The sequence below is a fragment of the Staurois parvus genome, unplaced genomic scaffold, assembly GCF_062004578.1.
Source record: "Staurois parvus isolate SC_StPar_1 unplaced genomic scaffold, SC_StPar_1.0 ptg000199l, whole genome shotgun sequence".
In the NCBI taxonomy this organism is placed as follows: Eukaryota; Metazoa; Chordata; class Amphibia; order Anura; family Ranidae; genus Staurois; species Staurois parvus.
In genome coordinates, this window is record NW_028317995.1 from 1,891,995 (window position 1) to 2,180,352 (window position 288,358).

General features: G+C 42.6%; 4 protein-coding genes and 2 pseudogenes across 7 annotated transcripts; 4 read left to right on the plus strand and 2 right to left on the minus strand.

The window, feature by feature from the left end:
• Positions 1-14,182: 14,182 nt before the first annotated feature.
• PSMB5 (proteasome 20S subunit beta 5) lies at positions 14,183-23,927 on the minus strand. The gene is made up of 3 exons (XM_089678197.1): positions 23,682-23,927; positions 18,286-18,592; positions 14,183-15,139 (listed from the first exon to the last, which is right to left on the minus strand). Exons 1-3 carry the CDS (start codon positions 23,859-23,861, stop codon positions 14,853-14,855), a joined length of 774 nt encoding a protein of 257 aa, XP_089534323.1. The 5' UTR covers positions 23,862-23,927; the 3' UTR covers positions 14,183-14,852.
• Positions 23,928-47,220: 23,293 nt separating this feature from the next.
• Positions 47,221-48,265, plus strand: LOC149461509 (proteasome subunit beta type-11-like). The gene has a single exon (XM_089678220.1). It carries the CDS (start codon positions 47,253-47,255, stop codon positions 48,075-48,077), a length of 825 nt encoding a protein of 274 aa, XP_089534346.1. The 5' UTR covers positions 47,221-47,252; the 3' UTR covers positions 48,078-48,265.
• An 18,001-nt stretch (positions 48,266-66,266) lies between these two features.
• On the plus strand, positions 66,267-67,349 carry LOC149461510 (proteasome subunit beta type-11-like). Its single transcript, XM_089678221.1, has one exon. It carries the CDS (start codon positions 66,282-66,284, stop codon positions 67,125-67,127), a length of 846 nt encoding a protein of 281 aa, XP_089534347.1. The 5' UTR covers positions 66,267-66,281; the 3' UTR covers positions 67,128-67,349.
• A 12,200-nt stretch (positions 67,350-79,549) lies between these two features.
• On the minus strand, positions 79,550-198,916 carry CDH24 (cadherin 24). 4 transcript variants are annotated; one of them, XM_089678199.1, is made up of 13 exons: positions 198,472-198,605; positions 197,221-197,345; positions 195,398-195,766; positions 115,228-115,522; positions 111,798-111,917; positions 107,721-107,888; positions 105,986-106,173; positions 104,193-104,446; positions 97,450-97,586; positions 96,626-96,747; positions 90,740-90,848; positions 90,374-90,622; positions 79,550-80,408 (listed from the first exon to the last, which is right to left on the minus strand). In XM_089678199.1, the coding sequence occupies exons 2-13, from the start codon at positions 197,239-197,241 to the stop codon at positions 79,891-79,893; spliced, it is 2,550 nt and encodes an 849-aa protein (XP_089534325.1). In that variant the 5' UTR covers positions 197,242-197,345; positions 198,472-198,605; the 3' UTR covers positions 79,550-79,890. The 4 variants fall into 4 exon arrangements, with proteins under 4 accessions (XP_089534325.1, XP_089534324.1, XP_089534326.1 ...); XM_089678198.1 differs by lacking the exon at positions 197,221-197,345 and having other exon boundaries at positions 198,472-198,913; XM_089678200.1 differs by lacking the exon at positions 198,472-198,605 and having other exon boundaries at positions 196,652-198,454.
• LOC149461512 (U2 spliceosomal RNA) lies at positions 177,644-177,736 on the plus strand (annotated as a pseudogene).
• Positions 183,297-183,414, plus strand: LOC149461513 (U2 spliceosomal RNA; annotated as a pseudogene).
• Positions 198,917-288,358: the final 89,442 nt, after the last annotated feature.

The following is a 288,358-nucleotide window of genomic DNA, read 5'->3' on the forward strand; positions in this document are numbered from 1 at the left end:
CCCAGTGAAACGGGCTGTGGGGATGACACTGTGGGATCGTTGGACAGGTGAGTGTTTGTTTTTGTAGCTGCTGACTTATTTTTTTTTTACAGTGAGTGGAACTCCGCTTTAAATATAATTTGTGGTGATGCTAAAACTATAAAAATTTTGTATGTAAATAAGGCACTTTCAGTTGTCATAACAACCTATCAGAGTTACTACAGAATGCCCCAATTACTGACATATTCCTTAAATGAATTAACATTACTGGGGCAATAGTTGGGTTCAGGAGACAGGCCAAGTCATCAAGAGTGACCCAATATCCAAGGTTCTTGGGGCAAACTAGACAAACTGCCAGGAGGTTCAGGAATCCCAAGGTATCTTCTTTTACATAGCAAGAGGCAGTTTTGTAGTTTTAGTATCCCCATAAAACAGAAATATTGGGTTGCCATTACTGACCTTAAGAAATTACTAGAGGTTTGGGGGTCTAAGGCTCGAGTTACCAACCTGAAACAAGTATGCTGAAAATGAGGCCAGAACTCCAGACAAAGAGGGGCAGTCATGGCAGTCACTGAGTTTCACTCAGTGCAGGTTTCCTGTAAGCAGCAGTCTTCATATGGAGTGAGAAAATGGGAGTACCACTATGTACATGTATAATTACAACTTTTGCATAGAGAAAAAGATGTTTGACTTACCTGTAAAATCCGTTACTTGGAGTACAGTACAGGGCATAGTCTTAGACAACTGAAGGTAGCAACATATAACCCGTCATCTAAGACTATGCCTGTGTCCTGTACAATCAAGAAAAAAGGTTTAAAAGAAAAAAAAAAAAATCCGCTGACCTTTGTATATGGGGATAAATATGAACTAGACTATAATTTGGAGCACGGCCCTCAAATCCCTCTTCTATTGAACTGTATTGTCTCCCGTTATACTGTAAAGCACTGAGCAAACTGTTGGCTCTATATAAATCCTGTATAATAATAATAATAATTTCCCTACATAGCAACTTACCCAAGACCACCTGTATGCACAGTCAAATTAGATCCTGTCTTGGTTTGCATTGGATTTTCCCATTAAAGTGGTCGTCAATCTTTGACACAAAAAATTAACACAGCACATCCTTTTAGTCAGATCCGTACCTCTGCCTGCTAGAACTCAGAAATGCTGAATAAAATGTGCTTTTGTAGACTGTAGAAGAGAGGACTACAGATAAACAGGAGAATTTATTTAAACTCTGTATATCACCTGAAGCTAGTAGGTTCTGAGGGTATTTGTACAACCACTTTAAGCTAAATGTTCATGTATACCAAAGGTCTTCTCACTTGGTTCAATAAAACCTAAAATCATTGTTAAAGTGGTTGTAAACCTCTGACATGAAATATGAACCAAGCATATCCCTCTATAGTATATGTCTCAATCCGGAGCACTACAGGAAGTGTTATTTCTGTCTGGTGCCTTGTTCTTCTGCAATCTGCATGAGTCACTTCTGGTAAGTTTTTCTGACACGGAGGAAAAAAGGTGATCGGGTGGGAGCTCCAGCACACTGCCTGTGATTGACAGCCTTAGCTCTCTTCCTGTGTGCTAGGGGATGTGTTCCTTCCCTCCTATCAGCTCTCAGAGCTCTACTCACGAATGCTGCATTTACACTTGAGTGATTTGTAGCTTGAAGCTCCAAAAGGCTCATACTTAAGAAATCAATTGTTCTCTATGGTGCTTGTTCCTGCAATCAGGTGTAAACAGCCACCATAGAGAATTGATTTTTTTTTTTTTTTAAGTTTGAGCATTTTTGAAGCTTAGAGCTTCAAGCTACAAATCACTCAAGTGTGAATGCAGCCTGACCTCTGCACAGTGTAACTTTAACTCCCCACCCCCTGCTTTCCAGAGGTTCGGACAAGCTGTATACATTCTGCGTTTTGAGCAGCTGTAGAAAAGATGGCTGCAGATAAAAAGGTACAACTTATGTAGGATTTGTTTCATCTCTGTGTATCACCTGAGTCTAGTTGTTTGCAATAATGAAACCTCATCCAGAGATTATGTCACACCCTCAGTATAGGTAGTTACATAAAACAATAGGAGAGATTTATTAAAACTGGTGCAGCTGCACACCACATTCTTTGCATGAAGGTAAATAACCTTCGGTATCAAGTCCCCATTTGGGCCCCTAATACATATATCTGAGCCCAATCCTTTTTTTTTTTTTTTTTTATTTAAATATTTATTAATTTTTCATATTAGTACAAAAATTTCATATGAAGAAACACAATACATATAAATAATCAATATATTTCTACTTTGTTCCTTCTATTTACCTCTTTTCTTACCCGTCCCTCCCCACCCCCCTTTTCCCCTCCTTCCCCCCCTCCCTCCTCTCTGCAAGATCTCAAAGTCTCTCTAGGCCCAATAATTTCAAATAATTTCCTAGTTTAGAGTATTCTATATTTCTCTTTCAATCCTGATTTTTCCCATTTATCCCATCGCGAGTAGTATAATTTCAGCCTGTCTTCCTGAGTATAATAAGATTTTTCCATTCTGCTAATCTGGTTTACCCTATTGATCCAATCCTCCTCCGTCGGGACCTCTATCTTCCACCAAAACTTGGGAATCAACCCTTTTGCAGCACTTAAGTAGTACCATAGGCCTGATTCTTTATATTTTTTTACTGTTGTCTCAACACTATGTAGGAGACACATGGTTGGGTCTAATCCTATGTCATTTCCAGTTATTATTTCTATTAAATTGACTATTGTCTTCCAGAAAACCTGAATTTTTGGACATTGCCACTATATGTGAAAAACTGTGCCCTCTTCCCCACATCCTCTCCAACACATTTTTGAATTCTCCCCCTCATCCTGTGCTCAATGCTCGGTGTAATATGCCATTGTGTCAAACATTTATAATTAATCTCAACATCTCTCATACTAACATTCTCGTGAACTAATCTAAATATCTTATTCTGTTGATCTTCATCTATCGCCACCCCCATATCTCTTTCCCAATTTGTTATAAAAATTAACTTCATGTCTGTGTACAATTCTGTGAGTATTCTATACATTTTTGTGACACCGTGTTTCCCATCTCTACGTGTTTCCAATAACCTTTCAAACAGATTCCACTCCTTTTTTAATCTCAAGGGTTTAGGAAGAGTTCCAATAAAACATTTTAATTGATGATATTTCCACTCATCTATTTTAATAAACAAATCTCCTCCCCTTTCTTTTAATTCTTTAAGTGTTCTCAGTTCCCCCTCTACCAAAACGTCTCTCAATTGGATATCTTCCTTTTTAATCCATCTCCCTGATATCTCATCTTTTCCTGGAGGGAAATACTCCGTGTTTGCAAGAGGCATTAATATAGAGTTGAATTCCCATTTCATATGCCTATGTAAATTATCCCATATACTTAAAACATTTAAAGTGTAAGTGCTTGTGCTCTCTTTAATTCTTCTATAATGTGCTGGAACCCATATCATCTTACTCAAATTAATTCCACTCAGTTCATTTTCTATTTTTACCCAATTTTTCCCCTTATGTTTAAAAGTCCAATCATAAATTCTTGCTAACATTACTGCTTTGTAATATCTCTTGACATCAGGTAGTCCCATCCCCCCTTTCTCTTTAGTCCTACTTAGTGTTTCATACGATATTCTTGGTTTTTTATTCCTCCATATATATTTTGTTAACATTTTTCTCATTGTCTTAAAAAACACCTCTGGGAGTTTGATTGGGATCATTTGAAATCTATAGAGTATTTTAGGTATAATTACCATTTTAATTAGGTTTATACGTCCTAACCATGATGGGTTTCCTCCTTCTAATCTTTTTATTTCATCCTTAGTCTCATTTATCAGAGAAATATAGTTTAATCTATACAGTTGTTTATATGAGGTAGCAAGTTTTATTCCTAGGTATTTTATATCTTTTTCTCTCCAGATAAAGGGGAATTCTTTTTGTAGCTTTTCTTTTTCGCTCTTTGGTACATTAATGTTCAGAATTTCTGTTTTTGTTGGGTTAATTTTTAGATTTGATAGTTCACCGTAGTCCTTCAAGATCTTCATTATATTTGGTAGTGTTATTCGGGGGTTGCCCACATAAAACAGTAGGTCGTCTGCAAAGGCCGCTACTTTATGTTCTATATTTTCTATCTGTATTCCCTTTACCGCACCACTATTCCTTATCATTGATAACAGAGGTTCCAATGTCAAAACATACAGTAGGGGGGACAATGGACATCCCTGCCTTGTTCCATTGGACATCCCAATGGGTTCCGACCTCTCCCCATTTACCGTGATGATTGCAGTGGGCTCCCTGTATAGTTTACCTATCCACTCACGCATTCTCTCTCCAATCCCCAACACTTCCAAGTTGTCCATCATAAAGCCCCAGTCCACTCTATCAAACGCCTTTTCGGCGTCAATTGACAAGAGCACCACCGGGGCTTTCCCTTTTCTACTTTTCTGGGTAAGCATCAAAGTTCTCAACCCATTATCTCTACCCTCTCTCCCTGGAACAAAGCCCACCTGATCTCCATGGATCCATTCGGGCATTAGGTCTTTCAGCCTGTTTGCTAGGACCTTTGCGTACAACTTAGTATCGGTATTTAGTAATGAAATTGGTCTGTAGCTAGAACACTGAGATAGATCTTTTCCCTCCTTGTGGATGAGAACAACATGAGCCTGAAGGGATTCCCTCCTCCCCTCCATCCCACCTCCCAAGTCATTCATATATTTCTTTAACTTTGGTAACATTACTTCACAAAATTTTTTATAGTACTTAACTGTATAACCATCTGGGCCTGGGCTTTTCCCTCCCCCTGTACTTCTCAATGCTGCTTCTATTTCTTCCTGGGAAATTTCTGCATCCAAGGAGTTCAGTTGTGTTTCACTGAGCTTTGGCAATCCCGCATTTTTTAGGTATATCATCCTTTTCTCGTCAATACCCTCTCTAATTTCCTTTGGTGAACCTTGGTGGCTGATGTTATACAACTTTCTATAATACTCCATAAATACTTTGATGATTTCTTTAGTTGAGTGGACCAACTCCCCCTTGGGGTTTTTTATCTTATCTATATGATTCCTGTTTTTCTTTTTATTCAAGGCTCTCATTAAGTACTTTCCTGGTCTATCACCCCATCTATATCTTTCACTTAATACTTTATTAAATACTCTTCTCCTCTCCTCTTCCATCAATCTCTCTAACTCGTCTTTTTTATCACTTAACTTCTGTCTTGTTTCTATTGTTATTTTCTTCTTATGTATCTGCTCCAGATCCAGGATTTCCTTTAATAGTCCACTAACCCTCTCTCTTCTTTCTTTTTTCTTCCTTGCTCCCATCGCTATCAAGATTCCTCTTATATATACCTTATGGCATTCCCACACTGTAGCTGTCGATACTCCCTCTGTCTCATTCTCCTTGAAATAAACCTTAATCTCTTCCCTGATCTTCTGCACAATATCCTCATCTAAGAGAAGAGCCTCATTTAACCTCCATCCTAAACCTCCCACCCACCTTTTTCCCCATCCCATTTTCATTACGACTGGGGCATGGTCCGAGAAAGTTCTTGTCTCTATTTCTATTTTAACCAGTGTTTCAATGAGTTGGTGATCTATTAGGATGTAATCCAATCTCGAGTATATCTCATGTGCATTAGAGAAGAAGGAATAGTCTCTGTCTTTCATATGCATCATTCTCCATGTGTCCACCAGTTGGAGCTCGTGGATCGCCCTCTTCAGGGCTCTCAGAGACCTACCCCCTTCTCTCTGCACAGGGGAGGTTGTAAACTTTTGTGGGTCCATACAGAGATTAAAATCTCCTGCTATTATCAAACACCCTTTTTTAAAGTCTATCAATTTTTTCAGCATACCCTTTAAAAAGATCTCCGGTTTCTTATTGGGGCAATATATGTTAGCTAGTGTACATTCAATTCCCTGAAGTTTACCTTTCAAAAACAGGAATCTCCCTTCCGGGTCAGTCCTTCTATCTTCTAACTCAAATCTCATATTCTTTGCCAATCCTATTGCCACCCCCTTTGCTCTTTTAATTGGAGAGTCTGCATAAAACCATGTTGGATAGTATTTAGATTTTAATTTCACGTTTGATTCTATCTCAAAATGTGTCTCCTGCAAAAATACCACTGACGTTGCCCTGTGATGTAACTCTTTAAACAACTTAAATCTTTTCCCAGGACTGTTCAACCCATTCACATTATATGTTATAAACTGTATTTCTTCCATCCTTCTTGATTTTATCTTTCTCTCTTCTAGTCCATCTCCTTCTATTAGGCCCAAATATCTTTCAGAACATTAACCCCCCCCCCTCCTCCCCACCCCACTCAAGAAGGATGAGAAGAAGGATGAGAAGAAGGAGAAGGATGAGAAGAAGGAGAAGGATGAGAAGAAGGAGAAGGATGAGAAGAAGGAGAAGGATGAGAAGAAGGAGAAGGATGAGAAGAAGGACAGTTCTGTGACAGTTTCTGTCTATTTCTGACAGTTCTGGGACATTCACTCCATACAGCGGTTTCAACCGCTGTATGGAGGGAATGTCCCAGAACTGTCAGAAATAGACTATTTCTGACAGTTCTGGGGCATTCAACCGCTGTATGGAGGGAATGTCATAGAACTGTCAGAAATAGACTATTTCTAACAGTTCTGGGACATTCCTTCCATACAGCGGTTGAAACATTGTATCTATTTGTTTCCATAAATGGATCCATTTATGGAAACAAATAGATACAATGTTTCAACCGCTGTATGGAAGGACAGTCCCAGAACTGTCATAAATAGTCTATTTCTGACAGTTCTGGGACATTCACTCCATACAGCGGTTGAAACATTGTATCTATTTTTTTCCATAAATGACATTCTGCAGATACACTTAGAGGAGCGCTGCAGATACACTTTTTGCCGGCTTGGAATTATTCTTATTTTCATCCTACTTCTTCTTCTTCTTATGAGGATGAGGATGAAGAAGAAGAAGAAGTAGGATGAAAATAAGATTAATTCCAAGCCGGCAAAAAGTGTATCTGCAGCGCTCCTCTAAGTGTATTTGCAGAATGTCATTTATGGAAAAAAATAGATACAATGTTTCAACCGCTGTATGGAGTGAATGTCCCAGAACTGTCATAAATAGTCTATTTCTGACAGTTCTATGACATTCCCTCCATACAGCGGTTGAAACCGCTGTATGGAGTGAATGTCCCAGAACTGTCAGAAATAGTCTATTTCTGACAGTTATGGGACATTCACTCCATACAGCGGTTGAAACATTGTATCTATTTGTTTCCATAAATGGATCCATTTATGGAAACAAATAGATACAATGTTTCAACCGCTGTATGGAAGGAATGTCACAGAACTGTTAGAAATAGTCTATTTCTGACAGTTCTATGACATTCCCTCCATACAGCGGTTTCAACCGCTGTATGGAGTGAATGTCCCAGAACTGTCAGAAATAGTCTATTTCTGACAGTTATGGGACATTCACTCCATACAGCGGTTGAAACATTGTATCTATTTTTTTCCATAAATGACATTCTGCAAATACACTTAGAGGAGCGCTGCAGATACACATTTTGCCGGCTTGGAATTAATCTTATTTTCATCCTACTTCTTCTTCTTCTTCATCCTCATCCTTATAAGAAGAAGAAGAGGATGAGGATGAAGAAGAAGAAGAAGAAGTAGGCAAAAAGTGTATCTGCAGCGCTCCTCTAAGTGTATCTGCAGAATGTCATTTATGGAAAAAAATAGATACGTTTCAACCGCTGTATGGAGTGAATGTCCCATAACTGTCAGAAATAGACTATTTCTGACAGTTCTGGGACATTCACTCCATACAGCGGTTGAAACCGCTGTATGGAGGGAATGTCATAGAACTGTCAGAAATAGACTATTTATGAAAGTTCTGGGACATTCCTTCCATACAGCGGTTGAAACATTGTATCTATTTGTTTCCATAAATGGATCCATTTATGGAAACAAATAGATACAATGTTTCAACCGCTGTATGGAAGGAATGTCCCAGAACTGTTAGAAATAGTCTATTTCTGACAGTTCTATGACATTCCTTCCATACAGCGGTTGAAACATTGTATCTATTTTTTTCCATAAATGACATTCTGCAAATACACTTAGAGGAGCGCTGCAGATACACATTTTGCCGGCTTGGAATTAATCTTATTTTCATCCTACTTCTTCTTCTTCATCCTCATCCTTATAAGAAGAAGAAGAGGATGAGGATGAAGAAGAAGAAGAAGAAGTAGGCAAAAAGTGTATCTGCAGCGCTCCTCTAAGTGTATCTGCAGAATGTCATTTATGGAAACAAATAGATACAATGTTTCAACCGCTGTATGGAAGGACAGTCCCAGAACTGTCATTAATAGTCTATTTCTGACAGTTCTATGACATTCCCTCCATACAGCGGTTGAAACCGCTGTATGGAGTTAATGTCCCAGAACTGTCATAAATAGTCTATTTCTGACAGTTCTGGGACATTCACTCCATACAGCGGTTGAAACATTGTATCTATTCTTTTCCATAAATGACATTCTGCAGATACACTTAGAGGAGCGCTGCAGATACACTTTTTGCCGGCTTGGAATTATTCTTATTTTCATCCTACTACTTCTTCTTCTTCTTATGAGGATGAGGATGAAGAAGAAGTAGGATGAAAATAAGATTAATTCCAAGCCGGCAAAAAGTGTATCTGCAGCGCTCCTCTAAGTGTATCTGCAGAATGTCATTTATGGAAAAGAATAGATACAATGTTTCAACCGCTGTATGGAGTGAATGTCCCAGAACTGTCAGAAATAGACTATTTATGACAGTTCTGGGACATTAACTCCATACAGCGGTTTCAACCGCTGTATGGAGGGAATGTCATAGAACTGTCAGAAATAGACTATTAATGACAGTTCTGGGACTGTCCTTCCATACAGCGGTTGAAACATTGTATCTATTTGTTTCCATAAATGACATTCTGCAGATACACTTAGAGGAGCGCTGCAGATACACTTTTTGCCTACTTCTTCTTCTTCTTCTTCATCCTCATCCTCTTCTTCTTCTTATAAGGATGAGGATGAAGAAGAAGAAGAAGAAGTAGGATGAAAATAAGATTAATTCCAAGCCGGCAAAATGTGTATCTGCAGCGCTCCTCTAAGTGTATTTGCAGAATGTCATTTATGGAAAAAAATAGACACAATGTTTCAACCGCTGTATGGAGTGAATGTCCCAGAACTGTCATAAATAGTCTATTTCTGACAGTTCTATGACATTCCCTCCATACAGCGGTTTCCGGCAAAAAGTGTATGTGCAGAGTTCCTCTATTCTGCAGATACACTTAGAGGAGCTCTGCAGATACACTTAGAGGAGCTCTGCCCATACACTTTTTGCCGGCTTGGAATTATTCTTATTTTCATCCTACTTCTTCTTCTTCATCCTCATCCTCTTCTTCTTCTGAGGATGAGGATGAAGAAGAAGTAGGATGAAAATAAGATTAATTCCAAGCCGGCAAAAAGTGTATGTGCAGAGCTCCTCTAAGTGTATGTGCAGAGCTCCTCTAAGTGTATCTGCAGAATAGAGGAACTCTGCACATACACTTTTTGCCGGCTTGGAATTATTCTTATTTTCATCCTACTTCTTCTTCTTCATCCTCAGAAGAAGAAGAGGATGAGGATGAAGAAGAAGAAGAAGAAGTAGGATGAAAATAAGATTAATTCCAAGCCGGCAAAAAGTGTATGTGCAGAGCTCCTCTAAGTGTATCTGCAGAGCTCCTCTAAGTGTATCTGCAGAATAGAGGAACTCTGCACATACACTTTTTGCCGGCTTGGAATTATTCTTCTGTTCATCCTACTTCTTCTTCTTCTTCTTCTTCATCCTCATCCTCAGAAGAAGAGGATGAGGATGAAGAAGAAGAAGAAGAAGAAGAAGTAGGATGAAAAGAAGAATAATTCCAAGCCGGCAAAAAGTGTATGTGCAGAGTTCCTCTATTTCTGACAGTTCTCTGACAGCTTCTTCACATGTACAGCGGTTGAAACATCTGTATCCTAAATGGAAACTAATAGATACAATGTTTCAACCGCTAAACATGTGTTCCTTCTGTCAGAGAACTGTCAGAAATAGCGGAGCTCACTGCAGGGACACTTTTGCCGGCTGATCGGGAAATGTTCGATTCGCGCACCCGAAGTAGGCAAAATTTCGGATTCGACGCGAATCGAATATTTCCTGAAATTCGACTCGAATTCCGGTTCGCCTGGTTCGATTCGCTCATCTCTAATCACCACCTCAGCTTTATCCACTATGGAGTTCAAAATTTTGCCTATTAACTCTTTTAAGTCCTCCCCCTGGGTCAACTCTGGGACTCCTCTGACTCTTAAGTTATTTCTCCTGTCTCTATTTTCTTGTTCTTCCATCATAAAAAAAAGTCTTTTTTGTTCTTTTCTATTGTCTATTATCAATCTGTCTAATTTTGGGATAGCTTGACCCTGAACTTTTTCCTCAGTTTCCTCCATCCTAGTTAGCAGTTGTTCCAGATCATCCCGAATTATCCCCATCTCTTGCTTTATTGATAATTCCAAGTTTTTAAACATCTCCGCCATTTCCTTTTTATTTGGTATTTGCAGATCTCTTTCAGATTCTCTCGGCCCTATACCGTCCAGGGGTTGTTGACTATTGTATACCGGTCCTAGGGAAAGTCTTGGACTATTATCCAAACTTACTTCCAATTCACTTATTTCACTCACTCCTTGAGATCTTTCTGGGGTCAAATTTCCTTGGGGTATATACTTCTTAATCGAACCGGTTTGAGGGTTCTTAGACCCACTCCCTTTTGTGTTTTTACCTTTCATGTCTTCAACTCCTCCAAACCTTCAGACCCTCCCAGGGAATCCCCAATTTCCTTCTCTCAATTTAGAATATACAATGTCCTAGTGCAAGCACAATGAAAGCATTGCTTAAATCTGGTATACAGAAAAGGACGTAAGTCCAGGATATAGAGAGTATATAGGGAGTATATAACAACCCCTGCAATATTCACGTTATTATCACTCACCCTCCACGCTGGAGTACCTTTCAGAATACAGTCCTCTCCTATAGTTGTCTTTCCTTGGGGGATTCCTTTGGGTCTCTTTAAGTCTTTTACTTTCTTTCCTTTTTCTTCTGGGTTGGAGGAGGTATGGAAGTTTGAGGGATGGATGTGTTGTGGAAGAGTGTGGCACCGTTCCACCTTACATCTCTTTATGTTGCTCTCTCGTCTCCCTTGAACTGCTGGACGCCGAAAAGCCGGCTGTTTCTTCTGCTCCCAGAGCTCCTCCGCGGCTGCCCACGTGTGAGAGGCGCTATATTCGTCTCCCGGGCAACCCCAGTCCTGCTCTTGAGCTACCGCGAGAGACGCCCGTCTCCCCTCTGGACTTGCCGCCACGACACGCCGTCTCAAGAGTCCACTCTTCTGCCGGGTAAGCCTCCAGTGCTCTCCACTGCTACTCCAGTGCAGCTAGTTATGTGACCGGGACCTCACTGGGGAGATGAACGGGGAAGGGAGCGAGGAGTGCTTACTCCACGCTCTCCCGAGCCGCCATGTTCGGGCTCCACCCCCCTTCTCTGAGCCCAATCCTGATCCAGTGCTGTGCGTAAGAGCAGCGGCTCTCCCACCTCATTGGCTGAGACAGCAGAGGGAGCCATTGGCTCCTGCTGCTGTCAATCACAGCTAGTGAGGAGGGGTTGGGGGGCACTTTGTTTCTTATAGACACACAGAGCTTGCTCGGGAGCGAGTACACGAGTGCCATCAGAGCAAGCAGCTTGCTCTGGGGGAACTCAGCAGGGCGTGGAGTCAAGAACACCTGTGGGGGACCCCAGAAGGGCTGTTCTGTATAAAACCATTACACAGAGCAGGTGAGTATAACATGTTTCTTGTTTTATTTTTTTTTTAAATCAGCACCTTTAGTATCACTTTAATATTTCACTCATTTCCTAGGCATTCTGCCTAAATAATATTTGTCATTCTGTATAATGCCTATGGAAAGTATATAGCATAATAAAACAAGAGGCATACTTTGCCTAAAAAATGTCTCACATTCTATAGCCTAGGCATTCCATACAATGCCTGCTCTTCACACATTGCCAGTAACATATACATCAGGGTAGATTCATGTGTGCTGGATTTTTTCTCAATTATTCTAAATATAACAAAATTGTACCTTAAAAATCCATTTGGTGTATATATATATATATATTTTTTTTTTTTTTTAACACGCACACACATACATACATACATACACACATATATATATATATATATAGTGGCAGTGCAGTATCCTGCCACGGTGCGCTGATTGCACAGGTGTGTGCAGGCCTTTTTGGGGAGGCCAGGCCATGGTTCTGGGCTCCACCCCGGCAGACAGGAGTCAGGAGGGCTCCAACCTGGCAGACAGGAGGTCTCTGCCTTGGAGTCAGGAGGGCTTCACCAAGGAGAGGTGGAAGCCAGACTAGCTGTGTGCTACTGGATAGCTGTGTGTGGAAAAGCCTTTTTGGAAAGAGTCTGTAGGAGACAGACGTAAGCCTGAACAGGAAGATTGTTATTATCTGAGAGAGCTAGGAGGCTGAATTTTGTTTCATGTGTGTGATGGTGAATACCCCTGTGTGGGAAGCTTTATGGAACGTTTTCTTTACATAAAAGTGGGCTAAAACAGCCCTTAACAAAAGAAGCGAGTTGCTGTGTGCTTTAAAAAACTCTACCAAAGAAGCGAGTTCCCATAATACACACACACACACACACACACACACACACACACACACACACACACACACACACTATGAAATAATTAGGATGTGGTACGCTTTTCCCTTCTTGAGCCCCTTTCCTCTTATACACTGATCTGCCATCTTCATGGTAAACAGTCTGTTTGCATTCATCTTTACAGTAAACAGCTGATTTCCTTTTGTCACCACTGGTAGTACAGTTTGAAGACAAGGAGCCTGCTCTGCATTACACTGGCCATTTACTAGTAATTTCTCAAACTAGCACTCTTATAAAAATTCTTATCAGTATATTTAAGAACTTGACAAATGTCACCCAAAAGTACTCCAAAAGCTGTGTACTTTTAATATTTGAGTTTGCAGTGAATTAACTTTTCTGAATGAAAACCACATTTACTGTCAGAAATTAGTTAAAAAATGTGCATCCTCCACCTTCTGATTTTCTTGTCACGGTTGTTTAAAACGAAATTGATTTGACCCTTCCAACAATTAGAAAACTGTTCTTAAAACAAAAATTTTGGAAGAAAATTTTACAAGTGTATAACTGCTGTAGGCTGAATGAACAGTCTGTCTCGTCTCCTGCACTGCAAAATATACCCCGAGCCAGGAGTCTGCACACAGGTCAGCAGAGTTAGTCCCGGTTCACACTGACGCAAATTTGAGGCGGGTTAGAGGCAATCCAAAAAAGGCATAGATTCGCATGTCATATGAAAAGACATTGTTTTCTATGAAGGCCGTACACATCTATGCAGTGCAATTCTGATCTGGTTATTGAAAAAAAAAAAAAAAAAAAGAGAAGGGTCCTGTGCTAGTTAACCTAGCCTAAAAGAGTATGTAAATCTAACATTTCATATTTCTGATATGTGCCTGCTGTACTTGTATGAAAAAGTATCCTGTTCTCTTTGTATTGCTTCCTTTGTGTGAAATCCTTGGTGTTCCTTCCAGTCCCTCTGCTTTCCTATTAAAAGCTGACCACACTAGGCATGAGAGCACAGCAAAGTCAGTTCTCTAGCGGTGCTGGGAACTCAGTATGTTCATTTCCAACGATCAGACTTGGCCTGACATGCCCCAACAGCCATTCACTGGCTAGATCTGCTGTTTCTCCTCCTCCAGCTCTCTGTTCTCAGCTGCATAAGGAGCTTACAAAAACAGGGGAAAAAATGTATTAATGTTTTTTATTATGTATACACAAATGTTTGCCTTTCATGTCTATTTTAAACTGAATGGGTTGTTTTACAAGGTGACGGTTTCCATATACCTTAACCAATTATATTGGAATTCACTGCTAGGACAAATAGCAAAAGTATTCGTTTTAGTGAAAGCAGTAGTATAATTTGAAATCTCAAACACATTATCAGACTCACTTATACCCCAAGGCTGGATTCATGCTTTTGCATTTTAAAGCAAATGTATTCCCATTAAACTCGGTGGAAAGCAGTCAATAAATCAAACTTACAGTTTTAGAGAAGAGGTTTAATAGGATGCAATAGAGATTTATGTGATAAACAAGGGTCATAACTCCTTCCATAAAATGCTCATTTATTCAATATGAAACTGTTCAGGTTCAAATGTGACTAGAAGGCTCAAATATTGCCCCCAACAAAGACTGAACGGGGTGGAATTAATAGGGATTCACTAGTAGAACTCAATGATGGACCTCACAGATTTTGTCGAAAACCCTTCACTATGAACTATTCCCTCTCATAAATGAGCTTTGTGACTTAAACTATTACCAGTACTGATGTCTTGTCAAATCAACAGATGAGAAAGCCTGTAAGTAAAACATCAGATTTTATTTTTTTCCTACAATATCCAAAAAAGCAGAGTTTGTAGTGAACTGGGCACATTTTCTATTACCTGCATGGTTTAGAAAGCCTGAAAGGAAACCTGTAATGAAAGAAAAATGTTGCAAACCGTTGCTAACCACTCTTCTTCAAAATGCTATTTGCCTGACTTTAATATCACCGATTTACAGGTCAAGAACAAGTAAATCAAAAATATCAGGAAGTTAGCATTTTTTTTTCAATGTAATCTAGGAAGTTAACATTTTACTGAGGTATGCAATGGTAGACGGTTTCCCTCAGTACAGTTCTCTTTAGGTATTTGATGCTCCTACTCTACAGTGTATTCACTCAATCAGTCCTTTGTACTTCTCATGTAAATCAGCCACATCATCTTGAGACACACGCTGCCAACCATCCTCCCGAACATGGTACAGATTCACTACTCCTCCAGAGTAAGCATCACGGTATGTGGCTTGGTAAATTGAGCGCCGTGCCAACTCTTGAGCTTCCTCGGTTTCCAGATTATAGTCATATCCTCTATCCAGGACACCATAGGCATACATAGAACCTGAGCCCACTGAGAACACAGAGCCAGACACACGGTTCCCTTCACTGTCCACATAGTACAGACCTGGGCAGAGAAAAGCATATTCAATATTGAAATTTATAGAAACAACTTATCACCTAAAGCATCCTACAAATGTTTGCTTTCAGCAATAAAACGGTATTTACAACTACTACAAAGATTTATATAAACCATAAAGGAAAATAAAGCAAATTTCATAAACTGTTAAAATAGGAAAAAAAAAAAAAAAACAACATTCAGTACATATCTGCAATACATGAGCATTCCCCCATGTTTTATGCCTTTAAACAGTATCATTGAACAGAAAATAACAGATGATGTGCCAGAAACATAGTTTGCTCCTATCTTCCTTTTTGGTGTGGTAAACTTCCTCTCTGACATGACAACACATATCTGACTTCCTAATCAAATGGTGTCAGCCCTGCCTACATCAATTCTGATGGATTAAATGGAACAAAGACCTTAACCATAACCTGTACACACTGTATGTGTGTATATGATTTTAACATGTGAACTTATCCTTTACACAAGATATATCCGTCATCGATATATCTGCCTTAGATGATGGCTTGACACCAAAACGTGGCTTTTGGGTTACTTCATCCCACACAACCTATCAACTTGCGGCTGAAAGTATACTCCTTTTTGTCGAGTTGGCAATAATCTATTGTGTATTTTATGCTCAATAAATTGTGAAAGTTTTTATACCATCAGCGCTTCTCTTTCTGCTACATTTTATGTGAGAGAGGAGAATGGGACCAGACTATTGATGGAGGAGGCTTAACCCTTGCCGAGCTGAAGAGAATGCTGGTCATGCTGGAGAGGAGAGTGCTTGCTGTAATGAGAGATTATTGGATAAACTGCTTATAGTAACAGCTTTGCTGGACACAGTTATTATTTTTATTTTATTATTTGCAGCGAGTACTTGGCGTGCTCAGGGAGAGGTCACGTGGTATGGGGTGACCACGGTAAAAACTGACCTTTTAAACTTATTTTATAGAACAGTTCATATAGTAGAATACTGTGTCTTTGAGATGCACTCATCACAGGATGTATTGGATGAATGTTGGACACTTTATTCATGAGCTTTAATTGCACAGGATTAATTGTAATCTTTATATGAATTTTATTGGACAGCATGAATTAGAATTTTTGTATGAATCTGCATGTTTATGTATTTTACAGTGGAGGTTGGCAACACTTAACAGATAGGGATGGTCTCAAGCTTTTCTTTATCCAATTTTACACATTTTTAATAATTTTATTTATTACTTTCTTGATACTTCAAGCTTTTTGATGTTCAAGTCTTTAATTTAAACAAGCTCTTGCTGACCTTGGTAGCAACAGCCACTGTAAAACCATGTATTCTAAACATTTGCAGGAATTTCTAAGCTTTAGGCCCCATGCACACTGCCAACTGGGGCTGTGTGATCTAAAATGTGGGTATTCAGCAACAGCTGCTCATAGATATGAATTACATAATGTAGCTGTACACAAGTATACACCAGTACTTGAGTAAACATATGGTCATTTGACCATGGAAGCCGACAGTCTGCACCCAGAGTTGTGCATTAATACGTGTGTGTGTGTGTGTGTGGTGTGTGTGCCCACATCCTGTACTAAATCTCTTTAGGCAGCTATAAGCAGCAACTGTGGCCCCCGGGCAGGTAAATACTTCTGAAATATTGTATGACCCCAGACGACCGTGTGCATGAGGCCCTACTTTTTCTTGGTAGTTCAGCTCCCCCTCCCAGCAGTGAGCTGACAAGCCTGCCAGCTTTCTAATTTCAAATGCAAACACTGAGCAGATGCACAGGAAGAGTGAGAAAAAAACAAAATAAAATAGAAAAGTGCTGCGATCTCAGTTGAAACACCTTCCCCACTACTGTGAATTTGAGAATGAATTTCTCCACATTGGCTGAAACTACATAGGGTCAGCAAGGGCTTATTACAAAGCTAATTTATGGTTTGTGAAAAATATCAAAACAAAAAAAATATATATTGCTCCTTATCACTCCATATATATGGGGAGAGCACTAGTTGTCATGAGCGGGAAAAGACTGCAGCCCTTATCACTGAAAGACTTCTGACATCCTACAAGAACCTATTAGAGGGTCTCAGATCCATATACAAGTGGACACACTAGCAACAAAGAAGCCAGTGGCTGGAAGTTCAACAGAAAGCGTGGATGCAAACAACCAAAACACCCTTGGAAGCTGAAGTTTCTACCATCAGTGTAGCTCTGCAGAAAAGACTGGATACACAGCCAGCAGGAATGGCAATTATTGTTCTTTTACAGGCTGCTTTTTGTTTACTGTTCTTATTTTTAAACTGCTGCCTGTATGGCATTATTTCAAACAGAAGGACAAAAATGGGGCCCACTAGTAGGTAAAATAAAAACAATTTAAGAATCCATGAGTCACTGATGCAAAGACTAATACATGCTTTCTAGCCCCTAATGCAGTTACATAGTTTGGCTGAAAAAAAGACACAAGTCCATCTATTCAATCATAAAAAGTGAAGAAAAAAAAAAAATATAATCCTAGAGAACATTTTTTACCTTAATTAATTCCTGCATTAAGGTAAAACATGTTCCAGCAGCAGTAACACCTCCTCACCCCCCTTATACTTAATTGAGATCTCACTCCACCAAGCGCTGTGCTAATCTGTGATGGCTGTCTTCTCTCTCCCAGCTCTCACAGGATTTGCTGAGGCAGCGGGAGATATTGCCTCCTGCTGCTGTCGATCAAATCCTGTGACGAGGGAGCAGGCAGCAGGTCCAAACCACGCTGTGTGTGTATGGATGCAGGCAGTGCAGCTTGGGATTGAGCCCACATGTGCTTACCCATAGAAAGTGGCTAACTGTGGTGGCACACAGAGAAGAGGAGCCAGGAGCACGTGCGGGGTGAAGAAGACGAGGATGCTGCTCTGTGCATATCCATTGCACAGAGACAGTAAGTAGATCAAGTTTGTTATTGAAAAAAAAATTAATTAAGACTTTACAATCGCTTTAATTATGCCTGGGCCACCTCTATGGGCAAACCAAAGCTGTAGCCTGCCAATAAGGTGTTCTAGCAAGATGCCAGGTATCCAGATTTACATTATGCAATATACAAGGAAGAAAGAAGCTTCATATTAATGGCACAACAAAATCTGTGATGTTAATATTAAAGTCACATTTTTCAGCTTACCTGGTCCCCTCTTGTCCCATCCACAGATCATGGTTCCCATAGATAGCCCCATTCCTTTGTACTGATATACCATATTAGCTAGCAGTTTGGATGCTGCTGCAACAGATATTCGTTCCTTGTTTCGTAGCTCATAGATGCGGCACTGACGAGCAAGAAGCCTCTCCCAAAAACTACAATCAGCGGCACCTCCGGCCATTGTGCCCAACAGGTAAGGATTAATTTCAATAACTTTTTTCACTGTCTGAGAAGCGATGTATGAGCCAGCTGTAGCACGGGAGTCAACAGCCACAATAACTCCATGTTGAAACTGAAAAAGAAAAAAAAAAAAAAGTCACCATTAGAAATATATACATGGATCCTGACAAGTCTTTAAACGGAAGTTGTTGTGCATTTTCACACTGCACATTATTGCATGTGGTAGCATACATTCAGTTAAGGCAGGCCATTCATTGTCAATAGGCCATAATGAATGAGAAAAAAAAAAAGAAAAAAAAAAAAAAGTGTATTACCCTCATAATAAAGCTTGTGGTATATGCATGGTGATCGAATGTACAATGCATTGGGTGCCATTCACAATGGCAAAGTATATCAATAAAGTGCAGCGCTATTGAATTGGTCAAAGATGTAATCGGGGTATAATCAAAATATAATAGTTTGTGAATAAATGATGAAATATGATCCAGAAGTAAGCAGAAATCAAAATGCTGGTGCTCAGAAGGAATGGTAAAATTGCACACTCACCAGATGCATATGGGACATACGCTTTACTATATCCACCACGGAACACTTAGTGTGTGGGGTATGATAGGTGTGTGAAGATCTTCCTTCAAGAGATAGGGCAGCACAGGGGTGAATCTGTAGATTTAGGTGAAGTCTGCTCGTCCAGAGGTCCCCTTTAGGATGGATGGGTCTGCAACCTGCTTACAGGGATTCCCTCTTCTGGGTACTGGATCAGTAAGGAACTTCCACTGGCTCTGTAATTTAATGGTTCCATAAAAGAGCCATAAAGAAGGTGCCCATAGTCTAGTATTCCTTTACACTTTTATTCCATGGAAACAGGTAACAGTAATATACAGTACTGCAGAGTGAACTGACCGTACATAAAGATGGCCGCAGGACCTGCACGTGGCTCCGGCGGCGTGACATCACAGCATGTTGGTTCCTCCTTAGGCCAACACGGTGTTGGTCTCCCCTCTGAGGACATGCGTGGCACAAAATGCCTAAGGAGGAACCAACACGCTGTGACGTCACACCGCCGGAGCCATGTGCAGGTCCGGCGGCCATCTTTATGTACGGTCAGTTCACTCTGCAGTACTGTATATTACTGTTACCTGTTTCCATGGAATAAAAGTTTAAAGGAATACTACACTATGGGCACCTTTTTTATGGCTTTTATGGAGCCATTAAATTACAGAGCCAGTGGAAGTTCCTTACTGATCCAGTACCCAGAGGAGGGAATCCTTGTAAGCAGGTTGCAGACCCATCCATCCTAAAGGGGACCTCTGGACGAGCAGACTTCACCTAAATCTACAGATTCACCACTGTACTGCCCTATCTCTCGAAGGAAGATCATCACACACCTATCATACCCCACACCCTAAGTGTTCCGTGGTGGATATATTAATGTGTATGTCCCATGCGCATCTGGTGAGTGCGCAATTTTACTATTCCTTCTGAGCACCAGCATTTTGATTTCTGCTTACTCCTGGATCATATTTCATCATTTATTCATTAACTATAATATTTTGATTATACCCCGATTACATCTTTGACCGATTCAATAGCGCTGTACTTTATTGATATACTTTGTTCTCTGGAGGTTTCATATGTTACCTTAGTGCTTTAGCTGCTGTACTAGAGAGCACTCACTTGGTTTTATTTTTACATTCACAATGGCAACTTACATAGAGCAGGCTTGTTTAAGTCACCATGCTCAAGTGTGAATAGGCCCTGAGAATTATGACAGCAAAGAGAATGTTTAGGATTTTTGTACATTTCTACTCTCTTTATCGTGTTTCTCATGACAAATAATAATAGTCCATGCTGGCTTACTGAATTGCAGATGAATGCTGTAAACAAAATCGCAATTCAGGGCAAGCAGTGACTATATATATATTTTTTTTTAAAGGAGTAAGCAGCTAGGTTGCGGGCTATAGAGTAAAAGAAAAGAACCCAGAAGGGTGGGTTAGCACATGTTTAATAAAAGTACACTTCTCCTTGCTGTAATCTATGCCATTACACCGATAGCACTACCACACTGATGGCTGTCATTTTCCAGGTCCAGCTGGAATTCTGTCATCAGCTTCCTTTCCACACACTGTCCTCAGGCCCCTTCCACATGGGTGGAGTCTGCCAGCGGATCTGCCTGCTCAGTGGGGGATCTGTCCGCTGATCCCCACTGAGCAGGCGGATGACAGGTCCATGTGTCTGTTCCACTTATGCGGAGCAGACACGAACACAGCCCCTTTTCTCTATGGGTGGTCGGATGTAAATGGACCATCCGTCTAGCGGATCAAATGACAGATGTAAACGGACATCCTGTCTGTTTACATCTGACTGTCATCTGATCTGCTAGATGGATGGTGAACAGATCCCCACCCATCTGTTTTTAGAGGATCAGATTTAGGCAGCTGTAAATGGACATGTCACTTTACATCCGCTGCACCATAGCGGGCAATGGTTGATCCGATTGGGTCCACCTGAAAAACTGACAGGCTGACCCGGTCGGTTCGCAAGTGTGAAAGGGGCCTTAAAGTTGAACTCCAGGAATTATCTGTATTGTATATTTACATCGGTCCAGCTTAGCACAATGGAAGTATGCAAATCTCATATTTGAGGGACTGCTAGGGAAGCCAACAATCAATGTATTAGTCGGTGCTTCTATAGTAATAACCATGATCTTGCAGATCCTGTGTGAGCAGTTTCCCTTCCACACACTGACCACAGGGGGTCGGTCGCTCAGCTCTGTCACCATTCATAGAATGCCTTGTATTTTTTTTTTCATTGAATATAAAGCGTTCTCTAATTGTATGAGGTAAGGAGAAGGAGCAGTGAGCTCTCTATCTCCACCTCATTCAATCAAAGAATGCCTTGTACCCACTAAGAAAAAAAAAAAAAAAGGAAGGACATTCTATGAATGGTGACAATGTCAAGAGAGCAACCCCCTGTGGTCAGTGTGCAGATGGGAAGCTGCTCACACGGGATCTGCAAGATCATGGTTATTACTATAACAATGCCGACTACTATACTGATTGTTGGCTTCCCCAGTGGTCCCTCAATTATGAGATAAGCCTACTTACATTGTGCCAAGCTGGACCAATGTAAGTATGCAATACAGATCGTTCCAAGCTCAACTTTAATGTGTTACTAAACCCACAACAGTAAAATCAGTCTGTATATGCAGTAAAGCATGCTTGTTATACTCACTGTGGCACCTAAGGGGGTAATCCTCAGCATTGTGTAAAAGGCTGTTTGATCCTTTCTTCCCTGCCCCTCCTCTTGTTGAAATGACCACCCGATACAGACTGAATCTGTAGGCACATGCTCAGTTTGGTGTGTATTGCTAGATTTTATTTTTTTCTTCTTGGGAGGGTGCATGTGATCAGCACAGGGCCGATCAGCACTGTCCAGACAGAAGGTCAGGTGGTTTCACATCCTCCTAGAGCAGAAAGAAAACTCCTCCTACAAGCTTTAACCAGTTCTCTGCTGAAGTCACAAGACTGCTCTAACTGCTGATGAGAAAAGGTATTGAGCAGTTTATATTTACTAAAATAATTGCATTTCCATGTTGTGTGTACTGTGGGAGACCAAATATAGTGTATGCAGGGTCATGGGTTTAGTATCCTTTTACGGAAAAGTGGAACCAAAACTCCATGTTTCCTTTGCCCAGAAAAAAAAAAAAATAAAAAAAAAAATAATATATATATATATACACACACACACACACACACACACACACATATACATATACACACACACTGTAGCTGGATCATTTCAAACGACAACTTTCCCATCACTCCAGGTTTGGTACAAACACATCAGAGTATACATTTTACAACCATACTACGCTTTGGTTATTATCTGTGAAGCTAAACGTAGCCAAGTATAGTGTACTGGATTTCAATCTATCATGTTACCTTTGTATTGTAGTGTGGGGAGGGGGGCCTCTTGTCACAATGTACATCAGCATAATTGTAAATTATGACAGTCATATCCTAATCTGCTCTCCTACAGTGCTATCAAATCCACACTCACATGTAACATCAATGGCCTTAGGGCATCATATGTACCGATCAGCGACTGCTGCCCTTCTCTGCCAATCCCTTCACTGGCTTACACTAACCCAACGTATAAAATTCAAAACACTAACCACAGCTTACAAAGCCATCCACAACACTGCCCCTAGCTACATCACCAACCTCATCCACAGAAATCGGCCAAATCGCCCACTCTGCTCCTCCCATGATATCCTCCTCTCTAGCTCCCTCATCACCTCCTCCCACGCTCGCCTCCAGGACTTCTCCAGAGCCTCTCCCATCCTCTGGAACTCCCTACCACAGCATGTCCGGTCAGCCCCCACCATGTCTGCCTTTAGGTGATCTTTGAAAACGCACTTCTTCAGGGAAGCCTACCCCACCTCCACCTAAGAACTCTACTTGAATCACCTCCACCAGATCATCCCCCGCAGCTATCACCTTTTGTATCACCTCTCCCTTCCTTTAGATTGTAAGCTCCACGAGCAGGGCCCTCCTATTCCTTCTGTACTGAAATGTATTGTAATTGTATTGTCTCCCTTATATTGTGAAGCGCTGAGCAAACTGTTGGCGCTATATAAATCCTGTATAATATATAATAATAGGTATATCTAAGGATGGCTGTACACTTCAATATTATTTATTTCTGATTGATGTGTGATTCTATCCAATCGTATCTGTAAACTATCGAATAGCTGAAATTTCCCTTCCAGTTGATTTTAGACTCACTTTGGATCATATTTGGTCAAACCAAGTTGATCAGCCAGGGTGGAAAATGATCAATCGTTCTGCATCAACTTGCAGCATAAAAAGGTGTTGTTCACAATATGATCAATCACTATGGGGAGGAATTTACTAACATCAAAGCAGATGGAATCTAGAGCACCTCTGCACGGCAACCAATCAACTCAAATCTTTCATTTTCAAAGCTTAACTGTACAAACCTGAAGCTAGCAGCTGATTGGTTGCCATGCAGAGCTGCTCCAGCCTTAGTAAACCCCCTCCATTGTGCATAATAGGTTAGAAGCTATTTATCAAAGGGAATGGTTACATATTAGTCATCAAATCAATGAAACAAAATGCACTCATTTCTACAAACTAATGTTGGTAATAAAAGGAAGTCTCCATCCTGGTGATCAGCACCTTGAAGGCCAGCGTGGTGGTCCCATGTAAGAACTCGATCCCAGGATCGGCCGTGCCCTGCCCCGCTCCAGGCACTACATGGAAGCTCAGGCCCTCGGTGTCCAGGCCGCAATGTGCCGGGTTATCCCGCTGCTGCATCCACGACAGACCCTCCGATCTCACAACACTAGCCAGCGCCATGTTCTCTCCCAGCAAAGCACCGGCTTGACTGCGACTATAGGCCAGCCCGTCTCTTGCCTGTTACATCACTATGACAAAGCACTAATGCGGCCATGTTGGAAAAGGGCATGACAAAGCTGGGCAAAGCCATTTAGCGCCATGTTTATGAAGGGAAGATTTATAACTAGGGATGCGCTAGTGAGGCTGGAAAGCTGGCAGCCCGGCTTTCCATCTGCATGCTACCAAACCAGTTGTAGTGTAGCTGCTAAAAAAAGGTCTCTTTAAGTCTTTTCTATAAAGTAGGGTGAAATCTACATCTACTCATTGGTGTCATGACAGCCTAGCAGCTCCTCTCAAGCTGAGTTTCCCCAGTTGCCAGGAGTTCCTTGACCACTTCAATACCGGGCACTTTCACCCCCTTCCTGCCCAGGGCAATGTTCAGGTTTCAGCGCTCTCACACTTTGAATGACAATTGCACGGTCATGCAACACTGTACCCAAACTAACATTTTATCATTTTCTTCACACAACTAGAGCTTTCTTTTGGTGGTATTTAATCACCGCTGGGGTTTTTGTTTTTTGATAATTAACAAAAAAAGATCGAAAATGTTGAAAAAAAAAAGTTTCTTTGTTATAAAAGTTTGCAAATAAATAATTGTTCTTCATAAATTTAGGCCGAGATGTATTCTGCTACATTTCTTTGGTGAAAATAACCCAAATTAGGATGTATTATTTAGTCTGTAGGAAAGTTATAGAGTTCACAAACTATGGGATAGATCTGAAAATTGATCAGTCCTGAAGTACTGACGGACAATCTAATTTCTTGAGGCCCAAAAATGTCAGAAAAGTACAGATATCCCCAAAATGACCCCTTTTTGCAAAGTAGACAGTCTTTTTTTGAAGTTGTAATTTTTTGCCATTTTTTGGAAAATGAAGAAATTAAAAAAATTATTTTCACATTTTTTTGTGCATACTGTCACCAGTGCAGTACAGTGTCATTATATAACTGTTGTGGCGGTGATCAGGGACACTGACTGGCAACAGTACGAAAAAAATATAATTTTGTTTCAATTTTTATTTTATTTTTTATTACATTTTTTTCTCTTTTTTTAAGATTTTGTTTTCATATTACACTATGACCAAAGTAGCATAATGTTACCATAGTAACATTGTACTACTTTTGGGAAGTGATCAGTATTTTTATTTTTTACACAATTTGATTGCTTATAGCAAAGAATTACTTTGCTATAAGCAAGCATTTAACTGATTGAAATCGATTAATTCAGGTTTTTTTGTTGTGATTAGCTGTGATTGGCCACAGCTAATCACATGACACAGATGGGCTGTGATTGGCCTAGCCTGTGCATGTGATCACTGTGACCATTTACAGTTAGACACACTTGTATACAATGGATGGCGTGAAAGGAAGCCATCCATTGTATACAACTGTCATGTGACCTGCTGTGATTGGTCACAGCAGGTCACATGGTACTGGCAACGGGACCGGTACACAGATCTGCCTTCAGCCATGTCCGAGGTACACAGCCGGTGACAGATCTTGCCACAGCATGGCCCTGCGGGCATGGAAATCATATGATGCCCTCCCAGATCAACGAGAGGCCCGCCCGGCCGTCATTTTGCCATAGGCCAGGAGGGAAGTGGTTAAATCGGAGTGCCCATCTCTGGTGAAAAAAATTAAGTCAGAAGCTACAAAAACTGTAGCTGTTGACTTTTAAACAAAGAGACGCCTGTCCCTCAATCCCATGGTGTCCTCACCGCTGCCGGGCTTACCAGGCACCCTGTGTTCCCGGCACCGGCATCTTAAGTATGGGCACTCGGCTGTGAAGGCGCAAGCCCACTGCACATGTGCAAGCGGCGCTGCACTTTGTGAATGGTCCTGCAGTCCTCTGGGATGTGTCCCAGAAGACTGCAGGGGGTAGGATTGCCATCTCATCCCTTTAAAACCAATCACATATTATTTACACAGGTTCTGTGGCTGATTAACCACTTGCCCTCCTGAGGATTTACTCCTCTTCCTGACCAGGCTATTTTTTGCGTTAAGGCGTTGCGTTACTTTAACTGAAAATTGCGCGGTCATGCAGCGTTGCACCTAAATTAAATTTACGTCCTTTTTTCCCCACAAATTAACCTTTCTTTCGGTGGTATTTTATCGCTTGTGCATTTTTAATTTTTTGCACTATAAAAAAAAATTCCAATAATTTTGAGAAAAAAACTATTTTTGACTTTTCGCTATTAAACATATCCAGTAAAAAAATTTTAAAAATCAAATTTCTTCATAAATTTAGGCCAAAATGTATTCTTCTACATGTCTTTGCTAAAAAAAAATCCCAATACATGTAAATTAATTGGTTTACGTGCAAGTTATAGCATTTACAAATGGCGGAATATATACTGGGATTGTTTTTTTTTAAATTTTTACCAGTAATGGCAGCAATCAGCAAATTTTAGCTGGACTGCGGCGGACATTCTGACACGGGGGAGAACTGACTTACTGCGGATGTCAGTGACACCAATACGGTGATCAGTGCTAATAAAAAGCACTGACACTGTACTAATGGCACTGGGCAGGAAGGGGTTAACATTGGAAGGCAATCAAAAGGTTAACTGTATGCTGTGTGCTGTTTAAAGCCGGCCATACATGGGTCGAATTTCAAAAGAATTTTCTTTCGAAAATCTTTTCTAAGAATTTTCGTTTGAATTTTGCACCATTAGTGGGCCACAGAAACGGCCGATTTTCGTGTAACCATCGAATTTGAGTGATCGGGCATGTTGGAAATTTTTTGAAAAACAAATTAATTTCTAATCAGTGATGGGAGAATCGTGCATGATTTCGCGCACCCATGCTGCCCTGTAGCAGTATTTATTTATTTCAGGTACTTACTGTCAATTTACTATCACTTTGCTGTCAATTTACGCAGCGCTTTACATATATATTATACATTCACATCAGTCCCTAACCCTCAAGGGGCGTACAATCTAAGGTCCCTAACTCACATTCATACATACACATACTAGGGCCAGTTTAGACAGGATCCATTTAACCTACCAGCATGTCCTTGGAGGTGGGAGGAAACCGGAGTACATCTGCTATAGGGCGGTCGGGAAGCGGTTAAAAGAGAAGTCTGTGAAAAAAATAACAAGCAGTCATACTCACCTGGGTGGATGCAGAATCGCTCTAATCTGTCCCTGCCTCCTCTTAGACTGATAACTGAGCAATCAAAGACCACCGATCGCTCAGTTTTTGGTCTTCAGTCTGCAGAGAGCTGGTGATTGTCAGTCACCGGATATGTGCTCTGCCCCTCCAGTGCTCAATGGAGTGCTGGGCTGTGGAGGGGCAAGAGCAGCTGGCACAGGCTCTCAATGGCTCGCTGATAGGCCAAGCCAGCTGCCTATCAGGCTCTTTCTAGAGCCTGGACCGGCTGAATGATGTCAGCCAACAGCAGGCTTTAGCCAGCTGTCAGCTGGAAACAGGTCACAGGAGTACAGAACTAAGTGCACCTCTGTGATCCATATAGTTTTAGCCCTACTTCTCCTTCAGCCACATCAGACACTTTCATCCCCCTTCACGCCCAGGCCATTTTTTACATTTCAGCGCTGTTACAGTTTGAATGACAATTACTCAGTTATGCAACACTGTGCCCAAATTAAATTTATATCTTTTTCTTTTTTATACAGATAGAGCTTTTTTTGGGTGGTATTTAATCACCACTGGGATTTTCTAATTTATTTTATTTATTATTTAGTTATTTCAGGTACTTACATAGCGCCGTCAATTTACACAGCGCTTTACATATATATTGTAAATTCACATCAGTCATATGTTAACATATATAAAGGAATAAAGACAGAACATTTTGAAAAAAAAAAAGTTTTCTTAGTTTATTGGTATAAACATTTGCAAACAAATAATTGTTCTTCATAAATTTAGGCTAAAATGTATTCTGCTACATTTCTTTGGTAAAAATAACCCAAATAATATAATTTGGTGATATGATTAGAGACACCGTGACTGGTGTGGCGGTGATCAGGGACACTCTGACTGGTGAGGCAGTGATCAGGGCCAGTGTGACTGGTGTGGGGGTGATTACGGTCATTGTGACTGGTGCAGCTGTAATTAGGGCCACTGTGACTGGCAGCACTGCTATGGTGATATTGAACTGCTGTGGTGGTGATCAGAGACAATGACTGATAGCACTGACATACAATGATATCAGAGCAGCCAGTCACTGTATATGATTACTGCTAGAGCAATACAATGTCACCATAGTGACACTACACTTGCTCTGGTGACAGGATGTTAAAAAAAAAGTTGTTTTTTTTTCAATTTTTTTTACATACTGTCACCAGAGCAAGTGCAGTGTCACCATAACTACTGTTATATTGACCACCAAGTGTAAGGGGGCACTTTTCCTCTTGATATCCATTGTAAGAGGGAGTTATACTGACAAGCAATGTAAGGGGACACTATACTGACCTCCAGTATGCAAAGGAAACTTTTCTACTGACTGACAAGAAAGGGGGCACTGCACTAACCAGTGAAGTAAGTGGACACTGAGGGACGTTTGCAGTGACCACACATGTAAAGGGATACAAAATGACCACCAATTTAAACAAACCCTTCTCCATTGACCAACAATGTAAGGGGGCCCTTCTCCACTGACAACAAATATAAGGGGGCACTACACTAACCGTCAGTGTAAGGGGGTTCTCCTCCACTGAATAGCAATGCATGGGGGAATTACACTAACCACCAATGTAAGAGGGCAATACACTAACCAGTAATGTAAAGGGTCAATACACTAATCACTGTGAGGGGGCAATACACTACCCACCGCTATAAAGGGGCACTACACTAACCACCAATCTAAGGGGGTACTACACTAGCGACCAATGTAAGGGGGCACTACATTACAGAAAAACATCCTGCAGAAAAGGATATAGCACCTCAAAGGCTACTAAGGCAGTATTTATTATAGACGTAATAAATGTAAAAAGGATATACATATCATATCATAATAATACAAGGCACGTACCCCACTCCTGTCCACCCCTCCACTCCCCACCAGCCCCCCCTCACACCCCCCCCCGGACCCCCCCAGTACCACCCCGACAGGCCCCTACTCTACTCCAGAGCACCCAGGGCCACCCCACCCACCCCTTTCCGTATGTCCCTAAGTCCCCCTGTCCTGCAAGGATAGAAAAGGTTCTCCAAAAAGTTCCTTTGTAGCAGTGCCAGTGGTAAAAAATGTGATGCTATACGGATATCTGGCCCGACTCAAGTGTATAATTCGAAGAGTCCCAATGTGGATACGCTGAGTATCACTCCACTGTAGGAGGAAAGAGCGGAAGGAGGAGGCAACCTCAACCCCACCAGGTGTGAGTCAATCAGTATAGCAGACTGCTGATATATGATGTGCCTCTATGTTCTCCAAACCTCAGTGGTATCTCCGAGACCTTTTAGGGTTGCCACCTGACATGCGCCAAACAGGTCCAGTCTTCCAACTTCCCCCGATGCAGGTAGCTGTTTGGTGCAGCCTGTACACCACAATGTGATTACTCTTGTACCAGCGCAATAAATTGTAGATATGAAATGGTCTCACCACATTGAAACAACAGGTGTATGTTCATCCAACAATCAGTGGCTGGGATTTCCAGTGTCCATTAGCAAATGTGTAGCAATGTCCATGAGTGTATCCGAGTCGGCTTATGCTATTCAGACTGGGCTTGAGAGCCGGCATGCAGCCTGGTGTCTTACACTCACAGGGTAGGAGGACGTGATCCCTTCCACCTACATCTTTCACCCCTCCCACTGACTGGGGCTTCTTCAGGATGTAGCTAGGGATTGGTTGGTTGCCTCTACTATTTATCTCCGTTGCTACAATTGTATTCCTCCTCATCAGGCAACCTCCCAGGGATAAATTTAACCTTAACTCCACATGGGTACCCCTTACTGTTTGGAGTACATACAGAAGTTTACAAGACTGAGGAAAAAATCCTCTAAATCTTTGCCATGTCTATCATGGTCTACCCCAATCAGGGGCTCATACCAAAATTTGTTGTTTATTTCTGTATGATCTCCAACCTCTAAATATATAATGAAATATGGGTCTATCTTCATAAAAAGGTTGTAGTGATAAATCATTATTCAATCCATGAGGGCTCATTGTATTTAATAGGAATATCTATCTTGCCTTATTTTGCAAAAGGACATTATCTTTATTTCCCCTCCTTTCTGATAATGATAACTGGAAAATAGCTGCATGTTTTATACCTTTAAAAGATGAGTTATGATATTGTTCAAAATGGTCGGCTACTGGGGACTCATCATCTTTGCTAGTAATACTGGCTAGATGTTCTATTATACGTCTAAATTCCTTGTTTGTTTTGCCTATATAGGCCTTGTTGCATGGGCATATTATATATATATAACCCATGACAATGAACAATTGAGGAAGGAGTTAATGGAATATGTTCTCACACCTGTTGAGTCCTTAAATTCTCTAATTTTATCTACGTGTTTGCATATGGAACAACGTCCACATGCAAACATGCCCTTTAAGGGTGGTTGTATGTACATGGGTTCACTTCTACTCCTTCTTCACTATGAACCAGGGTATCACCTACAGTGGGAGCTTTCTTTGCTATAATCCAGGGTCTCGTCCCTATTATATTATTTATTTCCTATCTAGTGTTAAGCTATGCCAGTGCTTGTTCAGCACAGACTCTAGCTGACTTGTGTGTTCCATACCAGGTGACCAACCCTATTTTGTCTTTCTGTAATTTCTTTTTATATTTTATGTTTTGTAAAGGCTGTGTCCTGTTTTGTTTTCATCATGCCATTTTCTGGCACTGAGTTAGGGTATCCCCTGACTTGGAACCTCTCTTTTAGTTCTTGGCTCTTAATATGATAATCATCTCCTAGATTGTAAGCTCCAAGGAGCAGGGCCCTCCTATCCCTCTTGTATTGAACTGTATTGTTGCTGTATTGCCTCCCGTTATATTGTAAACCGCTTAGAAAACTGTTGGAGCTATATAAATCCTGTATAATAATAATCTATATTTGAGCAGTTTCTTCTGCTGCTTAAGAATTATCCATAAGGGATCCCTCTAATTAATGGTCAGGAATGGTGGCTGGTGGCGTGGAGAAGACTATTCCCCGCCATGAGTTTACGGAATGTGGTGGTGTCCATTTTCTCTCCTACATTTCTTATTTTCAAATCTAAGAATTCCATTTTACATTAATATTCTTTATATGTTAGAAAGAATTTTTTTATCATTACAATTTAGTTCTTCTATAAATAACTGGAATTCTTCCACTGATCCTCGCCACACCACCAGCACATCGTCCATATAGCGAACCCACATAGCTACATTTGTATGATATCTAGGGTTCTCATAAACTACAGTTTTCTCCCAACAGTCTAAGTTCAAACATGCATATGATGGTGCGCATGCTGCTCCCATCGCAACTCCTCTAGTCTGATGGTAAAACTTACAATCAAACATAAAGAAGTTATTGTGGAGAATAAGATCCAACAATTCCACCAGGAATTCATTGTGTGGGCCAGACAATGGATACCTTAATTCCAGCCATTTTGAATCGGCCTGGATTCCTATCTGGTAGGGAATGGACATGTATAATGACTCCACGTCCACCCCCGCCAGTATACAGTCTGCTGGTACCTTCAGATCAATTTACATAGATGGGGCCCTGTGTCCAGAACGAACGAGGGTAATGTTTCAACTAGATGTCTAATTCTCCTATCTACATATTGTCCCAGACATTCAGTGGGTCCACCTACCCCTGAGACAATAGGTCTCCCGTGTGATTGAGTTACATTCTTATGGACGTTTGGGGTGATGTAAAACGTAGGAATATTATATTCCTTGATATGCAGGTAGTCCCGTTCTTTTTCTTAACCGCTTCCCACCCGGCCACTGCACATAAATGGCCAGGTGGAAGCTTCGTCATTCTGAGTCAATGTTCAGGAATGTCCTTCAGGACATGCGCACAAGTGTGGCCTCTTGGCCGTGCAGCTGCACGCTTTTGGTGTGCCTGTGTCCCTTGGACACAGCGCAACACCGCTCGGCAGAAGGGCCGTCTGATTGGCCCTTCTGATCACATGATGGCTGTGTCCAATCACAGCCGTCATGTGATGTCAACAAAGCCGCTTAATTAGTTGAACGGCTCTGCCTCTCCTCACACAGAGCCCGTGAGTGAGCCGATCAGCGAGTACACACAAGCACATCGCCCACACATCACCCTGTCACAGTACCAGTATCTGTCACTGGTACTGTGACAGATGTGGATCACTGGTACTGTGACAGATGTGGATCACTGGTACTGTGACAGATGTGGATCATCTGTGATCCACATCTGTTCCAGTGCCAGTGATCCACATCCGTCATAGTATCCATGATCCACATCTGTCACAGTGCCAGTGATCCACATCTGTTACAGTGCCAGTGGCCCACATCTGTTACAGTGCCAGTAGTCCTCATCTGTCACAGTGCCAGTGATCCACATCTGTCACTGTACTCATGATCCACATATGTCACCGTACTCATGATCCACATCTGTCACCGTACTCATTATCTGCATCTGTCACTGTACCCATGATCCATATCTGTCACAGTGCCAGTGACTTACATCTGTCACATACCTGTAATCCACATCTGTCACAGTAACCGTGATCCACATCTGTGATCCACATCTGTTACAGTGCCAGTGAGCCACATCTGTCACAATGCCCATGAGCCACATCTGTCACAGTATCCATGATCCACATCTGTCACAGTACCAGTGATCTACATCTGTGATCCACATCTGTTACAGTGCCAGTGATTCACATCTGTCACCGTACCCATGATCCACATCTGTCACAGTACTCATGATCCACATCTGTCACCGTACCCGTGATCCACATCTGTGATGCATATCTGTCACAGTACCCATGATCCACATCTGTCACAGTATCTGTGATCAACATCTGTCACAGTTCCCGTGATCAACATCTGTCACAGTGCTAGTGATCAACATCTGTCACACAGTATCAGTGATCCACATCCATCACGGTGTACTAGTGGTCATCCACATCTGTACCAGTGATTCACATCTATACCAGTGATCCACATCTGTACCAGTGATCCACATTTGTCACGGTGTACCAGTGTAAAATTCACATCTGTACCAGTGATCCACATCTGTCACAATGTACCAGTGCTCATCCACTTCTGTACTAGTGATCAACATCTGTCACGGCCTACCAGGATCAAAGCCACATCTGTCAGAGTTTACCAGTGCTCAATATCTGTCACAGTGTACCAGTGTCAAATCAACATCTGTACCAGTGATAAACATCTGTAACAGTGAACATCAAAATATCTAAAAAATTAAACACCAGCGAGGAGGCTTTCCAGATACTGAGTATGACGGACGAGAGCAGTGGGGAACTCTCTTTCTCAGACTCGGATTTTGAGTATGAGCCAATTGAAAGCAGTGGGCCAGAACGGATTTTGAGGAGGAGAGAGTCCAAACAAGGAGGTTCAGGAGATGTGAGGAGGAGCAGGCATCCACCAGTAGCGCAGTGGCGAGCACAAGCAGCGCAGCACTCCCAGAAGATAGGCAGGTATCCAAGGGTAATTTCATTGACATGTTCAAAAGACTCATTATGCCTCACAGAATATATATTGGGGTGTTTTCTTTCCAAAATGGGGTCATTTTGTGGGTAATTCCATTGCCCTGGTGCTCCAGGGCCTTCACAAATGTGATAGGTAGTCAGGAATTGAGATGTGTAATTTTTATGCCTCCAGAATGCCTGTAGGTCCTACTTGGATGTTGGGCCTCTGTATGTGGCCAGGCTGTGGAAAAGTCTTACACATGTGGTATCCCCATACTCAGGAGGATTAGCAGAATGTATTTTGGGGTGTAATTTTTGGTATGTACATGCAATGTGTTAGAAATATCTTATAAATGGACAACTTTGTATAAAAAAAAAATACATTTTCATTTTCTTTCCACATTTTCTGAAAACTTGTGGAAAAAAATGACATGTTCAAAAGACTCATTATGCGTCATAGAATATACTTTGGTGTATTTTCTTTTCAAAATGGGGTCATTTTGTGGGTAATTCCATTGTCCTGGTACTCCAGGGCCTTCCACAATGTGATAGGTAGTCAGGGAATGAGATGTGTAATTTATGATCCAGAACGCCTGTAGGTGCTACTTGGATGTTGGGCCTCTGTATGTGGCCAGGCTGTGGAAAAGACTTACAAATGTAGTATCCCCATACTCAGGAGGAGCTGTAGAATGTGTTTTGAGGTGAAGCTGCAAGCATGCATGTGCTGTGTGAGAGGAATAACCTGTTAATATAACAGTTGTGTGAAAAAAAAAAATGTATTTACTTTCTTAATTTTCCAAAGAATTGTGGGAAAAAATTGCAGGTTCAAAAAACTCACCATGCATCTTACTAAATATCTTGCAATGTCTACTTTCCAAAAAGGGGTAATTTGGGGGGTATTTGTACTGTCCTGGCTTGTTATTTGAATGGACTCCCGTGTCCTGTGACACGCAGGGAAGAAGTCGTTGCACTTCTTCCGAAAATGCAACCGCACGGGAACCTCGGTTCCCAGTACGGTTGTGCCGTTTTGCAGAGCGGGCGGCGTGCCATCAGAATTAATGGCACCCTCCCATGGGTCCTCATTTCTCTGTGCGGGTGGTACGGCTGCACAGATTTTCATGCGGATCCGCAGCAGCACCACCCGCACAGATGTGAACCTAGCCTTAGTGTCTCAAAAAATGAGATCAGTAGATCAGGTTTGATCAGGTGTGTTCAATTTTCAATGGTTGGTACCATAGCTTGTAGACTGTATAACTTGCACACAGACCAAATAATGCACAATAATTGGGATTATTTTTACCAAAGCAATGTAGCAGTATACATTTTGGCCCAAATTTATGAAGAAAAATTACTTATTTGCAAAATTGTATAACAGAAACAAAGAAAAATGCATTTTTTAAAAATGTTTTGGTCTTTTCTAATTTACAGTGCAAAAAATCCCACTGCTAATTAAATACCACCAAAAGAAAGCTCTATTTGTGTGAAAAAAATGACAAACATTTCATTTGAGTACAGTGTTGCATGACTTGTCATTCAAAGTGTGAGAGCACTGAAAGCTGAAAATTGGTCTGGGCAAGAAGGGGGTAAAAGTGCCCGGTATTGAGGTGGTTAATCAATCTCACTTCAAACGCTCTGTCAAGCTTGTAATTAATTTCAGTGACAAGGGCGGGAAAAGGATTATTTATACATTTTTCATAACACAATTCATTATTAAATTGTCTGTGGACTTCTTCAACATAGTCACTTTCTTTCCAGATCACCACATTCCCACTAAAATCCTTGTTTCTATTGGACATCTAAAGTTCATCTTTTGAAAAGACCGCCCTCATTTCTCTTTTTATTTCTTCTTTCCAGATCACCACATTCCCACCCTTGTCACTGAGCTTAACCACAACCTCTCTAAGAATCAGTTATCTTCATCTGGCAAGAAATAGTCCCAGTCCATTTCCCTGTTCCATGTCTCTAGTTACCGCTTTCAAAAATGTTTGGAGGTATCTGTTGTTAGTTATGCTTGGAAATGTCTTGAACTTATTTAACAAGCCAGAAGGTGGTGGTGGATCTAACATGTTTGAGTCCAACTAGGTATTACCCTGTAGATATTCAAGCTCATCAATATTCCTGAGATCAACATCCTGTGAATTAGTATTTATATCCTCCACACCCTCCTGTGCCTCTCTGTGCATATACATGAGTTTAAAACTCACTCTTCTAAGAAAGAGACATATATCCTTATAGATTTCAAACTTATCTCCAGAGCAGCTGGCTTAAAAAACCAGGCTCTTTTGTAATAGGGATATATGGTCTTTTGAGAGCTCCTTTTTTCCGTTAGATTAATTACATTTAGAGATTCTCCTCTATTTTCTGCCTTCATTTGGCCTGTCTCCATGTTTGTTTCTTGACATTCTGAGTCGATCTGCTCTTCTCTATTTTGTTGGCTACTTGTGTCTATTGCTCCATGTGACCCCCTTGATTCTATGTATCTCTTCCTCCTCCTTTTTCTTCTTCTTCTCCTTTTTCCCCTGGGATTCCCAAAAAAGATACTGTCTTATTTGCTTCCTTGTCTGGATCTCCCCTATCCTTGTGCCATTGCCTCTGCTTACTCCTTGATCTACTCCTGCCCCTTCTTCCCTGCAAATCAAAGATCTGTCCAGATTCAAAATCCACCAAGTTCCGTTAAAATTTCTTATGTTTCCCCATTTTTTGTTTCTTTTGAAAATCAGCCAGCTCCTTTTTAACCTTTCATTTAATTTTGTAAACTCATCCAAATCCTTGTATTCTTCCAATTCTTTATACTCTCATGTAATTGATCCTCTATTTCCGTTAATTGCAACTTCTCTTCCTCAATTATCACCTGCATCAGATGTATACCATGTGAAATAGCTTCTTCTTGCCATTCTTTAAAAACCGTTCATTATGTAGATGTTCTGCTGAAATAATTCTCTCCCAGAGTCCTTGGGGAATCATCTTAGACTCCATGTATGACTCCAGGGACACAATATTCCACTTCCGCCTCAGATGTCTAAACGTCAAATTACTGTGTATCCTAAATAATTGCCTAAAATCCTTGTTTCTATTAGACATCTGAAGTTCATCTTTTGAAAAGACCGCCCTCATTTCTCTTTTTATTTCTTCATCTATCTGATAAGCCATAGTTCCAAAAGTATAAGCCCCAAACAGATATATAAATGTACTACCTATAATCAACAACCAACTGTAAATGAAAATGTCTAAGGAGGGATCGCACGTGGAGCCTTATTCTTCAAGAGGGTGTAACGGCCGGACAACCCCCGTACCCCGTCTAGAGAAGGGGTCCATATAACCAGGGAGCTAGGGGGGGTGGGAAAGAAATTGGCAATCCTCCTACAAAATAGCACATGAGGCCCCCCCACATACACCTGGGGAGGGAGGAATAAAGGTGGGGAAAGCAGAAAGGTAGCCCCTAAGGGGTGGAGGAAAAGGAACAAGAACCCCCCTTGGGCACTTGCATCGAGAAAAATGTTGTTAGATCGTCCAATACCACTCTACCTGGACATATAGTATACTGTCTTGGAAATTCGCTTTAACGAATTTCTCCTTACCGTGAGTACTCGCAGTTGGATGCGCAGAAATCCCCCATAAAGCTGTGCGAATCTTGCTTACCACGACTGCAGCCAAACTACACGATTCCTGCCCATCCAAATACTTTGGCTCTGTTGAAATGTGGGGGAATTAGAGCTCTGTTACCCTAGAATGATCACACGACACTCTCAGGATGGTGTTGCAACTCACATCCGGGCTGGTTTTAGACCCAGCTCTCTGTTTTATTAAAAATACACACATGCCCCCCACATGAATAAAGTCAATCCCCTCCCACCAAACAATGCAATGGGGAGTGCCTATACACAGGATGTATATTCCAATTGGAGCATAGCCTTTCCTATTATCTATCACTGGTCCTCCCCCATGAGTCTTCTGAGGTCAGCAGACTTCCTCCCCTTCCCCCCCATGAGCCATCTGAGGTCATATTTCCTGTCCTACTAGCTTCTATTGGTATGTAAATTCTCTGTACAAGCACTCCCTAAAAATATCAGTCTGTACCTGGATGGGCCCGATACGATCTTTATTAAAACACATCCATCCAAGATACAGTTTCAAGTTGGTAATGGGTTGTAAGATATGCATAAGCCTACACGCGGAGTTCGTACCGCTTGGCGCCTTGCGTTATGAAGCCCACGTGGTACTATGCTGCTGATATGTGGATACAGGCCCACGGTCTACTGCCAGCGACATTCGCATCGAATGCCGTGGTGGTATACACGCCGGTCTATAAGCGCAGATCTGCCATCTCATCCATTACCAAGCTGAGTACTGTAATACATACATTGTACATGCGCATGGCCCAATTGCAGCCTTCAGAGCTTTAATTAAGCCACACGAGAGACATATGAATAACACGAATATATGACACATTTAAAGTTCGACCAACAATACAAAATTTCCATGACATTCCCTCCTGTTTTATCATATTCTCCTCGTGTCCCTTCTTGATCTTCTTCAGCTTGATGGGTGTAGTCTCAAACTTCAAAGAGTTCCTGTAGTTGTCCCTGAGAATAAAGCTCCACGGGGTACCTGAAACAACAAGACCCGACGCAGACTCGACGCAAACAGGCTTGATTGAAGCAATGATCCTCAAGAGCGTTGGAACCTTCACTACAGGAAGGCTCTTGCAAAAACCACAAACAGACTTGTGGTATGAATAAGGCTTGTGATCCCACGGTGGTCTGGGGAGATCCAGCAATAGATTCTCAAATTGCCCCTGCAGACGGGGCCACACAAGGCTGGTCTCGACCCAGACGGTTTTCCAAATTGCAGACACAAACCATGATGAGGCTTGAAGCTTGCTTGAAGGTCTTGGAGAATGTGGTCTTCAGAGAGATAAATTAGAGGGAAGCCAGGACGTAATCTGTAGAGAAGGTGGATGGTTGGTGAGGTCTTCCTCCGATCAGTGGTTGGAGTGGGATCCCAGGAGCGGGCATGGAGATGTGGTTGTCTGCCCGAGCTTGGCTTACACGGTCGATGAGGCAACAGGAACATCTCACTGCGGCATATAAAAAGCAGATGAAAAAGAGAAGCATCAGGACATACACTCCCACTTCCTTCAACCAAGATCCGATGGAGAACAGGAAATCTCCCAATCCTCCCAAACCCTTGAACGGATTCCAACCCTCACTAGCTATAGCTCTAGCTTTTCCCTGTAGTTCACTAACTTTGTCCATATGGGCCTGGACCTTGTCATCGGTGTCTTCTATCCAAGTACAACAATCCTCTCCGATGAACTCACAGAACCCCCCTTTGGCGGCTAAAAGATAATCAAGGGCCATCTTCTCCTGAAGCACTAAAATTCCCATCTGCCGTTGTTCTTGGGCAATTTCTCTGACAGCCTCTACGGTCTCGTTAAACATACTATCCACGATGACAGAAAAATTGTTCAGGCGCTTCATAAGTTCTATTCCCCATCCTGTCCATGAGGGGAACCAAGCCCATGCTTGGTCGCCCTCAGAGAACAGCTCCCTACGAACTCTCCCTGCCATCCTTACCTTCTTGTGGACCATCAACTCTTCATGATCCATCACTACATAGGATGCTGGGACTAGCTTTATGAGGGCACACGAACCTTTCGCGTTCTGGGGAAATGTTCTATAGGCTGCCGAACCACACAGAAAATAGTATGGACCTGTCAGAGCAGAACAGGAGGAGTTCCTCGTTCGGCCTCTGGCACTGAGCAACAGTTGCACAGACTGGGGGATTGCTCCCTCAGTCTGCACATCACATCCGTCCTTCCAACACACGTGGTCTGGTCGGTCAGTGTGGTTACTCAGAAGGGAAGTCTGGTTAGTCAGATTGACAGTTATACCTCCCTCGCAGGTGGTAGTCCCAACAAACTTGTTACCTGTGCCAAAGCTGATGTTAAAGCACACCTGAGGGTTGCCTAGCTGCCCAGTTACCCATAATGGACTGGTGAGGGCCCTACAGGAGCTAGAGCTAATATTGGTGCTAAAACTGATGTTACCTGCTAAAAATGTGTCATTAAGTTCTACCGACAAATGTCTACGTGGGGGCTGACCAGGGGTCTCTTGCTTTTTCATGCCGACGCGGATGTCACATAGGGCATGAACAGCGGCCATTGCGGACATGTGATGACTGGGTGGGGGCTTAGAGCATACCCAACAGTTGGTTTTGTTGGCGGTTCTGGCTAAACGCAGGTGCATTTTAAATAAAAGGTTGGGGTATCTGCCGTCTTTTCCTCCGTTCACACACATGTATGACATACAAACAAAAAGAAAAAGGAAAATGACACCCCTCATTCTCTGGTGTAGCTGAAAAGCTTCTTGCAGTGGCTTGCGTGCACCCAGTTGTCTCGTCCCTCGAGTTTGAGTGAGGTAGGTGTCGTCAGCTGGACTTGGTATGGTCCGGTGAACCGTGGCTCGAGTCCGGTTCTTTGATGTTTCTTTAGGACGACCCAATCACCTGGCTCAATAGAAAGAACACCTGTTATTGCATTTGGATCGGGGACCGATTCGCGAACCCGATGGTGTATCTTCTGCAGCTCCCGTTGCAGAGATTGCACATAACCTGTAAGCTGTGAATGCAAAGACGACAACTGTTGAGGAAAGTACAACCCTGTTTTGGGAGGTCCCCCAAACAACACCTCGTAGGGTGACAGCCCATGTGGTTGCCGAGGGGCATTCCGGATGGAATAGGGGGCAATGGGGAGACACTCAGGCCAAGGTTTTTGGGTATCGGAAGACGTTCAACCTTACCGCTACTCTCGGGGTGATATGGGGTGTGTCGCCGCTGACTCCAGTTCCACCAAAGAAATGCAGTCGTGTCCTTTGGAAGAGAGATTAGTAGTGGACAAAGAAGACATGTTAGCAGAAGAGGTGTTAGTATTGTTAGTCGTGTTGCAAAATTCAGCACTGTCATTGCTGTCCTCCCCCCCTTCTCATCTTCCGACACAGGAAGAAGAGAAGCTGGGTTAAGAATAGTGCATCGTTTGATAGTGAGGTTAGTAGGGGTTAGGAGGGCTTTCCCCTGAGAGGGGTACCTTGCCTTGGATGTCCTGTTTTCGCAGGACCGTTCTTGCTGCACTGGTGTCGGTGAGGCAAGGGAGGGGATATTTTAATTCCTCTAGAAAAAGATGGATCTGGGCCGACACTGATTTGCCAACTTCCTATGAGGATTCATAGGAGTTACTTACCATGGTGGTCATAGGGGCGGAGGACTCATCAGGAATGAACTGCCACCGACCTTTAGGTAATTGGGGACAGCTCCTCCTCATGTGCCCCGTTTGGTGGCACTGGAAGCACCTGGATGGGGGCCTATCCTTCCTGTGACCCAGATCCCTTGGTTTTTCGTGTGGGGTCTGGGACATAAGAACTTTGGCCTTGTCTTGTTTTCTTCTATCCATTTCCCTCTCTATTGCCGCAAGAGTGGAAAGGATAGCAGGGATAGACATCTCATTATATTCGGGTCGGGCCAGAACCAGCCTTTCCCGAATTTTAATATTGATGCCTTCCAAAAATTTGGCCCGCAACAGAATGTGCGTCGCGGTCACCTTTACCCCTTCAGTTGGAGCATCAGGTCCAACTTCCAGATCCGCATCCAGTGCCGTCTGCTTGAGACGGCGCCAGAAGCAGGCGCTTTCCTCATTAGGACCCTGGGTGAGCTTCATCATGTCCGTAGTAGAGGTAGCAACATACATATCACTGTACTGGCCACTTCCATGCCCACCTTAGCCCGCAGGATCTGCGCACAATCTGACCCGCTCATACCATAGCTGAACTGGTTTTGTCCAAACATTCGACCAAATCCTCTCGGATTGACTCGATAGTCCGGGAGCTCAGCCAGAATAGTGCGGATCTCTGCCGGGGTGAAGGGGACATGCCAAACTACCCGTTCCCCTAAAGTCCGTTCCCCCTGTGCATTGGGAGGACCTTCAAATTGCTGCACTCTGACTGGATAGGCCTCGGTCCGGGAAGAGTGCAAGGGCTGACCCAGCTTCATCGGTGGGCTTAGATTAACCACCTCGCTTACTGCACCTTCAGGTTTGAGGTCCCTCAGATCAGGGTATAGCTGGGGGGCAGGGGTCTGATCAGTGGTTCGTAGCGCTTTGATGCAATCCGCCCTGTTTCTTAACCGGGTGTCTATTCCCCTTGATTCACAGATAGTCTGCAAATCGGTTGTTGAGTAGGCTTCATAGTTGGAAACAGAAGGAGCTGGGGTGAAGCAGGAAGAAGGGAGAGGTAGAGGTAGAGGCTGAGGCATAGATACAGAAGACACGGAAGGTACATCAAGAGTGACGTCACTAACAGAAGAGACAGGTGCAGTTATACTTTTCTCAGCCACTGTTGGTTGTTGGGGAACCCCAGCAGACCCTGATCCTGCCTGCCTTAGTAGAGTCAGCCCTGAAAGAGCTTCCTCCACCTCTGACACTGGATCCTCCTGTTTTATTCCCTCTGGAGGCCAGGTATACATCACCTGGTTCTTCCGGACAGACACCAGTTTATGTATGCCCTGCTTCCCTAATTGGATTGACCTGTGAAGCCATAGCTGTGCGATCTCTAGTTCTGACGCCTGCATCCGTGGTTCAAATTCAGAGATGAATTTTTCCCACCTCCATGCGTCAAATGTACCTTCCCGGGGAATTTCCCATCTGGTACCCTTCGACCATTTATTCCACCTTTTGAGGGGTTCTGTAGACTTCCCCCCCAAACTCACCTTCATCAGTTGTGCAGCTGTCCTTACCCTGAAGAGGGCTGGTTCCCCCTCTCTCTTCATGGACTGACTACTGCCCATCGTGACTAGTCACTGGTATATATCCCGCGTCCGGGTACCTGTTTACCCCCTGGAGCACTCGGTGGGATCCTACCGAGAGGCCTGATTCCACCACTTTCCCAGCACAGCGTAATTTATGTGATACTTATCGATCACCCGAAGCGCATCAAGTGGCGGTCAGACTGAGAGCACACCTCCCACTCCCACAGCGCAATTTATGTGATCCTGACCACCCGAAGTGTTTGTGGTAACCAGGCTAAGTGTTACTTCCCTGGACTGCCCACTCCCACAGCGTAATTTATGTGGTTCTCATCACCCACTGTGTTTGGCAGGCCACACCGCACAATGATGAAAGTGGCTTTTCTCTCCCTGCACACAGTAGCTAACACAAGTCAAAACAAAAAGAGGGGTTCTTGGATGTTACTTAGGGGTCACTGGTTGGGCAGAAACCTGCTAACTGACCTTTAGGAAATTTGTGTAAAGAAAAAAACTTTCCTAATACACACAGAAAAACCCTTTTTCAACCTGAAAAACTGTTAAAAAGGACAAAGTGGATCCTTATGAAAAACACGGGACGTTTAACAGTAAAACAATTACACAGAGGTAAACCGAAAAACTGCGCCAAAAGTAACCTTGTTGCTGACGCAAAAATCACTCATACCAGCACCGCTAAACGATCCACGTTACACACGCAATCTTCACTGCAACCACCTAAAACCGTTTACACAAAAAGTCTGCTGGACGCGAAACACGTGACACAGCAGCTTAAAACAAACCCGCTTTACAATAAGGAACTACTTTTAACAGGAAAAACACAAGAAAAACATAATCACTATACAAGAAATCTATGTGCAAAAACCCAGACTTCACCGCGCTCACTAAATGTGGAACACGTGAAGGGAAAACTCGCTTAACACACTTTAAATTGGCCGGCAATACGCAAATTTAAAGCTAAAAGCAAACAAATGAAACTGTAAAAAATTTGGATTAAAAACACAATATGGGTCAAATGCATATAGAAAGCTGCATACACATTGCATAGAGATTACTGCACATGTGGTAGTCAACAAAATGGCCACCAACAGGGAAAGCACATGGTAGTCAACAAAATGGCCACCAAACAAAAGGAGTCCATGTGGTTAGTCAAGAAGATGACCCCCCACAGAGGAGCACACGGCAGATACTAGAATTACCCCCCACAGGGAAGCACATGGTAACACTAGAATGGCCCCCCCACAGAGGAGCACATGGCAGATTCTAGCCTCAAAATTGCCTCTAACCTCTTACACAAAACAGACTTTTGGACAGAACATACACTGGACAATTACACAACAATATGAAGTACACATACAACACAATTTGGGCACAATCACAGAACGGACATAAAACACCAACATATCACACTAACATGCACATGTAACAGAAAGGACCCCCTGCTGCATGCTTGCTGGGAGCAGTAGTACCACAAAACACTGCACAGACTACATACAAAGATCTTACAACAGTTAACAATTAACCTAAACCTTTCAGCACTGTAATAATTACCTCACGTGGAGGGGGGTAGAGCAATTACCACAGTACCTACAACCCACAAATACTTACCTAACACTATGCAACAACTTTTACCCGCTAAAACATATACCCATTTAATTTTTGGTTGGAAGATTTTTAAACTTGACCAAATCCAGCCAACCAAACCCACCCCTCTGCTGCTCTCCGCAGAGACAAACCCTTGTCTTTCACCCACAAATCAAGAGTTTAGGACAAAAACTAGGTCCTTGCCAAGCGGTAATTCTTGTTAGCTAACAGAGAGCGAAATCAGCCACACGAACACGCAAAAAGCGATCCTCTTAATGGCAGAGAGACCTGAAATGTGCCGGCATACTTTTTGCTAGTTCATGATGGCTCATTCCCCCCCGTTCTTGGTTAGCTATGCAAGAATACGCGTTAGTATCCACCAGGCTCGCCAAACTGTCTTGGAAATTCGCTTTAACGAATTTCTCCTTACCGTGAGTACTCGCAGTTGGATGCGCAGAAATCCCCCATAAAGCTGTGCGAATCTTGCTTACCACGACTGCAGCCAAACTACACGATTCCTACCCATCCAAATACTTTGGCTCTGTTGAGATGTGGGGGAATTAGAGCTCTGTTACCCTAGAATGATCACACGACACTCTCAGGATGGTGTTGCAACTCACATCCGGGCTGGTTTTAGACCCAGCTCTCTGTTTTATTAAAAATACACACATGCCCCCCACATGAATAAAGTCAATCCCCTCCCACCAAACAATGCAATGGGGAGTGCCTATACACAGGATGTATATTCCAATTGGAGCATAGCCTTTCCTATTATCTATCACTGGTCCTCCCCCACGAGTCTTCTGAGGTCAGCAGACTTCCTCCCCTTCCCCCCCATGAGCCATCTGAGGTCATATTTCCTGTCCTACTAGCTTCTATTGGTATGTAAATTCTCTGTACAAGCACTCCCTAAAAATATCAGTCTGTACCTGGATGGGCCCGATACGATCTTTATTAAAACACATCCATCCAAGATACAGTTTCAAGTTGGTAATGGGTTGTAAGATATGCATAAGCCTACACGCGGAGTTCGTACCGCTTGGCGCCTTGCGTTATGAAGCCCACGTGGTACTATGCTGCTGATATGTGGATACAGGCCCACGGTCTACTGCCAGCGACATTCGCATCGAATGCCGTGGTGGTATACACGCCGGTCTATAAGCGCAGATCTGCCATCTCATCCATTACCAAGCTGAGTACTGTAATACATACATTGTACATGCGCATGGCCCAATTGCAGCCTTCAGAGCTTTAATTAAGCCACACGAGAGACATATGAATAACACGAATATATGACACATTTAAAGTTCGACCAACAATACAAAATTTCCATGACAATACCATATGTAAAAAAAAACCCACTGCCATAGGCCTGGTCCTGGGAATGGTATATCTGCCAGTTCCTAACCCTGAATAGGGGAGATGCATCCAAAAACAGTACACTACAGAAAAAAACCCACAGAGAAGGATATAGCACCTAAAAGGCTACTACAGCAGTATTTATTGTAGACCTAATAAATGTATGTACCCCAGTCCTGTCCAACACTACCCCCTTCACTCCCCACCAGTCCCCCCCTCACACCACCCCGCACCCTCACCCCCTAAATAATCCCAGTACCACTCGAACAGGCCCCCACCACTCCACTCCAGAGCACACAGGACAACCCCATCCACCCCTCCCTGTATGTCCCTAAGCCCCCCTGTCCTGCAAGGATGGAACAGGTCCCCCAAAAAGTCCCTCTGTAGCAGTGCCAGTAGTAAAAAATGCAATGCTATATGGATATCTGACCCGACTCAAGTGTATAATTTGAAGAGTCCCAATGTGGATACGCTGAATATCACTCCACTGTAGGAGGAAAGAGCAGAAGGAGGGGGCGGCCTCAACCCCACCAGGTGTGTGGTACTACAACCATCAATGGAAGGGGGTATTACACTAACCACCAATAAAAGGGGGTACTACACTGACCACCAATTTAAGGGGGTACTACACTGACCACCAATTTAAGGGGGTACTACACTGACCACCAATATAAGGGGGCACTACATTAACCAAAAAACTTAGGGGATACTACAGTTACCACCAATGTAAGTGGGTAGTACACTAACCATCAATATAAGGGAGAATACACTAATCACCAATTTAAGTGGGCACTGCACTAACCACCAATGTAAGGGGGTGCTACTCTAGCTACCAATGTAAGGGGTCAGTGCACTAACCACCAATTTAAGGATCTACTAGACTAACCACCAATGCAAGGGGGCACTACACTAATTACCAATGTAAGGCAGTGCTACACTAACTACTAATGTAAGGGGGCAGTAAGCTAACCACCAGTGTAAGGGGGCACTACACTAACTACCAATGTAAGGGGGCACTAAACTAACCACCAATGTAAGGGGGTGCAACACTAACCATCAATGTAAGGGGGCACTAAACTAACCACCAATGTAAGGGGGTGCTACACTAACCACCAGTTTAAGAGGCACTTTTCCACTGACTGTCTATGCAAGGGGGCATTCTGGGTATACCAAATTCTTTATTCTTTCTTTATTCTTGTATCTACAATTTAAGGATCACACTAAAGTACCATAATCTGTTTATATAATGATTTTCAGCAGGGGCTCCCTTAGAGCTGAAGATTATTTCATAGGGTTCCTCAGGGGTGAAAAGGTTGAGAAAAGTTGTACATGTTTGGTGCATTAGTGTGTGCACTGGAAAAATATAGAAGCTAAGTTCTATGTTAGTTTAGGATTTGCACAAATAAGCTGAGAAATACTTCCACATTGCAGCCTCTTGGGAACATCTGCAGACTGCAATAATCGGAATTTAAATAATGTTAGCTCTGTTTAAAATATTACTCATTGTACAAACAATTCTAGTGGCCAAGGGCAGCAACAATATCATATACAGCATGCAAAGATGCCGTGCAAAGAAAGAATACAAGACATTTTATTTTAAAATTAATGTGTGATTACTTAATGTAACCAGTTGGCTTTGCATAAGTGGTATAGGCAATGTATGCAGAACTGTGGATCTTTGTATTTTATGGAGTATAATCATTTTTACAGCATCATGATGCAGCTTCTCATTTATCATTTTCCATCCTGAGAAACTTGGTTCTACATCTTATCTCCAGGTATCTTATGTCAAGGAGATGTCTAAAATGTACAGGTATTGAACTGCTTGAGATAAAGCTTCCCCTTGTGTCTTTCAACAGCCTATCACACATGAAACATTATACTGTTTTATAAGGTTGTACTGTTTACATTCACACCAGATTTTATAAGTATGTGTGATGCCGTCCTGAGTTTCTTCTGCATGGACCATTTGAGCAGAAGGAGGAAAGCATTAGAATAATCACAGGGATTTTATACAGAAAATGGCTTTGCAGGATGTCTGTGGCTGGGATATAGACTCTTCAGTTCAGCCGACAAGAAATAACCTCCATCCCATTTCAAATATGATTATATCACATGCTCCTTGTGTACTTCAGAGAGCTCATGACTTTTCTTCTTCTGACCATCGCAGCACGGGTCCCCCGCCACCAGCACATGGCACTACCACCCTTGCCTTTCTGTATGCAGATGGTGTTGCTGTTGCAACAGACTCACGCTCCTCTGCTGGAAAGCTGATCTGCAGCCCTGACAGCCGCAAAGCATTTCTTATCCACAGTCATTTGCTAGCCACCACTTCAGGCAGTGCTGCTGATTGCCAGTTCTTTGGACGAGTTTTGGCCAGAGAGTGCAGGCTTTACCAGGTGCGGAATGGATACATGCCAAGTGTTCGAGGAGCAGCTAGAATGTTGAGCGTCCTGATGATGCCATTCCGTGGAACTGATATCTGTGCTGCTGTTACTTTATGTGGCTGGGACAGAGATGGTGCTTGCATCTGTTATGTATATAATGATGGAACCCGTCTCTGCTCAGATATTCTGTCTGTTGGATCAGGCTCTCCATATGCCTACAGCATTATTGATGATGGGTACAAACCTGGATTGAATGAAGAAGAAGCCCGCCAGCTTGCTAGAAGAGCAGTGTGCCATGCAGGCCGAAGAGATGCCTATTCTGGTGGATTTGTAGATGTGTACTGGGTGAGAGAGGGAGGCTGTGAAATGGATCCTAGAGAAGACTTGGCACAACTGTATGAGCGTATAGTAGAAGAAAAGAGGCTGAGAAACGAACCTCAGAAACTGCCCGCTCCTTAATAAACCCTATAAGCAATTATTGTGACACATAAAAAAGTCTCCTGTTACAATTATTTTGTATTAAACGTTCTGTAATGTATCCAATCACCAAGGTTTTTTTTGCATTTAGCTTTTAATTGAATGGGATTTTTAAAGCGGTATTAAACCAAAAACCGACACTGTACTATATTGCAGCTTAACAATTCTTAAATGTGTTGGATGCATTTGTTTTCTTTTTTTAGTCTTTTTAATTTTTTTTCTTTTTACCTGGTGATCTGGCTACTAAGTCTGTCATTTTTCTACATCTATTAACAGACCAAGCCATCCAGACAAAGTGACAGATTGTTGAGAAAATCCATTTATCACTGTTAGTCAAGTCCACTAGTACATCTAAGGCTGGCCATACATTATACAATTTTCGAGATTTGTGCTTTAGATTTACCAAAAACCACATAATAGGAGGTCAAACCCAAACAACACTTTCAGTTGTATCCAATTAGGCAGGCCCTTGTACTACACAGTTGAAGGTAAATCTAAAGGAAATTGGGCAGAAATTGGACAGAAAATTGTAAGAAAATTGTATAGTGTATGGCCAGCCTACACTATCCTTTCCCCAGATTGACAATGCTGCTGTCCACAGGTATCTCTGTTGCTCCTCAGTCCTGAGTGTGGACAACTGACGTATGTTATTGGCTGAATCACCAGCTGAAAGTAAAGGAAAAAAAGACGATTGCAGCCAGCACATAAGGATTAGTAAGCTGCAATATATTAAAGTTTAGTTTTTGTGTTTAATACTTCTTAACAGGGGTGGACTGACAACTCATGGGGCCCCCGGGCAATAGGGGATCATGGGGCCCCTGTGTCCTTGCCCAAACTCAAAAAAGCCTATGAAAAAGGTTCCAGGGGCATCTCATAGGGCCCCCTACTGACCTCGGGCCCTCGGGCAGTGCCCAAGTTTCCAAATGGTCAGTCTGCCCCTGCTTCTTAAAAGCATAAAAGCTGTCACTTTGGTATCTTTACTTTTCCAGTTTGAACATGTTCATATAAGTTATCTCCAGCTCTGACAAATTAGAAATAGGCTGCAGTGTTGGTCCACAATGACACTGCAGTCCGCATTCTGTACTATGACTCCCTATGGAAAGATGTTGCTGTTTACAGTTTATGCCAGTAGTATATACACAGATGTACAGTGTACTCCCTGAAGCAGTGTATTCTTTGTTAATATGATTTTTTAGAGGCAGTCTGTGAATAAACATTATATTAAATATTTATACTTGGAATTGTCACAATTTACCAGTGCACAGTAGTTCTCATATAAGGGTCCATTCAGACCTTGGTGTACTGGTTCATATGCATTAATCCTTGTGTTAACATAAGTTAAGGAAGCCTATTAAATTGAATGAGCTGACAATTTATCAAATGGTTAAAAAACAAATTGGACGTGCACCTTTTATGGCAACGCAGCACACCACAATGCATGGTAGTGCCTTACTATGCATTGTGGTATGTTGCAATGCATGTGCATTTGAATTCCTATTAAAATAAATGGCACCTCAATGCACTAATGCACACAATGTTACCACAACACACTGCATCTGAGAAGTGTGCTTTTAGCCTAAGGCTGGCACATTATATAGTTTTCTTATTCAATTTCCTTTAGATTTACCTTCAGCTATGTAGTGCCTGTCTGATTGCATACAAATTGAAAGTGTTTAGGTTTGACCTCATATTATATGGTTTTTGTAAATCTAAAGGAAAATTCTAAAGAAAGTTGTATAATAAATGGCCAGCCATAGTGTAATGGCATGGATTTTATTACTGCCTACATACAGTAAAGATGCATCAATGGAAAAAAAACAACATTAGCATATATTTTTTTTTAAACATTTTACTAATCAATTATGAATATGGAGATTGCTTTTTCGTTTATGGTAAAAAATATAATGGGACAGAAGCAACCATAATGAGGTGCAACAGAAAATCTGGAATATACTGTATTTCCTGTTGTCAACATCCAGTTATTAAATATGTTACTATCACTAATAAAGAACAAATGTCATTTTTAATATTGTGATACATATGATTGCCAATAAAATTTTTATGTCTACTTTTGTAATTAAGTCTTATTTACTTATCGCATGTCAATGTAAACAAGTGCATAATGGTCATTTTTACAGTCATTATGGGAACATGACTATATCAAGCTGTAAGCATTTATCAAGCAACAAAGAATACATGAAATTTAGTTTTAATTTTGGCTACTGATTTTCTTAAAGTAGAACTTAACCAATTGATTTAACAGTTTAAAAAAACAGTTACATTCCTAGCATGCAGGGAATTCTAACTGTCACATTTGCTTGTTCTGACAACTAAACTGTCAAAACATCAAGGGGTTTATTTACTAAAGCTGGAGAGTCCAAAATCAGACTCCCTTCTGCATAGAAACCAATCAGCTTCCAGGTTTCATTGCCAAAGCTTCATTTAACAAGCTGAAGTTAGAAGCTGATTGGTTTCTATGCAGAAGGGAGTCTGATTTTGGACTCTCCAGCTTTAGTAAATAAACCCCCAAATGTCTGGTGTCATAACTGATCACATGTGCAGTACCATGGCAGTTGCGGATCAAACAGAGGCCAAGATGGCAGCTTCATTGGCTAAAAATGATAGGAGGGTTTAGTTCCGCTTTAAGTAGGCACATGGTGAACCTAATTGGCAGCTGTCAAAGAATAAAATATATTAATTTGCATATTACCTGGCCTTAGAAGATGTATCCATTTCTTTTTTTAAGGTTTTTCTTTTTTCACAGAAAGGAAATCCTCCATAGGCCCAGGGCCACTCTAGACTAAGCCATGGGAGCCGCTAAGCAAGGGTTGGGTGGGTCAATTCTCTGTCTGTCCCCAATGTGTCTTCACTCACCACCCTGGCAGTTCAGCCCTACAAAAGCCTTTTTATTTTAGCTTCAGCTCAGCACTACATCTCTGCAGATTAGAGGTGTCCTGCTTCAATACCCCAAATGCAAAGGGCCCCACCTGCAGCTGGCATATAAAGTGGCACTATCCCCACCCATTAGATCACTAAAGGAGGGATAACAGTTAACACTAATATCTGCAAATGTGCAGCTTTATAAAACATTTATTAATTTTATTGTCATACTAGTAGGCCATTTGGGCCTCGCTGGAAGCCTGGATGAAAAACTGCTAGTTAGCAATCCTACATCCTGCCTTTTTATGGAATAGAGTGGGAAAAGTTTAAACCACTGTTAGATGTTTTTGCTGTCTGTGGCCCTACCTTTGAGATGTATTTTTGGTTGCAATTGCTGACACTTAAAACCAAATTTATTCCCCACAAAATGGCCCCTGGCCATAATGAACAGCATATTAACACCTTATGGCAGACCTACCTGCCAAGCAATCTCCTCCAACACAACATGGCAGAGCTCTCGGCTGTCATGGACACTTCCCTCTTCTCCCTGCCATCCTTCTGGGTTCAGACTCTTTGACAACTTGATTGGCTGGGCTGCAATGATGCCATTCCTGCACATGTGCCCAGAAGTTACATCATCATTAGAGATGAGCGAATTTCTCAAAAATTCGATTCGGCTGATTCGGCGAATTCCAGTATGAAATTCGATTCGATGCGAATTAATTCGCTACGAAGTTAACTTATTAAAAGGGTTTCTAGGCTTCAGAGAGCCTTTAAATTAGTGCAGAACACTGTACCTTTAATTTAAATGCCCTTGGAGATGAGGAAGGAGAAGGAGAAGGAGAAGGATGAGAAGAAGGAGAAGGAGAAGGATGAGAAGAAGGAGAAGGAGAAGGATGAGAAGAAGGAGAAGGAGAAGGATGAGAAGAAGGAGAAGGATGAGAAGAAGGAGAAGGAGAAGGAGAAGGAGAAGGATGAGAAGAAGGAGAAGGAGAAGGATGAGAAGATGGAGAAGGAGAAGGATGAGAAGAAGGAGAAGGATGAGAAGAAGGAGAAGGAGAAGGATGAGAAGAAGGAGAAGGATGAGAAGAAGGAGAAGGAGAAGGATGAGAAGAAGGAGAAGGATGAGAAGAAGTTAACTTATTAAAAGGGTTTCTAGGCTTCAGAGAGCCTTTAAATTAGTGCAGAACACTGTACCTTTAATTTAAATGCCCTTGGAGATGAGGAAGGAGAAGGAGAAGGATGAGAAGAAGGAGAAGGAGAAGGATGAGAAGAAGGAGAAGGAGAAGGATGAGAAGAAGGAGAAGGAGAAGGATGAGAAGAAGGAGAAGGATGAGAAGAAAGAGAAGGAGAAGGAGAAGGATGAGAAGAAGGAGAAGGAGAAGGATGAGAAGATGGAGAAGGAGAAGGATGAGAAGAAGGAGAAGGATGAGAAGAAGGAGAAGGAGAAGAAGGAGAAGGATGAGAAGAAGGAGAAGGAGAAGGATGAGAAGAAGGAGAAGGATGAGAAGAAGGAGAAGGATGAGAAGAAGGATGAGAAGAAGGAGAAGGATGAGAAGAAGGATGAGAAGAAGGAGAAGGATGAGAAGAAGGAGAAGGAGAAGGATGAGAAGAAGGAGAAGGATGAGAAGAAGGAGAAGGATGAGAAGAAGGAGAAGGATGAGAAGAAGGAGAAGGAGAAGGATGAGAAGAAGGAGAAGGAGAAGGATGAGAAGAAGGAGAAGGATGAGAAGAAGGAGAAGGATGAGAAGAAGGAGAAGGATGAGAAGAAGGAGAAGGATGAGAAGAAAGAGAAGGAGAAGGAGAAGGAGAAGGATGAGAAGAAGGAGAAGGAGAAGGATGAGAAGATGGAGAAGGAGAAGGATGAGAAGAAGGAGAAGGATGAGAAGAAGGATGAGAAGAAGGATGAGAAGAAGGAGAAGGATGAGAAGAAGGACAGTTCTGTGACAGTTTCTGTCTATTTCTGACAGTTCTGGGACATTCACTCCATACAGAGGTTTCAACCGCTGTATGGAGGGAATGTCATAGAACTGTCAGAAATAGACTATTTCTAACAGTTCTGGGGACATTCCTTCCATACAGCGGTTGAAACATTGTATCTATTTGTTTCCATAAATGGATCCATTTATGGAAACAAATAGATACAATGTTTCAACCGCTGTATGGAAGGAATGTCCCAGAACTGTCAGAAATAGTCTATTTCTGACAGTTCTGGGACATTCCCTCCATACAGCGGTTTCCGGCAAAAAGTGTATGTGCAGAGTTCCTCTATTCTGCAGATACACTTAGAGGAGCTCTGCAGATACACTTAGAGGAGCTCTGCACATACACTTTTTGCCGGCTTGGAATTATTCTTATTTTCATCCTACTTCTTCTTCTTCTTCTTCTTCTTCTTCTTCATCCTCATCCTCATCCTCTTCTTCTTCTTCTGAGGATGAGGATGAGGATGAAGAAGAAGAAGAAGAAGAAGAAGTAGGATGAAAATAAGATTAATTCCAAGCCGGCAAAAAGTGTATGTGCAGAGCTCCTCTAAGTGTATGTGCAGAGCTCCTCTAAGTGTATCTGCAGAATAGAGGAACTCTGCACATACACTTTTTGCCGGCTTGGAATTATTCTTATTTTCATCCTACTTCTTCTTCTTCTTCTTCATCCTCATCCTCTTCTTCTTCTTCTGAGGATGAGGATGAGGATGAAGAAGAAGAAGAAGTAGGATGAAAATAAGATTAATTCCAAGCCGGCAAAAAGTGTATGTGCAGAGCTCCTCTAAGTGTATGTGCAGAGCTCCTCTAAGTGTATCTGCAGAATAGAGGAGCTCTGCACATACACTTTTTGCCGGCTTGGAATTATTCTTATTTTCATCCTACTTCTTCTTCTTCTTCTTCTTCATCCTCATCCTCTTCTTCTTCTTCTGAGGATGAGGATGAGGATGAAGAAGAAGAAGAAGAAGTAGGATGAAAATAAGATTAATTCCAAGCCGGCAAAAAGTGTATGTGCAGAGCTCCTCTAAGTGTATGTGCAGAGCTCCTCTAAGTGTATCTGCAGAATAGAGGAACTCTGCACATACACTTTTTGCCGGCTTGGAATTATTCTTATTTTCATCCTACTTCTTCTTCTTCATCCTCATCCTCTTCTTCTTCTGAGGATGAGGATGAGGATGAAGAAGAAGAAGAAGAAGTAGGATGAAAATAAGATTAATTCCAAGCCGGCAAAAAGTGTATGTGCAGAGCTCCTCTAAGTGTATCTGCAGAGCTCCTCTAAGTGTATCTGCAGAATAGAGGAACTCTGCACATACACTTTTTGCCGGCTTGGAATTATTCTTATTTTCATCCTACTTCTTCTTCTTCTTCATCCTCATCCTCAGAAGAAGAGGATGAGGATGAAGAAGAAGAAGAAGAAGAAGAAGTAGGATGAAAATAAGAATAATTCCAAGCCGGCAAAAAGTGTATGTGCAGAGTTCCTCTATTTCTGACAGTTCTCTGACAGCTTCTTCACATGTACAGCGGTTGAAACATCTGTATCCTAAATGGAAACTAATAGATACAATGTTTCAACCGCTAAACATGTGTTCCTTCTGTCAGAGAACTGTCAGAAATAGCGGAGCTCACTGCAGGGACACTTTTGCCGGCTGATCGGGAAATATTCGATTCGCGCACCCGAAGTAGGCAAAATTTCGGATTCGACGCAAATCGAATATTTCCTGAAATTCGACTCGAATTCCGGTTCACCTGGTTCGATTCGCTCATCTCTAATCATCATGGTACAAAGTAATGCCATAAATGTACGCTGAGCTGCGCATGTGTGGCTCAGTGTCCATAAATGCTGAGAAGCAGGAAGAAGGGGTTTTGACAAAATGGACCAATAGGGTCTTTTCTGTCATCAAATTCCTACCAGTCAATGATTTTCTATTTTCTTGGTTTTATTCCACTTTAACCTCTCCTTGCTCTTCTCTGTTCACCTGGGGAAGTGAAATGGCATAATTGGTGATAGTAGAGCATGTGACAAGACAGTGCTGGTGCATAGTGGTTAGCCATTTAGAAACTCAATGATGTCATATGAGTGTAGGAAGTGAGTCTTCAGCCCTGTGTAAGCTCCAAATCTTTTTGAGGGAAAAAAAGTGCCTTCATGGTGTTCCTATGCCTCACACAGACCAATCAGGTCACTGTGATATGTTAAGACACGTGCTACTTTCATTTATATAGCTCTTACCCCAAGTGGGGCCACTGGAAATTGACAGGTTGTCCTGAAGTCATACAGAAGCTGCCAGTCACATTAGCACAGTTCCATGCACACCGACAATTCAGGCTCAGTCTATGGCAAGTGTCAAACTGGTATCACTCCAGCTGTTGCCAAACTACAAGTCCCAGGAGGCATTGCAAGATTGACAGTTACAAGCATGACTCCCAAAGGCAGAGGCATGATGGGAATTGTAGTTTTGCAACAGTTGGAGGGCTGCCAGTTTGACACCCCTGGTCTAGGGGATGTCTTTTTTAGTATTTATTGCTAAAGAACTTTAATAGGAGAGGGGTTTAGAGTCAGAGGATACTACAAAATGATGAATAGCAATAATGTGAGGACAAATTTCTTACTAATCTTCCAATAGCAGCTTTTGCTGGAGGTAACAGGGAATGGACAGCATATCTGGGACCCTATAACAGAGATTAATATAGACACTTCTGGTACTTCGTTCCCTTTTTGGCAGTCACACAACTAATAGTCCACAGCAAGGTCTTTACTCACAGGGGGAAATGAACTAAAACTGAGGCTCACAGATTCTGGTACAGCTGTGCATAGTAACCAATCATATTCTAACCTCAGCTTATTCAGTTAAACTTTGACAACCTAGAAGCTGATTGGTTACTATGCTCAACTGCACCAGATTCTGTGAGCACCAGCTTTAGTAAATCTCCCCCACAGTGTCCGAGGAGCTGTCTGCCACCCAGCATCCGCAGGTAGATCTTCAGCAAGATCCTTCTCCAGACCAGGACTTTAGCATAGTGTGCTTCAGCAAAATTCATTGGCAATCTTCTCCAGGCCCTCAGCCTTACAGCTACTAAGGCCCAAACTGATTGGTTTCTATGCTGTAAGCACCAGTTTTAGTAAATCTCCCCCATAGTGTCTGAGGAGCTGTCTGCCACTCAGCATCCTCAGTTACATCCTCAGCAAGATCCTTCTCCAGACCAGGACTTTAGCACAGTGTGCTTCAGCAAAATTCATTGGCAATCTTCTCCAGGCCCTCAGCCTTACAACTACTAAGGCCCAGACTGCAATTTCTTGTCTCAGTAAAGTTGCCTCCTGGGGCAACAGCCCCAAGAGAACCTGAACCCTCCTTAAAGGGAAAAGAACACTGACAAGGCTTCCTAAACATTTTTTACCTTCCCAGACACCTTCCGACACCTCCTTCTGGGGATTGGCTGGGGCATGATAAATATTTACACTGACCATTTGAATCTCCCTGGCCTATACTCTAGAAACGTCTTTCAGAGGTAGGTAGAAGGAATCAAACTCTCCATTCAGGAAACCCTGAACAGGCCAACACAATCAGCCACTGCTCCAATCACTACAGTAAAGCCAAGAACTAAATTTAACATAACGGCCTAACTAATTTATTGTTACTGACACCATAACACGTGGACTGGATGGGCTGAATGGTACCCTAAACGGTATCAAAATGTGCAGGGACTTAATCTTTGCTCATGTTCTCTGTCTTTGGTGTTGAAAATAAACTTGCGAGTGAGACCAAACTAATAGGCCTACTGCACTAACACTTCAGTATTGTTCTTTAATGGGTATGATAATCAGGCAGAAAAGGTTGGATGGTGCAGATCTGTACATTCACAAGATTGGCTTCAGATGTGTTTCTTGCAAGAATAGAATTTGTTAGATAACATGTTTAGTAATTCAGTTGTATAAAGAGAAAGACAGCCAGTTCTGTTAAATCGCTGAGCAAAGTGCATTATCTGTATGCATTATGTAAACACTTGCCTTTATCTGTGATATGCTTGCATTAAACTCATTAACCTCTTAGGGAACAGAGCCCAGATGGCATTCCACATAGGGTTTATTGAGCCCTATGTCAATATGTTGGCAATATATGTGTGTATTCACAGTGAATGCTGAATGGAGCCATTAGGACATGTCTGATTGTCTTCTGTTTAGCATTCACTGTGAATAATAATGTGTCTTCCTGTCTTGCCAGCATGTTCCTTCCCTCAGAACTGTACTACTTTGCAGTATAAACGTAATCTCCATAACAATTGTTACTGTTTACGTGAATATGAACAAATAAAATTGCAATTCTATCTGACATGGAGGTACATTGGTGTGTGGCATTTTCTGCCCCCCTCTTATATCCATAAGAAATCACTTTCAAATGGCAGCTCCTGACCCCCAGTAATAAAAATGAATGAATCACAATAATGTAACCAAAAATATGCAAGCTCAGTATTGAGAACTAGAAATTAATAAAAGGATTGCAGATTGTCTGCTATACCTCCCACGTAACACAGAAAAAAGAAAAATGCTGCAGAGGGAGAGAGGATATTAGAAGAGGAAAGGGCTCTAGCTGAGGGTGTGGGGGAAAATGTAAAAAACATGCAGCAATGTCAGTTATGGAGCTAAGGCCAGTTACCCCTGGTTCACATATATATGAGGCTGTGCGGGCTGTGTTTTGCGCGGGCACGAGAGCCCATTCATTTGAATGGACTCCTGTGCGCTATGATACACAGGGAAGAAGTCCCTGCACTTCTCTTGAAACTGCAGGCCGCACGGGAACCTCGGTTCCCAGTGTGGGTGCGATTTCCAGTGCGGGTGGCATGCCATTCTTCTGTGTGGGTAGTGCGGCTGCATGGATTTTTGTGCAGATCCGCAGTGGCACCACCCGCACATATGTGAACCTAGCCTTACTGCATATCTAAGGATATTAACTGTATTATACTATACAGCCCCTGAGCATCAAGTTTGTATAATTTTGTTTGTACCACCTTCAAGAGTTTGACCTATTCCCTCAATTCCTGGCTTCATTTGCCGGCTTCTGCTTATTTTTGCATTTTGATGTCAGCTGTCTATACTAAACAAGAGGAAAGGTGTGAGTGAGCAACTGCCACTGGGGACAGCGAAACAGTGCTGTAGCAAAAATCAAAGTGCATTTGAAGGTCTTTAGCTGTGCATGGTTTCACAAATACATGATTATTCCAATGCTTCACCCTCTCAAGTGAAAGATACTGCACAAATTTCAATCTGTTATTGCTAAAGTGTTAACATAAGCATCAACCATTCCAAAATTTAAGGTGTAGGATATGCCTTTAGAAAGAGTTCAGCATGCATGCAAAATATACATTATATACACTATATTGCCAAAAGTATTGGGACACTCCTCCAAATCATTGGATTCAGGTGTTCCAATCACCTCCATGGCCACAGGTATATACAACCAAGCACCTAGGCATGCAGACTGCTTCTACAAACATTTGTGAAATAATGGGAGCTCAGTGAATTTAAGTGGGCCAACTGTACAATAAGTCCATCTGTGAAATTTCCTTGCTACTAAATATTCCAAGGTCAACTGTTAGTTGGTATTATAACAAATTAGAAGCAACTGGGAACAACAGCAACTCAGCCACAAAGTAGTAGGCCATGTAGAATGATAGAGCGGGTTAAGTGCATGCTGAAGCGCACAGTGCGCAGAAGTCACCAATTGTCTGCAGAATCAATAGCTAAAGACCTCCAAACTTTATGTGGCCTTCAGATTAGCACAACAATGGTACATAGAGAGCTTCATGGAATGGGTTTCCATGGCCAAGCAGCTGCATCCAAGCCTTACATCACCAAATGCAATGTAAAGCACGCCACCACTGGACTCTAGAGCAGTGGAGACATGTTCTCTGGAGTGACGAGTCATGCTTCTCTGTCTGGCAATCCCATGGACGTGTCAGGGTTTGGCAGTTGCCAGGAGAATAGTACTTGCCTGACTGCATTGTGCTAAGTGCAAAGTTTAATGGAGGGGGCATTATGGTGTGGGGCTGTTTTTCAGGGGATGGGCTTGGCCCCTTAGTTCCAGTGAAGGGAACTCTTAAGGTGTCAGCATACTAAGACATTTTGAACAATTTCATGCTCCCAACTTTGTGGGAACAGTTTGGGGATGGCCCCTTCCTGTTCCAACATGACTGTGCATCAGTGCACAAAACAAGGTCCATAAAGACATGGATGAGCGAGTTTGGGGTAGAGGAACTTGACTGGCCTGCATCTGACCTCAACCCGATAGAACACCTTTGGGATGAATTAGAGCTGAGATTGTGAGCCAGGCCTTCTTGTCCGACATCAGTGTCTGACCTCACAAATGCGCTTCTGGAAGAATGGCCAAACATTCCCATAGACACACTCCTAAACCTTGGAGACAGCCTTCCCAGAAGAGTTGAAGCTGTTGTAGCTGTAAAGGGTGGGCCAACTCAATATCAAACCCTTTGGACTAAGACTGGGATGCTGTTAAAGTTCATTTGCGTGTAAAGGCAGATGTTCCAATACTTTTGGCGATATAGTGTATATTGGCCATAATTTAATTTTTTATGTAACCTTTGCAAGCTCCTGAATAAAGGGAATCAAGCTTATAAGCGCCCATGATTCTTTGAATTGTGGATTTCAGATTAATCTTATGTTTAATATGAGTAAGCACAACATCCAGCAATTAAAAATGGAGGCCTGGATGTGATCTTCATAGGCAACCTGGAGCAGTATCAGTTGCAGTCTACCTGTCGCCTCCCTCGGGGCGTGAGTGCCACACATATTAACTTCATTGGATAATCATCAACCAATAAAACATTAGCCCAAGACAAGACCTTTTACAAGTCCACAGGAGAGTGCAGAGAACTTTAATTTCAAATTAAATTCACCCAATGTACATACTGTCCCACCCTCTCTACACACTGCCCCGCTGTACACACTGCTGCCTATGCACACTGACCCCCTTTTTCTCTGTACACACTACTCCCACTCCAGCTCAGACCACATGCATGTATGTACACTGTAAGCAGTGATTCAGTGACTCCCATGTGCATACGCAGGTGTGGCATTATCGCGGCCCAGCCACTCAAATGACTGGAAAAAAAAGCACTCAAAATTGGTACCATTAGAGCGCCCTGTACATGCCATTTTGGACTCACAATTGCACAGTGTGATGAGTTAGAGCCTGCACACTACAAACGTAACACTGCTTGGCAGCTCCCGGGGATGATGCTCCAATCTTTGACAGAGCAGCTGCTGACCTGATCCCTGAGCTCTTTATGCCTGACCTCTGCACTCAGTGTGTTACTCAATTCTGACCCCTGAACTCTGTGCGTTACTTAATCCTGATCCCTGAACGCTATAAATCAATTAATCCTGACCCTTGAACTCTGTGCGCAACGTAATACTGACCCCTGAACTTGATACGTTACTTAATCCTGACCCCTGAACTTTATGCATTACTTGATACATTACTTAATCCTGACCACAGAACTCTGTGTGTTACTTAATCTCGACCTCTGAACCCTGTGCATCACTTAATACCGACCTTTGAATTCTGTGGGTCACTTAATATTGACCCCTATTGTGTGCTGCTTACTCCTAACCTCTGAAATCTGTGCATCACTTAATCCTAACCCCTGAACTCTGTGCATCACTTAATGCTGACCCCTGAATTCTGTGTTACTTTATTCAGACCATTAAACTCTGTGTGCTACTTAATCCTGACTCCTGAACTTTGTGCGCCACCTAATGCTGACCCCTGCACTCTGTGTGTTACTTTATCCTAACCCCCAAACTTTGTGCATCACGTAATGCTGACGCCTGAACTCTGTGTGTTACTTACTCCTGACCCCTGAACTCTGTGTGTGACTTAATCCTGACCCCTGAACTCTGTGTGTGACTTAATGCTGATGCCTGAACTCTGTGTATTACTTACTCCTGACCCCTGAACTCTGTGTGTCACTTAATGCTGACCCCTAAACTCTGTGTGTCACTTATTCCTGACCCCTGAACCCTATGTGTTTCTTAACCCTGACTCCTGAACTGTGTGTGTCTCTTAATCCTGACCCCTGAACTCTGTGTGTTACTTAATGCTGACCCCTGAACTCTTTGTGTTACTTAATCCTGATTCCTAAATTTTGTGTGTATGCACCACATACTAGCACAAATATTAAAGTCAAAGAAGGAACCACAAATTTACATGCACAAAGAAAAAAAAAGGAGATAGTATCACTTCCTTAGGTTTAGGACTTTGTAGGTGCAAGGTCATTCAAACTACACAGATTTCAAGATAAAACCACTGAAGTTTTTATTACATATATAAAATTAAATTACAATATGAAATTGCTTAAAAACAATATTGAAAGATGGTTTCAGTAAGTCTCACAGATGATAGTTCCAAACAACATCAATATGCTGTGTGATGAATCCCGACATGTTTCACCATTGGGCTTCCTCAGGGGATATAATTTATCACACTGTGAAGGAACTAAAAGGAGATAATCAATACCTTATAAACAACAAAGAATATAACATATATTGTACTAACCATTGTATAGAATAAATGAATCTGGATCAACATTTTTCTATAACAACAATATCAAACCACTCATAACATCAATATCACTGGGAGGTCTTTGAGTATCTTACCAATATCACTCAGGTCATGAGAAAACTTGTCAGAATCAGAGAAGGGTGGTACAAAGATAAAGCCAGATAGTTCAACAGGTCCCCTCACCGGTAAAGGTAGAGGGCAGTATTCAGTGTGCTGCAGGAGAGGCACACAAGGCCAAAACCTATGTTAAAGAAAATATCTGATGTATATGTGAAAAAAAAATTATATATGAATATACTGTAATTCTCTGGGAAGGGTCTTACTGAGCCCCACATGCTAAGGAGATAAACCACCTAGCCACAGAAGTAGTCAAGGTATAAACACCTGGTTATTATCAAATGATGGATTGCTGTTTTCCAAAAGAAAATAGCCTGTACACCATACAAGTGGGAATCAGCAAAGAGAAGGCTACCTTATATGTATGTGTGCTCTTACAGCCCCGCCCAACACAGCAATGTCATGGCGGGACACTGATGCAAAAATTGTATGGCACAATTTTGTATGGCATTTTGTACTGATTCTATACAATGGTTTGTTCAATACACACTATATTGCCAAAAATATTGAGACACCTACCCTTACACGCACATGAACGTTAATGGCCTCCAAGTCTTAGTCTGTAGTCTTTAATATTGTGTTGGCCCACCCTTTGCAGCTATAACAGCTTCATCTCTTCTGGGAAGGCTGCTCCCAAGGTTTAGGAGTGTGTCTATGGGAATGTTTGACCATTCTTCCAGAAGCACATTTGTGAAGTCAGGCACTGATGTCGGACGAGAAGGCTGTCGGGTTGAGGCTGGGACTCTGTGCAGGCCACTCAAATTCCTCCATCCAAAACTTGCTCCTCCATGTCTTTATGAACCTTGCTTTGTGCACTGGTGTGCAGTCATGTTGGAACAGGAAGGGGTCATCCCCAAACTGTTCCCACAAAGTTGGGAGCATGAAATTGTCCAAAATGTCTTGGTATGCTGATGCCTTAAGAGTTCCCTTCACTGGAACTAAGGGGCCAAGCCCAACCCCTAAAAAACAACCCTACACCATAATCCCCCCTCCACTAAACTTTACACTTGGCACAATGCAGTCAGGCAAGTACCATTCTCCTGGCAACCTCCAAACGCAGACATGTGCATGGGATTGCCAGACAGAGAAGTGTGATTCGTCACACCAGAGAACAGGTCTCCACTACTCTAGGGTCCAGTGGCGGCTTGCTTTTCACCACAGCATCCAACGCTTTGCATTGCACTTCGTGGCTGAGTTGCTGTTCCCAGTTGCTTCCACTTGTTATAATACCACTAACAATTGACTGTGGAATATGTATTAGCCAGGAAATTTCACGGATAGAGTTACTGCACAGGTGGCAACCTATCACGATACTACACATGTTTGTAAAGGCAGTCTGCATACCTAGGTGCTTGATTTTATACACCTGTGGCCATGGAGGTGATTGGAATACCTGAATCCAATGATTTGGAGGGGCGTCCCAATACTTTTGGCAATATAGTGTATATTTTGCATCCATTCTGAACTCTTTCTCAAGGCATATCCTACACCTTGAATTGTGGAATGGTTGATTCTTATGTTAATACTCAACTTTTCCAATACTTTTGACAATATAGTGTGTTATATTCTTTGTTGTTTATAAGGTATTGATTATCTCCCCTTAGTTCCTTCACAGTGTGATAAATTATATCCCCTGAGGAAGCCCGATGGATGAAACATGTTGTGAGACCTACTGAAACTATCTTTCAATATTATTTTTAAGCAATTTCATATTGTATTTTAATTTTCTATATGCAATAAAAATCTTCAGTGGTTTTGTCTTGAAATCTGTGTAGTGTTGAATGACCTTGCACCTACAAAGTCCTAAACCTAAGGGAGTGATATTATCTCCTTTTTTTTCTCTAACTACATACTAGCACATCATAACAGACTTACCCCTCAAATGGAGCACTTCAGCGCTGAGCTGTCACCACTCCCAATGGTTCCATCTTCTCCTGGTCTTCGGGGTTTGCTTTTTCCGGCCAATTGAAGTCACTACACCACTGCATACACTAGGTGCCATACCTGTGGTTTCAGCTGGAGTGGGAGCAGTATGCACAAAGAAAAAGGGGGTCAGTGCGTATAGGCAGCAGTGTATACAGGGGAGCAGTGTGTAGAGAGAGTGGGACAGTGTGTACAGTAGCTGAATTAAATTTGAGAGAATTCCCAGGTTGTGTTTGTTGTTTGTAATCAGACTATAAAGCCATACCCAGTATTTAGCATAATTTACCCACACCCACATTTTGCCACAGGTCACCATCTCCCTACTCCCTACTGTCACCTCCCATTCTCTAGTCCAAAAGTTGGGAGGTACATTTAAAGCCACTCTATTGTTTTATATTATTTAGGGCATGAAAATATAGTTACTATACAGTATATCCTGCTTTTATCCACCACTACCATCAAGTCACTACATTTATGGAAATATTTGCACATTACTAAGTAAACTACAATGATTTGTTAACAATCCTAAAATATTATGTAGCCCTGGTCTGTGGTACTTAAGACCAGGCTGTCACTGACAGCTAGTCACACACGGCAGCTGCCACCGAGGATGTCAAAGCCGGCAGTCCTGCAGCTTATTTCCCTTTCACTGGTATGACCGGTGAGGGATAGGATGAAGGAAAAAAAGAGATTACTGGCTAAAGGACATGTAACTGGGCTGTGGATACAGCCATAGCAAACCAAAGGAGAGCCCCTTTCACCACCTGGGACAGCAGGAGAGTACTGAAGGGTCACAGAGGGAAAATCCTGCCTGTGAAGTGGGGAAAAGAGTGCTGAGAGTCACTTGGAACTATGGGTGGTGTAATCCCCAGAAGACAGTCTCTATCAAGCTAAGTACTGTATTAGATTACAAGTCCCAGGAGTATGGGGATTAGCAGAAGAAGAAAAAGGAAAGAAAACCTTGAGGCTCAGGGCTGTCTCGTGAGGGAATTGAGTGGTTACGAGGGGAGGCCAAAGCCAATGGAGAGATCCAACGGCCAGAGGAGAGGGGCATCACAGGTTCCACAAGAGATTGCCACTAAAGCACTTGAAGTCACCACCAAAGCCACTTGTTCTAGATGTAAAGAACATTTGGAAAAGGTGGCATAGTGGTGAGAGGACACTGGCCACAACTCCTACCTCCTACAAAGACAGCATCCCCCTAAACTGGGACATATAGTAGTTTGGGAACGTACACCCTGTACTGTTGGGCTACAACTAGGGTTGCCATCTCATTAGACCTTTAAACTGAACACATATTAATTACACAGGTTCTGTGGCTGATTAAGGTGGTAATTAAAATCACTTAGTGCCTGATCTGCATTACATTAGCCTCAGAAACTGTGTAAATAATATGTGTTCGGTTTTAAAGGGATGAGGTAGCAACCCTAGCTAAAACTAAACCTCAGTGCTCCAAAGCAGAACTCTGGGCCCCAATGGCTAAAACTACAATGGTCACTGGGAGAGATTTTTAGGGACTGAAGAACCTTTTTTACTTCTAGTAGCACCCCTTTCATTAAGACGGCACCCCCTGCTAGGACACACTGATCAACGCTAGCTGCCATTGGCTGTTAACGCTGATTTAATGCAGATCAGATGCTGGTTTTTCAGCATGGTTGTTTGACAGAAGCTGGTTGTGAGACCAGCTTCTGTCAGACAGGGTGCTTTACGCAAGGGCCAAAAGTTGTCCAGTTCCTGCCGAACCAACCGTTTTCTGACGATTTTTGGCCCGTGTGTACCTGGAATTACACATACTTGTCTCTCTTTATCAAGTTTCTTCATTTATTTTCTAAGGATTTATAGTGCATACTAGAGTCCTTAAAATCTAATGATCATACCCCGGTCACATAATAACATATACACAATAGGGCCAGCATGAGTGGATGTTGATTAACCTACCAGAATATTATGAGAAAGAAAACATAAGGGAATACATATCACCTCCACACAGGTAGTATCCTCCTGGCAACTAAACTTAGTACTTTATGGGAAGGATGCTAACCACTAAGTCACTTTGGTGTTGATTTACTAAAGGTAACTATACTGTGCACTGCAAGTGCAGTTGCTTTATATCCAAAGGGAAGCTCCTTAATGAGGGGAAGCTCTGCTGATTTCTTTCATCTAATCATGTGCAAGCAAAAATGCTCTTTTTTAAATTTTTTTTGCATGTTCCCCTTAGACTTGCAGTGCACTTCCAAGTGCACAGCCTATTTGCCTTTAGTACATCAACTCCTTTGTGTGTTTATAAAAATGGTAATCTCATTTAATAAAATATCCTGTGGCTAAGATGCGTAGCTACAGTATTTTCATGTGCAAAATACAAGGAAACAAAATGAAAAAGGGAGCATCATATCAAAGGTTAATATCAAAGCATCATCAGACGGCTTCTCCATATTTATTACCTTCCTCTTAGTTCTATCAAGTTTGTTTTTTAACACCTTATACTGGGTATTCTATGTCAAGGACAACAGAGGAGTATCTTGGCGAATTGCTCCAAGCAGCGCTTCCTTGAAGTATCTTGTGTCCTAAAAACAGTCAGTGATAAATGATATGTTGCAACATTTTCCTTTTTCAGTCCAGCACATGTATATGATATCACCCTCTCTATCTTGATACTTGTACATGGACCTCTGAATATCAGAGAATAAAGTGAACTCATAACGATCAGACCTTTTATGCGTACTATGGCATTGCTAAGTGTCTGTGGCTGGGATGGAGAATCTTCAGGTCAACCAGGAGAAGGCAATATTCAATTATTTCCAAATTTCATTTTTGGTGCTCCTCATCTTCTTCCTTCTGCTGCCAAGCTTTCTTCTTCTGACCATCGCAGCACTGGCCCCCCACCACCAGCACATGGTACTACCACTCTTGCATTTCTATATGCAGATGGTGTTGCTGTTGCAACAGACTCACGCTCCTCTGCTGGAAACCTTGTCTGCAGCCCTAACAGCCGTAAAGCTTTTCTTATCCACAGTCATTTGCTAGCCACAACTTCTGGGAGTTCTGCTGATTGCCATTTCTTCAGAAGAGCCTTGGCCAAAGAGTGCAGGCTCTACCAGGTGAGGAATGGGTACATGCCAAGTGTCCGAGGAGCAGCAAAAATGTTGAGCGTCATGATGATGCCATTCCGTGGAACTGATATCTGTGCTGCTGTTACTTTATGTGGCTGGGATAGAGATGGCCCTTGCATCTGTTATGTATATAATGATGGAACCCGTCTCTGCTCAGATATCCTGTCAGTTGGATCAGGCTCTCCATATGCCTACAGCATTATCGATGAGGGGTACAAACCTGGAATGCAAGAAGAAGAAGCCCGCCAGCTTGCTAGAAGAGCAGTGTGCCATGCAGGCCGAAGAGATGCCTATTCTGGTGGATTAGTGGATGTGTACTGGGTGAGAGAAGGAGGCTGTGAAATGGATCCTAGAGAAGACTTGGCACAACTTTATGAGCGTATAGTAGAAGAAGAAAAGACAATGATAAAAACAGAGTGCAGCAATTGTCCTCTCCTAAATACTGATTAAAATACAATAAACCAGTTGGCATTTTACATGATAAAGCAAATATAACAGCAATTAATATGAGCATGTTGTTTGATGTACTTTAATATTTATCTGAGTTGATTTTTCCCCACAAATCAATTATCTTGCAAATGATATGCAGCAACTTTTATGTATTTAAAAAGTCATGGCATATTGGATTTGTCCGTTTCATATTTTCAATGTAAACACAGGTGAGTTTGGCAAACAAAGAAGGATATTTTTTAGCACTTTTTATAAAGCCAGCTTGAGTTAAAGAATTATAATTTTAAAGAAATGTTAAGCAAAATTTAATGGAAAGGTGAAATATTTTCCTTTCCTGGAGAAAATGCTGTTTTCAAAGGTCCTCCAGTGCCAGTGATATTTGTGCAAGTCTAGACATTTGATCATGTGATGTTTTCGTTTAATCAGTCGTTTTCATCCAAAAATACAAATACACTACAATACAGGACACCACTTTCTAATTTTTATTTTGTTCTACAAGAATTTTCGTAACTTTTCATTATCTGAGACTAGTATGCAAAAAAACAAACAAATGATCATTTATCCAATATTCTCATTGTGTGAACGAGGCTTTATACCACGGAAGCTGACATCTTAGCCTCTGTTTGATCTGCAGTTGCTATGGTGCCACACATTTGATGAGATATGACACCAGCCATTTGATGGCTTCACAGTTTGATTTAGAATTAACATAAGCACCCTAGTAACTCTAACAGTTATTTATGGCATGGCTTGTATCACTTGACCCTCCCTTTTAGATTGTAAGTTGTTACTGCCAGGGCCCTCTGATTCTTCCTGTATTGAATTGTATTTTCACCATACTGTCTGCCCTTATGTTGTAAAGCGCAGCGCAAACTGTTGGCGCTATATAAATCCTGCATAATAATGTTTTGGGAAACAGTTGAAGTGGAACTAAAGTTTCTAATTTCAAATATTGAGCAGTCCATTTTTTATTGCAAAAGAGGCATGCAATGTATCTTCTGCAATAAAATAAACCTACCTGCCTGCTCACAGTCTTCTTTAGCAAGGATACTGAGCTGTGCATGCACAGCTCAGTTTACATTCCAGGAACAGATCCTGTGTGTCGGAATGACTGAATTGATGTCTTTCCACATTGGCTAATGGAGTTGGCTGCAGCCCGTTGAGGGATGTCAGACTGTTGAAGGAGAGGTAACTATTGTGGACTGTAGTTCTGCTTCAAACCCGTTTCCCAAAACAGTTACATTCAAGACATGCTGTCACAGTTGCTTGTGTCAAACCACAAAATATGCAGCACCATGGCACCTTCGGATCAAACAAAGGGTAAGATGGAGGGCAGGAGGGTTTACTTCTTCTTCTACACTGGTGGATTTAGTTCAACTTTAAGTACTTTGAGCTGGGAAACTAGCTGATAATTTGTAACCCAGCCTTGCTATTTAAATGTGCCAGACGTATGTTTTGACTTTTTGTGCTGCATTTACTGTCCAATTACTGAACAAATGATCACTACTAATACTATTAGTGTCTAGTGTCATAAGAATTGATGGGATGTCCATGCTGGCGTATCACAGTATCGAAGCCCAGATACAACAGCTTTGAACACACAAAGTGGGATCAATATAGAGTACTGACCAGCAATCAGATATTAGCATTGACAAATGTTTGCAGCTTGGTTGTTTTATTCATTGCCAGGCACCAGTCTTGGTAAAATGTTCTCTTGTCAATTAAAATGAATACTGATAATATATTTTCAATGTATTACTACTTGTTTGCAAGATTTTTCAAATCTATATAATGTATGATTGCCTAGGGCAGTTAAACTGTTTTGCACCTTTCCCTGTTTTAATTTTTTACTTCTGTCCACTGGTGCTTTCTGTATTTTCATTTATTTCAGGAAGCTAGCTAAGGGGTTTATCAAGGGAATTCTTTTCCATTCAGTGTTACAATGCATGTGAGATTTTTGGTCAAGTCATGCTCTATCAGCCCAACTCCAAGGAAATTAAAAATCCCCCCCCACACTGAAAGGGTTAAATGCTTGTTTAGTCTAGAGGCAGAGGATTAAAGTGGAGCTTCACCCAAAAGGGAAAGTTCCACACTTCCTCCATTTCCCACCTCCTTTGCCATATTTGGATTTTATATTTTTTGGGGGGTGGGAGCGGGTACCTGGTTTTGACTCCCTCCCCTGTGCCCGCAGCCTTCTGGGACACATCACAGTTCTCAGAAAGTTGTAGGACCATTGAGATAGCGCAGCCCAACTCGCTCATGCGCAGTGGACAGCTGGTTGTAAAGCCACAAGGAGTCACAGTTGGCTGCCCACAGTTAAGATGCCTGCGCCGTGGACCAAAGACTGGTGAAGAAACTGCAGCTCTGTAAGCTGCGACCAGTTGCAGTTGCACTCCAACATCATTAGCATACCATACAGGGTTAATGACCCTTATTGTATCTTAGGCCTCATGCACATTATGCTCTTCTGAATGCAGTAGAAAAGCAGATGTAAGAATGTGCCTAAAGTTGTGTTTAGATGCATTCTGGTGCGTCAAGCATTTGGTGTTCATTTCATTGGCCAGAATAGTAGTTTGTTCTGGACATTGAAATAAATGAACATTCAAGGGCTAAACGTGCCTAGCATTTCAAATCTACCTATCCACCCCTCACCTCACCCCCACATTCTCCGCCCGCATCACTCACCTCCTAAACAACATCTCTGACTGGATGTCGCTCCATTTCCTCAAGCTCAACCTCTCCAAAACCGAGCTTCTCGTCTTTCCCCCTTCCCGCGCCCCCCCCCATCCTTACAAACACATGCAGGCTCCACCTCCGGAACATCGCCAAGATACGCTCCTTCCTTACCCCAGACACCACTAAACTACTCGTACACTCCCTGATTATCTCACGCCTTGACTACTGCAACTCCCTCCTCACCGGCCTACCCCAGTGCAAACTCTCCCCGCTTCAGACCATCCTGAACTCAGTTGCCAGACTCATCCACCTCACCAGCCTCTCCACCTCTGCCACCCCCCTCTGCCTCTCCCTCCACTGGCTCCCCATTGCCCAACGCATTAAATTCAAACTGCTCACTCTGACCTATAAGGTGATTCACAACACTGCCCCTAACTACCTCACCGACCTGATTCCCAAGTACCACCCTACCCGTACCCTTCACTCTTCACAGGACCTCCTTCTATCTTGCTCCCTGGTCTCCTCCTCCCACGCATGACTGCAAGACCTCTCCAGGTCCTCCCCCATCCTCTGGAACTCACTACCCCAATCCATCAGACTGTCACCTTCCCTCCTCACCTTCAGGCGCTCCCTGAAAACCCACCTCTTCAGGGAAGCCTACCCCACCCTCACCTAACAGCCGCTGCCCTTCCCTCCTCCTACCACTCCATCCCCCACAGCCATTTCCTCCTGTACCTCTACCCCCTCCCTCCTAGATTGTACGCTCGAAAGAGTAGGGCCCTCTTACCCCTTGTGTGCTGTTTGATGTTACTGTACTGTTTCATGTATTGTCCCCCCCTCTATTGTACAGCGCTGAGCAAACCCTTTGGCGCTATATAAACTCGATAAATAAATAAATAAATAAATAAAAATTTCAGAGCATTTTAATGCATTTACATGCGTTTAGGCGCAATTTTGGTTTGTTCAGATTTCTGCTCCTGGACACCCCTGCTTTCAAATGCTTATAAATGCCTATGTGTGCATGGACACATAGGGGTCATTTTAATAAAACTGGAGAGTGCAAAATTTGTTGCAGTTCTGCTTAGAAACCAATCAGCTTCCAGTTTTTTTTTTTGTCAAAGCTGCCCCAGATTTTGCAGTCTCCAGCTTTAGTAAATCAACCCCATTGAATAATATAGAGGTGCATTTGAAGCCAGAAAAAATATAATAAGCAGGTATTTGACAGCTGCAGTTTGTATGAGGCCTTATATGTGATAATGCTGAAGCTTTACGCACAGATTGGAGTTTTGAAGAATACACCGGAGCAGGGGCGGACTGACAACTCATGGGGCCCCTTGGCAATAGGGGATCATGGGGCCCCTGTGTCCTTGCCCAAACTCAAAAAAGCCTATGAAAAAGGTACCAGGGGCATCTCATGGGGCCCCCTACTGACCCCGGGCCCTCGGGCAGTGCCCGAGTTTCCAAATGGTCAGTCCGCCCCTGCACCAGAGCTGGCTGGAGCGAGGTTGTAAAGTAAGTTCTTTCAGTGTGATAAATAAGGGATTACCTCGCAACCAAGAAACTTCTAGGTTAGACCTTTAACATAATGCATAGAAAGAAATGACAGTTGATGCCCCCAACCAAAAAAAAGGGGAAACCACTTTCTGTGACCTGAAAAAGGTAAAACTATGAAATATGAGAGCACAGAGGACAGGCTGACTCCAGTATAGCAAATAGATGTTGGACCTGCGGTTAAAGTCATGTCCCTGCTGCCTCCTTTACTCACCACACGTAGCCACAATGCTTTTGTGCCACAAATGATTCCGGTTGCCCACTTGACGCAACTCATTCAACTGAAGAGGGGTAACCTGCAACCTGCTTATTGTGTGCTAGTGTGGGTTTCAAGGGTTCACTTCCTCACCATCTGTCAAATACCCTCTGAAGAGCAATCTGAATGCAAACCTCTCATCAGAGTGCAATGCTAGTGTAAACTGGCCCTTAAGGTTTCATCTTATACTCCCAGGGGAGCAGAGAATCAGGTAAATACTTTTCAGTCTCCTAGATTAAGCAAGTCACATTTCCTGGAGTGGGGCTTCAGGGTTTCAGTGGAAAGGGTTTTGGAAATGTTGGAACCTTTGTTAGGCTTTTATGGTTGTCTGTGTCCCCAGTGGGGAGATCCACTCTTTCTATTTATCCTTGCGACAACTTTTTCCGATACAGAAAGTAATAGGAAAATGGAAAATGGTATCAAATACCATAATTTTTCTTTCGTGGTGCCAATCCATGGCAACAGACATGTAGTTTGCCTATTCCATAATAGGAATGCTTTGACCATCTTTTTTTTTTTGCATTAAAAAAAATGGAAGAAAAACATTTGAACATATAATCCTATGAAAATCTTCACGTTCATCTGTTGCTGGCCTGCTGCATTTTTTGGAATCCTGCCTGCTGCATTTTTGGTGCAGGTTTTGTGCGGTAATAAAAACGCAACAAAAATGCACCTCCCCATTCAAATCAAAGGAAAATGCAGCAAAATGTAGCAAAAATGCACCAGTGTTGCAATATGGTGCGGTTTTTGAGTCATATGTCCTGAAAAAAAACACATCACAAACACGATAAAACATATGTGTTTTTGCCGCATTTTTGCTGCAGATCAGTGTGAAAGTAGCTTTACAATGTTGCAGCTTTGATCACTGGGGTAGAGGGGCAAGCTGTAGACTGATCACATCATCTCAGCCTAGGAAGTCTCTGGACTACATTGGTAAAGTTAAAACTTTTGTATATTGTATTGTGTCAGGAGTTTAAACTGGTTCTAAAGGCTGCAGGTTTTTTACATTCATGTATTCTATGCATGAAGGTAAAAAACCTTCTGTGTGCAGCGGTCCTCTCAATCCTCACTTGAGCCCCCTCCTATCCAGCGACAATCACAACAGCCTCTGCTGTCTGGGAATTCTTCCTCCTCATTGATTGAGACATTGGCTCCCTCTGCTGTCAGTCACAGCCAGTGAGCCAATGTGGAGAGAGTGGGGGGCGGGGCGGAGCCACGGCTCTATGTGTCTTATGGACGCATAGAGCAGTGCCTCAAGGACGAGCATGTAGCGGTGCCCCCAGGGTGAGTGGATTTCCCTGGGGGCACTGCTCGAGGGGGAGGAGCCTGGAGCTCCGGCAGAGACCCAAAAAGAAGAGGATCAGGGCTGCTCTGTGCAAAACACTGTAAGTATAGGACATGTAGAAGAGGGGGTTACAAATTAATAGTTCATTTTTCGCCGAGGCATATCTATTGCAATGCACAAAGTCTGTTTCCCTGAGAGGATTTTAATTCTTGTCCAAAATATCAGGGAACACAAAAGTGCTATGACGACCATGGAGGCTTCTCAGGAAATCTCTAATGTTTCTTTGTTACTCTAGTCAAAAGCTGAAGCGCATGTTCTTCTTTGAAGAATGTTACAATCTAAAATGCTATGGCTTATTCATTCAAGACAGGCTGGACTGACTGTGCGAAGATCATATCAGACACATTTATTTGATTTCTTTGACTGTAACTAAAACGACATTGCACTGGGGAACGCAGTCAACTGGTTTAGGAAAGGAAAGGTGTAGAATTGAAATCAATTATGTCTCAGCGAATGCTGTATTGTTAAGAGGGACAGTCTTTCTCAAATAATATTAACAAAGCAATAGTCCATGCTCAGTTAAAAAAATAAAAAGTCAAGTGTTATAGACAGGGTTTGGAAGAATCAAAATGACTAATGAGAAATCTTGGAAATGGTAACGTCATTTTACCAAGGCAGAGTGCTTGAATATTAACAAAATAATTATATTTTACAATGACCATATCTGTCATATATTTTGAATGTGTAGACCAGGGGTCTTCAAACTTTCTACACCATGGGCCAGCTTACTGTCCTTCAGACTTTATGGGGTCTGAAAAGTGGCCAATGGGAGTACAAAATGCCCCAGTGTCAGTGGGAGTAAATATTGCTTCACGCTTGGTGGTCAGTGGGAATAAAAAAAAAGCATGCATAGTGCCTGTGGTTAGTAGGAGAAATATTGCCCCACCATTAGTATTAGTGTCAGGAATAGTTCCCCATTGTTGGTGTCAGTGGGAGAAATAGTTCCCCACTGTTGTTGTCAGTGGGAGAAATAGTTCCCCACTGTTGTTGTCAGTGGGAGAAATAGTTCCCCACTGTTGTTGTCAGTGGAAGGAATGGTGCCCCTTCGAATGTGTCAGTGGAAGGAATGGTGCACCATCAAATGTGAAAGTGGAAGGAATGGTGCCCCATCAAATGTGTCAGTGGGAGTCTTATTGCTCCATTGTTGGTGCCAGTGTTAGAAATAGTTCCCTGCTGTTGGTGTCGGTGGAAGGAATGGTGCCCCAGCGAATGTGTTAGTGGAAGGAATGCTACCTAATCAAATGTGTCAGTGGAAGGAATGGTGCCCCATCAAATTTGTCAGTGGAAAGAATGGTGCCCCATCATATGTGTCAGTGGAAGGAATGGTGCCCCATCATATGTGTCAGTAGAAGGAATGGTGCCCCATCAAATGTGTCAGTGGAAAGAATGGTGCCCCATCATATGTGTCAGTAAAAGGAATGGTGCCCCATCATATGTGTCAGTAGAAAGAATGGGGCCCCATCAAATGTGTCAGTGGAAGGAATGGTGCCCCACCAAATGTGTCAGTAGAAGAAATGGGGCCCCATCATATGTGTCAGTGGAAGGAATGGTGCCCCATCAAATGTGTCAGTGGGAGTATTATTGCTCTATTGTTGTTGCCAGTGGGAGAAATAGTTCCCTGCTGTTGGTGTCAGTGGAAAGAATGGTTCCTCAGGGAATGTGTCAGTGGAAGGAATGCTACCTAATTAAATGTGTCAGTGGAAGGAATGGTGCCCCAGCAGATGTGTCAGTGGGAAGATTAGTGTTCCTTTATCGGTATGAGTGAGAGAAATAGTTCTCCACTGTTGGTGTCAGTGGAAAGAATAGTGCCCCAGGGAATGTGTCTGTGGAAGGAATGCTACCTAATCAAATGTATCAGCGGGAGGATTAGTGTTCCATTATCAGTATCAGTGGAGAGAAATAGTTCCCCACTGTTGGTGTCAGTGGAAGGAATGGTGCCCCAGCAAATGTGTCAGTGGAAGGAATCGTGTCTCATATTTGCACGAGGACCAGTGCATCATGGGCCAGTTAAAGGCATACAAAGGGCCACATCTGTCTTGCAGGCTACAGTCTGGAGACCACTAGTGTGGTCCTAAAACACAAAGATGTGTTCTAATTATCCTATACTTCCAGTCATTTTAATGTAAATCCAGCTAATATATGTTATTGTTTTGGAACAATAAAATAATGGGCAAAATATGACATTGTAATACAGTATATTTGTATCTGGTATAAAATGGCGTTATTGCAAAATATTAAATATCTTTTACATGCAGTACCTGTTTGTCATCTGCAACACTAGAAGCAGCTTGTTAGGATTTCTCTCATTCAGCCCCACAGATTGAGCAAGAAAAATCACGTAATTCTCCCCAGATAACTGTTGTATTCTGACGGTTGACACCTGCAGCTCTCAGAATACCCAAACAGTTCAGCCTAATTCTCTGCCAAATAGTACATGCATCCAGTCATCTGAATGGATGCAGGTGCTGTTTGGAACAGAATTTTCTGCCTAGCTTCCTCGACAAAAGTCAATTAAAAAAACAACATCAAGCAGGGTGGTGCCAAGAGGGCCACCCACAGAACAAATTTCAATCAATTCAGTGTGAATCGGGTGACATTTGATCTGTGTATTGTCAGCTTAACTTGTTTTACAATGTTTGCAATTATGCAACCAATAACTGAGTAGTGTAAGGGTTCAAATTGTCAACAAACATTATATAAAGCAATGGCAATCTGAACTGTCAGTTGTGGAAATCAAGAAACAACATTTACTGCAAAAAACATTCTTTTACATTAAAAAAATATGTTTATATGTGCAGCAGAGTTTGCAGCCCCTCTGAAAAGCAATCTTTTTTCAGAGGATTTAGACAAGTGGTGAGAAGGTAATGTCGCTCCCTCACCTCCTGTTTTAACCCTGTAAATACTGAACCACTGTGCTGCAACTCGAGGTTGCAGGCTGGTTGTGGCGTAGCACTATGCACTCGAATGGGTCATGTTCAGCAGCAGTACGCACAACACAACAGGGTATAGTATTTGTCATGCCCACAAAGCAAAGCATTGCATCTGTGGCATGTGTACAATCCCATTTCGCTGTCTCAGTTTAAAGTGATACTAAAGGCAATTTTTTTTTTTTTAATTAAACATGTCATACTTACCTGCACGATGCAGTGGTTTTGCACAGTGCAGCCCCGATCCTCCTCTTCTTGAGTCCCCTGCCGGCACTCTTGGCCCCTACCTCTTGCCAGGTGTCCTCATAGTAAGCAGCTTGCTATGGGGGCACCCAAGTAGGCTCGCTCCCGAGCAACTGCTCTGCATGTCCATTCACACGTGGAGCTGTAGCTCAGCCCCACCCCCTCTCTTTTCATTGCCTCACTGACTGTGATCGACAGCCAACCAATGAGGAGGGAGAGTCCCCGAAAAGCAGAGGCTCCGTGCACATCACTGGATCGCGATGGGGCTCAGGTAAGTATTAGGGGGGCTGGGGGAGCTGCTGCACACAAAAGGTTTTTTACCTTCATGTATGGAATGCATGAAGGTAAAAAACCCAGAGCCTTTAGAACCACTTTAACCACCTCCCGCCTGCCATATAACGAAATAAATGAATGGGTGGTGGTTCTCTCATTCTGGGAGGACGTCATATGACTTCCTCCGACTCTAACTGCGCATGTGTCCCCCCCAGGGCGGGAGGGGGCGCGTGGTGTTTGGTGGTGCGCTGTGTCTCTGGGACACAGCGGATCTCCGATCAGAGTAAAGTGCCAATGACGTGAGCTCTGTCATGTGACTAGCTGTGTCCAAACACAACTGATCGCATGTACACAAGGAAATGCTGGTTATCGGCATTCCTCTCCTCACGCTGACAGCGCATGAGGAGAGGAGAGCTGGTAATTGGCATTCCTCAGAGGGGACACCTTCACTGATCATCAGGGCACTGATGATCAGTACCCTGATGATCAGTGTAGCCCCATCAGTGCCACCTGTCAGTGCCCATCAATGCCACATACCAGTGCTCATCAGTGCCACGTCAATGCCACATAAAAGGTGCCTACCAGCGCACATCACTGCAACATATCAGTGCCCATCAGTGCTGCCTTTCATTACCAACTATCAGTGCCAGTCAGTGTCACATATCATTGCCACCAGTGCCAGTCAGTGCTGCCTATCAGTGCAGCCTATCAGTGCCAAATATGAGTGCTGCCTTTCAGTGCCCATCAGTGATGCCTGTCAATGCCCACAAATGATACCTGTCAATGCCCATCAGTGCCACCTACCAGTGCTTCGTCATCAGTGCCACCTATCAGTGCCCATCAAGGCAGCCTATCAGTGCCCATCACTGCAGCCTCATTAGCACACATTTGTGAAGGAGAAAAATTACTTATTTACAACATTTTATAACAGAAACTAATAAACTTTCTTTTCCCAAAATGTTCTGCCTTTTTTAGTTTGACAAAAATATAAATCCAGAGTAGATTAAACACCACCAAAAGAAATCTCTGTCTCAAAAAAAATGCTAAAAATTTGTTTGGGTACGGTGTTGCATGACTGCGCAATTGTCATTCAAAGTGCGACAGCGCTGAAAGCTGAAAATTGGCCTGGGCAGGAAGGGGGTAAAAGTGCCCGGTAGGCAAGTGGTTAAGGCGAAACAGTTGGGGGCAACTGTCTGTTCTTACTATCCCCCAACTGCAAGTGTAAATAAGCCTTTACTCAAGTTGATTCCATTGTTAAAATAGCAGGCTTCCTATAGAAAAGCTTAAAGCCATAGTAAGAGAAATCTAGTGTGGCTTCAGTAGATTCTTATTCACTAACCTGGAAAACGTTTGTAGCATATAAAGTCCAAACATCTGATCTGCATTCTGGTTCTGCATCAGTGACTCATAAAGTATTGAACTAACCGGATTAGCATGGTAGACAGGCAACTAGCTTTTTCAGAAGCAAAGGTTATCAGTTGTTATTTATCTCTCACTAAATATGACATGCTTTGTAACCATAATAAAATGTACCTGAAAGGGCCCATTGACATCTTTGGGTTGTAGAAATGTGCAGATTGTCATGGGGCATCTTGCAGTGCCATTCATTTTAAATGACAACTATTAGGGCCCCTTTCATGCCATTGTGCTGCGATAATTGCACTAACTAAAAGCATGGTAATGTGTCTTGGGGCACTGTAGTTTCATTCAAATGCTGCACATAACAAATGCTGCCTGTGTGTGCTTTGTGTTGTGCAGATCACTCATATAAAAAGGCTAACACAAAGGACATTACCAGGCAGTGCACATGGGCCCTTGCTTTAGCAGCAATGCATGGGCACAGCAACACATAATGCTGTTCGCACAATGATGAGCTTTGTGATGTGAAAAAGAAATGTCAGGTCACATTTTCTGTGTTCTAGGGCTGTAGGGGTAAAGCATGTATTACTGCAAAGCACATATGTTGCACTTGTTGGTGTGATGCGATCCCATTCATTTAAAACTGTACCCCAAAACACCTGTGTTGTAGCATCCTCCAACTCACAGATGTCTATTCCATTATTCAACATTGGACATGCTGGAGTACATTCAAGGCTGATTCAAAAATGAATGGGCTGCCTTAATGCATGCCAGCGTGTGATATTACACACGTTAACACACTGTACAAATGTAAATGGGCCCTTAAAGTGTAACTTCATGTTATATATCAAAGCTCCCTTCGACACTCTCAGTTTTATACTCATCCATCCCCAATCCAGCAAGATATTTCTCTTTAGATCACCCTGATTCTTGTTAAATATTTTCCCTGCTTGACCCATGCAAATGCTTTGCAATTCTATTTATTTCTATGGATGTCTGAGTCCACTTTGGCGCAGTTACACTTTGAGAGGTTGTCTTAATGCAATAAGCCTTAATGCATAATAGTGTGCTTTGTTAATGCTGGTATGAATGGGCCCTTACAGTAGTGGACAATGCACCCACACTCCAGAGTGCAACGCACATGCCTTGGTACGCTGCATTTAGAAAAAAAGCTTCAGATCCATATTCTTTATTTTTGGGCTGAATCACACATTTTTGTAGCTGTAACATGCACATTATCACAAAGTACTGTAACTCACGTTTTGTGCATTGGAGTGATGAGGTGCCATCGATTTTATAGCATGCTGCAACCTAAGGCAATTACGCATTGGTGAGTTGCACATCCCCTACCCTCTTCCCAGTTTTATATTCACCTGTCCCCAATCCAGAAAAATATCTAGATCTCCTGCCTGCTGGTCAGAAATCTTCCTGCCTGCTTCTGCGCATGTGCTCTGTAATCACATGTATTCATATGGACTCCTGAGTGTGCTTTGATGCAGTTACTTATTCTAAATAATTTCTCTTATTCAAAATAATACAGTAAAGTGTTTTGGTGTTGCATGTGCATTAACACAACGCAGTCAGTATGAATTTTTTCCTAATTGTTTTTGGAGAATGGGTGACTACAGAACCTTGCGCCAATCATGACAAAAGATTTGCCTATCATTAGCCAACACTTTATAGGGTCAGCAAAAAAAACCCTTCTGTTCTACTCTGTTCAATGTGGGATTGATACATAGATATGAAACAGCAGGTATAAAAATGTACTCACATACCCATTGCACACAACAAATTGTTTCTTTTACAATTTTATTTTGAAAATAAAATGTTTGTTTTCCACAAATGGCACACGTTGTATTTGATACTCCCGCAGCAAGCGGTGGGAAGACTGGAAGAACTGAATGTAATCTTGTAAACGTCACAACACCCCTAGAAACTCTTTTTTTAGGTGGCCTCTGACAGGGAAGGGGTTAACAAATGTTCCACCTGTCTTTGTTTACATGTCTGCTAGTCTCTGTGAAGAAGCAGGGGCTTTGTCACTGATATTGTATGTCACTCTGTTTTATGGAAAAGAGAAAAATGATCATTCTGCATGTCATTCACAAGAAGTTGATTAACAATCACTCAACGGTTTTAATCTTCAGGAATGGAATTTCTTCGTTTTGCTCCATAGATCTCTGCCAGTGTCCTGAAATGTGGGCCCCATTCCCATATGTCATCCCCAATAGGTTCATCTTCCCCAACTCCTCCAGAGCCGCTGGTCAGCGAGCTAAGGGATCCAGCTGAAGATCCTCCTCCCTCAAACCCATAAACTTGAATGGAGTCATAGGGGGGAGCTACAGGGTCTCGTTCTGCTTCTCTTAGACGGAGCGCCAAAAACCGCTGTACATCAACAGGGGCTGGCTGAGGTGATCGGGGTGCAGGCTGGTGAGGAACCCTTGGAAGAACATCCATTCGGGGAGGGTGAAAGAAGCCTCCAGTGAGGCCTGTTTGAGGAGGCTGCAAAGCTGACATGTCAAATGCTTGAGTGTCTTGTTCTCCTCCACCTTCATCATCATAAGTAATGATGTTTTCTCGGATATCCTCATCCTCACATAGAGACAGGGGGGATGGTTTGTGTCTGCGCTGTAAATAGAAGAGGGATACTAGGGCTGACGTGGAGAAATATGAGTAGGATAGGAAAAATGTGATGAGGCAGAGAAAAAAAATTAAAACAATGGAATTGTGTTCATGGATGGATATGTTATAGATGAAGAGAAAACAGAGGTTTTACTATTAATATTAAACACTTCCAGTAGGAACTATGTAAATCTTGTAATAGGTAACTACCGTGGCATATACAACAAAGCTGCTTGCCTGACAGAACGTACAAGACATAACTAGGTTCCGTGAAGGAAACAACACCTATGTTTTTTCTAATGTGAGCAATTGTTTACTGAGGTGTAAATAATCTGAAATTGCTGTGGCTGTAAACAGTCAGTCCACCCATTTCAGAAGGCTGAATCACCATTAGATTTTTAGATTTCTTCTACTTCACTTGAACTGAAAGATCTCTGTGAAGGAGGTTGCAGCAATGGTATCCATGTCACGAAGTCTCACTCTCCATGATGAATTTTCCATTAAATGCAACACATTACAATGCAACAAGAAGAGACAATAGCCAGGTAGATGACTCCAAAAATGAAAGTAGAGCAAAAACTATTTCTGTAGATATGAACAGAGTGGGGAAGCGTTTTAAACAGGTTTTTCCTGGCTTCTTCATGTCAGCATACTTTTCGGTCAGCTCCAACCCCTGACCCCATGAGTACCATGCTACCTCAACATTCAAGGGATCCAGATTACCTCCCCATCAGTCTGTCCTCATTTTGTTCTCACCCCAGGATCTCCTGACTTTATTTTAGTGGTAAGTTCTCTTTCTTTAATTCCCATGCAGAATCAGCCTCTCATGTTTGAAAGGCTTTAGTATTGGGGTAAGCCTCCTTGGCTTGGAAGCACTCATGGTGCATGGGTGATTGGTTTAAAGCCTAAATGGCTCTAAAGACTACAGGTGTGTTTGTTCCCTTGTTGTGTGCTTTTATTGGTTACATCTGTGCACTATTTTCTGTTATGTCTCTCCTGTGTTTTTTAAATTCTGATTTTGTTTTTTCCCTGCTGCTGGCTTTTATATTTAGCCTAAGAGCTACAAAAGAGCCAGAGGCACTGTTCTGTCAGGAGGAGAGATAGAAAAAGGAGAACTATTAAAAAAGCATGCAGAGAATGATTATAGTCTCTATCCTTGTAGGGGAAAAAGCCCTCGGAATGCCAGTTGTCCGTCATCCAAGGGTCAGATCCAGATCCTTGCAATCATCCTGCCACTATTAAGAAAGAACTTCTCACAGTGGATCCTCGGCCTCTTATAGGAGGTCCAGATTCCACTGAAATCAATGCTCATGTTCCATGACATATGATTGGTCTCCTCCTTGTCTGCTTCAGGTTTTCTGCTTGGTCTATGGTATCCTCTAAGCTGGCTTGCAAAACTTGCAGCAAGAAAGCAACACAGGAAGGAGAGATGAAGTCTCAAGAAGTACGTTCATATATTTGCCAGCAGTGCAGGAAAGTTTCCATTTCTATCTGACAGCAAACCTGCTATCTCCTGCAGTGGTAGTCGCAAGAAAAGGAGGGTCCTTCAACATTGGCACATATCAGTGAAGACCTTAGAGCAGGGCCAATCCGAAAGATTCTGAGTCTGAAGGGGATCTATATGTTTGGAGTTCTCTCAAATGCTCCTATATGTTAACACAGTGAAGGAAATATTTGATTGGATTGAGGAGGTGGAGGCTGCCAACCAAGCAACCTTAAAGAAATCTATGGGAGAGTTTGATATTCTAAAACTTGTGCACTCAAGAGTCTAATGCAGCTGTGCATGGTAGCCAATCAGCTTCTAACTTCAGCTTGTTCAATTAGGCTTTGGCAGTAAAACCTGGAATCTGATTGATTTCTATGCAAAGTTGCACCAGATTTTGCACACTCCAGTTTTAGTAATATCCCCCTATGCCTTCCTTTCTGCTTATGTCTTATATTATCGCATTAATTGAAGAGGAATGGCAGAATGTGGAAAAAAGATCTGTCTTCTAAAATACACTGCTCAAAAAAAATTAAAGGAACACTTTTTAATCAGAGTATAGCATTGAGTCAATTAAACTCCTGGGGTATTGATCTGGTTAGTTAAGTAGCAGAGGGGGTTGTTATTCAGTTTCAGCTGCTTTGGTGTTAATGAAATTAACAACAGGTGCACTAGATGGGCAAAAATGAGCCGACCCCAAAAATAGGAATGGTGTTACAGTTGGAGGCCACTGACATTTTTTCTCCTACTCATCTTTTCTGACTGTTTGTCACTAGTTTTGCATTTGGCTAGGTTCAGTGTCACTATTGGTAGCATGAGGCGATACCTGGACCCTACAGAGGTTGTACAGGCAGTCCAATTCCTCCAGGATGGCACATCAATACATTCCATTGCCAGAAGGTTTACTCCCAGCACAGTCTCAAGAGCATGGAAGAGAGTCCAGGAGACAGGCAGTTACCCTAGGAGAGCTGGACAGGGCCGTAGAACGTCCTTAACCCATCAGCAGGACCGGCATCTGCTCCTTTGTGTAAGGTGGAACAGGATGAGCACTGCCAGAGCCCTACAAAATGACCTCCAGCAGGCCACTGGTGTGAATGTCTCTGACCAAACAATCAGAAACAGACTTCATGAGGGTGGCCTGAGGTTCCAACATCTTCTAGTGGGCCCTGTGCTCACTGCTCGGCACCATAGAGCTTGATTGGCATTTGCCATTGAACATCATAATTGGCAGGTCTGCCACTGGCGCCCTGTGCTTTTCACAGATGAGAGCTGGTTCACCCAGAGCATGTGTCAGAGGTGAAAGGTTCTGGAGAAGCCATAGAGAATGTTATGCTGCCTGTAACATCGTTCAGCATGGCCGTTTTAGTGGTGCGTCAGTGATGGTCTGGGAAGGCATATCCATGGAGGGATGCACAGACCTCTACAGGCTAGACAATGGCAACCTGACTGCCATTAGGTATCGGGATGAAATCCTTGGACCCACTGTTAGACCCTATGCTAGTGCAGTGGGTCCTGGGTTCCTCCTGGTGCACAACAATGTATGGCCTCATGTGGTGAGAGTATGCAGGCAGTTCCTGGAAGATGAAGGAATTGATACCACTGAATGACCCCTACGCTTGCTTGACCTAAATCCAATAGAACACCTCTGGGATATCTATCGTGTTTCGGGCCATCTGACTCCGCCAGGTTGCACCTCAGACTGTCCAAGAGCTCAGTGATGCCCTGGTCCAGATTTGGGAAGTAATATCCCAGGACACCATCTGTCATCTCATTAGAAGCATTCCTTGATGTTGTCAGACATGCATACAAGCACATGAGGGCCATAAAAACTACAGAGTACCATTCTGAGTTGCTGCAATTAAATTTCAGCAAAATAGACTAGCCTGCTGCATCGTTTTTACACTTTTGGTGTCTTTGAATTCAGTCCTCTGTAGGTTGATCATTTTCATTTTCATCAAACGATGGGACATCCTTACATTCCTAACACATCACCCAGACCATATCAGTATAGGTATCCAGCATGATATTTTTCCCCATTGAGATCTCATGTGTTTTTGAAGTGTTCCTTTAATTTTTTTCAGCAGTGTACATTCTCAAAGTTGTATCCTTTTCACTGGGTAGAATCTTTCTTGTAAAATTCTCCCCTCTTGGTAGATTCCTCCCTTCAGAGACTGGCGTGACATGTCGCTTCACCTCTGGACAATTCCATTGTCGTGTTCACACCATGGGTGCAGAAAAACTGATGGAAACTGACACGTAGATTTCACTTGTGGAGACATCCAGTTTTCATACGCGCTCAAATGAGTTTTATACACATTGCATATTCCTGCACAGAAGAAAATCTGCACAGTACTAGAGTTGTGGTGTGAACAGGGCACATAGAGAACAATTGATTTCATTACGCCCTTGCAGATCACATGCAGAAAAACTGATGTCTCTGCACCATGGTGTGAACAAGTCCTTACACACAGGCAGCCCTAGCTTGCAGGCCTCCTGTGGCACAAATATCTGTAAAGAAAGCATTAAAGAAGTGAATGGAGAATATTCAGACAGCTCTGGAGACCATTGTGAACAGGTCAGCCATAGCTAAAGTGCTGCATGATGTAGTAAACAGCAAGAAAGAAAAAAAAAGTCCCCTGCAAGGTAATGTCATAATGTGCTAGTATGCATCGAATACCAATACATTATGAAGGACTTACCTTAAAATGAAGCCCTCCAGTGGTGCACTGTCACCGCTGTAGAGGTTTCAATCTTCACCCAGTCCTTCTTCCGGGTTTGCGATCACCAGCCATCTGACAGGCTGGGCCACAATGGCGTCACTCCCCCCGCATGCGAGCAGGAACCCCCGGGCCTTGGCACACAGCTCTGAAGGAATGGCACTGGTATGCAGTTCCTTCAGAGCACATGCGCTGGCTTTACAAAAGAGAGAACATCATTTAGGAGACATTCATTTTACCTAAAGGTAAGCTTTATTATAACTTAGCTCATGTATCCTCCTATATCATCATAATGGCTGTTACAGCTAAGGGGGCTTTATGGCTTAAACAAGTGTCTAAGACTTCATCCAAACCGGACTACAAAATTCCCTACGATGGCAAGATGCTCTTCGGTAAAACCTTGGAAAATGCTATCCAGAGAGCAACAGGTTGATTCCACAGTATATAAAGAGGAGACAATCCTTTCAATCAAGAAACTTTTACAGTCGATACAGACATGCTCAGGCTTATAGATTAGGGAAGAACTTTCTCAAAGCAGTTTGGCAGGGCACGCATGTAAGCAGGTCGAAATGCTGGTTAGTGAGATAGCTGCTGCCCCAGCCAGCAGGGAAACATTTAGTGTTACTAAACCCACAACAGTAAAATCAGTCTGTATATGCAGTAAAGCATGCTTGTTATACTCACTATGGAACCTAAGGGATTAATCCTCCACATTGTGTAAAAAGGCTGTTTGATCCTTTCTTCCCTGATCCTCCCATTCTTCTACTGTCCCCAATCCATCTGCTGATAGTACAGAGCTCTAGGAATCACTCTGCACATGCTCAGTTTACTGTGTATGGCTAGAGAGTTTTTTTGTTCTTTGGGAGGTGCATGTGATCAGCTCAGGGCCAATCCAGACAGAGGGTCAGGGGTTATGCAGTCTCATAGGACAGTCATAGCAGAAGGAAAACTCCTTCTACAAGATTAACCAGTGCTCAGCTGGACACTGAAAGAAGTCACAAGAATGCAATATACTGCTGAGAAAAGGTATTTAGCAGTTTATATTTACTAAAAGAATTGCATTTCTATGTTGTGTGTACTGTGGAAGACCACATATAGTGAATGCAGAGTTCTGGGTTTAGTAACACTTTAATATGGTTTCCTATACTTTTTGCTGAGCTCTGCCGTTTTCCCTGTGCTGTACATAAAAGGGGTAGAGGGCTCTGCCCAGACAGTCTGCTGCATGTGAAAGAAGACACAGACAAGCCACAGCATGTAATCTCTAGCTGCTTACAGAGAAAAGAGAAAGGGAAGCAGTTCCACCACAGAGAGCAAAGCTGCCTTCTGTCACATCCGCCATGCAGGGGGATTGCTGGGACCTGCAGTCTGCTTTGAAGTTACCAGTTCTGGAGATCTGTCACTGTGGACTATGCCAAGCATGGACTTTCATCCTGTGCAGGTATGCTGGGGCAGCCACAAGCCTAGGTAGGGATTAGGGACATTAGGAAAAGACTGCACTGTTTTCTGTTATGCTGAGAGTTTTTAGTAAAGCTTTTAAAACTTTGTTCTTGCCTGGTCTGAATTTACTACAGCAGTGTAATGCAAGTAACTGGCACATTCCACACATAGTCTACAACCTGGGTCGGTGAAGCACATTGGGGTATGAACACAGCAAGTGGTTACCAAGGGTAATGGGGGTTTACCAAGCAGTCTGTCGTTAAGCTTGCACCTGTGACAGGTGGATCAGCCTCTTGCAAAGAGGAAGTTTTTGTTGGCACTCTCTCAGTGAGCTGTCAATCTCCCATGGCAATGAGAGCAGCACAGGTGCTTAGCCTGTGCAGAGGTATGGAAATGGAACAATTAATACAGAGCACACATGGAGCCAGCTCTTGTTGCTCGGCAGGGCTCCATTTCACTACTGGGAGTGAGGTAGCGTAGATATGCTGGGCAGGTGGAGTGGGCATAGGCTCAGCATGTCCCTCCTAAATGCAACACATTACTGTGGAGGTGTACTTTGACACAGGAACAAGAAAGTTAACTGGAGTACAGTTTATTGTTCAAGTGTAAAAGGTGTACTGTATGGCAATCTCTTAAGGTTGAGTACTTCTCAAAAGCCTTGTCCTGGGGCATTGATGGATATGGCACTGTAAATGTATCCCATGTGTAAGGTGAGTGACCTTTTCCAAGGTGCCAAGAGTAGACGAGAAGAACTCATCCCAGGGTAGAGCTCTCATGTGATCCACACTTGGCACCCAGTGAGGAGGGGAACATGAAGAGAGTATCACCCACCACCTGCCTCCTTACACACAGGGTTTTTTCCCATGTTCAGAAATCAGAATCAATCCTCCCAGTCTGACAAGCCTTCAGATGATTCATTTTGGGGTCTTGTTTTCCCAAAGGCATCCAGTTGGGGGCAGACTGTCCCTGTTTTAAAGGATCTGGGAGGGCAGGATTTCAGATCGATGGGTCTTGAATATTAAAAAATAGAGGGTACCCAATTGAGTTTATCAAGAAGTCTTCCAAGAATGTTGTTGTGGAAACAAAATTGCCCACATCTCCAGAGAAAATAAATTATTATAAGTCGTAGCTATCTGTCTGGTCCCAGATGAAGAACAGGACAGAGGTTTTTACTCTCCAATATTTTTAGTCACAAAAAGTTCCTGAGAAGTTCAGGCTGTCTTGGACCTGATAGCTCTAAACTGTTTTATCAAATTGAAGAGGTTTTGTATGGAATCACTGGAGTCCATCATAGTGGTAGTGTCACAGCAAGACCGGATGTTATCCATAGACCTTGCAGATGCTTACCTTCATATTCCGGTGGCAAGGTCTCACCAGAGGTTTCTCCAATTTTCAGTTCATTGAAGGCACTACCAGTTCCAATATCTACCATTCAGGCTAGCAACAGCTCCCTGGACCTTTTCAAATATGTTGGCAGTTGTGAAGGCTCTTGAAGGCTGTTGATCTGCAATAGTTGTGAAAATTTCATTACCTACATGACATCCTGCTGCTAGGAGATATGCCCTCTGTTCTGGAGACACACAAGGTTATTCTTCTACAGACTTTGGGAGATTTGGAGTGGCTAGTGAACCTTCAGAAGAACCACCTAGTTTCAATGCAAATGATGGAGTATCTGGAAGTGTGCTTCAAAACCTTTGCGGCCTGAGTTTTTCTTTCTTCCAGAAATATGTGAGGTAATATTTCCCAATCCCAGAAGATGTACACATATATACTTCAACATTGGTGAGATTGTGTATGACATACCTGAGGAAACTTTTGGCCACCATTCCAATGGTCCTTTGGGCCAGGTGGCATCAGGGACGATTTCAGTTAAGCTTCCTAAACCTCTAGAATTGAATGTCATTTTCCCAGCATTCCCAATATTCTGCCTTTCTCAGCCCGGCAGGACCTTCTTTGGTGGACTATCTCTCAAAACTGGAGAGGCGCCTGGCTCTTAGCACGTGGGCCATTCTTACATCAGATGTCAGCCTACAAGGGTGGGGCACTCACTGTGAGGTTTACCAGATTCGAGCAAGATGATACCAAAGACCTTCTCATTAATCCAGTCTCCGAGAATTGAGAGCTCTCGTGTACTTTACTCCACTGTGACAAGGCAAACAGGTGAAGGTTTTTATGGACAGCAAACAAAGATATCCTATATTGCTAAACAATGTGGGTCCAGAAATATGTCACTTCTCCAGGTTGTGGTGGAGATTTTTCAGTGGGCACAGGGACATGTCACACATCTAACAACAATTTTCTTGCCAGAGAATCTCTTGACAGATTTCCTGAGCAGGAGGTTTGCAGACTAGAACGAATGCAGTGTGAAGAACTCCATCGATAGATCTTATGGCAACATGCCAGAGTGTTCACTTTCCTCTCTTCAGCTCCAGATACAGGGAGAAATTGTCCAGAACACCTTTATGTTCTGGGAGTATTTCCTGCAGGTTTAGGTGTATCTTCCAAATGCATTGATACCCTGAGTTCTCAAGAAAATCCAACATCAGGGAGTCAAGGCCATTATAGTGTTACCTTTCTGGCCCAGATGTATCTCCTTCTTCTAATGGCCCTGGTTCAACCTTGGCATCTTCCTTTGAGAAAAGACCTGCTCAAACAAGGCAAACTTGTGCATCCTAACCCTCAGCATCTTTGTTTAATGACATAAAGTTTGCTAGGGGCAGGCTGATCCAAGCGGATCTTTCAACCAATGTAGTTGATGCCTTGTTGAATTGCAGAAAGTTTTCAACCAATGCTACTTATTTCAGGATATGGTGAAGATTGTACCAGCTTATGCAAAAGGAAGGGGTTGATCCTCTTAATCCAAACATTAAAGAAGTGCTTGGTTTGCTCCAGTCAGATCACAAGAAAGATCTTGCATATCATTCTTAAAAGGTGCAAGTTTCAGCTCTATTAGCCTTGACCAATCTCAGGTGGATGGATCATCCTCTGGTTCAATGGGTCTTGAAGGTAGTATTCAGGTTAAATCTACCTGTGAGAATTTTCTTCCTAAAATTATATTTTCCATCAGTGCTCCTGGAGAAGTCTCTATTTTCTCCTAATTCTTCCTGTTGTATCAATCAGCGTCCTTGGAAAGTAGTCTTTTTAACAGCAGTTACCTCTGCCAGGAGGGTATCAGAAATCACCTGCAGGGAACCATTTTGCCCTTTATTAAAAGGCAGAGTAATTTTGAGGCCTTCATCTGAGTTTGTCCCAAAGGTGTCTTGAGTTTTTGCATTTTGGCAGTCAGGCACCCCTTGAATAAGGTTAATCTTATTAGAACTTATTTGGCAAGGACTTGGTCCTTATTATGTTGAAAAACAGTGATTCTACCAGGGGTCAGAGGGCAGAGCTGACACAGAAATATGCTGACATGAGCATAGGTCGAAAAAGGAAAACTGATAGATATGAAAAAACAATTTTGGGAATCTCCCTAAAGAGGATACAGGCAGCATTAAACACTTAAGGCCTCATTCACACATGTAATCCCTTATTAAGTTTTCCTAACCGCAAGACGTTTTCTGGGAAATATAAATATGCTTCCCAGATTATATTTTCCTCTGCTTAGAAGTACCTGTTTTAATCCTTTGTTGCCACCAATTTAAGGCTTATAATGATGGCAGCACAGGTTTGTAGGCAGCATTTACATGTTTACATTAGTATAGCCATTGTTTAGAGTTTCTAATCGTATTCTGGATACACAGAATTCTATTTTCTTTAAACACAGCTTTACTGAACGACCCTATAGGCAGCTAAGCATCCAGTCTGAATGATATATTCTTCAGATTTTTTTTTAACATATAAAAAGTAATTTTAACATATATTTTTACATATATTTGTAAATGCATTCCAAAAATGTAGATTTGTATTTTTAAAGACATACAGTATATTTGAAATGTATTTTTAAAAATATTATTCAAATATTTTGTAATAAAACCGCATTTCAACATGCAGTATATATATATATATTTATTAAAACATATTTTGAAATATATTGAATATGTCCAAAAATTGTAGCATTTCAAATATATGGAAATATATGTGGGAAGAATATTTTTAAAATACATTTCAAATATATTTTTCTTCCATATGGGTTACATGTGGGAGATACAATGGGGGCACTCAGCAACTAGCTGTGGGCGACAGCCCCATTGAAAGCAAAGGCAGGTATTTGGGTCTGCTCATGGAGTGATTAGATGTGGGAGCTGTCAGTCTCCAATTGCTTTCAACCCCCACTGGGTCTTCCACATGTAATCGGTAACGGCCCTTTTCACAAGTGTGAATGGGGCCTTACTAATAAAAGAAGAAATGTTGGAATAATTACCCAAAAGGCTAAATGCACAAGCCAGGATAGCCAGCAGAGCAGGAGTGCTTAGTCCAGCAGCTGACCCTGTGGTCATATGACAGGTTAAGACCGCTCCGCCTGCCTCACAGTGACACAAAGAGACCGTCAGGGTGTCAGTACTGCTAAGTGGGGGATCTCCGCTGTCTGTGATTTCTATGGGCACTAAAAAGAGGTCCCTCTGGGATCTCCAGAAGCTGCTGTGCTTCACCAGAAGAGACGCGCTTCCATCTAGTGAGAAGGGAGGAATTAGAGATTAAATACTGGCATGCATGGGAATGGATATATTAATGGAGTGTAGAGGGAATGAATAAAGTAGCATTATTCAGAGGTTACTGATGAGCACACCTTTGTTGTCTTGAATAGTGAAGTTTCCATCAGATGCAGCAGCTGGACTTCGAATAGAGAAAACACCATTCTCAACATCTGCATCTTTCACTTTGATAGTCTGGATGATCTTTGGGAACACAGCGACAGAATAACAGTATAATTTACAATGACAACAGAATACATGGTTTTGTGGTACAAAAAATAGCATCACACCACTGCAGACAGTAGATTCTAGCATACAAACCGCTATTATAGTAGAGATGTGCTCGTATTTTGTCACCAGAAAATTACAATCTATAGATTGCCATACTGAGATAAAAATATAATGAATGATTTCAGTGTGAAAATTATAGGATGACATAAATCTAGGTATTTGAAAGTTATTACTGTATCATAACAGATTTCTATTCACATCTCAAAGCTGAATTCCAGTTATGGATTATATTGTCATAGTTACATTTAATCAAAGTAAGTATGCATGTGTCGTACCTGTGGAATATCTGTGGAAGCAGATTATCACTGTAGTAGTCACCACTACTACAGTGGGTTGTCAACATACGTATATCTGCACCTACATCCCATCATAATGCATAATAGATGTGTGAGATGGGGAAACAGCTCTCATTGTTTGAACACTGTTTGTGTGGAAGTAAATTAATGTTTTGACTGACATTCTGCGGTTAAGCCACAAGATGTCACTGTTTTTCTAACACAGGCTCAGACTGCATAGATATTTGTATATTCATGAAGAGGTGGGGTTTTGCACTCAGAGTTGGAGTTTAGTGAACAGAAAGAGGAGACTGCAGCCATGTTTTGGACGATGCTGAATGAAGTGGCCGTGTGAGCTGAGAATCCGATGACATCCAGGTGTGAATGTGTCCCTCACTAACCAGAGCTGCAGCTGAGTGAAGCTGATGAGATTGCTACCAGGAATGCTGATGAGATTGCTGCCAGGAAGGCTGATGAGAGCAGAGGAACTAAGCAACATATACGGCAAGACCGCATGCATGTTGGAGAGAAATTTGTCCTGTTCAGAGTCACCAGCGGATGAAAAGCAGACCCGGGTCGGTAAGATCGTGCACGCACCTCATTTCAGTGTTGGCGCCTTGAGACTGAGTCCAGGCCGATAGTTAGGGTCTCTGTTTGTGTCACGCCACAAGTGTTGTTACTGATTATTGGAAGGACTCCACAACTCAAAGTGACATTTCACATTGGAGAGCTGATGAAATCCTACAAACTCAGAAGGAATGCTCAGAAGGAATACTCAGGCACGTGCTACAGGACCAGTTATGGGAGGGGGAATACTGTAGATTTGTGTAAGATTGTAAGCTGTTGTGCTGCACCGCAGGCTAGCCCATACCGTACACCCATACACTGATTCTTGTTCTTTTAGGGTAATAACGGGTAAGGTGTGGCAGCTTAGTTGTGCCCACCAATAGGAAATTACTTCACTTTCTACCTTCATCCATCAGAAGGCGCCGTGCTGTGCAGCACAAGGGTCTCAGCCTTTGGGCTGGGTGTATGTAAATTTATTGTATGATCCCAGCATTTGTGGTTATGTTTATTTGCCACATCTAAGTATAATTCTGTTGTGGCAAAAGCTGGTGTTGGGGTTGCTTTCCTCGTTCGTGACTTCACTGTATCCTGGGGAGCCCACCCCGGTACACGGCTTATAGATGAACCAAGAAAATTAGGGTATTTTATGGTGCTTATCAAAAATATTAACATAGGAAAATTTGTCAGAGAATTTCTAAAATTATTCACAGTTTATTGAGTTACAAAATTAAGAGTCATAGTGTTCATAAAAGCTTCAACAACACATGTGCAAAGCTGGAGAGTGCAAAATCTGGTGCAGCTCTGCATAGAAACCAATCAGCTTCTAAGTCATATTGCCAAAGCCTAATTGAACAAGCTGAGTTTAGAAGCTGATTGGCTACCATGCACAGCTGCACCAGATTCTGAGTGCTCCAGTTTTAATAAATCTACCCCATAATGTGGTTGACAGTAGTAGTAAAACTATTGTCAACCACATTATGTGTTGTTGAAGCTTTTATAAACACTATGGGGGTGATTCACTAAAGGCAAATAGACTTTGCACTTTGCAAAGTGCAGTTGCATTCAGGAAGTGCAGTTTCTCCAGGGCTTAGTATTATTATTATACAGGATTTATATAGCGTCAACAGTTTGCTCAGCGCTTTACAATATAACGGGAGACAATACAGCAACAATACAGTTCAATACAAGAGGGTTAGAAGGGCCTTGGAGCTTACTAAATGAGGTAAAGCTTCACTTTACAAAGAATACCCAATCACGTGCAAGGAAAATAAAAAAAAAGCAGCATTTTGCTTCAATATACTGTAAAGAGTAATAATTGGCATACAAGCGCTAGGTGGAATAGAATAAGCAGCTGGCATTAAAGGTCAACCTCCAACCCTCATAAAACATACATATTCAGAAATGCAGCGCGAATAAAAAAAAGGTGACTTATAAAACAACAAAATAAAATATAAATGTAAATATAAATATAAAAATGCGCTGTGGAGCGATACGATAAAGGTGATAATAGCATCTAGATATGATGCATAAGGTGCGATAGTGACATTCAATAATGAGATAAATGTCCAATATATCAAAAAGGTGAACTTCCGTGCTTCCAGTGGATGTGGGAATGAGTATATATTGCACTAACCAGATAGCGCAATTAAAAGCGCATTTGAGTACATAGACCACTCCTGGTCATCAGCATCCTAGGGGTAACCTCGGGGATCATCTGGTATACTTCCGCACATCAGCTGATCATCCGACTGCTACTCTCCAGATCTCCAGGATAACTCCAATCCAAATGTAAATGGACTAAAAATGCCATATTGGTGAAGCCGCGCATGCACGGTACGTCTGAGAGAGGCCATCTTAGTGACTGGATTCAGAAAGCAGACAGAAGGGGAGAACGCACTTGTTATATAGTTGAATGGGTCAGTATTCAAATGGATGGACACAATCGGGGCAAACAATAAAGATGCATTTACATGGCAAATTGGCAAAAGCATCAAAATGAAATAAATGCATCTTTATTGTTTGCCCCGATAGTGTCCGTCCGTTTGAATACTGACCCGTTCAACTATATAACAAGTGCGTTTTCCCCTTCTGTCTGCTTTCTGAATCTGGTCACTAAGATGGCCGCTCTCAGACGTACTGTGCATGCGCGGCTTCACCAATATGGCGTCTAATCACCGTACCGCGCATGTGTGCGGCTCCGTATATAAACAAACTCCTGGCTATGTTAAGCTCCCTTTGATAACATGCACGAGCATGAAACATGTTAGGGAGGAGCCAAGCCAGTTACGCCACACCGCACGGGCCACGAGGAAGTCCGGCGGCCATCTTTGGATCTGTTTTCCATATGCATCTTGCCAGATGTGAATGCATAGTGTTTTTTGCTGTCATTTTTTGCCACAATAATAAAATATACTGCACTATCAAGCACTCTTTTTCTGGCTCATTTGTTCATGAGCATTTTAAGGTGGATTCCTTTAGTGCATTTTTGTCCATTTACATCTGGATTGGAGTTATCCTGCAGATCTGGAGAGTAGCAGGCGGATGATCAGCTGATGTGCAGACGTATACCAGAAGATCCCCGAGGTTACCCCTAGGATGCTGATGACCAGGAGTGGTCTATGTACTCAAATGCGCTTTTAATTGCACTATCTGGTTAGTGCAATATATACTTATTCTCACATCCAGTGGAAACCCGAAAGTTCACCTTTTTGATATATTGGACATTTATCTCATTATTGGATGTCACTATTGCACCTTATGTGTCATATCTAGATGCTATTATCACCTTTATCGTAGCGCTCCACAGTGCATTTTTATATTTATATTTACATTTATATTTTATTTTGTTGTTTTATAAGTCACCATTTTTTATTAGCGCTGCATTTCTGAATATGTAGCATTTTGCTTCCACATGATTGGATGATGGAAGTCAACAGAGCGTCTACACATTTACTAAGCTCTGGAAAAGTGCACTTTGCAAAGTGTACAATCTCTTTGCCTTTGGTAAATCAACTCTTCTGACTCTTTTAACTTTGTAATACAATACATTGTGTATAATTTTAGAAATTCTCTATGTGACAGATTTTCCTATGTTGGTATTTCTGATCAGCACTATAAAAGTCCCTAATTTTCTTGGTTCATCTATGATGAACTACTACAGTGATCGGCACTATCTTAAGGGTCCCCCGCCGAGTGTCTGCCATGCTACATAGTGAACACAGGGGGTCACTAGCACCATTCACAGAATGTCTTGCATTTTTTTCAATGAAGGCAAGGCATTCTCTGATTGGATGAGGTGGAAATTGTGATGTCACCACCCCCCTCTCCACCTTGTTCAATCAGAGAACACCTTTCATTGAGAAAAATACAAGCCTCCGTCTTCAGCTTGTTCAGTTAAGCTTTGAAAATAAAAGAAGCTGATTGGTTGTCATGTACATCTTCCCCCAATTCAGTTTGCTTCAGTTTTGATAAATTCCCCTCATTTTATCTTTTTTTCCTAATCTCCTAATAAGAACAAATAAAGATAAAATAGGATGATCAGAGCTTGATTTAAGCTAATATCCGGGTCACCGTCAGGGTAATCATCGGGATCAATATGTTTTAGGTAGGCTTAAAAAATGTTTTTCTTAGTGTCAGTGTGTTTTAGATAGGATTAAAATTAAACAAAATGCACACTTATATAATATACACACATGCGGTATCACTGTGCATGTCAGGAGTAGGAGAATTTTTTCTGTTTTTTTTTTTTATTTGATAATGGGTCATGGACATTTACAGCTAAATTTAAAAAAAATATTGTTACCGTTTTGTAATGTTAGGGGGGGAATTAAGTTCACCATTTACTTCTGTCCAAGGATTTGATTAGGAAGTAAAAATGTGCTTGGGGAGGGATCGGTTTGACTTCTGCACTTGAGATCCATGGTCTGCATGTCTTCCAAATCTTTTAAGTGCCAGCCTTCCTTCTGGAATCTTAGTTTTGCAAGCTATTGAAAATGTGGGATTGGACTTTAATTAATATGTTTTTTTTTTTATTTTACTCCTGGATGATTTTTTTCAGTGGACATTGAGGCTGATCTCCAGCTTTTAGTGCAGTTTAAATAGCTTGTTCGGACCAAGCTAGTTCAATAGAACTATTAACTTCATCATGAGATGCAGCGGCTATGTGCACTGTATGATCTGTATGTGGCAGGGGCGGACTGACCATTTGAAAACTCGGGCACTGCCCAAGGGCCCGGGGTCAGTAGGGGGCCCCATGAGATGCCCCGGTACCTTTTCCATAGGCTTTTTTGAGTTTGGGCAAGGACACAGGGGCCCCATGATCCCCTATTGCCCGGGGGCCCCATGAGTTGTCAGTCCGCCCCTGGTATGTAGTTCAACCAGCAGGACAGGAACTCCCCTCCCTGCTCTCTCAACAAAATCGATTTGTGCTGAGCGCTGCTCACCCATTCACAGGAAACTTTGTACTCTATGAATTCTAATCAGCTGAGGTGGAGATCATGACGTCATCTGTCCTCAGCCAATCAGGAGAAGCTTTGTATTCATTCAGAAAACACAAAAAGTCCTGTGATTGGCTGAGAATGCTTCATCTCCTAGTGAAGTAAATTGCTTGGTCCAAACAAACTATTTAAATTTCACCAAACTGATTTCTGAAGGAAGCACGTTCACTCGCTAGCCTCAGCATACCCAAGCTGTCATGGACAGTACCCGGTCACAATTTAAAATCAGGAGTCAGTGGAATGAGCTCTCACAGTGATAACATAATTGGGAGCCCATCCCACTAACTCCCGACCTTTCCACTACTCTTTTTCCTTAATATACATTTCTCTTTTTTTTACAAGCTGAACATACCTGCCCAGGTTGTGCATTATCACATACATGTGGTTTATATAGTTCCGCAAGTGTTGGAGGATTGTCATTGATGTCTAACACCTGGATCACAACGCCAACTTGTGACACCTGGGAGGGGCTGTCTGAAACAACAACACAACACAGAGACACAACAAAGAGACACAACGAAAAAGAAAAAAAAACACCAAGACAAAACAAAACACACAACAGAAACATATAAAACAACACGATATATGAAAACACAAAACAACACAAAAAGAGAAATGCGTCAGTTTGTGAGTTTGAAGTGTGGTACAACAATATATTCCTATGAAGCTTGATACTTTTTCTAATTTAGCTACAGTAGAGAATTTCTCTCACAGGGAACAGATCAACTAGGGCTGACTAGCAGATAGAGTCCTGCCTGACTTTCTCATACTTTATTCACAGAAATGCAAGAACTACCTCAACCTTTCTCCAAGCCTTAGGAGAAGTTTCCTACTGACACATCCATATGGAAAGGAATGTTCCTTTTTTCTGTAGGGAAAGAGGCATGACCCTTAATTGGTTGCAAATATCTAGAAGCAGTTATATGCCCATACCTTTCCTGATTATAACTATCAATACTCTGACTGGTTGCATCACTTGCAAATATAGCCAGGTAGCGAAGACTTAACTGTATAATACAACTGGCTAGCCAACCATTTACTGTACATGGCTATTGCCATCAGATGTCTGCCTTGTTTGCAAATTGGACAAATTAACAGAATTAAGTCCCAAAACTATGGGTTGCCTATCTGATAAAGAATCTAAAACTAGATTATTTAATAAATGGTCTCACTCACCGTTCTCAGTAGCCATTATAGTAATACTGTGCTCTTTCTTGATCTCTCGGTCCAAGAAAGTACTTGTTCCAATTGTTCCATCTTCAGGGTCAATAGAAAAAAGAGCCTCAGGGTCAGAGAGGGGATCGATGGAGTAACTGTGAGGAAAATAAAGCATCGAGAAGAGATCTATTAAAGAAGGATTTAGAATGTTTTTTTTAATTGGAAACAGTGTTGCCTGATGTCAAATGGGACACGTTTCTATGTTGTTCAAATTATAACAAAGGGCAAAGCTTTTTTTACATTTTGGATAGAGTGGAGAGGTATTAGGACATCAGTCATGTGTTTATTGCTGTCTGTGCTCCTGTAATAGAGATTCACCCTTTCTATTTTTCATTTTTACCATTATCTCTGAAAGTAAAAATGAAAGAAAATCACAAATTTTGGGTTGTCCCAAGAAGAGGAATGGAGGGGGAATTTTCCAATGGGAGCACTAGTTCTGGTGAGAGGCATGGATCCTCACTTTGGAGAGATTTCCTGTCACTTCCTGTTTTGGCTTTGTGATGGAAATTAAAGGGAAATCTCCCCATGAGACAAATTAACAAAATGAAAAAAAGTTGTTATACAGTGGGGATCGAAAGTTTGGGCACCCCAGCTAAAAATTTGTATTAATGTGCATAAAGAAGCCAAGGAAAGATGGAAAAATCTCCAAAAGGCATCAAATTACAGATTAGACATTCTTATAATATGTCAACAAAAGTTAGATTTTATTTCCATCATTTACACTTTCAAAATAACAGAAAACAAAAAAAGGGCATCTGCAAAAGTTTAGGCACCCTGCAGAGTTAATATCTTGTACTGCCCCCTTTGGCAAGTATCACAGCTTGTAAACGCTTTTGTAGCCAGCCAAGAGTCATTCAATTCTTGTTTGAGGTATCTTTGCCCATTCTTCTTTACAAAAGTCTTCCAGTTCTTTGAGATTTCTGGGCTGTCTGTCACTCACTGCTCTTTTAAGGTCTATCCATAGATTTTCAATTATGTTGAGGCCAGGAGATTGTGAAGGCCATGGCAAAACCTTCAGTTTACGCCTCTTGAAGTAATCCCCCGTGAATTTCGAGGTGTGTTTAGTATCATTATCCATTTGTAGAAGCCATCCTCTCTTTAACTTCAGCTTTTTCACAGATGGCATCAAGTTACCATCCAAAATTTGCTGAAATTTTATTGAATCCATTTTTCCTTCTGCTCGTGAGATGTTCCCTGTGCCACTGGCTGCAACACAACACCAAAGCATGATTGATCCAACCCCATGCTTAACAGTTGGACAGAGGTTCTTTTCATTAAATTCTGTGCCCCTTCTTCTCCAAACATACCTTTGCTCATTCCGGCCAAAAAGTTCAATTTTAACCTCATCGGTCCACAGAACTTGTTTCCAAAATGTATCAGGCTTGTCTATATGTTCATTTGCAAAGTTCAAACGATGATTTTTGTGGTGAGGGCGTAGAAGAGGTTTTCTTCTGATGACTCTTCCATGAAGACCATATTTGTACAAGTATCTCTTTATAGTGGAATAGTGTACCACAACTCCAGTGTCTGCCAGATCTTTCTGGAGGGATCGTGCAGTCAAACGTGGGTTTTGAATTGTTTTTCTCACAATCCTGCGAGCTGTTCTGTCTGATATTTTTCTTGGTCTTCCAGATCTTGCTTTAACTTCCACTGTTCCTGATGACTACCATTTCTTAATTACATTCCGAACAGAGGATATTGACATCTGAAAACGCTTTGCTATCTTCTTAAAGCCTTCTCCAGCTTTGTGAGCGTCAACTATTTTCAGTTTCAGTTTTCTAGACAACTGCTTAGAAGACCCATGGTGCTGATTGTTGGGGCAAGGTCAGATGAATCTGGGCATTTAAAACCTTTGAGATTGACATAACCTGGTCTTCCCAGACGATGATTGAGAACAATCCATGACACTGGCAGGTCTCAGCTTTGCAAAGGGGGCAGTGCATGCTATAAATTCTGCAGGGTGCCCAAACTTTTGCAGACGCCATTTTTTTGTTTTCTGTTATTTTGAAAGTGTAAATGATGGAAATAAAATCTAACTTTTGTTGACATATTATAAGAATGTCTAATCTGTAATTTGATGCCTTTTTGAGATTTTTCCATCTTTCCTTTGCTTCTTTATGCACATTAATACAAATTTTTAGCTGGGGTGCCCAAACTTTCGATCCCCACTGTACTTTAAAGAGAACAAGTCACAACTGGGCATTTAAAGGAATCTAAGTATTCTTTTTTAATTTTGTTTTTTCATTGTTAATTATTAAAACTGTTATTTTACAGGCGCTAAAAGTAACTGTCATCATGGTAAGCAAACTAGTTATACCTTGGTAATTGAACCTTTGGGCATAAATTAAATACTTCAGATTGTAATGGCTGCACCCACTATCAGAGTTGTATGAACTGTATGTAACATCAGCCATATGCAGTATGCATTGCTCTGTTCCAACAGCTGTAAAGGGACTTAGCGGCACTACGCTCATAATAACATTTCCTTCATGCCATACAAAGCAGAAATCAAAATAAGAAACATACTGTATATCATGCAAAAAAATCCAAGTGCAACAGTCATTTTGTTTCTTCCTTTTGCTACTTCAAACAATAATAATAATACAACTATTTAAAAACACAAAACCTGGCGTTAGGCTAGGTTCACACTGCTGCGTTACAATTTTGATTCGACTTTCAGTGTGATCATGTATTGCTACATGGATGCAACTTTGATAAAGTTTGTATATTTTATGGGGCCATAACTTGCACTGGAATCACACCAAAATAGTACAGGAGCCTTTTAAAAAATCACTTGTGCTGAGTTGCATTGATGTGAACGGACACTATTGAAATGTGATTTTCCTTGTAGTGAGATTCTGTGTGACTCAAGATTCATCTGAAATCCCTCTAGTGTAAAGCAGGCCTTAGGCTTTAAAAACAGGCCAGGTATTGGTTCTAGCCATATCCACGCTCACTGTTCAGCATCGCTTATGATAACAAATATATCATTAGGTAGAAATCATTTCAAACAAGTGTTCCTAGACTACAAAAATGTGTATCATCATTGAAGGAGTCTTTAAATTTGAAATCTTCTCAATAGCCTAAAACCACTAGTCATAGGTTTAAGGCTGTTTATAGATTGGCACATTATTATATTTTTATATTTCAAGCGACACAGATATATTGTTGCTATGGCACAAAATACTGGTTTGTGTGATTTAATTTAAGCACTTTCCCTTTGGTGGTCCCCCTCCTTCAATTCTGCATACGGTATACTGAACCAAAGAGGACTGAATGATCCGATTATGTCAGAGCTTTTTCATAAGCTGAAGCAGAAGCCAGCCCTTCTGTGTATAGAATACTCAGTTCTCACATCAGTCAAAGTAAAGTCTCTAATGTAAGTTGACTGTAAGGCAGCGTAAATAATCAGATTTTAGTATCACTGAACACATATTAGTCCAGTATTATAGGTGCACAATTTCAGCTCAGGTTAAAATCTGCAAGGTGCTGCAGATGCAAAGTATGACTAAAGAGACCCTGTCACCAGATCATTCATTTCAACAAAAATCTACCCATACAATTATATGTGCAATTAAATTATTTTATTTTTTTAATTTACCTGCAAAAGCCTTGTGAAGACATCCAAAAGCTCTATGACTACTATTGAGCACCGCCATATTGGATGTGATGTCAGCAGGCTCATCAGATTCAGAGCTGTCACTCAAGTGACACACTATAGTATCCCCCCCCTGCATAAAAGATAATGTAGGGATGTGAGGGGAGGGGTAGAGGAATTAGGCCAGCACAGGCAGAAGAGAAAGGTTAGAATGTGCATGAATAAAGGGGGAATTGTGGTTTTGATAGGGTATAGAGTTTTCCTGGAGTAGTCAAATTCCCTAGCACACTGAAAGTAAATAAATACAACAATAGAAAGAAAAAGCACTACACAGGTATGCATTTAAAATACCCTTTTCTGTGCTCCCCCTTGCAGTTTTTTAAATTGGTGACAAGGTCTCTTTAAATCAACTCTAGTAGTCTAATCTAGTAATCACGCCAAGTTCAAAGGTAAGCTTACACAGGGTTTCTTCTCTTTGGTTCCAGTAGTCAAACAGAGCTGTAGGTGAGGAAAATATAGGTATGTACAGTATGTGCAGCTGGTGGTATGGCCAATAAAGTGAACCAATGCTTTGTCCAAGCACTGGATAACTATAAAGAGCCTAAGTTCAATCAGTCAAAACATGAGAAAAACCTTGGCCTGTAGAAGTACAGTCATGGCCAAAAATATTGGCACCCCTGCATTTCTTTCAGATAATGCAGGGATTCTCTGCCAATCCCTCCACTGGCTTCCCATTGCCCAAAGAATAAAATTCAAAACATTAACAATAACATATGAAGCCATTTATAACTCTGCCCCCAATTACATCACAAATCTTGTCTCCAAATATCACCTAAACTGTTCTCTCCACTCCTCCCACGACCTCCTGCTCTCTAGATCCCTTGTCTCCTCCTGCCATGCCTGTCTACATGACTTCTCCAGTGCCTCCCTCATGCTCTGGAACTCTCTACCACAATCTATTCAACTATTGCCTACTCTGCTCACTTTTAGGCAATCTCTGAAAACCTATCCCTTCAGGGAAGCCTATCTTGTCTTCAGCTAATAACCAAATCTTCTATTTCTCCCATCAGTTCATCCCCCACAGTTATCACCTTGTGTACCATTAGCCCCTCCCTCTTAGACTGTAAGATCCAAGGAGCAGGACCCTCCTAACCCTTTTGCATTGAACTGATAGTTGCTGTATTGTCTCCATTTATATTGTAAAGCGCTGAGCAAACTGTTGGCGCTATATAAATCCTGTATTATAATAATAATGCACCAATTAACCCAGAAAATTGTTGCAATTACAAATGTTTAGGCATTCTCATGTTTATTTCTTTTGTTTGTATTGGTATGACACAAAAAAGTAAACCAAAAGCCAAATCTGACAAATTCCATGAAAAACCCCATAAATTGACTGGACAAACTTATTGGTAGCTTCTCAAAATTGTAGGAAATAATTGCATTCCAAGTTTGTGATGCTCCTGTAATTTGTAATCAAGCTCACCTGTATCAATTAACACGTGCTGATAATATAGAAATCACACCGGCCTTCCTGTTATATGTCTCTGTGTGCCAAATGGAGCATAGAGAAGAGAAAGAGCAGCAAAGAATTGGATTTGAGGATTTGAGAACAAAAATTGTGGAACAATTTGTGGGACAATCTCAAGGTTACAAGTCCTTCTCCAGAGATTTTAATGTTCCTGTGTCCACTGTGTGCAGCATTGTCAAGAAGTTTACAGCCAATGGCACTGTAGCTAATATACAAGGATGTGGACAAAGAGCAAAATTGATTAAAGATTGCAACGAAGGATGGTTCAAATGGTGGATAAAGAACCTTGTTCTACTTCCAGACAAATTCAAGCTGACATTCAGGTACAGGGTACAACTGTGTCAGCTCGCAGTATACATTGCCATCTGAATGAAAAGGGGCACTATGGTAGGAGACCCAGGAGGACCCCACTGCTGACACAGAAACATAAATATGACAGATTGGAGTTTGCCAAAACTTACCTGAGGAAGCTAAAATCCTTTTGGGAGAATGTGTTGTGAACAGACGAAACAAAATTACAGCTTTTTGGTAAACCCATCATTGGGTTTACCAGAAAAAGAAATGAGGCCTTTAAAGAAAAGTATACACATCCTACAGTCAAATATAGTGGAGATTCACTGATGTTTTGGGGTTGCTTTGCTGCTTCAGGCACTGGATGTCTTCACCATGTGCATGGCATTATGAAATGTAAAGACTACTTACATAAAGTTGGGTGTCTATCAGAGGTCATGGGGATTACAACAGGACAATGACCCAAAGCACCTAGAAATGGTTTCAGACAAAGCACTGGAGAGTACTGAACTGGCCAGCAATGAGTCCAGATCTCAATCCCATAGAGCACCTGTGGAGAGATCTCAAAACAGCAGTTGGGAAAAGGAACCCTTCCAATCTGAGAGACCTGGAGCAGTTGGCGAAAGAAGAGTGCTCCAAAATTCCAGTAGAGAGGTGTAAACTCATTGATGGTTACAGGAAGTAATTGATTTAAGTTATTTTTTCAACGGGGTGTGCTACCAGATATTAAATTGAAGCTGCCAATAATTTTGGGGGTTTGCGTGGAATGTGTCAGATATAGCTTTTTGCTTCTCCACCTTTTTTGTCATACCAATACAAACAAAAGAAATAAACATAAATATGCCTAAACGTTTGTAATTGCAACAATTTTCTGGGCAAAGTGGTGCATTATGTGACAGAAATGCAGGGGTGCCAATATTAGTGGCCATGACTGTATATTGCTTGTTTTTTAATGACACTGCATGTCTTTTTTATGACATATATTTTAATAAATTGAATTATCAATTGCTTTTTACAACACTGAAATATGAACCCCAGGGACGTAAACAATATACTTCAGGTATTAACCTAAATGGATGCTAGTTCAATTTTTTCAACTGCTATGAACAAGTTTGGTACTGACATTCATTATTTGTACAGAATGATGTAGTCACAAAGTCATTAGCCTTCATGGATTGCTACAAACGTTATCTATAAGGCTTACATGTATATTTATAAAAAAATATCTAAAAGCTTCATATCTGCTAATGTACTTTGAACATTGCCAGTAATATAATTTACCTTAGAGAGCTGCTTTGTAAATCAGGGTCTCTAGCTTCAACCACCCCCACAAGAGTACCAGGAGGGAGGTTTTCTTGAACACTTAAAATATACGGGTCCTGGGAGAAATATGGTGGCTCGTTCACATCTCCAACTGTTATTCTCACTGTTGTGACATCCTTAAAAGGTCCACGGCGAATGTATTGGGGATCAATGACAGTATTCATCACTTCCACACGGAATGTGAAGGACCGGCGTGACTCAAAATCTAGAGGCTGGAAAAATGAAAAATGAAAAAAGAGAAAAAAAGGGAAGGGACTGCATAAAAAAGAGAATAGTTGAGGATGCAGGTTGGATAGTGTAGAACACACTTTTGTATGGTATCGGTTAGTCTACAGTCCCTTTAGTGCTGTAGATTAGGGCTGTATTAAACCCCAAAACAAAAATGTATTTATCCTTAGATGTGGTATCTGCATTTGTTTTCCATTTTAGTTCTTTTTTCCTTTATTTTCACCTGATGGTCATGCCAGTAAATCTATTATTTTTCAACTTTCTTTAGCAGGCCAAGCTGTCCAGCAAAAGTAGCAGTTAGATGAATGAGACAAACCTTTTAACATTAACTGAGGTGCTTACAATGGTCACCTTTTATTTATTTGTTTGAAACCTTTATACCAAAAACAACAAAACTGTTGCAGTAACTGCTTAAAAAGTGTTACCAAGAGGTTGGGTTTAATTTGTTAGTCAAGTCCATCTAAATCAGTGGTTCTCAACCTTCCTAATGCCGCGACCCTTTAATACAGTTCCTCATGTTGTGGTGACCCCCAACCATAAAATTATTTACCCAGTAATTATAATTCATGAGTGTCGTTTTACCTCCAATACTGCTGCTTTCAACACAGTAGCTGCTTTTAACAGAGTAGCTGCTTTCAACATAGCAGCTGCTTTCTACACAGTAGCTGCTCTTTACACATCGGAAATATGTGTTTTCTGATGGTCTTAGGGGACCCCTGTAAAAGGGTCATTCGACCCCCAAAAGGGTCGCGACCCACAGGTTGAGAACCACTGATCTAAATCTTCTAATGCATTTAACACTACCCTTTCTCTGGAATGACAATGCTACTGTCCACAGGTATCTCTGTTGCACTTCTGTCCAGAATGTAGACCCCCTAAGACAGAAAGTGTGTTATTGGCCAAAACACTAGTTCAAAATAAAGGAAAAAACGTAGAAGAAAATAAAACGAATGTAGCTATCACATTTTAGGATCACTAAGTTGCAATATAATGAATTTTTATTTTTGTTTATTAACACTGCTTTAGTGCCCGGTCATACCGGTGCTATTTGGGAACTGAAATCGCATCTAATGAATGTGAATGTCGGTGTCTTAACATTTGCAATTTGCTGCAGCAAAAAAATAGAAAATAAAATAGTTCTTGCATTACTTTTTCTGCAGTTTTGTTCCAATTTCACATACATAGAATATAATGGAAATCACACAGCAAATTGCAAGAAATCATTGAAAATCTTCACAAGTAGCAATAAAGTCTTCAGAAACTGCACCTGAAATTGCACAAAAATCGTGCGATTTTAAATTGCAGCGGTGTGATCGCTGACTTAAGGTGAGTTTGAACTATCACCATTTGCTTAATTGGCCAGGGGAGCTCAGGATGGAAGGTGGAAATGTTTGTGTTTTCTTTGTACTTAAAATGGACATTTAAAAAGAAAAAAAAAAATCTACATCCTGATTTACTCAACAGGTGTGCTCATCATGAAATATTATGAAGAAAAAACTGCATATATGGGGTGTTAATCTTACCTTTTGTACTCTGAGAATGCCATCTTGACCAACAGCATCTACCATTACACTAAAGGTGTCTCCAGCATCACCATCTAAAATACTATATGACATTTCGGCATTTTCTCCAATATCTGGGTCATGTGCTCTAAGTCGGCCAATCAGAGAGCCAGGAACAGTGTCCTCTAACACAGTGAACTGGTACAGGCCTGTAAAAAAATAGATTGAATCTTTTGATGCCTCTGTCCCTAATTTTAATGATTATTGTTTCTAATGCCTATTTAATTATCTGGTAGCCCAGTATATTTCAAAGCATTTCAAAGAGATTAATGATGTCAATAAGAAGCTAGCCATTTCAAAACGATCATTTTCAGTGCCTCTATAAAATGTAGCATCCAGCATATTTAGGATGTTCTTGACACAGTTCTTGAAATGTAACCTTATGCTAGACTAGGTATAGAAGTCAGCCAAAGGATTGAAGAATGTCAACCCACGTTAGAGTGTGGCTGAATTTCTTCAAGGGAGAATGTCACCAGCACACCGAGGATCACCATTATGGGTCCAAAATTTTTAATGAATGATCACATAGTTACAGCAAGGCAATGTTTCAGAGTCTCGCAGGACCCTTCATCAGGCAGGTCACATGCCTGATGAAGGGGTCCTGCGAGACTCCGAAATGTTGCCTTGCTGTAACTCTGTGATCATTTATTAAAACTTTTAGAACCATATTGGTGATCCTCGGTGTGCTGGTGACATTCTCCCTTGCTGATTCTGTTCAGTTCCAGCCGACGGTCTCTGCAGCACCCACTTATACACACAGCCATTTTTTACACAGGAACGTGTGCGTTTGGATTGTAAACTTGAATTTCTTCAAGACCACTAGCAGCAGACTGTACGGTTGCACAAGGGACTTTGGGGTATATTTATAATAGATATGACTTAGGTGGGTGCTGTTATCTCTCCTCCTGTCAAAAAGACTTGGAAATAGCTCTCTTTTATCTATCTGTTAGTGAATAAGTATTTTTTACTTGACCAGTAGTTGAACTGAAGGGTCCAAAAATTAGACTATCACAGGAGACTTCTGATAAGTACCACTAACGGCCACTACAGCAAAATGGTATAAATTGAGTTTAATTTTAACCCCTTACTTATTGTGAGCCAAGCACGGCATAGTAATGAATTGAAGAATACTTGGCTGAATAAGACAGAACCTTTTTAGGGCTGAGTAGTCAACAGCAGATAGCAATATTTATATTTGTTAGACTTTCCATATGGCCAGTCCAAGCCCACAGGCGTCATATTTCTTAAGTATATAACTTTCACTTGTATATGTATCTTTATAAATTAAATAGAATTAGGAGAGAATTCCCAGACTGGTTTGCTATAGCAAAGCTTCACGGGCTGGAATTTACAACAGAAAGCACAAACACAGCAGCTAAGCTTAAGATAAAGTGCTTTAATTCCTTTTATTGGCATAATCAGAGCTACTTCAGCCACTGGCTAAGTCAGACTAGTCAGGATGTAAACAAGGAAAAAAATGCCCTGCCTATAAGAGGTTTTGGTATTACATATGATAAGTTCTACAGCTGGAGCTCAAGGTAAAAACATTTTTTTGAAGTAAGGTTTGCGTGCTATCACAACCTATGTATTTCAGTTGACATGCATCTAGTGTCATCTAGTTATACATTCATAATTCACATAAATATTAATAATGTTCATGAAAATACATGATGGCATAAAAGTTTAATATCCTTACTTTGAGGAAATTTGGGTGGATTGTCATTTACATCTGTTAAGGTGACTGTAACTGTGGTGGAGCCTGAGAGACCTCCTACATGGCCTCCCATATCCTTAGCCTGGATGACAACTAGGAATTCATCTTGGGTCTCACGGTCCATGTTTGGGATAGCAGTGCGGATCACACCTGCAGAGACAGGCATGATTTAAACAGATATTACAATGTCTGAAAAACTAAACAACCTAAACCCTTTTTAAAGACTGTAGAAGAGTAAATACTTTTGTAGGGCAGCACAGTGGCTAAATGGTTAGCACTTCCGCCTGGCAGTACTAGGGTCATTGGTTCAAATCCCAGCCATGGCACCACCTGCCTGGAGTTTGCATGTTCTCCCTGTGCCTGCGTGGGTTTCCTACCACACTCCAAAGACATGCTGGTAGGTTAATTGGCTCCTCTCTAAATTGTCCCTAGTATGTGTATGTATCAATGTAAGTTAGGGACCTTAGATTGTATGCCCCTTGAGGGACTGATGGGACTGATGTGAATGTACAATATATATGTAAAGCGCTGCGTAAATTGACGGCGCTATATAAGTACCTGAAATAAATAAATAAAGTTTTTACTGCATTACGTGACCCTGCTGGGAAAATTTCACCTCTCTGCCTGTGACAGCAACACAAGAAATGAGGGGAGCAGTTGTCAGTAACGCAGGAAGTCACAGACAGTAATATTAACCAATAAATAAATATCCCTTCCCGATAGAAAGCTATAGCGCTGCACACTGCAATATAATTAACACAGGGTTTCTATCCCTCCTGTCCAATTTAAGAAAAAAGTTTTGCCTGGAGTTGGGCTTTAGGGTAGAAAAGAAAAACAATGGTTGCCAGCAATAACATATTGAACAAAGCAGGTTTATTTATTCAAAAAAAATTTCTCAGAATTGTAAATTTATTTGATAACATATTGTCATATAGTAACATATAGGGGTATATTTGACAAGGATTCAGCAATAAATTCAAACAACATTTATCTAATGTCAGGCAGTTTCTTTACCAAGATTTTGCTGCTTCCCTCCAATTATCACACTGGTTTTTGCTAGTTTTCAAATAATATTCACCCATCAGAAATAGCATCAAACCCAAAATATGTTTTTTAATGGGAAAGTGCTTTACGGTGCTATTCATCCTGTTTATTATTCAGTGACTGTAAATTCCTTCACCCAACATTCCCTTTCTTTCACCTTGCACGTTAATTAAACTGTTCCCTGATTTGAAGTAGGGAATGTGAAATAGAAAATGCTTCTTTTCTTTGGAGCTGTGATTCTGGAGAGTGCTGAACCTGTGTTTTTAAAAAACGACCTCTCCCCCTTCCTCAAATAAATGAGCCCACCTTAACAAGCATGTTGGTCTTGTACACTATATTGCTAAAAGTATTGGTCGGTCTGCCTTTACACGCACATGAACTTTAATGGCATCCCACTCTTAGTCCGTAGGGTTTAATATTGAGTTGGCCCACCCTTTGCAGCTATAACAGCTTCAACTCTTCTGGGAAGGCTGTCCACAAGGTTTAGGAGTGTGTCTATGGGAATGTTTGACCATTCTTCCAGAAGCGCATTTGTGAGGTCAGGCATTGATGTCACACGAGAAGGCCTGGCTCACAGTCTCTGCTCTAATTCATCCCAAAGGTGTTCTATCAGGTTGAGGTCAAGACTCTGTGCAGGCCAGTGAAGTTCCTCCACCCCAAACTCGCTCATCCATGTCTTTATGGACCTTGATTTGTGCACTGGTGCGCAGTCATGTTGGAACAGGAAGGGGCCATCCCCAAACTGTTCCCAAAAAGTTGGGAGCATGAAATTGTCCAAAATGTCTTGGTATGTTGATACCTTAAGAGTTCCATTAACTGGAACTAAGGGGTCAAGCCCAACCCCTGAAAAACAACCCCACACCATAATCCCCCCTCCACCAAACTTTACACTAGGCACAATGCAGTCAGGCAAGTACCGTTCTGCTGGCAACAGCCAAGCCAAGACATGTCCATTGGATTATCAGACAGAGAAGCGTGATTTGTCACTCCAGAGAACACGTCTCCACTGCTCTAGAGTCCAGTGGCGGCATGCTTTACACCACTGCATCCGACACTTTGCATTGCACTTGGTGATTTAAGGCTTGGATGTAGTTGCTCGGCCATGGAAACCCATTCCATGAAGCTCTCTATGTATTGTTCTGCTACTCTGAAGGCCATATGAAGTTTGGAGGTCTTTTGCTATTGAATCTGCAGACAGTTGGTGACTTCTGTGCACTGTGCACTTCAGCCGCTCTGTCATTTCATGTGGCCTACCACTTCATGGCTGAGCTGCTGTTATTCCCAGTTGCTTCCATAATACCACTAGGAGTTGACTGTGGAATATTTAGTAGCAAGGAAATTTCACTGAGAGACTTACTGCACAGGTGGCAACCTATCATGGTACCACGCTTGAATTCACTGAGCTCCTAACAGCGGCCCATTCTTTCACAAATGTTTGTAGAAACAGTCTGCATGCCTAGGTGCTTGATTTTATACACCTGTGGTCATGGAGGTGATTGGAATACCTGAATTCAATTATTTGGAGGGGTGTCCATATACTTTTGGCAATATAGTGTATCTCAACATCAAGGAAGCTACTGCCAGATATGCTGATATCAGCCCATATGCCTTTCAACATGGGGGGGGGGTGTGCTTTGAGGGGAGTTCTTCGCAAAAATTGGGGTCCAGGAGGGGAGACTGGCAAATGGGAATCTCATGTTCCACCTATGTGCCCCCCCCCCCCAAGTAGGTGGTCAGCCCTCCCTATTGAACTAGTCTACAAGTGCTTGCAAAGCCAAAGTGGTAAAAAAAAAAAAGACACCACAATGAAATAACCTTTTTTTTCCCCCTTTTAAACTAATATTTACCAAGTCACTGAGCACCTAAAACTGTGGCTATGACACTTAGCACATACAACTGTGCCCAGAATGGATATCAGCATAGCAGAGTGGCTGCACACTTGCAGCTCTCTTGCTATGTGAACACCAACCAACACATAATATTTTTTTTAACCTTTCTTTTTTCTTAATATTACCTTAACCCTCCTAATGTTGAAGCACTACACAGCCTACACTGTGTTCAGCACCATGGAAAGCATGTTGGCAAATGAATGAAAGGAGATTCCTATTAACAAGATTCACCCAAAGATTAATTCCCTCAAAGATCTGTCCATAAATGAAAAATAGCTGCTACTGTACTACCAAGATTCATTCAAGCAAGATTTGATCTAAAAAGATTTTCCCAGCGAATACATAATATAAAGGACTAATCCTGAGAGGAAGTGCTGGGCGAACCCCATCAAATCTAATTTTATAATTAATATGCTTGTACCAGAATATAATTCAGTTGTGCGTAGAATGCAGTATTTAAACAAACAACATAAAAATGCATACAGCACAGTGCAGTTTTATTTTCCTATTATGCTACATCAGCATGGTAAATCCAGTTCAGTTGTTATAAAAGATATAAACTAAGGACAATAATTGTTCAGCAAGCCATTAAATTTAGGAAATACTTAAATGCCATAAAAGTTAGGAGTAATACGCCTGGCAAGAATAATAAATTAGGCATATGGTAATTATTTTATACCAGTGTATCTGGGGTATCACACCACCTCCCCCTCACTTTCTGAAATGTATTTGAACATCTTATGTTTTTAAATTTCATCTCCTCATTAGGCAGTATGTTATTAATTAGACTTTTCCATAGCTTAAGAGATCTGGATATCAGATTAATATGATGTAATGCTATGGACTTCTTCGCTATGAACGTGTCCCTTTCAAGTGTACCCTGGTGTGATGTTGCCATGCTTGCAAAGACAAAAGCAAGAACAAGCTTGGAAACCTGAATACTGCTTTTGAATTCATAAGCTAATAAATAGATACTAGCTTCCACTAATCTGAACATTTCTGAAAAAAATAGTAAAGAGTTTTCTATATGAAAATTGTTTTACTGGTGGACAAACACTTTGGTGAATCGTTACCTCCAGAATATTAATTATATATTAGTCACACAAGCAAATTCACTGAAAGCTACCTGTTTGTGGATCCACAGAGAAGTATGGCTGCCCTTCCAGCACAGTGTATACAAGTCTAGCGCTGTTGCCATATGTTGGGTCATCGGCATCACTGGCTGTCACTTGGATCACAGAGGTCCCTATAAGATTCAGTTTGATTATTTTTTATCACCAAGTATCAGTTAAACACATAAACATGCATCTAGTAGTATTCAAATATCAGTACGCTGTTCCTGATATATATAGTATATGTCATATACCTGCAATGCCACTACTCCATAGTAACTGGAATTGATTTAAAAACTGGAAGAAAGAAACTTGTCTTCCTTACCCATGGTAGTCAGTAAACTTTCAGTGGTTTCTCCTGCTAATTTTAAAATGGAAACAGACATTTGTCTGGTTATTACTAGGCAACTGTCTTCCTCTTTAAAAATTGCAGTCTGTGGTTTCCAGAAATATGGAAACTTAGGTTGCCACAAGCAACATGTAAACTTTTTTTATCTGCCTTTTTGCTATGACTGGTAATCATATGTTCTGTTGAGTGATTCCCTACTGGTATACTTAGCAGTATATGAAAGAAAAAGACAAAAAAAAGAATTGGGAAAATGTCAACATCTAGCCAGAGTGTTCCTTTATACCATATCGTCTATCAAAGATCTAACTATTAAAGTACAGCTAAAGACAAGAAAGAAGTCATTTGTTATAAATTGAAGTGTCCCCTTTGGAAGTTTTCCCTCTATTCCTGTACCTGTGGCAATTCAAAATGCTGTATTTTCCCTCAGTTTCTATTCTGGTGACATTAGTAACCAGGACAAGTAGAGAGCGCAAATCCCTTCAGTGTGGAAATAGACAGCAAGAAAAATGTTTTAGAGGTTCTAACCTAACAAAAAAGATTTTACCTTTAGAGAGATTTAAAGGCAGAATCATTATAGGCTGGAAGTACACTGGTAGCTTTTCGAATGAATGTTCATACAAAAAATCTTGTTGGTACATTCGATAATGATAATGCCATCAGAGAGTTGCCAAAAGTACTTCAAAGTTTTGTTTGCTTTTAATATTCAATTTTGAAAATAATGGAATTTCCCAAAGGAAAATCATTTTACACTGATAGAAATGGGGTTGTTAGAGATACATTTTCCATCCTACTCATTTGAATGTTGTCATCACTGCAGTTGAAACAAATGTCCACTTGACCTCACTAACCATTAGAAAATTGAACGAACGCTTCAAAAAAATTTTTTTTTTACAAAATTCTGGCATGGCCAACTTTAGACCTGATTTGCTGTAATTGCAAAATACAATGCTGATATGTTTGTGGAATTGAGCATCCCCAACAATGAAAATGTTTAAACAATAGCTGCAACTGGCATTGTAATTAGTTATTGTACAACCACTTCTATAACCTCATGAATGGTATGGGAATTTAGCATTCACATCTTGGCCACAGTAGTTGTAATACAGTTGCAAGAAAAAGTATGTGAACCCCTTGGGATTACGTGGAGTTTTGCATGAATTGGCCATAAAATGTGCTCTGAACGTCATCTAAGTCACAACAATAGAAGAACACGGTCTGCTGAACATAATACTACACAAACATTAGATGTTGCCATGGTTTAATTGCACATAACATGTAAACATTCACAGTGAAGGGAGGAAAAAGTATGTGAGGCCCTAGCTTAATGACTTCTCCCAGAGCTAATTGGAGCCAGGAGTGAGCCAACCTTGACTCCAATCAGTGTGATGATATTGGATATGTTGCTGACAGCTGTTCTGCCCTTAAAAAACACACACCTGTTTTGGGTTTACTGGTTTCAAGAAGCACTGTCTGATGTGAACCATGCCTCGCAGAAAAGAGCTCTCAGAAGACCTACGATCAAGAATTGTTGACTCGCATGAAGCTGGAAAGGGTTACAAAAGTATCTCCAAAAGCCTTGATGTTCATGTGTCCACGGTAAGACAGACTGTCTACAAATGGAGAAAGTTTAACACTGTTGCTACTCTCCCTAGGCGTGGTCGTCCTGTAAAAATGACTGCAAGAGCACAGCGCAGAATGCTGCATGAGGTAAAGAAGAATCCCAGAGTGTCAGCTAAAGACCTACAGAAATCTCTGGCACATGCTAACATTTTTGTTGATACATCTACAATAAGGAAAACATTAAACAAGAATGGAGTACATGGGAGGACACCAAGGAGGAAGCCATTGCTGTCCAAAAAGAATATTGCAGCACGTTTGAAGTTTGCAAAAGACCACCTGGATGTTCCACAGCACTACTGGCAAAATATACTGTGGACAGATGAAACCAAGATTGAGTTGTTTGGGAAGAACACACAACACTATGTGTGGAGAAAAAAAGGCACAGCACACCAACATCAAAACCTCATCCCCACTGTAAAACATGGCAGAGGGAGCATCATGGTTTGGGGCTGCTTTGCTGCCTCAGAGCCTGGACGGATGTTGTCATTGATGGGAAAATGAATTCCAGAGTTTATCAAGACATTTTGCAGGAAAACGTACGACCATCTGTCCGCCAACTGAAGCTCTGCAGAGGATGGGTGATGCAACAGGACAATGACCCAAAGCATACAAGTAATTCAACAAAACAATGGCTGCAACAGCACAGAATACGCCTTCTGGAGTGGCCCAGTCAGAGTCCTGACCTCAACCCAAATGCTGTGGCATGACCTTAAGAGAGTGATTCACACCAGACATCCCAAGAATATTGCTACACTGAAACAGTTTTGTGAAGAGGAGTGGTCCAAAAATTACTCCAGATCGTTGTGCAGGTCTGATCTGCAACTACAGGAAATGTTTGGTTGAGGTTATTTCTGCCAAAGGAGGGTCAACCAGTTATTAAGTCCAAAGGTTCACATACTTTTTCCTCCCTGCACTGTGAATGTTTACATGTTATGTGCAATTAAGCCATGGCAACGTCTAATGTTTGTGTAGTATTATGTTCAGCAGACTGTGTTCTTCTATTGTTGTGACTTAGATGACGTTCAGAGCACATTTAATGCCCAATTCATGCAAAACTCCACGTAATCCCAAGGGGTTCACATACTTTTTCTTGCAACTGTAAACCTGAGTGATCCCTTTGTGTTACTATATCAGGGTACCAAAGACAAAATCTTTTATTTAGTTACGGTAATCTATATTGAATGTAAGCACAAATGTGTTTTGTCCTGTTTTGGTTTAATCATCTCTTCCTTCCCTCATTGGACTTTAGTTGTCAACACAGTTTGCAGATCTCTTCTATCTGTTATCTAAAATCAACAGTTCTGCACTAAATGTTGTGTGAATTCATTGCCCCTTCTCTCTAGCAAACTGTCACTTTCATAGAATGAGTAATTATCACTGGCACATCTGCTATGTGAAGACATAAATCTCTGGCCTTTAATATCTCTATTGCTTAATACATGTCTAAAAACAAAAACCTCAGGTTCCCCCCTCACCTACGTTGGACATCTCTGGCACAGAGGCCCGGTAGGGAGGGTGCAGGAAAACAGGGGGGTTGTCATTAATGTCTTGCACCTTGATGATGAACTGAGAGGGGGGCTCAAGTGGTCGAAGGGTAACCTTGTCCACAGCCTGTGCCAGTAGAATATATTCCTCCTTTTCTTCCCGATCCAAGGACTTTGTTACATGGATGTTGCCAGTTTTATCATCAATAACAAACACAGAACCAGCTCCCTCTCCAGTCAGGATATATTTGGCTCGTCCTTCCCCTCGATCGACATCTGTGTGAAGCTGTGAAGCCATAATACAAGTTACATAATGCTATTATCAGAGTAATAAGCCCAGCAAGCTTTAGCAGCAAACTATTAAATAACATAGTTGTGCAATAATTCATATCAACCAATCATAACCCAGCTAGCAGTAGTTTAAAGTAGTTTTAGGAGTAGAAATATCCTGCCCACCCTGACAAGGCATTATATACCTTGGTAACAAAATACAGCTGGTCTGATATACCTGGGCACTTGGTCACATGAACAAAGGCATTTTTTACATGATCTTTTCAAAGATGAACTTAACCCAATCAACATCTCTGCCTCAACTGTCATCCTATTCAACAGTGAGCACAAAACCATTCCCTTGGTATTAAAGTGGTTGTAAACCCCTGAAACAAAAAATGAACAAAGCACATCCTTCTATAGTATGTACTTGCCTCAATCCAAAGTAATTAGTATGATTTCTGTCTATTTGCATGAGTCACCTCTGACAGTCTATGCTGACACCAGACAATCCCGGAGACAGCCCGAAACCCAGTAGACGATTGACAGCCTCAGCTGTGCATGCTTCCCTGTGTAGAGGGTGTGTGTGTCTTTTCCCTACACTCAGGTCTCAGATTACATTCACCTCCCTGCTCTATGCTGTGCAGCATGTGACATCAGTTTCCCAACCCCTGCCTCTCTGGAGAAGAGAAATTTTGTGTACATTGGGTAATTTGAACTGTTAAAGAGTGAAGGCTGCATATAAACACCTGCGGCACACTTGTAGGCTCGATCCCAAGCCGTGCTGCATGCGTCCACAGACACAGACAGCGTGACTCGGCCCTGACAATGATCCCTCATCACAGGATTTGACTGACAGCAGAGGAAGCCAAAGGCTCCTGCCGCCTCAGCAAAGCCTGTGAAAGCAGGGGAAGCTGCTTCAGATGGTCACAGCACTGGATCGAGTGAGGGCTCAGTTAAGTAAAAGGGGGAGGGGGGGAGTCGGCAATACTAATACCTAATCTTTAAAAATATAGAATCACTTGAATGCCTTGTCCTATTTATTATTACCCTAACAGCTCAAATTGTCAAGGTAAATAGGGCCAAATGTTTGACTATAGATCTGCTTTACAATAATTACAGCTTCCTGAGAACTCAATACCTTGTTTCAATTCAAATCTAAAATTGACTCTTTGTAAGAACTTGGCAGTTTAGGAATGATTTAATATTACCTATACAGTACACAGTAAATGATCTGAATTAAGAATTATAAGTATACAATACAATAGTCAATGCACAGCACGCAGTAGATTCTTTTTTTCTCTCTACACAAATATACCAAGAACCTATAGCTGGTAAGAGAAACAACAACTAAAAAATGTTAATTTGTTGCAAAAAAATTGGAATTTCACAAACGTGTAGATAAACAAAGCATTTGTGACAGCTGTTTGGGAACATATAGCAAACTCCTTTGGGGGCAAGGAATAGAGCGGGTGGTTCAACATTCTCTGTGAAGTGTTGCAGAATCTTTTGGTGCTATATAAATGAATAAAATAAATACAAGTAAATAAGATTTCTTTTGATTAGCTGCTATGGATTATTACACTTTGCACATTGCATTATTAAATAAAGGCCTATGTTTTATTCAGATCTACTCCCTAATGATTGTATCTTGTTTACATTTTACTGTTCTTTGCAATCACAGCTTTTATTCCTGTATCCTACCAAACTATTACTGAACCGTTTACAAGCTGCAAATTTCATTCAGATATAAGCCTGCCCAACTGGAGCTTGTAATCTAATTTTCCTTCCACAAACATACAAAGACACAGCCTGGTGCCTATTTAGTCAGAAGCCAATTAACCTACCAGTAGTTCTTTGGCTTGTAGGAGAAAGCTAAAGTACCTGGAAAAGCCTGCGCCAACATAGAACATATGAACAAGTTCTGTTATATTCACTGTAATGTAGGGAATACATAAAGATTCAACTCGTTATCTATCACTTTATCATTGTGGAAAACTAGCCATACACTAATAGACTGTTTTGTTATGTCTGCGGGCTGTACGCAAAAAAACAGATTCCTCTATCCATCATAAACAGAGGAGTGAGGCTCTTGTACTCTGTCAACCGGAAACAGCAGTAGTCAGAATGGGATGGGCACTGTCAAACAGTGACTACAGCTGATTGGCTGCAGTCATTGCTTGGCCAAGAATTATCCACCCAGCTCTGGTGATTTCCAGATCAAAGGATGTCAGACAGTGGGGGGACCTCTCAATGCTCGTTTTTCAGCCGGTTCATCAGAACCTGGCCAAAATTCAATTAGTGTATGGCCAGCTTTACTCAGTGTTCTGTACAAAAACGACAAGTAAGAAAACAGACCCTGCAGTTAGCAGTTAAAGTTAAAGCAGATCAGTTGCTTTTGTTGTTGACAAACCAGTGTTGCCTGTTTTTTTTTTTTGACCAGTGTTGGCATCAATCCCAGCACAAGATGGCCTCCTACTTTCAGCAAAGAGAACAGATTTTCAAGGAATTAATTTTGTGTTACAGGCTAAGGTAAGGGTTAAGTTAGGCTTAGGGTTTAAAGTTGAACCACAGGCAGATATAAAAGGCACACATGAATGCAGTTTAGTGAATATTAATATATCATTAAATGATTATTTTTGAATGCTAGCAATGTAGGTAAGCCTCTTGAAGTCTATACAGCAGAGCTCAGACTAAAAGAGCAGCAGAAGGAGCCATTGAGGTGTGCTGAATACCACAGAACATGCTATTATTATTATACAGGATTAATATAGCACCAACAGTTTGTGCAGCGCTTTACAAAATGAAGGTAGACATTACAGTTACATTACAATTTGGTAAAGAGGAAAAGAGGGCCCTGCTCGTTAGAGCTTACAATCTAGGAGATAGGAGGAGAGATGAGAGTGGCAGAAAAAGGAGCACATTAGTGTGCTGCTTCTCTCTTCACTGTACAGTCACAAGGCAAGGGTTGGAGAGGAGACCTGTAAATTTAAAAGTAAAACATTTTTGGGAGTACAGAGGTTACCTCTAATAAAGCATATCCTAAGTTTTTCTGGCTACTGTAAAAATCCTCCCCCTCGTAATGCCAGATGATACAGTGGCTCTGACTGTGAAGGACTTGTACCATTGCCCCTCCCCATTCCTCTCTCCTTGTCCATTCACAAAAATCCTAGTGTTCTTCTCCCATAATGCAAGGTATTCTGTGATTGGAAAAGGGGCAAATGAATGTTAACAGGAACCAGCAGCCAGCAGAACATGGCATATGCTTTATTAGAGGTAAATTATGTGACTGGTGCTGAGTGCCCCAAATTGTTTTACTGGAGTTCAGCTTCAAGAGAAACTGCAGGAGAGAAGGATCAGACCAATTCCCTTGGCAGACAGGACTGTGTAAAATTCAGGAATAGGTGGACAAAAAAACAATCCTCTAGCACGTAACACAGCACTCAGACATATAGCAACGGTGTATTTAGCTTTATGCCTGTATGCCTGGAGTTTGTTTTTATGGTTAGGGTCATGTTTTAGGAGTTTGGTTAAGTTTTAGGTTTAAGGTTAAGTACATATTACACTCCTTGGTTAGGTTAGATCAGCAATGGGCAAACTACGGCCCACGGGCCGTATACGGCCCGGCGGACCTTTTAATCCGGCCCGCGGATGTGGCTGTCAGGATGTGTGTAGGCGGGGCAGCGTGACGAACGTGAGGGGAGCTAGGCTCCTCTCACAGTCCGCCCTGAAGACCGGAACGGCGCGGGAACACGGCGAGAGGAACGTGTGGAGCAAAGGTAAGTGAATTGACACAGGGGGGACTTGGCTTACTACTTGGGGGGAATAGTACTGTGGGGGATGAAATACTATATGAGGGATGAATTAATATGGGGAATGAATTACTATAGGGGGGATGAATTACTATATGGGGGATGAATTACTATATGGGGGATGAATTACTATATGGGGGATGAATTACTATGGGGGATGAATTACTATATGGGGGATGAATTACTATGGGGGATGAATTACTATATGGGGGATGAATTACTATGGGGGATGAATTACTATGGGGGATGAATTACTATAGGGGGGATGAATTACTATATGGGGGATGAATTACTATATGGGGGATGAATTACTATAGGGGGGATGAATTACTATATGGGGGATGAATTACTATGGGGGATGAATTACTATATGGGGGATGAATTACTATAGGGGGGATGAATTACTATATGGGGGATGAATTACTATAGGGGGGATGAATTACTATGGGGGATGAATTACTATGGGGGATGAATTACTATATGGGGGATGAATTACTATAGGGGGGATGAATTACTATATGGGGGATGAATTACTATGGGGGATGAATTACTATGGGGGATGAATTACTATATGGGGGATGAATTACTATGCTTACTATGGGGGAATATTACTATACTTACTATGGATGACACATACACATCATTCATCTACTCTTGGTCCGGCCCCCGGGTCCAATATATGAACCCATTGCGGCCCTCAAGTCAAAAAGTTTGCCCACCCCTGGGTTAGATGCTAAGTGTTAGGGTGAGGTTAATGGTAAATGTAGGGCTTAGGTAAAGTTGTATATCTCTAGCAAGTGATGGGGTGGCGTATGTGTTCCATTAAGGTTCAGGGTCACAGGATGTACAGGATCCCTTTAGTTACAAATTTGATTTTGGCTGTGTAAACTGTTATACTAATAACTAGCTGGTGCTGCTTTGTCAAGACCCAAAATCCAAAATACCAATGGTGAAGATAAGCTATTGTTTTTCTTAATATATGTGAATAAGATCAGCTTAAAAATACTCTCTTGTTAAACATGTCCGAACGCAAAATTAACATATGTGTAGATGTTTTGGAGGACATCCATTATTTTAAACAACTATGCTGTACATCCGAACAGTCATCCTGTACAGCTATCAACCCCAGCTTCTCTGATGGCTTCCATTACCATCTTTGTCAAGCCTATAAAGAGTAAGCTAGTTGTTTGCAGGCTACAAATATAGCCTGCTGTCATTTTTTACAGGATAGTTGCCCGTCATAGTATCATGTGACAAGAGGCTTCAGTCCCACTGGGATGCCTTATGAAAATCTTGCTAAATCTGTGCACAATAAATCATGAAAATGTAGGTTAAATGTAAATTGAGTGGACTTCATGATAGGCGCAGTGCTTTCTGAAGAGACTAGGTAGTTCACCACCAAGAATTGCTTAATATGACTTAATATGACTGATTTACTATTTATAATAATAATAATATTTTTGCACAACATATGCATTCTCTGTATAGTAAATAGAGAACAATGATTGCATAGGACTGCTCCCATCACAGATGAAGCCTACAAACAACTAGAGACCATTTGAAAGCTTTAGGAATGATAAAGCTAAACCTAGACCTTGAGCTACGTGGACCACTTGGATCTCTTGCTTTCAACAAAAGCAACCACTTGCTGGTAGCTATATATATATATATATATATATATATATATATATATGAAACAATTTGCACAACCTCTTGTTGGTAGCCACCTCATTAGGCTAGGGGCTAGAGATTTTTAGTAGTTCCATAGTGTTGCTAAATTCGGTAGGGATTCATTGCTAGGAGTGGCAATTGATCGCTAAAAAGATGGAACAAATGGCTCCCTATGGAGTGAGCTACACAGGGTAAGAAAAGCAATAAAGTCTCCACATGGCTTGTTCTTTAATTTGTTTACTGAGACAATTATTTAACAAGGATGCTGACTGTTACATACAATGCCAAGATAAATGTACCCTCTAATAACTACATATCTTTAAATACTGTATTCTTGCCAGGTCACCTGAGTTCAATAGTTTGCACTTTTCACTTTGCAATGATGTCTAAAGGTCCATAATCATCTATAGTCCAGCTAGGCTGTTAGTTGACATAAATCTAAGCTGAATCTTTAACATCTCAGTGGAGACTTGAATCCTGCCAGTGCCAGTCTGGGCCTAAATGAGCCATAGCCAAGAAGTAGTGACCCACATGCAGGTCTGCAACTACACTTTCCTAAGCTCAGCTGTGCTATAAATTTTGTATATTATAGCCAGTGCTTATTTGGTATGGCGGTAGAGATATTTTATTATGGTATTAACACGAGATTTAGCAGGGCAAGAGACTCCCAGGAGTTTTCAACAGTGTGCAAGCACTCTTAAAGAGTATATAATGAAATTAAAATAATTTAATACATACAAGCTTAGTTCCAGAACAATTTGTCCAGTCTTTTTCATGGTTTTTGCCTTCGTCTGTCTAATTTTACATTATGATCCTGCCAGCAAGGGTGTCTCCTGTTACAGGGTGACAACGCTGGTCCTGCAGGAGCAGTCTTCTTCCCCTGTGCACCACAGACTGCCTGCATATTTAACTTGTAACTCTGCAGAGAGAGGTGGCTAGTCCTTCTAAGGCTGGACATACACTATACAATCTGTATAATCTCCTTTAGAGCAGCTAAGTAGTGCAAATACCTGCTTGTTTGAATACTAATTGAATGGAATATTTAGAAATGTCTTCATATTACATAGTTTTAGTAAAGCTAAAGAAAATTGTACAGAGTCTGTATAATCAGATTGTACAGTGTATGGCTAGCTTAAAATCTTCCTTTCCACACTGAGTGAAAGCCCTTCTGAGAGCTCTGTAGTTGCAGCTATGGTACATACTCCTTTACTAGAAGATGTGTTCCATAGCTGCAGAGGCATGGTGCATGGATTTTGGTTCTGTTAAAAAAATATGTGTTTTAAAAGCACAAAATCCAGCATACTTTATTAAAAAGCAAATACTATACGGTTTTCTTTCAAGATTAAGCTCTACTTTGAAGGAAAATGCTAGCTGACTAGGTTATGTCCATCCTCAATGCTTTGAGTCAAACAAGAATTAGTAGAGCAGTAAGGTCAGCACCCAGCTGTTCAATGCATATATAACCTTCTTTATTGCAAACCCATAGGGACAAAAAGGATCCAATATACAAAAGATCTAACGCGTTTCTGCCCTTACAGACCTTAGTCGTAGCCAGGGAGCTCCCAGTCTGAACTAGAAGTGAGTCAGTCAATGAATCAAAGCTTTTGGATCAGCATAACAACCAGGCAACTAGGACATTTTAACAGAGAAATTAAAGTGGTATGAAACTCAAAAACAAAAATATAATATATTGCAGCTTCATAATCATTAGATGTGGTGGCAGCGTTAGTTTTTTTTTTTTTTAAAGCTTTTTCCCTTGTTTTTCATCTGGCTATTAACACACCTCCTGTATTAAAGTGCCTCCACTCTGGATGAAGGAGCACAGGGTCATCTTAGCAGCATTGTCAATCTGGGGGAGAGGGAAGTGTTAGATATACTCGAAAATTTAGATTCACCTAGTGACAAATGTGTGTCAGACCGTTGCCCTTTTTTACCGACTTGTGGCAAATGGCTGGTCAGCCGCACCGCTCTGTCACTAATATGCAACATGACACCTTAAGCCTCACCCTGCACAAAGATTTTCCAGCCTGGAGAAGTAGTAAACGTTCACAAGATTAGCAATACCAACTATGATTTTAGAATAAACGTCCGTAACACACACTGTCTCCACAGACAGGTAAATTCAGATAATAAAGAAAATGTATACGAGCGCACCTATAAATGCAAAGTAGCAGCTGTGCACCAGGTAACCATAAACCCAAAAAACAATATAAATCAGAAGATGCAGCGCTACAGAAGGGGAACACTATAAACAAATGAATAAATAAATATATAGATGTATAGATAAATAAATAAATAAATAAATGAAACAGTTCATGTGATGATATCAAGGTGACTTCAAGTGCTCTCATCTATTTCATATCCTCCTGATAATAAGGTGCTGTGCGATATAGTGCTGAAGAAATGCACACTCACCAGAATGCACAGTTAAATGGGCGTTTGTAAATATAAATTTCCCTTGGGTTCATCAGCTGGTCAGGATAGGATCTGCAATGTGATAGCCTCCCTCCAGTACTCCTGGATATTACTGGGTAATCCCTTGGAAGGTAGCCTGTGGACTGCTCCTTAGTGCTTACACACGTTCCTTTCCCAGCAGAGAGATGAGTAGCTGTGAATTGATACTCCACAAGGGAGTCAAGACAGAGACATCTCCATAGTGTAAATTAAGGTAAATTCAGATATTTAGCAGGTAGTAGCGCTATTCAAGAGACAGGGACTCTTTGAGCTCTGCCTTAGAGAGTTTTAAACTTTTCAAAACATTGTTTAATAATGGAAAGGTAAAAATGGTGATTTGAAAATATTTACAGAAAAAGGTATTACAAAGACACAACAAGGCAACAGCAACAAAAAGGGTTGAAAAAATGACAATACTCCTGGTTCAGCAGACTCCAATTAACAAACAAGGTGGTGTATTGGCTCTCATGCGACGTGATAGGTGTTCCTTGGTTTGACGTTAAACGAGAGCTGTCATCTGTGGCTTCAGACCCCTTTTATGGACCTTGAGGGGGGTGTTGACAGAAATGACTTGACCAATCATCAGGTCTAAGCTGTGGCTGCTGGAATGTCACTGTGTTTATGACTATGTCCCAGACTCATTTTTCTATAGGTACGGTATTAATATCTTTGAATACCTATATGTTGGAGTCTACTAACTAGTATATTATTGTCCAGCATGCAATTACCTTTTGAATGGATATAAATATGACAGGTTTCTGATGCCCAGCTTGCCTAGGGGAGAAATTGGGATGGTTCCTCTCCCAGTACTCCTAGGGTTTGGGCTCAAAATACACTGGGGTTACCGATTCAACCAGGAGAGAGAGATAGAATTGTGTATTGTTAAAGTCTCCAGCTAGGGTATTTACAATGGGGTTGATCTGGCAAGACATCTGGTTGGTTTTCTGACTGCTCAAACCTGCAAGTCTGAGAATAAGAATATTCTGGTTTGCAGCTAAGAGTTATTGACTGCATATGCTAAGGGGGGGAGGGGGGGTCTGGCGTTATGGCACTTGTGTCTCTTATTCTGAAAAGATGGCATTGGGAAATGAGACCTGAACAACATGCAAACCTGACTATAACATTTTAGCTGACAGATGATGATAAATAGTGAAAAAGGTACAGTCACACAGATGATGATGATGATGTTTTTGATGACTGTGCAGAGGCTGCCAGCACGCACACATTAGTGACTTCCCAGTCTATGGGATGTCTTTTTAAATTTTAATGCTGAGTAAACTTGTAACTGGGGAGGGGTGTAGGGCACTGTATACTCCAATAAATGCAAAAGGCACTGTATACTCCAATAAATGCAGAAGAAGAAGTGGACCTAACTTCACTGTCCTGAAAAAAAATAGCACCCCTGGACTGCTGAGACCGTAAGGAAAGGCCATATTAGGGGCTTTTGTGCCATCTGTACACCATAAAGCTATATTGGTTCCTGCCTTCCTCTGGATCAACTTTGGGTATAGGATTATAACTTTTTTTTTTAAATGGTTGAACTGGATGGACTTTTGTCTTTTTTTTAGCCAGACTAACTATGTAACTATATCCTTGCAGAACCAAACATCACCCAGATTGGCAAACAGCCTTTTACTCACAAGGCCAAAGGTTAGCTGCTCAGACTTAGCTTCCTGTTGTCTTTTAATGAAGTGATAACAGACTGGATCCTCAAGGTTGAGGTCTAAGAGGTGTTTCTGTAGTTACAGGTATGGGCTTCCAGACTCAGCCACAGCCAGGACCCTGATGAAAAACCAGCAACAAGACCTTCAGCAGTGGCAGCTTTCCAAGCTGGTGTACCTCCTAGGACAGATGTGTAGAGTTGTGCTTAAAATGCATGCTAGGTTCCAATCAGGTCCAGCAGCATGACTAGTCCAGAAGCAACTTCTTAAGCCTCAGCCTGAGCCAAATGGCTTTCCCAAATATTTATATTCCCCCTATCATTCCCCAGAAGCTTGAACCTTCTACTGGGATGACTAGAAGAAAGATGAATATTCATGACTCAGCCAGGCACAAACCCTCATACTATGGCCAGTGGTGTAACAACTCTTTTTTGTAACAGTGAGAGACCATTAACCTTCTGAGCTTAGTGAGAGAAACCAAATGTGCACCTATACAAATAAAACTGGGTTAACCACCACCCAGCCAAAAATGAAATTTTCCCAGTACATAGCAACCTAACTAAGAGGGTGCTACAATATTAAAGTCGAACCAACACTTTTTAGGACCTTACAGTCACAGTGTTTTTTCTTTCCTTTTGGGATAAAGGCTTTACATTAAAGTGGAACTTAACTGTATCTGAGCAACACAAATTGAAAATGCTATTGAATTTATTTTTATTATTCAAAGCAAACTCACTCATCCATTCATGTCTTTATTTTGTTGAGAAATTGTTTTGAAAAACACTTACCTAGCATTTCTAGCTGCAGACATCTTAAGTAAGAGCAGATGATTCATGTAGTATTTACTTTTTGCAATCCATATGCCCTTAGCCCAGGCATGCATGCAGAAGGGTGCTCAGAAGGGTACTCTCATGAGAGTTTCTTTATTTTCTCAATACAAACTTGGGCCCTGCTTCCTGCTTTACCCTGCTGTACAATGTTTGTACTTTAGTGCCCCTTTTCCCAATGCATGTCTATGGTGTTAATTTAAATACTTCAGCTCTCACACCTGTATACCACCCATTTTTACATTTCTGCTGTGGGTCTGTTTTTTCAGTAATAACTTAGTAATTACTTAAGAAAACAAGTTCATATTTTTTTAGGACAAGTAAGGCTTTCTATTGGTAATATTTCTTGCAAAAGTGATTTAATTTTTCTGCAATTTTTTTTTGCTTTGATCAGTGTTACTTTTAAAAAAGATTGCGTTTATATGGATACAAAAATATACATTTTATTTTATAATTTTCTACTGTTTAAGATTACACTAAAATTATGATTCTGATACAAAGAATTGCAAAGTTATTTACGAATAAAATAAAGGCTTTTTAAAAATGTTTCTTTTAATGCAACACTAAAAATTGAATGAACAAAACTAATAAAAATGACAAAAAAAAGTTTAACTATTAATAGACAGAAAAAAGCCCTGTAACTGAAGGTCCATACCTTGGTACAGACCTGCAACCGCAGGTGACAAATCGCAATGGAGCGTGGTCCATGGGGTGTGTGTGTGTGGCGTGTTCTGGGGAGGATACCATATGATGTCCACCCAGAACAGCGAATGTCCCGCCCGACCCATAGTAAAATAACATCTGGACGGGACATTTGCCCAGAACAGTGAATGTCCTGCCTGGCTGTCATTTTACTATGGGCTGGCGGAAAGATGTTAAAGTTGTTCTAAAGGCAGAAGTTTTTTTTTTTTTTATCTTAATGCATCCTATGCATTAAGGTTAAAAAACATTCTTATTGCAGCCCCCTTATACTTACCTGAGCCCAGCCCGAGCCAGGGATGTGCATGAGAGCAGAGGCTCTCCTGGATCTCTTTCCTTATTGGCTCACACAGCAGCCATTGGCTCCTGCTGCTGTCAGTCACAGCCAGTGAGCCAATAAGGAGAGAATGGGGAGTGAAGCCAAACCACGCTTTGTCTGTATAGACAATGTCCATTCACAGGAGCATGGCTTGGAAATAAGCCTGCTCGAGTGCCGCCATAGCAAGAGGCTTGTTGTTGATGACATTTGGCAGGGGAGAGAAGCCAGGACCGCCGGCAGGGGACCCAAAAGAAGAGGACTGGGATGCTCTGAGCAAAACCATTGCACAGAGCGGGTAAGTATGACATGTTTTTATTTTTAAATTACAGCCTTTAGAAACACTTTAGAATCACTTTAACCCCTTCACGCCTAAGGATAAAACAAATCTAAATACCTAAGCACAATTTTGCAACGTTGACATGTGTTAGTAAAACCGTACATATCATCACAACTACTTTGTACATCCAGGTGAATTATACCTTGTTTTTTTTCAGGACAAATTGGGCTTTCATTTGATGGTAAATGGTACTGGATATCTTCTGATTTTTTTTTTATTATCAAAGGAAAAATGGCCCACAATAGTAAAAAAAATAAATAAATTTATTAAAATTTAGCTGTGTGTTTCTTGTTACTACCATAACCTACCACCAAAGAGCAACCCAAAATACATTTTACAGCTCTTGACGATCGCAGCGATACCATATATGTGTATGTTATTTGTTGTTTGTACCCGTAGTACAACCCAGAAACAATAGTGCACATTTTAAAAAATTTTTTTTACCTAAAACACACTGACACTGACACCAATTTTTTTTTTAAATCCTGTCCTTTGACCCTAACCTTTTGACCTTGACCTTTGACCCTGACCTTGACCCAAACACTTACCCTGGCACTGAACTAAATCAAACCTTGATCTAGGTATTTATTCTTTATTTTTTATTTTATTTATCTTTTTTTTTTTCATTTTTTTTTACAAACATTTTCTTCCCCTCTATGCCAGAAGTTAGAGAGATACAATGTATATCTCTCCTCCATTCATAGAGAGAAAAAAAAACCAAGGGGGCCAGTCAGAGACTGATCACTGTGATAGCTAATCAGAGGCTATTACAGCAATCATGTGACGGAATCCGGAGTCCCGGGTCCCAATCATTAGAACGGGACACAAGGCTCTCAGTGACACCCCAGTCTTTGTGCTGGGAGTGCACCGTAGCCCCACAGAAAAAAGCCCAGTTCTGTTAGGCCGCACATTTGTGCGACGTCGATGTCAAGGGGTTAAGATTGTAGAAGTGGAGAGATGAGTGGGGTTATAGAAGAATAGATGGGGTTTACATACACTTGTAATATTGAAATTTAAAGCTCATCTCCAGGCAAATGTAGCACTGACCCCCAAAATGGCTGCTGGTAACAGACAGTACATAGGCCTCCAGTCAGCCAAGCACACCAACAGTTAAAGCTTAGTCCAGGAAATATCTTTTTAGGATTTATTGCTAAGAACTATGACAGGAGAGAGGTTTAGGGGCACAGGATTCTCCATCACTCCATCACACATGATACCCTATCAGTCAGTCTCAATAACAGCTTCTCTGCAGAAATCTGGGAATTTCGGTCTATTTAAAGCACCACAGCTGTAGACCACAGGGCAAATGTTAACAACTGGTTCTCTTTCATATCTACACATCTGTCAGTCCCAGTATAATCCTTATTCACTGTATCCTAGGAGCTGTCCACCACCCAGCCTTCTCACAGTGCGAAATAACAAAGTTCTCCTCCAGACCCTGAAACTCTGAAACAGTGTCCTAAGCAGGTATCCCCTTCTCAGCTGTTCTCCGCAGGCCCCTTTAGTGCAACAAACACTTAGGCCCCATACAGTGGTTTATGGGCTTTGTGATCAGGGGCGGACTGACCATTCGAAAACTCGGGCACTGCCCGAGGGCCCGGGGTCAGTAGGGGGCCCCATGAAATGCCCCGGGTACCTTTTTATAGGCTTTTTTGGGTGTGCTTTGAGTGTGGGCAAGGACACAGGGGCCCCATGATCCCCTAATGCCCGGGGCCCCATGAGCTGTCAGTCCGCCCCTGTTTGTGATCCTTCTCCTAGGGTCAACAGCCCTAGGAGCACTGAAACCCACCCTTACGAGTAAAGAATGTTCTGCTCAGGGCTTCTGTACATGTATGACCGTCCCAGCCACCTTCTAGGTGCTCCTATCCAGGGACTGGCCAAGGCATAAAATATTCAGCTGGTCATTTAAATCTCCCTCCTTATGTTCTGGAAGCTTCTTCCAGAGGCAGGGGAAAGCAATCAAACTCTCAGCCTATGAGATTGCAATCACTCACCGCTGCACTGATTACAGTAGAGCCAAACTAACTTTATCTAGCAAGCCTAATTAGGAGGGTGCTACACAAATATAAAACATATTATAAAATACAGGGCTTAATGTGAAACCCCTGATATCCTTCTTGCCCCTTTATTCTATGCATAGTGCTTCCCAGAACACTCAGAGATGGAAGGAAAGTACTGTTACATGACCTATTATATTCCCAAAGCAGCTCCTTAGTGATTTTTTAAATCTGCTATGAGTTCAACTTTAAAGTGACTCTTTCATGCAGTCCTCCTTCTGAAAATGCCAGAACAAATCCCAGAACAAGCATGATGTAAATGAGTATCAGAAAGGCATCAGACCTGCCTATCTCTATACTTGTTCTGGGTCAATAACGCAGACAGCATTAAAGTAAAGCTTCATAATGACAGCTAGGAAACTAGCATTCCCAGCGGAGAGTTTAGTGATGGCAGCCCCCATTAATCTCTCATGACAGTATTCCTTGAAGGTGCCCATAAATATTAGATGACGGTCTCCCAATTCGGCTATTTCCAGCCAATGGCAATCAAATGTCTGTGGGTCAGTCCCTGACATCCCCAAATGACCTTCTCTCCTGTATTGTGAAATATATGTTCCCTCAATTTTTTTGTTTAAACCAGAAGCTGGATCCTGCCTTATCAGTAAGGCCTGTGCTGAGCTTTAGATACATTGGTAATGTTAGAATTGCTTGCAAGTTTTACAGTTTTAAATTTGCAACCAAAATGTTCTAATAATCCATTTGGGTTTCATTGTGCTGTAATCTAATACTGACATTATTCTATAGTGCTTTTGTATTGAAATGTGATTTATTTCTATTCATCTACGGTATAGGATATCTTGGGGGACCCTCTACAAAAGAGTGAAAGAGACATAGAATCATCTCAATATAGACAGCTGGAATTGTAAGAAAAAATAGACTGTAAAAAAAGGAGGTCATGCACATAATTAGAAATGACTGTTCCAGATAGCCTTGCGCCTTCAAGCCACTGCACTCTCTTTGTTTTTTTTTTTGCTTAAATCCTACCCATTCACTGGCATCTACTTAATCCCTAAACAAAAAACCATGACTGCAAATTATATTCCTGATAACTGTTTAAGGATTCCTGAAACATAAATTTCTCTTCTTTAGTTCCTGGCAAATCTATTTGTTGACCGAACTAATCAATGCCCAGTGTGACTAAGCTATTGTTTTCTTTTTGCTTCAAAGTCTCTAAAGTAACAGGGCACCTGAGGACCTTACTGCTGCATTAGATATAGTAACATCTAAAGTCATTTATTTGATTTTGCCAAGGTACATTTTATTCATCTAATTTCCAGCTGAAAATAACCAAACAATGCAAAAAAGACTCAAATATAATGCGATAGTGGAAATCCCAAGATATATGACTGAAAGATAAAAACATCTGATTTATTGGACAAAATACATTACTATACAAGTGACTTTGTAGGAAGGGGTTAAGTGGCCCTGTTGTAATTCCCTATGTGGCTACTAGAGTGCTCCCTTTACCTTACAAGAGAGGATATATAGGGCTGTGGGGTGGGTATGGGAGGAGTCCGTGTACTGCAGTAAGAAGAGGAGAGTTAGCCCTTGTGAGAAGTTTGGGGCCTTCCTTAGCCAGATGTAGGCTATTAAGAAAGAGGGTGTTCCCCGGCTGGGGATTATTCCAGAATATTCACCTCCCCTTGGGCTCAGACAGGGAGACAGCAGATATGAGGCAACCCTACAATAAGGCTTGAAGAGACATCACCCGAGTGGAAACATGTTGACTGACAGTTTACCGTATTGGAGAAATATTTGCACTGAAGATGTTCGAATTCCCTTCAGTAAAGAAAAATTAGAAAGAGCATTAGACTGGAATAGTGGCATCGATGAACACAACACAGAAATGGGAGCTCTTCAAAAAGACTCTATGTGAACACACTGCAAAATATATTCCCATGGGCAACAAGTTTAAAAGGCTAAAAAGCAAACCTATGTGGCTTACGGCCAAAGCTAAAAAAGCTATAGATAATAAGAAAAGAGCTTTTATTAAATATAAAAATGAAGGACGCTATAATCATTTAAACATTATAAAGAATATAAAAGACTAACTAAAAAGGAAATCAAGGCCACAAAAATTGAAAACGAATGACAGATTGCAAAAGATAGCAGGACAAACCCCCAAAAATTCTTCAACTATATTAATAGTAAAAAGGTCCAGTCTGAGCACGTAGGCCCTTTACAAAATAATCTAGAGTGGGTGACTGGGGACAAAGAGAAGGCAAATGTATTAAATACCTTCTTCAGCTCTGTGTATACAAAGGAGTATGGGGGAGCTCTTGTCCATAATGGGCATGGTATTGACACAGCCCCAGATGATCCACACTGGCTCACAACTAATATGGTCCAAAAATATTTAGACAGAAAAATTCCTTTAAGAATTGAGCTCTGTCATTTCCAAGCCATTGTTTCTAATTTTTAGGGACTCTTTAATGACTGGCATAGTACCACTGGATTGGCATAAGGCCAATGTGGTGCTTATATTTAAAAAGGGGTCAAAATCTTTACCAAGTAATTATAGACCTGTTTAACATCTATAGTTGGGAAGATACTGGAGAGTTTAATAAAAGACCACATAGATGAGTTCTTGCTGGAAAAAAATATTTTAAGCAACAGACAGCATGGATTCATGAAAGACAGAAGTTTTCAAACAAATCTGATTTCTTTTTATGAGGAGCTGAGCAAAGCCTTGGACAGAGGGGTGGCGGTGGACGTGGTATACTTGGATTTTGCAAAATTGTTTGACAGAGTTCCCCACACACGGCTAATGTGTAAGGTAAAGTCTATGGGCTTGGAAAAATCTGTATGTAAATGGATAGAAAACTGGCTAAAAGATCGTATTCAGAGAGTAGTGGTTAATGATTCATACTCTGAATGGTCTAGGGTTGTCAGTGGTGTACCCCAAGGTTCAGTGTTGGGACCCTTACTTTATAATATATTTGTAAACAATATAGGGTCTGGGATTAAAAATCCCATTTCAGTCTTTGCAGATTACACCAAGCTGTGCAGTGGAATAACGTCCTTACAGGATGTCTCCAATTTACAAGCCGACCTTGATGCTCTGTTTAATTGGGCAACTATGTGGCAAATGAGGTTTAATGTTGATAAATGTAAGGTTATGCACTTGGGGCTCAGAATATGCATTCATCATACATACTAGGGGGGGTACAACTGGGGGAATCAATGGTGGAGAAGGATCTGGGAGTTCTGGTAGATCACAAGCTTAATAATGGCATGCAATGCCAAGCTGCGGTTTCTAAAGTGAGCAAAATGTGCTCTTGTGAGGTATAGACTCCAGAGAGAGAGATATCATTTGACCCCTGTACAAATCATTAGTAACACCTCATCTGAAATATGCAGTTCACTTTTGGGCACCAATTCACAAAAAGAACATTAGGGAACTGGAGAAAGTACAGAGAAGGGCAACCAAACTGATACGAGGCATGGAGGAGCTCTATGAGGAAAGATTAGAGAAACTGAATTTATTCTCTCTTGAGAAGAGGAGATTAAGGGAGGATATGATCAACATGTATAAATACATCAGTGGTTCATATAGTGAACTCGTTGGGGGCACTCTTTTCATCTGGATTCTTTCCTAGATACACAGAATATAACCGGTTACTAACATTTATTGGTAAAGTTGATCCAGGGAATATCCGATTGCCTCTCGAGGATCAGGAGGGAATTTTTTCCCCTGCAGGAGCAAATTGGATCATGCTTTGCTGATTTTTTTTGCCTTCCTCTGGATCAACTGTGGGTATAGGATTATAACTTTTTTTTTGTTGAACTAGATGGATTTTGTCTTTTTTTCAGCCAGACGTAACTATGACTCATTTTATTTTGTATTGGTGGCCTAGACCTGGGAACCCTGGTTAAAGGAGGCCTCTGAATCCTCTAGATAAGGGACAGAAGATGTTGGTGCTTTTACTTGTGTTACAAGCACATGAAGTACAATAACTCATCCTGGGGTTCACATTAGCGAAGTTGGGCTTGTACTGGCTAATGGTACCTGAGAAGCTAACCGTTGTATCCTCACTTACGTGGCCCCGTCTATGACTTGACATATATTTCACATTTAACCACTTCACCAGTCAGTGTCCCTGATCATCACCACACCAGTTATATGATGACGCTGTACTGCACTGGTGACAGTATGTAAAAAAAAAAAATTGTGAACGTAATTTTTTTAATTCTTCATTTTCCAAAAATTATGACAAAAAAATTGCAACTTCAAAAAACTCGCCATGCCTATTATGAAATACGTCGGACTGTCTACTTTGCAAAAAGGGGTCATTTGGGGGATATCTGTACTGTTCTGACATTTTTGGACCTCAAGAAATTAGATTGGCTGTCAGTACTTCAGGATTGATCAATTTTCAGATATATCCCATAGTTTGTGAACTCTATAACTTTCCTACAGACTAAACAATAAATACTGATTTGGGTTATTTTCACTCAAAAAATGTAGCAGAATACATCTTGGCCTAAATTTATGAAGAACAATTATTTATTTGCAAACATTTTTTTAACAGAAACAAAGAAAAACGTGTTTTTTTTTCAAAATGTTTTTTTTTTTTTGTTAATTTAGCAAAGAATAAAAACAAAATGATAAAATTTTAGTTTGGGTACAGAGTTGCATGACCACGCAATTGTCATTCAAAGTGTGAAAGCGCTGAAACCTGAAAATTGGCCTGGGCAGGAAGGGGGTAAAAGTGCCCGGTAATTAAGTGGTTAATGATGAACTCCAGGCATGGATTTTATTGCATAGTTACAGCTTGGAACAATGTATGTATGCATATTCCATACCTGGCCTATCCCCTTGGAATCAGCAAATCACTATAGTAGTTGCCGCTGGTATAATGAAACTCTCTGTCTTCCACATCCTTTGCTGAGTGGCTGCTCTCTTGTACAGTAATCACAGGGGGTTACTTACTCAACACAGGGACAATTCAGAGAATGGAAAGCATTCTTTGAATTGATGAGATGAAGAGACTGGGCTGTGAAGTCACAATCTCAACCTTTTCCAATCACAGAATGCCTTGCATTTACTGACAAAATGCAAAGCATTCTCTGAACGGTGCCTGTACCGAGCAAGAGCCCTCCTGTGGTTACAATGCAGCAGAGAAGCTGCTTGGTGTGGAATGCAGAGAACAGCGAGGATCACCATAGTAGTAGCAGCTCCTACAGTGATTATGTGCTTCTACAAGGATCGGCCAGGTATGGAAGCTGAACCAATGTGACTATGCAAAAGAAAAAAACAGACCTGTAATTCAGCTTTAAGTACAATTATATGTAACATACCAAAAAAATGGTTGATGTTAAACCCCTTAATGTAACATATATTTTATTATCATGCCATTATGCCATATGGTTTGTTATTATGCCATAGTCTAATTTTTACAATTTTACAATTTATCTAAGTCAGTGATATTGGTTAGGGGAAATGGGGCATGTAGATGTTGTATTTGCTTCATTGGGATATTTAGGAGGTAAATATCATATAGTATATAGAGAATCATCACACAATTAGTCCTTGGATGCCATAGATACCCTCTTAGAGGGAGCTGCAGGGGCAAAGCCAAAACGTCCTTTACATTTGCATATAATCTTCACATAAGTGCTAACCTATTGTCCATCCAGTGATGCTATGGAAGAACCAAGCATAGTCCTGGGTATCTACTGCTGTGGCATTCCCCCTTGCCCTTCAGCCAACAATCCATCAACCATGAGATAATACCTTTTAATCCTTTGGTCCTACACGTTGTATATGATATATACATTTGAGAATTTATGCAATTGAATAATGGTATGTGGCAGGGGCGGACTGACCATTTGAGCACTCTGGCACTGCCCGAGGGCCCAGGCTCAGTAGGGGGCCCCATGAGATGCCCCTGGTACCTTTCATTGGCTTTTTCATAGGCTTTTTGGGGTTTTGGGCGAGGACACAGGGGCCCCATGATCCCCTATTGCCCGGGGGCCCCATGAGTTGTCAGTCCACCCCTGGTATGTGGGCACCTCTAGATAATAGAAAAATATGTGAGTATGCTGCCCTAATTATTTAAATGCTGACAACCATTGACATCATTGTCATTTGGACACACATCCTAGGCGATGGGACCTTTTCACAACCCAGATACATTTTTCAAAATCCATTGTTGTAATTATCTTTGGAGTACAATCGTTTTCTCTTTTTATGGATAACTTCCATGAATGTCATACAGTGGACATGATGAAAAAATAAAATGTTGGTTAAAAAGAAATCACAGATTTGCTTGAGTCTAGTAGCCCAACCGGCCCTGTCACAGCTGCACCCCCTGTGCAGTAGATGGGGTACCAACACATGAGGTATCACAACCGGAATTATTTCACCTGTTACCAGTTGTTCTGGCATCTGTCTAAATATGTGCACAATGCTTTTGTGTCATAACTAAAGTGATGTCCTTTGTATAAAGGCATTTATATTTATGAGTATGGAAAATAAAAAAAAATGATCTTACAGTGGATAGATGGTTTTCTAATCAGCGGTTGATATTTAATGTCTAATTTATACCTTTATATCTAAATAATATATATCCAAGGATGTAATACATTTTCCCCCTGTCTTTGTTTAGTAAATAATGGAAGAGTACAGTTGGCTATGGTCGTCTGTGGACTACAAGGTAGAGAAAAGGAGAAAACCAAGATTTACTTCCGCTATTAATGGCACAAGATTTAACTGCACTTACACAGTGACACGCTGATGTAAATCTGAAAAATAGACAAATCCATAAACAATCGTCAGCAGTAAGTTAATCGGAGAAAGAAAATGCAAAATGCAGCAACATGTGGCCAGACTGTAATACACTGGATCTCCCCTCTAGTGTAAGTGGGAGGAAAGAAAAAAGCTGCAAATAAATAAATCATTCCTCTGCTGCCATTGCTTACTGCGGACTCCTGAAAACTGTATACGCACGCTGTCTGTGATCTCTATGCCAAGCTCAGAGACATGACTAGAAACAGAAAGAGCTAAAAAAAAATCTGGGCATGACAGAGAGTGTTATTACTGGCAGATTGCATCCCTCTCACCTGCAGCCCTCAGAGTAAATCTGCCATCTAGAGCTATGCATACCCATGTTTAGTGCAGCTGAGTGATTGCAGCTGATCTGAAAAGAAGAGTGACAGAAAAAGACAGACCCGTACAAAGGAAAGCGCTATCCTAAGGAAAGAAAAATTAGTATCAATACAAAGAATGATGACGGAAAAAAAAAAGATTCTCTACAATGCTGAAACAGAAACAATCATAGCATTATGATTTAGGACAAAGCATTCCACAACGGAGACCTAAAAAGAAAATTCCCAATTTTAAAGTGGTTCTAAAGGTAGAAGGTTTTTTTTTTACCCTTAATGCATTCTTTGCAACCTTCTGTTGCAGAAGGTCCCCCAGCCCCTCTTATTCTTACCTGAGCCCGATCTCGGTCTAGTTGTGTGCATGAGAGCAGCGGCTCTCCCGGGTCTTTCCCCCCTCCTTGGGCAGGTTGATAGCAGCAGGGGATGAGGGAGTGGGGCTGGGTCTCGCTGTCTGTTTTAATAGACACAGAGTAGGTGGCTCGGGAGCGAGCACGCATGAGTGCCCCCATAGAAAGCTGCTTTTTTTGGGTGCACACGGTAGCCAGGAGTGAAGGTGGGGGATTCGAGAAGAGCAGGACCAGGGCTTCTGTGTGCAAAACCGTTGTACAGAGCTGGTAGCTATAACATATTTGTTACTTTAATAAAACAGGGAACCTTTACAATCACTTTAAAACCCCAAAAAGGACTGATTAAAGCTCTCTGAACACGAGATGACAGTCACCCAATCTTCCCATTTTTGGAAGTATTTGCTCTTATCTTTGGGATCCCTTGACCAAACAGAGGCGATATTCATTTCAGTCATCCATATTATTATCACATGAAACATCTGTTTTTTTTTAATACCCAATCATGTGCACATAAAGAAATAAGCAGGAATACATTTTTCATATGAAATGACAATGGAAGGGAATATTCATATTTTTCTGGGTACAGATTCCTAACTCTTGTAGGGAATCAGCTTCTCTGTTCATATGTTCGCCATGGGAAAATGAGATGAATGTGGCTTGACTATGCATTTCTTATTACTCCCTATATCTGTGGTCACTCTTGGTGGCTTCACACTATTGTGGTGTGTTATTGTGCTTTATTTTGAGCGTTAAATTGCACTGCAATGGTTGACATTAGCATATTGCCTTAAAGCTGTTGTAAACGTTAATTGTTTTTTTCTAAAATAATAAACATGATATATTTACCTGCTGTGCTTAATGGTATTGCACAGAGAAGCCCCAATCCTCCTCTTCTGGGGTTCTCTGCCAGCTTCTTCTATTCTGTGTGTGCCCCCATAGCAAACCGCTTGCTATGGGGGCAGACGTATGGGCTTCTTCCTGAGCCGAACTTGTGTGCGCCCATAGACACACACATCACAGCTTCAGCCCCACGCACACTCCCTCCTCACAAGATTTGATTGATGGCAGCCATGTAATAAAAGATACTTTCTTTTATACTTTTCAGAGCATTTAAGATGCAGGTCACGTGAATGATTTTGTTTTGCTCACAGACTTGCAGATGGGTGTGTCCATGTCAGATGGGAAGGGGAAAAGGTTACATACACATTGGAGGTGCAGGGCATGGCTAGACACACAAAGAATCAGTGGGAGCATGGCTACATATTGACCATAGAAGATACAGGCAGGCTGTACTATTGCCTGCAGCGCTGATTGAGTAGAAATTTTACAGCAGGTTGATTGAACAGAAGTCGATCATTAGAACGCATATTTGGGTTCCATTCATTGTTAATGGCACCCCAAACGCGCTAAAGAAATCGATGTTTTGTAATGCAATCTCTTAGATTGTAAGCTCCTATGAGCAGGGCCCTCCTAGCCCTCTTGTATTGAACTGTATTGTTGCTGTATTGTCTCCCGTTATATTGTAAAGCGCTGAGCAAACTGTTGGCGCTATATAAATCCTGTGTAATAATAATAGTGCAAAATTGCGCACAAAAAGTCCTGTTCAAAAACTTGCCAAAGTCAGCTCCAAAAAAGGGTACAGGAGCTACTTTGCCATTTTTTGGAGTGGAGGGCAGCCTATTCAAGTGAATATTGTCACTCCATATACATGCACAAAAAAAGCATGAAAAATTTGACAGCAAGGTTTGCCATAGACATGGAAATGTGGCTGAAACACCTGATCACAGAGAGATCCTTCCATATACAGTTGTGTTCAAAGTAATAGTAGTCAGACATCACTAACCTGATCAATCACTGTTTTTGGTAGAAATGATATTTCTACATGGCAAATAATTTACTAGCAGGTGTAGTAGAGTAATAGAAATCCAACAGACCCAACAGTCATGACATGCATGCTGCTGATTCTGTGTAATTGAATCACTAATTGAAAGGGGCATGTTCAAAATAATAGCAGTGTGGAGTTCTATTAGTGAGGTCATTCATTCTTTGAAAAACAGGTGGCAATTATTGTCCTTATTTAAGGAAGGAAGGCAGCAAATGTTGTACATGCTGGTTACAGTGCATTTCTCTCTGAAATTCTGAGGAAAATGGGTCATTCCAGACATTGTTCAGAAGAACAGCGTACCTTGATTAAAAAGTTGATTGGAGAGGGGAAAACATATAAAGAAGTGCAGAAAATGATAGGCTGCTCAGCTAAAATGATCGCAAATGCTTTAAAATGGCAACCAAAACCTGAAACACGAGGAAGAAAGCGAAAAACTACCATTCGAATGGATAGAAGAATAGCCAAAATGGCAAGGACTCAGCCAACAATCAGCTCCAGGAAGATCAAAGAAGGTCTAAAGTCACCCGTGAGTACTGTTACAATTAGAAGACGCCTATGTGAAGCCAAGCTATCTGCAAGAAGCCCCCGCAAAGTCCCACTGTTGAAAAAAAGACGTGCTGAGGAGGTTACAATTTGCCAAAGAGCACATTGACTGGCCTAAAGAGAAATGGCGCAACATTTTGTGGACTGATGAAAGTAAGATTGTTCTTTTTGGGTCTAGTGGCCGGAGACAGTTTGTCAGACAACCCCCAAACACTGAATTCAAGCCACAGTACACTGTGAAGACAGTGAAGCATGGTTGCGCAAGCATCATGATATGGGGATGTTTCTCATACTACGGTGTTGGGCCTAGTTATCGCATACCAGGGATCATGAATCAGTTTGAATACATCAGAATACTTGAAGAGGTCATGCTACCTTATGCTGAAGAGGAAATGCCCTTGAAATGGGTGTTCCAACAAGACAACGACCTCAAACACATCAGTAAACGTGCAACATCTTGGTTCCAGACCAACAAGATTGACGTTATGGAGTGGCCTGCCCAATCCCCGGATCTTAATCCAATAGAAAACTTGTGGGGTAACATCAAAAATGCAGTTTCTGAGGCAAAACCAAGAAATAGAGAAGAACTGTGGAATGTAGTCCAATCATCCTGGGCTGAAATACCTGTTCACAGGTGCCAGAAGTTGGTTGACTCCATGCAACACAGATGTACAGCAGTTCTCAGAAACAGTGCTTATACAACTAAATATTCATTAAGTGATTCAAAGGAAAGCAAAATCTTCAAACATTTCTCAGTTTATATAGTGAATGTTTGAGTTTGTAAAGAAGAATACAAATACTGAACAGTCTAATATTCACTTTTCAATTTTTGTAGAGGAACAACACAAATTTGATATATTTTTCTTCATGTTTTGATTTGGAATAGAATGTATAGTGTTCCCAATGCATTTGTGTGTATGGAAATAAAAGCTATTAGAAGGATTTTGAGCTTTATTCACTTTTTTTTTAACACACTGCTATTATTTTGAACACAACTGTATAAACAAGATTTTTTTGGCCATACATGCATGTTTATGCATTGACCTAAGGTAAACAGTAAGAAAACAAAATGGACATTTGAATATGCCTCAGAATACTGTAGTGTGTTCAAAAACTTACTGTTATCTGTTGCCCAGAACTGCCTGGAATTAAACATAAGTGTGAGTATGCATGGATACCACCAATGGCTAACAAGCCACCAATCACATCCATTTATATAGGGTTTGTGCCCCCCCACCCATATACTTCTGCTCACCAGCGGCTGTGGGTTCGTTACATCATCAGCTTTTTGTCTTGGGATGGAGAGCAGGAAGACTAGTAAACAATATGTGGATATTTACCGATCTTGTGCAGAGCAAAACGAAATCAGAAGTGAAATAGTGCAGTGCTGGTTGTATTATATTGGTAGTTAACGTTCACTGCTTTAGAGCAGCTCATTAAAAATAAATCTACCAACATATCGGAATGTGATTAAAAACACACATGACCCCTTTTTTAAACACAATTCTTTGTACTACTGTGTTTTGCCTTAGTGCATTTTGTTGCCATTTAAAATGAACAGCAGTGCAATGCATGTTACATGTGTTATTGTTTGTGTTAGCACAATGCAGAAGTGTGAAAGAGCAAAGATGACCTTTTTTTAACAATGCAGTGTGCCACAATGCACAGCATGTGTAATGTGATACGCTGCTCATTATTGTATTTGAGTGCTGGGGTGGCGTTCACTATGAATGTCACCGCAATTCTACAGTGAAGGATAATAAGTATTTGATCTCCTGCTGATTTTGACAAAGCAATGATCAGTCTAAAAATCGAATGGTAGGTGTATTGTAACACTGAGAGGCAGAATAGCAACAACAAATTCAAAAGAAATGCATGTCTAACAAATGATGCACTGATTTGCATGTTCATGAGGGAAATAAGTATTTGATCCCCTTCACAAAACATGATTTACTACTTGGTGGCAAATCGCTTGTTGGCAATCACAGAGGTCAGACGTTTCCTGTAGTTGGCCACTAGGTTTGCACATATCTCAGGAGGGATTTTGGCCCACTCCTCTTGGCAGATCCTCTCCAAGTCATTAAGGTTTGGTGGCTGACGTTTGGCAACTCGAACTTTCAGCTCCCTCCACAGATTTTTCAATCGGATTAGGGTCTGGAGATTGGCTAAGCCACTCCAGGATCTTAATGTGCTTCTTCTTGAGCCACTCCTTTGTTGCCTTGGTTGTGTGTTTTGTGTCATTGTCATGCTGGAACACCCATTCACGACCCATTTTCAATGCCCTGGCTGAGGGATCAAATACTTATTTTGTTCACTGTATGTGGTACAGGGACGGACTGACAACTCATGGGGTCCCCGAACAATAGGGTTAATGGGGCCCCTGTGTCCTTGCCCAAACTCAAAAAAGCCTATGAAAAAGGTACCAGGGGCATCTCATGGAGCCCCCTACTGACCCCGGGCCCTTGGGCAGTGCCCGAGTTTCCAAATGGTCAGTCCGCCCCTGATGTGGTACATGTATGCATTACAGTAAAGTGAAGTAAAACACTTTTTCACCACACATGAATGTAAGCCCAAGTAATAAAGGAAAGAGCCGATGGAGGTCACTGGCTAATGTAAATATCAGTGAGGGGGCTTTTCACAGGCACTCTCAGTTTGCTTTGAATAGCCTAAGTGGCAGTGCAAAATCCCTTTCTAACATATTTTTTTGTTATTTTACATGCATTGTTTTAAGGCAGCTTATTATTTTTTAATGAATTACCAGCATACCAAAAGGCAGACACAATTCTTTTTTTCAATGCAGCACACTACAACACACAGATGGTTCCCATCTGTGCATTGTTGTGCACTGTAATGCATATGCATTGAGATGCCTTGGCAAGGTTCATTGGGGTGCCATTCAAAATGAATAGCACTGCAAATTGTAAATTAGAACAACACATAGGTGTGAAGCCAGCCTTGAGGTTTTTAAATTACAGTATATGTAAAAGGAAAAACGTTTTTTTTGCTATACATAAACTTTAATTTGCTTAAGGTACAATAAAAGTGTACAATTATATGTTTTTTATAAAATATTTTTTATTACCAATAATACAGATTTAGTAAGAATTTTGAAAACTATATTATTTTTGCATGTACAATTAATGATTTTAGTGTCATTTTTATTGAACATATAGATTGAATAAAAGTTTGCGCAACTATCATGAAACATACAAAATCAGTGGCACAATCTTTTAGTTCTACAGGCACTGTAGTTTCAGGAAGTATATGGTTTGGGGGGTCTTTTACTAACTTTAAAAGCTGTAAGTAATGAAAAAGCAAAAAAGTAAAAAATAGCAAACAAAATCCGGCCACCAAAAGTGAATTATGGGAGGCTGAGCCCAGCAGTGAAAGGGTTAAACATTGGATCATTTTCCCTTACAATACGGCCTGGATCTTGTAGGTAAATGTATTAAATGTTGTAAAATATCAACAAACAAAAATTCCCAGCTCACTTACTAGTCAGCCTGCAGCAAACCAAATTGTGTCTTATATATGTGCTCCAACTATGCAGAATCTCAAAATTTATAGATTTAGGACTGCAGTACAATGGGGTGCTGAGACATGTACTGTTGGTGAATTGGGGAGGGTACACACTGGATACCTTCACTGCCATTGTGCTATTGTTGGGTGTCCTGTTTGTCCCTATACCTTTAAGGAGGGGTGGGCTCCATCCAGGCATATCTGCCCTTAATCTATCCATTAACATATATGCGCTACAACTTTGGAGACTCTCAAAATTTAAAAAGTTAGGACTGCAGATCAATGGGGTGCCATGACACGGCCTCTGCAGTTTATGTATATATTTGCAAATGTGTGCAAATGAAACCCCTGTTTTAACATGAACTGTCAGACATGGTTAAATCGATTTGTCGCAGGCTGGCTAGTGTGTGAGCTGGGAATTTTTTTTTTTTTTTTACATGTGTTGCCCTTCCATTTGCTCCTTGTTGCAAAAGCCGTTTATAAATTGGGGTGGCTGCCACTTGTTTGTACAGTATTAAATGGTGGGTTAATACGCCAATTCTGATAAAGAGAGAAAGGGTTTGTATGGATTAATACAGGCTTAATGTGGCAATTTTTGTTTTAATTCTAAGCTTGTCTACCTATCATCCAATGCACCCCAGCCAAAGTTTTCAGAAACTATCTGATGAATTACAAGAAAGGGTGCTACAGCCACAATCTGTTACAATTTGGTTCATGATAGAAAAGAGTGTAAAGAGCAATGATTTTCTGTAATATCACATATGCATCATATATAACGGTAAGCCTGTAGTGGGCTAGTCAAACTGGATCTAGTGGTTGTGCTCATCCATCAATGGCAAAAACCAGGTTAAAAGCAAAAAACAAAAAGTTGACTGGTATGGGTAGGGTCAACTCCCTCTCCCATGTCCACACAGATAAAATGTCTTCCCAATTAAACCAGAAATTCCTGGGTCAGATAACTGTCTCATCCTCCTTGGCAGATTTAAACTACTGAAATTAATCTGTGATTGGCTGTAGTGTTTGATTTCTTTTTATTTCTTTATTTTTATTTTGAACCCCTCGTGTATTGTTTTGTTACTGTATTGTCTCATGTACTGTCCCCCACTATAATGTACAGAGCTGAGCAAACTTTTTGGCGCTATATAAATACTGAATAATAATAATATAAATTACTGACTGTATGCTGTATTATTCGGTAATAATGTCAGGGTACTATTCAGAACAAATGTGAGCGTGTGCTGAGAGGAGGACAGCAGAACAAAAATGTGCATGTGCTGAGGAAAAGACCTGGCATAGTTACCAATGCTATACAAGGCCATGCTCGTTTGTGCAGAAATCCATGCATGTGCAAGACTATTCGTGTTAGCATGAACATTCGCACTGGCGCACACGCACACACTCCTGCTGCCAGAACTGGTGCCAAATGCCTTATATAAGGACAGTAGCTGCACTTAGACTTTGCTGGATGATTTTCAGCTGCCACTACTCCTTGCTCCTGTGTATCCTGTATTCCTTGGACCTCCTGTTACTGACCCAGCATGCCTGTGGACCTTCCTGCTGTCTGACTCCTGGTTTTGACCCCTGGACTCTGCCTTACTGTGTATGACTCTGGCCTGCTACCTGACTACTTTTCTGCCTGCTCCACCTGATTCCTGTGTATGACTTTGGGTATTGTTCCTGACCACGCTCCAGTACTCTCCCTGGCTTCCATCCTGAATACGCTTCTTCAGTCCAGTCCTCCCAGTCTGACCATGCCTCTACCTTGGGTGCCATCTTGCTTGTGGCCTCTGCCTTGATCCCACTGCATCTTCAAGGACAGCATAAGTCCTGCAATCAGTCCTTACAGACCAGCTGACAGATACCCTGTGGACCTCCAGCAGAGCTACTTAAAAGGCATCCATGCTTCTTTGAGATATGCATTCACTGTTCGCACCTCAAGAGTGCTTGGAGCTCAGCTGCAAGGGAAGTCCTCTCCTCAGGTTTGCCTCAGATTAGGTACGTGACAAATAGCCCCATCACACCATTGCGTTTATCTCACATACATTCACTTTGAGTGGCACTTCAACACTCAACAAAATGCACAATCTGTCTGTTGTGTTGCGCTGTGTTAAACAAAATGTTGCAGGTTCTGTTTAATTGTGTTGCTTTGGCAACCCATTCAAAATGACTGATGTGCTTAATGCTATGCATGCTAAATGCACAATACAGCATTTTCATTACTGCAACGGACTGGTAACAATTGGCCCTAAAGCTCCAGTCCTAAAATGGCAGTGGAGCCATTATTTAATTGCAATATGTTTAAAGCTTCCTCATTTTGCTCCTCCCAATAGGCTGTAGACAGACTCCAATGTCATTGTAATGTACAAAGCAATACACAAGTCTGATAAAAATGCCATGCTCCAGGATTAGCCCCAGCTTTCATACTCTTGGCCTTTTCCTCACCCCAGACTTCAATACATGTCAATTTACACTCCAGAGCTGCAAGGTTTAGAGAAGGTCAGTGCCTTTCAGCTGTGATCGGAATAATCCATTGCTAGTTTCTGATGTCTACACATGGAAGTAATGTGGGGCCTATTTATTTACTGGTGGAATTGATTTTTTTCTCATGTAAAAATGTTGTTTAAAGTGATATTTGACCATTTCTTTATGGGAAATAGAAATTGCTAAAGATCTACCTATTCTAAAGCTGTTCTAGGCAGTTTCTTGCTTGTTTATATCATACTTAGACAATATAAAAAGAAGACAAACCTTTGAGGAAAATAAATTTTCTTTAAGTACACAGCTTGTTCCTAATTTTTGATGCATTGCCATGTTGTTTGTTTGTTTGTTATATTGAAAGCTTGATTGAATGTATAAGCCTTTACACAACTTGGGCTCTTCAACGTTGCAGGTGTCAGTGCCCTACAACTGGAGACAACACAGGTAAAAGTAGTGCCGAAATACACCAAGTCTTTAAATTTGAGAGAATATTCAACCAGTGGTGTGACAGCGGTCTTATGTGCCATTTTATTAATATTTTTCAATTTAAGTCATATTTGCATTGACTTGTTAATGTACTTCCACCATGCAAATATGTTGGATTTACACCAACATGTTAAACTAAGAATGACCTTCAAAATAGATTGTGGATTCTAAATTTTAGGACATCTGCTGCCAGGCTTCATTACCAACATGTTTGCAAGATGGTCTCTTTTCCTTGTGGATTCAGTCCAAATACCTTTTTTGTCCTTTTATTGTATAGGATCAATCTGTCTTTAGATGTGTCTTTGATGTAGAAATTTCATCGTGCAGTTTTAAATATCAGGTATAGGGAAAGCTGTATTTAGACATCTTGCTGATCTAAGCACTCCTCAATATTAATGCCTTTTTTGCATAAGCTCCGCCCTTCATCTAACATGATCACTTTAATAGAAATTACTACTAGAATGCATTTTTGGAGGCAGAATGGAGTGTGCTTTATATACAGTTCTACTTTTCAGCTGTACAGACAATCAAGCAAGAGATAGTTTATGTTTCCTAAACAAAAAGATGAGCCTTCTGATATCATCCCCTGCACCCACTTGCCCTACAATTTTCTTGTAGATTGTAGCCACAAATGTCCACAGGTAGAACAAATATGGAAGCAAAATCAAGGTAAGGTATTAAAATGTGTATATGTCGAAGCTTAGTGCTGCTCCCTCTAACTCTGCTGTCCTGGACACTGATTCATGACTGCCATAACGGAAATGCAGAAAAATAAAAAAAAGGAAAAGAAAAGCTCACATAGTAAGATCTTTGTGTGAGAGGCCAGAGGTGTTGCTAGGGTTCTAAAAGATTCAAGTTACCTTTGAGCATCTGGAATGAAATATCTAGAGCTTGTAGAATACTATGGCAAAAAGTAAAAAAAACTGTTCCTTGTCTTATTTATCTTTTTCTTAAAGTTTTTATTGCATTTTCAGATAAGAAAATACAGATAGAAACATGGTAAGAAAAATCACGTTACATGCAAAGAAATAGTATGGAGCACGTTAATATCATACAAAATTATATTGTTGGGCACAAAGAGTACAGTACGCATTTGTATAACTGGTACAAAAGTTTAATAGAAATGTTATAAGAAAACAGAAGTATAATGATATAAATTGCATAGAAAAAGTGACACACAAAGGATGTCACAATGTGTAGAAGTGCAATAGTGAAAAGAGTACAAATCTTCAGCCATCACTACTAACAAACCAGCTATTATGCCTTAGATAAGGTAGGGTGGTTGCTCAACAAATGAAGGGTTAAATGATGGCAACTGCCTCACTACAGGGTCCATCTGATAAGAAAAAATATAGAATGCTTCATGAATTTGTGTGCCACCCTGGTGCAGAGGTTCTTGCCTTCTATCTCATCCCTTTTCTTTCTCTCCTGTCCTTGTCTTTGCTGTCTTCTCTCTGTTGGGTCTCTTTCCCTTTCATTGTGCACTACGCTAAATTTGAGCCATTACTGCTCTAGCCTTTATTTACAGAAACGTGATGCCAGAGGAACGTAAAAGGACACTGAAAGGACCCAAAGCCACTGTTTGGGAGTGTCTACTTTGTATACTTTCTTTTATTAGGTATGGATATAGGATTTTTATAAAAGGTCAATTTGTCTTAGGTAAAAGGTGCATTTTTATAAAAGGTAAATGTGTCTTAAATGGTCATGACCATAATTTATTACTGTTATTTATGTGAAGACATGACTGAAATTAAAAACTGAATGTATCATGACTGTAAAAAAATGAATTAAATACAAGATATACATGATGGACCTGGGGTATGCAGTAGAAGAAGTGAAGTGCATGCTCTGGGTGCCAGGGTCCAGCAACATCCCCAAGATGCTACTAAATGTGCCAACAAGAATATACTGCATGACATGACAATCATTACATCCATGAGCATTATAATTAATGTGTTTTCATAATAAATAAATCAACATACACAGAATTTTACATTTGTCTACCTCCTTTTACAACATAAGCCTATAATGCATTTGTACTGTTTTGTGGACTTATGCACCTATGTAAATGCAGAATAATAAAGACACAAGAAGTTGTATTGGAGGAAAACTCAATCTTCCTTGTACAACACCTTCATTTTGCCAAAGTCAGCCTGAAAATGTAATATAAGCTCTTACTGGCATGTTTTTCCTCCACATTTTTTTCTTTTTAAGCTCTGTTGTTCCTATTGCAAATTAACAGATGTGTTAGTGCATAGGTAATTGAGCAGTTTTACAGCTTGGCGCTATAAATAGGGTTAATTGAGCCCTATAGGTAGAGCACCTGTTAATATGCATGGTTGCCTGAAGACAGCTAGAAAATTAATGCACTCAGAGTCACTTTGTTTCCAGCATTAGAGAAGTTGCTCAACTTCTAATCTACCACACTAAAAATAAATCCGCCAAGTATTATTTGTATCTAAAATGACAGCATAATACCGGGGGTGTGACTACTGCGGTCCAAGGCAGCAGCGGAAGAGGGAGAGTTGAGTCATTTTTTTCCAAGAAAAAAGAATTAGAATGATATTCCAAACATGGCAGCCCTAAAAATTAGAGACTCACTTCCCATTAAACAAGCATTTATATGTGGACACAGTGTTAGAAAAAAAGGTGAAGCATATTTTATTTGCATTAAAAAAAATATTTCAGTTTACTATGTCACAATCAAGAGCCAGAAATATTGTAAGGACATGTAGCACACGATGTAATTGTTTTTACTAAACCGCTATGCAAGGTGTAGAGACTAGGCAGGTTTGATCCTCCTAAAACATAAATTTAGAGTCTGCTTTTTCAGAGTCACAAGCCAGAGAAACTGAATTGATTAAATGGAGAGTACGTACTCTTTATTTGCTATTATTCTATGTCAGAGGGAAATATGGCAGACCGGATCTGGAATAAAAAAAAAATCACATCTTTTTTCTCAGACCTAATTGTAAACTTTGATGCAGATGCCTTGAAGTTTTTTTGTTATTCCACTATTGCAAAGAGAGAGCAGGCACTTTACGTATTAAAAAAAAGCACATTTAGAGCTATTTTCCGAGTTTCCAAGACTGAAATGGAACAGTGTTGAAGGATACCTCAGAGAGGAGAGAGAATCAGATTGCACCTTGAAATCTAAAATTTGCAACACAGTTATTAAGCTTGTAGAAACAAGTTACACTTTTTGAGAGATTGAACAAGCATTTAGCATCTATAAGATTTGCTAAAACTGGTGCACTCAGAATCTGGTGCAGCCGTGCATGGTAGCCAATCAGATTCTAACTTTAACTTGTTCAGTTAAACTTTGGCAATAAAACCTGGTAGCTGATTGGTTTCTCTGCAGAGCTGCACCAGTTGTAGTAAATAACCCCTTAGTGTCCTTTTTTGGATACTGACATAGAAATATCATATGGTTTTGCAGCACAGATAAAAATCCATTATAAACAGGCCACAATTTCTGAGAGATTGAGCAGGCACTTAGCAGCCAAAGCAAATGTCTTTTTTTTGGACATTGCTTACAGGTTTGCAACACAGGTAGAAAACCTTTTTGAACAGGCCTTTATTTCTGAGAGATTGAGCAAGTATTTAGTATCTGTAAAAAAAATATTAATGTAAAAAATAAAATAGGAGGAATGGGATTTGCTGACATTAGGGACTATCACAAAGCATCATTATTAGACCAACTCAGATATTGGTTTATAGTGGAAGATGATACAAAGTGGTGTGACATTGAAAAAACTCTAACCTCTACTACAGATTTAGGCGCCATACTACTAGCGCGCTCGTGGCAAAGGATTCCCACTAGTAAAACAACACCAACTATACGAGCCTCAACTGAAGCCTGGAAATCCTTAAGCTCCATGCCTATAGATCCTCTCCAAATAAGTCCTCTTCTTCTTATATCTATAACAGCCTTAGAAGTCGTAATGCCTAGCATAGATATCTTGAATTGGAAACATAATGGCGTATGCACAATACAAGATATTTGTGCTAAAAACGACAAAATATTTTTGAATTCCTTATGAAAGAATTTAACCTCCTCCCTTCTGAAAAATCAATATCATACACATACCAGGCATTGCCTATCGAAACATCCAGTAAAAACAATATATATACCCAAAGTATCTTTACAGTTCTAAATCAGGTGGTATAACCATATTTTATAACCTTCTACAGTGTAAATCAGAATTTAATAAGACTACTCCCTTAATCAAGTGGGAAAAAGACTTAAAGACTGAAATCTCTAATGCGCACTGGGAATGTGCATTCGGGAATGTGTTTTCAGCTACTAGATGTGTTAACCTCGGGGAGATAACGTACAAAATTTCCACAAAGTGATATCTAACTCCTTACCAAATGGTCGAATTCTCAGAACAACATAGTCCTCAATGCTGGAGAAACTGGGTCAGATTAGTACTCTATTACATATATTATAGACATGTAAAAATATTAGAAGCTATTGGTATAAAGTTTTCCACATGATATCAGAAATTACTGGGATATTAAAACAACCAGATCCTACCCTAGCCATTTTGAATATAAATATAGATACACATTCAATTCATTATCGACTCTTAGTGACGCATATTCTTCTAGCATCAAGATTTACCATTACTAGACACTGGTAAAAAGACTTAGCCCCCTTCTCTAAAAGAAGTCATTGAGCTAATCAAGACCCACTTCATCTATGAGAAATCTTTAGCTTACTAAAGCGATAGAATTACGAAATTTGACAAAGCTTGGAAACCCTGGTCCGACTGGTTCAAAACTGTAACCTAAGGTAATATTGTGCTTAACCTTTTTTTGGATACTCTAATATGATTATTTCCTGGAACTAGTAGGATTTTTAGGAATTATTCAATATTTCCTTTTTTCTCTTTGTTAAACTTTAACGCAGCACCTATAGTGTGATATTGTGTAGCTTTTCACTGTCCTATTCTTGTTTTTTTTTTTGTTGTAACTATATTTGTAAAAGCAAATTAAAATTTATTATGGAAAAAAAATATTAATGTCTTTTTTGGGACACTGACAATGGAAATGGAAATTTGCACCACGACTTAAGCACCCATTTGGACAGGCCACAAGCGAGCCATTTAGCATCTAGGAATAAAACAATTTGTTTTTTTTTTGCAGTCTGAGGATAAAAGAAGCATACAGCTTAACAACACAACTAATAAACTGGTGTCCACAATTTCAAAGAGATAGCACAGGCAGGTATTTGTTTTGGATACTGAAGATGGAAACTGCATACATATTTGCAACATAACCTTGAAGTTTTCATTGTCAGACCACAATTTATGAGGGAGATAGTAACCAGGTTGCAATTTGGCCAAAAATAAGCTTCCTTTTTTATAGAGAGAGCAAGCAAACTGCACCTTATGATTCATGAATTATTTTCCACCCAGAAGATGGGAAAAATTAAAGTACTAACCAGTACAGATTTTATACCTTTGGAAAGGCCACTATTTATGAGGGTCATGGTGAGCAGATTTAACTTTAAATAATGAAATTACACTGTATATTTGCAAAGATATGATATAAATATTGTAAAGATTTCAGGCAGAAAATCTTATCCTTACTAATGGGAGACCTGCAATTGCAAAAAAACGCTATTAAGATGCACACCGACAATGAACTTTCTACACATTTTTAGAACAAAAACGAATCCTTTTTAGGTTTAGGTAAATAAGGGGACAGAGAGTTAGCTTATTTATGACAGCAAATAAAACGTATAATTTTTAGGATACACTACTATATATAATTTCACAGACTTACTGCGCATTCATGCTTCTTTTTAAGAGAAGGTAATTTAGGAGCCAGGGAGATGTTATATATCAACCAGCAATAATCAGACTGTTTTTTTTTTCTTACACATAATCTAGAAATCAGACACTGAGATTCCGCAATAAACATAAGCAGTGCTAATTAGAGGCAATTTTAGAGGAAGAGAGCAGGCAGGTTCCATCTGTAAATCCAAAAATTACATTATATGCAGCAAAATACCTACAGGCCCAAAATAGTGACAGAAGATTTTAAGAGTGGCTGATCATCCCAAAAGTTTGGGATTCGGCTGAAAAATTGCTGTGGACATTAAACCATAGAAAAGTTTTAAGAGGATGTGTTCCTACTAGGGTGTGTTGGAAAATGAGTGCATTGACCAACCAAGGCGACTTAGCGTGATCTATCAAAAATACAACACCCCAAAGCTAAAATAAGTGACAACGTTAATATATATGCGATTTCAGGAACATGTTTTAATATAAAGAGCCCTAAAGCTGTTATTCCCATATCCCACATACAGTAGGTTTGGTGAAGCCTATGCACTAGAGAAGCTGTTTTTTTTTCCAATTTCCAAGACTGTATTGCAGGTACTTAGATAATCTGAAAGTAATTTACAGATTTGCATTTTTTTTTTGAAGAGTGCTAGCCAATTAGAATGAACTGTTCCGCAAGCACATAATGTATTTTGTTTCTATGCATTACTAATTAGCATTTATTTATTAAGGCTGCTGGCTTTTGTACATGTAATCTGCCACTAATTATCCTACTTGTGGTAACAAATTTCTTCACACACATAATCAAAATGTGATTAGCAAAGACTATATACAGTGGGGCAAAAAAGTATTTAGTCAGCCACCAATTGTGCAAGTTCTCCCACTTAAAAAGATGAGAGAGGCCTGTAATTGGCATCATAGGTAGACCTCAACTATGAGAGACAAAATGAGAAAAAAAATCCAGACAATCACATTGGCTGATTTGGAAAGAATTTATTTGCAAATTATGGTGGAAAATAAGTATTTGGTCACCTACAAACAAGCAAGATTTCTCGCTCTCACAGACCTGTACCTTCTTCTTTAAGAGGCTCCTCTGCCCTGCACTCATTACCTGTATCAATGGCACCTGTTTGAATTTGTTATCAGTATAAAAGACACCTGTCCACAACCTCAAATAGTCACACTCCAAACTCCACTATGGTGAAGACCAAAGAGCTGTCGAAGGACACCAGAAACAAAATTGTAGACCTGCACCAGGCTGGGAAGACTGAATCTGCAATAGGCAAGCAGCTTGGTGTGAACAAATCAACTGTGGAAGCGATAATTAGAAAATGGAAGACATACAAGACCACTGATAATCTCCCTCCATCTGGGACTCCACGCAAGATCTCACTCCTTGGGGTCAAAATGATCACAAGAACGGTGAGCAAAAATCCCAGGACCACACAGGGGGACCTAGTGAATGACCTGCAGAGAGCTGGGACCAATGTAACAAAGGCTACCATCAGTAACACACTATGCCGCCAGGGACTCCGATCCTGCAGTGCCAGACGTGTCCCCCTGCTTAAGCCAGTACATGTCCGGGCCTGTCTGAAGTTTGCTAGCGAGGATTTGGATGATCCAGAAGAGGATTGGGAGAATGTCATATGGTCAGATGAAACCAAAATAGAACTGTTTGGTAGAAACACAACTCGTCGTGTTTGGAGGAGAGAGAATGCTGAGTTGCATCCAAAGAACACCATACCTACTGTGAAGCATGGGGGTGGCAACATCATGCTTTGGGGCTGTTTCCCTGCAAAGGGACCAGGACGACTGATCCATGTACAGGACAGAATGAATGGGGCCATGTATCGTGAGATTTTGAGTGCAAACCTCCTTCCATCAGCAAGGGCATTGAAGATGAAACATGGCTGGGTCTTCCAACATGACAATGATCCCAAACATACCACCCAGGCAACGAAGCAGTGGCTTCGTAAGAAGCATTTCAAGGTCCTGCAGTGGCCTAGCCAGTCTCCAGATCTCAACCCCATAGAAAACCTTTGGAGGGAGTTGAAAGTCCGTGTTGCCCAGCGACAGCCCCAAAACATCACTGCTCTAGAGGAGATCTGCATGGAGGAATGGGCCAACATACCAGCAACAGTGTGTGCCAACCTTGTGAAGACTTACAGGAAACGTTTGACCTCTGTCATTGCCAACAAAGGATATATAACTAAGTATTGAGATGAACTTTTGATATTGACCAAATACTTATTTTCCACCATAATTTGCAAATAAATTCTTTCCAAATCAGCCAATGTGATTGTCTGGATTTTCTTTCTCATTTTGTCTCTCATAGTTGAGGTCTACCTATGATGCCAATTACAGGCCTCTCTCATCTTTTTAGGTGGGAGAACTTGCACAATTGGTGGCTGACTAAATACGTTTTTGCCCCACTGTATGCAGTCATTGTGTGGCCATTTCAACTTTCCTTTGCACAACCCCCAACATTTTTTGTTACTGACAGTTTTGCATGTGTGAATGTTTACGTGTCTGTGTGATGTCCACCCACCTGAGCCCAGATGTGTGTTAAACAGTCCAATCTGCATGGCATGCATTATACTTTGTATAATTATTTGTTTCATTTATTTTGATAATAGCAGTACAGCTATTGTATTTTTCCTTTTGGCTTGTCTTATTAGAAAAAAAAGAACTTTTTGTATGATGGATAGAGTGCACGTTGTTTATCTTTAAAACAGCATGCAGTCTTCCATGGCTTTGTACTGTTCATTGTTTAGAATATGTTTCCATACCTGCCAAATTAATGACCAGGGGGGCAGTTATCTTTTTATGTTCAGTCAAAGCAGAATTTTTATGCAGATATTGTTTCCCTTCACTGAGCAGATTGTGTTACTGCAATCAGCCCTCTAAACTGATATCTACAGAGTTTATTCAACACATTTACAAAAAAAAAAGTACCGGTATTTTATCACAAAAGAGATTAGGGGCCTATTCTTCACCATGTCTCATTTATCCCAGAGTGACATATACAAGTCATACTGCTGTGCGTGGATCATTCATCCAACGCTGAGCTGTTTAAGAGACTTTATCTGTCCCATGTGAAGGGAATAATAACCTTTGATGAAAAGATGCTTAAGTGAGTTGTTTTTCAATTGGTGACTGGCGCTAGAGCAGCAAACGGTCGTCTCTCGAGCCTTATTTGGGTTTTTTTCTCAACGCAAATTTTCAAAAGAATGGTAGCATGAAAGACTGTTATCATTTAAAGGTAATATCTGTTACCTGTCATGATCAAAGTAATGGTTACATTTTACTGGCAATTGTCTAAAAGATATACTTTTCATCCACCATTTATAGTACTTGCCTACAGAGGACCATTATTGGTGAATGTAAACAATAGGAGGCTGTGTTATAGCTAATTATTTTATAAAGCTTACAGTTGTAAAAAAGAGAGTGTGGATTTATGCGATTTTTGCTATAAAATCGGCTTCTTTTTCTTTACTGTTACTGTGGTTAATACAATAAAGAGAACAGATGAGTTAAAGACAAATTTACTTTGGAAAAAGCACCTTATATGTGACCTGACTAAAGATTGGAATAATATGCAAATGTACTCAAGGTCAGTACAAAAAACAGATCTCCACAATTCCAGTATAGGTCCATACACATAATTATATTTAGAGTAAGTGTGGAAAATGACAGGTTTAATCATCCTCATCTTGCATATCTTGAGGACAGAGCAGACCCACCCACCCGTAGATGGATATTATCTTTTTCAGCACTGTGCGTTTTTGGTGCAAGCACTGAGACTTAGGGTTAGATTTTAGGGGGTTAATGCTTATATTTTAGGTGAGAGATTAAAGATGAACACCAGCCAGACAGAATAAATATATATATAAAAGCGGTTTTACCTGACAAAGGATCTGCATTTATGCTCATCCAGTCTTGAGATTTACCCAGCTCTTCCCCACAGGACATCCCTGCCTGGCTGGGGAGGAGAACTGACATTTCTCTGCTGCAGTTTCATTTTACTTTACAGGACCCTTCCCTGTGGGCGGACAGTAAATGGAGAGCAGCACACTAAATAGCTCATCTCTCTGTCCTATCTGCATGGATTTTGGAACTGTTCCACACTTGAGTGGCTCCTTGGGCTGCCTCTCCCTACTTTCTATGAAACAGTCTGTGTAGGTTGTAAAATAAAAAGGCTGATACTGAGTCAAATTCAGGGTACTACCACTGCTTGCATTTGAAACATACATTTAATGATGTATTAATACAGGACTGATTTAAGGTGCTGGGTAAAGAGGTTGAAGAGAACCTTTGTCCAGAAAATGAACATTAGGCATATACATATTCAGAGCAAGCACTAAAAGTACTTTAAAACAAGCCCCATTCACCTTTGTCACTAAAGGCCCTGTGGAGAGATTCATCTGCAAATTTCTCAACAGAGACAGTAAAATCTTAATTGTTTCCTATTACTTTCAACTGCAGCAGAATCTTAGCAGACTGCCAGCTCTTTAATTTAAATTTACAGCAGATTACGAATGAATTGTCTTTAGAAAATCAAAAATTTTGTGCGTTTTGTAATATGATGGTGCCACCACTGATTTTGAAATTCAGCCAACCAAGCTTTTCATTTCACCTCATGTTGCTACAGAAAATAATTTCCGTGGCCAAGAATTTTCTTTTCTATCCAGGACACAGCTTATGCTCATTTGTTTTTCAATTGTATTTCTCCCATCATTGATTAGAAATGTGTTCATTTTCAAAAAATTTCCAGCATGCCCAATCACTCAAATTTGATGGTCGCTCGAAAATCGGATGTTGCTGTGGCTCACTAATGGTGCGAAATTCGAAAGAAAATTATTAGAAAAGATTTTCAAAAGTTTCGGAATTCAACCCATGTATGGCCATTATTTTCCTATTACTTTCAACTGCAGCAGAATCTTGGCAGACTGTCAGCTCTTTAATTTAAACTCACAGCAGATGATCCTAAGCTGTTAGAAACCCACTGAAACCTGATTGTACGCTAGGTTCACATTTGTGTGGGTGGTGCCGCTGTGAATCCGCACGAAAATCCGTGCAGCCGCACACCCACACAGAGAAATGCGGACCCGCGGGCGGATGTTATTAGTTCTAATGGCACACCGCCCGCACTGGAAAATGCAACCGTACTGGGAACTGAGGTTCCCAAGTGGGCTGCTTTTTCAGAAGAAGTGCATGGACTTCTTCCCTGCATGTCACAGGGCACGAGAGTCCATTCAAATGAATGGGCTCTCATGCCTGTGCAAAACACGGCCCACAGGGCCGCTTATATTTGAACTGGGGCTAAGTCTTTGGTCACACCAATCCGACTTTGAAATCGAGCGACTTCTGGTGAAGTCACACGATTTAAAAGTTGGATGTCAGTCCGACTTCAGGTGCGAATTGCAAGACATCTGCGACTTGCAGGACACAGATGTCTATGCAAGTTGCACCTGAACTTGCAAAAAGTAGTGCATTCACTGCTTTCAAAATTGGTGCGACTCTGACAAAGTTGGAATCGCACCAATATGACCACTTCAAACGCATGCAATAGGCTGCGATTTGTCATGCGATTTGAAACTATCAAATCGCATGACAAGTTGTACCGGTATGACCGGGCACTTATAGTCTCTGTTTTTGGTCTTTAGCCCATTGACGCCTGCCTCACACACATATGCGGCAGTCCGGCCTTTGTGCTAGAATCGCGCTCCATAGCACACTCTGAGCACAGAGATTGAGTTTTTGCCATACTAACAATTGGGAGCCACAAGATACCTGGGTCCAGATCAGATCATTTTTGTGATAGCCTGTGATTGGCTATCAAAGTGATCAGTCAGTAAAACTCCTCCCTGTACTCTCTTTTATCTTCTGAATGGAGAAAAGAAAGGTCTGTGTGTAACGATAAAATAACTAGATCAGGGCTTGATCTAGGTTACTGTAAGAGTCAAGGTCAAAAGTTTGGGTTCTACTAAAATATTTAAAACATTTGGGACCCCAGGAGATAACCATTACCATTTACGTCCAAATGAAGGTTCAATTATCATGAAAAAAACAATGTATAATTCACCAGGATATATTAGTTGCAATATGTACAGTTTTGCTAACACAAGCCCAGTTGCAAAACTGCATTCAGGTGTTAAAAATGTGTTTTATTTTCAGGATTAGTTTGCATTTGTAGTTGGGGGGCAGTAAAAATAGGCAGTGGTTAAAACAGTTGTTGAGGAGCCAACATATCTTTACCACCTCTCAAACACCTTGTGAAAAACAATCCACCGTTGATCACTCTTCAGAGAGCAACACTTGTATAAATGAGCCCTCAAGCATTAGGGGATTAAAGATCTTTGAGAATGCATTACTTCACAGTACAAGCAAGCGGCAAGAGGTCAAGGAAGATAACCTGTTTAAGAGCTTTTTTTCCTGCATGTTAATAATCTGTAATTACTTGTCTGGACACAGACGCACTTTAGGCTTACTAAATGAAAGAGGTGATATGCTATTCAGTACAACAAAGTGCAGTTATACCGCCCATGATCATCTGTTCTTGACATTGTGGCTAACAAGGTAACATGAAGACTGATATATTTTAAACGATTTTCGCATATAAATGATACTTTTTTCATTGATTTTATTGGAATATTTTTTTTACCATGAAGGTCTAGCAGCAAAAATCCAGTTTGGCTTTCCAACATTCATTCTAAAGGCTAGCCTACCTCTGAGAACTCAGCTATACAATTCATGACTGCACACAGTAAAAGTAATTAGAGATGAGTAATAATGGAAAATCTAATCCACTGGGAATTTGTCAGTATTGTCTTCTAGTGTTTGTGAACTGGTGAAAAGAGGTGCCAAACAATACTTGCTAGTTCCTTACTGACTCTACAGAGTAGATGCTGCACTGATTAAAGTTGTTTATGTTCAACATTATAGTGGAAAAATGGAGTGATACTCTGACCTCAAGTTGGTCTATACAAGTAAATCTTTTGTCAGATAATTCAATAGATTTCAGAACTGTGAATTCTGGTAATGATCACTGATTCAAACCCCAACTTGAATCACCTCCTGACCAATGCTGCAGGTACTCATGGCTTCAGTAACAGATAAACCTTGTAGTTAACAAAAGGAATGTTCAAATATGTTGCATTACCTGTGAAAAGCTCTTCATATTTTGTCAAAATTAAATTTCGCAGTATCAGCACTGACATTTGGAAACTGGACTGATGCCTGAGCATGCTTGCAATGAAAGTAAATCATGTTTGCTATTATCCTATAAAACCCAATAGGTTGATTGCTGGTCAAATTGTTAAAAGCGCTCGAAAGATGACTGCCGAGGAGAAGATATAAATTGCTAAGATCTATATGGTGGACTAGAGCAGAGGTCAAATCAAAATTTCCATCTGTTGGGATCAGAAATTGTGTAGTGATGTGATTCACCTGGTTTACAGGAAGCCATTTTACGGGGCCCATCTACAACTAGAGCCTGCTCTCTTTATAACATATACATTATGTCCCACCTGGGAACTTTGATTCTGATCTGGGTTACAGACCCTTCCTCCCATCTTTTTCCACTCTGTAGGAACTAATTTACAACCCTGGAAACTGGTGCTGGTACTGCCAAGTTGCAATCTTTGTCAAACCTTCCACTCTTCCTTTTGGGTGGAGCAGAACTTAAATAACATGGTTTGTACTTTATTCCTCTAGGCTCTACCCAACAGTTACATATTGGAAAACAAAGGTCAGGAAAGGCTACGTTTCGGACTATGGAGTTGATTTACTAAAGAGAAATTGGCTGTTCATTTTACAAGTGAAGTTGTATTTTGCAAAGGTAGTTTTCCCCAGAGCTTAATGAAAGTCATGAGATTTCATTTTGCAAAGAAAACCCAATTATGTACAAGGAAAATATAAAAAAATGCATATTTACTTGTACGTGAACAGTCTATTTGCGTTTAGTAAATCAGCAATTTTGCTTTGACTCTACAGAAGGGAAGGAAGCTTTACCAATGACTACTACTGAGGACCAAGACATGTCAACTTTATTGCTGATAATTACAAGAAGAATGAGTAGGGTTTGATTCATAAATGGTAGGTATTCTAAAAATTGCCATAAAACCTTAGGCAAATCCAATATCAAGTGTTCATTAACATGGTTTATAAACTGTTGTATGATAGCTAACAGTTCATTCTGGTTGCAGCTTTAATTCAATCAAAATTCAATAGGACATCCAAGTACTTTATAGATTAGTCCATTCACATTGGTCTTATAAATTGTGATCAAAAAGTCATATAGATTATGAGTGATACCTTCGTGTCAAGGATACCAACAGCAGGGGTGGCCAGATCTGCTTAGCTACACTTAAGAAACTGAGGTCAGACTATATATGATTTAAGCAAGTGTAGCTCCACCCCATTAGGAGTTGCTGAAGTTTTCGGTCCCCCTATAGTTCTGCATAGCCAGGCAACAAGCATTTTCACAAACTTGCATTCAGGAGTCAGTAACCAGTCCTTAAACTTGTTTTGATGTTTTATTTGGGGATTTAGAACTTGGATAGGGTAAGCGGTGTACTGGATGCACAAAAGAACTGAGGAGCTGAGCACAACTTCCTGAACTTTGTACAAGTGTTTAAAGCAACAGTCTCTTTTGCAGAGCTATCCAGCATCTCCTCTAGTACCACCCCAGGTCCCAAACACTCCTCTATCTGGCTACCTAGAGGAATCCCTAAGCATGAGATCCAGTGTCTGTCACTTTAAGAAATAAGACAGTCCCAGGTAGTGGCTAATCTGGTTTCTCACCAGAGTGCTCCTTCACCCATCTGACCCAGGGGGTCCAGATCTACTTACGAGGCCTTTTAGCTGGGCCACTCCTTTCCTGCCTCACAGGTGGTCTTCTCTCAGGGGGCTGGTGAAATCCCAAGGTTTCCTCCTACCGATATACTCTGCCTGTAGGTGAGCCCCTCTCCATCTGGACCCCCTCACAGGCTCCTGCCTCCAGTCTCACATCCTCTCTGTCTTCCACCCGAACTCTCCTCCAACTCTCCTGCAGCTGAGCAGACTCAGTTACTCTTAATGGCTGTTCTGGCCCCTTGTCAAGTCTCCTGTTGGGGATTGGCAAGGGTCCTTTAAAAGTATAGACCAGCCACTCCTAAAGTCTACCCACTATTTCTGGACCTTTCTCCAAAGTTCTGGAACAGTGGGAAATGCAAGAGGGCCGGTCTGCAGAGCCTGCAAATTTGTCCCAGCTAGCTATCACACCCAGGCTGCTACTCAGCGTTCCTAGCTAACAACTGAATTAGAGCTCCCCTAACTAACTAGGAGGGTGCTACACAAGTTTATTAACAGATAAACAAAACACATCCAAACACCAGCAAACAGAATGCACAGCAAATGTGAAGCTATACGTGCACCATAAACCAAGTGACAAAATAACTAGCAACCTAACAAAGTGAATAAAAATATAACTTACAAACTAACTATATAGCAATATATACAGACAAAAGGAGAGCATGGATTAACAGGGTAAAATAGAGGCAAAAGAAAGGAAGGGGAATCAGGAACAAAAGGAGAAGGTACAAGGCAGCAGGGTACAATATACAGATACAGGGCAGGCTCATGACTCAGGGCTCAGGATAAGTCAACAAGCATAATCTGGCTATCAGGCAAACACCGACGCAAAAGGATTAAATGCCCTCCCAGCAGCCAGCATCAGGTAGAAACGGATTACTGGGATCTGCTGACTGCTGAGAGACACCCATTGGTAGACACTGAAACTACGATCTTCCGCTCCAGGAACCACAGTGCAATCAGCAGGTGATCCAGGTCCTGACACTTAGAAACTGTCTATAAGTTGCATGGTGGAATATCTGGGCTGGGTGACATTCAGGTAAGATAGAACCCTTGTATTGTGCACAAAAAAAATCACACTCCCTTTGCCTCTGTTATGTTGTCTTGAGTTGTATTTATTCTACAGAGTGGTGCTTTGCTTTATTAAAAACAAGACTCTGAGTGCCTATTCATCCTTTTTTAAGAGCCCAGTTCCCTTGTTGCCATGGTTTTGGGACCCGAACATTTCCACTAAAATATTTAAAACATTTGGGACCCCCAAAAGATTCTTCCTAATGTTGGGAAACAGTTTGGGCTATATTCTTCTACTACTGTATAGATTACTGAGAATTTTTATTGTTAGGATTAGGAAACCGATGATGGCTCACATGAACGCTCACAGTAAATGCCACATAAAATTTATTTTACCATAGAAGGTGAAGTTGGCAATCTCATTACATTTATTTATTAATTTAAATGGAATTAAAATGAATTCAATTCTCTTCTTACATATTATCGTTAGCTATAACTCACACAGCTTATTATGTTGATGACTGACGCAGAGTATTAATCTAGTTGCAGGTTATAAGGTCTTCTGCTGATGAGGCTAAATTGACAACTACTTTAACTATGTGTATTTTTTTCCATCAGGAGTGCTACTTGCCATTTTTTTTTTTCATTTTAGCTAAATGAGAACTCTGCTATGCACTATTTTCATATAACATAAAAGACAGTGATCTGTCAGAATGTCAATATGCATTTCTGTGAAAAAAGCAACTTGTTTATTGGGTCAATATACTGCACATCTACCCATCATACACATTTGAAACAATTCAAAAAATTAGGACCTGTGTGTGGACACTCAAAAATGATCTATATCTATGGATCTATTGGATTTCTCCTTCCTGTGCTTCATGCATCAATCATGGGGATGAAGTGTTTGTAGCTGGCACATGGACATATGGCTACCACTGACTCCTGATGATATCAACAATGTGGACAGACAGTAAATTATTCTTAAAATTCAATTAATTAATTATAATAATAAATTAATTATTATTAATTAAATTTGGGACCTGAGTGTGGACACTCAAAAAATGATCTACACCTATAGACCAACGGGAGTTCTCCTTCCTGTGCTTCATGAATCAATCATGGGGATGAAATGCTGGCAGCTGGCACATGCACATATGGCTACCACTGACTCCTGAAAATCCCAAGGATGCGGATAGACTGTAAATTACTATGGATGCCTTGTTTTGAAGATCAGCTAATATGTATATTAGAAGTCTACTCAACGTCAGAAAATGAGACTGAAATGAGAATTGTTACTGAGCATAACTTATAGTTTCAAACAGGTCTGTCTTTAAAAACTATAACAACTTTACTAGAACCTGAGTTTTTCTATAGTCTCTATCTCTAACAGTGGCCATTTAGATATTAGATATCTTCAGGTTGCACAACCAGATGTCATATCATCTCACCAATCCTTGCTGGAGGAATCGGGTACATTAGAGACACATCAATTGTAATTAAGAAGGCATTCCCTTTTCAAAAGTTGCAGAAGATGCAATAAGGGGTGCTTTAGGATTCCTGCCAGGGCCAAATGTCACTAGTACTGTCAATGTAACTTGCTAGTGCCATTTCTGGACCTGAATATGCCAAAAAAGCACCTATGGGTTTTAAGGAACTCCATGTAAATATGTAATTAACAGCTTGCCGCCCGGCCACAGTACATTTACTGTGGGCGATACGGGCAAGCTAGATCATGTACATGTACGTCATCCAGCCTGTTCTGGGTTCAGGACTGCTGCTAAATCACACTGTCACTAGGGATTTTGTCAGCAGGTCAATGATTTATGGCTGTAGACATTTACAAACACACAGGGCTCTGTACACAGATCAGTGATCTGGCTGTTTCTTCTCCGTACAAAGCAGGGAGAAAAAACAGCCAGATCTGTAAGTAAAATCAGCACATACAGTGAGTATAGGTAAGAATCACCACCCTTTAAAAGAATCACAATTTGTTGCTTTGCAGCCTGAAATGAAACAGTTTTTGTTTTATCCAGCTGTGTTTACTCTTATAACATCAACTTATAACTTATCAACTTACAACTTATAACATCAAAGTGAAAGATATAACACCAACATGTCTGAAACAAATACAAAAAAAATCAAAACAGAATCACTAAGTTGGAAAAAGGATAACCCCCTCCCCCTAAAAATGACATGTAAACTCAATCAGGTGTAGCTAATCACCTTCTCAATGGCACACAAAGCCATTTGACTTTCAACTGTGACCAACTGTGGTGATTTTGATTAGCTCAACATGAAAAGAGCATCCCTGGAGCATTTCAGTCCCTGTAGTGCAACTGAAGCAAACAATCAACTATGGGTGGCAAGGCACTGTCAAAAGACCTCTGGGATAAAATTGTGGACAGAAACAAGCCAGGAGATGGATACAAAAAAATATAAAAGACTTTATCAATGCCTAGAAACACAGTGAAGAATATTATTAAGAAGTGGGAGGTATTTGCTACAACACAGAACCCCCCCCCCCCGGATCAGGACATCTCACCAAACTGGATGAAAGAGCCAGGAGGAAACTGGTCAGAGAGGCTACCAAGAAGCCTACAGCAACTCTGAAGCAGCTGCAGGAATGTATGACAAAGAGTGTTCATTATGTGTATGTGACAATAAAATCACAAATTGTATTGCTTGTATGGGAGGGTTGCAAGAGAAAGCCACGCCTCAAGAAAGGCCACATGCAGTCTTGAATGAGCTTTGCCAAAACGCACCTTGAAGATTCTGAGGCCACATGGAAAAAGGTGTTATGTTCAGATGAGACTAAAATTGAATTATTTGGCCTCAACACTAAACAATATGGCTGCTGGAAATCCAATACAACTCACCATCCAAATAACACCATTCCTACAGTAAAGCATGGAGGTGATAATATCCTGAGGGTGTTTCTCTGCAGCACGGACTGGAGTTCTTGTCATAATAGAAGGAAAAATGGATGGGGCAAAATACCGTCAAATTCTTGAGTAAAATCTGCTGTCCTCTGCCAGAAAGTTGTCAATGGGAAGAAGGTTTACCTTCTAACATGAGTGATCCAAAGCACACAGCAAAAATGACCATACAGTGGTTGAAGGAGAAAAATGTTAATGTCTTTGCATGGCCTAGTCAGAGCCCAGACTTAAACATCATTGAAAATCTGTGGAATGACTTGAAGACTGCAGTCCACAAATGGTCACCATCAAATTTAACTGATCTTGAGAAATTCTGCAAAGTGGGCAAATATTGGAAATTCTAGATGTGCAAAGTTAGTAGAGACATATCCCAACAGACTAAAAGCTGTAATTAAAGCAAAAGGTGGTTCAACAAAATACTGAAATACTGACTTAAGGGGGTGATTCTTTCTTTGATTCTTTAAAAAAAAAATTCTGACATGTTGGTGTTATATCTTTCACTTGTATACTATAAGTTGCACTGAGTAAATACAGCTGGATAAAACAAAAAATGTGCCTGTCTTCATTTCAGTCTGCAAAGCAACAAAATGTGATTATTTTAAGGGTGGTGATTCTTTTCTATACCTACTGTATTACACACATTAAACTTGTTAGGCACACAGTTAACCCTTTGATTGCACCTTGATGTTAACCCCTTCCCAGCCAGAGTCATTAGTACAGTGACCGTGTACAGTATCTGATATCTGATGTCACTGTCAGTTAATCAGATAGTGTACCTTCCAGACAGGGTCCATTAGAGCTAGATTGCCCACCACACTATCACAGTCCCACAATATGTTGCTGATCATTCCCTTTATAGGTATATAGTCATAGCTCTGTAAATTCAGGTATATATCCGTAGTTTGTAGATGCTATAACTTTCACACAAATAAATTATTATACACTTACTGTTTTTTGTTGTTTTGTTTACCAAATCTGAATATATAAAGAATTTAGGCCAAATTTAGATATTTTTATTGGATATGTTTTATAACATATATATTGGGGTTTTTGTTTTCAAAATTATTTTTTCATCTTGATCTTTTTGATCTTTTTTGTTTATATAATAACAATTAAAAACCCAGCGGTGATTAAATACCACTAAAAAAGCTCTATTTGCGTAAAAAATTATATAAATTTCATTTTGGTACAGTGTTACATGACCAAGCAATTGCCAGGTAAAATAGCATAGTGCTGAATAGCAAAAAATGCCCTGTTCATAAAGGGAACTAAACCTTCTGTAGGTCAAGTGGTTAAATAAGTGCAAAACCGTTGGTTATATTTCTTTGCTAATTCCCTCTAAGTATTATTTATTATAATTCTCTAGAACTGTGTCTCTTGATACAAAAAGGTATGTATTTCCTGTGTTCCTCGGCTCCATGTAGTGGCCATAATGCAGTATTTTACTACTGCTCATGCTAATTGTCCAATTCGCACAGAACGAATGTACATGTAGATTTGCTGGATGGATGGCTATGCAAATAGATCCCTTAAGTGTTCATGATAAAACAATATTCCAAGGATCTACCTGTGCCAGCAGTCAGAAGTGTTTTTGCACAGGTCCTCTCACATTCTGCAAAACTTGCTAGTGAAGCCAATTACTTTCACTGCTAAATAAGTGTATCTGTTTTTATTCTATTTGTAAAATTAAAATTATCTTTTGACAGACGATAATGAGCCTTCAGTCTGAGATCCCAAACTAATATTTTTCTGAAAATCTTTCTCACAATAAAAAAAGGCCCTGCAAACAGATGGGTGTCATTACTTTCAATAGCATGTTATCTGTACCAGCCTGATACTTTTCCTCATATTATATGACAGCCTTAATGTCCTACTAATCTGTTGAATTAAGATGTAAGGAGTAAGGCTTCAATGGGCTGTATTTTAAAAGGAAATCATTAAGAAAACTTTATTGCAGGCCATGGCTTAAAAAGTCATATTGGACGAAATCTAGAAGAGAAGTTTGTATATTCACTAACATGTGGTCTTATTTTGTGAGGTAAAGCAATATAGAGAAAACCTGTCTATCAATAACGTCTTACTGATTAGAGTAAATGGAAATCTGGTTGCTGTGAGTTATTGCACTAGGCAGTTCATCACTGCTGTCTGCACGGTTTTATTGAATAAACCTGACAGTGTCTGCGCATTTCTCCTAATGGAAGACATGGGACTGAGATTGAGTTCTGCAATCACTTTTACAATTGTTTTCTTATTCCAGGTCACAATCCTGCGCAATGTCCTTTTGTTTCTTTCGAACAGATGACCATGTCGACCTCTCTTATGCTTATCACTCTGCTATAATGTAAGTTGCAGGATGTTAATAGAAACACAAGATTGCATTGTCCTGCAGTTCAGTGGCACTCACTTTCTGTAGAACAGCCCCATGGACCTTGTATGCTGAACCACAGGACTCTGCTGAGGAGCAGTGCACCACAGGACTACATTTTCCAGAGGAGCCGACGTGTGGGCAGGTGCATTTATATACAGAAGCCCGGGAGACTGGACAGGAAGTGAGAGGGCAGAGAGCTGAAGTAGATAGAGAGTTGTGCTGACTGCCAGAGAACCCGACCAAGCCGCAGAGCTAGAGAGAGGAGAGGCAAGGAAGAGTCACTGACCGCCAGCCTTGTTACCCTGTTCAGCGAGACAGTCTGCCGGCAGGTTACCCGGAGCTCAGTGACCAGACAGAACCCCCATCCGCCGAGAGAGAGAGGCAACTAGGACCTGCTGGAAGCCACCGAACAGGTGAGAGAGTCCCAGACACCAGCCAAATGAGTGAACATTGACATTCAAAGCCATCCACAACACTGCCCCAATTTACATATCTGATCTTATCTCTAAATATCACCCAAACCTTATACTCCGCTCCTCGCAAGACCTCCTACTCTCTAGCTCCCTTATCTCTGGAACGCCCTACCCTAATCTATCAGACTATCACCTACTCTACTTACCTTTAGGCGATCTGCAGTCCAGAGTGAACTTGCCCTTTTGCCAGCAAGTGCTTCTACCAACTTCTGACACCTTTCTGCCCAGAATTTGTAGCCTGCTCAGTGCATTAAAGGGACACCATCCACGTCAAGTGCCACTTAAAGGGATGGTACTTGTTCTTCTGTCTTCATTTCCTTGAATTAATCCTTTGAGGGACTTTCACCTTCATCTCATCCTACTTGTGTACCAACAAACGTGCAGAGAATTCCTCACTGCATTTATTATTATTATTATTATTATTATTATTATACAGTATTTATAAAGCGCCAACAGTTCACTCAGCGCTGTACATTACATTTAAAGGGACATTAACTACCCTGGTCAAAGGACTCTTTTCAATCTCAGATTTAAATGTTACTATCAGATTCTGAGGACCCAAAGTGAGCTAGTTAAACCTTCAGTAGCTTTCCTTGCTCACTAAGGACTAGAAGCACCTCAGATTGCAGGTATTGGGTTAGCTTCTAAAAAGCAGGCCTGCTAACACTGATTGAGATTCTGCTGTATGTGTTGTTTCTTTTCTGAGTGACAATTGCTAATATACTTACCTATATTACTTTGTGCTGTTTAAGCTTACATTGCGGTTTGAAATATACATTATATCAGTTCACTCCAGTCTGTGTGAGAGTCTACTTTCTGGTGGTAATTTACACTGGTTAAGAGAATACTGTGGTGTCAGCAGGGGTTGGGCTTTCAGAAACCAGTGCAGAACGACAGGGAGCCTGAAAATATTTCAGCGACTCCTAAGGGGTAATGATACATGTATGTTTCATAACCTTTCATAACCTTTGATATTGTACCTTGTGTAACCAGGTGCTGGCTATTCTGCCCGTGTCATTGTGGGACATTCTTTAACAAAGACTGCCTTGAGTTTGTTTCCCTCTAGTGTTCAGCCTAGCCATTGTGACATCATTTCCTGGAAACAGAGAGAGAGAGAGAGACCACTACTAAGAGCAAGGGATCATGGGACCTGTAGTCCAGATAGCCTGGTTTTACATGGAGCCAGTGTTGCAAACTACAAGTTTCAGCCAGCTGGAGAAAGAAAAATGCTGGGAGAGGACATAAATAGCCTGGCCCAGGGAAAAGATCACTCCCTTTTGACCATGACCTTCAGTTGAGATGAGGGGCCTGGTCGCTATGGAGAATGTGAGCAGGCACCTCGGCCTGGACAGAGTAGAGAGTCTTCAGCGAGTGAGCCATATATCTGCAGGCATATCCACCATCACCACCTCCCTGTCAGCAGAGTGATTGGCGGGGGGTTACTCTCACCATCACAGTTGCAGACCCAGCTGAATCCCAGCTTTGCCAAGAGCACAGTCCGGCACCCTTTACTGGTTACAGATTCTTCAAGAGCCTGTTGTGGGACATCCCATTCCCTTGAGCCTTGGCATCATCAGGATTGGTGAGTGGGAAGAAGTCCACACTGTGTACATTTTACAAAAGACATTGCATGGAGACCCCTTTACCCCATCTTTATACACAAACGTTTCTAACAGGAAACACTTTACATATGCATACTTTGCTATCCACTATTGCTGGTCGCCATTGCACAACAATCCCTCTGGGCCATTGTTGAGATAGCTGAAGATTCTGAACACCCACACCACCAAGACTTCTCTCCTCTTCTCTCCCTTCCCACATAAAGGACTCAGTGTATTACATCTGTGCACATTATGGGGAACTCTTACTTAGAACTAACTTATTGCATTGTTCACATATTGAGTTCTTATAAGTTGTGCTGTTATTTTCTGGGCCTGTGGCATCAGAATTTTAGGGGAGCAGTTTGAAACAGAAATGTCTCTCTTTCCTATTATACCTGGGGTCATAGGGTTTTTCAGGGCCTATTGGTTATCACTGTTTGATTCACTGTGATTTCCTTTACATTGGATATCTGTGTTCAATACGCATGAAGACTAAAAGTTTTGCATTGAAAGATATCTGTATCACATTCCTTTCTGTCTGTGGACTTAAGAATCCTTAGTAAATATTTAGTTGCTTTGCTACAGTTTGGAGTCTTTGCAATTTTGATCTTTTGTGAACGATGTCCAAACCCAGGGTGTCAGAGGTGTCGGGAGGCTTGCAAGGTCAGGACAACCTTTGGGGACAGTCATCTTCCAGCGACCCCTGCGGGGTGGCGCTTCACCCGCAACATGGCAAATAAAATGGCAACTTCAGTCACAGAGGCACCAGCTAAGCGGGCACCAACAATTTGCCCTCTTTGAAGCTCAGAAAGCTCTGACATGACTCCATATTACTAGCAGAGTATGTAGTGAATGACTAAAGTGAGGATTACCATCTGTTAGCTAGGTGCCTCATCACAAAAGCGGAAGCAAAAGAATGTTACATCACTTCAACACAAAACATGTCATCATTTTCACACCTGCAAATCATGTAGTGTTTCCATTTTTTTGTCTAACCCCTGTATTTTTTGGCAGTGTTCAGGGGCAAAAAAAAAGCAATGCCCCCAATTCTACATTCAAAGAAGGTGAGCAACACAGCAGGATCTTCCAAATATATGACAATTTATTGGCACATCAGGTTAAGATCCAACAACAGACAGGCTAACGCGTTTCAGCCACTCTGGTCTTAGTCATAGGTGACTATTTGATTATAATCTTTAAGTTTGTACTTTTAGGCAGTGCCTAAAAATGCCCCAATTCTACATTCAGAGACGGTAAGCAACACGGTATGATCTTCCAAATATTTATTTATTACAAGTGCTTATACAGTGCTGTCAATTTACGCAGCACTTTATATCTATCAATCAATATATATATATATATATATATATATATATATATATATATATATACCGTATTTTTCGCTCCATAAGACGCACCTGACCATAAGACGCACCTAGGTTTTAGAGGCAGAAAACAGGAAAAAAAAATTTGAACTAATGGACTGCAGACATAGTACAGGAGATGACCAGAGACTGCGGACACAGTACAGGAGATGACCAGAGACTGCGGACATAGTACAGGAGATGACCAGAGACTGCGGACACAGTACAGGAGATGACCAGAGACTGCAGACACAGTACAGGGGATGACCAGAGACTGTGGACACAGTACAGGGGATGACCAGAGACTGCGGACACAGTACAGGGATGACCAGAGACTGCGGACACAGTACAGGGATGACCAGAGACTGCGGACAGCACAGAGATGACCAGAGACTGCGGACAGCACAGGGATGACCAGAGACTGCGGACAGCACAGGGATGACCAGAGACTGCGGACAGCACAGGGATGACCAGAGACTGCGGACAGTACAGGAGATGACCAGAGACTGCGGACACAGTACAGGGATGACCAGAGACTGCGGACAGCACAGGGATGACCAGAGACTGCGGACAGCACAGGGATGACCAGAGACTTTGGATAGTACAGTGGATGACTGCTGACCTTTGGGGAGGGGGGGGAGCGGGTACCTGAATTTAACAGATACCCGCTCCCACTTGTTGTTCTTTCATCTTACCTGTTCCTCTATCCAGCCGCGCGCTGTCTTCCCGGCTTCTGTATTGGCGCTCGGCATGACAGCCGGGTGCCCAGTGCGCATGAGCAAGAAGCACTTGCGCTTTGTGATTGGTCCGGCGGCTTCTGGGATCTGTCATGTGTCCCAGGTGTCGCCTTACCATTCACAAAAAGCACCGCTTCTTGCGCATGCGCACTTGGCACCCGGCTGTCATGCCCACACTACAGAAGCCGGGAAGACCGGGCCGCTTGGATAGAAGAACGGGTAAGATGAAAGAACAACTCCACGGAAGTGGGAGCGGGTACCTGTCAAATTCAGGTACCCGCTCCCCCTCCCTCCCCAAAGGTCAGCAGTCATCTCTATAAGGTCCCGCTGTAGAGCTGAGCGGCCGGCCCGGTATTCTGACACAGCGACAGTGGAAATACCGGACCGGCCGCTCCATATTCGCTCCATAAGACGCACTGACATTTTCCCCCTTTTTTTGGGGGGAAAAAAGTGCGTCTTATGGAGCAAAAAATACGGTATATATATATATTTATTATTATTACATCGAGTTTATATAGCGCCAAAGGGTTTGCTCAGCGCTGTACAATAGGGGGGGGACAATACATGGCACAGTACAACAGTAACAAACAACGTACGAGGGGTAAGAGGGCCCTACTCTTTCGAGCTTATATTTCATTCATATCAGTCCCTGCCCTCAAGGAGCTTACACTCTTAGGTCCCTAAATCTCATTCATACATACACATACTAGAGCCGATTTAGACAGGAGCCAATTAATCTGCCAGCATGTCTTTGGAGTGTGGGAGGGAATCGGAGTACCCGGAGGAAAGCCACACAGGCACAGGGAGATCAAGCAAGCTCTAGGCAAGTAGTGCCAACAACAATTTATTAGCACATCATGTTATGATCCAACAACAGAACAACAGGCAGGCTAGCACAATTCAGTCACACTGGCCTTAGCCATAGATAACTATAACCTTAGCCATAGCTGACTAGGTGCTTATGATCATTAGGTTTGTATTTTAGGCAGTGTTCAGAGGCAAAAAAACAAATGCCCTCCAATTCTACATTCAGAGAGGGTCAGCATCAATGCAGGATGTCCCAAGTATATGACAATTTATTGGCACTTCAGGTTATGATCCAACAACAGACCGGCTAACGCGTTTCAGCCACTCTGGTCTTAGCCATAGATGACTTTGTGCTTATAATCATTAAGTTTGTATTTTTAGGCAGTGTTGAGGGGCAAAAAAATGCCCCAATTCTACATTCAGGGAGGGTGAGCAACACAGTATGATCTTCCAAATATATGACAATTTATTAGCACGTCATGCTAAGATACAACAGCAGACTGGATAGCTTGTTTCAGCCACACTGGCCTTAGCCACAGATATTTAAAACATTTTTTGGAAGAGCCTGCCATGTTGCCGACCTTTTCTACCATGCTATGTTACTGGATGGACGAGAGGCCACAGAGCACTGGCACTTGTCATTTGTGGAATTGGTAAAGGGGTTGAGCTCGGCTTATTTTGATATTACATTCAGAGAGGAGTTTACTGGCATAACTTATGCACATAGGCGTATAAGGTCTGGTTCACACCTATGCGTTATCCACTGTGTTTTCAGTTTTCCAAAAATGCTCTACAGTAAATTTAACATGGTTTCCTATGGGTCATGTTCACAAGTCTGCGTTTTCTACTGGTGCGTTTTTTTGGAAAGGGTCGGGGTCTTTTTTCCTGCAGCAGGTTGCGTTTTTAGCACTCATCACTGTATTAGTGTCACTGGGGATGTCAGTGACAGTTAGTCAGTTCCCCCCGCAGTGTCAGAATACCCGCTGCAGTTTGCTGCAGTCCCGCAGTTGCTGATTGCCACCATTACTAGTATTAAAAAAAAAATTCTAGTATATATACAGCCATTTGTATACACTATAACTTTCACGTAAACCAATTAATTTACACGTATTGGGATGTTTTTAGTAAAGACATGTCGCAGAATACATTTTGGCCTAAATTTATGATGAAATTTTATTTTAAAATTTTTTTTACTGGACATATTTAATAGCAAAAAGTCAAAAATATTGTTTTTTTCTCAAAAAAATAAAAAAAAATTCCACATGGGTACAGTGTTGCATGACCATGCAATTGTCATTCAAAGTGCGACAGCGCTGAAAGTTGAAAATTGTCCTGTTGATAGCAAAAAGTCAAAAATATTGTTTTTTACTCAACATTGTCAGTCTTTTTTTTGTTTATACCGCAAAAAATTAAAAATGCAGAGACGATCAAACACCACTGAAAGAAAGCTCTGTTTGTGGTAAAAGAACATAAATTTAATTTGGGTGCAGTTTTGCATGACCGTGCAATTGTCAAAGTAACGCAACACTGTATCGCAAAAAATGACCTGGTCAGGAAGGGGGGAAATCCTCTGTAAACATATATAATTACATGCCAAAATGAGCATTTTGTGACACTGGATTTTTCTGCCAGAGGTATTTTAATATGCCTGTGTTCATGAAGCCTAACCAGACTGGTTTATTTGGTTAACAATTCTTTATAGCGATGTCACTTATTTCACACTCTAAAATTTATATTTTGAAACACTGTGCATAACTGACATTGCATAACTACATTTCTAATCAAATATATTCTTGATATAACAATACAAAATACAGGCTTTTGAATAAAGACTGGATAGTTTATATTGATCCATGTAATGACATACTACCTAGTCATATAAGAAACAACAGCTGCAAACAGCTATACCATAACTATAATCAGCACAGTGACTATAATATGGAAATACCGTGGGAACTGACAGACAAAAGGTCCCAGACCAGACAATAAAATATCCATTGTACAACAGCCTGCATATATATGTATTGATTTTTTAAGTTGTTATCAAACTTGACAGTGTCTAAGCCAGACAATTTGCTATATTATTTATACAACCTTGCCAAATGATGACAGATGTAAATAATTAGTACCACAGTCTAAAATAGATCGTGTAAGCATTCCAGATTTAAATGGAAACTCTAGCTCTCAGAACATACAAGATTTTCAAGGGTATCCACAATAATTGAACTGTTAAACATCCCATTGTTTTGAACTTATATATAGTAGGCATAATCTGTGCAAATGATAATGTTATTTAATATGGATATTACCCTCTTCTCTGCTGTTAATGGTAGTACACACTCAGGTGTATTTATAAAAAAAAAATCTGCATAGAATTTTTCCCAATTAAAGTGCACATGCGTTCTGTGCGAATAAGGCAAAAAAAAAAAAAAGGTTATTAGGCTGTTTTTTTGTGCTGGTCTAATGTTATTCATTGATTTCAGATGGAAAATACAGCATTTGGCCACTAGATGGAGTTAAGTGTTACAAGAAATTCCGATAATACCTAGTGCCATATAGTGGTCAAATGGAGTACTTTATGTTTTAGATCAATGACAAACGTTCGACCAGGACAGGAAATAATGTTTGTTGTTTGCCCCACTTACACAGAATAAATGCTATGCATTTTTTTTATTAATACATCTAAAAAGGGTTTGTTATCTTGCTCTGCTTTTTGATAGGGCATACAAAGCAAATGAATAAACCAGCATAAACCAGTCAGTACCAGTAAAAAGTAAATTCACCCTCTGGGGGAAAAAAGCTAGTTAGAATCAACCTAGTGTCTACAAAACCTTTAGGGGTGTGTCTCACTGAGTTCTCTTTACCTCTGCACCAGATTTCTGTGGTGCCAGTATCTACTTACGACAGTTTCTTACTGTTATAGATTTCTCCTGTCTCGATTCCTGTATTTTCCTAGCCTAGAGATTCCATCTAACTTGTTTACACTGACAGTGGAGTGGCACTGAGGGCTATCCATAACTCTGCCCCCCTGCCTGTGTGGAAGGCTGCTCCATCTGGTACTTACAGATATTATAGCACCTTGGGTCAATAACTAGAATATTTTTTAATTACACTCAACAAACAATCTCTCTACAATTTCTATCAATATGGCTCGGGTAGAATCTAACTACAAAACATTAGTGCAATGGTATATGGTCTCAACTAGGATAGCTAAGATGGCTTCATCCCATTATTTCAGGAACAGTGGTCAGATAGGCACCATGGCCCGCATTTGGTGGCAATGCCCCAAAGTGACAAGGATCAGGATTAGGACATTTAATCTAATTCACTCTGTAATGGGTACACATCACCATAAATAAGGAGACTGCTCTATTCCAAAATTTAGATAATGACTTTGCTAAAAAATTAATCGTTTGATTTCCCATATGATATTGGCTGTCAGGATAGCTGTTGAACCTTGTTGGAACCAGTTGGTGATAATGTTTGACTATGTTAAATAAAAAATAAACTGGATCATGATTAATGATTAATCAACATGTACCCTCCACAATAACCAAGTTTGATAAATTGGTAATACCTTGACTGCTCTCTACCTTTTTTTTTTTACCTTCTTTTCCTTTTCTTTCATGAATTTTTTCTGTCTAAGCTCATCTGTTAATTATTGTTTACAATTGTGTTATTTTTTTTTATGACATACTGTTTTTACAAACATCACACTATAACTTTTCATGAGGTTACCCCTTCTGAGTTGATGAGTAATACTGTATATATCACTCAGGGTCATTGTTGTTGTGGACATTCACCACTCTATCTGTGGTGAATCATAACTGCTCTTGTTAATGCCTTTATGGCTATTGTATACACTAAATTGCCAAAGGTATTGAGCCACCCCTCCAAATCATTGAATTCAGGTGTCCCGATCACCTCCATTGCCACAGGTGTATAAAGTCATGCACCTATGCATGCAGACTGTTTCTACAAACATTTGTGAAAGAATGGGTCATTCTCAGGCGCTCAGTGAATTCAAGTGTGGTACCATGATAGGTTGCCACCTGTGCAATAAGTCCATCCGTGAAATTTCCTTGCTGTTAAATATTCCTACTGTTAGTGGTATTATAACAAAGTGGAAGCAACTGGAAACAACTCAGCCACAAAGTGTTAGGCCACATAAAATGACAGAGAGGGGTTTAGCGCATGCTGAAGCGCACAGTGTGCAGAAGTCGGCAACTGTCTGCAGAGTAAATAGCTAAAGACCTCCAAACTTTGTGTGGCCTTCAGATTAGCACAACAGAGAGCTTCATGGAATGGGTTTCTATGGCTCAGCAGCTGCATCCAAGCCTTACATCACCAAGTGCAATGCAAAGCGTCGGATGCAGTGGTGTAAAGCACGCTGGTACTGGACTCTAAAGCAGTGGAGACATGTTCTCTGGAGTGACGAATCACGCTTCTCTGTCTGGCAATCTGATGGACGTGTTCGGGTTTGGTGGTTGCAAGGAGAACGGTACTTGCCTGACTGCTCTGTGCCAAGTGTAAAGTTAGGTGGAGGGGGGAGTATGGTGTGGGGTTGTTTTTCAGGGGTTGGGCTTGGCTCCTTAGTTCCAGTCAAGGGAACTCTTAAGGTATCAGCATACCAGGACATTTTGGACAATTTCAAGCTCCCAACTTTGTGGGAACCGTTTGGGGATGACTGCGCACCAGTGCACAAAGCAAGGTCCATAAAGACATGGATGAGCAAGTCTGGGGTGGAGGAACGTAACTTGCCTTCACAGAGTCCTGACCTCAACAGAACACCTTTTGGATGAATTAGAGCGGAGACGGCAAGTCAGGCCTTCTCGTCCGATATCAGTGCTTGACCTCATAAATGCACTTCTGGAAGAATGGTCAAACAAGGGGTAGGCCAACTGAATATTGAACCCTACGTACTAAGACTGGGATGCCATTAAAGTTCATGTGCGTGTTAAGGCAGGCGTCCCAATACTTTGGGCAATATAAAGTATGTTTTGTCATTTTTTTTTGTCATTTATGGTTGTCATTTTTTTGGCTATTTCTGATGTTACAGTGATTGTGTATTTTGTCTCGGACTGTATAAGTTCTTTTCTCAAAAAAGAATTAAACAGATTGAAACATAATTACTCTGGACCTAATGCAGGCTTTACTTGATTTGTTTGGGTGAGTGGGACCAGATGTTTCAGTATAGTCAAGTAGATTATACTTCATTTTAAGACAAGTTTGGGAAGGTAGATAATATTTTCAATAAAGTAAATGCTAGGAAACTTACTTTATAAAAGCAGTTAGACAAAGATTTAAAGCTTAATTCCAGCCTGACCTTCAGTTTTGCACAGTTGCACAGGCTCCTCTTTTGTACTGAAATTGCTTACACTGACTTCCCTGCACACTGTGAGCTTCTCATATTGTGCATTAAAAGCTGCAGCCAAATAGAGCCTTCCTCATTTCCTGACTGTGCCTGGCCCACCCCTTCTATTCATTGGGTATCAGTTCTTTTACATTCCTTGATGGACTTTAAGGAGGAAGAGGACGTCTGAAGATTTCCCCCTTCCCCCTACTCCCCCTTGCGTGTCTTTGTCTTTTCAATAAAGCTTCGGGCCTGTGTTTCCCCCTTTCTTCCCTTCCCCCCCCCCCCACACACCCGATGCCTATTGTAAACTGTGATTTTCGGTTTTTCGCTTTTTCGCTTTCGGTTATTGCATGACTTAGTACTGTGTATCAGGATGCTATGGTTTTTGGGGTAAGCGGCGTCATGCATGACGTGGCGGTCTGGGGATTTATCCTCTGCACATCACGTCAGGCATCATACCGCTGAGCGAACGTATTTATTTCTGAATGTATTTATTGTATGCTTGGAACTGTATTGCTATGTGGTGCGCTGCGTCGCAGTACAGGGTGAGATGTACCCCGATTACACGTATCATGTTGTTTTTGATGCTTCTGTAATAAAAGTATCTTTTCAATCAAAAAATCAGTTCTTTTACATCGCTTCTCGGCCTTTTGGCTAAGATCAAGTGTAGTATCGACCTTGCCTTTAGGGGTGTCCCTGCTTCCAGCTAGGACGTTGAGAACCACTTGCATCTATCCCAGCCATTTGGTCTGTGTGGGGTACCCTCTTCTCGGCCTGGTAGGATCGTCGATTAAATTTGGCTTCACCTGCTTGCTGCTATTGGGTTCGAGGCTTAGCCCCCACACAGAATGAGTTTGTGATCTTCCCCCCCTTGTTCACTCTGCGTTACTACCTCCGGGCAGTAGACGCTCAATAGCCTTTTCAAAGGCTAAGCAAGAGTGAAGCCGCCGAGGAAGAAGAAGGAGAAGGAATCCGATCAAGATCTCTGGGAAGCCCGCCTGAGAACTCCTCTGCGACAAGATGGGGAAGAACAAGCAAACCGCGAAGAAGCCACAGAACGCCACCACCGCCCCCGCCAAGACCCCGGGAGAAGCCCCCTCCGCCTCCACCTCCACCTCAAATCGCTCCGGCCCTGCAGACGGTCTCCCTCCACTGGAGCCCTGGATGAAGCAGACAGTCGTGCTGCGGCTGAAAGAAGTGGAAGGCAGAGTCCCGGACATGACCCCGGAAGTCTTCGGGAAGAAAATGATCCTTGAACAAGGATTTAGCAAGGCAGAGACCCTGTCGGTGCAATCCTTCATGAAAGGTATTTTCTTCGTAACTTTTGTTTCCCTACAGGTATGCAGAAGGTACTGGGAGGCAGTGAAGACCTCTGGACCCGACTCCCTCTTCCGCAAGTTCATCGCGAACTCTCCCATTCAAAGGGACGAAAGGCGGATCACGGTGTCCATGAGGAACCCTCACGTCCCTGGTAGAGACATTGCCACCTACCTCCAAAGGTTTTGCGTCGTGTTGAAGGACCCAGTCCGGATACTAGACGCCAACGGCTTCTGGACTGGTAAGTGGTCTGTGTTTTGCAGATTGCTGAGAGATCGTCCCGCTGGAGATCTCCAACACCTGCAACAGTGCTTTTCCCTGGGAGCGTCAGCGGGACTCCTACACTACCCGGATCAACCTCAGTCATGCCGCAGGTGCGGACAGCCGGGGCACGAGGGTAAGGATTGCCATGTGCTTTCATGTAGGTTCTGCCGGTCTGCAGGTCACGAGACCAAGGATTGCCTGAGGTCCAAAACCTGCAACCTCTGTGGACAGTCAGAGCACGTCTACAGGGACTGCCCAGAGAGAAGCAGGACGTATGCTGGGGCCCTGAGCAAGGGCTCTGCCGCCAAACCAGCACCACAGAAACCCCCAAAGGACCCAGGTAAGAGGAACCCCCCTCCCCCCACCCCAGCCCCCCAGGACCCTGGTCCCCCCGCCCCTGGCAACCCTGCCCCTCCCGCCCCCTGGCCCTCCTGCCCCTGGCCCCCCTGCCCCACCCCTCCTGGGCCCGGTTCCACCCCCCCCTGACCTGTCCTCACAGGAGGATTTCCCGCCCCTTCCCCCTGCCACCCCCGTCAGCAGCTCTGCGGCGGGGATCAGGAAGCGGAAGAAGGAGCAGGCTAGCCCGGCGGCGGAGGAACCCTCCTCCGCCACCAAACGGCCTACTGTCCTCCAGAATGCCGCAGGCCCCGACCCCGAGGGGGAGGACCTCGACACACTGGAGGAAGAGGAAGAGGTGGAAGAAGAGATGGCTCTGACCCGGTCGGGGCCAGATCTCTCCACCGACTTCGATGAGGTCCTCAACGAGGTCCTCAACCAGATCGGACTGAGCCAGGACCCTGGCCAGGCCGCAGAGGTCGCCCCCCCTCCCCAGGGGAGGTAAGCACAGCCCCTGCCGACTAACCCCTTCATCTCTTTCCCATGATGGCTGAGATCTCTATCTTTTCCATTAATGTGAGGAGCATCAAGGATGTGTCTAGGAGGCAGACTGTGCTGACCTTTCTTTCCACACAGCAGAGTGATGTGTACATGCTTCAGGAGTGCGCACTTCCCCCTCTGAGGAGGTACACTCATTTGTCCTCCCAGTGGACCCACGGTCCCTCCTACTGGTCTGGGGGTGGCGATTGCAAGTCCGCAGGGGTAGCGGTTCTTATCAGGGGAGGACGTTTCACTGTTGACTCCGTCCATGAGCTCGTCTGTGGCCGCCTTCTGGTCATAGACGGTTCGTGGGCGGGGGAGCCCGTTAGGCTCATCAACGTGTACGCCTCCCCGGAGAAGAACGCGCGGCTGGAACTTTTCCAAACCCTGCGGACGCAACTCGTCACAACGAGAACAGTAGTAATCGGCGGTGATTTTAACTGTCCGATAGAGGAGGATGGGCGCAGCTCCAGCATGTACGCAAAACTCGACGCCACCTCGAAGCTGCTCCGGGAGATGATTGCGGAGGCTTCCCTGCGAGGCGCAGTGGGATCCGTGGGGCGCGGTTCCGTGAACTACTCATGGAGCCGCCCCGATGGATCTGTGCGCTCCAGGATTGACTTTGTGCTCACCTCCAGGGCAGTCAGGCACCGCGGGTTCTCCATGGTTCCCTGCTTTTTCTCTGACCACAGGGCCATTCACTTTCAAGGCGATCTGGGAGAGGGCTTTGCCCCGGGCCCAGGCTCCTGGAAGCTGAATTGCACCCTGCTGGACGATGAGGAACTGCTAGAGGAGCTCAGGGAAACCTACGGTGCCTGGCGAGGGGAGAAGTCTTTCTTTCCCAAGGTAAGCGACTGGTGGGAGTTCGTGAAAGTCAAGCTGCGCAGCTTCTTTCAGGCCAGGGGACGCCAGCAAGTGTGTGCCAGGAGGAGGGAACTCAGGAGGCTGCAGCGTCAGCTGCAGTCCCTGCAGGACCTTCATCTCTGTGGCTGGGACGTGAGGCAAGACCTGGAGGACACCAAGAAGAGCTTGAAAAAGCACTTTGAGGAAGAATCCAGGCACATTGTCTTCCATGCCAAGGTGGAGCATCTGGAGAAAGGTGAGAAGTGTAACTCTTTCTTTTTCAGGAAACTCCACTCAGGACACACTCCCCTGTCTGAGCTGCGCGAGAAGACTGGAACACTCCAGAAGGGGAAGGAGGCCGTGATGGAAGTGGTCAGCGACTACTACTCCGAACTCTACTCCCCCAAAGAAACAGACACGGCAGCGGCCGACAGGTTCTTGTCAGGTATCTCTAACGCTATTGATCCTGCAGGTTTGTCGGCCACCAACGCCCCCTTGACGTTGGAGGAACTGCACTCTGCCGCTAAATCCTTTAGGCGAGGCAGGACCCCGGGCTGCGACGGTCTCCCAGCGGAGCTCTATGTAGCGCTGTGGGATCTCGTGGGCCCGGACCTGCTCGAGCTGTACGAGGAGATGGTGGTGGAGGGCAAGATGCCTCCTTCGTTGAGGGAGGGGATGATCACGATCCTGTACAAGCGTAAGGGGGAGAGATGTGACTTGAAAAATTGGCGTCCCATCTCTCTCTTGAACGTGGACTACAAGATCCTCGCCAAAGTTATGGCGAACAGGTTGAAGGCTGTCATCGGACAGATAATCCACCCGGATCAGACTTGTGGCATTCCTGGCCGCAGGATTGCGGACAGCCTAGCGCTTGTCCGGGACACGGTCCAGTACATCAAAGACCGCCGTGTGCACGCGGCCCTGGTCAGTCTTGACCGGGAAAAGGCCTTTGACCGTGTCTCCCATGGGTTTATGTGCAGAGCCCTGCGCAGGTTTGGTCTTGGGGAAATGTTCTGTTCGGTTGTGGATATGATGTATAACGACATTTGTAGTTCCGTGCAGGTGAACGGATGGAAGACTGACCCCTTCCCGGTCCTCTCCGGGGTCAGACAAGGCTGTCCTCTCTCACCTCTGCTTTTTGTTTGCTGTATAGAGCTCTTCGCCGAATGCATCAGATGGAATCCAGAGATCGGGGGAATCACCACACCGGGACCAGACAGACGGGAAGTGAAGTGCCCGCTCTACATGGACGACGTGACGGTGTTCTGTGCCAACCAGCGCTCCATCGACCTGCTCGTCCAGACCTGCGAGGACTTCGGCCAAGCTTCGGGGGCAAAGGTCAACTGCGGGAAGTCGGAAGTAATGCTCTTCGGAAAGTGGTTCCTGCCTTCTTCTGCATCCATGCCCTTTGGCATCAAGACAGACTTCATGAAAATTTTGGGAGTTTGGTTTGGTGCCGAGGGCGCAGCCCTGAAGTCTTGGGAGGAGAGACTGGCCAAGATGCGTCAAAAGTTTGGACTATGGAGCCTCAGAGACCTCTCCATCGAAGGGAAGACACTGGTACTCCGCAGCGAGATTCTCCCTGTGTTGCAGTACCTCGCCCAGGCCTGGCCCCCACGGGTCAACACCTGTAAGGCCATCACCTGGGCGGTGTTTCACTTCATCTAGGGCTCCAAGATGGACAGAGTGAAGCGGGCAGTCATGTTCAAGGAACCCCTCAAGGGCGGTAAGGGCGTGCCCGACATCGCCACCCAGCTGAGGGTGTTCTTTGCTTGCAACTGCATCCGCAGAACTTTGCCCAGATGGATTATGGACTCTGGCGGGAACGCAATGTCTCGCTTCTTCCTGTTGCCTCTCTGGAGGTCCCTGGGGTGGGACACTTGGGATAGTTCCATCCCCTACAACTGGGACACTCCTTGGTACTCCTTGGATACCTTCAAGTTCATCAGGGAGCAAGGGCTGCAGGGAGTCAAGCCTGACTTGTGGAAACCAAAGACTATCTACAAGCTCATCCGAGCCAGCGACATTCTGGAGTCGGTTCCAGGCCTGCCTTCAGACACCTGCAAGGTGGTCTGGAGGAATGTTTCTTCCAACATCCTTACCAACAGGCACAAAGACCTGGCATGGATGGCAATTCAAGGGGGGTTGCCTCTCAGGACATTTATGCATGCCAGGAACCTGAGCAGATACAGACACTGCCCCTTCTGCATCATCCACGAGGAAACGTCTCACCACGTTTTCTGGGAGTGCACATTTGCTCAGGCCCTGTTGGGGGCCCTGGAACCTGAACTCAAGGACTTTGTACCACAGACAGCCATCACTCACTTTGGGGTGTTGAATGGACTATTCTGTGGGACTTTTTCTCTGGAGGACATTGACGGCGCCTGGCGGGTGCTGTGCTGTTTTAAGGACGCTTTATGGTGCGCCAGAAAGCGCCTCATCCACCAGCGGGAGAGGATGTCCATTGAGGACTGCCGCAGACTGATCCTCAGTCTGCTCAGAGACTATTCCTTGATGGACTTTAAGGAGGAAGAGGACGTCTGAAGATTTCCCCCTTCCCCCTACTCCCCCTTGCGTGTCTTTGTCTTTTCAATAAAGCTTCGGGCCTGTGTTCTTTCCCCCCCTTCCCCCCCCCACACACCCGATGCCTATTGTTGATCGTAATATCCGGTTTTCGTTTTTGCATGCATTAGTATTATTAGGAAACGTAATGTATATTAGGATGCTACAGTTTTTGGGGTAAGCGGCGTTATGCATGACGTGGTGATCTGGAGATTCGTCCTCCACGCACATCACGTCAGGCATCATACCGCTGAGCGAATGTATTTATTTCTGAATGTATTTATTGTATGCTTGGAACTGTATTGCAATGTGGTGCGCTGCGTCGCAGTACAGGGTGAGATGTACACCGATTACAAGTAACATGTTGTTTTTGATGCTTCTGTAATAAAAGTATCTTTTCAATCAAAAAAAATCAGTTCTTTTACATCGCTTCTCGGCCTTTTGGCTAAGATCAAGTGTAGTATCTGTTCTTATCAGTGTCCAGTAGGGGTGCTCCACGGTCATTCTAGCTTTGCGGGGATGACTGATTGTATAGTACCCCTGCTGGAATGATGGGGGTCTGGACGGCTAGTACTGGGGGGACAGAAAGCGTGGTGCCCACGAGTAGAAGCTGGGGCCGTGAGTAATTCTCCTGAGGAGACCGGAAGGACCCAGTTCCTCCTGATTTGGATGGATCTACCTTGTCTGGCCAGGGGTCGGGAAGGCAGAGAGTCTGCAAACCAGTGCCCCCTGAGTAGTCGCCTCAGGGGTGCCACTAGTAACACCTGGGTGTGGGACCCCACAGTGTGAAGATGGCACATGGTCACTGTTTTACCACTTTTTCTGCACAGCGCCCTTAGGACCAGGCCTTTTGGCTAGGACCAGGGCAATTTTTGCTACAGGCCTCAGGGCCTGGTCTGTGCACTATTTGGCACGACCACTTTTTTATTTTCTATTTATTTAATTTATTACACCTCCCACGTTTTGTCACTTTTTCTTTACTTATGTGTGTGTTTTTCTCACAGGATGGAGGGTGTGGGTCCTCGGGCCTGCCCTGAAGTCTAGGGGGAGGATGTGTGGCCTTTTGGTTCCTTCCTCCCCTGTCCCTAGGGGGTTTTCTCTTCGGGAGAGCCCCCTGACCAAGTACTGGGTGTCTGGCTTCGGCTGGACACAAGGAACGGTGGTCCACCAGGCCTTTTGGCCAGGAGGACCAAACGGAAACCTTGTCCCTGTCAGGAGCTTCGTGCCCCGGGGGATCAGGGTAGTGGTCCATCCCCTTCAGGGGAAGGACAAAGCACACCCCTAAGTGCACTTTTTCGTGTGGTGTTTTGCACTTGCACTTTTTTTGTGAACACTTACGGGTTTTTCGTTATAGTTGCACGTTTGCGGACTTAAAAAAAAAAAGATCAGTTCTTTTAAACATGGAAGGGTGGCATTTTGATATGTGCATAACTTCTCCCATTGCTTGCATTAGGGTGAGGGCCCTTGAGAGATGTACTGAGGCAGAGTGCTGCAGTGTTTTCAAAAAGCTTTATACAGCACTCTGCTGGCCCATCCCACGAGCAATAATCTGCCTGCATTGCATAAAGTAACACAGAGACCCAGTGATGACATAAAAGGACAAAGTAATGAAAACAGAAAGATTTTAATTAAAAAATCATTTACCATGTTAATGAGGAGGGAAGAGGAGAACTAAGATTAAACTTCAGCTTTAAACAGAGGAAACAGTTATAACCTCCAACATGATTAGATTAACTTTCTCAAGCGGAAAGGCTAAAACAGAACTCCAGCCCAAAAGAACAAAATAAAAATGACTAGCTCATAAAAAGATAAAATAACAAAACCAGCCTTTGGTGCAAAATTTCCCTTCAATCCATTCTAAAGATTTTCCTAACAGTACTTTTGTAATGCCAATAGATGTCTGAGGGTCAGCATTAAAGTGGTTGCAAAGATTACTTTTTTTAATTAAAATAATAAACATAGTATACTTACCTTCTCTATGCAATGGTATTGCTCAGAGCCGCTCCTTACCCCCTCTTCTGAGATCTCCCACGGAGCTGTCCACTCCTCCTCTTCTGTGTCTGCTACCATAGCAAACCACATGTTATGGGGGCACTCCCAAGCTGGGCTGCATGCATCCATAGACCCACACAATGCAACTCAACCCCTGACCCCCACTCCCTCCTCACAGGATTTTTAAAATATAACTACTGAGACATTTTATACCTTAAAGAGGTAGTAAGCAGCAACCTTTTTTTTTTAAATCTGCAAGACAATGGCTTAATGTGCTAGTATGCATTGCATATTAGCACATTATTAAGTACTTACCTTAGAACAAAACCCATCAGTGGCGTGCTGACACCCCTGACGGGGCTTCCATCTTCACCCAGTCCTCCTTCTGGGTTCGCATGCTCCGGCCTTCTGACTGGCTGAGCTGCGATGATGTCACTCAAGTGTGCGGGAGATTCGGCCATGGAACAAAGCTCTGAAGGGATGGTATAGGTATGCTATCCCTTCAGAGCTCATGCACCAGTGATGTCACCAGCTGTGTGCGGTGTGAATATCTCCCAAACCGTGCAAGTTTAGGAGATATTCTCTGTACCTACAGGTAAGCCTTATTATAGGCTTACCTGTAGGTACAAGTTAAAAAAATTACTTTACTACCACTTTAATACAGGGAATGCATTAAGGTAAAAAAATGTCTTGGCTTTATAACCACTTTAATCACTTCTACTGTCCAGCCTATGACTGGACAGTGAAAAGAGAAGCAGCACAATGATGAGCTCATCTCTCTGTCACTCTGCTTTCTCTTCCTAACAACATGCTTATCATCACATGAACTGTTTTTTTCCTTCTCTGCAACCCCCCCCCCCCCCACACATACATCCAGTTCGCCTTACAGAGACTGCTAGAGCCTGATACCACATAATATTCAGGTACTTACGACGTTTGAATTTCAAATGAATGATGTAATCATGATTACAGAGCTGCATTAATTTGTGTCTTCCATATCTGCCTGGAGTTTGTCTTTAGCTTTTCCCTCACATCTAGTTTTAAAAGGAGTTATGGAAATTCAGGGGTTGAACTAAGCAAAAAAAAAAAAAGTGGTCTATCTGAGCACACCTACAGTGTCTAGTATCCTATAGTTTTCTGTGTCTACAGCCCTAACCATGTCTCTCTTAATTTACCAGAACAATAAGGATGGCAGTCCCAAAAAACGAGCCTTTAGATTCTTACTGCATTTCAAATCTTATAGCAAATGTTTTAATGATTTTCTGCTTTAACATTTATTTACACTTTGGAAGCCAAATTGATTTTTTTTTAAGTATTGCTTACCATTTAACATGCTTTTTACTTGAAAAATGAAAATCATACATAACTTTCCCCATCTATGCAACGTTAAAGACACAGTTCACCTTTACCAAAAAACTTCCAATGCAGATAAGGGGCATCTGTAGATAAAAACAAGCTGGGCAAGTTTGATCAGAGTTGATTAATGCACTTCCTATAGGTGTAGGCAGGCCCGGACTGGCCGTAATGCACACCTGGCATTTGCCTGGTGAGCTAGAGCCGCCAGGCCGCATGTCTTTGGGGCCCAAAGCAGCTGTGGTAGCTGGGCTGCTGTCAGGGATACCATAGGCATCCAGTAAGGAATGACCAGATCAATGGGCTGTGCCTTAGGAAATTAGGAAGCAGGCTGAGTAAAGTTAAATGAAGGTTATTAACATGAATATCACTCTTACACTACCAACACCAATAAACCATAACAATGTAAAGTAATAAAATAAACGTGAAAGTGCAGCAAACCACACGATAATCTAACTAATTATATTCAAATGGAGGGAGCACTCACAAGCAGGGCAAGTTCAAGACTAAGACAGGAAACAAGAGGAGCAGGGAGCAAGGTACTGGGAAAACTAGGTGCAGGGTACAGGGAGCAGGTCACAGGAGCAGGGCTCAGGATAAGGTGTGGGTACAGGAACAAGGCTCAAGAACAAAGATCAAGCTCAGGCAGGGACATGGCTTGCAGGAGGAATATTGAAGCACTAAACTCCAGTCAAGGGTGGGCTTATATAGCATCCATTAGTCCGCTGGTGGCCACTGGAACTATGCTCTTTGATTCAAGGAGCAGCAGTACCACCAGCAGGTGACCCATGTAAGGACACAAGTCCTGACAGCTGCTCCTTGAGCCTGTGGCACTCATCCAGCCTATCCACGGCCATTCAGTTCAGCCATCGGGGCCGAGGGGCAGAAACTATAGGTCAGCTGATTGGTGACCATGAAGGGCGAGGAGCTGGAGGAGACCCCATGGCCTGGTGTTGGGATAGGTGTCACTGCTGCCGCTGGGTGTAAGCCATTTACTTAGCTCATTAAGCCTGACTGAAAAACTCCCAGAGATTGCACCCCATCCTGCCTTGTTGCTAGAACATCGCTGAGAGACTCATGGCTTTCACCCTCACAGGAATGAGCTCTTTATTTCATGAACTTTCTCTCGCCTAATGCAGTAGCTCTGAGCTTAGCATTTGAGAGCTCACTCCTGTTATGGTGGAGACTTTTAGAGTCTCACAACAAGGCAGGACAGGGTCATCTCTGGGAGTTTAACAGTCAGGCTTCATGAGGTATGTAAATGGCCTATGCCCAAAGCAAGGGCATTATTCATCTTTGGTCAAAGCTGCACAGCATGTTTTTATCTACAGACACCCCTTTCCCGCAGTTTTTTGGTAAAGGTTAACTAAGGCTTTAAGGAGATGGTTGAGGAATCCTATTTACCATAATTAACTCTGTCTGTACTGTGATGGCAGATCTAATATCAGTTTTAAACTAGATACCCACAAAGCCTGTCCTAAGAAAGAGTTAAAGATCTGAAGTCTTGGGTGGCACATTGTATGCTAATCCACTCAAAAAAAACTATCCCTAAATCTGTCTGCTTATTGCACATTTCAGGCTATTCTGAACAATACAATTTTTTTTAGTTCTTTTTAGGTATGTTGTATGAATGGGAAAACATAACAAACATATAACGTGGATTTTTGACATTTGGCTCTGAATGTGGAAATACACAGAGAAGAATCAAATTTGCCATGTTTACCATGTCCAGAGATTTGAATAAAACAATATAAAGACCAGTCTGTTCCAAACCCCCTCAATTGTTTCATATTTAAACCTCAATACTTAAGAAAATATGAAAAAAGATTAAGATATTGCATATATAAAAGCTAAACTGAAATGAGTTATCAGCATCAGTAAAACAAAAGAATTAAATAAAATGAATTTATGTCAGAAGTCTGTACTCTCAATTTGAGTGAAGTCTTATCTATGAAAAGCACACTTTAAGACCACCTGGTCAGAAATACAATTTATTCAGGTCTTAGATTAGAATTAGTAGAAATTTCACCACTAAAGTACTTGGAAGTCAAGATGTTTCTCTTTGCTTTCTTAAGGTGGTGCAAGCACCCCCCCTTCTGAAACTTAACGAAATATTTTTCTTAATACTATATTTCAGATATTTGTATTCTTTCATTCACAAGAAACACTTGTGAATGGACAGTAACAAAACAGCTACCTAACTAATTCAGCAGGGTGACTGGATTGTAACAATAGATCTAAAGAATGCCTACCTCTGCATGTCAGTTTGCCGAAAGCACAGAATGTTCCTGAAGCCTACAGATCCTACAAACCACCTGTAGTTTGCTGCCATGACCTTTCAGCTGATTTCATCCCTGATAATATTACCCAAAGTCCTTGTCAATTTTTTTGCTGCAGAAAGGGAGCTGGTAGTGTGCATGCTTCCATACCTGGACAACTGGCTGATGAATGGTGACACCTAAGATCTTTTGTTGAAAAATCTGGATGAAATGCTCAGCAAACTGTAAAGACAATTCTTGCAGTTAGATTACAAAAAGGTCCCTTTGCCCTGCTGCTGCCATACATTCTTTGGGCATAATCATAGAGTCTTTTTCAAAATTGCTTTGCTGCTGCCAAAGGAGAGAGTAAAAAACAACAGGTCACTGGTTCCCTCATTGATTGAGCATCGTCTCTAATATATCAGGATGATTATTAGTGTTGTGGAATTTATTGTGTTCCTTCTGAGGACTATCTGGCTCTTGCCCTACTCACAATCTCTCACTTGAAACCTCTTGAGTGTTGAAAAAAGAATAAACCCTATTAGATCACAAAAACACTTTGGCTAGAAAGCCAGTAACTCTCTCACATGATGGCTACATTCACCTTCAGTAACCCAAAGTTCTTTGAGGAACTGGATCGCTTAATCCCGTCAAAGCCAACAGAGAAAAATGTTCATAAATAGTCAAATGTCTGAGATTGTAGAGATACAAGTAGTCAGAATATCCTTTATATCTTTCCATTTGATTATACAGACATTTAGAATAACATCTGTTGTGTACATCAACTGTTAAGAAGACACCACATCGCTTACTCTAATTCTACAATGCCACCTAAGGTTCCTACCACAAATGGCTCTTGTGAACAACAGAACTAACCAGACAGTAAGTTTCTTTTATTCTCCTCAATGTCAAGATGCTCCAGACCATCTAGACTGCATAATAATCAAGAGGTTTCAGACCTTGAGTAATTTTTGTCTCTTATACCAATGATTTCCACAGTTCTGAAAAAGATATTGATGGGCAAAAAAGTGACAGCTATAGAGTCAGCAAGCTAAATATAAAAGAAACCATGCATTCAAGTTCTAAATACAAACTGTCTACTAATAGCAGCAAACACAAATGAGAAAAATACCACACATAGTGTGCACTGTGAGTGCAACACAGTCTGTAAGCTGTCTAACCACAGCTTACAAAGCCATCCACAACACTGCCCCTAGCTACATCACCAACCTCATCCACAGATACCACCCAAATCACCCAGTCTGCTCCTCCCATTATATCCTCCTCTCTATCTCCCTCATCACCTCCTCCCACGCTCGCCTCCAGGACTCCTCCAGAGCCTCTCCCATCCTCTGGAACTCCCTACTACAACATGTCCGGTCAGCCCCCACCCTGTCTGCCTTTAGGCAATCTTTGAAAACTCACTTCTCCAGGGAAGCCTACCACACCTCCACCTAAGAACTGTACTTGAATCACCTCCGCCAGATCATCCCCCGCAGTTATCACCTTTTGTATCACCTCTCCCTTCCTTTAGATTGTAAGCTCCACGAGCAGGGCCCTCCTATTCCTTCTGTACTGAAATGTATTGTAATTGTACTGTCTCCCTTATATTGTAAAGCGCTGAGCAAACTGTTGGCACTATATACATCCTGTATAATAATAATAATAGAGTCAGCAAGACCAATGGCTTGGTTTATGCATCTGCTAGAAGAATTGTCTAAGGATCAGCCTCTCCCCGGAAACAGGGATCAAATCCATCCAGACCATCTAGAACTATTCTGGAGGAAAAGGTAAACTATTCCATCCACACATTCCAGACCTTTTCTCCTGAAAGGTTGACTTTTTTTTAGCCAAAGACCTCTTAGATGATTTGAATAAATCTGATCACAAAGACCGGGAACAGATTTCTTTCATACTCAAATTGGACTTCTCCAAATTACCTTACCTTAGAATTTTGTGTTCCTGAATAAAAGAGACAGAAATCTGTTGGAGTACATTATTTGTTCAATTTCCGGCACTTTCAGCTGCTATTAACTGAAATCTTACTTCAGATGCACACTTAAAGGGTTTTTTAAGCCTCTTAAGAATAGTTGATGTCTGAACATTTTAAGTTGCTGTAAAAAATTTCATAGAACTTGACTAAACTGTCTTGGAAATCCTTATTCTTGTGTTACGACTGTCCAAATAACAAGTGACCAAAATAATGCCATGTTGAGCACTTTTTTGCAATTTACCCCTATGGTGCCAAATGCCTTTATTTTTCTCTACTGCGCAGAGGAGGAATAGCTTACATGAGACCATAGTCCTTAAACATACTTTACTAGAACACAGCTGTTTAGAAAAGACAAACATTTTTTCATGCAGCAGTTGGGTTCAAAGAACTACATTCTCATTTAACAACTGCAACAGCAGCAACGTGAGCTGAACTGGTACTGTTCTGGTTAAGGATGTCAAGTATGTGTCCTCCTTTTCACCAGTATTTATCTTTGCCAGACACCACAAGACTGACATTTTGGCCTTAAACTATACTTCCCTTGACCTTGCAGTTTTGCACAGAGTGCTTAACAAGAATCCTTTCCCCTTTCTTCTTTGCTGCTTTGTGTGCCTCTGTTAGAACCAAAATAAGTCTAAAATTGACCTTTGAAATTGTCTAATCATTTGGTCTATAGACAACACAAAGGTATCAAACCCATACAAATATTTATGCTTTAGTGCTTCTTGATGGCTATATAATGTACAAGACTGGTTTAAGTTGTTGTATTCATTTGCTTTGTGCGTAACAAACAGAAAATACACTTTGGGGGTTACCGTATTTACTAACATGGTGAAAAATCTGGTGCAGCTCTGCATAGAAACCAAACAGCACAAAGCCTAATTGAGCAAGCTGAAGTTAGAAACTGATTGGCTACCATGCAAAGCTTCACCAGTTTTAGTAAATCTCCCCCACAGGGTCCAAATTGGCTAAAAAAAACAAATTGGATTCTTTTTAGGTAAAATTTACAAAATACAGTATACTATTCAGTAGATTCTCTATTTTATAATTTACTGCTGCCATGTTTTATAATTGCACCTTTCCAAGAAAAAACAAAACTGGTTGAGGTCAGCAAGGTATATAGTATTGCCTATATAAAGTACCTGCAGGATTTGATGCTATCTTTGACAAGGAACCACTTAACAGCTACACTTGCTTTACTGCAGATATAAGAACAATATAGATGTTTACAAGGTTCCGTGTCAGCATTGCCAATCCACTCAATAAACATTCTTCTTTTGAATGCATTTTCACATTTTTGCCTTGGCCAATGCCCCAGTAGCCTCCTTAAATGAACTAATGCCTAGCCCATACAAAGCTCTAGTCAGAGCTTCCAAAGAGCAGATGATTGTCTACTTCTCATATGATGGCTCTGGGCCAATCAACAAGCACTAGCACATGTCCCTGTATACTTGGAAGTACTAGGTATTTTATTTGCTCCCAGTGGCTGAATAGATTGGTCGGGGAGCTAAAGACAGGTACGTGTGTGTTGCTGGGTTTGTTTTAGTGACCTCCTAATCATTTGTGCTTTTTGCCATTGCCCTAATATAGCACAGGGCATTTCCTGCACTAGATAGAGCCCACCTTTTGGTGTGTATAGTGGAAAAGCAAAGGGACCAAGTAAGGGGACCTCAACATTCCATTCTATTTTCCTGAATGAAGTAGCCAGATCTGGGTGGTGTGGCTGTGAACCGATCCATCACATGCAGATGTGACTCCAACAGCAGCATACAGAAAATACATTTAAGGATTTTGCACTTAATAAATAATGTGAATCATAGACAGTTGTACTTTATTCTATTGCCTATGTTGCTTCACTGAATTAAGTCCATTCCTCATACAACATAATTCTCAAACAGCACTACAATAAATGAAAATGCAGTTCACCATATCAGATTTCACGTATTCCAGAGTTGCTGCAAAAAGCTGAAATTGTTCCTTAGGGGATGGGGAACTGCAATTGTTCATCATCCTCTAGTATCAATGTCAAAAAGGATCTAATAAAAATTGAAAAGTATAGGTTCCTTTTAATACCACCACTATGGAGGCAGCGTTTAAGGTCCTTCTCCGATGGTACTGGGTCCCGGCACGGATAGCCCATGCAAACCCATCCTTTGACGATCAATGTTTTAGAGGTTGTGGAAACCATGGAGATGAGCTACACGTATGGTGGACGTGCCCGAGATTAGTGGGCTTTTGGTCCAGAGTCTATGGCCTATTGTCGACCCTTTTTCACTCTACTTTCCGTAGAGATCCCCGTCATGCGCTTCTCCGTTGCCCACTTCCTGGCCTCTTGACCCATCAGCAGAGATTGGCTACCTATCTTTTCATAGTGGCTAAAAGGGCCATTGCTAGAGCCTGGAAGAAACCAACTGTTCAGATTGCAGAAGTAAGGAATATTATGACCACCCTCATGATTCATGAGAAAATGTTGAGTATTTTACTCAGGTTAATTTTGCTCTAGTTGGGGCACTCTTTTGTTGAAGGTTAATCTGTTTGAATGTTTTTGATTGTATTGTATATCTGCCAATTGGTCCCTGCGAGGGACCTTATTTTCTAAATGTTTGTACCTTGTTATTTTTTTCAAACAAGAAAAAAGGAAAAAGCTAATAAAATTATTGTACCAGAAAAGTATAGGTCCCTATGAACATTCACCAGAGACAACCTAGGAACAAAGTCAAGCATATCTATGCATTGGGGAGTTTTGAGTAGATGTTATTTTCCCATTTTCAGTTCACACAGACCCGAAGCCATTATCACTGCTAAAGGATATACTTATCTACAGCGTAAATTGGTGGTAAAACAAACTGTAGATAGTTGGATCACAGCCCAAAGTCCGAGCATCATCAATGTGTACAGCCAGATGTAGTGTCAGCCAGTTAACAACATTCCACTCAGTAAGCATTTAATATGACTAAGAAAGGACACAGCTATTCACCGTTTGTGGTTTTATATTGATTTTTCAATCTCCAGTAGAAACTCTGTAAACATAATCAAATCCTTTACAGTGTTGATGTTTAATTTCTCATTATGTCTGACACCTATATTTTTTATGTAACTGCAGACAAATACAAGGCAAAAAAGATTATTTCTAATTAGAACATTGCTGTCAAGTTTACAAAACAAACAACGTTATGTTTATTAAATGATGAAGATAAAAGATCTCTATTAGATTTGTATGATTTGTGTAATTTTTTGGGGGTTTCTACCAAAACCATAAAATGTCACATTTACATGTAAAAATGGGCTAATTTAAAGGGCCAACCCTCCTGATATAGTTATGAGTTGAGTATGGTAGAGTAAACCTCTTAGGGTCCTTTCAAACCATATGCATTGGGCTGTCTTGGACATCATTGCCCAATGCAGTCCCAATGCAAACACAAGGTCATTCACCTTCGTCCTATTATTTTGGTTTATGCCATTGCAGTGCAATGGTGTACATTGAAAAAAGTGGGACAGGTTGCATTTCTATGCAATGCACTACACAGCATCACAGTGCACTGAGGTACATAAAAATGAATGGCATGTCAATTTGTTACATTTTAATAAAGTAAAAAAAAAAAAAAGGTAAACATGGCGATACATTGTCACAACACATTGCTCCACCCTTTCACAGCACACATCAGAGGATGCACAATATATAGAGCACAGTGTGCACCCACTGGTGTGAATGGGCTCTTACTCTCTCATATTTGTCAAGAAATTCAAAGATGAGATATCCACTGTAGTTATTGGCTCTGCTGCCCCAGTCCATATGGATTACCATATCTCCAGAAGAAGCAGAGGTTATGGTCCAACTGTTTCACTCTCCAGAACGTAAATTCAATGCAAAATTCAATAGAGAGAGTTATTTTATGATGGAGCTGGGAATTCAGCTACAAAGACCTTGGTACCTGATTTCTTAAAAAAATAAAACAAGCTGTGGGAAATTAAAACAATCCATATCTACTGAATACTAACATTTCAGCTGATTGCCCCTTTATTAATGCAGCTCAAAGAGCAATGATGATGTCATGTATGAGGCCACCAGAATCACCATTCTTCAGCTTGGAGCACTCAAGAGAGTGAAAGATAATTGCTGATTAATTGATATGGGTTACTGCTTTTGCTTAATTAGAGAAGTCTGAATATCCATTAATACCTCATATAACACCACAAATTTGTACTTGTTGGATAATGATAACAAACAAATGTATTTTTCCTGCAAATGGAAGTGGTATTTATGCAGAATCATTTTATCAAGCGAATAAAAGTTGGCCATAGAATCTGTAACCTAAATGGTAGAATTATTTTTGTAGAGGTTTTTTGTGACCATATGGTTTGTTGCAAAAAATTGAAAGTGTTTGACCTTAGGTTTCTTGAACATCACAGCATGACAGTGTATGAGAGAAAGAAGAATATTTCAGTGGTTAGATTGTTTGTAAATGCATGAACAAAAGCACTGTGTAACGGCACCCTCAGGGTATACTGTTCCAACATTTTGCTTAGGCTACTTAAAAATATCATACAGCTCTGATTTCTTACTTTGTAGTGACAGCTGCACAGAGGCCTTATTTAAAACTTCTTTCTCTGCTTAAGCCCAAGTGGCTGTCATAATCACCAAGCTTCAGACTAACTCATTTGGGCTTAATTAAGAGTATTTCAAAAATCAGGTCTGCCTATAGCCACAAGGGCTGAACTTGAGATCCCTTGAGTATTGACTGTAAATTTCGAGTAACTCAGTAATATTTCAGCAATAGTTAGCACAATCACAAAGACCTATCTTGTGTTCAACTGGTAATTGTAAAATTGTTCCTGGTGGAAAGTTACTGCATAATCCTGTAAAGCTGATTTTTGTGAAATCACAAGTTAGCTAAGATATAACTAAAATAATAATAATAATAATACTCACCCTCCCAATTAGCACAGGCTCTGGTCCTGCATATTCTTCAATTACAAAGAACTGGTTCCAGACCCAGCTACGTTTGGACCGCGGAGGAGGGCCAGGCCCCTGAGGTGGAGATGATGGAGACCCAGCCTCTCCACTAAGACCAGGAGACATGTCCTCCAAAACCGGCACAGTGGAGGAGCAGCCCAGAAGAAGCAGAGAGAGTAGAGGACACAAGTGAAGGGCAGGCATTGGGAAGATGCAAACCCCGTTGAAGAATAAGTCCAGAGGACAGAAGTCACAACAAACTGCAACTTCTTTGTTGTTTGGTGAAACCTTCCATGTAGTTAAGAGGTGGAATTTATGATGCACCTCAATCCATGTGATGTGAGACTGGCAGAGAAATAAGGGAAGAGAGGAAGAAAAGGTTACAATGTAGGACTACTCGCCCCCCTTCATCATTAAAGCATTTCAGTGAATAGATGTATTAACTGTTTATGTCTAAGATCTTTTCTGTGTTCTAATTAATTCTTACAAATTACTGTTGTAATAGTAACTATGGCTGACTGCAATATATCAAGCTGTGCACTTCACCAGCATTTGTCTAGTAATTGATTGCACTTTTTTTGCACTACATTATAAAATAAGGCAGACTGTGTGCATTCGCCATTACCAACACTTGTTAACCTCTTGTGTTTCACAGCCAATTTTTTTGGCCTCCGCTTTATAAGTCTAGCATAGGAATGCTGATAATGGCATGTATCCTTACTGCACTTGAAATAGACCATTATCCTGTGGCTGTATAGTCAACAGCTGCAGCAGTGAGCCTTGGGCATCCTTGAGGTCAGCTGGGACGTAACAGGGAGTGTCTGTCATTAGTACATGAGAAGCAGTGGACTTAGGAAGTCAACAGCCTCCAGTTTAGTCTGAAGCACAAGTGAAAAAGATAGAAGCAGAAGAAGCTTAGCAAGAATTATATTCAGAGCTGTGCTGCTCCTGTCTGCACTTTTGTTTTTCTCTCCCCAGATCTCCTCTGCTTTCTCCCTCTTTCCCTGCAGGCCTGATCTTTTATGTGAACGGGTTTTGACTGCTCTTTCTTACCTCTCTCTCTCTCTCTCTTCTCCCCTTGACTATAGGAGATTTTGTTTTATTTCTAACTCCTGTTCTCTCACTCAAGCATTCCCACTGTTTATCTGTCAGTTTCTTCTCCCCATTGCACCCCCCTCCTTGTCTAGAAGTTATTTCCCCTGTTTGGTTTTAGCTGTGTACAAATTGTACCATCTGTCTCTCCTCTCTACTTCTCCTTCCCTTTCTCCCCTCGCTTCTCCATTCTCCCTCTGTCTCTTTGTATGCCCGTCATGTTCAACACTTTACGCTTTACTGCAATAAGAAGAGGATAAGAAATCATAGGGAGAGAGACTCCGAGAGGGAGGGGGATGGAAAAAGGGAGAGATAAAGAGAAGAGGAAGAAAAACAAAACAGACAAAATGGTTAAGAGCAAAAGAAAAATGCCTGAAGGATGGAAAGATGAAGAAGAAATAAAGAAAGAATGGACATGAAACAAGGGAAGGGCAGAGGACTAGTGAGGGTGTAGAGGATGGCAGCAGCTTGCCTGGACACAATTTGTGCCACTGCAGAAGTTCTGTGGCTCTAAGGGACACACATGACCATCTGGTGACAAATCTCAGTGATAGCAACAAATATCCTGCAGTAACTCCTTAGGGGCTTAGATAGGTGACCAGAATGGAGACAAGTCACAGCATTCATCTTTCAATGATTTATGTGTGTTCTTTTTTTCCTGTGGGTTTTGCATAGCAAACTTATACTCTGTGATGTATGTTTTTTACTTTATCTCTACTTATTTCCATTTAGATATTTCCAGTGTCCTGCCATCTGGATCTGTCCTTTTCCACATTACTGTTCCTCCCGCTATCTTCATTCCAACTGCTTGTAAAATTCATGTCTCTTCTCCCTGTAGGGTTTAGTGGATTATTCTAGTGTGGTGGATGCTGGGTATTAACTTTCACATATAAATGACAATTTTCTTCTGGAGACAGTATCTGCGCATCACTCAAATTAAACTCTTACATATACATGTCAGGTGGATTGTCTGCCAGGGAGCGTGTACAGAATGTTGTGTTTGACATTCTGATGGAGTCACTGATCATCTCCCTCCCCATCTTATTGTTCCCTAAAACTCCTTATAGGATCCCATTTCGGCATCCTATAAAGCTTCTATTGCCTGGCATAAGTGCTCCTTGTAATGCCTGATTAGACCATTTGGTGCAATTGATCCCATTGTTCAGTTAAATCTCTTCTCACTGCATCTCCTTTTTACAATGCATAAAACTGTTTTTCCATAGCTGTTCCATTATTTATATTGCTCCACATAACCTTTCCCTATAAATCCGCTATTGCTCTATATAAATTCTCTAATTGCTTCATAATTACTCCCTAGCAATGGGTTCCTTTACCCCGGTTAACCTTCTACAAGACGTGCACCATATAACTTCTATTTTTGCCCTTATGTGCTCTCAAAGCTCCTCCTTATTCACGTTTCCTCCAATTGACCATCATTTTAAATAGTGGCTGTCAATTGCCATCTCAACCCATATGTCCCCTCTGTTCAACCTTCCACATAACTCCAACAACTGGTAAATAGAACTCCTGTCTATAACACCTCCTGGAACACATCAAGTAACCAGAACTCCTCCTACTGCTCCTAGTGTATGCTGTTGCACTGTGTGCAAAATGATCATGCAGACAGCTGCGACCCAACGGAGCCTCTTCGATGTATTCAGATGTAATTGGGAACATTCACATGTGTGTATAAACACATTAGCTCTGCATGAATGCAGTGCACATTAGGCATGCTGTGCATCTGAACGCTCACGTCAGTCTTAGGAGAGTACGTCTGCTCACACGTCCATGCAGAAATACACTCACATATGTATATGTATCATTCTATACGGTTATGCACACAATCTCCATGTGTTCACAGGTGTTGGCGGTGCCTCTCATGCAGGCAACATAGATTACCAGTCCATCACACACATGCCACATACACTCAATACACTCAAGCAGAAGTTTTAACGCACCGTATAACTCCAGACGTATGAGACAGACCGCTGCAAAGACAGGTCAAGATGTGGCAGAGACCTCTGCAGAACTAGCTCCACATGGGTGCCAAAGACCACCGAAGGGATAGATGCTATTAAAGGAGAGAGCGGTGCAGAGACTGCTCCAGTTGTGAGGCAGACTCCTGCAGAGAGAGTTCCAGATGTGAGAGAGGACAAGACTGCTGCAGAGACAGCTCCAAATCTGCGAGAGCCTGCTGCAGAGACCATGTGATAGAGAGGAACAGACAATGTTAGAGACAGTTAGTGGCAGACAGTGCTAGAGAGTGAAAGGATGAGACATGCAGGGTGAGGGTGATGGACTAATGGAGCTAGACAGAGAAAGAGAGGGAGACAGGCAGATACAGGTTCCTGCAGATGCTGCTCTGGTTTTAGAGCGAGTGATGCTGAGAATACGAGTTGACATGCACCCCCCCCCCCCAAATCCTCTGCACTCTCCCCCTCCTCCTCCTCAGTCTCTCTCTTTTTCTATCTCTCCTCCTCTTTCTTCCTCTTTCTCCTTTCCACTAATACAAGAGGACACAAAGAACAGAGAGAGACAGAGACAAAGTGACAGCGAGAAACCAGAGGGACAAGGAGTGAAATAAACACAGAGCTCACAGTGGTCAAGCAGCAGAAAGACATATATAAGGAATAATTGGAAAGCCAGAGATAGATGGATAGACAGATACATACAGAGATAGGTAGATAGATAGATAGATAGATAGATAGATAGATAGATAGATAGATAGATAGATATGGAGCAAGTCAGCAGGAGGGCACAGGCACACAGCAATAGGTATGGTACTCAGGCAGTACAACAATGATGGATTATAGGTATTTAGCGAATGGGCATTTGACATGGTGTGTTTTGGGTGGAATGTGACACGGTGTCTCTGGGGTCCATGTGTGCTTTCCAGGAGAGAAAAAGAATGCACAGACCTGTCTGAAAACAGACATAGAAAATTTAACATTTCAATTTAACAAGCTGCTCACACAAAGAAAAATAAATTATAAAAAAAACTGAAAGAAAAAAATATCAGTATGAAGCAAACAAAAGAGATTAGAGAAGAAAAGCTGGATGAAAAAATAAATTTGCATTTTTACCAACTAAGGGTATTGTGTCCATATTGCACATCTGGCATCTAGATAAGACATACAAGTTACAACTTTTTGTTGTGTGGCTAGTATTAATGTTTCCCAAACAATTATATCAGTATCCCACAGTATGCAGTGAGCATACATAGAGCCTTTCCACTAAAAGAATCTGTAAACCGCAGCTGCTAAAATACCAAAAACACTTGTAAGACGTGAGCACTGGTACTGCTGGGCACCTAGGGCAGATGCCCCACAGTTCCTGCTTGGGGCCCTGGGTCCCAAGGTTGTGACTACCCACCACTGCAGTCAACGATATTTGATTCTGTTGCACTGTCTGTCAGATCTGTCAGCCCAATGGGCAAGGTTACTCCTTGGCTCTGGTGTGTTACATGACACAGCTGAGGGGAAGTCTGGGAGAAACACTTACTTTGCTGGGCGCTGCTACATCTAGGTTCTGCTGAGTTCACGTAGGGAAAAGGACATTTCTGCTGGGTTGATTTGAGCAGACATTTGTATTGGGAGGAGGGGGGAGTTTTTGCTTGGGGGGTAATTTATGCTTAGAGGAAGTATAAGGGGGATTTCTGCTTCTGGGGGAGTGGACAGATTTGTAATAGTTGGATGATTTTTGCTCATTTTTGTATTGGGGGGGTTTGCTGTGGGGAAAAAAGGAGAGTCTTGCTTTCAGGTGGATTTGTGTGATATTACTCCTGATATACCTCTGATCCCTGCGCTCTGTGCATTACATACCTCTGATCAACCCCTGCAATGTTTGTGTTACACACTACTGAACCTTGGCCTTCTTGCATCACACGCTCTAAGCGCCAGCACTGTGTACTATGCATACTCCTGACCCCTGCACTCTGTGCATTATTTAGCCCTAACCCCTGTACTGTGTGCATTAGATACCCCTGGAACAATGCTTGCTACACACCCTATGCATTACACACCCCTGACCCATGCATACTGTGTGTAACACATCCCTTACCACTGAACTCTGTGCATTATGCAACTCTGCCTTTTGTGTATTACACCCTCTTAACCCCTGTACTTTATGCATTACACATTCAGGGCTGTGCTACCCATGAGGCCAATTGAGGTGGCTCCGTCAAGTGGCCCTCATGGTGACAAGGTGTAGGATGACACTTTGGTTGTAGTGTCCATACTGGATACTCCATCCTCAGTACAGCTTGGTAGCACTAAGCCAGATAAAACCACAAGCTCATTGTTACTGAGCTCTCTGCCCAGTCTCTGCATTTGTCATAAAGCCAGGTACAGTATGCAAGCCTCTTCAGTGACATTAAACCTGTTAAAATTGCAAGTTTAGCATTACTGAGCACTGCTTGCCATTGCACCTGACAAGCACAGTGACCATTAGGAAACTCCAGTCAGTGATGATGAGCTTGCCCCCATCATGGCCATGTATACAATCCTAACCCTTGCTCTCTGAACATTACATAATCCTGACTCAAGGAAAAAACTTATTAAATCATGATACAATTCACTCAAATGGGGGGGGGGGGGATTCCTTCCTGATCGGATATTCCCTGGATCAACTATCCCTGACTTTGTTACCTCTAAATATTAATATGCAGTTATACAGTATTTTGTGCACTTGAGAATGTCTCCAACTGTACTGAGCTGGCCAGAACTAGTTCTTGAGGAAGTCTATTCCACAATTTCACAGCTCTTACTGTGAAGTAGCCTTTCGGCACGCGAAGGTTAAATCTCTTTTCCTCCAGACGTAACGAGTGCCTCTGACCTTAAAGTGAATAACGCTAGACCAAGTTCACTATATGGACCACTTATGTATTTACACATGTTGATCATATTCCCCTTTAATCTCTTCTTCTCAACAGAGAATACATTCACTTTCTCTAATCTATCCCTATAGTTGAGCTCCTCCATGCTTTTTATCAGTTTGGTTGCCCTTCCCTACACTTTCTCCAATTCCCCAATATCCTTTTTGTGAACTGGTGCCTGTGACAGACCCAACGGGGACAGGGGCTTTTGGAGGGGACTAGGGGCTAGCCTTCTACCCACTGATTGTGGCCCATGGAGGAGACCGAGGATTTTGTCTGCTTCTCCCAGTCACAGCATGGAAAAGAACTCAGTTCAGCCTCTGATCACATGGCGAGAGCAGATCAGTCTGTGATGATGGATAATAACGTAATGAATGCTGACAGTGAGGCTTAGATTAATTCTCTGAATAAAGACAATAAATCTTCCCTTATGGAGTTGATGGAAAGGTGTAGTATTGATCTGGTACAGGTTAATGGTCAGAGGAAATATGGTGGCCCTCCTGCAGACTGGGTTGGAGAAACTCTTCCACTTGAAACAGAAATATTTATCAGCAATCTCTCTCTAGAAATCTGAGAAGATAAATTAATTCCACTTTTTCAGACTGTTGGAATATTGTATGAGTTTTGTCTTATGCTGCCTTTTCTAGTGGACAGATAATACAAGTGAAAGGCAGCATATGTAATGTACTTTGTATATCCAGGGGTGTGGGATTTTTGCCGGGCTGGGCTCCTGGCTGGTCTGGGTGCCTGACTGTTGATTAGCTTACTGTTAATTAGATTACTTTTAGCTGTTAATTAGGTTACTGTTTGATTGGATCACCGTTAAATGTTAGCTGTTCATTAGATGTACTGTTAGATGTACTGATGATATTACTGTTTACGGGTTTCATTGCGTAGGATCATGTGTCCAAGCTCTTATCTGATTTTGTGTGGTATAAATTCTGTGTGAATTTTCATTAAAGTTCAGTTCCTTGTTGAACCTAAGCTAGTGTCATCTAGTCCTTGGGTGCAATGCCCAGGTATAATACTTTGGTCTGGTGTCCCAGCCGCTAGGAAACAGTTCTCTGATGGAAGCACCCAGGCGGGGTGCCAGGTGGTCCTTCACAGTGCCCAACTCTGAACTGCATATTCTAGATGAGGTATTACTAATGATTTGTACAGGAGCAAAATGATGCCTCTATCTTTTCCTGCAGTCTTTATCTCTTTTAACCGCTTGCCGCCCTGCCACTGTGTATATACGTGTGCAGGGCGGCAGTGGAGCGCAAAACCACGTTTAAAAACGGGTTCCGCGCTCCCGACACTTTCGCCGGCAGGGGGCGCGCGCGCGCGCGCTCCCGCCGACCCGCGGGTGACACTATTTGATCCAGGAGGGATCAATCATTAGATTTCAGCCAGTGATTTCTGGCTGAAATCACATGGTCGGTCCCTGTCCTATCCTGTCCTGTGTTGACATACACACAGGGCAGGATATGATGTCATTCTTCTCTGCCTGGACACATTCCGTTCCAGACAGAGAAGAAGACATCCAAAAAGTGAGTACACAAGCACTACACTACAGTTAGAACACTCTAGGACACATTTAACCCCCTGATCGCCCCCCTCCCCCACCTCCAGTTAACCCTTCACTGCCCTGTCACCAGTGTTACTGATCAGTGAAGCGATTTTTACTGATCAGTGTCGCTTGCGACTTCCGATAGAGTTAGCGCCCCTCCCAGATAGCACCAGATTGCCCGCCAGTACACCAGTAATCCCGTTTAACCCCTTGATCGCCCCCCCCCTCCAGTTAACCCCTTCACTGCCCTGTCACCCAGTGTCACTGATCAGTGAACCAATTTTTACTGATCACTGTATCAGTGTCGCTGGCGACTTCCGATAGAGTTAGCGCTTCTCCAAGATAGCGCCAGTTTGCCCGCCAGTACACCAGTAATCCCGTTTAACCCCTTGATCGCCCCCCCCTCCAGTTAACCCCTTCACTGCCCTGTCACCCAGTGTCACTGATCAGTGAACCAATTTTTACAGATCACTGTATCAGTGTCGCTGGCGACTTCCGATAGAGTTAGCGCCCCTCCCAGATAGCACCAGATTGCCCGCCAGTACACCAGTAATCCCGTTTAACCCCTTGATCGCCCCCCCCCTCCAGTTAAACCCTTCACTGCCTGTCACCCAGTGTCACTGATCAGTGAACCAATTTTTACTGATCACTGTATCAGTGTCGCTGGCGACTTCCGATAGAGTTAGCGCCCCTCCCAGATAGCGCCAGTTTGCCCGCCAGTACACCAGTAATCCCGTTTAACCCCTTGATCGCCCCCCCCCTCCAGTTAACCCCTTCACTGCCCTGTCACCCAGTGTCACTGATCAGTGAACCAATTTTTACTGATCACTGTATCAGTGTCGCTGGCGACTTCCGATAGAGTTAGCGCCCCTCCCAGATAGCGCCAGATTGCCCGCCAGTACACCAGTAATCCCGTTTAACCCCTTGATCGGCCCCCCCCCCCAGTTAAACCCTTCACTGCCCTGTCACCCAGTGTCACTGATCAGTGAACCAATTTTTACTGATCACTGTATCAGTGTCGCTGGCGACTTCCGATAGAGTTAGCGCCCCTCCCAGATAGCGCCAGTTTGCCCGCCAGTACACCAGTAATCCCGTTTAATCCCTTGATCGCCCCCCCCCCCAGTTAACCCCTGCACTGCCCTGTCACCAGTGTCACTGATCAGTGAACCAATTTTTACTGATCACTGTATCAGTGTCGCTGGCGACTTCCGATAGAGTTAGCGCCCCTCCCAGATAGCGCCAGATTGCCCACCAGTACACCAGTAATCCCGTTTAACCCCTTGATCACCCCCCCCTCCAGTTAACCCCTTCACTGCCCTGTCACCAGTGTCACTGATCAGTGAACCAATTTTTACTGATCACTGTATCAGTGTCGCTGGCGACTTCCGATAGAGTTAGCGCCCCTCCCAGATAGCGCCAGTTTGCCCGCCAGTACACCAGTAATCCCGTTTAATCCCTTGATCGCCCCCCCCCCAGTTAACCCCTGCACTGCCCTGTCACCAGTGTCACTGATCAGTGAACCAATTTTTACTGATCACTGTATCAGTGTCGCTGGCGACTTCCGATAGAGTTAGCGCCCCTCCCAGATAGCGCCAGCTTGCCCGCCAGTACACCAGTAATCCTGTTTAACCCCTTGATCGCCCCCCCCCCAGTTAACCCCTTCACTGCCCTGTCACCAGTGTCACTGATCAGTGAACCAATTTTTACTGATCACTGTATCAGTGTCGCTGGTGACTTCCGATAGTGTTAGCGCCCCTCCCAGATAGGGCCAGTTTGCCCGCCAGTACACCAGTAATCCCGTTTAACCCCTTGATCACCCCCCCCCAGTTAACCCCTTCACTGCCCTGTCACCAGTGTCACTGATCAGTGAACCAATTTTTACTGATCACTGTATCAGTGTCGCTGGCGACTTCCGATAGTGTTAGCGCCCCTCCCAGATAGCGCCAGATTGCCCGCTAGTACACCAGTAATCCCATTTAACCCCTTAATCTCCCCCCCCCCAGTTAACCCATTCACTGCCCTGTCACCAGTGTCACTGATCAGTGAACCGATTTTTACTGATCACTGTATCAGTGTCGCTGGCGACTTCCGATAGAGTTAGCGCCCCTCCCAGATAGCGCCAGATTGCCCACCAGTACACCAGTAATCCCGTTTAACCCCTTGATCACCCCCCCCCTCCAGTTAACCCCTTCACTGCCCTGTCACCAGTGTCACTGATCAGTGAACCAATTTTTACTGATCACTGTATCAGTGTCGCTGGCAACTTCCGATAGTGTTAGCGCCCCTCCCAGATAGCGCCAGTTTGCCCGCTAGTGCACCAGAAATCCCATTTAACCCATGATCGCCCCCCCCCCAGTTAACCCCTTCACTGCCCTGTCACCAGTGTCATTGATTACAGTGAACAGATTTTTACTGATCACTGTATTAGTGTCACTGGTAACTTCCGATAGTGTTAGCGCCCCTCCTAGATAGCTCCAGTTTGCCCGCTAATGCACGGGATTTTTTTTACCAAAAACATGTAGCAGAATACATTTTGGCTTAAATTTATGACTAACTTTGAGTTTACGATATATTTTTTATAGCTGAAAGTAGAAAATATTGTTTTTTTTCAAAATTTTTGTGGTTTTTTTGTTTATAGCGCAAAAAATAAAAAGCGCACAGGTGAACAAATACCACCAAAAGAAAGCTCTATTTGTGTGAAAAAAAGGACGTAATTTTCGTTTGGGTGCAGCATTGCATGACCGCGCAATTATCATTTGAGTTAGTGCAGCGCTGTATAGCAAAAAAAGGCATAAATTACAGTATCTATACCATAGTTTGTAGACGCTATAACTTTCACACAAAGCAATCAATATACACTTATTGGGATTTTTTTTACCAAAAACATGTAGCAGAATACATTTTGGCTTAAATTTATGACTAACTTTGAGTTTACGATATATTTTTTATAGCTGAAAGTAGAAAATATTGGTTTTTTTCAAAATTTTTGTGGTTTTTTTGTTTATAGCGCAAAAAATAAAAAGCGCACAGGTGATCAAATACCACCAAAAGAAAGCTCTATTTGTGTGAAAAAAAGGACGTAAATTTCGTTTGGGTACAGCATTGCATGACCGTGCAATTATCATTTGAATTAGTGCAGCGCTGTATAGCAAAAAAAGGCATAAATTACAGCATCTATACGATAGTTTGTAGACACTATAACTTTCACACAAAGCAATCAATATACACTTATTGGGATTTTTTTTACCAAAAACATGTAGCAGAATACATTTTGGCTTAAATTTATGACTAACTTTGAGTTTACGATATATTTTTTATAGCTGAAAGTAGAAAATATTGTTTTTTTTCAAAATTTTCGTGGTTTTTTTGTTTATAGCGCAAAAAATAAAAAGCGCACAGGTGATCAAATACCACCAAAAGAAAGCTCTATTTGTGTGAAAAAAAGGACGTAAATTTTGTTTGGGTATAGCATTGCATGACCGCGCAATTATCATTTGAATTAGTGCAGCGCCAAACAGCAAAAAAAGGCCTGGTCATTAAGGGGGGTAAATCCTCTGGGGCTCAAGTGGTTAATAATGTATTTTGCTAGCTTTAAAAACTGCAGCTTGGCATTACATTAAGGCTATGATCTACCATAACACCCTGATCTTTTTCACCATTGATTCCCCCAGCTGTTCTCCTCCTAGTGTGTATGATGCATGCGTGTTTCTAACCCCCAAGTATACCATATAGTTGCCCAATTAAGTAGTTTATTGTGGTCAGTTTGTAAGTTGGAAACATCTTGTAAAGATATTATTCCATTGCATATTTTGGTGTCAAAAGACACTGCAAAACAAAATTGGTTCTTTTAAGCCCAGACCATATATCATTTATAAATATATTAAAAAATAAGGGTCTCAGCACTGAACCTTGGGGTACACCACTAACAACCTTAGACCATTCAAAGTATGAATCATTAACCACTACTCTCTGAATACGGTCCTTTCAGACATTTTTCTATACCTTTACAAACTGATTTTCTAAACCTGTAGACATTCAATCACATTAACACATTAACCGCATGTGGGGAACCGTGTCAAATGCTTTGGCAAAATCCAAGTATACTAGCCACTCCTTTGTCGAAGTTTTTGCTTACTTCCTCATAAAAGAAATCAGATTTATTTGACAACTTCAGTCTTCGTGAATCCATGTTGACTATTGCTTAAATCATTATTTTCTAGCAAAAACTCTTTTATGTGGTCTTTCACTAAACTCTCAAGTATCTTTCTGACTATAGAAGTTAAACTAACAGGTCTGCAATTACTTGGTAAATACTTTGACCCCTTTTTATACATAGGCACCACATTGATCTTACTCCAGTGGTACCTTGCAAGTTATTAAACAGTCTCTAAAAGTTAGAAATAATGGCTTAGATCAGTGGTGGGTAACCTTTTTTTTCAACTGAGCCAAATCTCGCCAAAACCACGATTGAAATTTATTTTGAGAGCCACATTTTTAAAACTGAAAATACATAGGATGGTACACTGTTTTTAGTTTCAATAAGTTTTTATAGTAATTCATCCCCCATATAGTAATTCATCCCCCATAGTAATTCATCCCCCATATAGTAATTCATCCCCCATATAGTAATTCATCCCCCCTATAGTAATTCATCCCCCATAGTAATTCATCCCCCCTATAGTAATTCATCCCCCCTATAGTAATTCATCCCCCCTATAGTAATTCATCCCCCATATAGTAATTCATCCCCCATAGTAATTCATCCCCCATATAGTAATTCATCCCCCATAGTAATTCATCCCCCATATAGTAATTCATCCCCCATAGTAATTCATCCCCCATATAGTAATTCATCCCCCCTATAGTAATTCATCCCCCATATAGTAATTCATCCCCCATAGTAATTCATCCCCCATATAGTAATTCATCCCCCATAGTAATTCATCCCCCATATAGTAATTCATCCCCCATAGTAATTCATCCCCCATAGTAATTCCTCCCCCATATAGTAATTCCTCCCCCATATAGTAATTCATCCCCCATAGTAATTCATCCCCCATATAGTAATTCATCCCCCATATAGTAATTCATCCCCCATAGTAATTCATCCCCCATATAGTAATTCATACCCCATAGTAATTCATCCCCCATATAGTAATTCATCCCCCATATAGTAATTCATCCCCCATATAGTAATTCATCCCCCATAGTAATTCATCCCCCATATAGTAATTCACCCCCCTATAGTAATTCATCCCCCATATTAATTCATCCCTCATATAGTAGTAGTAAGTAAGTAGCAAGTAGTAAGCCAAGTCCCCCCTGTGTCAATTCACTTACCTTTGCTCCGCGCGTTCCTCTCGCCGTGTTCCCTGCACCGTTCCGGTCTTCAGGGCGGACTGTGAGAGGAGCCTAGCTCCCCTCACGTTCGTCACGCTGCCCTGCCTACACACATCCTGACAGCCAATCACTAGCTATCAGGATGTGAGTGGCAGCGAGACTGGCCAATCATTGCTGGGCTAGCTGCAGAGTCCTCGGCCGCCCGAGAGGAGGGAGGGGAGCGGGCGCCCGGCACACAGAAGAGCCGCATTAAAATGTGTAAAGAGCCACATGTGGCTCGCGAGCCGCGGCTTGCCGAGCACTGGCTTAGATATAAAAGACCTAAGCTCTTTGAGGACCCTTGGGTGTAAGCCACTTGGTGCAGGTGCTTTATTCATCTTTATTTTTTCTAAATATCTCTGGACCATATCAATTTTGAGCCATTGAGGATCATTTAAGGCTATGACAAAACCATCTCCATTAAGGATTCATGGAATGGGAGCTTTCCCATTCTGCTTTCTATGCACAGAGCTCAAGAAGGTATTTAATAAATTTGTGTTCATTGTTTAAACAATTGGTGATAGCTAAGTAGTTCCCTGGTTTATTTTCAGTGTTCAGCATATTTAATAGAAGAGTTTATTTTTTTTTAACTGATTGTGCTGAGGTTTATACTGTATGTGCAATTACTGCATATGTTGTGGGCACAAGGGCTGTGGGTTATTTTTCCCTTATATAGAGCAAATTGGCTCAGTTGTTTTTAACTATGCATCAAGTCCCTCCTACTGTTAGCAAAATCTGACAAATCCTTTAGTAACAGTTACATACAGTACTTTACTGTGGAATAAACAAACTGCAGAAAAATTCATTTTAAATTATTGGTTTAACATTTACCCAAAATACAAATTTTATTAAAAAACTTTTCACAAAGAGTGAAAATTAAAAATACTGCAGCTCATATTTAGCTCCAGGCTATCATCTCTATTCTATTTATCACGTAAAAACATAGAACATAGAAATATTTTCACAGACCTACAGAGCATACCAGAATTTTAATGTAAACTGAAATCATTTGTTGAAATTTGTCCAGATGGGCAGACTATTGGATTAACAACTATTTCTTTAATAAATAATTCACTGTTTTGGTGCCTGATAAAATTCCTAAAGATGAGATGTGAGCTATTTTGAATATTCATTAAATTGTAGTGAACCTTCCATGGGAGGTAATCCCAGAATTAGGTCTAAGGCATATGCCTTGTAGGTCCATGTTCATGTAATAATCATAGGTTTCACACAGTCTGAAAAAAAATTATACAATCTTCTAACATTCAAAACTGTCTTTGAGGGAATTTATGTGATTTAAGCCACATTACTTAGTCAGAGGTTGACTGGGTAAACTCCTACAGTTTATGATGGATGGATATCTTGCCTCATGAAAAGGACCACTTTACAAATTAAGATTTAGTTTGTGTCCACAGGATTGCTGTGCAGAGCCATTATTGGTTGTTTCGCAAGCTGGCTAGTAAGTGTTGCTGGGAAATCTTTTGTTTGTTTTGTGATGTGCATTGCCTTTCCATGTACACCTTGCTGCTAAGGCTGGTTATAGGTTGGGACGGTTGCCATTTTTTTTGTAGTTGTCTAAATTGGACGCAAGGACGCACTGGATGCCATTGCTGTCATTTTGGTATAGCTATGCATCACGTGCATCCCTGTACCTTTAAGGAGGGTTGGGCTTCTCCAGGCACACCTACCCTTAACCCAGTGGTTCTTAACCTTGTTGGAGGTACTGAACCCCACCAGTTTCATATGCGCATTCACCGAACCCTTCTTAATTGGAAAAATAAAATATGATTTTTAAAATTCAAAACATAGGTATATATTTAGGTATATATTTATACATAGGTGCACAAAATGAACAAAACCGTTAAGAACAAAGAACAAAACCATTAAAACATGATTTTCACACAAAAACAAAAACATAATAATGAATATTTACTGCACAAATCATATGAGTCGGGTGTGGGTCTTCACCTCCGCTGAACCCGCGAGACTGACTCACCGAACCCCTGGGGTTCGATCGAACCCAGGTTAAGAACCACTGCCTTAACCTATCCATTTATTCATGTGCTCCCACTATGGAGACTTTGGAAATTTTAGTTAGGCCCACAGTATATAGAGGACCCTCGACGTGGGACTGTGGCTTACACATGTATTTGCAAATGTGTGCAAACAAAACCCTCTATTTTTAACGCATACTGTTAGACAGGGCCAAATTGGTTGTTTCGCAAGCTGGCTGGTAAGTGTTGCTGGGAAATCTTTTGTTTGCTTTGCAGAGCCATTATTGACTTAGGTAGTTAATTTGGTTTTAAGAAAAATATTTTTTTGTGGAGGACAGTGTGTTGTCTGTTTCAGGTTTCTGTGGATATGAACATGAGAGACTATCTGTTTTGAAATTCTTGCATACAGGCCAGTATGCAATGCAAAGAAAAAATCCCTTCTATTCTTCTGTGGGTTTAGCCTTTTAGCACTATGTTCAGTAGGTTTTATGGATTTTTATTGTTGCTGTAATGGAAAGAACCACCTAGAAGATACATTTATTCTTCAAGGCAACAAATATGTAACACTATATCAGATCATACCTTTTAGCATAAATGTTTTAGCTGGATTGGAGTGTGCATGAATAGAGGTTGAATCCATGGACATTTCACATGTTGCTGTGTGAGAGTAGCAATGGGAATTACATCTGAAAAGTCTTTGATAAAATATCTAAAATAATACTAAAGCTATTACTGGTGGTACTGAGCAGGTGCAGAATTGTGGAGAAATTACCTGAGACAAAGAGAATTCTTCTAATGAAATGCCAAGTATAATAAATTGAGCCTTTTTTAAATTTAGAAAAATGTGTGTTTTTTTTATTTGTTCATGATCTGTTGTGAAATCCGTTTTCATGAAAGCACAAGGCACTGCTGCAACAATAGGGAAAGTGAAATCCTGGACGGTGTCATTACTGATATGTTGAAAAGTGGCATGAGCCTTCTATAGTGCTAAGTCATGATCAGAGAATTTACTTACCATTTTCTGTATATAATGCAGCCTTTCCATTATTGGGTAAACACTAGATTGCAGGCAACTTGCACATCTAGTTTATAGAGGATCCAGGAACTAAATAGGCTGTTCACTCTAGAAAAAAAATAAACAAATTCTGTAACTGTTGACTTTTAATAAAAGGACACTTACCTGTCCAGGGATCCAGCGCTGTCCTCTCCCGAACCAATTCTTTGATGGTTTTCGGGTTCCCCTCAACAGTATCTTTAGTGTGGAATGCCGACTGTGACAGCTTATGGCACTGACTTCCTACTGTGCATGCATGAGCTGCACTGCACTTTCTAAATGATCCTGCAGTCTTCTTTTACCTGGACATGTCCCTGAAGGCTCCAGGCAAAGAAAGGGGGTATAACTTCCACTCGAATTGCCTAGTGGGAATAGGTACCTGTCAAAACTACATACCCCCCCCCCCCAAAAAAAAAATGATATACCAAATGTGGTAGAGGAGAGGGGAGGAGGGCTTAAAGTGGAACTTCCCCTTTTGGGTGAAGTTCCGCTTAAGTATCTAGAATGAAGCAATAATTAGTCTTTATGTAGTAACTTATGACAGAGATGTTAATCTATAAACTATATTTAATCCTTTAAAAAAAAAAAAAAAAGTAAGACTCCAGAATTCTGCTGAAGGCACGAGGTAGAGGCCAGGAAAATAAACCTAAAAACAAGGAAATTCTTTGGACTCTTTGCTTCCGGTCATAAAAGAGGCTCTAATGTAACATCCCTGACTTAATTGGGGTAACATTGACTAATTTCATATGGTCAGTCCTGCAGCTGAATGTAAAACAAAAAAAAACATAAAACAAGCAAGTGTCAAAGACAAAAACTGCCATGGTCCCAATTATTTTTTCTGAGCATTGCAAAAGAAGGGAAGTGCAACTTGGCAAGGCACTAAGCATGCTATACCTAAAAACTTTATACTCAGTAGGTCAGAAAAGAAACACACATCTTGCAGAAGGCTGAAGTATCATCTCACTGCAATGCGACTTGTATAGGTTCTAAAGTCTCCAATAGGGATGTGGATTTAGAAGATGGATTGGCAAATTGAGATGGGCTATAAACCACAGTAATAAAATATAAAGCTCAGAGGTGTTACTATAAATCACAGGGCCCCAAAGCAAAATCTTAATAAGACACTATAACAGAAAAAAATACAGTTACTCTACAGCAGCATAACTATTATTCAAGTAGCCATTTGGCAGTGGGATTGAACTACAAATGATGTGTACTATTTTTCAACATTGGTGGTCAGTTCAAACTAGAAAAAGATCTAAGAATGGGGACTTTTGAGGCACAGCATAGACATAAAAACATAATTTGTTGTATATCAAAACCCAACACTTTCTATTTTACATCAACAATACTGAATCGTACAAAAATTAAAAAGTTTACAACATCAAGGAACAGCATATCTCTTCTCATATGGTCCAATTCTTTATTGACTTTAGGCTCATTCCTTTTAGGCTTGGGCTCAATGCGTTTCATGGACTTGATTCACTTCTTCAGGAGCCATCACCATATAGACATTTAACTACTAATATATATATATATATATATATATATATATGTAAAACAGTCAAAAATTATATTTTCTCATTCTGGTTAAATAGAGTATCATATTGTAGATGCAAACCCTCTATGGACCCCAAGGGGGACAATGGAATCCGAGCCACATTGTATTTGCATAAATCTAAATATTAGAATAAACATTACCTCCAAAAAGATGTTGGTATACACCAAGTGATTTCAGACATTCTAGGTAAGTGGTGTAGAGACACTCTTGCCACAAACCTACGCTGGCTTCTATTTGTATACTCTTCATACTGCAAAATCTTTTCCTAAATATTAAATATATCATTCAAAAGCCAACTATTACATTTATAGAGTATTGGGAGCAGAACAGCATATAAATTGTATCCAACACCCACCTCTACAAATACACCCACTCCATGGCGATATATTGAAAAACAACTTCTCAAACAGGTTATATTCCCATAGCTGGCTCGTGAACAAAGCTGAAAATTCTGTGTATGGTAGTGATAACATATGGTAGCAAACTTTATTAATACTCTGCTCTATACTTAATAAAAGACCCATATTTGCCTTAATTAGAGTACATCATTAAATTACCTTAATGTGCCAAGATCACTAGTCTCAATGCCCAAGAGACTCCAACAAGACTCCACAGACACAGCTGAACGGTGCAGCATATTTTCAAACCAGTTATATCCCTACAGTAGACTCACAAATAAGGCTGTGAACATCTTATATGATAATGACAGCAAATTAATAAGAAACCTTGTTTAGACCTGTACTCTGTGCTTATCAAATAGTTGCCACTAATACAGTGCCTTGAAAAAGTATTCTTACTTTTTTTGGGGGTATGAATACTTTTTCAAGGCACTGTAAACTACATTGTTCTAATACCTTAATATGTCCAAGTCGCTGGCCTCATGCCCGAAATACAAACGCAGCCGAACGATACAACAAAGTAAGGTGCAATGCAGAGATGGCCGCTGGCCTCTAGTGTGGGTCCTGCACTTGCACATCTCTGTGTACTTCCGGAGTTGGCTGCCATTTTGTTGGTGGGGTCGGTGCCGTGGCGCGCATGCACATTCCTCACCTTGCGGGCCGGTGGCCATTTTGGGACTCGACAGACCGCAGATTGTGGGTCTACCTTGATTGTTCACCTGTGGCCCACTTGGGGGCTATTTAAGGGAGGGTGGATGCTGTGATCCGGCTGTGCTGCTGCTTCTTTGTTCTGTGGAATTCGTGTTGCACCTTACTTTGTTGTACCGTTTGGCTGCATTTGTATTTCAGCCTTGAGACCAGCGAGTTGGGCATGTTAAGGTAATAGCTCAATGTAGTTTATTAGTGGCAAATATTGGTTCCTTGATAAGCACACAGTACAGGTCTAAACAAGATGTCAGGGATCCAGTCACCATGCAGCTGTGCGACGGCGACGGATCCCCTCGGGCCGTGGCAGTGTGAGTGCGCAGGAGCGTGCGGACGAGCATGCACAGTAGAGTACACGTCACCGCAAGGCGGGCTATTTAAACCTGCAATACAGTGTAATCAATGCCTTCTGGTCTATAACGTCCCTGCACTCTATTACCTAATTCTGTTGCCTGTATCCTGATCTGACCTGACTAAGAAAGAACTCCACCTGCACCGACCCCGGCTATCCCTGACTATCCGCTTGCCTGCTCCCTTGTACCTGATTTGCTCATTTGATCCTGACCCGGCTTGTCTGACTCTGCTGCACCTACTTACCTGTATCTGCACCTGGCTTGCATCCTGACGGCTGCCATACTTACCTGCTGCTGCACCCATGGTCCTGCACCTGGCCTGCATCCTGGTCACCGCCATACTTACCTGCTGCTGCACCCATGGTCCTGCACCCGGCCTGCATCCTGGTCACTGCCATACCTGCCTGCTGCCACATCCACGCTCCTGTGTCCAGTCCCAGTCTGCATCCTGATTGCCGCCATACCTGCCTGCTGCTGCACCTACGTTCCTGCATCCACACCTGGCCTGCATCCAGATCTCCTGGGTCTTCACCTACCTGCCGCCAGCTCCAGACCTACCCGGCTCTCGTGCCACTCCTGGCTCTGTGCTCTCTGTTCCCACTATCAGGGGCTCCGAGAGGGCAGTAAGAGGACACCTCCTCTCCATGTCAGGCTCCCCAACCAGGTACATGACAGTACCAGAAGGCATTGATTACACTGTATTGCAGGTTTAAATAGCCCGCCTTGCGGTGACAAGTAATCTACTGCGCATGCGCGCACTTGCACGCTTCTGCGCATACGCGCCCGCACGCTCCTGCGCATGTGCACTCGCACTGTCATGGCCCGAGGGGATCTGTCGCACGGCTGCACGGTGACAGGATCCCTGACACAAGGTTTCTTATTATGTGCTATCACTATCATACAGGAGATTCTCAGCCTTTTTTGTGAGTCTACTGTGGGGATATAGCTGGTTTGAAAATCTGCTGCACCATTCAACTGTGTCTGTGGAGTCTTGTTGGAGTTTTTTTGGCATTGAGGCTAGTGATCTTTGCACATTAAGGTAATTTAACCCCTAGACGCCGAGCGCACGCAAATATGTGGCCTCTCAGCACCTGGGCCTTGACGCCGAGCAGCCGCATATTTGCGTGCCATTAGAAAATACATATGTGCTGAGAGCGTGTGCCCTGCGCACTCCCAGCACATATGTCCATGACTCACGGAAAGGTCCCAATCTCCCCTTGCGAACGGGACCTTTTCCGATCATGTGACGGCCATGACAGCGAATCACAGCAGTCACATGACCCTAAAACCCCGCCTGCTTCCAGGCTTTTGAAACTCTTAAAGGGCTGGGAGGCGCCGTCGCAAAGGGGTTAACGATGTACTCTAATTAAGGCAAATATGGGTCTTTTATTAAGTATAGAGTAGGGTATTAATAAAGTTTGTTACCATATGTTATCACTACCATACACAGAATTTTCAGCTTTGTTCACGAGCCAGCTGTGGGAATATAACCTGTTTGAGAAGTTGTTTTCTAATATGTCGCCATGGAGTGGGTGTATTTGTAGAGGTGGGTGTTGGATACAATTTATATGCTGTCCTGCTCGTTATAATCTATGAATGTAATAGTTGGCTTTTAAATGATATATTTAATATTTAGGAAAAGATTTTGTGGTATGAAGAGTATACAAATAGAAGCCAGCGTAGGTTCGTGGCTAGAGTGTCTCTACACCACTTACGTAAAATGTCTGAAATCACTTGGTGTATACCAACATCTTTTTGGAGGTAATGTTTACCCTAATATTTAGATTTATGAAAATACAATGTGGCTCAGATTCCATCATCCCTCTTGGGGTCCCTAAGGGGTTTTTCCCCCTGGTTTTTCTCCTCCCCTTGCCCCCCGGTGCACCTACAATATGATATTCTATTTAACCAGAATGAGAAAATATAATTTTTGACTATATGTTTTTGTTTTTGTTTATATTAGTAGTTAAATGTCTATATGGTGAAGGCTCCTGAAGACATGTATCAAGTCCATGAAACGTGTTGAGCCCAAGCCTAAAAGGAATGAGCCTAAAGTCTATAAAGAACTGGATCATATGAGAAGAGATGCTGTTCCTTGATGTTGTAAACTTTTTACTTTTTATACGATTCAGTATTGTTGATGTGAAATAGAAAGATGTCACATATGTTTGATTTTGATATACAACAAATTATGTTTTTATGTCTATGCTGTGCCTCAAAAGTCCCCATTCTTAGTTATTTTTCTAGTTTAAATATACAATATTAAGGATGTGGCACTAATATATATTTTAATATTGTCAATTGGTGGTCAGTATCAATGCCTTCATTATGTTTGTGGTTCGTGCCAATGTCATTATTAGCTTGGTGGTCAGTGTCAATGCCCTTGTTACATTTGCAGCCAGTATAAATGACTCCTTTACATTGGTGGTCAGTGTCATTACGTCCATTACATTAGTGATCTGTATCAATGCCCCTTTAGAAAAGTGAACTATGTCAGTGCTACCTTTTACTGGTAGTCACAGTCAATGCCCCAGTTACATTGATGGTCAATGTTTACACCCTGTTACATTAGTGATCAATGTTGATGTCCCCATTATATTGTTTTTCGATCTGATTTCCCCTGTTACATTTGTGGTCAGTGTAAATGTCCATGTTATTTTGGTGGTCAGTGGCAAAATTTACATACTTGGGCAGAGTCTTGAATAAGAGTCCAGCATAATGGGTATAGAGTGAAAGGGGAGTATCTGTCTTTCTAGATGTGGCTTTCACAGTAAGAGAGCAGAAGCTGCTGTTGCTGAAGGAACAGGATGGCTTCTGTGGGCAGTTGGTCCATTGATTGTGCTGGTACTATACTTGTACAGGCAGGCAGACCAATCTGCAATAAAGACGTGTGCTCTTTTAAGCCAATGCATGTGAATCAAGCAGAGTGGGAGGCTTTCCTATGTGCATTAGATATAAAGAATAACTTCTAATTAAACCCTAACTTGCCCTGAGCTTTGCAAGTCTTCCCTTTCCCCGGGTCACAGAGCAACTTTATAAGCTGCTGATGGTAGGTATGCCATGTAGAGGACAAAAATAGGAAGCTGTTTTGAAATAAAAGGTATATTAAAATAGCTTGGAGGTTATTAGTATTAAATTGTATCCAAAATATTACAGCTAAAAAACATTTTAAGATATTTAAAGACTATAAGAACAAAAAGAATAAATGAAGTACAAAAATACTAACAGACTAGGAAAACAGGCATGTTTGTGTATACTATAGTTCCATTATGATTAAAATTTAATAATTGAAAAAAGAAATAATAAAACTTATTAGCATATATTTTTGTTAGCAGGACCCCTTTACACTGCACATAATATAATAATGCATATACCAAAATTCAATTAAAAACATCATATATAATCATGTAAGAAATACTGCTAAAGAAATTAATTTCAAGGCAGACTGAATTATTGCAACTAAATGCTAGGGACTGTATGATAATAGCACATGTTCTCATCATTTTCATTCACCTGTACTCAGGAACACAGCAGGGGCACTACTTAGAAGGTTCAGATTTGCTAGAGCTAGGCAGGTAGTTCTTGATAGATCCATTGCACTACTAAAATCACTAGCAATGAATCGCTAACTGTAGTGACTGATCACTAAACAGACTGGATAAATGGCTCCCTAGTGTATAAGCTACACAAGTAACATATAGTATCATGATGCAGAAATCAATCACACACAACTGGACTATTGTGAAATCAAGTAAGATTACTCACTATGGCATGCCATTTAGTAGTTTACATAGTAGGAAGTAATTTGTTCTTTTCATTTAGTGATTGATCGCTAGCAATTTCAGTAGCGTGACTAAAATTTTCAAGATGAGTAAATTTAGAAAAGTCTCATGAAGTAGTTAGTGAAGTAGTTAGTATGGCCTATTTTCAAACATCTCTGCAGTTTTTACACATAAAAAGACCATCTTAAAGTAGGAGAACAAAGAAGCAAGCCTTCTTTCTGCAGATCACTCCAACTATTTCAATAATATTTCCAACCTCCATGTTCCCAGTCTCCAATCTATTATAGAGGACATTAATCACCAGTGGAGAGCCCTTATCTCGGTTGCATTGGCTCATCCGGCAGCCTAAATTCTTCACCATCACGTGGCTGTCTCAGTCACTCTTTTCAGAGATATGGAGCATACTTGATGAATAAATCAATGTGACAATAAAGAAAATGATAATGGAATGAAATGTTTCAAGGTTTAGTAAAGATTCAATATTTATTACTAAATGACTTTGAAGTGCAATAAAATCAATTGTGCTACTCTAAAACAAGATTGGCCAAAGGGGAAGTTAATAATTAAAAAAGTATACTTGATATAATGGTGTTCAGTTACAGTTCATTTTCATTATAGGCAGAAATCATGAACATTCTGTGTTGATTAATGAGTATTGAGCATAGGCTCCATGTTTCATATAAGAAGCAATTGATGTGTTGTCAGAAGTGTTGAATATATAAAGTGACAGTCTAAGTACACGTTGCCAGCCATGATCTCACACTGGATGGTAAAACTTAGGCTGTTGCCACTTATGGCATTGTTTTGGCAGTCATCACCCAAGGTAGGGGAAGGCTGCCAATGGGGTCAATGCCCTTAAGACCCATCTTGATTTTTACTAATGAGGAAAGCATTGAGAGTCGAAAAGCCTTATAATCATTACTATCCTGCAGATATGTAAAGCTGCTGAACCAGTATGGCTGGTACCCTTCCAGCCTTTCCTGTAATCATTATATTACAGTATGTAATATAGCTGAAAGCACTGTTTTATAAGCAGCACAACGTTTATTGTACCTCAGGACAGAAGCACAAGTTGTCCCTCAATTTTACTAATAAACACAGTTTTTGTGAATTTGTTCTTTCAAATGACCTGGTTTAAAACATTGAGTGATATTAAAGACAAATCTACCATTTTCATTTTTACATCTATTTCCTAAATTCCATTCAACTAAAAGTTCATAGGTGTGATAAAAAAAAAACAAAAATATGTATTTACAATGTTTTGTAATGGTGTATAGCAATAATTCAAAAGAACATGGTACATAACTTACACTACATGGGCTCAGCTGGGTTTTTTTAGGCCCTCCGATGTTTTGTTCAGTTTACTGCTCGCCCCCTGGTTAGTCTTACCATTGCTATCATGGCACTCACGTTTAAGGTCTTATGCTTAGGAATGCCTAAAGATTCCATTAAAGCAAAACGTAATTTACTTTTTTTTTTAGAAAATTAATATAGCATATACAACAAGCCATTTTGTAATGTATCATTAATATAAATTACCTTTCTGTTTCTCTGCACCTGCTGTAATTTTCTAGAACTGCCAAAGTATTCATTGCAATATGGCAACTTGGCGGCATTATGTACACCGTTGGTGTGGTTGGCTCACTAATTGTTTCAGATATCTGCACTAAGATACAAGCAAAATTCTAGGCATCTTCTTAATTCATTAAGAATTACATTTTTGGTGAGAGACTCTTTAAGGCTTGTCTATCAGAGGGATGCAGAGGCTTCAGGGTTCCTCATTAGAACACCAAGATCTGTGATTATAATGAATCAGACCCCCCCATTCAGGAATTAGTTTGCAAAGGTCATGGTGAAACAAACGGCTTCTTCATAAGAAAAGAAAAATGAAGGATTCTGCAAACATTTTTTTAATAAATTTCTTGCATACCATCCTTGTACTGAGATCACTCAAACAGATTTTTTTTTCTTTTTTTTCTCTCAACAAAAGTGGCCTTACAATTTAGGAAAGAGGATTCAATAACACTGAAAAAGATAAAAGAGGAAACATTTTTTGGCTTCATAAATGTGTGTTTTCTGAAAAAGGAAAAAAAAAAAAAAAGCTCAACTCTTGCTTTATAAATCCCCCAGCCCTCCACTTAACATAAATATATATTTCCAAGGATATTCTGGAAAAGTTCAGTAATGTCACTTCTCCTTGCTCTTCTCCTCATAAACGGTTTGCATGTAATAATGTGTGTAGTGCTGTTCTGGGAAGGCTTTCCAAAAGGTTTAGGAGTGTGTCTATGGGAATGATTGACCACTCTTCCAGAAGCGCATTTCTGATGTCAGGCACTGTTGTCACTGATGACGGCCTGGCTCACAGTCTCTGCTCGAATTCATCCCAAAGGTGTTCTATTGGGTTGAGGTCAGGACTCTGTGCAGGTCAATCAAGTTCCTCCACCTGATACCTTAAGAGTTCCCTTCACTGGAACTAAGGGGCCAAGCCCAACCCCTGAAAAACAATCCCACACCATAATCCCCCCTCCACCAAACTTTACACTTGGCACAATGTAGTCAGGCAAGTACCATTCTCCTGGCATATATATACATTTTTAAAAATATTTACATGTTTTCTAACGCATGGTAAAATGCATATAAAGATTATCTCCAGATTTGCTGAGTAAAATACAATCTCATCAATGGGCACGATGTACATTGCCAGGACTACAGCAAAGTCAAAAACATTTTGTTTTTCTAGCCCACCCGAGCATTGGAGCCACACTTAAGGTGATCTCTTCCTCGTTTCATCCTCCGGCCATCTCACCAAACCCATCTCCTCTCCTTCCCTTATTAAGCAACTTAGACTTCACGGTTGGCAATACAAATAAGCATCTTGATTACCTTTTAGATGAAGGAAATTTTGCCTTTACATTTGGCTCCGTTCTCCCGCTGCCCTTTTCTGGCTGACATTCAGCATTTCTTGGATCCACCAATGAGCCTTGATTGGTATTAGAGATGAGCGAATCGAAGTAGGCGAAGTGGAATTCGTTTCGAATATTAGGAAAATTTCGCGTCGAATCCGAAAATAAGCAGACTTCGGATGCGCGAATCGAAATTTTTCCTAAAATGGCGGCGACATGTGCGGCGACGGAGCGGGGATGTCTGGGAAGGCGCGCAGACAAGGCGCGCTGACCCATAATGCATTCATTCATGACATGTGATCGCATTAGCCAATCAGCAGCCAGCCAGCCAGCACAGTGTAATGGTCGAGCTATAAATGGCGGCCATTTTAGAATTCTCCATTTGCCTCCAGTCATTCAACAGAGGCAGACCTGGCTGTATTCAGGGAGAGAGTTAGGGACACAGAAACGTTACTTAGGGCCACAGAATCGTTACTTAGGGCCACAGAATCGTTACTTAGGGCCACAGAATCATTACTTAGGGCCACAGAAATGTTACTTAGGGCCACAGAAACGTTACTTAGGGCCACAGAATCGTTAGTTAGGGACACAGAAACGTTACTCAGGGACAGACAGAATTGTTACTGAGGGATACAGAATTGTTACTGAGGGCCACAGAAACGTTACTTAGGGCCACAGAAACGTTACTTAGGGCCACAGAAACGTTACTTAGGGCCACAGAATTGTTACTGAGGGACAGACACAGAATTGTTACTGAGGGCCACAGATTTGTTACTGAGCGCCACAGAAACGTTACTTAGGGCCACAGAAACGTTACTTAGGGCCACAGAATCGTTACTTAGGGCCACAGAAACGTTACTTAGGGCCACAGAATTGTTACTCAGGGACAGACACAGAATTGTTACTGAGGGATACAGAATTGTTACTGAGGGACACAGAACCGTTACTGAGGGACACAGAACCGTTACTGAGGGACACAGAAACGTTACTTAGGGCCACAGAAACGTTACTTAGGGCCACAGAAACGTTACTTAGGGCCACAGAATCGTTACTTAGGGCCACAGAAACGTTACTTAGGGCCACAGAATTGTTACTCAGGGACAGACACAGAATTCTTACTCAGGGACAGACACAGAATTGTTACTGAGGGACACAGAATTGTTACTGAGGGACACAGAATTGTTACTGAGGGACACAGAATTGTTACTGAGGGACACAGAATTGTTACTCAGGGACACAGAATTGTTACTGAGGGACACAGAATTGTTACTGAGGGACACAGAATTGTTACTGAGGGACACAGAATTGTTACTCAGGGACAGACACAGAATTGTTACTCAGGGACAGACACAGAATTGTTACTGAGGGACACAGAATTGTTACTGAGGGCCACAGAACTGTTACTTAGGGCCACAGAAACGTTACTCAGGGACACAGAATTGTTACTTAGGGCCACAGAAACGTTACTTAGGGCCACAGAATTGTTACTTAGGGACAGACACAGAACTGTTACTGAGGGCCACAGAATTGTTACTGAGGGCCACAGAACCGTTACTTAGGGCCACAGAAACGTTACTTAGGGCCACAGAAACGTTACTTAGGGCCACAGAAACGTTACTTAGGGCCACAGAAACGTTACTTAGGGCCACAGAATCGTTACTTAGGGACAGACACAGAATTGTTACTGAGGGACACAGAATTGTTACTGAGGGCCACAGAACCGTTATTTAGGGCCACAGAAACGTTACTTAGGGCCACAGAATTGTTACTCAGGGACAGACACAGAATTGTTACTGAGGGATACAGAATTGTTACTGAGGGACACAGAACCGTTACTTAGGGCTACAGAAACGTTACTTAGGGCCACAGAAACGTTACTTAGGGCCACAGAAACGTTACTTAGGGCCACAGAATCGTTACTTAGGGCCACAGAAACGTTACTTAGGGCCACAGAAACGTTACTTAGGGACACAGAATTGTTACTCAGGGACAGACACAGAATTCTTACTCAGGGACAGACACAGAATTGTTACTGAGGGACACAGAATTGTTACTGAGGGACACAGAATTGTTACTGAGGGACACAGAATTGTTACTGAGGGACACAGAATTGTTACTCAGGGACACAGAATTGTTACTGAGGGACACAGAATTGTTACTGAGGGACACAGAATTGTTACTCAGGGACAGACACAGAATTGTTACTCAGGGACAGACACAGAATTGTTACTGAGGGACACAGAATTGTTACTGAGGGACACAGAATTGTTACTGAGGGCCACAGAACTGTTACTTAGGGCCACAGAAACGTTACTCAGGGACACAGAATTGTTAATCAGGGACAGACACAGAGTTCTTACTCAGGGACAGACACAGAATTGTTACTGAGGGACAAAGAATTGTTACTGAGGGACACAGAATTGTTACTGAGGGACACAGAATTGTTACTCAGGGACACAGAATTGTTACTGAGGGACAGACACAGAATTGTTACTGAGGGACACAGAATTGTTACTGAGGGACACAGAATTGTTACTCAGGGACACAGAATTGTTACTGAGGGCCACAGAACTGTTACTTAGGGCCACAGGAACGTTACTCAGGGACACAGAATTGTTACTCAGGGACAGACACAGAATTGTTACTCAGGGACACAGAATCGTTGAATTAAAGAGTATGTCAGACAACATGCAGAGGAGTGGCAGAGGAGGCAATGTTTTAGGAGCGAGCAGACGTGGCAGCAGAGGAAGGGGTCGAGGCAGCACTATTCGCAGCCAGAGGCCAGTGCTCCCGGTGTCATCCAGTACAGTGAGGAAGAGCTAACAGAGGGCGGTCAGGAACGGGGGGAGACATCCGCCTCTTCAGCAGTCAGGCAAAGAAGTAGTGGCGAGGAGAGTGGCTCGGTAGCCGGTCTAGAGACAGGTCTGTCTCCTGACCCACACGCAGCCGAGGGGGCTAGTAGTGAGGCGGAGACCCTAATTGATGATGATGAGGCTGATCGCACTTGGCAGCCTCGTCGTCATCAGGCTATTGCTTCCGCATCATCAGGAGAAGAGGGTGGCAGCTTGGCAGCGAGCAAAACAGTCGGTGGGTTGTCTCCATCGCCACACTCTGCCATGTGCCACTTTCAGGTCTCCTCACACACTGCTGGTGTGTTCCATTTTTTGTCATAGGGTGCTGGCAGATTACGGGCCTCCCATAGCTGCTGCCAGGCCCCTAATCTGCCATGGGCCCCTGTACCGCCTCCTCATGCTGCTGCCAGGTCCACAGTGTCTCATGCCATGTGCCACTTTCAGGTCTCCTCACACTGCTGGTGTGTTCAATTTTTTGTCATAGGGTGCTGGCAGATTACGGGCCTCCCATAGCTGCTGCCAGGCCCCTAATCTGCCATGGGCCCCTATACCGCCTCCTCATGCTGCTGCGAAGTCCAGAGTCTCTCATGGGTCCCTGTACGGCCTCCCATTGCTGCTGTCTCCATCGCCACACTCTGCCATGTGCCACTTTCAGGTCTCCTCACACACTGCTGGTGTGTTCAATTTTTTGACATAGGGTGCTGGCAGATTACGGGCCTCCCATAGCTGCTGCCAGGCCCCTAATCTGCCATGGGCCCCTATACCGCCTCCTCATGCTGCTGCCAGGTCCAGAGTGTCTCATGGGTCCCTGTACGGCCTCCCATTGCTGCTGTCTCCATCGCCACACTCTGCCATGTGCCACTTTCAGGTCTCCTCACACTGCTGGTGTGTTCCATTTTTTGTCATAGGGTGCTGGCAGATTACGGGCCTCCCATAGCTGCTCCCAGGCCCCTAATCTGCCATGGGCCCCTGTACCGCCTCCTCATGCTGCTGCCAGGTCCACAGTGTCTCATGCCATGTGCCACTTTCAGGTCTCCTCACACTGCTGGTGTGTTCAATTTTTTGTCATAGGGTGCTGGCAGATTACGGGCCTCCCATAGCTGCTGCCAGGCCCCTAATCTGCCATGGGCCCCTGTACCGCCTCCTCATGCTGCTGCCAGGTCCAGAGTCTCTCATGGGTCCCTGTACGGCCTCCCATTGCTGCTGTCTCCATCGCCACACTCTGCCATGTGCCACTTTCAGGTCTCCTCACACACTGCTGGTGTGTTCAATTTTTTGACATAGGGTGCTGGCAGATTACGGGCCTCCCATAGCTGCTGCCAGGCCCCTAATCTGCCATGGGCCCCTATACCACCTCCTCATGCTGCTGCCAGGTCCAGAGTGTCTCATGGGTCCCTGTACGGCCTCCCATTGCTGCTGTCTCCATCGCCACACTCTGCCATGTGCCACTTTCAGGTCTCCTCACACACTGCTGGTGTGTTCCATTTTTTGACATAGGGTGCTGGCAGATTACGGGCCTCCCATAGCTGCTGCCAGGCCCCTAATCTGCCATGGGCCCCTATACCGCCTCCTCATGCTGCTGCCAGGTCCAGAGTGTCTCATGGGTCCCTGTACGGCCTCCCATTGCTGCTGTCTCCATCGCCACACTCTGCCATGTGCCACTTTCAGGTCTCCTCACACACTGCTGGTGTGTGAGGATTTTTTGACATAGGGTGCTGGCAGATTACGGGCCTCCCATAGCTGCTGCCAGGCCCCTAATCTGCCATGGGCCCCTATACCGCCTCCTCATGCTGCTGCCAAGTCCAGAGTCTCTCATGGGTCCCTGTACGGCCTCCCATTGCTGCTGTCTCCATCGCCACACTCTGCCATGTGCCACTTTCAGGTATCCTCACACACTGCTGGTGTGTTCAATTTTTTGACATAGGGTGCTGGTAGATTACGGGCCTCCCATAGCTGCTGCCAGGCCCCTAATCTGCCATGGGCCCCTATACCGCCTCCTCATGCTGCTGCCAAGTCCAGAGTCTCTCATGGGTCCCTGTACGGCCTCCCATTGCTGCTGTCTCCATCGCCACACTCTGCCATGTGCCACTTTTAGGTCTCCTCACACTGCTGGTGTGTTCCATTTTTTGTCATAGGGTGCTGGCAGATTACGGGCCTCCCATAGCTGCTGCCAGGCCCCTAATCTGCCATGGGCCCCTGTACCGCCTCCTCATGCTGCTGCCAGGTCCACAGTGTCTCATGCCATGTGCCACTTTCAGGTCTCCTCACACTGCTGGTGTGTTCAATTTTTTGTCATAGGGTGCTGGCAGATTACGGGCCTCCTATAGCTGCTGCCAGGCCCCTAATCTGCCATGGGCCCCTATACCGCCTCCTCATGCTGCTGCCAGGTTCAGAGTCTCTCATGGGTCCCTGTACGGCCTCCCATTGCTGCTGTCTCCATCGCCACACTCTGCCATGTGCCACTTTCAGGTCTCCTCACACTGCTGGTGTGTTCCATTTTTTGTCATAGGGTGCTGGCAGATTACGGGCCTCCTATAGCTGCTGCCAGGCCCCTAATCTGCCATGGGCCCCTATACCGCCTCCTCATGCTGCTGCCAGGTCCAGAGTCTCTCATGGGTCCCTGTACGGCCTCCCATTGTTGCTGTCTCCATCGCCACACTCTGCCATGTGCCACTTTCAGGTCTCCTCACACTGCTGGTGTGTTCCATTTTTTGTCATAGGGTGCTGGCAGATTACGGGCCTCCCATAGCTGCTGCCAGGCCCCTAATCTGCCATGGGCCCCTGTACCGCCTCCTCATGCTGCTGCCAGGTCCACAGTGTCTCATGCCATGTGCCACTTTCAGGTCTCCTCACACTGCTGGTGTGTTCCATTTTTTGTCATAGGGTGCTGGCAGATTACGGGCCTCCTATAGCTGCTGCCAGGCCCCTAATCTGCCATGGGCCCCTATACCGCCTCCTCATGCTGCTGCCAGGTCCAGAGTCTCTCATGGGTCCCTGTACGGCCTCCCATTGCTGCTGTCTCCATCGCCACACTCTGCCATGTGCCACTTTCAGGTCTCCTCACACTGCTGGTGTGTTCCATTTTTTGTCATAGGGTGCTGGCAGATTACGGGCCTCCCATAGCTGCTGCCAGGCCCCTAATCTGCCATGGGCCCCTGTACCGCCTCCTCATGCTGCTGCCAGGTCCACAGTGTCTCATGCCATGTGCCACTTTCAGGTCTCCTCACACTGCTGGTGTGTTCCATTTTTTGTCATAGGGTGCTGGCAGATTACGGGCCTCCCATAGCTGCTGCCAGGCCCCTAATCTGCCATGGGCCCCTGTACCGCCTCCTCATGCTGCTGCCAGGTCCAGAGTCTCTCATGGGTCCCTGTACGGCCTCCCATTGCTGCTGTCTCCATCGCCACACTCTGCCATGTGCCACTTTCAGGTCTCCTCACACTGCTGGTGTGTTCCATTTTTTGACATAGGGTGCTGGCAGATTACGGGCCTCCCATAGCTGCTGCCAGGCCCCTAATCTGCCATGGGGCCCTGTACCGCCTCCTCATGCTGCTGCCAGGTCCACAGTGTCTCATGCCATGTGCCACTTTCAGGTCTCCTCACACTGCTGGTGTGTTCCATTTTTTGTCATAGGGTGCTGGCAGATTACGGGCCTCCCATAGCTGCTGCCAGGCCCCTAATCTGCCATGGGCCCCTATACCGCCTCCTCATGCTGCTGCCAGGTCCAGAGTCTCTCATGGGTCCCTGTACGGCCTCCCATTGCTGCTGTCTCCATCGCCACACTCTGCCATGTGCCACTTTCAGATCTCCTCACACTGCTGGTGTGTTACATTTTTTGTCATAGGGTGCTGGCAGATTACGGGCCTCCCATTGCTGCTGCCAGGCCCGTAATCTGCCATGGGCCCCCGTACAGACTCCTCATGCTGTGACGTTGCAACAAGGTGGAATTCAACCCTACATATGTTAGACCGCCTTTACGAACAGCGAAAGGCCATCACAGATTTCCTGATGTTACAAGCGGATAAAGGTACTCCCCTGTGTAACTTAGATGTCAGCCATTGGCAGCTCATGTGTGACACCTGCCGCTTGCTCAGGCCCTTTGAGGAGGCCACGCTATTCGTGAGTCGGCAGGACTATGGGATGAACGACGTCATTCCTCTGTTGCACGTCCTGGAACAAATGCTGTTAACAATGGCTGGTCAGGGTGCGGTAGACGTGGCGCACAGATCTCAACGCCACATGACCCCTGTGGGGGCAGGACAAGAAGAAGAGGAGGAGGTAGAGGAGGACATTGGTGCTCAGGAATTATTGAGTGAAATGGGTGGTTTTTCCACTCAGCGGACAGGAGTGGAGGAGCAGGAGCATCTGGTAGAGGAGGAGGAGGAGGAGACAGAGGACCCAGACGCACCGTGGCAGTATGCTGTGGAGATGGAGGCAGGGAGTCCCTCGCATTCCTTGGCACAAATGGCCCATAGCATGCTCGCTTGCTTGCGTAGCGACAGCCGAATAATAACCATCAGACAGAGGGATGACTTTTGGCTGTCCACCTTGTTGGACCCTCGCTACCGTTCAAAAATGGTGGCCTTTTTCACACCTGCTGAGAGGGAGGCCAAAATAACGTACTATAAAAACCACCTATGTAGTCAGCTGGTCTCTGCCTTTCTGCGCCAACGTCCATCCTCAGACACTGTGGGCCCTGTGCGCTCGCGTTCCGCTGCCATGGCAGCAGGGGAGGGGTGGGGTGGTAGGAGCAGTGGCAGCTCCACCAGCAGCAGCTGCCTCAGTCTGCAGTCGATGATGAGTAGCTTTCTTCACCAGCGCAGTGAGGAAACTACTAACCAGCCGCAGCAGCAGCAGCATCAGGTGGACCTGGAGCAGGACCTCAAACAACAGGCTTAGGCCTACTTGGACAGCACCCTGCCAAACGAGGTAGACAATCCCCTTGACTACTGGGCAACGAAACTTGACCTTTGGCCCCAACTAGCTGAATTTGCCCTTGAAAGGCTGTCATGCCCGGCCAGTAGCGTGGCATCGGAGCGCGTGTTTAGTGCGGCAGGAGGTATTGCAACTCCGCGGAGGACACGACTGTCCACCCAAAGTGTGGAGAGACTCACGTTTGTGAAAATGAATCAGGCGTGGATTAGTCTGGATTTCAAACCACCAGTTCCTGACACAACTGACTAAATCCACCATGAATCATGCCCCAAACATGTGCCACTTTCAGGTCTCCTCACACTGCTGGTGTGTTCCATTTTTTGTCATAGGGTGCTGGCAGATTACGGGCCTCCCATAGCTGCTGCCAGGCCCCTAATCTGCCATGGGCCCCTATACCGCCTCCTCATGCTGCTGCCAAGTCCAGAGTCTCTCATGGGTCCCTGTATGGCCTCCAATTGCTGCTGTCTCCATCGCCACACTCTGCCATGTGCCACTTTCAGGTCTCCTCACACTGCTGGTGTGTTCCATTTTTTGTCATAGGGTGCTGGCAGATTACGGGCCTCCCATAGCTGCTGCCAGGCCCCTAATCTGCCATGGGCCCCCGTACCGACTCCTCATGCTGCTGCCAGGCCCGTAATCTGTCATGGGCCCCTGTTGTCGCTTGTTGGCATATTCCGCTCGTTCAGATGCTCCTTCTCCTGCTACTCCTCTTCACGGATTCCGTCAGCAGTCTTTCTTGGAATCCGTTTCCAAGAGACAACAGTTTGCGAGCACGCACCCGACGGTGCAGAAGCTGAACGTCCTCCTGTCCAAGTTGCTGCTGCCAAGCTCGTAATCTGTCATGCGCCCCTGTACCGCCTCCTCATGCTGCTGCCAGGTCCAGAGTGTGTCATGGGTCCCTGTACGGCCTCCCATTGCTGCTGTCTCCATCGCCACACTCTGCCATGTGCCACTTTCAGGTCTCCTCACACTGCTGGTGGTTTCCATTTTTGTCATAGGGTGCTGTATGGCCTCCCATTGCTGCTGCCTCCACCGCCACACTGTGGCTCCACACTCTGGTTTTGGCCCCGTGACTGCCCAAATGAATTAAGTGTGCGGTGATTCTAAGATCGACGGCACTCATCTGCATGTCATACTGACTGTCAGTATTATTTCTCTTCCCCAGCAGACTCCAAGGGCATTTAAATTAAAGGTACAGTGACCTGCACTAATATAAAGGCTCTCTGAAGCCTAGAAACACCCTTTTATAAGTTAAATTCGCAGCGAATATATTCGACTCTAATCAAAATTTTTCCACGAATTCGCCGAATCAGTCGAATCGAATTTTTGAATACTTCGCTCATCTCTAATTGGTATATCAGATTTATCACTTTCTTAAGTCCTTTATCACCAGATTTTGGGCACTACACAACCCTACTCCATTTGAAAACTTGTGCCTAGACACATTGTGCATTCCCCATCTCTTCTCCCAATTATAATCTATTGGTTACTCCACTGGAAGGCTTTTTTTCTCCATACATACGTAAATGGAAGGAACATCTGTAGCTGACCTTCTCTCCGGCCCAGGTGGAGCAGGTGGTCCTGTTTGCACACAAGTCTTTCATTGTAAATAAGTTTCAAGAGCAGGGTTTCAAGATTCTGTTATCTCTACTTTGTTATTCATTGATGTGGATTTATGTGCACTGTGTGATTCACCTGCTCCTTTTATTTTATTTTAAGTGTCACCTATAAGGTTATGACATATTCCCCATGGTTATAAGGAGCATTTCATTTGATATATGCATATTTATTTGATACTGTTGTCTCTGTTTACTAGCTGTAGTTTATTAGCTCTATGAGTATTAGCGCTACACCATTTATATTCATTTGTTCATGTAATTTCTTTGGTACAGTAGTGGGTGTTAGCAGCTTTTCCTGTATGCTTTATATCCATCTAAGCACAGGAGTTTTCTATACATTTTTCAAGATTCTATGCTGCTATTATAGGGTTCCGACCACCCTACACAAGATTATTTATTCAAGTACAACCATTTTTTATCACAGTGTCAATAAACACTTTATAAGTACTTTTTTTGATGCTGAAACCTATATATGCAAAATTGTTTAAGTAATTCTATCCAAGACACAATGCTTCCCATAACTGTTTTTTGTTCCTGCTAATGCAATTATAACTTTCTGTAAAAACATTCAGATCTTATCATGGGATCAGGGAATTCAACAGCAAGCATCTTTACACATTATGATAACAGTTCCACCAAAGTCATAGTTATACATTATGCATATTTTATGCAAGTTTCTTTGGAATTATAAAGAAAATTAGATACAGTCCAAATCCTAATAAAGGACAATTTATGAAAGACTATAAACAGCTATGTAAAGAACAATAACATTAGCTGTGACTGAATTAGTTTTGGAACAAAGAATTTTGCATGTCAAGGCATTGCTCTAATCTAAACAAAGCATTTCACATTGCAGGAACTCATGAAGCAGCACAAGCCCAGTTAAGGTTAATGAATGCATCTGATAATATGCAAGAATTAAGTAAACTGCACAGTGCCTGGAGGCAAATTCAACATTAAAAAGACACTGATAAAATGAAAGTGTCACAAAAGACGTGACACGTGTGAGAACATATATACATGGTTACACTTCTTTGTCAAAGGACGAATGTGCCAAAAATGTAAAATGGCCAATTGTTTTACTAGCATGCACAAACAGTCTGAAGAAGATTGGCACAGAGTTTTGCAGAATGAACAAGATCAGTAGAAGTTATTACTACTAGTTATAAAAACTCAGCTACACAGGTGACTTTTAATGGCTTCATGGTATAAGATTAAAGCCCTTTGCACACCTTATTTGCACCACACTGGGACTCATGTATCAAAGGAGTATCACTGGTCTGTATTCAGCTTAGATACTAAAATTCAGTTCTTAGGGAATCTCAGTTTATCTTTTGTTTTGTTTATTCCCCTGAAAGCTATGTGAAGTGAACACAGATTAAGGCAAAATTTCCTTTCTTCAGAATTCAACCCCTTTGATTTTTGTCTATTGAAATTAAAAAGGATCTTAAAGCGGCACTAAACCCATCGATTCAACGGTTTCAAAAACAGTTACATTCCTGGCACGCTGGGAATGCTAACTCTGATATATGTCTTTGCTCCCAAAAAACTATCAAACCATCAAATGGCTGATGTCAAAACTGATCAAATGTACAGCACCGTGCCACTTGCAGATTCAACAGGCTAAGACTAAGATGGCTGCTTCCTTAGCTGAAAAAGATAGGAGGGCTTAGTTTCGCTTTAATCCAGTAGCAAAAATATAATAGATTTTTTTCCTTTTTATGTACAGTGGGGATCAAAAGTTTGGGCACCCCAGCTAAAAATTTGTAATAATGTGCATAAAGAAGCCAAGGAAAGATGGAAAAATCTCCAAAAGGCATCAAATTACAGATTAGACATTCTTATAATATGTCAACAAAAGTTAGATTTTATTTCCATCATTTACACTTTCAAAATAACAGAAAACAAAAAAATGGAGTCTGCAAAAGTTTGGGCACCCTGCAGAGTTAATATCTTGTACTGCCCCCTTTGGCAAGTATCACAGCTTGTAAACGCTTTTTGTAGCCAGCCAAGAGTCTTTCAATTCTTGTTTGAGGTATCTTTGCCCATTCTTCCTTACAAAAGTCTTCCAGTTCTTTGAGATTTCTGGGCTGTCTGTTACGCACTACTCTTTTATGGTTTATTCATAGATTTTCAATTATGTTGAGGTCAGGAGATTGTGAAGGCCATGGCAAAACCTTCAGTTTACGCCACTTGATGTAATCCCCCGTGGATTTCAAGGCGTGTTTAGGATCATTATCCATTTGTAGAAGCCATCCTCTCTTTAACGTCAGCTTTTTCACAGATGGCATCAAGTTACCATCCAAAATTTGCTGAAATTTTATTGAATCCATTTTTCCTTCTACTCGTGAGATGTTCCCTGTGCCACTGGCTGCAACACAACCCCAAAGCATGATTGATCCAACCCCATGCTTAACAGTTGGACAGAGGTTCTTTTCATTAAATTCTGTGCCCCTTCTCCAAACGTACCTTTGCTCATTCCGGCCAAAAAGTTAAATTTTAACCTCATCAGTCCACAGAACTTGTTTCCAAAATACATCAGGCTTGTCTATATGTTCATTTGCAAAGTTCAAACGATGATTTTTGTGGTGAGGACGTAGAAGAGGTTTTCTTCTGATGACTCTTCCATGAAGACCATATTTGCACAAGTATCTCTTTATAGTGGAATTGTGTACCACAACTCCAGTGTCTGCCAGATCTTTCTGGAGGAATCGTGCAGTCAAATGTGGGTTTTGAATTGTTTTTCTCACAATCCTGTGAGCTGTTCTGTCTGATATTTTTCTTGGTCTTCCAGATCTTGCTTTAACTTCCACTGTTCCCGATGACTGCCATTTCTTAATTACATTCCGAACACAGGATATTGACATTTGAAAACGCTTTGCTATCTTCTTATAGCCTTCTCCAGCTTTGTGAGCGTCAACTATTTTCTGTTTCAGTTTTCTAGACAACTGCTTAGAAGAACCAATGGTGCTGATTGTTGGGGCAAGGTCAGATGAGTCTGGGCATTTAAAACCTTTGAGATTGACATCACCTGGTCTTCCCAGACGATGATTGAGAACAATCCATGACACTGGCAGGTCTCAGCTTGGCAAAGGGGGCAGTGCATGCTATAAATTCTGCAGGATGCCCAAACTTTTGCAGACACCAGTTTTTTGTTTTCTGTTATTTTTAAAGTGTAAATGATGGAAATAAAATCTAACTTTTGTTGACATATTATAAGAATGTCTAATCTGTAATTTGATGCCTTTTGGAGATTTTTCCATCTTTCCTTGGCTTCTTTATGCACATTAATACAAATTTTTAGCTGGGGTGCCCAAACTTTCGATCCCCACTGTATAATGTACTTTCTGTCCTCAGGTAGATATACTCACTCTTCCACTGTACCTATGGAGGGAGCCATCATTTTCACTAGACTGCACTACTGATTTGGACTACAAAAGAGTCCACCTTTATATCTCCATCGCATGGGAGATTAGTAATTTTTAGAATGAAGATACTATGTGCTCACAGTCCGGCTCACAGGAGGTAACAAAGGATATGCCATTTCTGGCAAGATCAACAGGTAACTTCTTGGTCTGAAAAAAGAAAGCTAATGAAGCCACCATATCTAAGGACAGGTAAGTTGCAATATATGAAAATTTAGTTTTTCGGGTTTAGATTTCATTTAAGGACTTGTCAACAAGTCATGCTACCACAAACCAAAAACACTATTTAATTGATTTTTAACTGCTTCCTGCCCTGGCACACAGTAAGAGGAACTGATGTTCCTCCCACTGTGTGATGTTAGAAACCAAAAGTGATGAGGATTTCAACACTTCTGGTTTCGGCTCTTTGTTTACATAGCCAGTACTGGCCAGTGAAGCAGTCGATCAGACCGATTTCAAGTTGAAGTTTCTACTAGCTTACAGCAATTCCAAAGCACCCTAACCCACAAATACAATGGCATGAAGGTATAGGTCACCTATAAAATGCTCCACTCCACCCTTAAAACTAGGTGTGTGTGTGTTACATAAACTTAGTAAATAAAGCAAGATATATCACCAAGAAAAAGGGAAGAAACTAGAAGAAAAACAAACAAACTACAAAATAAAATGAAATGTATAGTATGAAACATTAAGTAGTAAATGGTAGATCGCTGTCTAGTAGTAAGTCAGCAATAATATTTCCATCTGTTCATCCTATTACATTCTTAGGGCCATAGCCTGATTACCTTATGTCCCAATCTTTCTCAAGATGATCCCTTTTTGGTTGCATATTGCAAAGAAATATTCCTAGGAGCATTGGAAGTGTACTTTAGAAATTACTTTAGACAATGTAGGTGCCTCTATTACCTTCCATTTATTCATGAGTGTGAGGAGGGCAGCCGTAACTATATGTTTCACCACCTTTCTAAATCGTGTAGGAAAATGATCAATATTAATGCCTAATAAAGCTAAGGATGGGTTGGGAGTGGTAAGTATACCAGTAATTGAAGATATTAATGTAAAAATTGCATTTCAAAAGCTAGTAATGGACTTACAATGCCAAATGGTATTAATCAATTTGCGTTTTTGGCCGTAATTACGCCAATATTTGGCTCTGTAAAGGCTTTTAAAGTGTCACCCATAGTGGTTTTTAGGTTCCATAGTTTGGTGCCGTTTCACGGGCAGACACAATTTTAAAGCGTGACATGTTTGGTATCTATTTACTCAGCGTAAAATTATCTTTGATACTTTACAAAATAATTGAGTATTTTATTGTTTTTTTTTGTGCATTATAATTCAATAAAGTGTATTTTTTCCAAAACATTTGTGATTGAAAATGCTGTGCAAATACCGTGTGACATAAAAATATGCAACACCTACTATTTTATTTAAAAATATATACAGTGGGGCAAACAAGTATTTAGTAAGCCACCAATTGCGCAAGTTCTCCCACTTAAAAAGACGAGAGAGGCCTGTAATTGGCATCATAGGTAGACCTCAACTATGAGAGACAAAATGAGAAAAAAAAATCCAGACAATCACATTGGCTGATTTGGAAAGAATTTATTTGCAAATTATGGTGGAAAATAAGTATTTGGTCACCTACAAACAAGCAAGATTTCTGGCTCTCGCAGACCTGTACCTTCTTCTTTAAGAGGCTCCTCTGTCCTGCACTCATTACCTGTATCAATGGCACCTGTTTGAACTTGTTATCAGTATAAAAGACACCTGTATACAACCTCAAACAGTCACACTCCAAACTCCACTATGGTGAAGACCAAAGAGCTGTCGAAGGACACCAGAAACAAAATTGTAGACCTGCACCAGGCTGGGAAGACTGAATCTGCAATAGGCAAATCAACTGTGGGAGCAATAATTAGAAAATGGAAGACATACAAGGCCACTGATAATCTCCCTCGATCTGGGGCTCCACGCAAGATCTCACCCCGTGTGGTCAAAATGATCACAAGAACGGTGAGCAAAAATCCCAGGACCACACGGGGGGACCTAGTGAATGACCGGCAGAGAGCTGGGACCAACGTAACAAAGGCTACCATCAGTAACACACTACGCCGCCAGGGACTCAGATCCTGCAGTGCCAGACGTGTCCCCCTGCTTAAGCCAGTACATGTCCGGGCCCGTCTGAAGTATGCTAGAGAGCATTTGGATGATTCAGAAGAGGATTAGGAGAATGTCATATGGTCAGATGAAACCAAAATAAAACTGTTTGGTAGAAACACAACTCGTCGTGTTTGGAGGAGAGAGAATGCTGAGTTGCATCCAAAGAACACCATGCCTACTGTGAAGCATGGGGGTGGCAACATCATGCTTTGGGGCTGTTTCTCCACAAAGTGACCAGGACAACTGATCCATGTACAGGACAGAATGAATGGGGCCATGTATTGTGAGATTTTGAGTGCAAACCTCCTTCCATCAGCAAGGGCATTGAAGATGAAATGTGACTGGGTCTTCCAACATGACAATGATCCCAAACATACCGCCCGGGCAACGAAGGAGTGGTTTCGTAAAAAGCATTTCAAGGTCCTGGAGTGGCCTAGCCAGTCTCCAGATCTCAACCTCATAGAAAACCTTTGGAGGGAGTTGAAAGTCCGTGTTGCCCAGCGACGGCCTCAAAACATCACTGCTCTAGAGGAGATCTGTATGGAGGAATGGGCCAACATACCAGCAACAGTGTGTGCCAACCTTGTGAAGACTTACAGGAAACCTTTGACCTCTGTCATTGCCAACAAAGGATATATAACAAAGTATTGAGATGAACTTTTGATATTGACCAAATACTTATTTTCCACCATAATTTGCAAATAAATTCTTTCCAAATCAGCCAATATGATTGTGTGGATTTTTTTTCTCATTTTGTCTCTCATAGTTGAGGTCTACCTATGATGCCAATTACAGGCCTCTCTCATCTTTTTAAGTGGGAGAACTTGCACAATTGGTGGCTGACTAAATACTTTTGTGCCCCACTGTAATGTTTGGTGTTATAAGTAGTTTTCTGGCTTGGACTGGAAGTGGTTAGTATTCAAAGCAAACTCCCCCATCCATTCATGTTTCCATGCTTTATTTTGCTGAGAAATTTCTGCCCGTGGCCATCTTGATTAAGGGCAGATTATTCATGTAGCATTTACTTCCTGGAATATGCCCTTAGCTCAGGCATGCTGGCAGGAGGGTATGCTTACCTGAGAAAACACCTCCTCCCCTCCTGAAGACTCCTGGAATTTGTGGTATTATTTACCTAGGCCTGGAAACCAGAAAGTGTATAAGGAAATGTAAAAAAAAAAGTTTAAAACAAGTGATATACTTTCCTATTTACTAATGCTAGCAACATAAGGATTAAAAATAGTCAATGTTGATTGAGAGTGAAGATTTGATTGAAGCTGTTCTTTAAATAATTCCACCACCCTCAATGAACCTGCCTGGTAAATTACTTTTCTTCCTGTTCCCGTAATCTTTGAAAGGCATGCATGCTGGTGTGAGCTGTGTAGGAGCAGTGAGGGATGATGAAATATACTATGACAATGCGTTGCACTGGTTATTCTTACCTTCCTTTTTAACTTTATTGCAGCGTGTCAAAATGACATTTCATTCAATCATATGAATGTGCTGTAGTACAGTGACATACTGTACATTTTTTGCATCACACTGCACATCAACACAGCATTGTGGTGTGCACAGGGCCATAGAAACAATTGTTTTCTATATGCTCTTTTGCTGAGCCTGCATTGATCTATGCAGATCAACGCAACTCAATGAGAAAATTGTGTCCTTCAGTGCAATCCTGCCCAGTACCACATGGCCTTTACATGAAATACTTCCCAGTTAGGTCCTCTTCCTATTGTGCACATGTGCCACTGACCTGTTCATTCCTACAGTATGGGTGATGTGCACTCATGGTGGCCTTCAGCCTCTTTGTCTAAGCCTGTTTCCTGGGCAAAACATGTCAGACAGGGATCATCAACAGCTGAGACATAGCTATGTGATGGATTTTAAACATGAAACTTAAAAAAAATTTAAGTAAAAGCAATTAGCTCAATTCTGTCAAGTACAATGAACTTAATTATGTACTGTTGACCCACTTTCCCACATATGATCTCTTTTTAGGATTAATATTCTTTTCTCACAGAGATCATCCTTAGTATATATATAGGAAATATATATATATTATGTAACATATATAGCGCTCCTTCAGTGTTACCTATAATGCTGCCATCTCCTCTTCACTCCCTCTCTCTGTTGGGGTCCCTCAAGGTTCTGTCCTCGGACCCCTTCTCTTCTCCATCTACACCTCCTCCCTTGGCCAATTGATAAATTCCCACGGCTTCAATTACCATCTCTATGCTGATGACACACAAATCTATCTCTCTACCCCTCACCTCACCCCTTCAGTCTCCACTCCTATCACAAGCCTACTAAGTGACATATCGGATTGGATGTCACTCCACTTCCTCAAACTCAATCTTTCCAAAACTGAGCTCCTAGTATTCCCCCCAGCCCGCGCCCCCCCCCCCGACTTCTCCATCAAGACTAACAACACTAACATCAGTCCCACCCCTCAAGCCAGAGTACTAGGTGTCATCCCAGACTCCAACCTGTCCTTTCAGCCCCAGGTCCAATCGCTGACAAACTCATGTAGACTTCACCTCCGCAACATCTCCAAGATACGACCGTTCCTAACCTCGGAAACCACTAAGCAACTCACTCACTCCCTTATTATATCACGCCTCGACTACTGTAACTCCCTCCTCATTGACCTACCTCACCGCAGGCTATCCTCACTTCAATCTATCATGAATGCTGCAGCCAGACTCATCCACCTTACTAACCATTCCGTATCTGCCACCCCTCTCTGCCAATCCCTCCACCTGCTTCCAATTGCCCAATTCAAAACACTAACACTGACGTATAAAGCCGTTCATAACACTGCCCCAAATTACATCACCGATCTTGTCTCCAAATATCATTCAAACCATACTCTCCGCTCCTCACAAGACCTCCTACTCTCTAGCTCCCTTGTCTCCTCCTCCCATGCTCATCTCCAGGACTTCTCCAGGGCTTCCCCCATCCTCTGGAACTCCCTACCCGAACCCATCAGACTATCGCCCACTCTGCTCACTTTTAGGCGCACTCTGAAAACCTCTTTCAGAATCTCTTTCAAAACCTCTCCAGAATCTGTTCAGGGAAGCCTACCCTGCCCTCAGCTAATACTGAAATCCTCTACTCTTCCATCCACTCCACCCCCCACAGTTATTACCTCTTGGACCACTATTCCCTCCCTCCTAGATTGTAAGTACAAGGAGCAGGGCCCTCAAACCCCTCTTGTATTGAATTGTATTGTTACTGTACTGTCTCGTGTACTGTCTCCCACCATAATGTAAATCGCTGAGCAAACGGTCGGCGCTATATACATCCTGTATAAAACCTGTACTGAGAGAAATTATTGAAGTAAAATAATCAGCATTACATATTTTTTCAGTACAGGTTTACTTCAATAATTATACCAGATGGTTAATTATTTACCAACAGCATGTCACATATTACTCTCCTTTGTCTCTCAGCTCTCTACAGGCACACTTTTTTTTCACTGGTCAGGCCTGCCCCAAATCTGCACCCTTCGTGATCTTTTACGAAAGAACATGAAAGAACCCACCCAGGCACTGGCATAAATCCTCTTAATTTACAACTGTATCATGAAATCTATTTTCTTTACTTGATATTTTTGTCTACATAATGGCTTTGCATGTCTTTGTCATAGTTCTGTCAATTTGTAGGACCACAGAGCCACCTTCCTTGCGCTCTTTAGGTATTATCCATGCCTGAGAACAAAGTGACAGAGAAGCCATATGGCTCAGAGATTAAAGACCACACCACTGAATGAATAGGAGGATGTTCCCTACATTCACATATCTTGAACAAAGATCAGAGCCTCTAAAACTCTAAAATAATTAAATCCCCATATACTATTCATCTTGCTGGAGTCTATTGCATACAAGAGTCTTCTCTCTATAACAGAACTTGTCAGGGGCAGGTTATCAGATCTTTCTTGACATTCTGGTACAGGTATTCCCTATTTTCTGTTATTTTTCCAGCTTGCATGAAAAGCTTCATTTTTAATAACAGTTGGTGGAAATACAGTTTTGATTGGATGTTTTGGCATTTTATTTGCAGACATAATAATTTAATTATAGATTTTTGAAATTTCTGTGGATTATAAGCTGCTTCAGCACTATATTTTACAGTGAAACCTGCAGAGTGTTGTACTGCGTTAGGCTTTGATAGAAGCGGGAAAGTGTAGAGTTAATTGACACTTCTTCTGGCTTACTCAATTAAGACTGAAAGCTTTTGAGACAGTTCAGGTCTCTTCATCAGGCTTGGCATAATCAAGAGACTGAAAGTTCTCATCATTTATATACACTAAGGTAAAAAGTTCTCATTTTGACATATATGTGTAAAATTCCTACACAGGTACTGATTAGACTCCCAGGATTCTGACCCATCAGCTAAAGGTGCAGAAAACTAATTCAATTAACACCTAGAAAGGTGACAGCCAACTGATGCCAGTTCATTTTAGTATTCAATAGGTTTTTATTGAAGTGAAAAGGAAAATTACAGGACAGAAAAGGGTCAATAACAACGTAGATAACATTTTATCTATGTGGATGAATATTCACACTTAAAATATCCTATGATCTGCTGTTTAGTGAACCAATTGTGAAATCATAATGAATCAACAAAAATTAGCCTTCATGCTAAACAGTTTGCACATGAGTACCTGTGATATTCCTTGGGTCATATGTGATGAGATATTATGAAAGAAGGAAAAAAAGGAAAGAAAAGTGTATTAAATTAATTAAAAAGTAGAATATAATAAAAAATAGAATAAAAAAGAATAGCAAAGAAAACATTACGGTGATAAATAATAGGGAAGAGTAGAGCAGCATTAAATCAACTCCATTAGAGATCAGATTGTCGGTCCTAGAAGCAAATTAAAATAAAGTACCTAGAGGCCACAGTACATTACAATAAAACCTAATTATTCCATGGTCTGAATATTTAAAGTGCACTTGTGCTCAGACTATGGGCATCATTATTATTGTTATTATTATTATTGTTATTAATTAGTTATATGTTACATAGAGGTGGGCCACCACTAGGAATATTGGCCCTGGTGGAATCCTTGAAAACATATGTAAAATATGAAGCAGGTAATAGGTGCACTCAGCAGGATTTGCAAGAAGGTGCACTCAGCAGGATTTGCAACAAGGTGCACTCAGCAGGATTTGCAACAAGAGGTATTTTCCAACATTGTTTAATAAATGTCAATGTTTCGGCAGAGCATGGCCTGCCTTTCTCAGGACTTGGAGAGCAAGGAGCAGGATGGAGAACTTGGAGGAAATGCAATGAGGAGGAGAAAGAGAACTGAGAGCCCGGGTGGAGAGAGAAATACATGACAGAAGCTGCAGACACAGGTTGTGGAGTGTGCTACAGACTGAGACAGGGGCGGACTGACAACTCATGGGGCCCCTGGGCAATAGGGGATCATGGGGCCCCTGTGTCCTTGCCCAAACTCAAAAAAGCCTATGAAAAAGGTACCAGGGGCATCTCATGGGGCCCCCTACTGACCCCGGGCCCTCGGGCAGTGCCCGAGTTTCCAAAGGGTCAGTCCGCCTCTGGACTGAGACAAGAAACAGAAATGGATCTCTGGTTGGCTACTACTGGAGAGAAAGGTCACAGAACACAGAGCTCCACACTGCACACCTGCCTGGGTGAACTGAAGTGCTGCAGGGAGACCAGTCTTCCGGTCTGTCTATTTTCTGCTGCTACAGGACCCAGAGAAGGAAAACAGTGAGTACTGAGACCTGTGTTGCTCCATTCTGCTGTGTGCTTCAAGGGATGAGGACTGAAGAGCTGCTATTACCATCTGGAAGTGCTGGCTGCTAGAACTTGCATGCAGAAAGACTGCTAAGGACTCCAGGGAGGGAGAAAGGTGCCGTTTCATCCAAAACTAGCTTGAGGGGGAATCCCTGTGCCTGCAGTGTGGTCCTTTGCCAGGCTTCAAAAAATTGCATAAGAATCATTGAGAGTCGCGAGGGGCCCCTTGGCCACTTGTTTCATAATGAACCTGCTGATGTTATTGCTGCCTGTGGAGAAAGTCGGCCTCTGCTACTCTACCATCAGAAAATAAATACTCTCATGTGAGAGAGTGACAGCTCCAACGAGAGATCCAAGGCCCCAACGCAGGCTAATTGTACTCAGACCCACTGGTCAGTGTTTTCTTTCTCTCTCAGGTCACCTGCATAATTTACTGTTCTTTATAACAGATTTGTATCTTGTTACTCTTGTATGATGTCTGTCTTGTTATAAAGTGCTACACAAGGTGCTCTAATGAGTTGTATTATTATTGTTGGTTGCTCCACTCGTATTCTTCTCTGAATAACTTTGCATGTTCACAAGTGTGTCAGAGAGTGTCGTACTTCTCTCAGAGTCTTTGGCACTGAGAACAGGGCATCTGAATAAACATCAGCTTCTTTGGGGGTGAGCGCTATATGCTCTTGACACACAGTTAAACAAGCCCTAATTTACCCCTGTAGCTATGAGCATTGTGGGGAAATGTATCTACACTGTGCTGAAACTCACCTGCTTTAAAGCACCTGGCAACTCACAGACACATAGGGGTTGATTTACTGAAGGCAACTAGACTGTGCACTTTGCAAAGTGCAGTTGCTTTCTGCAAGTGCAGTTGCTCCAGAGCTTAGTAAATCAGGGAAAGGTTCTCTATGCAAAGAATACCTAATCATGTGCAAGGAAAATGAAAAAAAAAACAGCATTTTTGCTCGCACATGATTGGATGATGGAAGTCAGCAGAGCTTCTGCACATTTGCTAAGCTCTAGAGCAACTGCCCCTGCAGAGTGCAACTGCACTTTGCAAAGTGTACACTCTATTTGCCTTTAGTTAATCAACTCCTCAGGTTCTGTGTATTGTGATGTGATTAAAAATGATACAGGGCCTATTTTTTCCATGCATGGAGTGCATTTACAGCTTTAAAATGAAATGCATGAATACAGGTGCATTGGATGCACTGTGTTTCAGTGTAAATGAGCCCTCAGAAATCAATTGTAAAACCAACTTTAGAGTTCCTTTGCCACAGTACCTGCAGCTGCAAAAGTCAGTAAGTGCTTGTTTCAATGTATATTTTTTTTACTGCTGGTTGCAAACATATTGTAACAATTCAGTCTCGTGTGATCACCTTTTCTGGAGTTAGGCCCCTTTCAGATGGGACGGACCCGTCAGCGGGTCCGCCTGCTCAGTGGGGAATCCGCTGAACACCGATGAGCAAGCGGATGTCAGGTCTGTGTCCGTTCCGCTGCATCAGAGTGGACGCAGACACAGCCCGCTGACTTCTTTGGGGGGTTTGGATGGAAACAGCCCACTTGTCCGTTTCCACCTGACTGTCATCTGATCTGATCCAACAGACGAATGGGGAACAGATCCCCATCCGTCTGGGTTTGGCACATAGGATCAGATCGGATGCCAGTGCCAATTGTCCGCTGACACCCGCAGATCCATAGAGGTCTATGGATGGTCCAATCGGATCCGCCTGAAAAACTGACAGGCGGACCCGATCGGACCATCGGTGTGAAAGGGGTCTAAAGGTACACGCACTGTCACATCGCTTGTGATTTGCACAGGAATCGCACCACATTCCTGTGCAAATCACATGAGATTCTGTGTGGTGCAATTTGAGCCCATCATTTTGTATGGCTCAAATCGCACCCCATGCGCATGAAAGGCACTTTTTTTTTGCTGTACTGGAATTGGATCAATTGCATCAATTTTTCTGCAACCTGCTTTTGGGGTGATGTTAACTTGTGTAGCCAGGTGCCAGCTATAACATTATGCTATTCAGGGGCTTTTACAGACGTGACTATGATTAATCCTTTTCCCCCTAGTACTGGGACTGCTACATCACTTCCTGCTTGCAGAGTGGATCCGATTCTTCTGACAGCAGAAGATCTTGGGACCTGTAGCCACACTGTATTTCTGAGTGCTGATTGAACTACAACTACCAGGGAGCTGGTAAACGAGAAGAATGCTGGGAAAGCAGATATATTCTACAGCAAGGAACTGCCTCACTCTCTTGGCACAGGATCCCATGCTGCCGTTCTTCTCCAGAGACAGATTGCTGGCCTACTGCTGCGGGACTTTGCACATCAGTTCAGCACAGCGGTGATGCTGATTGCCACATCGGGATCGTATCAGCTTCTTTGCATCGGGACTGTCACTGTCTGGCCTTCATGCAGACATCTCTGCTCACCGCACTAACAGGCCATCAGGCAGTAACTCTTTACATCCCTGCAAACAGTCAAGAGCCTTAGCAAGAACTCCATTACTAAGAGGCCATGCTATCCATAGGATTGGTGCGCGGATGCCCAACCTCTTTCTGTTATCACTCTAGAGATACTGCATGCAGACACCTGTACACCTCAGTATCAGGAGGTGTTTGCTTTGAGCAGTACCACAGTCTATTTGTTTAATATCATTGAAATTCCAATATTCATTAATGTTTATGGGACCCACCAGCACTAGCAGAAAACATTGGATGCCACCATATCAGGAATTATAAACATCCCAGGACTCAAGTTGCAATCTCTAGTTAAAGGGACCTCTTTTATTTTAAGACCATTGTTATTCAAATTGGGTTACTTATATCTATTCATACTTCTACATAATTCACTGAATTCTGCATTGCGGTAAGGTGACCTGCAGGGAGCCGATAAGTCAACAAACCTTTTCTTCCCCCTTTTGCTGCTGGTGTTGCAATTAAATAGTTTCATGACTGTATAATCTGTTAAATGTTGCTAATTGATTATTTCTATTTTACCAATGTTCTGCTTTTATGTGTTAACTGGGGTTGTATATCCTAAACACATTATTTCTGTGGTCTACTCTTTTGAACAATATAAAGCAATATAAACAGTGCAAATCAAAACCCACAAAAATTTAAATTTAAATAACAACCCACAAATCATATAAATAATAATAAATTATAAATTCAAATAAGTTCAAAAAATATATAATAATATAAAAAATATATAAATATAAAAAATATTTGTCAAAAAAAAATCCTTATTCCCAAATTCCTTAGTGCTCCAACCCAAAAAACTTTCTCCTTTCAGTATGTGCCTCCACCATCCACCAGCGCCGCAACCAACACAAACCGCACCCACCAGACACTGGTGACTTACACTCCCTTTAGGACTCCTAGGGATCCCACACCCCCTCCACAGCCTCCAGGACTCCACCCCACCATATAGGGATTAGATTCTCCCCCCAATCACTCCTGATATATCCCTTCAAACCAGCTGGTGGATGGTGGAGGCACATACTGAAAGGAGAAAGTTTTTTGGTTGGTGCACTAAGGAATTTGGGAATAAGGACTTTATATGTTTTTTTGGACACATATTTTTTATATTTATATGTTTTTTTATATTATTATATATTTTTTGCACTTCTTATTTGAATTTATAATTTACTATTATTTATATGATTTGTGGGTTATTTAAATTTTTATGGGTTTTGATTTGTGCTGTTTATATTGTTTTATATTATTTGGTGTATTACACTAGTGTACAGCAGCAGTTCATACCTTTTTTGGGGGTGTGGTTCTTCTGTGGCGCTGGAGTTTGCAATTTATATATACTCTTTTAAACAAGTATGTGCTACCCTTTTAATTGACACTTGCAGCAGATCGCATGAGCACAGTGCAATTGCTATGCGATGTGGGAAATGCAGCAATTCCTGTGCATTTCCCGAATCGCATCAGTGTGAACCGGCTCTCAAACATATGGAGAATGAACAAGCAGTAGGTAGTTTTCAAACTGATATGCTGACAGCTTTAATAGAAAAGGTTTCAGGTAGCAAAATAAATAGGAAACAAATCCAAGTCAGTCAGGCATTAACTAAACATATTCAGTTTCCTCACAATCTGTTGGTAAATTAGACCTAACCAACTCCAAAATGCTTTTTGTTTCCAGCAACGTACACAGTTTTTAGCAGCTCTGACAGAGTAGTCTTCTATTCCCCAGGACAAGGAAAGAGCTCTGCTGAAAGCCTCTTTATATCTCTGAACAAAATATCAGCAATTACCAGCCAATAGGTACAATACCAGGATCAAAACTGATTGTAAGGAACTCAATACAAAATAAATACAAAGATATATTCACAAGCCTTGATCTCTAATATATGAGAGAAATCATAAAGAAATATGCCTCCCTTCAATGGTCTTTACCTTCACAATGTCGGAGCCCAAATACATTAAGATAGACCTAAAGGCAAACATTTTTTTCCATTGTGGAGAGAGAAAGAGATGGTGTGCCATCTGTGTCCCCTTGTGGAGATTTCCCTTCACAGGGGAAATCCCTGATTGTCACCATGGTCAGCAGAACTAGTGTCCCCATTTAAATGTTTTACCTCTATTACTGTTCTGGTGACAACCCAAAATTTGGGGCTTTCTTTAACTTTCACTCTTGGTGACACCATAAACAGGACAAGCAGAGAGGGTGAATCTCCTTAACGGGAGCACAGACAGCATTAAAAACCTAATCCCCTTCCACTCTATCCAAATTTCGTTTAAAAAAGCTTTGCCTTAATTATAATTTAATATCAATTGTTTGGGCACAGTTGCACTTTAAGAGTAACAAAATTGTCCAAGGTTGAATATGTGAGATGGGGAAACAGTTCTCATTGCTTGAATACTGCTTTTGTGGAGTAAATTAAATGTTTTGACTGAAATTCTGCAGTTTAGCCACAAGATGTCACTGTTTTTCTAACACAGCCTCAGACTGCATAGATATTTCTATATTCATGAAGAGGTGGAGTTTTCACACAGAGTTGAGAGAGAACAGGAAGAAGAGAGAGCAGCCATGTTCTGGAGAATGGTGAATGAGGGGGGCTGTGTGAGCTGAGAATCTGATGACATCCAGGTGTGAGAGCATCCCTCCGTAACCAGAGCTGCAGCTAAGTGAAGCTGATGAGATTGCTGCCAGGAAGCTGATGAGATTGCTGCCAGGAATGCTGATGAGAGCAGAGGAACTAAGCAACATATACGGCAAGACCGCATGCTTGTTGGAGAGACATTTGTTCTGTTCAGAGTCACCAGCGAATGAAAAGCAGACCCGGGTCGGTAAGATCGTGCACGCACCTCATTTCAGTGTTGGCGCCTTGAGACTGAGTCCAGGCCTATAGTTAGTTAGTTAGGGTCTCTGTTTGTGTCAGGCCACAAGTGTTATTACTGATCATTGGAAGGACTCCACAACTTAAAGTGACATTTCACATTGGAGAGCTGATAAAATCCTGCAAACTCAAGCCAGACTGGTGTTTTGCTCAGAAGGAATACTCAGGCACGTGCTACAGGACCAGTTATGGGAGAGGGAATACTGTAGATTTGTGTAAGATTGTAAGCTGTTGTGCTGCACCGCAGGCTAGCCCATACCATACACCCATACACTGATTCCTGCTCTTTTAGGGCAATAACAGGTAAGGTGTGGCAGCTTAGTTGTGCCCGCCAGTAGGTAAATTACTACACCTTCTACCTTCATCATCAGAAGGCGCCGTGCTGTGCAGCACAAGGGTCTCAGCCTTTGGGCTGGGTGTATGTAAATATATTGTATGGTCCCAGCATTTGGGGTTGTGTTTATTTGCCACATCTAAGTAAAATTCTGTTGTGACAAAAGCTGGTGTTGGGGTTGCTTTCCTCGTTCATGACTTCACTGTATCCTGGGGAGCCCACCCCGATACACGGCCTACAACTATCTCTGTTTTGTTAATATAAACCTGTTGTGGAAAACACAAAGTCTGCCATTATTGACCTTCTGAAAAGGCTAGTTCCCTGATTGTTATGCTGGACCACCACCTTCACTACTTCTTAAAAGAAAATAATAGCCAAAGCTTTTTTGGTCATATGTCTCTTTTAGGCCACAGGAGGGCACTTACTTGTGCTCTCCTACGACCCAGAATCAGCTGACAGCAGGTTGGTGACAGCTAAAATCACAAGGCTGCTCCAGGCTCTGTAAGGATCCCAACTATATTGTCAGGATCCACCCAGATGCCTGATTGGCAGTGGGCTCAATCTCTCAGCGCACTGCTGAGAGCCTTAGCCAGCTGCTCCTGCCCCCTCCAGCCTAGTGCTTCAGTGAGAGCTGAAGACACAGAGCAGAGAGCAGTGACTGACAGTAAATTAACTTTTTTAGCAGAAGGTCAGCAATTAAAGCCTCTATATACACTCACAGGCCATATTATTAGGTACATCTTCCTAGGGCCAAGAAAATATCCCCACACCATTTTGGATCATAGCAAGAAAAGAAAAGAAATTTAATTTCCAAACACGGAAAATTTTCTTCACAGTGAGAGCTCTGAAAATGTGGAATAGACTCCCTCAAGAGTTGGTTCTGGCCAGCTCAGTGGATTGCTTCAAAAAAGGCCTGGATTGTTTCTTAGATACACAGAATATAACTGGATACTAACATTTATAGGTAAATTTGATCCAGGGAATATCTGATTGCCTCTCGGGGGATCAGGAAGGATTTTTTTTTCCCAGTAGGAGCAAATTGGATTGTGCTTTGCTGGGGTTTTTTTGCCTTCCTCTGGATAAACTGTGGGTATAGGATTATAACTTTTTTTTTCCCATGGTTGAAATGGATGGACTTTTGTCTTTTTGCAGCCAGACTAACTATGTATGTAACCATTACACCACCACCAGCCTGAACAGTTGATATAAGGCAGGATGGATCCATGCTTTCATGTTGTTTACACCAAATTCTGACCTACCATCTGAAAGTGGCAGCAACCAGTCTGTCCATTCTCCTCTGACCTCTGACATCAACAAGGCATTTTCATCCACACAACTGCTGCTCACTGGATATTTTCTATTTTTTGGACCTCTCTCTGAAAATCCTATAGATGGTTGTGTGTGAAAACCCCAGTAGATCAGCAGTTTTTGAAATAATCAGACCAGCCCATCTGGCACCAACAACCATGCCACATTCAAAGTCACTTAAATCCCATTTCTTCCCCATTCTGATGCTTGGTTTGAACCTTAGCAAGTCGTCTTCACCATGTCTACATGCTTAAGTGCATTGAGTTGCTGCCATGTGATTGGCTAATTAGCAATTTGTGTTACCAAGCAATTGAACAGGTGTACCTAAAAAAGTGGCTGGTGAGTGTATCTTCCTGAAACAGGTTTTCATTTACCTCTTCCTGTCCGCCCATTGCCGATAGATGACTGGAAGCTTTGCCGAGGTGAGCTAACGTACCTACGCCTCAGACCACAATGATGGCTCCTGCGTGGCTCACAGAGAGTGCACCTGGGAGCCCGGCAAACCGAATGTACCTAGACACAGCGGATCACATTACCGCTGTGTTTGGGCGATCACATGGTGTTTTAACATGTGACTGCTGTGACCAATCACTGCACTCGCATGGTATACATCGAAAGTGAAAGTAAAGGTGAGTTTTCTCTGCTCTCACTGTGAGAGCTGAGGGAAGCAATGCAGCAGTTTGTGAGTGTACATGCAGTCTGACAGACTGCTGCACACTCACAAACTGCTCCATCGCTTCCCTGATCACTGCCCCAGTGTCCCTGATCACTGCCCATTGTAGTCCATAGTAAACAATACAGCCAGCCCTGTCACCTGTCCCAGTGCACACAATAACATGGCCATAGACCATACCAATGTCCTAATCACTGCCATACCAGCATCCTGATCACCGCCATACCTCATACCAGCGCCCTGATCACTGTCATATGCCATACCAGCATCCTGATTACCGCCATATGCCATACCAGCGCCCTTATCACCACCATACCCCATACCAGCATCCTGATCACCCTATACGCCGTACCAGTATCCTAATCACCACCATACCCTATACCAGCATCCTGATCACCCTATATGCCGTACCAGTATCCTGATCACCACCATGACCCATACCAGTATCCTGATCACCCTGTATGTCATACCAGCATCCTGATCACTTTTAGGGTCTGATCAATTTTCAAATATATATCCCATAGTTTGTAGACTCTATAGCTTTCACACAGACTAAATAATATACACTGTTTTGGGTTTTTTTTACCCTGAAAATGTAGCAGAATACATTTTGTCCCACATTAATGAAGAAAGATTATTGATTTTTATAACAAAAACTAAGCAAAAAAATTTTTTTTTCAAAATTCTTGGTATTTTTTCATTTATATAGCAAAAAATAACAAACCCAGTGGTGATCAAATACCACCCAAAGGAAGTTCTATCTGTCTTAAAAAAATTCTAAAACTGTCATATGGGTACAGAGTTGCTCAACCACGCATCTGTCAATCAAAGTGTGATAGTGCTGAAAGCTGAAAATTGGCCTGGACTAGAAGGGGGGGAAAGTGTCTGGACTTGAAGTGGTTAAGAAAAGTCCAATGTGGATCGTTTAAAAGATTGGAATGCACATGACACAATGGAAGAAACCAGTGCATTTTGAATTTTGACTTTTCTTTGCTGTGAGTTTGTTGGGTTGCAGGCCTTCAAGCCCTCACCAACATCAGTGTAACATTATTAATATGGACATTAATAATTGGACATATAACTTTTTTCCTTATATAGGTGTCGTTGCAGCATGTTAAATCTATGCATACATTTAAATTCCCACTCCTCCTGCCTCTGTTGAACTCTGAAATTGTTCATTAGTACTGTGACCAAAAGGTCCTTAATATTGTGGTTACTGTGGTAGATGTGTCTTGTCACTGAATATCCTTATTTCTGTGATTGCTATTAAACCCGTGTGAGTTCAGTGCAATTTAATTGCAATGTTTGGTTTCACATATATTCCTGCAGGAAGACATCTCATATAAAGAAAAAGGAAGACCACACTGGACGATTAACAGGAGAATGTTCCCTTTACTGTTACTGCTGGCAATATAGAAAAAGTACAGTCAAAGGCAAAATAAGGTTTAATAGCATAGCAGACGTTACATTCAGTAATGCCAAAGTGTAATTATAGTGGCAGTGTTCATAAAGATAATGGCCTGTATAGGGTATTGATGTTGTCGAAAAGTTGAAGTGTTTATTAGCCTAGAAAGGGTTCTTTAAATTAAGAACGGTTTGTCTGTGGAATGTTTTACTGCATGAAGGTGTGATGGCAAAGCAATAAAGTGATTTAAAAAGAACCAGATGTTTTTATTGCAACTATTATTATCCAAAGTTGCAATAACAACAGGTTCAAAGAACAATATTCTGACCAAGGGAAGTGATTTGAGTGCCCTTGGGAAGATGGGGGAGGCGGAATTTTTTTGCTCCTCCTGTTTGGCAAAATTATGTCAATACTTGCCTGGGGGGATTTTGTTCTGCTATCTGTATGACCAAAGCAGCAGAGATTATGAGAGGTTGGACTTAATGGTCATTACTGTTTCTTACGTATACATAAAAACGATATAAATATTTGTGGGATTTCGCAGTCTCCCAGCAACTTATTTTTCTCATCTCAGGCTTTGGCATGTACTAACTTAGGCTGGTTTCACATGGGCAATGGATAAAGAAGTGTCTCTGTTGGGAATAGTGGGGGCTAGGGGAGCCAGGTTTTGAAAAAATAATTTTTAGTTCATTTTTTAGAAAGTATTATTACATTTAGATCCCCTGTACTCTTGGCCAGCTCAGTGTTTCAAATAAGAACAGGAAGACAGCAAACTTCAAAACTGGTGATGAAGACAACTTCTTCCTCCTTGGATCATTTATTAACAACAAAGAATCCAGCAGTCTAGAAATACACTGCAGACTGGCCTTTGGTAGATGCAAAGTTGAAAGACCTAGAAAAGATCTTCAAAAAGTACTGTAGTCACTATAAGTACAAAGTATTGTGCAGTGTATGGTATTCTCTGCCCCTTTCTATGAATGTGAAAACAGAACAATGAAGCAGGACATAAAACGTAGCGATGCCTTTGAAATTTGGTGTTGGCAAAAAATTCTAAGAATACCATGGTCAGCACGAAAAACAAACAAATATATCCTTCAACATCAAAATCAAACCCAACCGTTAACTAGAAGCACAAGTGACTAGGCTCAAGCTGTCTTATTCTGGACAAACTATGGGAAGAACTAACTCACTTGAAAAGACAATGATGCATGGAACAGTTGAAGGAAAAAGAGAAAGAGGATGACCAGCAATAGTATGGATGAATTTAGTGGCAGAAATTATGAATATGCTGTTGTGAAGACTTAAGACACAAACAGAAAACAGATTTTTTCAAGAGAAACTCTATCTATATGGTCTCCAGGAATCTACGTCAAGTTGACCAAACAAAATGTATGCACCTTGTTTGGTTGTGGTTTCCAACCAAAATATTTTGTATCTAGCAATAAAGTAGAGGATAGTATCTTAAAAGGTCTACTTTAGGATCCTCTCTGGGTAAGAAGAAACTGTAAGATCACTACAGCTATAGCTGTATTTATACAAGCCCCAAAACATATACTTGTCAGGCATTTTAAAATGAATCTGTCAGCCAATCACATCTAAATCCTAGACAGAGTGTTGGCTATTGCCTTTTTTAACCAAAAAACTCTCGGTGTGACTCTCTTTTTAATGTATTTTTTTTTATTTTGGTAGTTTTCTGACAGGGGTGCTAGGATTCAACATCTGGGGCAAAAAATATCTTTTCCTCTTCCAACCAAAATTTCATTCTGTACTGTTGAAAATGTGCTTTCAGTTACTCAACAAAAACATGGAGTTCTGGTGTGAGTACAGTTTTCAGGCTTTACTTCAGAAGGATATTTACCAGCCATTTTAGGAGAGTCCTTTTATATTATGACAGATTAGGACTATACCCGACTACAGGTTTATACTATAGGTTCATACCCGACTACTAATCTGATCCACTAAAAACAAACAAAGGGGATCCCTTCCCTGCACTCTGGATTGGATTGGAGGGCAGTCACATGTAAACGGACAGCCAGTCCTTTATATCTGATCACCCATAGAGCACAGCAGGCTTGTGTCAGTATCCGCTTTGCATAAGCAGAGGGGACACAGACCTGTCATCCCCCCGTTCCTCTCTGCTCAGTGGTTGATCAGTGGACAGATCCCCCCTGAGGAAGCAGATTTTGAACCATGTAAAAGGGGCCAAAAGTGTATGTCTATGTAAAACCAAAAATGTTTTTTTTTTTTAGTTTTTGATAGAGTAGTAAATAGTGTTAAGACTCCTAACAGGTATTTATTTATTTATTTTGCTGTCTGTGTCCTTGATTTCTCTTCACATCCTGTCTCAGAAACACAACAGTAATTAAGAGGAAATGTTTCTAAATTGAGGGGATGTCCCAGAAGGAATGTCATGGGAACAGATGTCCCCATTGGAAGGTTTCCCCTCCTCTGTCATTCCAATTCTCCCTCATAGCCCTGCCCAATGTCATTTGCATGTGCACCTCGGGTAGACAGGTTGTGCCACTCCCCCCCCCCCCCCAACACCCTGCTACATACAGACTTCGGTCTACAATAAATACCAATCAAACACAAAGTCATGCTGCCATCGTGCAGTGCACAGAAATCTCTGACAATGCCCTTAAATGTGAACCACCTACTCATGATATCTACTTATCTAACCACATTAGAGATATTATTAATATGCCTACAAATATATTTCCTCAATCCCTAGATGGTTTGACCTACATATTATTTCCCATATTTGCAACTTATTAACTATAATCACATTTGTAGTATTGCAATGAATGTAGTATTTTGCAGCTGGCACAGTCCAAATATGTACAATATAAAAATTGTTTTATAGGTCGAAAAACCTGTTTTCCTAGAGTACCAAAGATAATGACACCCTAGTTTCACAATCAATTCCACACCTTAGCTTCATAACACAATATGGTGTGCAGAACTGCCACCTTAGCCAGGTATGCTCCAAGACGACTGCAAAACAGATATTTGTCTCTAAATTCTAGAACTACAGAGCACCTAAATGACCATCCAGACACTTGTGAAACTAAACATCAGCAGGAGTAGGAATTAGCAAAAAGAGTTACTTTGGACAGAGAAAATCCTGATCACATGGTCATCACCCCTAGAACAATATAGAGTATAATCCTGTATTATAAACAAAATAAATGCAAAACCCAAGATGAGTTGATTACAAAGAATATAGCAAAACCATTACTAAAGACCTTCTCAGTACACAGCTAGGCCACAGAATCGATTTACACCATATGTTAAGGAGATTTAATTCAATTGCTTAATTTAAATATGCTGATTTTAACTACAGCGTTTGTCAATAAGGAGATTAGTAGGTTATTTAAATCATCTGTAACCAGTCCAAATCTTGTCCATGTTGTATCAAAGACTGCAGACTACTGATCAATATTAACTGCTTGTGATCCAAAACACCTACTCCCTCTTATCATGCTCCCACACTTCCCTTTATAGTCTCTATACCATAACACTAGCAGAAATGTTACTGTTTATTGAACTGAAAAATTATGAAAAAGAACAAAGTGTACTTTTGTAGATGAAACACCTATTCCTACAATTTTTTTTGTCTTCTACATATTCCCATTCAACAGCATGGCGTTCCAATAACTTTGCCTGTGCCCCTGTTCCCTGCTGTGAATTACATTGCACCTGAAATTTCTGGGCTCTCTTTCATTCAGCAATGCCCTGCAAATATACCTTGACTATAGCACATTACCTTAGAAATGTTTTTGTGACTCCATCCCTGGCTCAGCCTTTATTGTTCCTGGAGCAATCCATTTCCCAATCCCTAGTTCAGCAAGTTAATGTCCCTGGAAATATCACTCTCTCATTCTTGGCAGAAGAGTTCCTTGAAAACAAAAAACTCCTTATCTCTATTCTCAGCTCAGCAACCCAGAGTCATTAGAATAACCCGTCTCCCTATCTCTGGTTCAGCTGCAAAGCAGAAATACAGTGACTTGAAAAAGTACTCCTACCCCTTGAAATTTTTCACAAGTCATGTTACAACCAAAAACATAAATGTATTTTATTTGGATTTTGTGTGATAGACCAACACAAAGTGGCACATAATTGTGAAGTGGAAGAAAAATGATGAATGGTTTTCAAATATTTTGACAAATAAATATCTGAAAAGTGTGGCGTGCATTTGTATTCAGCCCCGTTACTTTGATACCCATTGTTACAGCACCGCCTGGCAGCATCTCTAGCAGCCCACAGCATGGGTTTCCTCAGGGCGCGGGGTCTAAGTCCCAATCTGCTTATTCACCAGGGCCCCTGATGGTGGGGATGGACTTGGAGCAGACTGAGACCAGGTCGCGACCCCTGAGTAGGTCCGGCAATGGTAGAGAGCGTCGTCAGGTGTGCGGGGAAAGGAGCCTGATGTGAAGAGGCTGGCAGACCTGGTAACAGGGACAGATCCGTGCGGGATGGATGGATCGTCTGGGTAACGTAAGGTATAGTCAGGCAGGCCAGGTCAGCAACGTGCGGGCAGCGAGGTACCGGAGGAGCAGGCAGAAAATGGTCAGGGTCACAAGCCGGGATCAGTAAATAATGGGCAGCGCAGTACAGATGATCAGGCAGAAGGATGGTCAGGCAAGCCAGGGGTTAAACAGGAGACGGTCAGCAGGGTCAGGAACAATGCAGAGGTCGGCAACAGAAGATTCACAGGATCAGATAGCAGGAACAGAGCAGATAAGACCAAATGGCAATTTGATATACCTCCTGTCCTGTTTAAATAGCCCGCCCTGCGCTGTCATTGGTGCCAGGTGCGTGTCCGCGATCGCGAGTGCGCATGCACGGCTGTCACGATCGCCCAGGTCCCGCTGCTCGCTGGCTAGGGTGAATCGGTGTCCGGCGCATCGTGGAAGAACCACCAATCCCTGACATTGCCCCCCCCCACGGGCAGCCGCCGGATGCCCAATTGTTCTCTCCTGCGTGGGTAATTACGAAAAAACTCCCGAATTAGTCTAGAGGCATGGATGTTCTGGGCTGGTTCCCATGAGTTTTCCTCCAGGTCGTAACCTTTACATTTAATGAGGAATTGGGTCTGGCCTCTCCTTTTCCTGCAATCTAGAATTGTTTCGACCTCAAATTCCTCTTCCCCATCAATGTTAATGGCCTCCGGAGGTCTAGATCTCCGGTTCGTAAATGGATCCGGTGCTGCGGGTTTCAACAAGGACACGTGAAAAACTGGGTGTATTTTAAAGGATTCGGGGAGTACGAGTTCATATGCCACCTCGTTAATTTTCCATTTCACCTTGAATGGACCCATGAATATTGGTCCTAATTTCCTTGATGGGCAAGACATTTTCAGGTTTGTTGTGGCTAGCCAGACCTGGTCCCCAGGGTGCAGAACAAGTTCGCCTCTCCTCCTCTTATCGGGGTAACACCCACGTAGGCCTCTGACCCTGGCCGGACCTTTCCATCCTGCATTCCCGCAACCGTCGGTCAATCTGGATGGCCAGAGTGATGAGGTCTTCTAATGTGGCTGGTATGCCCACCCTGGCTAATTCGTCCTTCAATGGCTCGGACAAACCTATGCCGAACTGGTGCCGCAGGGCCGCATCGTTCCACTGCGTATCCCCCATCCAACGCCTGAATTCTGCCGCATACTCCTCGGACGCCCTACGACCCTGTCGGAGTGTTTGTAGGGCCGATTCGGCCAAAGCTGTTCATTGTGGGTAATCATAAAGAAGTGCCATCGCTTCAAAGAAGGTTAAAACCAACTCCAACTTTGGTTGACGGGTCTCCAGTAAATGGTGGGCCCAGGCCTCGGGTTCGTCCTGCAGCAGTGAAATGACAAATCCCACCTTCACGGATTCCGTGGAAAATGTCCGTGGCTGCAGACTGAAGTAGAGCTGGCAGGCATTGCGGAAGGCCCTGAACTTAGTGCGGTCCCCATTGAACCGCTCCGGTGTAGGCACACGAGACTCTGGTATAGGCATAGAGGTCGCGGCTCCGGCAGGCGTTTCCAGGAGGCTTCCGGCCGACGATGAGGGATCCGAGTCTTGGGATGCAGGGGCAGAAGAAGTCAACGTCTGAATCCGACCTTCCAAGTGAGTATAACCCTCTTGCAGTGTCTTTACTGCCTGGGTTAGTGCCGCCAGGTGCTGGCATATATCCTCTAATGGGGATGGTCCTCTTCCAGGCTCCGACATTTAGCCGTTTGGTACCGCTACAGCACCGCCTGGCGGCGTCTCTAGCAGCCCACAGCACGGGGTTCCTCAGGGCGCGGGGTCTAAGTCCCAATCTGCTTATGCACCAGGGCCCCTGATGGTGGGGATGGACTTGGAGCAGACTGAGACCAGGTTGCGACCCCTGAGTACGTCCGGAAATGGTAGAGAGCGTCATCAGAGGTGTGCGGGGAGAGGAGCCTGACGTGAAGAGGCTGGCAGACCTGGTAACAGGGACAGATCCGTGCGGGATGAATGGATAGTCTGGGTAACGTAAGGCGTAGTCAGGCAGGCCAGGTCAGCAACGTGCGGGCAGCGAGGTACCGGAGGAGCAGGCAGAGAATGGTCAGGGTCACAAGCTGGGTTCAGTAACTAACGGGCAGCGAGGTACAGAGGATCAGGCAGAAGGATGGTCAGGCAAGCCAGGGGTTAAACAGGAGACGGTCAGCAGGGTCAGAAACAATGCAGAGGTCGGCAACAGAAGATTCACAGGATCAGATATCAGGAACAGAGCAGATAAGACCAAACGGCAATTTGACATACTGTACCTCCTGTCCTGTTTAAATAGCCCGCCCTGCGCTGTCATTGGTGCCAGGCGTGTGTCCGCGATCGCGAGTGCGCATGCGCGGCCGTCACGATCGCCCAGGTCCCGCTGCTCGCTGGCTAGAGCGCATCGGTGTTCTGCGCATGCGCCGCCCGGCGCATCGCGGCAGAACCACTGATCCCTGACACCCATAACTAAAATTTAGTAGAACCAATTGCCTATCAGTATAAATACAGCTGTCCTGTGAAGCCCTCAGAGGGTTGTGGGAGAACACTGGTGAACAAACAGCATCATGAAGGCCAAGGAACACACCTCACAGGTCAGGGATAAAGTTGTGGAGAAGTTTAAAGAAGGGTTAACTTATACAAAATATCCCAAGGTTTGAACATCTCAAGGAGCACTGTTCAAGATATCAACCGAAAATGGAAAAAGTATGTGTGACGGAGCGTAGGCAGGACAGAATGACAGTCATCGAATAGAGGAGTTCGCAGGAAGGGTGAATATGCCAGTCCAGGGCGACACGGAAGGACCAACACACTTAAAGTCCAACACCGAGAGCCAAGGGAGAGTCCCTGCAGCAAATAATCCAACAGGGAGTTTGGTGTGAGTCTGGATGCCCGGAGTCTAGCAATCAGTCTTCCCCAGCTCTGGGAGAAGGGGGGATCCTAGGCAGACTTGGGTCTCTGCCAAGCCTGGCCACGAAGGTCCCGGCCGAAGCTATCAGGCTCCTCCTGTCAGCTACCCAGCGGTGAATACCTCGGGAGCTCTGTATCAGCTTCTTAAAACTGGTCGGACCCCCCTAGTCTTCTAGGCAACTGGGGGGGAAGGTAGCGTGGCTCAAGCTGGCCTTAGGAATGCGTTTCATATTTGCAGGAGGGGGGAGGGGCACGGATGAGAGACTGCAGAGATAGAGCAGGGACAGAGCAAGGGCTGAGGGGGGGGGGCAGCTGTGACACTCCTCCCCCTTCCATTTCACAAGTGCCAGCAAGGGGGACCCAACCGGGCTCCCTTGAAGGCACTTGTGGGCCCTGACTTAGCTACTGTGGATCTTGTTGGAGAGAAAGGCCATCTGCATTTTGGTGTTGGCTTCCCCGTCTATATCGAATGGTGAAATTATAAGGCTGGAGGGCAAGGCTCCACCTAAGGAGGCGCCCGTTGTCCCCGGACACCCGGTTCAGCCATGTGAGGGGGTTGTGATCGGTGACGATGGTGAACTCCCGGCCGTACAGGTAGGGCTGTAGTTTCTTTGGGGCCCAGACTATGGCCAGACATTCCTTCTCCACCGTAGCATAGGCAACTTCCCAGTCCAGCAGTTTGCGGCTGAGGAAAGCGACGGGATGTTCCTCCCCAGCCTCGTTGACTTGGCTGAGGACAGCCTCTAGGCCGTAGGTGGAGGCATCTGTCTGCACAAGGAAGCATCTGTTGTGGTCAGGGGCGGCCAGGATGGGGTCGCTCGCCAGCGCAGCTTTGAGGTCACGGAAGGCCGAGGTCCAAGTCACCATCCAGGGACTGTTCTTTCGGGTCAGGTCGGACAGGGGCTGGGCCGTGGAGCTGAAATTAGGCACAAATTTACGGTAATAGCCGGCAGTGTCAAGGAAGGCCATCACTTGCTTCTTGGTCTGGGGGGTGGGCCATTCATAAATGGGCTGAACCTTGGCTGGTTCAGGTTTCAGTGTCCCCCCTACTCTGTGCCCGAGGTACTGTACCTCAGCCATTCCCAACTGGCACTTGTCTGGTCTCACTGTCAGCCCGGCCCTGCAGATGCGTTCTAGGATTGCCCCCACGTGGGCCAGGTGCTCCTCCCACGTGTCGCTAAAGATGGCTATGTCATCTAGGTAGGCGCACGTGAACTCTTGACATCCCTCTAGTAGCTGGTCCACGACCCGTTGAAAGGTGGCGGGGACGTTTTTCATGCCGAAGGGCATGATGAGGAATTCGTACAGGCCGAACGGGCTGGAACTCTCAACACCCTCTGTTGTGAGGGCGATTTGCCAGTAACCCTTGCTGAGGTCTAGGGTGCTAACGTAGTGGGCCCCGGCTAGACGGTCCAGCAGGTCGTCTATGCGGGGCATGGGGTAGGTGTCACTGACAGTGTAGTCATTCAACCTCCGGTAGTCCACGCAACAGCGGGTGGTCCCATCCTTCTTTGGAACCAGCACCATCGGGGAGGCCCAAGGACTGCGGGAGGGTCGGATGATACCCAGCTGGAGCATCTTGGAGAGTTCGGCGCGGATGGCCGACTTCACAAATTCAGGGACCTGGTATGGGGCCTGCTGGATGGGTTTCTGACTGTGGGTCTCCACGTGGTGTAGGGCTAACCCGGTGCGGCCCGGGGTGGCCGAGAAGGCGAAGCCCGGTCCGCTAGCACGGTCCGCATCTGGGCCGCCTGGCGGGGGTTCAGCTGAGCCCCGTGGGAATCTGATCTAGGGGAGTGCTGACCTTGGTGGCTTGCAGGAGATCGGGCAGGGCTCCCTCATCTTCTCCACCTGTGGAGGCGGGGCAGACGGCTAGCACGGGTAGAGTCCGGTCGTGGTACTCTTTCAACATGTTGATGTGGACCGTGCGCTGCTTGCGGTCACGGGCGACGAGGCTAATGAAGTAGCTAGCCTCGTCTAACTTATGAAGGACTTTGTAGGGCCCTTCCCAGGTGTGCTGGAGCTTGTTCTGGGGGTTGGGGACAATCTTGAGCACCTGCTGCCCTTCAGTGAACTCACGACCGTGTGCCTTGCGGTCGTACCATACCTTATGGCGTGTCTGGGCTGCCCGGAGTTGGTCGTGGGCCATGGTGGCCAGGCGGGTCAGCCTCTCCCGCAGCTCGGGAACGTAGGGAACGACGGGGGTACTCGTGTCCTCTATCTGCCCTTCCCAATTCTCCTGAAGCAGGGATAGGGGACCACGGACCTTCCGCCCGTATAGGAGTTCGAAGGGGGAGAACCCCGATGACTCTTACGGTACCTCCCGATATGCAAACAGCAGGTGAGGGAGGAGCTTCTCCCAGTCTGCCTCCCCGTCAACGAAGGACCTCAGCATGCTCTTCAGTGTGCCATTCAAGCGCTCGCAGAGGCCATTGGTTTGGGGGTGATAGGGAGTGGTCCGGATCGCCCGTACCCCGCATGTGCGCCAGAGGGATTTGACCACCTCAGACATGAACAGGGTACCCTGGTCGGTCAAGATCTCGCTGGGGAAACCCACCCAGGAAAAAACGTTGACTAGGGCCTCGGCTACTTTAGGGGCGGAGATGCTGGACAGGGGAACAGCCTCGGGGTAGCGGGTAGCGTAATCCACCACCGTGAGAATGTACCGCTTTCCAGACCTACTGGGTCGGGCCAGGGGTCCCAGGATATCTACAGCTAACCGCTGAAAGGACTCGTCAATGATGGGTAAGGGGCGGAGCGGGCATTGGGGTGATCCCCTGGGCGTCCCTTCCTCTGACAGATGTCACAGGTCTGACAGAAGTGGGCTACGTCCTGGGTGATGCCCGGCCAGCAGAAGGCTTGGGTCAGCCGCAGCCCCGTTCTCCTCTTACCCAGGTGGCCTGCTACTGGAATGTCATGGGCTATCTGGAGTAGCGGGAACCTGAACCATCTAGGCACTATCAGTTGTTTGGAGCTAGCAGAGGGTTGACCCGGGCGGCTTGGGCCTGCCTCACGGTACAACAGCCCCTGCTCCCACCAAAGCTGGTCTCCACCCCCCTCCTGCCGCCCTGCGGCGGCCTGGGTCCTAAACTTAGCCAAGGTGGGGTTTGTGGCTACCTCCCGCTTGAAGGTCTCCTGGTCCAAGGTCAGGGGAAGGTCGGGGTCAGGTGGGGGTTCATTTACCGAGTCCATGCTGGGGAAAAGTCCCGTGGTGGCTTCGTCTGTAGGAGGACCTCGGCCTGCCTGGCTCCAGGTCACCGCCCTGACATACTGGCATCGTAGCTTTCCTAGGTCGTTGCCAAACAGAGCATCTCCCGGGAGGCCGCCAATGACGCCGATCTGGCACTGTTGCTCCCCGAACCCATAGTCGAGGTGTACGGATGCTCTGGGGATATGACGTCTGGCTCCTCCCGCCAGCTCGATTGCGAATCCAGGGCCGGGTTGGATTGCTTCTGGCCGGATCACTCGGGGGTCGGCGATGGTCAAGAAGGCCCCGTATCCCGGAAACCGGTGGCGGGTTGCCCGTCCACCCGCACGACCTGCAGGTGGCGCTGTTTCTGGGCGGGGTATGTAGCCCCCGGGGGATGGACACTGTAAACCCCCCGGGAGTGGTTGTCTTCTGGGAAGCCCATCCATTTGCTGGGAGGCTGGGGCAGTGGTTCTTCTGCGGGATGGAGCTCCAGGTAGTGGACCGGGTGGGGGAAGCGGCGGCTTCGGGAGGTGGGGCAGTTGGCTTGAAGGCGCCCTGGCTGGTTGCACCCGTAGCAGCGGCGCTCCATGGCGGGCCCCGTGAACCAGGCTCTGGGTGGCGGTCCTGCGCAGTTGGCAGTGGTAGGTGGGGGGCCCGTTTTGGCAGAGGTGGTGGGGGGCAGGGCCCTTGGCAGCTCAGGGGCCCGCCATTTCCAATGGGGTTTGATGGCCAGGATCTCCTCTGCCAGGGCAGCGGCCTTTGCAAGGGTGGTAGGGACTTTCTCTCTTACCCATCCGCGCACCTCCACCGGGCATTGGTTGTAGAATTGCTCCTTCAGAAATGCTTGGATGATTTCTTCTGCGGTGCGGGCCTGTTCCCCCTCTAGCCACCTCCGACATGACTGCGACATCTTGTGCGCATACATCCGATAGGATGGCTCCGCATGGTAGGGCAGGTCACGGAAGCGCACCCGGTGCACTTCTGGGGTCACCGCGTAATACTCCAACACAGTCTGTTTGACCAGGGCCTAATCCCGGCCATCCACATAATCCAGAGTGCGGTAGGCCGCAGCTGCACCCCCTTCTAGCAGACCTACGAGGTGCCGTATCCAATCCAAACCTCCATGAGCTGGCACTGCTGCTCAGAGTCCTGAAAGAACCCCTCCACATCCCAGCAGCTTCGTTGAAGGGTTTAAAGTCCTTGCGGCTGACCCGGGGAGTGGGGTAACCCGCGGCCCTGGGGCTGGAAGGACAGCTTAGCTGACGGTGGCTCCCTTGGCTCTCTCTTTCATGCGCCCTCCGGATAGCCTCTCGCTTGTCCTCTGCCATGGCGCCTGACCACAGGAAGGCCATCTCTTCCTCCACCCGAGTAAGCCAGGGGCTCTTGGGCTCTGGGTCATGGCGTGCTGGGGAGGCTGGGGTTGGCCTGCTCTCCTCCCTTGCTGGGGCATCCTGGGGATCAGCTTTTTCAATGGCTGCAACCAGATCCTCTTTGGCTAGGCCCCTCCAGGAAAGGAACAGCTGCTCGGCCCTCTCCTGCAGATATGCCACAGTCCACTTCTTGTATTCGCTGGGCCGGGCCTGTTCCCCCATGCGCTGGCTTTCGCTGTCTGCCATCTCCTCAGTGTCCTGATCCCACCGCTGCCAACCAGTGTGACAGAGCATAGGCAGGACAGAACACACAGAGTAGATGGCAAACGCACAAAGCTTTTATTGAGGCAAACAGATGATAGTCACCGAATAGAGGAGTTCGCAGGAAGGGTGAATACGCCAATCCAGGGCGACACGGAAGGACCAACACACTTAAAGTCCAACACTGAGAGCCAAGGGAGAGTCTCTGCAGCAAATAATCCAACAGGGAGTTTGGTGGGAGTCTGGATCTCTAGAGTCTAGCAATCAGTCCTCCCCAGCTCTGGCAGAAGGGGGGATCCTAGGCAGACTTGGGTTTTTGCCAAGCCTGGCCATGAAGGTCCCGGCCTCAGCTATTGGGCTCCTTCCGTCAGCTACCCAGCGGTGAATACCTCGGGAGCTCTGCATCAGCTTCTTAAAACTAGTCGGACCCCCTAGTCACCTAGGCCACCGAGGGGGGGGGAGGAAAGAAGGTAGCGTGGCTCAAGCTGGCCTTAGGAATGCCTTTCATCTTTGCAGGAGGGGGAGAGGCACAGATGAGAGACTGCAGAGATAGAGCAGGGACAGAGCAAGGGCTGAGGGGGGGGGGAATCAGCTGTGACAGTATGGCACAACTGCAACCCTACCAAGACATGGCCGTCCACCTAAACTGACATTGCAAGGACAGCATTAATCAGAGAAGCAGCCAAGAGGCCCATGGTAATTCTGGAGGAGCTGCAGAGATCCACAGCTCAGGTAGGAGAATCTGTCCACAGGACAACTATTAGTCATGCACTCCACAAATCTGGTCTTTCTGGAAGAGTGTCAAGAAAAAAGCCATTGTTGAAAGAAAGCCATTAGAAGTCCCATTTGCAGTTTGCGAGAAGCCATGTGAGGGACACAGCAAACATGTGGAAGAAGGTGCTCTGGCCATATGAGACCAAAAATGAACTAAAACCAAAATGCTATGTGTGGCAGAAAACTAACACTGCACATCACCCTGATGCTTTTCTTCAACAGGGACAGGGAAGCCGTCAGAATTGATGGGAAAATGGATGGAGCCAAATACAGGGCAATCTTAAAAGAAAACCTGTTAGAGTCTGCAAAAGACTTGAGACTGGGGGGGAGGTTCACCTTCCAGCAGGACAATGACCCTAAACATACAGCCAGAGCTACAAGGGAATGGTTTAGATTACAGCATATTCATATGTTAGAATGGCCCAGTCAAAAGTCCAGACCTAAATCCAATTGAAAATCTGTGGCAAGACTTGAAAATTGCTGTTCACAGACACTCTCCATCCAATCTGACAGAGCCTGAGATATTTTGCAAAGAAGAATGGGCAAAAATTTCACTCTGTAGATGTACAAAGCTGGTAAAAACATACCCAAAAAGACTTGCAGCTGTATTTGCAGCGAAAGTGGTTCTACAAAGTATTGACTCCATATTTATATATACCTTACTTACTTTACTTGCTCAAGTGTTTTATGCCTTTCTGGCCTGCCAACATATATAAACAACCTTTCCTTTGTGAGGAAAAAACCTCACTTATTGTAAATTAGCAACCTATATACAATTTTAAAGAAAAAGCCTAATACTCTACCCAACAAAGGCTAAGAAACCTAGACCTTCAGGTGTACGTAGCCATTTAAAAAAAAAAAACAACCTTCCAACAAAATCTAAGGGAGTGAAAGAAGAAAAAAGACACAGGACAGCAACCACACCAAGAGATCAACAGACTGCTGCTACAGGCCTGATATTCCTCCACGCCTCTATCCAGATCCTTCGCCGCAGCCTGTCTTTCTCGAGACCCCGAATTTTCCCCACCTCACCAAGGATGTCACGCACCACCACCTGGACAGGAAGGACCTTCTGCCGCAAGGAGACCTGACACCGTGCATTCCACGTGAAAAAACGGACAACTAGACAAACTAGAAAAAGTGTGTTTAAATCAAAGCCAGCATGACTTTCTAATGCCCCATATACCCACTCTGCATAAGACATGCAGTGCAGGAAAGGGATGCCTAGAGCCCTCCCCACCTCTTTGTACACCTCTACATTGAAGGGACATTGAAACAAGAAATGGTCCATACTTTCCACTTCACCCCCACACTCCGTCCTCGGACAACCTCGGTCATCCAGAGAACGGTGCTTCAAATTTCCCCTCACGTAAAGCCTACCGTGGAACACAAGCCAGGCCTGGTCCCTAAATTTCAAGGGAATCCTTTCCATATTTAACAAGCGCAAACCCTCCCTCAGAATATGGCCTGGGCAATCCTTCAAGGCCAGCGGTGCATGAAACGCAGAGGCCACAATCCTCTCCCTCAAGAGCCTCCCAGGGAGTGACCTAACCTCCTCCGCAGTCACACACCACCGATTAAGAATCTTCAAGCACGGGGCGACATAAGTCGGGAGCTTACCGTGCTTGACCCGCAAGCTTCTCACTGGCCCGCCTCTTTCCCAGCAGCCCAGAAAAGGTCTAAACCAAACTTGAAAAAGGCTCACCCATGTCGGCGGGTTCTCTTTCAACATATTACCAATGTTATGCTTTATAAACATCAAAGAGAAGAAAACAATCAGGTTGACCATACCTAGGCCACCCTCCCGCCGGGATCGGTAAGTCACATTCCGCTTCACAAGGTTCAGCCTGTTCCCCCATAACAGCTGGAAGAAACAACTGTAGACCCTCGTGTAGAGAGACTCTGGCAAGAGACAGACGAAACTGACGTACAAGAAAATGGGGACCAAGTAGGTTTTAATTAGGTCGACCCTTTCCCTTAAGGACAACCGCCAACCCTTCCAGCATCTCACTTTGACATCAGCATCTGACAACCTGGATTCCCAATTTGTTTTACTGTAATCATCAGGTCCAAATTTGATGCCTAACACTTTGATCTTCTGGCGGGGCTCTGGGAAGGCATCCGGAAGCTCGAAACCCTCACCTTCCCTACCCATCCAGAAAACTTCACATTTGTCATGATTAATCTTGGAGCCTGAAGCCTCCGCATACTGCTCCATCACCGAGACCACCTCCTGCGCCTCACTAGTCCCAGAGATGAAAACAGACACATCATCAGCATAAGCCACGACCCTCAGAGGTGACTCACCAGTAGCGCCCCTGGACACCCCGCCCAACACTCCGCCATCTAGCCTTCTGATGAAGGGGTCGATGGCAAAGACATAAAGCAAAGGGCTCAGCGGACACCCCTGGCGCACCCCCGAACCAACCTCAAAGGGCCGCCCAACCCAACCATTGACCAACATGAAGCTCTCAGCCCCTTTATACAATGTTTGCAACCATCCAATGAACCTCCCCTCCAGGCCATACCTGCCAAGGAGATGCCAGAGGTACTTGTGATCAAAAGCCTTAGCTTGATCCAGCGCCAGCAAATACTTCCCACAACCATCAGCCCTGCACCGCTCCAGAGCCTCCCGGACAGCTAACACCGCTGAGAAGGTGCTCCTGCCCTGGACCGAACAGTGCTGCTGCTGCGAAAGTAGACCGTCCGCCACTGACGACAAGCGCCAGAAAAGGATCTTAGCCAAAATCTTTCTATCGACATTGAGCAGGCTAATGGGGCGCCAATTCTCAATCATCGCGGAGTCCTTACCTTTTGACAGCAAGATCACAGCTGATTTCCTCATGGAGGGAGGGAGAGAACCCTCATCTAAACAGCAATTAAACACCTCCGCTAGGTGAGGTGCCAAGCGAGATTTAAAGGTCTTAAAAAACTCAGCTGTCAAACCGTCTGGCCCTGGTGTCTTCTTAATGGCCAAACTATCTATCGCTTTGGCGACCTCTTCAGTCGTGATCACACTTGTCAAACTTGCAGGCGGATTGTTATTTTCCAAACCTGGTGTAGTATCCAGGAAGCTTGACATCCCTGCCCGATCAAGGTGCCTCTCCTTCAGAAGATCTTCAAAAAAAGCCCTTGAGACCTCCAAGATCCCTGACCTGGATTTTGTTAAGGATCCCGTACTATCCCTCAGACCACTGATCGTTTTAACTGCTATGCTCTGTTTGCAGCTCTGGTAAGGGTCAGGCGAGTGATATTTCCCGTAGTCCCTCTCCAGAACCAAAGAGGCATACCGATCATACTGATACTTCTTCATGAGCAGCTTAACCTCTGAGATTGCCCCAGAATCTCCACCCTCAGAGACAAGGCGATCAAGCTTCCTCCGCAACTGCTGATAGGCAATGTATTTTTCAAGCTGTTTTCTTTTACCTAGGGCCTTGAAAAACCTGCTGATCCGCACTTTGGTAAGCTCCCACCACTCCGACTTACTGCCACAGAAATCCAGGATGGTCTCCTGAGCCTGAAGAAGATCCTCAAAGGATCGTCTCACCTCTTCGTCCTCCAGCAGAGCCGAATTCAACCTCCAGACACCCCTTCCCCTCAGCGGCGAATCTGAAGCATTCAAAGTCACAGTCAATAAAAGGTGATCAGAGAACTCCACCACCCAACACTCAGGCACCAAGAAAGCGGAGTCCCCCTTTAAAAAAAACCTATCTATCCTACTCTCACTTCTACCTCTTCTATACGTGAACCCCGTGCTGTCTGGGCTGCACTTAATTAAGGCGTCCACCAGACCTGCATCCCTGACTATCGTATTTAAAAAAACGCTATCATATCCCAGCCTGTCAGTGGAGCCTTTCCTGTCTTTGAGCCTAGTGATGGTGTTAAAATCATCTCCAAAGACAACCTGCCAGGACGTAACAAGGAACGGCTTAATCTTCGTGAAAAGGCATTTCCTATCCCATTTTGACTGGGGACCATATAGATTGATAAGGCGTAACTCCTGCCCCTTCACGAGGACGTCTAGGACCATACACCCTCCAATCTCCACCTCAATGACCCGCCGACACGTTACCATGCCGGTAAAAAGCACCGCAACTCCGCTGTAAGGCTCAGCCGCAAGAGACCAATAAGAGGGACCACATCTCCACTCCCTCTTGGCCAGGTGTAAATCAGCCAGGCTATCAAGCCTGGTCTCTTGCAAAAACAAAACATCAGCTCCAATCTTGCTGAGCAAAAATAAGGCTGTACTTCTTGCACTTACAGATTTAATGCTGGCAACATTAATGGTTGCCACCTTTCTCGGAGCGGGAACTGTCATTAAGATAATTGAGATGGCCGTTTCTTAACCTTTGTTTTCCCAACCTTAGCAGGGGATCTGACCCTCTTGAGGGAACCCCCTGCTTCCTCATCCTCCATAGGGGATACAATATCACCTTCATCCTCAGATAACAAACTATATTTGTTCCCTAGGGAAACTTCCCCCACCTCAATAGAAGAGCAAGATGATGCAGATGATAGGATTGGCCTATTTCTACCACCCCTTCCTACCACTGACCATCCCTCTTCCTTAGCCTCATCCTCTCTCCCAGGTCCACCCACCCCAGAATCCAGACCTTGCTGGTTTTCCTCCCGTCCCCTCCCCATGGCCCTAGTGGCCCTTACTGACCTCTTGTGCCTCTTAGGGAGCAGCACTAGAGGAGGGGCCATAACATGATCTGCTATCCCAGCCCCTTTGGCAGCCTCATTAATTTTTGACACCTCTGATGAGGGAGACACATGAGGAGAGGCAGACAACACCTGGGGAGATGCAATAACAGGGGAACACGTTACAGCAGGGGAAGAAACAGAAACAACAGGAGACTCAACTGACTCCCCTAACACTGGAGGTACTGCCGCACTTTGCCCCTCAGGGCCCAAACTTTCTCTTACCTCCTCAGCATCTATCCTTGCCAGCTCCTCCATTACCTCAGGCATGTTGTGTAATGCCTCTGGGCACCGGCTATAGGAATGACCCAGCTGCAAACAGAGGTTGCACCTGATGAGGCTGCAATTCTTGGATAGGTGACCAATCCCCTGGCATAGGGAACACTTTAGCACACTACATGTGGACGCAAAGTGTCCCCTATTTCCGCACCTATAGCAGACTTTGGGCTGGCCAGCATAGAAAATCACCAGCCTGTCTTTGTCAATGAAGGCTGACGATGGTATATGCTTTATCTGGTTATCTATAACCTGCAGCTTCACTACTGCTGACCACCCACCCGTCCATATCCCCCTGTCATCAAGTTGTTTCCTGAGCGGACTCATCACCTCCCCAAACCGGCTCAGCCACACTATAATATCCGCAGCAGGGAAGGATTTGTTTCTGACCAATATGGTCACGTTCTTTACTAGGGGCTGCCTGGACACCACTTTGGGGATAAGCCCCTCCCACCTGGGGGTATTCTTCCATTCATTTTCGTATCTTTGCCAGAACAGATCCAAGCTTTCCGGTCTGACAAATGAGACATCAAACTCCCCTGTCCCCAAGGGAGCAATGAAGGCAAAAATCTTGAAGGCTTTGAATCCCATATCTAGGATCCTATCCACCACCTCATGTCTATTAGGGGGGGAGCTTCTGCCCTCCCATCTCAGCTGAACCACTTTACGCCTCTTTATTGGAGATCCCAACACTCCTGTCTACACCTCTGGTGCTCTCATTCCTCCCTGACCCCCCCTCACAGCTGCAGAGTAACTCACTGCAGGTCTACATGGGGAGCAGGGGCGGGGCTAAGGGCAGGGGCGGGACCCTCCACAGGAGCCACAACAGAAGCTGAGGCATGGCTTGCTGGCACTGTGACCTGCCCTGACGTAAGAGCTGACACCGAGCAAGGAGCAGGGACTGCAGTCACACTAACAGCTGAGACTGACATCAAGCTGGGGGGAGGGGTGGAGCCCTGAACACACATGGATCCAGGAGCTTGGGTGGGGGCGGGGCCAAGAGCGGGGAAGGGACCCTGCCCTGAAGCCATCATATCAGTAGGGGCGGGGATGTCAAGCAGTGAGTCCGGTCCTGACACCGGAGCTGAAACCGAGTCAGGAGCTCGGACTGTATCAACCTTGGAAGCAGACACTGAGCCAGCAGCAGGGGTGGGGCCCTGCACGGAGCTATGAGCGGGGACAAAGGTATTGTCAGAGCCTGGAGCAGAGACAGAGACACAGATGGGGCGGAGCCAGCAGCAGGGGCTGAAGCCTGAACAGGCACCATGATTGGTGCATGGGCGGGAACTGAAGCCGGGTCAGAGGCGGGGATCACCCTGCTCTCCATGCCGTGCACATCTGACACAAGCAGGGGGGACACATCACAAGCAGGCTTTCCTGCAACCTTAAATTTACCACCAGCAGCCATTACGGACACTGAATGAGGGGTAGGGGTGGGGCCCCGCACTGTAACAGAGCCTGGAGCAGGGATGGAGACACAGATGGGGGCGGAGCTAACAGCAGAGGCTGAAGCCTGAACAGGCGCCATGATTGGTGCATGGGCAGGAACTGAAGCTGGGTCAGAGGCGGGGATCACCCTGCTCTCCATGCCGTGCACATCTGACACAAACAGGGGGGACGCATCACTGACCGGCTCTCCTGTAACACTAGATATACCACCAGCAGCCATTACTGACACTGAATGGGGGTAGGGGTGGGACCCCGCACAGTAACAGGGCCTGGAGCAGGGATGGAGGCACAGACAGGGGCAGAGCTAACAGCAGGGGCTGAAGCCTGAACAGGCACCATAATTGGGACTGAAGCCGGGTCAGAAGCGGGGATCACCCTGCTCTCCACAGTGTGCACGGCTGACACAAGCAGGGGGGACACATCACTGACAGGCTTTCCTACTGCACCAGCCTTACCACCACCAGCCACACAGACATTCACATTGGCTGCAGCTGACACTCTCTCCCCCTCAATGTCCATGGCTTTACTCACAGTCCTGCTTTCAGCTGCACTCTGTAACTCTGCCTCCACACTCCCCACTCTCAGTCCTGCAGCTCTCTCCTGAGCTCTGGAAATCCTCTCCAGCCTCACAAACACAGCTCTTTCCTTCCCCTTTGGTATCACCGGTCTTGGGCACTTATCTTCATCCATCTCAGAATCTGTGTCCTCAGATGTGAAGGCAAACCGCCTGCCTTGCAGTGGGGACTCCATCTCTGTAATGAAATCCATCAGCCCGGCCTCTTCACTCTCCTCCACCTGTGTTCCCCAATCCGGCTTCTGCTCTGCAGGTGGGTCAGGCACCAGCACCTCACTCACTGCCTCTCCAGAAGTGGATCCCTCCATTGGGCAGACTGTTGCAGCCGACGCCCCGGCTGTGGTGTCAGACGATTCCTCTAAAGACAGGACATCTCTGGCTTGGCCTCTTGCTGCAGCAAAAGTCTTCTCCCTTGCTTGTTTAAAGCGGTCTTCATTGCTGTATTTCTCTTTCAGCAGCCCACTTGCATCCTTCAGGGTGGACACTCACTCCTCCTGCAGACGGACTGCCTGCTCCAACCTCTCCAGCTCAGGCCTCATGGTCTGTCTCTTTGAGCTCCAGACCCTATTGTATGTTGATCTGTAACGCTTCAAATCCATTTTTAGCTGAGAAAGTTTTTCCTCCTCTCTAGCAATCCTTTTCACATGCGTGGCCACTCGTCCACGATACACTGTATAGGACTCATCGGCCTTGGGGCCCTCTCCCAGGTCCTCAGTAGGTGTAAGCATGAGGCCGGTACTAGGGCCCTCGGGGGGACCCCCGCCTCCAGGGTCCTGCCTGGGAATACTCATCTCTCCTGGGCTGGGAGAGGAATCCAGTCCCTGGCTCCAAAACAAGGCCTCTGGAAGTCAGAGAGCAAGCCCACACACAACTCTCCACACCAAGCTCCTCCCAGGAAGTGGGCGTAAAAGAAGTTGGATGTTCCCAAAGTGCTGTATCAAAGCACATTAACAGAAAGTTATGTGGAAGAGAAAAGTGTGGAAGAAAAAGGTGCACAAGCAGCAGGGATAACCGCAGCCAGGAGAGGAGTTTCAGGAAAAGGCCATTCAAAAGTGCTGGGGACTTTCACAAGGAGTGGACTTGTGCTGGAGTCAGTGCATCAAGAGCCAACACACACAGACGGATCCGGGACATGGGCTTCAAATGTCGTATTCCTCTTGCAAGTCGCTCCTGAACAACAAACAACGTCAGAAGCGTCTTACCTGGGCTAAAGAAAAACAGACCTGGTCTGTTGCTTAGTGGTCCAAAGTCCTCTTTTCTGATGAAAGCAACTTTTTCATCTCATTTGGAAACCAAGGACCCAGAATATGGAGGAAGAATGGAGAGGCACACACTGCAAGATGCTTGAAGTCCAGTGTGAAGTTTCCACAGTCTGTGTTGATTTGGGGAGCCATGTCATCTGCTGGTGTTGGTCCGCTGTGCTTCATTAAGTCCAGGGTCAACGCAGCCGTCTACCAGGAGATTTTGGAGCACTTCTTGCTTCCTTCCGCAGACGAGCTTTATTGGGATGCTGACTTCATTTTCCAGCAGGACTTGGCACCTGCCCACACTGCCAAAAGCACCAAAACCTGGTTCAATGACCGTGGGATTACTGTGCTTGACTGGCCAGCAAACTTGCCTGACCTGAACCCCATAGAGAATCTATGGGGCATTGCCAAGAGAAAGATGAGAGACATGAGACCGAACAATGCAGAAGAGCTGAAGGCCACTATTGAAGCATCCTGGTCTTCCATAACACCTCAGCAGTGCCACAGGCTGATAGCTTCCATGCCACGCCGCATTGAGGCAGTAATTGCTGCAAAAGGGGCCCAAACCAAGTACTGAGTACATATGCATGCTTATACTTTTCAGAGGTCCGATATTGTTCTATGTACAATTCTTGTTTTATTGATTGCATGTAATATTCTAATTTTCTGAGATTGTGGATTTGGGGTTTTCATGAGCTGTAAGCCATAATCATCACAATTACGACAAATCACGGCTTGAACTATCTTGTTTTGCATGTAATGAGTCTATCTCATATATTAGTTTCACCTTTTAACCTCCCTAGCGGTATGATTATGTCCATATTTCTGTGCTCAAAGCGGTACATTTTTTTGCATGGAAATATGTATTTTTTTTATTGTAGGCCTGTCATTTTTAGGAATAACTCACTGAAATCTGTCTAAGCAAGAGTCTAGTAAACATCCCGGGTATGATAAAATTTGAAATACAAAATCATAAATTATAATTTAATAAATAATAATATAATAATAAATTTAATTCAATAATATAATCAAACCAAAAACACTGAAATTAGAAATATAGCGCCAAGTTCGCACATCACTGAGCAAAGTCGCAAAATCGTTTTCAGTGTCTGATGATGAATTTCCCCTCGAATATTATCACTCAATTCTGCAAGTGGTTCTAATTTACTATTGCTGTTCTCTAGCTGGTCTAAAACCGATTTTGACCTAAAGGGACGCTTTTTGCACGCCATGGACGTTTCTCAGTTTCCAGGCAGAAAGAACAGTAAAAATGCAGGCAGGGCACAGGACAAAGCACTAGGGACAAAATGTATGTGAAATGGTTTGATACAGTAATGTTTACTAGGTGATTTTAGTGAATTTAGTGAATGTCACTTTTTGTCATTTTCAAATTTTCCGTTCCGTTCCCCCGTACGTCCCAACGCCGCAGCGGACGGAACCCAGATGACAGATCCTGGCATCTGCCAGAGGACATTACAGGGGACACTGCAGGAGGGACATCGCGGGAGCGCAGGACAAGGTAGGAGAAGAACAGATGCCGGAGCAGCGCCGCATGGTAAGCCCAAGTGTAGCTCGGGGTTACCGCTTTTCGTACTGAAACTTTACCCCGAGCTACACTCGGGAATACCACAAGGGAGGCTACGTTGCATTACTGAAATAAATGAACTTTTGTACGATATTCTAATTTTTTGAGTTTCACCTGTAAGTCCAGCCAGGGCTCCTTTAGATTTCCCTACACTTTCCCTGTCACTCTCATGGTGACAATGGTTTTACCGGACAAGAAGTGAGCACAATCTGCTACAAACACCATGTTCCAAATTATTATGCAAATTATATTTTTCTCATTTCCCTAAATAATTGATGTAAATAACAGTCAGCATAATTCTCATGTTATCAACTATTAAGAGTGCAATTCACATTTTATTGAACAAACCTCCTAATGATAACAGTATTTTTTTTAAACATAAACTTCCAATGCACTGTTCCAAATTATTACGCACAGTAAGTTTCAAAACACTTTATAGGTTGTAAAGAACTGAAAATTGTCATTTGTTGTGTTTGCAGCATATTTACTGAAATCAAAAGCTATTTCAATCAAACTTTTAACAACATTTTAACTTTTTAAACATTTTAACAGGTTACGTTACATTGTAACATAGGACCCCTTATTTGATAGCAGCTTCACAAGTCTTGCATCCATTGAACTTGTGAGTTTTTGGACAGTTACTGCTTGAATTTGTTTGCAAGATGTCAGAATAGCCTCCCAGAGCTGCTGTTTGGATGTAAACTTCCTCCCACCCTCATAGATCTTTTGCTTGAGGATGCTCCAAAGGTTCTCAATAGGATTGAGGTCAGGGGAGGATGGAGGCCACACCATGACTTTCTCTCCTTTTATCCCCATAGCAGCCATTGATGCAGAGGTATTCTTTGCAGCATGAGATGGTGCATTGTCATGCATGAAGATGATTTTATTACGGAAAGCATAGTTCTTCCTTCTGTACCAGGGAAGAAAGTGGTCAGTCATAAACTCCACATACTTTGCAGAGGTCATCTTTACACCTTTGGGGACCCTAAAGGGGCCGACCCGCTCTGCTCCCATGATTCCGGCCCAAAACATGACTCCACCACCACCTTGCTGACGTCGCAGCCTTGTTGGAACAGGGTGGCCGTCCACCAACCATCCACTACTCTATCCATCTGGACCATCCAGGGTTGCACGGCACTCATCAGTGAACAGGACTGTTTGAAAATTAGTCTTCATGTATTTTTCTGCCCAATGCAGCCATTTCTGCTTGTGAGCATTGGTTAGTGGTGGCCGAATAGAAGGTTTATGCACAGTTGCAAGACTCTGGAGGACGCTACACCTTGATGTCCGTGGGACTCCAGAGGCACCAGCAGCTTCAAATATCTGTTTGCTGCTATGTAATGGTATTTTAGCAGCTGCTCTCTTGATCCGATGCATGGATCTGGCAGAAATCTTCCTCAATGTGCCTTTATCTGCACGAACCCGTCTGTGCTCTGAATCAGCCACAAATCTCTTAATAGTGCGATGATCACGCTTAAGTTTTCGTGAAATATCTAATGTTTTCATACCTCGTCCAAGGCATTGAACTATTTCACTCTTTTCGGTAGCAGAGAGATCCTTTTTCTTCCCCATATTGTTTGAAAATGGTGCTCTGCTTAATAATGTGGAACACCCTCCTTTAGTAGTTTTTCCTTAAATTGGGCTCACCGGCCAATCTAATTATCACAGGTGTCCGAGATTGTTTTCAGTGATCAAAAGAGCCCTGACACACAATGGCATCCATGAGTTAAACTGAAAAACAAAATATTTCATCTTTGTGACACTTAAATAGAATTTGCATAATAATTTGGAACACGATGTAAAAACAGCATTAAAAAGCTGACTTGGCGTTAAAAAAAAAATTCTGTTCTTGTTGCATTAGGAGATTTTCCCTTACATCTCGTCTGCTAAAACTTTGTAGTAAGTGAAGGGAAATCTCACTAAAGCAGACCCTGATAGCAGCAAAACCTGGCAGGGTTTCAAAACATTCCGCACTCTATTGAAAACTAAACTAAGGTTTTAGTGCCGGTTCACATACAGTATATGTGGATTAGATGCTGTTTGAACTGCATCCAATCCACATGACATGTGAAGAAACATTGCCTTCTATGGTACCTGTTCACATATGTCTAATGCACTTGCGGTGCAGATTCATTGCTATTTGAAAAAGAGTCAAGTACGATTTTTGAGCAGTGCCTTCAGGTTTAGGTGCGGATTACAAGGGTCTATTAGGGTCGTCCCTTGAGGGTTAGGGACTGATCTGAATGTACAATATATATATATGTGTAAAGCGCTGGGTAAATGGACGGCGCTATGTAAGTACCTGAAATAAATAAATAAATAATAATTACAGGCTATTGACTTATATGGGAACTGTTTCTTAACCACACATGTGTGAACAGGATACCATCCTGAGTTAACCCTGTCCTGAACCTGATGTAAACCTAACATGAACCGCTGAACACCTACTGTATCAATTAGCTGTAAAACCTGAGCTTCAATCCGCACCGCACATGTGTGAATCAGCTATTAGGTGACAATATAGTTTTAAGCTGATGATTATCATATATACCACAGGCAGGGGATTTTAGCAGTGGAGTGTTCCTAAGGCTGGGCAGTATTTTATAAATTGGGGCATTACAACAGTATAGTTACACATTAAAGGGGGAATTACAGGCAGCCAGTAAAATGAATATTTGAAACCTTACTCACTAGTCCACTAGATAATGCACTCAATACTTCACTATCCATCCCTGGCACAGTATCCTTTGTACTTAGAGTTTCCACTCTCCCATCTGAACCACCTGACCTCTAGGCCTTTTTCTGACACTTCTGTTTTCATGTAAAAATCAATATTTTTTATTAGAAAATTAGTTAGAACCCCCAAACATTATATGTTTTTTAAAGCAGAGGCCCCAAAGAATAACATTGTGGGTTTTTCCATTTTTTTATGCCATACGGTCTTTGTGGAGCAGTTTTTCAAATGCAATTATTTGGAAAAAAATACACTTTTTGGAATTTTAATGTAAAAAAACATAATACATAACCCATTTTTTATAAAATATAAAAGATGATGTTACGCTGAGTAAATTGATATCAAACATGTCAAGCTTTAAAATTACACACACCCGTGCAATGGTGACAAATGGCGTAAATTTTACTATCCATAGTCAACATTATAAAAGCCTTTACAGGTTACCAGTTTAGATTTACAGAGGAGGTGTAGTGCTAGACTTACTGCCCATGATCTGATGTTCATGGACGGTGATACCTCACATGTATGGGGCAATCGCTGTTTGCGTGTGTGGGGGGCCGGTGCATGCACTTGTCTTGCACCAGCACAGGGAGACAGGGGAACTTTAATTTTTTTAAAATTCATATTTTTTTTTATTTTTACACTGTTGCTTTAATTTTTTTACATTTTCCTTTTATTGCTACAACCACATAAAGTCCAGTGACGTACAGGTAAGTCGTTGGTCAACAGGTGATTTAACCACTTGCCCTCCAGACAATTTACCCCCCTTCCTGACCAGGCCAGATCGTCTGTGCATTTTTTATTTTTTGCACTATAAACACACAGACCTCTCCCCTTTCACTGTTCCTCAGCAATCACTGGGTACCAGCGGGGAATCTCCAGCCGGGAGCCGATGATCAACAGCTGTAGCCGCCAATGGCGGTGTGGGTAAGGTGACAAGCGCTTGTGCACCCTACCCAGAAATGCAAAATCACATATATACTAGATTTTGCACAGCCCTGCTGCCCTGTAGCAGTGGTTCTGCTATAGAGTGGTGGGGAAGCAGTTGTAGCCCACCCTTGGGTGGAACTTGGCTAGATATATAGGTTCAGCTCCCACCTGAATCTGGTGACACCTCCGATTATACCCAGAACACTTCGACACTCTGAGAATATTTTTATGGGTTTTATTGAAGAAGACAAACCCTGAAAAAGAACTAGCTGAATTAACACAGGGAATGTACATAAAACACAGATACCACTTTGCATAACACAGTTAGTAAGAAATCACTTTTCACTCGCCAAAGACGCCAAAACTGACTAGTATCACATGACAGTGACATTGACACATGAAACATAAACTGTTAATGAGGTTTAGCAGCTTATTGACATTTGTTATAGCAGTACTATCTAAAGCAGAAATAGCCTACCTAACCACTGGCCAGTGGGATGAAACTTAAAGTCTCTCAAAGTTTGGGCCCTTTAATCAATGGAAGAGTGCTCACTCTCTGCATGGAGGAGTATTTGTAATCCAGGGGTAGCAGGATAGCACAATCTCCTTTAAGCAGAATCTTCAAGTGAACATTGCAATAGAAAGAAACAACACTTCAACAAATCTTTACCATACAGGTGAAATCCTGATATACTGACACTTGCTCAGTATATTCAAAGCAGCAAGCTTCTGTGGGGACATGAAACTAAACACACTCTTCAGCCACAGCACAAGTCTTGAGGAGACAATCACCAGTAGTATACAGAGACAGAGTTCTCTCATCAATCAGCAACAGGAATAGCTAATTCTGAGCAGCTTGGGCTTTCGAAGATCTGTGCCACTCTGAGAATTAGAGAGCAGGCTTTCTCATGACCATTCTCTAGAGAAGAACCGCAAATGCAGCAATATCAAAATCCCCTTTCATCACAGAGTACTCACTGTTTCTGGATTGTCCTCTAGATAGCATTAGACAGTAGTAGAAATCCTCACTTTTTCAGCAGCTTCAAACTTTGAGAGACACATGCACTTGAGTGGCTGTAATCCTGAGTGTCAGGCAGGACAATCCTTAGTTTGCACACTGTCCTCCTGCAACAATTCCTCTGCTACACACTCCCAGCCAAGGCCATGGGCTCTAGCAGCACAGAGAGTGAGACTCTGTGACTTTACACCAGGAGCCCTTGCTCCATGCAGTCCCCTGAAAATGTCTGCCTCCCCACATGTGCTTCTTCCTTTTTTCCTCTCTCCTTCCCTCCACAGCCAATCATAAGTTCAGCTGCAACAGTGCTGCTATGGGTGGATCCTTCTCAGCTGTAGCAACCACCAATCAGAGCACAGTCCTGCTTTCCCTGTCTGTCACTCACAAAGAGGGAAAAGAAAAAAAATGCTTTGCAACTGCTGTTTAAGATTTAAAGCAACCAGCACATCTCTACACAGTTAAACAAACAGGGGAGAGAGGGAAGTGCCTACTAAGCGTTGCATAAGGACTGTTTATTAAAAAACAAAATTAGCAATTCACATTGTTAACCACTTGCCCTCCAGAGGATTTATCCCCCCTTCCTGACCAGACCATTTTTTGCGTTACGGCGCTGCTGTATTTTAACTGACAATTGCGCTGTCATGCAACGCTGCAACCAAATTAAATTTTTGGCCATTTTCCCACTCATAGAGCTTTCTTTCGGCGGCATTTGACTGCCTGTGCGGTTTTTATTTTTTGCGCTATAAAAACATTTTAAAATCTAATTTCTTCATAAATTTAAGACAAAATATATTCTGCCAATGTCTTTGCTAAAAAAAAATCCCAATACATGTAAACTAATTGGTTTATGTGAAAGGTATAGCATTTACAAATGGAGGTTTATATAATGGATTTTTTTTCCACATCTTTCTTTACTAGTAATGGCAGCAATCAGCGACTTATAGCGAGACTGCGGTGGGTATTCTGACACTGGGGGGAACTGACTTGGTGTCACTTACTTCCCCAGTGACACCAATACAGTGATTGGTGCTAATAAAAAGCACTGACACTGAACTAATGGCACTGGGCAGGAAGGGGTTAACATCTGGGGCGATCAAAGGGTTAACTGTGTGCTGTGTGAGTGCTTTACACTGTAAGCACACTGCTTTGTATGGCTCTGCTATACAGAGCCTTACTAAGCAGTGTGCAGGAGCTGACATATATCAGCCTATATTTCTCCTGGGGTTACCTGTGGATTTTTCTTTGTATCGAGAACAATTCTTCAGGCAGTTGTGGCTCCAATATTTCTTGGTCTACATAACCTTCACTTGGTTTCAAGAGATCCCCGAATTTCCACTTCTTAGGTGATTCAACAGTACTGACTAGCAGATTCAAGGCTTTGGATCTCTGTTTATATCCTTTTCCATCTTTATAAAGTTCCATTACCTTGTTATGCAGGTCTTTTGACCGTTCTTTTCTGCTCCCAATGGCTCAGTATCTAGCCTGCTCAGTGCATCCATGTAAGAGCTAACAAACTCATTATACACATACACTAATTGCAATTTTAAAAGCCACAGATGTGGAGAGTTAAATTGCCATTTTAACCTATGTGTGTTACCTTGTGTGTCTGTACCAAGGCCAAATATTCCAGAGTATGATCAGGGCCATTTGGGTGATTTCTATTATCATTACAATTTAAAAAGGAGCCAAACAACTATGTGATAATAAATGGCCTAATATGATCACTATCCTTAAATAAAAGACAGTTTTTTTGGCATGATCAGTCATATTTTCAAAATCAATGGCAAAATTTCACAATTTCTGCCAGGGTATGCAAACGTTTGAGCGCAACTATACATCTGCAGCCCCAATTTATCACAGTCCGTCGGTATCCTATAGACTACTTACTCACCCCTCCGGTCAGCAAACTCCTTCCTATCTTACGAAATGCGAAGCAGATCTCGGAACAACTTTTACAGAGCAATAAAAGGACAGGATCCTGTGTCTCTCTCATTATGCTTCAATCTCGAGCTAAAATTACATGTCACATAAGCTTTCTTCACAATCTTATCCACTTTGCTGTCAATATCAATAACAGGAGGGTTTTATGATACACATGTTCTAGAGCTTTCCTTTTGCATCTTTCACGTCTCTCCATAAAACAATATAAACAATCACTTTTGATCTATCAGTATGTACCCTCCTATATGGGAAACAACCAATGGCTCCGCCGATTAGTCTTTAGTTCCGCACAGTTAATGAGCTTAAACATATGGAAGAAATTGTGGCGTCTTCCAATGGGAAAGAAAAAATTGTTTTGTAAAACTTGGTTTAACTGGTCAGATATCACCTATTCTTCTGAATATGGAGCTCTACTGTCTCCTGGGGATGCTAACTCAGAAACAGTGATTTGGTGGAGTCCAAAGTACTCCATCAGTGTTTTTTTCTTCTTTCTCTCCTTCCTTCTCTCTTTCACTCCCTCCTTCCACTTGGTCCATTCTCCCCTATTTAAACCTATTTATATCCATATCTTTGCACATGCCCTTCCCCATTCGTCTTCGTTGCTTTGTTAGCAAGGCACAAGAAAATAACTCAAGATTTATCAATATTATAGTACTTCTCTTTAGGCATCTCATAATAATGCTTGGATTGGTTTTTCTTTCTATATGCTCTATTTTGTTGATAAATAAGCACCCCATTTTTTATGTGAAAACTGCATGGGCCAGCCTGAAGTGACCAATTTATTTGCGGTTCTCGATAAATTCTTCATCCTGCTCATCCTTGTCTTGCTACTAAATCAAGGTGTTATTTACTGGATTTATGTGGTATCATTATTTATGTTGCGAAATTAACATGACTGTGTTTTCGTATAATAACTTACCATGTCTTTGCTACCTATGTAATTTCCTATGCTACCTATGTAACTGTAACACCCCAGTCTTTAAAAAATCAGCCCTATCAGCTTAAAGTATATGTGAACCTTTACCTTGTAAGACAAATTAAAATACAAATGCAAAGCAACATTTATATACACTGCTCAAAAAAATTAAAGGAACACTTTGAAAACACATCAGATCTCAATGGGGAAAATATAATGCTTGATATCTATACTGATATGGACTGGGTAATGTGTTAGGAACGTAAGGATGCCCTATCGTTTGTTGGAAATTAAAATGATCAACCTACAGGGGACTGAATTCAGAGACACCCGAAAACCAAAGTGAAAAAATTATGCAGCAGGCTAGTCCATTTTGCTGAAATTTCATTTCAGCAACTCAAAATGGTACTCAGTAGTTTGTATGGCCCTCATGTGCTTGTATGCATGCCTGACAACGTCGGGGCAGTCTCCTAATGAGATGACGGATGGTGTCCTGGGGTAGTTTCTCCCAGAACTGGACCAGGGCATCACTGAGCTCCTGGACAGTCTGAGGTGCAACCTTGCAGCGTTGCATGGGCCGAAACATGATATCCCAGAGGTGTTCTATTGAATTTAGGTCAGAGGAGCGTGGGGGCCCTTCAATGGTATCAATTCCTTCATCCTCCAGGAGCTGCCTGCACACTCTCGCCACATGACGCCAGGCATTGTCATGCACTAGGACAGGGGTGTCCAAACTTTTTTCAAAGAGGGCCAGATTGGATGAAGTGAACATGGTGGAGGGCCGAACATTTTTCCGAACATTCTTTGAACCATTACAATTAAATGCAAATAAATTATTTTATGCCAAGTTAATTGCAAACAACATACTTTTCATTTCATAACATTAAGATCAACTGACAGCTGAGTTTTCACAATGTATTGAAAATAAATTTTAAAAAAACTTACCTGCACTAATGTGAAGGGTGAAAAAGGTAGCTGGAGCTGAAGTCTCTGCTCGGCAGCCGGGAGGGGAAGAGAAACACACTTCATGCTGGAAGCCCGGCCCTGACGTCACCGCCCTCTGTCGCTCCCAGTGCGGCGCAGTCACCCATGCGCACTGCTCTCAAGCAGAAGACTGTCTGCCACAGAAGGGAGGGCCGTGCGACAGCCGCATTTACACAGACCAGGGAGAACGCACCGCAGTCAGGCATGCGCACTGCCCTCTGCTCTCAAGCAGAAGACTGTCTGCCATAGAAGGGAGGGCTGTGGGAGGCCCACATTACACAGAGCAGGGAGGGCTGTTGGAGGGCCATATTAAACCGACCCCTGGGCCGTAAATGGCCCGCGGGCCGGACTTTGGACATGCCTGCACTAGGAGGAACCCTGGGCCCAACTGCACTAGTGTAGGGTCTGACAATGGGTTCAAGGATTTCATCCTGATACCTAATGGCAGTCAGGGTGCCATTGTCTAGCCTGTAGAGGTCTGTGCGTCCCTCCATGGATATGCCTCTCCAGACCATCACTGACCCACCTCCAAAATGGTCATGCTGAATGATGTTACAAGCAGCAGCACGTTCTCCATGGATTCTCCAGACCCTTTCAGATCTGTCACATGTACTCAGGGTGAACCTGCTCTCATCTGTGAAAAGCACAGGGTGCCAGTGGTGGACCTGCCAATTCTAGTGTTCAATGGCAACTGCCAGTCAAGCTCTATGGTGTCGGGCAGTGAGCACACGGCCCACTAAAGGACGTTGGGCTCTGAGGCCACCTTCATGAAGTCTGTTTCTGATTGTTTGGAGACATTCACACCAGTGTCCTACTGGAAGTCACTTTGTAGGGCTCTGGCAGTGCTCATCCTGTTCCTCTTTGCACAAAGGAGCAGATACTGGTCCTGATGATTAGTTAAGGACCTTCTACAGCCATGTACAGCTCTCCTATAGTAACTGCATGTCTCCTGGAATCTCCTCCATGCTCTTGAGACTTTGCTGGGAGACACAGCAAACCTCCTGGCAATGGCACGTATTGGTGTGCCATTCTGGTGGCGTTGGACTGCCTGTGCAACCTCTGTAGGGTCCAGGTATTGCTTCATGCTACCAGTAGGGACACTGATCCTAGCCAAATGCAAAAATAGTGAAAAACAGTCAGAAAAGATGAGTAGGGAAAAAAATGTCAGTGGCCTCCACCTTTAAAACCAGTCATGTTTTGGGGGTTGTCTCATTGTTGCCCATCTAGTGTTGTTAATATCATTAACACCAAAACATCTGAAACTTATTAACAGCCCTCTGCTACTTAACTGACCAGATCAATATTCCAGAAATTTTATTGACTTGATGCTATACTCTGATTAAAAAATGTTCCTTTAATTTTTTGAGTAATATATATATATATATATATATATATATATATATATATATATATATATATATATATATTATAAATTGCCATGCAAGTTCACTGCAGTTAGCTACAGAGGTAGAAAGCCAAAGTGTTCCCCGTGACACAACACAGCATACACTGCAAAGGAATGGCATGCATGGGTGCCGTCCATGAAGAAAGCCTCTCCTAAAGCCCATGCACAGAATAGCCTGCCTAGAATTTGCTAGAAGCTATTTAAAAACTGATTGCACTGAAGGTTTGAAAGCAGAAAATTGAAATTTAAGAAATCCAAGGTTGCTGGACAAGACCCTTTTGAGTTAATGTGTTTCATTTGTGCTTACAATTTACCTTAAGTCTGGATTCTGAGCTATGTAAAAGCAGCAATCCATTGAAGAAAAAAATATCCTGTGAGTCTGCAGAATGATTCAATGCTGATGCTTCCCATACCATTAGTGGCTGATAGTAACATAACAACAAAGAACCTGAGCTATACCAATTGAAAATCAACAGTGGAATGAAGTTGGGTGTTTAAAGTTGTGCAGAAAAAATGAGCTTCCATGGGTATGTGATTAGTTATTTGTACAGAGAGCGTGACGGTGTTTCCATAGAGCATATAGAAGATGAGCAAATTGTACAGAGCAGAATATGTAAAAATTGTTACAGTGTGATGTACCATATATCCCAAGAGAGTAAAACAAGAAGTAATACATAAAATGGATGAATAATGTAAGCACAGTGGTGCCTGCACAAAGTTTCAATTATCTCCAGGTACAGCACTCAAGGAGCCCTAGAGCTGAAAGCACTCTATTATGTAAATACCCATCCATTTTTACCTCTCAAGATGGCCCAATGACCAATAGGGAATGCAGAAGGTAGGGTTAGGAAAATGTTCTAACCTACTGGCTGAAGTTGATTTTGCTTAACATAATGTCATTGGTTTCTCTGGGTGATAGCTCAAGTTATGTGCAGGTTCCTCTGGATGTCTGTATTAGTATACATTGAATATATTTTAAGAACACATTCACTTAAAGTTGAAGTTTAGCTAGTTTTTTTTTTAATTCTATAGCTTTAATGAGGTAACTTACCTGTAATGAAGTATGCCCCACGTTCTACTTGCTACAGATGGGCTTTTATTTGAGCTATAGCTATTCGGTAGTTATTTACCATTCAAAGTTACTACTTTCAAAGGAAGAAATTTGCAGAGTATAAATTTTGTCTGTCTCCTGAAAATAAGCACAGACAAAATCCTTCTTTTCTTAAACGGAAATTATAATAGCTTTGGGACAATTTCATATGATTGAAACTTTTTTAATATGCTGTGTTTTATATATACAACATATATATTTATTATATCTAGTATATATATTATATTTATATTTACTTAGAAAAAAATCTTTATTTAGCACCAGTGACTTTGTCAGAACAGAAAAAGGAGAGAAAAAGGGAGGGGACTGCTTTGACTCAGTATGTGTAATTTTTTTTTTCTACTAACTATGTATCTAAGTTTTGAGTTCTAAGTACAAAACATAGCCTTGGGGCATTCCTGCCTCATGAGTACAATACACCACTTAATAAAACTAAAACATAACTTCACAGTACAAATCTACTGCTCAGGCCTACATCATGATACAGGACTATGCCTACAGCAGATAAATCTGGATTGCAATACCCCCCATCATATTTACAGAGAATAGGGACATAGTCGCAATTCTAAATTAGGAAATCCCTTCAGAATAATCAGAACGGCATATAGCCCTACAATTAGTAATGCACAAATATATCCAAAACCTAAGTACTCTAGCCTTATATGTAATTTAAGCTCTAGTTAAACAGCTGCTAATGTCAGGATTTTTTTTTTTAAAGCAAAATATTTAAAGTGAATGCTGCCCTAAAACTGAAGATTTCTATTATGTGTTGGGTTATACATAAAATAAGGACTTTAAAAAATGTATTATTGCTATAGACCTGTGTAGCACTGCCCCTTGGGACAAGCTGGAATATATTATGGGTCCTGCGCTCAATAGATCCAACCCTAAGCAAACCCAATCCCTCTGGCACAACTGGTAATGAATAGCAAATACCCCGCCAAGAAATTTGCTGACACAGGGTTAAATGAAACAAGAACAATTTTATGGAGAATGAAATGCAGTGTAGAGGGGTGGGGTTCCCCTTTCAACTTCAAAACTTACTTTTCTTCTTTATGCAATGCAGTAAATTTGGTCTGCCACTAGATGGCTTCACAGCCAAGAGTCTCCGGATGGCAGAGTTGCACTTTAAGCAGAATACAACTGATATCAAACAAATAAACTTACTTATACTCTATCAATGAAATGTATTACCCACACCGGTGTATGATTCTGCTTCTGAGGGGCGTTAGCCAAAAATCACCTCAGAGTCAGAACAGAATGCAATAAAGAGGTACCTCTAATAAAGCTACTAAGCCAGATTCTCCCACTTCAGTCCTTGTAACGGTGGAGCTCTAGTTGATGCACGTTTAGTCCTTACAATGAAGTAAATAGCAGCTGAAGGCTTCTTTGGAGTTTCAGCTGGTGTGGGTTACATCCAATTTCACTAGGTTTCTGGGCTGAGAGGGTCCAACCTCAGTGTCTAAACGCAACACAAAGCACCCCAAGACCAGGGGCAGTCGCAGGATGCAATCTCCCAGTATGTGTCAGTCCCCGGGGCAGACAGTCTCAATTACACTGGTGGTGAGGGGCAAAGCAGGCAGGGGGATCTGTGGCTTGCACAGGGCCCCGGATGGGTGAGATCCCAGCAGTGGGATGCGGATGTCCCAGTCTATATGCAAAGTGTAAATGGTGTGTCTTACTCTCTCCAGGGGGACAGCTCACCAGACTCTGAACACACAGCAGGGTCCCTCTATCCGAGCTGAGTGGTGTAGTGCCTCCTCCTCTGCTTGGACGGGCTCCACATGTCCCTGTCTTTTCTCCAGCCTCGTGTCTCTCTGTTCTCCCCTTCACTTCCTGCTTCCTCCCCTTCCCAGCGTTCTTTGCTGTGTAGTGGATGAGTCATGAACTTGGCAAAATGCCCAGGTTTTACAAATAGGAGAGAGAGAGAAAGGACTGACTGCTGAACATGTGATTCCTTCTGAATCCTCTTGTACAAGGAGCCTGCTACACCTGGTTATCCTTTCGTTTCCCCTGGTTTCATGGTCAAACTGACCATGCAAAGCACAGGAGAAGATCCATGTTTGTGTACTGCGTTTGCGTCCCTGGGATCACTTCTGGGAGATACAAGCATGCTTATTCCTCTTCTTTCCTTAGGGATGCCAGGACGGATCAGAGCAATTCTCTGAGCACAAAACCAATCAAAATCAGTTTGATCCATCCCTGAAGAAGATTCAAATCCCCAGACCCCTGCACCAGCTATGTTGGCAGTGAAAGCTAATCACCCTCGGAGGCACGTGCAGCAGAAACCAGGGGGTGGGGAGGGTGTACAGTGTTAGTTCACCTTTTCTTTTTTTTTGTGAAAAGGTGAAATTACAATTCAAATTAGGCAAAAAAGGGTATCATATAGGGGCTTATTTATAAAGCAGTTAACATGACATTCACCAAATGTATGCATTGCAAATGAATCTTCCAGGCACATGTGTTTTAAATTACAGTGATTCACCATAAGTTAATGTAAAGTCATCTTTACTGCTTTAATAATATACCCTTTAAACTCCAAACTTTCTGCATGTTCAATTTTCAGCATAATACAGAAATTAATAAATAGAAAACTTCTATACATTCCCTTAAATACCGTATTTTTCACTCCATAAGACGCACTTTTTTCCCCCAAAAAAAGGGGGGAAAATGTCAGTGCGTCTTATGGAGCGAATATGGAGCGGCCGGTCCGGTATTTCCACCGCGGCCGTGTCAGAATACCAGGCCGGCCGCTCAGCTCTGCAGCGGGACCTTATGGAGATGACTGCTGACCTTTGGGGAGGTGGGGAGCGGGTACCTGAATTTGACAGGTACCCGCTCTTACTTCTTTGTTCTTTGATCTTACTTGTTGCTCTATCCAGCGGCGCGCTGTCTTCCGGCTTCTGTAGTGTGGACACTGGGCATGACAGCCGGGTGCCAAGTGCGCATGCGCAAGAAGCGGTGCTTTTTGTGAATGGTAAGGGGGTACCTGGGACACATGACAGATCCCAGAAGCCGCCGGACCAATCACAAAGCGCAAGTGCTTCTCGCTCATGCGCACTGGGCACCCGGCTCTCATGCCGAGTGCCATTACAGAAGCCGGGAAGACAGCGCGCGTCTGGATCGAGGAACAGGTAAGATAAAACAAAAACTCTGCAGAAGTAAGAGCGGGTACCTGTCAAATTCAGGTACCCGCTCCCCACCTCCCCAAAGGTCAGCAGTCATCTGTACTGTCCGCAGTCTCTGGTCATCCCTGTGCTGTCCGCAGTCTCTGGTCATCCCTGTGCTGTCCGCAGTCTCTGGTCATCAATGTGCTGTCCGCAGTCTCTGATCATCTCCTGTACTGTGTCCGCAGTCTCTGGTCATCCCTGTGCTGTCCGCAGTCTCTGGTCATCCCCGTGCTGTCCGCAGTCTCTGGTCATCCCTGTGCTGTCCGCAGTCTCTGGTCATCCCTGTGCTGTCCGCAGTCTCTGGTCATCCCTGTGCTGTCCGCAGTCTCTGGTCATCCCCTGTACTGTCTGCAGTCCATTAGTTCAGAATTTTTTTTTCCTGTTTTCTGCTTATGGTCAGGTGCGTCTTATGGAGTGA

Coding starts and splice junctions, on each gene's coding strand:
- LOC149461509 (XM_089678220.1), top strand. CDS start 47,253: ATGGCTTTGCAGGATGTCTGTGGCTGGGATATAGACTCTTCAGTTCAG.
- LOC149461510 (XM_089678221.1), top strand. CDS start 66,282: ATGCGTACTATGGCATTGCTAAGTGTCTGTGGCTGGGATGGAGAATCT.
- PSMB5 (XM_089678197.1), bottom strand. CDS start 23,861: ATGGCGCTGGCTAGTGTTGTGAGATCGGAGGGTCTGTCGTGGATGCAG. Junction 18,593..23,681: donor CCACCACGCTGGCCTTCAAG/GTGCTGATCACC, acceptor TTTCTTTTTCAG/TTTCAACATGGAGTTATTGT. Junction 15,140..18,285: donor ATGGGACAAGAGGGGACCAG/GTAAGCTGAAAA, acceptor TTCTCTGCCCAG/GTCTGTACTATGTGGACAGT.
- CDH24 (XM_089678198.1), bottom strand. CDS start 198,720: ATGGTCTCTGCAGCAGGCTCTCGCAGATTTGGAGCTGTCTCTGCAGCA. Junction 195,767..198,471: donor CATACGTCTGGAGTTATACG/GTGCGTTAAAAC, acceptor TTTCTCTGCCAG/TCTCACATCACATGGATTGA. Junction 90,623..90,739: donor CACTATTCAAGACAACAAAG/GTGTGCTCATCA, acceptor CCTTCTCACTAG/ATGGAAGCGCGTCTCTTCTG.